This window comes from Petaurus breviceps, unplaced genomic scaffold, assembly GCF_028583685.1.
Source record: "Petaurus breviceps papuanus isolate PSGF00001 unplaced genomic scaffold, PetGlider_PUasm1.0 229, whole genome shotgun sequence".
Lineage (NCBI taxonomy): Eukaryota > Metazoa > Chordata > Mammalia > Diprotodontia > Petauridae > Petaurus > Petaurus breviceps.
Genome location: NW_027185903.1, coordinates 3,346,886 through 3,582,503, shown reverse-complemented (window position 1 = coordinate 3,582,503; position 235,618 = coordinate 3,346,886). Strand labels below are relative to the sequence as shown.

Sequence of the window (235,618 nt, the reverse complement as noted above, 5' to 3'; positions counted from 1 at the left end):
TCTCTCTCTCTCTCTCTCTCTCTCTCTCTCTCTCTCTTTCTTTCTTTGCTGTATAGGCCTAATAGAGGTATAGCTGGGTCAAAGGGAATACACAGTTTGATAACTTTCTGGCCTTAGTTCCAAATTGCTTTCTAGAAAAACTGGACCATTTCCCAGCTCCACCAACAGTTTCTGATAAGGTGCTAATGTGCATTAGCAGGCACATTGATAGTTTGTCATCCAGGAATTCCCTATATCAAAGAAATCACATGTCCAGGTCCCCATTCCTGTGGTTTGGGGAAAGTGCAAGACCTCAGACACAACTGAAACAAAAGAAAAATATTAACTTACTAACATCAGGTTAAATTCTAGACCCAAGGCCTCCAAGCATAAAATTCATAAAGACCTTTCTAACTCTTAGTTGCAAAATAAGCAATTCTCCATCATGACACACAAGGGCCATTTGGACAGTGTTTAAAGTCAGTACAGATGGATGTAAATGAATTCATGAATAATTCTGACAATTTTCTTTAGAGCTAGCATATTTTAAAGGAACATTTAAACTTAGCACAATTGTTAAAAATCGCATTTTCCTTCTTAGCCACAAAAGAAAGGAGAGATGTGGGACAGTATGAAAGCAGGGATGTATGGATCTAGTTAAAGGTCTTTGAGGATAGAGGAGACATGGGCATGTTTGTAGCCAATAAGGAAGGAGCCAGTAGATAGAAAGTGAAGAAAAATGGGAAGGAGGGTAATATGTTGGGGAAGACAGAACCCTCCATTTCCCATCTCTGAGTGTTTTCACTGACCGTTTCCTATGCCTAGAAACACTCTTCCTCCTCATCTCCACCTCCTACCTCCCCTGGACTCCTCCTTCAAGTCCCCGCTAAAGTCCCACTTTCTGCAAGAAGTCTTCCCCAGTTTTCTTTACTCTTGGTGTTTTACCTCTGAGATTACCTTTAATTTATCATGTATACAGGGGCGTTTTGATAAATGTTTAGCAACTGGCTTTCTAAGAAAAATGCACACAGGATACATTTTAAAGTTTAATCTGCATTATTAACATTTTCTCCATCACTTTTCTTAAGTCTAAGTAATCAACAAAACAATAAAGCAAGTTTTGAGTTATTTGCCGATTTCTTTTTCTGATTTTTATTTTTTTATTTGTTAATTTACATATTTTTAGTTAACATTTGCCAATTTCCAACATATATACTCACACTGAAATTTTAATGATGGAGCAAGAACTGGCACAAGATGGTCCCAACAAGAGGGGGAGAGTCAAGATGGCGGAGTAGACCGGCTTCCACCTTCCCCAATCCATGTAAAAGGGGACTCTGAACTGCAGAACCCACAAAATGACACAGAGAAGCTAACCTCCCACTGAGGACAGACCAGCAGGCCGGCAGGAATCAGCCAGGGCAGGGCTCTGGGAGCCCAGCCCAGTCCCACACCGAGGCTTTAGCCTCAGAGTGGGCCTGACCAACCACCAGCCAGAGGGACTCCAGATCAGCAGCAGCTGTGGCTGTTTCCAGCTTTAACAACACATAGATGAGAAGGAAAAAGTGAGAGGTCAGTGCAATCTGGACTTTGGGACCAGTAGCTAGGAGAGTGTAGGCTTTTGCCCCCAGGGTGAGAAGCCGCTGAGACACAGACACAGCCAGCACCACTTGGCAGCTTCAGCTCCTGGCCTGCAGAGTGTAGGGGGACCAAGAAACCAGTCTGAGGGGTAATCGCTCTTGCTTTAACCTGCTTGGATCTGGATTGCAGTCTAGGGTGGAGGTCCTGAGGTGTGTGTCTGCTTGCCAGTGCATGTGGAGGCCTCAGAGAGGGCACCCATCTAATATCTCTGGCAGCTGAGAAAACCCCAGCGTTTGGGATGAAAGCTCGCCTGCCTGGTGGCAGAGTCCTACTGTGCCAAAAAGCCCAGGGGTCAAGTGACTGAGGGGTGACATGACCAGGCAAAGGAAACAAAGAAAACACAAGAATCCAGCATTAGACTCCCATTTTGGGGACAAAAAGGAACAAAGCATGGAACAGGAGGAAGACAGTGAAGTCAGAACTCCTATGCTAAAAGTTTCAAAAGAAAATAAAAGCTGTTTACAGGCCATAGAGGACCTTAAGAAGCAGATAAGAGAAGTGGAGGAAAAACTGGGAAGAGAAATGAGAACAATGCAAGAAAGTTACAAAATGAAAGTCAACAGCCTGACTGAGGAAAATGATACCTTAAAAAATAGACTAACTCAATCTGCAAAAGAGGCTCAAAAAGGCAATGAGGAGAGGAATAAAAGCTGAATTTGCCAGATGGAAAAAGAAGCTCAAAAGCTCAATGAGGAGGATCATTCCCTCAGATTTAGAATGGAGTGAAGGGAAGCTAGTGACTTGATGAGAATTCAAGATGATGTTAAACAGATCCAAAGAAATGAAAGAATAGAAGGCAATGTGAAATATCTCATGGGAAAAACCACTGACCTGGAAAATAGATCCAGGAGAGATAATTTTAAAATTATCAGACTACCTGAAAGCCATGATCAAAGAAAGAACCTAGAAATCATCCTCCAAGAAATTCTCAAGGAAAATTGCCCTGATGTTTTAGAACCAGAAGGCAAAATAGAGGTTGAAAGAATCCACCGATCACCTCATGAAAAAGATCCCAAAAAGAAAACTCCTAGGAATATTATAGCCAGGTTCCGGAATTCCCAGATCAAGGAGAGAATATTATGAGCAGCCAGGAAGAAACAATTTGAATATTGTGGACACACAATCAGGATAACCCAGGATCTGGCAGCTTCTACAATGAAGGATCGAAGGGGCTGGAAAATGATATTCTGGAGGGCAGAGGAGCTGGGATTAAAACCAAGAATCACCTACCCAGCAAAACTGAGTATCATGTTTCAGGGGAAAATATGGTCATTTAGTGGAATAGAGGACTTTCAAACATTCTTGCTGAAAAAACCAGAGTTGAATAGAAAATTTGACATTCAGATACAAGAAGCAAGAGAAGCATTAGAAGGTAAACAGGGAAAAGAAATCATAAGGAACTTATCAAAGTTGAACTATTAACATTCCTACATGGAAAAACAATAATTGTAATTGATGAAACTTTTCTCAGTATGAAAATAGTTGAAGGGAATAGAAATATATATATATATATATATATGTCTATATTGGAGGGTATACGGGAGTATGAATACTTATGTGAATGTGTGTATATATGTTTACAGGTATACATAGATAGAGGGCACAGGACCAATTTAACAGAAAGGGATGTTACTTAAAAGGTGAAACTAAGAGGTGAGAGAGGAATATAATGAGAGGAGATGGAGAGAGACAGAATGGGGTAAACTATCTCATATAGAAGAGGCAAGGGAAAATGGTTACAATGGAGGGGAAGAATAGGAAGGCAAAAGGGAATGGGTCAACCTTATTCTCATTGAATTTGGCTCGGGGAGGGAATGACATACACACTAAATAGGGTATCTCACCCTATAGGAGAATAGGGGAGAAGGGGATGAGAGGGAGGATGATGGAAGGGTGAGGGAGAGGGAAGTTGGAAGCACCCACTTTTGAAAAGGGATGGGATCAAAGTAGAGAATAGTACAAGTGGGAGGTGGGCTAGGAGGGAGGGAAATATAGTCAGTCTTTTACCATATATCTTCTATGTTAATGTTTTGCATTAGCTACACATGTACAACCTATACTCAACTGCTTATCTTCCCAGTAAGGGTGGGTGACAAGGGAGGAAGGGAATGAATCTGGAATTCAAAGTTTTAAAATCAAATGTTTAAAACTATATATATATATATATATATATATGTATATATATATATATATACTATTATTAATACTATTTTACATGTAATTGGGAAATAAGATATATAGGCACTGGGGCATAGAGATCCACAATGCCCTACTAGAAAAGTCGAAGGGGGTATGGGAGAAGATATGGAGAGAGCAGATTGGAGGAGGGGATATCCTGTGGGATTGCTATTTTGGGGTGGTGGGTAGGGGAAAAACAGGAAGAAAATTTGTAACTCAGAATCTGGCGGAAATGAATGACGTAAATCAGAAGTTAATAAAGCATTTGAAAAATGAAAAAAAAAAAGATAGTTCCAGCAAATCCCTGCACGTTCTACATAGTTGTTTGCTTGTTGTCTCCTAGAACAGGGACTATTTTCATATCCCCAGTGTTTAGCAAACAGTAGACCAGTTAACTGATTGGTTGATTAACTAAATATATCAGAATTGGTAGTTAGGAAAATTATTAACACTTAGAGAGTGGTTTGGATCCTTGCCCTAATTAAAATTTTTTGTGTATCTATAACTAACCCTTGGCTTCTCTATATGTGAGGCAAAATCAAGATATAGGAAATATTTAATCAGAAAGATAGTGTTTAAGTCACATCTTAGAGAAAGAGGGAGTCTCTAGGAAGTAGAGTTAAGGAAGGGAAACATTTTAGATACCAGGGTGGGGAGGAGAGGGGAGGAGATGACCAGTTGCAAAGTCAAAGAAATGGGATATTGACTGTCCTATATGAGGAAGAGGGAAAAGACCATTTTGGCTGCATCACAGAATGAAGGAGGGAAATCAGTTCCAGGGTTGCTGAAAAGATAGCTTGGGGCTAGATTATTTGGAGATTTAAAAGCTAAACAGAACAGTTTATATTTTAACTTAGATGCAATAGGAATTCACTAGAATTGACTGAATAGGGAAGTTACAGGGAGAGTTCTGCACTTAAGGAAAATAACTTGGCAGCAAAGCATGCTGTACATAGTTGTTTTTCATGTTGTTTCCCTCATTAGACCATGAGATCCTTGAGAACTATCTTTTCCCTTTCTTTGTATCTAAAGGCCCAATGCTTGGCAATAGGCAAGTTGATTGATTGACCTACTGACTGGAGTGGTGAGGGACTTAAGTCATATTGTTAGAAAGCAACTGCAATACATAGAGGTGACAAGTGATGAGAGCCTGAACTAAAGTGATAGTTCTGGGGTCAGATGTGAAGGGATAGAAATGTTATAAAGGTGGAAATGATGAGATTTGGCAACTGGGCTATATCTTTGAGGTTAAGAATCATTATAATGTCAAGATTATACCTAAGAGACTTGAAGAGTATTGGTGCTTTTGATAGACTTGGGGAAATTTAGAAGGGGGTTAGGTGTAGGTAAAGATTATGAATTCAGTTTTATACATGTTGAATGGATGTCTCCATTCAACATGTCTCTAGGACATCCAGTTTGTAATGTCTAATACTGAATTGGTGCTGTGGGACTTAAAACTCATGGAAATGACTGGGGCTGGAGATACAGATCTGGGAGTCATCTGCAATAAAGATGATAGTCAAACCAATTGGAGTTGATGAGAATATCACAAGTATAGAATGAGATGAAAAGAGGGTCCAGGACAGAAACATAGGGAATACCTACAATTTAGATGGATGATGTGGATGATGATCCAGTAAAGGAAACTGAAAAGGAGAAGTCAGACAGATAGAAGGAAAACCAGGATGGAGTAGTGTCACACAAAACCCAGAGAGGACAGACTATGCTAGAGGACAGGGTGCTTAACAGTGTTGAAAGCCACAGACAGTTTGAGAAGGATTAAATCTGAAAACAAAATCATCAGATTTGCTAATTAAGAGATCTTAGGTAACTCTGGAGAGTGCAGTTTCAGTGGAATGATGAGGTAAGAAGCCAGACCACAAAAGGCTGAGGAGAAGGAGAAGAGGGAGGAGAGGAAGAGGAGGTATCAAGTGTAGATGATTTTTTTAAGGAGTTTGGCTGAAAATGCAAGGGAAGATGCAGGCTATATAATAGGTTGAAGAGATGATAGGTTCTAGTGAAAAAAAAAGACACCTTTTTTTTAAGGATAGCTAAGATTTGTTTTGCCCAGCAGAGGTCACTATAGCTGATTCAGGTTATAATGTTCTCTTAAGGTCTTTACTATTCTCTTCCTCTCCCAGAGTAAGTGGAGAAAAACAAACTCAAACCCAGGTACAAAGACATCAGTTGGCTAAGAGATAAATGAGATAAGCTCCTGGGAATTTTAGGGCAAAGGTCCCATTTCTGCTTGGATTCCCTGTTGTCCAGGAGGTAGAGAGAAGCCAAAATTCAGCTACTCTCTGCTAGATTCTCTTAATAAGCCTAGCCGTGAGCCAGGGAAAGGAAACACTCAGAGGCTTCCAAGTCTCCTGAGAAGTCATCCATCTGTTGATGCCAGTCTCCAACTTTCTTCCTGTCCTCCAGAGAGCTTTTTTAAGCTATAAATATCTGGAATCTCCATGCTTTGGTCCTGATCCTGAGGTAATTATTCTCTTGGAGGAAAAGAGACTTCTAGGGTATTCAGAGGCATATGCCTCATTGTAGGCAGGTAGTTCAACCTTGCCAAAAAAAGCTGTTACATTGGGACATATTTCAAGTCAGTAGAGAAGAAACTAACTTGGGAAAGACTGAAGATTCAAGAATGGGAGAGTGATTGACCATACAATCTGTTGGAGAAGACAGGTCAGCATGTATAGAGGGTCTTGTTTATGTTTGCTGGTGTTTATCATATTCATAGTTTTTAAAATCAGGTAAGGCATAAAAAATAAATTTAGCCAAATCTTATCAACCACAAAATGTAAAGATGCCATTGATACAATATATGAAGGGAAAACCACAGACAACATTTTAGATAGCCTAAGAAGAATGTTAGTACTCTTCAATATTCTAAGGAAGATCTCCAACGTCTTGGGTAGTGCCTTTGTAAAGATGTATAAGGACAAGACTCCACACAGGATGAAACAGTGTGGAGACACTGATTTCTGCTTGGTTGAAGAAAAGCACATGTTGATAAAAGCAAAGATTTTTCAAAATATATAAATGAGTTTAAAAGAATTATGTTTACTACACCTAATAACTGAATAATATCCTAACACTTTCATGGACATTTAAAATTATGACCCTATGCCAAAACTCACTGCAAATCAAATTCTAGGCAATTCTGTGAAATAAGAAAGGAAATGAGAATAAAATGACTCGATGTTTATTGAGAGAACAAAGAATGATAGCTAAATAAAATGTTACTTTCCATCCCAGAAAATCAGCTCTTAGGGAGCTCTTTGATTTATTACATTCCTGAGGCTTTATGATACACTATGCCCACATAGAACAGCTATTTTGATGAGCCAAGGGCTACAAGTATAAACCAAGGACTATTTCCAGCCTCTACGACACTCCGGTATTTGAACATAATAGCAAGCAGCTCTAAGGAATACATAATGATCCCTCCTCATGATGATTGATATATTGTAGCTATGTAGTCTAGGAAACGAAAAATCCACTTGTTTAAAAAAATGAAAGATTAAATTTGTAAGAGATACAAATTTCAAAAAGTTTAATTTGGGGACATGCACAAGACTGCTGAAAAATGGTATTTAACATAATACTAGATTAACAATTCAATTTTGTTTTTATAAAAAATGGTCATTCCAATGTAAGCTATCATCAGAAACAATTGATTTTAATCTACTATGGAAACTAACATTACTTAATAGACTCAATTAATAATGAGATATATATTAGATTTTAAGCTAGAATCTCTTCCATAGATTCCTTGTGACCACTCCTCTTTTTAAAGAAGGACCACATAAAATTCATACCAAACTGATGAATGTCTATCTCATCAGAATTCCAGGGAAGAAGGATCCATAACATTACACATTTACCAACCATAATGATCAGTAAGCTATTACTTGTTACTTAACCTAAATTTCCACAAAAATTTACCTAAACTATATCTAACCTCTAAAGAAAACAGTCACTACTATTCATAAATTAAACCTTTGAGTATCTTAAAATTAACATTGTCATCCCTCTTCTTAAGGGTAAACAGAACACACCATTTTTATTTTTCTGTTAAGGTCTACTGCTAATTTGTGTGTGTATGAATGTGGTGGTGGTGGTGGTGGTATGTGTGTGTGTGTGTATGTGTGTGTGTGTATGTGTGTGTAATTTTTCCAGGTTGTCCATACCTTATCTTACACTCCAGGAGGCATAAAATTAACCCAGGACTAAGTTCAAGACCCTGATTACCTTGCTCAAAAGAATATCTATTAGATGGATTTCAAAACTTTAATTCTGACTACCTAGGTAATACATTAGTATATCAGTGTGAGGATAGTCTGTGAGCTATAAATAATTTGATATAGTTTGATGATATCCCCTAGTGGGGGGAAAGAGAGTTAGTATTAGTGGCCTACTCTTGCGACCCGAGTTGATACAAAACCAGGAAACATTGCCCTGATGTTGCTTCTGTCCCTGTTGTGTCTAGTCTTTCCTGTTTGAGGTGGAGAAATATTGGATATGGAATAAAAGTAAGCTGTAACCTTGTAAGCTTCAAAAGGTGAGGGAAGAAAGTTGTCAGAGGTCTGGGAGCTTGAATTCATGCCAAAGTTTTAGGTCTGCCCATACAATGCCAAAGAGCAGAAGAGCCAATACTTAGCCCAAGAGTGAAATAACCCCGAACCAAGATTCCAGGTCCTACCATAAAGAGTGACTCATCCACAATGGCACATTCAGAAGTGAACTCAATGTAAGATGGTCAAGTAAGGGCAGGGACTCACCTTAGTTCTTCCAACTCTTCTCCAGAGAACTTTAAAATAAGACCTTAAAACTAATTCTGGAGCAGCAGAAGCAATAAAAAGATGGGGTGAAACAAATTTCTAGCCCAAGACAATTTAGAAGATCAGAAAGGAAAGTTTGTCTCACTGTGGTGAATGGTTCGGCAGCAGACCTTGCAAGATGACTGAATCAGCAGCAGCAGCAGTTTTCAGAGCCCAAGATGGTAAGGGGGTCAAACAACTAGTCAGAAGGAGATCACAGCAGACCTTTTGCTGCTACAGGATGTAGGACTCTGCTGCATTGTCCATGCAAGGTTCTAGTTAGAAGTCCCAAAGCTAAGGAGCAGGGACCCCGGGTCATAGTTCCAAGGCAGAAAAAAGTGCTTGTGGTCACTCAAAGACCAGAGCACAGGTCAGGAGAGCAGTGACCACACCTTACCTTAGATCAAACCATCCTTGGAATAACTGAAAACTGACAGACCCCTAGAAAAATCATTTTATATTGTATATTGCCTAGATTATTGAATCAATATGTATAAACTTTTCTGTGAATTGGTATAAAAATGTAAGCTATTCTTCTTGCCTTTGGTAGATTACATATATTGTTCATTTTGGATTCAGTACAAAAACAAAATAGTAAATAACTTCCAAGATTCCTGGGCAACAATAAAAAGCTAGAAAGGATGTCATTAGTTGCTAAAATGATTAAATGTAAAACATGCATTAACTCAGACAAGAACTGCTGATATAATCTGGCAAATGTGCAAAACTAGAAACCCAAAAGGTAAAAAAAAAAGGCTTTGTTTCCTTTCCACCACACTTCCACCACACACTGTGTTTCTCACCTTATGTAGATGACCTGTGGTTAAGGTTGCATTATATAATAAAAATCTTTGCATCTAAATCAGTAGTAGGGAAGGATAATAGGACAATAGAATCAGTGTAACCCTCTGTCTTTGTGGAAATGGACAAAATGGAGAACAGCAGAAAATATGTACAATTTACAAATGCATTAATAAAAGTCTCTTGTCCAGGAGGGCAGAGTAGAGGAAGCACTACAGTAGAGTTCTCCTGATATTCCCATCTAAACAACTTTAAAATAATGCTTCAGATCAAATTCTGGAGCAAAAGGGCCAACAAAAGGTCAGGATAAGACATTTTCCAGCCCAAGACAACTCAGGGTGTCAGGAGGCGAGGTCTCTGACACCAGACTGGGGGCTTACCATGGCTGCAGCACAAACTGTGGTACTGTGGTACAAACTGTGATAGCTGTGTCAGCAACTTTAAGAGTTTCAGCCCAGAGATGTAAGGAGACTGGGCAACTGGTTAGAAAGAGATTACAGGGGACCCACGTGCTAGCACTGAAAGGTGAACAGGGTGATGTTTGGCAACTGCATTGTCCAGACCCACTTCAGTAACACAGTTCCAAGGAAGAGAAAAGCACTTTGTAACAAAGGAGCGAGAGCCTGAGGAACAAGTGCACTTGGAGTTGTAAGAGATCAGGGTAGCCCTTTCAGGGTAAGGACCACAGCACAGACCAGGAAAGCAGGGACCACACCTCTCCCCAGATCACACTACTTTGGAAGCACCGAAAACTTACAAACCTTCAGAACTAGTTGTGAAAGCAACAACAAAGTTTAATGCTTGAGAGAATGCTACCCCACAAATCCCAACTTTAACATAAAGATCAAAGTCAAAAAAAAAGCTGGAAAAAAAAGAAGAAAAACTTGACCATTAAAAGCTACTATGATGATAGGGAAGATCAAGACACAAACTCAAAAGACAACAAAATGAAAATAGCTACAAGCAAAGCCTCAAAGAAAAATACAATTTGGACAGACATCCAACAAAAATTCCTGGTATAGATTTAGAAAACCTTGTTTTAAAAATAAAATTACAGTAGTGGAGGGAAAATAGGGAAAGACAAAGAACAGCTTGGTAAATGAGGCACAAAAATGCTGAAGAAAATAACAACTTAAAAAACAATATTGGTCAAATGGCTAAAAAGAGATTTAAAAAACTTCACTGAATAAAAGAATTTCTTAAAAAGAAGAATTTACCAAATGGTTAAAAGAGATATAAAAATTCACTGAAGAAAATAATTCCTTAAAAATGAGAATCATGCAAGTGGATGTTAATAATTACAAAATACATCAAGAAACAATTAAAGTCAAAAGAATGAAAAAATAGAAGAAAAGTGAAATATTTCATAGAGGAAAAACTGACCTGGAAAATAGATCGAGAAAAGATAATTTAAGAATTATTTTATTACATGAAAGCCATGATCAAATAAAGGACTTAGATACCATATTGCAACAGCTATACAGGAAAACTGCCTTAATATCTTAGAAACAGAGGGCAAAAATTAAAATTGAAAGAATTCACCAATCATCTCTTGAAAGAGATCCCAGAATGAAAACTCTTAGAAAAGTTATAGCCAAATTCCAGAGTTCCCATGTCACAGAGAAAATACTGCAAGAAGCCATAAAGAAACTATGCAAATACATTGGAGTCACAGTCGGTATCACACAGGACTTAGCAGCTCCCAAGTTAAAAGAGCAGAAGGCTTGGAATATGATAATCCAGAAAGCAAAGGAGGTAGGATTACAAACAAAATAACCTACCCAGCAAAACTGAGTATAATCCTTCAGTGAGAAAAATGAGTATCTAATGAAATGGAGAACTTTCAAGCACTCCTGATTAAAAGATCAGAGCTAAACAAAAAATTTGACTTTAAAATTTATGACTTAAGAAAAACATAAAAAGGTAAACACGAAAGAGAAATTATAAGGGAACTCAATTAGGTTAAACTGTTTACATATCTACATGACACATGTAATTCCTAAGAACTTTATCATTATTAGGGTGGTTAGAAAGAGTCTACATAGACAGAGGACAGTGGTGTGAATTGATTATGTTATGATGAGTTTTTCAAAATAGAGGGATGAGAAAGAGGGATGAACTGGGAGAAGAAAGTAGAGGGAAAATGGGGGAAATTTTCTTTTATAAAAGAAGCATGAAAGGAAGAACTTTTACAATGGGAGGAAAATGAGAGGGGAAATAGCCAATAGTTAAATCTCACTGTCACCTCAACTGGTTCAAAGACAGCAGAATACATGTACACACTCAGTTTTGTATAGAAGTATATCTTACCCAACAAGGAAGTAGGAGAGGACGAGGATAAGAAAAAAGTAGGAAACTGATAAGAGGAAGGACAGATTAAAGAAATTGGGAAAGCAAAAGAGACTATTGAGGAGTGACAGGATAAAAAGAGAAATAAAAATAAACAGAAGAAAATTGGATGAAGGGAAAGATGCAGTCAGTAATCATAACTGAATGTGAATGAAATGAATTCACCCACAAGTGGAAAGCAGAATGGATTAGAATCCAACAATATGTTGTTTTCAGAGAACACGCTTAAAACAAAAAGACATGCAGAGAGTTAAAATAAGGGGCTCAAACATAATCTATTATGATTCATCTGAGGTTTAAAAAAAAGGCAAGAGTAGTAATCATGATCTCAGACAAAGCAAAAGCAAAAATAGGCCTAATTAAATGTGATAAACAGGGAAACTGCATCTTGCTAAAAGGTACCACAGAAAATAATATAAATACTAAATATATATGTACCCAATGTCATTGCACTTTTCTTACCAGAAAAGTTAGTTGAATTATAGGAGGACATAGACAATAAAAATATTCAGGTAGGGGACTTTAATTTTTCCCTCTTAGAATGATAATTATAAAATAAGAAAGAAGTTAAGGAGATGAATGGAATTTTAGGGGAAAAAATGGATGATAGACTTTTAGAGAAAATTGATTAGAAATAGAATAAGTATAGGGGCGGCCAGGTAACACAGCGGGTAAGAGCACCAGCCCCAGCGTCGGAATGACCTGGGATCAATTCCAGGCTCTGATACTTAGCACTACACCCAGAAATAACTGGCTGTGTAACCTTAAGCAAGTTACTTAACCCCAATTGCTTTAAAAAAAATAGAATAAGTTTATCTTTTTCACAGCTGTACCTGATATACAAATTTCACAAAAATTGACCAGGGTGTATGTATTAGGACATAAAAACATCACAAACAAATGCAGAAAGGAAGAAGTATTAATAACACCCTTCTAGGAATGAAACATGATAAAAATTTCATTCAGTAAAGGACTTTGGAACCACAGATTAAAAATTAATTGAAAACTAAATAATGTTTCCTACAGAATAAGTGAATCAAAGGGCAAATCATGGAAACAATCAATAATTTCATTAAAAATAATGACAACAATGAGACAACACACCAAAAATTGTGGATGCAACCAAAACAGTAGTTAGGGGAAAAAAATATATATATGTATATGTATATATATACATGCATATATCTGCCAAATATTTAAAGAACAATTAATTTCAAGTGTGTGTGTGTGTGTGTGTGTGTGTGTGTGTGCGCGCGCAATATTTGGAAAAATAGGCAGAGAAAGAATCCTCCCAAATACCTTCTTTGACCCAAATATAGTTTTGATACCTAAACCAGGGAAAGCAAAAACAGACAAAGAAAACTATTGACCAATTTGATGAATATTGATGCAAAAATTTTAAGTAAAACACTAGCAAGGAGATTACAGCAATATATTACAAGGATCATAAGCTATGACCAGGTGAGATTTATAACAGGAATGCAGAGCTGGTTTAGCATTAGGAAAAGTATCAGCATAATTGACTATAGCAATAACAGCAACAACATAAATTATATTATTATCTTAATAGGAAAATCTTTTGACAAAATACAGCATTGTTATGAAAGAAAGACTAGAAGTATAGGAATAAATGGAGCTTTCCTCAAAATGATAAGAAGTATCTATCTAAAACCATCAGCAAACATTATCTGTAATGGGGATAAGCTAGAAGACTTCCCAATAAGATCAGAAGTGAAGCAAAGATGCTCATTATCACTACTATTGTTCAACATTACATTAGAAATGATAGTTATAGCAATAAGAGAAAAAAAGAAATTGAAGGAATTAGAATAGGCAATGAGGAAATAAAACTATAGCTCTTTGCAGATGATATGGTGGTATATGTAGAGAATCCTAGAGAATCAACTAAAAAACTAGTTTGAAATAATTAACAACTTTAGTAGACTTGTAGGATATAAAATAAACCCACATAAATCATCATTTCTATATATTGTCAACAAAGTCCAAGAACAAGAGATAGAGAAATTCCATTTTATATCACTGCAGACAATATAAAATAATTTGAAGTTTACCTGCCAAGACAAACCCAAGAACTATATGAACACAGTTATAAAACGCTTCGCACACAGTCAGATTTGAACAATTGGAAAAATCCTAATTGCTCAGGGGCAAGCTGAGCCAATATAATAAAAATGGCAACTCTACCTGAATTAATTTACTTATTCAGTACCATGCCAATTAAACTATAAAATAATTACTTAATAGAATTGGAAAAATCATAACAAAATTCATCTGCAAGAACAAAAGATCAGAATATCAAGGGAATTAATGCAGGGGGAGGGGAGAGGAGTGGGAGAGAGGAGAATGTGAAGGAAGGTAGTCTATCAGTTACAGACTCTAAATTTGTATTTAAAAATGGTAATCATTAAAACAATCTGGTATGAACTAAGAGAAAGGTGGACCAATGGAATTAACTGGGTTCACAATACACAGAATGTGATTAACATCCTAATCTAGTGTTTGATAATTGTTTAGACCACAGCTTTCGGGACACAAACTCATTATTTGACAAAAAAAAAAAATCTGCTGGCAAAACTGGAAAGGCATTTGGCAAAAATAAAAGATGTTGGTATAGGCCAACATCTTACACTGTATACCAAGATAAGGTCAAAGTGGGTACGTGATTTTAGACATAAAGGATGACACCAAAAGCAAATTAGGGTATCATAGAATAGTTATAGATAGAGCACCTGCCCTGGAGTCAGGAGGGCCCAAGTTCAAATTTGGCCCCAGACACTAGATGTATGACTCCAGACAACTCAACCAACCCTGTTTTCCTCCCCACCTCAAAACAAATACATGTTTAGGGGCAGCTAGGTGGTTCAGTGCCCTGGAATCAGGAGAACTTGAATTCAAATCTGGCCTCAGACAGTTGACACACTTATTCTGTTCTGCCTTACTCCCTAAAAAAAAAAAAAAAGAAGAATAGTCATGGATGAGGGAAGAATTTATGACTAAACAGGAGATAGAGAGCATCACAAGATGTAAAAAGGTTAATCTTGGTTACATTACATTTAAAGAGTTTTTGCACAAACAAAACCAATGCAGGCAAGATTAAAAGGAAATATACATAGATAGAGGGCACAGGACCAATTTAACAGGAAGGGATGATACTTAAAAGGTGAAATTAAGAGGTGAGAGGAATACAATGAGAGGAGATGGGGAGATACAGAATGGGGTAAACTATCTCATACAGAAGAGGCAAGGGAAAATGGTTACAATGGAGGGAAAGAATAGGAAGGCAAAAGGGAATGGGTCAACCTTATTCCCATTGAATCTGGCTTGAGGAGGGAGTGAAATACACACTAAAAAGGGTATCTCACCCTCCAGGAGAATAGGGGGGGAAGGGGATGAGAGGGGGAATGATGGAAGAGAGGGCAGGCTTGGGGGGAGGGAAGTTAGAAGCACCCACTTTTGAAAAGGGACTGGATCAGGGTGGAGACTGGAGTGGGTGGGAGGTAGGATGGGAGGGAGGGAAGTGTAGTCAGTCTTTTACAATATATCTACTATGTTGTTGTTTTGCATTAGCCACACATGTACAACCTATACTGAACTGCTTGTCTTCCCAGTGGGGTTGGGTGACGGGGAAGGAAGGGAATGAATCTGGAATTGAAAGTTTTAAAATCAAATATTCAAATATATATGTACATATATATACTATTATTAATACCATCTTACATGTAATTGGGAAATAAGATATACAAGCTCTGAGGCATAGAGATCCACTGGAAAAGTCGAAAGGGGTATGGGAGAAAATATGGGAGAGAGCAGATTGGAGGAGGGGATATCCTGTGGGACTGCTATTTTGGGGTGGTGGGTGGGGGAAAGCGGGGAGAAAATTTGTAACTCAAAATCTGGCGGAAATGAATGATGTAAACCAGAAGTTAATAAAGCATTTTTAAGTAAAAAAAAAGATTAAAAGGAAAGCAGAAAATGTTTATCTCAATTCTCAGCCTTCTTGACCTTGCCGCAGCCTTTGACACTATTGATCACTCTCTTCTCCTTAAGCATCTTTTCTCTCTAAATTTTCATGATATTACTCTTTCCTGGCTCTCCTCTTACCTCTCTGACCATCCCTTCTCAGGTTGCTTTGCTGGATCTTCATCTAGGTCATGTCAACTAACCATAAGTAGTGTTCCACAGCAATGTGTCTAGGGCCCCCTGCTCATCTCCCTCTATGCTATTTCATCAACTTCTATTATTATCTCTATGCAGATGATTATTCAATCTACTTATCTGGCCCTAAACTTTCTACTGACCTTCAATCTCACATCACCAGCTTCTTATTGAAGATCTTGAAATGGATGACCCATAAAAACATTAAGCTCAGTGGTGACTAGGTGGCGCAGCACATAGAACACCAGCCATGGAGTCAAGAAGACCTGAGTTCAAATCCAACCTCAGACACTTAACACTTACTAGCCGTGTGACCTTGGGCAAGTCACTTAACCCCGATGGCCCCACCTTACCCCCTCCAAAAGAAAAAAGCAAAAAAAAATCTTGAGCTCAACATGTCCAAAACAGAAATCATTATTTCCCCCCGAAATCCTCACCTCTTCCAAACTTCCCGTTATTGTGGAGGTAACCATCATCTCTTCAGTCACTCAGGCTCAAAACCTAGGTATCATCCTTAGCTCTTCTCTTCCTCCTCCCTACCCCCATCATGTCCAATCTGTTGCCAAAAACTGTGGATTTTAGCTCTATAACATCTCTTGAATATTCCATCTTCTCTACTCTAATACTTATCATCTCATTACTGGACTGTTACAATAGCCTGATGGTTGATCTGCCTATCACAAGTCACTCCCCCACTGCCATTCATCCTCTAGCCTGCAACCAAAATGATCTTCATGCAGGTCTGATCATGTCAGACACACACACACACACACACACACACACACACACACACACTTCCAGTGGCATTGTAAATAGGGATAAAGACAAACAAGATAAAAGAGAGTAAATAGGGTAATTATTCACGGTAATGCATTTCTGTGAAATTTTGAGCAAACAACTCTCAGTATTTCACTTATTAGCACTTCCTTTTTTTCTCCACATCTGAAGTAGAAACAATATTTGCCTCACTTCTCAAATTACTGTTTCAAATATTAATGGTACAAATAATAAATTCAGAAGACTGAGAGGTTTCTTAGTTGACCTTGAATGTTTTTAAAGGGAGCTGTCCACATTTCTCAAATTCTTGAGAACATTACACAACTTCCTTTGTTCATGCCTCACAACTATATTATAATCTCAATATACTGGTAGCATATGACCTGTTCTTCTGATTTTTCATTGTTATGTTGTATCTCATTCTCTGACAATATCATCATGCTTATGATTGTGTTATAACTAATATATTTTGTTATATATCATACAAATTAAAATTTGTTATGATTAAGATTAATACCAAAAACATGCTATTATATCATCAGAGGGGATCATTTTATAATATACTGACTTTCATTTTTCACAGGCTAAAAGTCAATTTTCAAACCTTAACTTGCACATGCTTAAGAACAGATGTTAGTGTGACTTCCAATTTTTTATTTGAAAATTTTAAGGTATTTGAAGAACACTGAGATTCCCGGATAAGAGAGTATGCATAAGCATGACACAACTGAGCATATTTTACTCCTTCCCCGGTTTAGGTATTTAAGACTATATTAGTTCCACACAAAAAAAATTCTGGTAGGATTCTTTATTTCTCAGATGTAGAGAATAATTGGCATACTGTGGGTATTAATTGTTCTTTAAAGGTCTGATGCAATTCTTCTGTGAATCCATTAGTAGCAGAAGGGTTTTTTGTTTTGTTTTGCTTTGCTTTTTCCCTCCCTTTGGTAGCTCCTTTACAACTAGTTCAATTTCCTTTTCTGAGATTGGCTTGTCTAAGATTTCTATTTGGTCTCCTTTTATACTTAATCCAATCTCATCCTCAAAATCAACAACATTTTTATATAATAATGAGAAAATCCAAAAGGAAAGAAAATCTCATTCCAAATAACTATAATGTGCATAAAACATCTAGGGATAATTCTACTAAAATATTTTCTATCAAAGAATCTATACTTGTATAGATTGTTACAAAGTGATCCTAAAAGAAATAAAGAACAAATTGACTGTAGGAATATTTAACACTCATGACTAGGCAATGCCAAATGATAAAAACGATGATACATCCATAGTTAACTTACACTTTTAATGCTTTATTAATCAAATTACTAAGGATATACTTTATAAAATTTGAAAAAAATACTAACAAAATTCATTTGGAAAAACAAAAGATCTAGAATATCAAGTGAAATGATGAAACATAGTGAAGGAGGGACTTCAGAAAAACCTGGAAAAACTTATATGAACTGATGCTGAATGAAGTGAGGACAACCAGGAGAACACTGTGCACAGTAACAGCCAAAGTGTGTGAAGACTGACTTTGATAGACTTAGCTCTTCTCAGCAATGCAAGGACCTAAGATAACTCCAGGGGACTCATGTCATCCACATCCAGAGAAAGAGATATGGATGGAGTCTGAATGCAGATCAAAAATGCAAATCATACCGTTTACTTTCTTTTTTGTTTTGTTTTTTCTTCTCGTTCATTCTAATTCTTCTGTATAACACGACTAATTTATGAAAATGAAAATATGTTTAATAAGAATGTATATATAGAACCCATATTGGATTGCACACTGTCTTGAGGAGGATGGACGAGAAAGAGGTGGAGAAACTTGAAAACTTATGGAAGTGAATGCTGAAAATTAAAATAAATTAATTAATTTATTTTTAAAAAGTAGTGAAGAAGAAATAGCACTTTCAGACTTCAAACTATACTATAAAGCAGCAGCCATAAAAATCATCTGGTATTGGTTAAAAAGACAGAGATAAATCAATGAAACAGGTTAGACAAGGAAAATAAGAAGCAATGAAACTCAACCCATTCTTTGATGGTGTGTAAAACATAAATTACCTAGGAAAGAACCAATTATTGATGTTTTTAAAAAAGACTGCTGGGAAAACTAGAAAGCAGTGTATCAAAATTACATTAGACTTAGATGAACACAATACACCTTATTCTATAATACATTCTAAATGAATATGTGACCTTTATATTAAAGATTATATTATAATTGCTAATAGCCATTCCCCAATAGATAAGTGATCAAAGGGTATGAACAAAAAAGAATTGCAATGTATGAACCAGTAGCATAAAACCAAGTCACTAATAATAAGAGAAAGTCCAAATCACTGGTAAGAGAAATGCAATCAAAAGAACATTGGGGTTTTACTTCATACCCTGAAAACTGGCAAAGATTACCAAAAAAAGGGCAATAGTCAATGTTGGAGGAATTGTAGGATTATAGGTACATTATTGGTGGAGCTGTGGAATGGTACAACCATTTTGGAAAGCAGTTTGGAATTATGTAAACAAAGTGACTAAAATGTCCATCCTTTTTGAATGAGAGATTCCATTACTGGGATTATACCCGAAGGAAGCTATTGATAGGCAGAAAATTCCCATATATACAAAACAATTTATAGGAATACTTTTTATGACAGCTAAAAATTAGAAACAAAGTAGATATTCATCAATGGAAAATAGCTAAGCAAATTATAGTGCACAAATGTAAGGGAATATTACTGAGCTATAAAAAATCATATATGGTATGAATACAGAGAAGTATGGGAAGACTTCCATGATCTGATGCTGAATGAAGTAAGCAGAGCCAAGAAAACAATAGACACAATGAAAACAACCATGTAAATGGGAAGAACAAATTCAAAAAACAAAAGTGAGTGCAACACAATTATAAAGATCAAGCATGACTTGAATGAAGAGATCAAAGATGCCAACCATTCATGGAAGTGGTAGCACGTTGCTCATTTGGGATTTTTTTTTCTTCAGTTTTTCAATGGATAATCAGTTGTACTGATTTTTTCCTCTTTTTTGCCTTTAAAAATTATATTTGTTACATTATTTAAATTATATTTGTTATATATGGGATGGCTCTCCGGGAAGGAGAGGAGGGATACTAGGGAAAACTATAATTATTTTAAAAACAGAAAAAGTCAATAAAAACTTAAAAAAAAAAGAGTAGTTGTAAATGTATAAAGAGCTAGAAGGAAAGTAGTGAACTTGTTTCTATACATGTTTAGTTTGGGGCATTGGTGGGGCATGCAAATAGAAAAGGTAAACAAAAAAAGATAGAAAAGAATTAACGTCAATATTTAGAGTTAAGAATTATGAAATTTCCTAATGGAGAAAGTGGGAAAAGAGTAGATTATAGTGTTGACTTTTCAGTTCATTTGGAGTGACAAGTAGGAAGCAGAGAAGGAACATTTGGAATCCTGCTAGCAGAATTTAGATTTACAGAAGATGAGATTTTAAAACGTCAAAAAGAAGTTACCACTAATAAAAAAATTTTAATTTATTTCATCCTTGCCTCCAATCGGTCCCTTTATTTGCACAATGTCTTTCTGTTGTCTGTCTTTTTAAACTTTGTCAGATTTGAATCTTAATATGATAATGGTCATTTTAAATACTTCAATATTAATGTTTCAGTGCTGTGGGGCTTCTTCCTAAGAAATGATAAAGAAAGAAGGTTCTATATCTAGCACTCACTGACTTATTTCAGCCATAAGACTCTGCACCCTATCTGCCTGCAGCCTATACCTCCTCCATTCTGGCCCAAGATGCCAGTAATCCAATTTCATTGATTTCTATCCTTACCTGGAAATCATTACACTGTAGGCCAGAAAATATGTTTTCACTTGCCAGAAACCAGGGGAAGATGAGGAAGAGGAAGAATATCCTCGTGAAGGAAAAGTGCTAGTCAAGGGAATGTGAAATAAAAAACATGTGGTGGAGTAAGGAAGAAAAGCTATCTTAAGCTGAGCAACAGGAGATTATACTCATAAATTCTGCTTCCAGAAATAGTTTTGCATGTATTTTGGAAAAGAGATGCTTTTTGAGTCCTTCTGGTCCTATCTCTAACATTTTCAGCATGGAGGTTATGAGAAGCTAAAATTTTTAAGCAGATTACAAAATCGAAAATGACAGTTTACAAGGATATAATTTCAGGCTATGTAAATTACATTAATTGTGTAAAAATCAATGGCATAAGCAATTGACTTTAATACAGTTGGAATGAGAATAGATATATTCTACATGAAACATTTTGCTGAATTATTTCTCTATAAATCAATGAAATCTCTGAAAAATTACCTAATACATAAATTTGAGAAGACCTCTGTACCAAAACAATTTATTTTGGAATAATAACCAAGACTTGCACTTGCCGAATCCCAAATATAGTCAAAGCACCAATGTCTATAATCCCTTAGTTGTACATGTATATTTTCCATTGATAGGTAGAGCCTTTAACAAAGGTACATTGGGCTTTCCCTGTGACATGGAATATCTGAGATCATAGGTGGAAAACTTCTAAAATCTCACACTCAACAAATTTCAGATCATAGAATCTTGGAAGAGAGCATAAAGATCATTAGAGAAGCCAAATGATGCAGTAGAAAATAGTAATAGATTTGGAGTCAGAGCATCTAATTTTGCATTCTAAATCCCTACTGCATACCTGTGAGACGTGGGACAATTCACTTACCCCGTCCAGAAATGATTCTACCAAGAGCAACAAATTCCCATGCTGCAAATCTATACGATCACTTTTACCTTTCTAATATCTCATCACCATTGGAGAAAATAAGTTTCACTCCCCACCCCCCATCTTTACTTTGCTCTTCTCTAAGAATTAACTATAGAAAGTTAGTAGATATGTTCCTTGCCCTCTGAGACCTTAAGGTCCAATCACAATATCAGACAGCATATGTGAAGGAAATTCAGTTACTACTACAATAAGATAAAAGTTCATGAATTTAATATAAAAGTATTAGCTACTAGTCACCTAACCAGAATCCCCAAGTCACCTAACTATTTTAAAGGAAGTCATAGGCAGAAATTTCAAAGAGAAAGTAAATATATCAGCTCCCTGATGGAAATCCTGAAGACACCACATGATGGAGTGGAAAAAAGCACCAGACTAGATTCAGGAAAACCTGGGTAAGAATCTTGATCCTGATCATTAGTTCCTCCTTGTGTGACCAGGGTCAATCAATTTCTATGAGCCTCAGTTTAATAAGCTGCATAGTGAGGATAATAATACCTACTTCATAAAGTGGTTCTAAGGAAAAGTTTGTTGTAAGTCTAAAATCACCAAGTAAAGGTGAGTTATTATTTTCACCCATATTTTTGAAGGCTACTGAACTGATCAGCATGAGCCATTCTAGAAAGCGCATCTAGAAATCTGAGGGAACCATATGACCACAGAAGAACTGCCAAGTTGTTGTATCAGAACCTTCAAGCTGGCACTGAAAAAATTTCATGCCAGATGAGAAGGAAATAATAAACTGTGAGTTGTCAAGCAGTGACATTTTTCAAGCCAACAGGTAATGAAGCATTGTAATGTACAAAGGTATAAATATGGAGAAGGTATAAGAGAAGAAACTGAACCCATAATATCATATTAAGTATAAAAAATATTGAGGCGCCAGTGGGACAAAACACCATCTTACAAAGAATAGAACCATGCATGTCTGATTCTACACATATGCAAAGTAGGTCACCTATACAGAATGTTTTGAAGAACACTGATGGTCCAAACATAGTTCCCCCATGTGCCATCTTTGACACTACCCTTCTCTTCTCTTGGCCTGAAAATAGAGCCTAGGAGTCACTACTCTGGACTAAGCCCAAAAAGGACAGAATTGTTTTTTAAGGCTATTATTAAAAGTAGATTGGCTGCCAGCTTCTACTCAAACCCTTTCTTTTAGTCACATAGCAGAGATTGACTGCATTCACCTTAGAAGACAGAGAGAACAGGGACTAAGACCAGGACAAGGACATATCAGTTTTGGGGAAGGAAGTGGAGGAATAGGAAGAGATTAAGAACATAGCAACCCCAGGCCTTAGGAGATCTGGTCCAAGTGAGGTACTACAGTGGGGAACCCTGACAGTATAGGGGAAAGAATTAGGTTATTAGGCCAAGAATCTTAGGATTTAGAATAGGATTTTAGAAATGATCTAATCAGAGCTCTTCCTTTTACAGATAAGGAAATTTAGGTCCAGAGAAGTGGCATGATTTGTCTAAGGGCATACTAAGTAGCAGAAAGGGGATTTGTATACCTACTTCTGACTCCATCTATTTCCTTTTCAACTATTAGGATCAAATGAGATGTTTATTAAGTGCTTATCCTGGCCCATAGTAGACACATAATAAACATTAATGACTAACACTACACCATTCTGCCTCAGGGTTTAAAGAGTTGGGTATACAGTGCAAGGTAAAGTTGGTACTATATTTGTATCTTATTCATTGAAGTTTTGAAAAATAAAAATAAAGCTCTTATGAGAATTTTTAAAATCATGACATAAAGAAAAAGAACAGGAGTGGGCAACAGTAAACCATATTAATTAAGTACCTACTACGTGCAAAAGACTGCTAGGCACTGAGGAAGATACAAAGATTAACAAGACATGGACCCTGTCTTTTTAAAGTAATGTATGACTATTAAAACATATACAAATAACAACACGTGAAAAGTGAATAACATATAAGTATTATGTGAAAGCCAAGGTGAAGAAGTTATCATCTACTGAAAGTATGAGAGAATACATGGTATTTGAGTTGTACCTTAAATAATGGGTAGGATTCAACAAAGTAAGAATGTATAAACTAGGGCCGACTCAAAGACATGCTTCATCATTTTGACCTGACTCACATAATGGTACCTCCTTAATGAAGCCTTGCCTAATTCTTCCAGGTAAAATAATACCTCCCTCTTCAAATCTCCCATGCCACTCTGATCTCTCCTATGAACTCTATGTGATGACACAGGTAAAAAGCATCCATATTCTAATTCCAAGCGTAGTTATTATTTGTATGAGTCAGTCCTTTCCAGGATGCACTCCTGACTCTCTTCCCAGTTCTTCTTTACTATGTCCCAAAAACCTCTCCACCCTGAAAGCTCACTCTAGCCCTGGACTATACCCTTGGTCCCTTTGGCAGCTCTCTCTGAATGACTGGTTCCTCTCAAACATCCATCTAAAGGAGGACACACAGGCTACCCATATCATTCCTGACTCTCCTCTGAGACTTTCTCAAAAATGCCCAGGAATGGGGGTCTTCAAGCTTCTTTTTGTGTGTTTTTTGACTATTAGAATGAAAGCTCCTTGATGCAAGGACTATGTGCCTAGCACACACTGAACTTTAATAAAGGCTTATTGGGGGGCGGCCAGGTAGCACAGCGAGTAAGAGCACCACCAGCTCCAGTGTCGGGATGACCTGGATCAAATCCGGCCTCAGATTCTCAGCTCCACACCCAGAAATAATAACTGGCCGTGTAACCTTGAGCAAGTTACTTAACCCCAATTGCTTTAAAAAAAAAATAAAGGCTTATTGATTTGACTACTTGTATGTGTAGTTTAACTTTCCTCTCAACCTGATCATTCAAGGCAGAGATTGTTTTTCATTTCATCTGTGCTTCAGAAACTTTAGGAACCACTGTCCAGTGCTTATTTGCTGAGCCTGGGAGGATTTAACCATTCCTCATTCCTAAAGGAGGAAAGGACTCCAGCAAGAATTAATGACAAAAGAAACTGGAGAAGAGGAGATGGGGAAAAAAGGAAAGTAAGTGCATTCTGTTTGTTGCTGTTGCTGCCACAACAGTAAGTGGGACTGCAGGAAAGACACTGCCAAATGGAAAAGGGCTGTGGCTGAACTATGGAACGGTTACAGAGTATATGTAAGCCAAGAACAAAACTGGTGGCATACAAAATTTCACCCATTACCACTCCTACTCTCAGAGTGATGAACTCTACTCCCAGTCTTTGTTCTTCAAGAGTCACTTTCTGTTTTATTTTTTCTGCTGGACTTTAAAGAAACTGGTTCCTCCAAATTAATGTGTCAACTTACCATTGGCTGGCTTATGTGAGTGTCTTTTGGGGTTAAATAAAATTGAGGGGGAGGAAAAAAGATAGAAATAGAAACTATTCATATTACAAAAATCTTACAAAAGCATAAAGCCCAACTGAATGGACCAAAAAGAATTTAGGCACAAACTGGGCTTAAAACAATCAATGCAGGAAGGGAATAAACATTTATATAGCACCTGTTAAGTGGTAGGCACTCCCCTCACTCCTCTGGGTCACCCCTAGAACCCTGAGACAGTAGTTAGCCACTGAAGACCTAATGTGACAATACGAATGGGAAATGAGATAGAATGAGAATTAGGAGAGTCATCCCAGAGAATGTGCTACACATAGATATTTGTTTAGTAATTTTTGTGCCACAAGAGCATCTCAAGAATGCAGTAGTACTCTAATGTCCATCAACAAGACATAATTCAATTTTATCCCATTCAACAAACATTTATTAAACAAGCTAGGTGGCACAGCAGACAGAGCACTTGATTTGGAGTTATGAGGACCTGCATTCAAATCCTCCCTCAGGCACTTATTAGTTCTGTGACACTAGGCAAGCATTTAACCTCTCACTCTTAAATCTCTCCTCTGTAAAATAGGAATAACCTCTCACAGAGTTGTGAGGATCAACTGTGATGACACAGGTAAAAAGTATCTTGAAAACCTTAAAGGGATATATAAATGTCATCTCTTATGACCATTATTATTAACCAACTATTATGTACAAGGTATTTAGCTAGGCCTTTCACTTCACAGAGTCTCAGTTTCCTCTTCTGTAAAATGGAGATAATAAAGTTCACACTATTGATATCAAATTGTGAGGAAAGTGCTTTGCAAACTTCAAAATACTATATAAACACTTTCCTTGGCATATGAAGGTAGATCTGACAAAAACCCTTTGTTCAAGGAGCTTACAACCTAAACTATAATATATTAGGGTTCAATCTGTAGATTTATTAAGATAATAATTATCAAGTAAGATTCTGTCTAGCTATTGTCTTGAGTCCTCAAGTATTATTAATATCACATTCAAGATTACTGATTCTGACTATTTTATATACCTTGGGCTGTTCCCTTGAACTTATCATTTAAAAAGCTACTAAACAAAGAGAGGGAACCACAGATGAGATAGAGAGATAGGAAAGAAGCTACACACAAACATTTTGCAGCCTTTTTTTAACAATTGTAATATTTTTATTTTTTTAGTTACATGTAAAACAATTTTAACATTAATATGTAACATTTTTTTAAAATCTTGAGATCCAAATTCTTTCCCTCCCTTCCCCCTCATTGAGAAAGTAAGCAATTTGATGTTACACATGTACAATCATGCAAAATATATTTTTCTATCAGTAATGTTGTAAAAGAAAACACACAAAAAAGGCAAAAAAAATAGTATGTTTTGATCTTCATTCAGACTCTATCAGTTCCTTCTCTGGAGGTGGATAACATTTTTCATCCTACGTCCTTTGGAGTTGTCTTGGATCTTTGTATTGATGAGAATAATAATCATTCACAGTTGATCATTGTACAATATTGCTGTTAGTGTATATGTTCAATTTCCTCTTGGTTCTGCTCATTTCACTTTGCATGACATCATGTAACTCTTTCCAGTTTTCCTGAAAACAACCTGCTCATTCATTTCTTATAGTAAAACAGGATTCCATCACAACTATATATCACAATTTGTTCAGCCATTCCCTAATTGATGGGCATCCTCTCAATTTCCAATTCTTTGCCACCACAAAAAGAGCTTATGCAGTAATTCTCCTAGAAGGGAAACCTGTGTATCTGTGAGTGCTCTCCAGAGAATCATTTGGCCCCAAATATGACAGCAGATAAAGGAAATTATGTGCAGTAGAAAGCTCCTGGACAAGGCTAAACTTCTGACCTGGGTTTCCTATGGCGAAGAAGTGAAGTTCCTTGACAACACTGAGTTTCGGGACCAAATGAAGGAATTCTAGCACTAAGCAAAAGCCAGAGGCAAGGAGCAATAAAGGACAAGTCCGCTGTGTAAAGGAGGAAATCTGGACCTCCCTCTCCACTATTATAGTGAGCAATATAAACCATTCAGGTTTAGTGGAAAGAAATTTGCTTTCTTTAGAGGTGCTCAGTTGTGAATCCCAGGGTAATGTTGTATGTCTGGAAAACAGTCTCAGTCCCTAAGGGAGGTAGAGCTCAATATGGTGGTTGGATGTCTGGTTGTCCAGCAACCCCCAGTTCTTCCTCCTTTCAAATTTCAACCTTTGTGTAGTACTATAAATATGGAGGACTAAAGCTCTTGTCAAGGCCAAGAACCAGGGCATAGCCTTATGTCTTCATGTTACTTTGATGTGCTAATAGTGGGCCAGGCTAGAAGGATTCACCCAATTAAGGAAAGATCTTCACTGCCAGGGCAAAGATCAAATCTATGGTCACAATAAGTAACCAGGACAATTCCTGGGAAACCAAATCCTCTATTATCATTATCTGAAAATATATTCAGTGAGAATGGACTCCTAATAGAAAATGCAATATTCTGTGCTTTTATAATATTTGTTGACAAACAGTAATTACTTGAAAATCAGGAGGCCTGATTTCAAACCAACTGATTAATCTTATGGCATGACCCTGATTAGTTAATTTTCAATTAATAATAAAAAAGACAGTCCCTATTCTCAAGGGGCTTACACTCTAATAGAGCCAGACAGCACACAAAAGGAAGTAGGAAAGTGGAAGGGGGAACCAATTAGAAAGAGGCAACTAGGTGACTCAGTGAATCAAGCACTGGGCCTAAAGTCAGGATGACAAGAATTCAAATCCAACCTCAGAAACTTACTACCTGTGTGACCCTGAGCAAGTCACTTTACCTCTGACTTAATCCACCAAAGAAGGAAATGGCCAATCACTCCAGTAATCTTTCCAAGAAAACAACCAATCAGAAGGGAGAAGAAGCTAAAGGAAGTGGTATCAGTCAAGGTTTGAGTTAGCAGCATGGTGATGAAATTAGTGGAGATGAGCTTAAGCTGGAAGGATATCTTGTTTAGTGGAATTGAATCTAGGCAGAGCAGCAGATGTAGAGTGGAGTAAATTGTATGCCCAAGGTTTGTTATAGTGTCAAAATTCTGATGTCATAGGAACATATTGGGACATATAAAGGCAGCTAAGTGGTGCAATGGATAGAGCACTGAGCCTGGAGTCAGGAAGACCTGGGTTCAAATCCAGCCTCAGACACTTATTGTGTAACAACCCTAAACAAGTCACTTAACCAGTCTGCTTTAGCTTCCTCAACAATGGGGATAATAACAGCACCTACCTCCCAGAGTTATTGTAGGGAACAAATGAGATAATATATGCAAAACATTTACTATAGTGCCAGGTACACAGTAGGTACATAATAAGTGCTTATTCCCTTTCCTAAAGAGGAGCCCATTTAAAAATTTAATTTGGGGACCTTCAGAATATGTATTAGTCACACACATAAAAACATAAAACATCTAGCATACATCTACCACACTGAAGACAACTTTGCCAATAAAAGAGGAAAACATATTTTACTCAAGATTATCACTGAATGAGCACTAAAATAAAATGGTTTTGGATGCATGCAGTAAAAGCAACTGAAAGAAAAAGTAGTAAATGGAGCTGGTCACTAGACACATAGGTCAAACAGAGGTTGTAATGAAGTAAGTTTAAAAATCAGTTATGAGTAGGGGCGGCCAGGTGGCTCAGCGAGTAAGAGCACCGGCTCCAGTGTCGGGATGACCTGGATCAAATCCGGGCTCAGATACTCAGCACCACACCCAGAAATATCTGGCCGTGTAACCTTGAGCAAGTTACTTAACCCCGATTGCTTTAAAAAAAAAAAATCAGTTATGAGATTTATCAGTCAAGTCTAAAAATCAAGAAAGTAGCTAGATGCACAAATTAAAAAAGAATGATGCAGGGGCAGCTAGGTGAATAGAGCACCAGCCTTGTAGTCAGGAGGACCTTAGTTCAAATGTTGCCTCAGACACTTAACAGTTGTGTGACTCTGGGGAAGTCACTTAACCCGAAATTGCTTTAAAAAAAAAAAGAGTGATGCTGTCTGTATTAACAATGTGAAAATGGGAACTGATGTAATAAACTGAATAATTAATGTTTCAAAAATTCTTCAACCTAAAACTCCTAAATAGATAGAAGTGTTATTCCACCTTGAATTCTTTACAAAATCACTTAAACTTTGTTCTTCACTTTATCCATGTACATACAACATGGAATTATTCCTAGAAATACAGTCTATTCTCAGTTACTAGGGTGTAGGGTATGTTCAGGGAAGATGATTTCAAAAAGATACGTATGAACAAATACAAGAATGTAAAGAAAGACAATTTTAAAATCTGTAAGAACTCTGTCAACACAATAACTATCCATGATTCTAGAGGACTGATGATGAAATATGCTATGCACCTCTTGACAAAGACATGATGGATTCAGAGTGTAGAATGAGATATTTCTATCTCAGTAAATACATACATACATTCATGCATACATACATACATACAAAGAGAGAGAGAGAGAGAGAGAGAGAGAGAGGGAGAGAGAGAGAATGAACACAGGCAATGAAAGAATTGCTTTATTTAAACTATGCATATTTCTCATGAGCAGTTTGTTTTTCTTCTAATGGGGTGGGAGTGGGAAAGAGAAAAGATTCCTGTAATTTTTAAAAAATCTTCTCTAGTTCTCTCTAAGAGATAGTAACCTAGTTCCTTTTTTTTTTCAACTCCAAATAGGGTTTTGATATGCCAATTAAGTTCATTTTCTCAATTCATTTCAAAATGTATTAAGCATATACTACTATTTGGCCCTGGGGATACAAAGATTTTTTTTTAAATTCTAAAAGTCTTGTGTTTTTTATTTGTTTTGTTTTTTATTTTTAATACTATTTTGTTTTCCCCATTTACATGTTAAAACTATTTTAAACATTTTTTAAAGATTTGAGTTCCAAATTCTGCTCTCCCTCCCTCCCCACCTCCCCACAATGGCAAGCAATATGATATAGATTATACATGTGCAATAATATAAAACATTTCCAAATTGTTGGCAAAGTTTCCAACAATTAGTCATATTGTATAAGAAGACTCGAACAACAACAAAAAAAGAATGGAAGAAAGAATGTAAAAAATTGTATGCTTCAGTATGTATTCAGACAATATCAGTTCTTGCTCTAGAGGCAGACAGCATGTTTCATCATGAGTCTTGCTGAGAATAGCTAAGTCATTCTCAGTTCATCACATAACATTGCTGTTACTGTGTACAACGTTCTCCTCCTGGTTCTGCTCACTTCACTTTGTATCACTTCATGCAAGTCTTTTCAGGTTTCTTTTGGAAATCATCCTGCTTGTCATTTCTTATAGCACAACAGTATTCCTTCACAATAATATACTACAAGTTGTTCAGTCATTCCCCAATTGAAAGGCATCCCCTGGATTTCCAATTCTTAACCACCACAAAAGAGCTGCTATAGTTATTTTTGTATAAGTAGGCTCCCCCCTCCCCTCATTTTAAAAAATCTCTTTGGAATACAGAGCTAGCAGTGGTATTGCTGTATCAAAGGCTATGCACAGTTTTATAGCCCTTTGGGCATAGTTCCAAATTGTTCTCCAGAATGGTTAGAACAGTTCACAACTCCACCAACAAGTTTTCCCACATCCCCTCAAACATTTATAATTTTCCTTTTTTGTCATATTAGTCAAACAAAGATAAATTCTTTAAAAAACAGTCTCTGCCCTCAAGGACGTTACTTTTTTTTTTAAAGCAATTGGGGTTAAGTAACTTGCTCAAGGTTACACGGCCAGGTGTTTCTGGGTGGGTGCTAATTGTCTGAGCCGGGATTCGATCCCCAGGTCATCCCGACACTGGGGCCAGTACTCTTACTCGCTGTGCTACCTGGCCACCCCTAGGATGTTGCTTTTTACTGGAAGGATACTTTAGTACATAGATAAGAGTAAATAAGAGAGTACTAAGAACACGAGAATCAGCAAAGTCTCCCCAGAGAAGATGATACTAAATGGAGCCCTGAAGGAAGCCAATGGAATTCTCTTGTGTGAGGCTGTAGTGTTTGGGGGAAGTTAATGTCATTCTTAAAATGGAGCCATTTTAACTGCAAATGGATGGGAAACAATGCAAAATAAATCTGGGAGGTTGTTTAGAACCATACTATGGACATCCTTAAATGCCATACTGAGGAATTTGCTTTTTTAGGGTAGAATCAATAAGAAGCTACTGAAGATTTTTGAGCTGGCAGTCTAAAAGGCTGCTGACTGACACTGATAAAGAAGAGAAAAGAGTCTATTTAGAAGATAAGCATCAAGGGGGAAGGATTAATGTCACTGGACCAGAGATGACTAGAATTGCATCATAACTTCTCTCAGACAGTGCCCAAGATACTTCTTTCTCTAATTATTTAATCTTTGTCTTAGACAATACTGTGACAGGAAGTTAAGACCCTATCAAGTTCCTTGTGATTTACTATTATCCACACTACTAATTCTCTCCATTAGCATTCATGAGAAAGAGAACAGATTCATCAGATTCATATATACATATATGTAATATATCTACATATATATAATGTTAACAATGAGTCACAACTATTTAGATCTAATTTACAAATTGGAATTCAAAATTGTCATTTTTGAGTTATAATCCCTTTAATTATTTCTACACAAACATAGAGATAAGAAAACTAGGTCAATCATACATAATTGCTGGGGGGGGGGGGACCTGCTCCTAGCATCTACCAATTCCAGGTGGATGTGGTTTGGGCCTCAGTTTTGTGAATAATTGACTAAATTTAGTTTTGTAACTTTTGCGAATCTAATGTTCAAAGAAAATAAAATGCAATGTTATATTTTAGTATATTAGAAGGGAATGAAAAAGAATCACAAAAAATGGTAGTGGAGTTAATTCATCTGCCTACCACCCACAACTTTATTCCTAATCTGTGTTCTGCAGAGACATAGTTCACATAGCTAGCTTTGTGGGTAGTGTTTATGAGAACTAAGTGCTGTGAAGTTACCTTGTGGTTAGTGTGGAGGGTGTTTTTTCAAAGAAAGTTCCTTAGAACAGTGTATGAGGCAGTATCAGACAGCACCTGGATCTGTTTTCAGTTAAAGTTTTTTTTTAATTTAATAATACTTAAGCACAGGAAAAGAGTATGTTTCAACAAAACACTGAAGCCATAACAGACTTGACCAGTTTTAAAAACTCCTTTGCATAGAGTGTGTTTCCAAATTACATTTACTTTGTAGTTAACATTGCCTAGTGATAGAGCCTGAGGGCACTTCACATTCAAACTTAACATATATCTCAGCCCCCATTCTGAATTGTTTCAGTGGTAAAAATGATGATGAAACTAACTAACCACAGAATAGCTCCTGTCTCTAAGCCACAATATAGTTGGCCAACATAAACACATTCATTCTTTTTTAACACCTGCAAAATAGAGAGGCAGTGGTTATCATAGGTCCTAATGCAGATTTGGAAAAACAAAAGATTCGTTTATTAAGGCTTGTGGCCATAAGTTTGTAGAGGCGCTGGGAAAAGATCCTACTTTTCCTATTTCCCAGGAGCTACTGCAACTTTGTCATCCTAAAAAGGTGTCTGCCCACTAGGACAAAAAGAAACAATCTTTCTTTCCACATATTCCTAATCCCCTTTGGTTCTAATCCAATTTGCAAATTCTCCCTCCTAAATCTCTAAGTAGCAATGCATCTTCAGTCAACTTGCAACAAAGAGAGAATCAAGGTAGCTATGTGAGCTTTTAGTTCCTGACTAGAGGCTCTAAGCAAAAGAACTGCCAAAGGGAAACTCATGTTTGCGATATCAGGCAGAAGCAGAGCATAAGAAGTAGATAAGGCAGGTACATCATAACAAACTATCATACCATGAGTCGTTTTCATTTCAAGAGAAGTTCTGCATGTTGTTGGGGTGCAAATGGGTAAATGTTATCATACTTAAATTACCTCCACAAAGCAACACCAAGTGAATGTTCTGTTATTCCAAGACACTGACCAAAGTTTCCAGGGGAAGAAGGTTACTTCATCAATTGAAAAAGCATAAAAAATGCATAAGAAGAAATAGGTCACTGGGAAAATGACTATCTGTCTTCTAGAGTAATACAAGCCTGAATAGAAGCTAGGTCGACATACAAACAGAATAAAATGTATTAAAGGCTAATGATTATTAGAAACTCTTCACAATTTTGCATGACCTTTATCATATATTCAGATTATATTTTAATGAGACTCCTTATACCTGTGTAATTGCTCATTCTCCTTCAAGGATTTTTTATCTAGGTCGTGCCCATCAGTAATGGGTGTCCTCCAAAGTTCTATATTGGCACCCTCTCTTCTTCTATACTACCCAGATTGACCTCATCAACTCTCATGGTCTCAATTATCATCTCTACATAGATGATCCCCAGATCTGTAAATCCAGCTCTCTCCTGAAATCCAGGCTACACCACCAATGTCTTTTGCACATATGATACTGGATGTCCTATGGCCATATCAAACTCAACATGTCCAAAACATATAATAGCCAGAGCTGACAAATATCATATAATTTTATCCTCACAACAACCCTAAGAGTTAGGAAATATTATTATTCCCATTTTACAGATGAATCAACTGAGTCAGAAAGAGGTAAAATGATTTCCCTAGGGTCCCAGGAAGCAAATAACAAGCAGGGTTCTTTAGCTAGCACAGCATCAATGCCCAAGGGAGTAAAAAGAGAAGTTTAGGAGGACATTTTGGTGCCTCATCAAGCAGAAGAGCCAAAAGAAAGGCCAATGCTATTGGCTAAGATGACAAAACAGGAAAATGACAAATGCTGGAGAGGATATGGGCAAATTAGAACACTAATGCATTGCTGGTGGAGTTGTGAACTGATCCAGCCTTTCTGGAGAACAATCTGGAATTATGCCCAAAGGGCTATAAATAATTTCATATCCTTTGACCCAGTAATACCACTCCTAGGGTTATATCCCAAAGAGATCATAGAAGTGGGAGGAAAACCTATATGTACAAAAATGTTTATAGCAGCTCTTTTTGTGGTGGCAAAGAATTGGAAATTAAGGGGGTGCCCATCAATTGGGGAATGGCTGAACAAGTTGTGGTATATGCATGTTATGGAATATTGTGCTATAAGAAACGAGGAGCAGATGGTCTTCATATTTACCTGGAGAGGCTTATATAAACTGATGCTGAGTGAGAAGAGTAGAACCAGGAGAAATTTGGACACAATTACAGACACAACGTATGTGTGATGACCAACTTTGATAGACTGGACTCTTCTCAGCAATGCACTGATATAAGTCAATCCCAAAAGACTCATGATGGAGAGAAATATGTGCATCCAGAGAAAGAACTAGAAAGAACTGAGTTTATATCCAGGTGGAAGCAAAATACCTGATCTTTTTCCTTCTCTTGTTTGGTTTTATGTCTTCTTTACCATTTTTCGTTCTATCTGATACAATCCATCTTTATTACCTGACTAATATATAATGTGAAAGTATTTACAGATCCTATACTTGACTATATGCCGCCATGGGGGGGAGAGGGGAAGGAGGGGGACAAAATGTGAAACTCAAGGAATTGAATCCTGTAAACTAAAAGGAAACAAATTAATTTTAAAAAAAAAGGCCAATGCTAGATAAGATCTGTGCTAAGTTGAGTCCCACTACACTCCCAACTCCTGTCAGATCTAGATGGTATTACCTGGAGGAATTGGGGAAAATATTTATGTTTGTTGTGGCTATATATTTTTGAAGTAACAATCCTTTTGTAAAAGAATAGTCAATGTTAAGTGGCTAAATAAAACTGAGATTTTTGGCACTGATTCCCCCAACAATGGAGTAATGAATCATGGGAGCTTGAACTGATGGCAGTAGAGAAAAGAGCCACACACAAACATTTCAAGATGCCCTGGTATCCTGAGAAAAATGTATCCTGCCTGGCTCTGGGCCAGAGGGCCAGAGAACACTCTCTACATGTAAAATTCTGTTTTACATTTAAAGCCCTTCACAACCTTAACCCTTTCTATCTTTCCAGTCTTCTTATACTTTATTGCCCTCCATGTGCTTTGCAATGCAGCAATATCTGTCTTCTTGCTGTTCCTTAAACACAACACTCCAACTTCAGGCCTTTTCACTGGCTGGATGCCATTCCTGAAAATCTCTCCCTCCTCATCTCTGCCTCTTGGATTATCTCACTTCCTCTCCCCAGTCTTCTGTAGGAAGCCTTTCCTGGTCCCTGTTTTTCTTCTCCCTGCCCCCAGTGTTTTCCCTCTGAAATTATCTTCACACACACATAGTTGTTGGCACATTGCCTTGCCTATTAAAATGTGAGCTCAAGAGCAGGAAGTCTTTGTCTTTCCTTGTAGTCCCAGTGCACAGCACAATGTCTGGCACATGCTAAGTCTTTTTTAAATATTCACTTCACCTTTTTCTTTGCTACTCCTGAGCTCCCAGCTGCCCCCTTCTTTCCAACTCCAACATATAACGCAGACATACATGTGAAACTACACAATACATAGCTCCATACATCAGTGCCCTCTCTGTAGGTAGACAACATTTTCCTTCACAGGTCCCCTGTAGCCAACTTGAACATTCATACAACTCAGAACAGTCCAGTCATTAAATCTACTGCTTGAACAATACTGCTGCCACTGCACACAATATTCTCTTGGTTCTATTCATTTCACTCCTCACCCCTTATGCAAATCCTTCCATGCTTTCCCAGAATCAACCTGCTCATCATTTCCTATAGCACAGCAACCACAACAGCCACTCCCCAGTTAATGAGCAGTTCTCCACCACACAAAGAAAGCCACTACAAATGCTTAAGAACACATAGGCTCCCCTCTGCCCCCCTCAATCACCCTGCGTAATAGACCCATGGCACTGCTGAGTCAAACAGCACTCACAGCTCTACTGCTCCATGGGTACAACTCCAGACTGCTCTCTAGAATGGTCGGATCAGTTCATAGCCCCACCAATAGTGTCCCAGTATCCCAATCTCTCCATATTCTCTCTAACACCCATCACCCTCCTCTTTCATCATTTCAGCCAATCTGATAGGCAGGAGATGGCATCTCAAAGTTGTTTCAATTTGCACCTCTTTAATCAATAATTATCTAAAATATTTTCTTATATGACCACACAAAGCCCTGATTTCCTCCTCCAAAAACTGTCAGTATCCTCATCCATCAACTGGGGAGTGACTCAGAGTCCCATAAATTTAACCAAGTTCTTCATACACCTGAGACATGAGGCCTTCATCCAAGAAACTGTCCAGAAAGTTTTTTCTCAATTTTCTGTCTTCCCTTCAATCCTGGTCACATTGGCTTTATCTATACAAAAATTTTTCAATTCAATGTAATCAAAACCATTCATTCCACATCCCACAATACTCTCCATCTCCTGCCCACGCACACAGACCTCTCCTATATATAAATCCAAAACGCAACATCTTCCATGCTCCTCCAATTCACCCATGACATCCCTCTCCTTGTCTAGGTCATGTATCCTCCCCAACTCTATCCTGGCAAATGATACAACACACTGGTCTACACACAACTTCTGCCAGACTGCTCACCTCCACTAAACAGTGAATTCCCATCCCAAAAACCCAAATCTTCACATTCATCAAACACAAAGTTACTATAATCCTTCACCACTGTGTACTATATATCTACTCTATTCCACTGATCCACCATTTCACCTCCTGGGCAACACAAAATAGAGCTGACAATCACCAACCCAACACACAGTGCAAGACCTGGCACTGATAACCTCTTTCCCCCACATTTTCACCATATCAATTCCCCCAACACTCCCAACCCCCTCCTCTCCCAAATGAACTCTGCCACTACCTTTAACAGCTCAGCAAAATTACCTCTTGGCAATTAAATTGGGATGGAAGGCACTCCACACTGTCTACAGTTGCCTAAAGTGAACCATCTCCCACCATCTCCTCCTGAAGGGCTCCTCTGGTGATACACAGAAATACTGATGATTCATGTGGGTCCACTTCACATCCTGCTACCCTGCTAAAATTACTAATTGTTTAAATTAGCTTTCTTGTTGAATCTCCAGGATTTTCCAAATATACCATTGCATTGTCTGCAAAAAGAGGTGGTTTCATTACCTAATTGCCCATTCTGATTCCCTCAATATCCCTTTCCTCTTTCATTGCTTTTGCCAGCATCTCCAACACAACACAACAATATTGGTAATAATGGTATCCCTGTCTCACTCTCAATTCCACTGGGAAGACCTCTAGGCTATCCCCACCACAGACAATGCTCACTGATGTCTCTAGGCAGATGCCTCCCATCATTTCAAGTAAAAATCCATCTATACCCATCCCCTAAAGTGTCTTCAATAGGAATAAGAGTTGCATTTTTTTTCAAAAGCCCTCTCTATATCCATTGACATAATCATGTGATCCTTGTTTAGCCATCACTGATATAATCAACTATGTCAATAGTTTTCCCCACATTGAATCAGCCCTACACTCCTGGTATAAATCTCACCTAGTCATAATATACAATCCTTGTGATCTAGTGCTATAGTGTCCCAGCTAGTATCCTACCTAGAATCCTTGCATTAACATTAATCAGTAAAACTGGTCCACAATTTTCCCTCTCTGCTCTTGCTCCTCCTGGCCTAGGCATTGGCACCACACTTACCCCGCCTCCCCCAAGCACACATACACACACACACACAAGTCTGGTAAGACTCCCTCTCTACCCACCATTCCAAATAATCTATTTAATGTTTGAATTAGCTGATCCTCAAATGTTTGGTGGAGCTCACTTGCAAGTCCATCTGGTCCTGATGCTTCCTTCCTAGGAAGCTCACTTATGATCTGTCCGATTTCCCCCTCTAAAATCAGTTTATTTAGAAATTCTACCTCTTCTTCTGTTAATTTAGGCAGTCTATGTTTCTACAAGCATTCTTCCATATAACCCAAATTGTCAAATTTATTGCCATACAATTGAGTAAAAGAAGTCCCAATTATTAACTCCAATTTCATCTTCATCGGTGGTACACTCACCCTTCCTCATTCCTAACACCAGTATTTTGGTTCTCTTCTCTACCCCTCTACTCATATTAATCAATAATTTATCCACTCCTCCAGTTATTTCACAAAACCAACTCCTAGCTTCATTAAACAACTCAATGTTTTTCTTACATTCAATTTCATTAATTCCCATTTTTAACTTTCAGGACCTGCAACCTGGTTTTTTACTGGGGACTCCTAATCTGTTCCCCTTCCAGTCTTTCCAACTGCATACTCAATTCATTGATCAGCTCCCTCTCTACCCAGTTGTGCAAGCACTTAGACACAAATTTTCTCTGATCATTGCACCCGTCAAGCCCTAACATGCTGTCCAATCACTATCATTCTCTTCAATAAAATCATTTATTGTGTCCATGATTTTGTTCTTTAGCCCATTCATTTTTTAAAACTAAGTTATACAGTCTCCGATTAATTTTTAATCTTTGTTTTCATGGTCCTTGATTAAATGTAATTTTATTGCATTATGATCTGGGAAAGAATGCATTTAATATTTCTGCTTTTCTACATTTAACTATAAAGTTTTTAGGGCCTACTATGTGGTCAATTTTTGCAAAGATGCCATGTACCACTGAAAAAAAGTGTATTCCCTTTTACTCCCATTCACTTCTCACCAAATGTTTATCATATCTAGCTATCGAAGATTATATTATTCTCCTTGACTTTTTTCTTATTTATTTTTTGATTATATTTATCTAGTTCTGAGAGGGCAATGTTGAAATCCCTCATTATTATAGTTTTGCTATCTATTTCCACCTGTAATTCATTTACCTTTTCTTTTAAATATTTGAATGCTATAGTATTTGGTGTATATAGGTTTAGTATTTATATTACTTCATTATCTATGATACCTTTCAACATAACATAGTTTCCCTGTTTATCTCTTCTAATTAAATCTATTTTAGCTTTAACTTTGTCTGAGATCTTGATTGCTACCCTTGATTTTTTTTTATCTAATCTGAAGCATAATAAATTCTATTCTAGCATTTTTTTTTACTCTATGGGTGTCTCTTATTTTTAAATGTATTTCTTGTAAACAACATAATGTCAGATTCTAGGGTTTTTTTTAATCTGTTCTGCTATCTGTTTTCATTTTATGGGAGAGTTCATCACATTCACATTCAACACTATAATTCCTAGTTGAGTATTTCCCATCACTCTATTTCCTTCATTGTTTATCCTTCTCTCTGTCTCTTTTTACCTTATCTCTCCTCAGAATTCTAACTTACTTCTGACTAACACCTCCCTAATCCACATATCCTTCTAAAAGTCCCTCCTTTATCCTATCCCTTTGCCCTCCTATTTATCTGTAAGTTAAGAAGACTTTTATGCCCTACTAAATGTGTATGTTATTCTCTCTTTAACACAGTTCTGATAAGAATAAGGTTACAGTACTACCTGCTCTCCATTCTATCCTTCCCCCTACTGTAACAGTTCTTCCATTTATGCCTCTTTTGTATTAGATAATTTGCTCCATTTTATCTCTCCCTATCCAATTTTATTCTTTAGGATCATCCCATCATAATGAACCCCAAGCCTTCTATCTATCCTCTTCTGAACTACCCTAAGTAATGATAACATTCTTAAGAGTTACAAATATAATTTTCCCATATAAGAAGTAAACAGTTCTACCTTATTAAATCCTTCATAATTAGTCTTTCATTTTTTCCTGTTTATGCTTCTGCTGATTCTTATAAGTCAAATTTTCTATTCAGTTTTGATCTTTTCCTCAAGAATACCTGAGAGCATGTCAGTTCACTAACTATCCATTTTTTACCCTTGCAGGATTATACTCAGCTTTACCAGATAGGTTATTCTTGACTGTAAACCAAGCTCCTTTGCTCTTCAGAATATCATATTCCACATTTAATGTAGAAGCTGCTAAATCTTGTGTCATCCTTGTTGTACCTCCACAACATTTAAATTGTTTCTTTCTATTTGCTTGTAATAACCTTCTCCTTTACCTGAGAGCTTTTAAACTTAGCTATAATGCTCTCATGAGTTTTCATTTTGGGATCTCTTTCAGGGGGTGATCAGTGGACTTTTTCAATTTCTATTTTACTGTCTAATTCTAGAACTTCAGAGCAATTTTTCTTAATAATTTCTTCAGTATATTGTCTAAACTCTTTTTTAAATTATAACTTTCAAGTAGTCCAATAGCTCTTATATTATCTCCCCTTGATCTGTTTTCTAAGCAGTTGTTTTTCTAATGAAATGTTTAAAATTCTCTTCTATTTTTTTTCATTCTTTTGATTTTATTTTATTATTTTTTCAGGTCTTAAGAAGAAATTAGCTTTCCCTTACCTACTTCTAATTTTTAAGGAGTTATTTTCTTCCATAAGTTTTTGGACCTCTTTTTCCAATTGGAAATTTTAAAAAAATATTTATATAATATATAATATAAATAAATATGTATTTATATATTATAAAAATTTTTCTTTTTATAATTTTCTTACTTTTCTTGCATTACTCATTTCTTTTCCCAATTTTTCTTCAACCTGTTTTATTTGATTCTTAAAGGTTTTTTAAGATCTCCCAAGAACTACTTTTGGTTGTGACCATTTTACATTTTCTTTAAAGCTTTATCAAAGCTGTTCTGTCTTCTTCTGAGCTTGAACCTGATCTTCTCTATCACCACAGTAACTATCTATAGTCAGGTTCTTTCTCTCTTTTTTTTTTTTACCCATTTTTAAATGTTCTATTTCTTGTCTGTTAACTTTATGTTAGTCATGCTCTGCTCCCAGAGTGTGTGGGATAATGTCTCAGGCTTCAGGTTTTTCATGTTGTTGTTTTCTGAGCTCTGTTTGTGGACCTTTGACCTCTTGGTTCTTCCAATGTTCTATAATCCAAGGCTATTGGATTATATTATATTATATGTATATATATAATATATATCATGTTATATTATAATATATTATATTATACTATTCCTCTAGTTCACACCTTGGGCTATAAGTGACCTCAGGTACTCCTCTCTGCCCTTGAACCTTGACTAGGGCCCCCAAAACCACTGTCACCAAAAACACTTTTGCTCCCTTCAGTCCCTCAGATGGGTTTACATCATCAGTTCACCCCTCTGCTTTGGAACTGAAATCTGGCACGATGCTTTCCTCCAAGTGACCACATTCACCAGCATTTCCCTCCTTCTTACGGCAGCCACAGCCTGGGACCCCATCTAGTCAGAGTCTGGGACCCCATCCAGCACTAGTGGAAGGTCCCACAATCTTTCTCTGATCAGCTGCCCAAGCTCCACACTGTTAGTGGTGGGAACCACCCCAGACATAGCTGCCCCCAGGGCTTGCTGTATGTTGACTTTGGGTATCTACCTGGTATCTGAACTTCAAGGCCAGAACCTCCACTGGAAGTCAGATCTTTCCTAATGTCTTCCCAAGTTGGCAGGCTAGATAAGTGCTTCACCTTGACTTGTAATTATTTCTGCAGCTTCAAAATTTACTTTGAGACACTATTTTAAAGTATCTGTGGGGGAATTTGGGAGAGTCAGGTAGTTTCCTACCCTATTTCACCATCTTCCCGTAATTTCCTCCATACTAAGTCCTAATAAATGCTTGCTGACTAACTAGGTGAACTAACACTTCTTTAAAAGAGAAAAGAAGATTCATTATCACTTCTAATTATTCGACTTCAAGCAAATTACAGAACTACCAGTTCTCTTCTTTTGCTGCCACACCCTAGGTCATAGAGTATACAGCAAGGAAGTGACGAGTTCTAGATTATTGTTGTAAATGCAACCTCCAAAAATCAGCTTCCCCTTATTTCCTGTACCTTTCCTTTTAGTGAGTTCTCTTAACAAGAATATATATATATACATATATTCAGAAAAGTTTGGGTTTTTTGGGGGGTGGGGATGCATTCACTAAGAACTACTTTGTAATAAAGACTATAAGTTATAGGATAACTATAAATTATCTCTAACTCTGTTACTTTGTTTCTCTTTGTCCTCTCTGTCAGAATTGTACTTTGGAACTCTATAATGTCAGACAGTATCATAGGGGACCATGCACAATCAATTGGCTCAGTTTTGTGTTATTAGTTTTGTTTGTTGAAGCTATATAGTTATGACCAAAAAGTTAGAGCAAGGGCTTGAAACTGGTTGATTCAGCTTCAATTTTCTAGTTTTTCAAATCACTGTATAATTGAAAGGAAATCTGTCCCATGAACATAGCATCATTACAATATTTTGCTCTTTAAAAAACTATACTAATTGTTTTAAAGACATATGTGGGCAGAATGCATTTTTAAATGCTACAAAATTAAAATTTCCATTTATTTATCAGAAAAAGACTTTGATCAGGAAATCAGTTTTTAAATTATGAGACATAAAATGTATAACTTATTAATACTGCAATCTACAGATAATTAACATTTTCAATTTTTACTGATGAGCACAGCCAAAGAGTTCATAAATTTAAAACTTTAGACCTTAATATAGTTCAATACTAGGTAAAGTATCTATGGTATTATTAACATATGTTTAAGAGAACTAAGTACGATATGCTTAACGAGCAATTGTGATTGGACTGTTATAGGAAGTTCCTTAGCAGGAACTTCTTCTACTAGTGCAGTTCGGCATCTTCTCTGTAACTTATAGTCTTAAAGAGTTTCCTGGACCACTGAGAGGTTAAGTGAATTGCACAAGTTCAAACAGTCAATATATGTCAGAAGCTGAACTTGAACCCGGGTCCTTCTGGTTCTGATATCAGCACTCTTAGCCACTACTCCATGCTCTCTCAAGCTACAATTAATAAACCAGAAAATTACTCTATAAATATTCAATCAACACAGTCAGAAGTGATAAATTTCATTATAATCTTCAAAATTCTTGTATTTTCCCTATTAGGCTTAGATATTCTTAGACATGCTAAACATGTCAATTCAAAGCATATTAATAACAGGTTTAAAATAAACAATATTTAGAAAGGCAGGTCAGTTTACTGCCAGGAATGGCCCCTGACCTCACTGTAAGAATTTCCTTAACGATCTAACAATTTCTAAGATGTCAAACAAATAATTTAAATAGACTGCTTAATTAAAAGTTTAATCCTCTGCACAACAACACAACCTATCATTCTGTTTACCAAATTATGTTGTTCTATTTACCATTACGTGAATGTAAATTTTATATGCATTTTTCACCTTTTTTTGGTGAAGGAAGAGTCCTAGGATTTCATCAACAGAGGAAGAGTCTCTACCTGTAATTTCTTCAGAGGAAAAAATCCCAGTGTGGAAGTCTGTAATCAACTGTAAGTCTTAAGAGTTGCCTAGAGTGAGAAGTTGAGTGACTTGCCAATGGTTATACAATTCTGTGTAATAGGTTAGAACCCTCCACTACTCCAATAAAAATGATCTATCTACTTCACCTTTCTACCTTTCATATTAGTGAGATTTTTAAAATTCACTCAATGACCTGGATGTTTCATTTGTATAATATTGAACATTTGGAAACATCTGGTAACAGACAATTATCCCTTTGAATTCAAATGTTTAGCATCTCAGAGTCATCTAATACAGCTCCTCAATCCAATTAGATTTGAGGGAACAGAGAAGGGAAGAAGAATGAAAGAGAAACAATGAGAGAAAGGATCCTCTGAATCCTTGCACACAGTGTTCAAATTACAAAATCTAATTTAGAACTTTTATGGACAGAAAAAAAAAGAAATCTCTATTAACTAAACTCCTTACCCTCCTCCACCCTCACCCCCAGTGGAATTTCCTGGCATCATTGAGCATGAGAACCGAAAGGAACCAAGAACTTTTTATCTTTAGGTTTTCCCACAATAAAGGATATGAATTTTAAATTAGTAATTAGAATTTCCCCTATGCTGAATAGAAAAACAAAAAGAGAACCCAGAATGTAAAAATACCAATAGCATAATGGCACCAGTCCCATAGCAAAAGTCTTAGGCCACTGTAAATATCAGATCAGAAGGGATAATTCTGCAGCCCAGGGGAGACTGCATAGTGCATTATTTAAACAAGTAACTACAATAAATGACAGAAGAATAGCTAGGACCCTTCTCACTAATGATCACTCAGTTAGACCTTTTGAGCCGTTTTTTTTTTCTTCAAAGCATCATTAGATTATTATTCTGCCACAAACTCTTGTAAGTGATTCATCCTGCTCTCTACTCCAGAACAGTCACTGCAAGGAAGCTGGTATTTAAGTTTAATTTCCAATGTCACTTAATTTAGGGAGCAAGATGGGGCAGGGGGAGGGGAATCAAATTTTAACGTTTTGTCATATTTCCGCTCCTCCCATCCCCAAGACAAAAGGACGCTTAAGTAGGTGGTAGTCCTGGATTGACTGAAGTAGGGTGGATGACAGAGTGGGGGTCAAAAGTGGAGGAGAAAGCTGCTTGAAAAGAGACTGGTGCTGGAGGTTGCTGGGGAGAACAGGGATGGCGTAGAGATCCAATACTGCTCCATACTATTATAGCAACCCTAAATTTCCTCTGCAGGGAGAAAACCTTGACCAAGAAGTGTTCACTCGAAATTTAGTTAATTCTACTAAGGAAGCAAATTGAAATGATGATGATGATGACGATGATGATGATGTTAATGGAGAAAGGAAAGGGATAGTCAGTGTCCCTGAAAACCAGAGGATGGGGAGGCTTCCTTCGGCCGGTGAACCCCCTGAACCATGCACGCACACTCCCTTCTTTCCATTTGTTTACCTGCACACAGCCGGGAGCGGCTTGTCTGGTTTTGCTAAGCTACGGCAGCCAGAGAAGCCAACAGAGACGGAGGGACAGACAGAATCCCCGATTTTCTGCAGCCGGCCCGCTCTCCTGCCTCTGCACCCCTCTCACCCCCCACCCCGCCACACACACACTCCATCTCCTCCTCTTCCTCCTTACCGTCCCAGCTCCGATTCCACCTCGAAGAAATCATCCAAAGAGTCTTTATTGGAGCCGTCTATCCAATAGTCGGGAGTGGCCGAGGCGTTCCCAGTCAAGGTGGACGAAGAAGAACTGGAGGAGGAAGTAGAGGTGGGCACGGTGACTTTCAGCATCTTCCTAGCAGAACTCCGCTTACTGCAGCTCACCAGATCTCCTTGTGCCTCGCCGACTGCAAGAGCAAGAACGAGAAGCGAGTCCGTGCCCTTCCACACACCCACACCCACCACGGCCACCTCTTCCTTCTCCTGTTCTCCCACACACTCCTCTCTTATAGCAGCTCCTCTCTGGTGTGCAAGGGTGCAGAGGGAGGGGGGGGAGGAGGAGGAGGAGGGAGTGAAACAAAAAGCTCGGAGAGTCAGAAAAGAGCAAACTAGGAAGAGGGAGAAAAAGAAGAGGTTATCTTTTCTCTCTCTTATTCCTTCCTTCCTTCCTTCCTTCCTTCCTTCCTTCCTTCCTTCCTTCCTTCCTTCCTTCCTTCCTTCCTTCCTTCCTTCCTTCCTTCCTTCCTTCCTTCCTTCCTTCCTTCCTTCCTTCCTTTGCCCTTCCTCCCTCCCTCCGTTTCTCCACAGAAGGCGGTGGTGGTGGTGACTTTCATGAACCCTAGGTCCAGACACTTGGATAGGGGAGCTGCTACTCTCCTGCAGCAACTGAAAAGAAGTAAGGCACTGAAGGGGTGGGCAGTTGCTGAGGAAGCCAGAATGGCATTCAAGACACAGTGAGGGAAAGTGGAACCCTCTGGTGCTGATGCTGTGGCCCAGGGGCTCACTTCTCCCAGGGTTCCTGTAGGGCCCCTCCCACTAGTTACCTGCCAAACATCATTCTACTTCTCCTGTTTTAGCTGACTAAGCATTTGCCTGGGAAGTTTGGAAGGGTAGTGGAGACTCCCCAGCCCAAAGGGCAGTGCTCCTCTTCCCCTCACCCAAGTCCGAGTGAGTACCATAGATCAAGGTGACCTGACTCACCTATAGTAGGTACTGTTGATGCAGCTGCTGTTACTTTCTTCTCTGGATTCTCCTAGGGCCTCTCCTTTAGCTGTGTGTTTCCTATCACCAGAAGGCCTGCAGAAGTGGCTAAGAATCACAGGGCTCAATGGAACCTTGAAAAGTCATCTCCTCAACTCCCAGGCTTCAAGCAGATCTATTCATAGCCTGCCATAGATAAAGAAGAATCCAGGATTTAAAGTTCTTCAGAGAAAATATTCCACTGAGACCTATTCCCAAGATTACTTCACCATCAGGAAATTCGTCCATATGCTTGTTAAACTTAAATCTCTCATACTTCAGTTTAAAACCATTCCTGCTTTTGAATATACTGAGAATAGCTAGTTAATACATGAGGACAGTTATTAAATGACTCCCTGCCCAGTCTTCTCTTCTGGATAAATAATTCTAATCTTTTTTTCCCCCTCAGAGGCTTTATCCTCTTTCTGTAACTTTCCTTTGAACCCTCTCTAATCTTCATATTGTCAAATTCTCTCTTCCCCTCTTAAAATATCAGTGACACAAACCTAACTCAGTTCACTTAGTCCTTAGGGCTTATGCTTTCTTTGAGAGGTTTCCTGCTCCTCTGGTAAGAATAGTTTTCATTTTTGGTTTTTTGATAAATTTACTCTAGTTATGGAGTGGCAGTGGGAGTGAGGGATAACCAACTGGAATATTATTTTTATATTTATTTTTAAATCTGGGGTGGTTTGATGGAGATTAATGTACAGTGGATAGTGGACTCACAAACTCAGCAATACCATGCTTAGCTTTCATTCATATTTTGGATTATTTTCTAAGAATAGAGACTAGAGATTATGAAATGCTGTGTTATTTAAACAAAGTCTGATTCCCTGACCTACAGATTAAGGATTACATTGAAGATCACATTAAATTGTGAAGAGAAATCATCTGTGAATTTAGTCAAATCAAATTCTTGTCTTTATTGAAAGCAATCAATCAATAAACATTTATTAAGCACTTTCTATGTGCCAGGCACTGTGTTAAGTACTGAGGTTATAAAAAGGAAGTAAAAACAATTTCTGCCCTCAAGAAGCTTAATCTAATACAGGCACTGGGGCATAGAGATCCACTGTGCCCTGCTGGAAAGTTGGGGGGTGGATGGGGGAAGATATGGGAGAGAGCAGATTGGAGGAGGGGATATTCAGTGGGATCACTGTTTTGGGGTGGTGGGAAAAATGGTGATAAAATTTGTAACTTCAAATCTTGTGGAAATGAATGATGTAAACTAAAAAAATTATATATATAAAATGAAGCTTAATCTAATAGGGGAAACAACATGCAAACATATATATATACACACACACACATATACACAAATGTATGTATATATGTGTGTATATACACACATACATACATATAGCCATATACAGGCAAGTTATATACAGGATAAATAGGAAATAATTAACAAAGGGAAGGCACTAGAAATAAGAGGGTCGGAGGAAGGTTTCCAGTAAAGTATGGGATTTTAGTTGGTACTGAAAGGAGGCCAGAGAAGTCAATAGGAAGAGGTGAGGAGGGAGATTCCAGGCATAAAGAACAGCAGAGAAAATGTCCAGAAGAGTAGACGATAGGGAGTAAGGTGTAAGAAGACTGGAGAGGTAGAAAAGACTAGGTTTTGAAGGGCTTTGAAGCCAGAGAGTATTTTGTATTTGATCCTGGAGGCAATAGGGAGCTACTGAAGGTTATTGAGTAGGTATAGAGATGGGGTGGGGGCATGAGGGGGAGGGCAGGGATAATAGGACCTGTACTTAGGAAAATCACTTTAGTGATGAATTGGACTGGGGAGAGACTTGAAGCAACCAGACCCACTAGTAGGCTCTTACAATAATCCATATGCGAAGGAATGAGGACCTGAAATGAAGTAGTAGCTGGGTCAGAGGAGAGAAAACGTGTTGCAAGAGGTGTTGCAAAGGTGAAATCAATAGGCCTATAGCAACATATTGAATGGGGAGTGGGGTGCTGAAAGATAATAAGGAACCAAGATGACTCCTAGGTTTCAAGGGACTTGGGAGGATGGTATTGCTCTTACATTAACAGAGAGAGTGGAATGGGGCAGGGAGGGAATTGTTTTGGACACGTTGAATTTAAGATGTCAGTAGATCACTCAGTTCAAGATGTCTGAAAAGCAGTTGGAGATGAGAGATTGGAAGCAAGCAGAGTTGGGGCCGGATAGGTAGATTTGAGAATCATTAGCATAGAGATGGTATGGGAGCTGATAAGATCACCCAGTGAAGGGAGAAGAGAAGAAAGTCCAGAATAGAATAGACCTGAAAGAGGATTCTGCAAAGGAGGCAGAAATAGAGTGGCTAGACAGATAGGAGGAGAAACAGGAGAGAGTGGTCTCCCAAAAACCTAGAAAGAAGAGAGTATCAAGGAAGAGAGAGTGCTCAATAGAGTCCAAGGCTGCAGAGAAGTCAAGGAGAATGAGGATGGAGAAAAGGCCATTGGATTTGGCAACTAAGGGACCATAAGTAACTTTGAAGAGAAGTTTCAGTGGAATGTGTGGGAAGCCTGATTGTAGTTGAGAATAAAGAAAGTGGAGACAACTGTTGTATTCCCCCCTTCTCAAGGAGTTTATCTATTAAGGGTAGAACAGATCTAGAATGATAGTTCATGGGGATTGAGGGATCAAGTGAGGGTTTTTTTTCAAGACAGTGGAGACATGGGCATGTCTGTAGGCAGTAAGGAATGAGACAGAAAGCAGGGAATGATTTAAAGTGTAAATGGTTTAACATAAAGTAAGGATGACAAAGGGCAATCTCTTGGAAGAGATAGGATGGAACTGGATCCCTTCAGCAGTAGGCCACCTCATTATGCAAGACAGGGGTGAAGGAGAAGAAAGTGGTAGAAAGCATTTGAGGGATAGGAACTGAGGAGAAGGAGAGAAGTAGGAGTTCATGGCAAACGACCTCAAATTTTCTGTAAACTATGAGGCAAGTTCTCAGCTGAGAGAGTGAAGGGAAGAGAAGTCATGATGTCTGAGGAAGGATGAAAAGATGTAGAAAAACTACTGTGGAAAGCGTGATAGTGGGTTGATGAGGGATGTATGGGATTGAGGGCCCAGTTTAAGTTGTGTAGCATAAATCTGTAGTGTACCCAGTCAGAATGATTGAGTAGATATTCTCTACTTTAATTCAGCAGCATGTGTGTAGGAATGAAGGTGATAAATGGTGGGAGTGAGCCAAGACTGGGGTTTGGCTGGGCCTAATTAGTGACATGATAAGGGAACTAGAGTTCAAGAGAGGAGAGCAGTGTAGAGTTCAATTGGTTCACCAAGAGGGGAAGATGGGGAAGAGAGAGTGATTGGTTACCGAGAAATGGCATTGGAGATAATCAAAGGGTCAAAGGACTAGAGGTCACAGTACAGATGAAGAGTAGAGTTTTGTAAGGGAAGGGAGAGAGAGAGGAGAAAAGCCAACATATTATGGCCAATTAGGGGATTTCAGAATTCTTGAACATATAGGTAGCACATTTGTGGGTAATAGAAAGATAGAAGGTATGACTACCTTTGTGTGTGGCTAAGGTGGGGTGGGAAAGTAGCTTTTGGGAGATGAATAGGTTCAGGAACTGAGTGGTTAGGGAATTTGAAGGAGAAGCAACATGTATGTTGAAGTCCCTGATATTAAGGCAAAATTTTAGGAGAGAAAAATTGTGAGCCAGATACCAAACTCATTGAAGAAGGAAGGAGAATGACCTTGGTATCTGTAGACAACTACTGCTAAGATTTTGATTGGGTGGTATATGTGAATAGCATGAACCTCAAAGAGAGGTTACTGAGTGATGGAAGTAGGAAGAGAACTTGGAAGTGGCAATGGGCATCAAGAAGTATTGCTATTCTCCCTTGGCCAGTGAGTCAAGGAAAATGAGGGAAGGTGCAGCCATTACTGGAAAGAGTGGCCAGAAAGGCGGTGTCATCAGGGGGAATCCAACTTTCATTAAGACCTGGTAGATGGAAAGAGTAGGACAGGAAAAGATTGAAGATGAAGGGAAGCTTGTTGCCCATGGAACAGACATTCCATAGGGCACGGTGGAAGGTCTGGGTGGTATTTAATAAGGACTTTTGGATGGGAGGGTTGAGAGGCTAGGAATAAAGAATTATAGTAGTGGGGGATGGAAAATGGTACTTGTATGATGATCCACAGGTTCATTGGCATGTGGAGGGTATGACCAGGTGTGAGAATGTTCTTGATTGAGTTAAGGGTCCCCTTCTTCTTCCCAACAGAGGTTGGAGGTCAGGCTGGAGGCAAGTAAAGTATGAGATGGAAGGCACACAGTCAGATGGTCAGATGGGAGGATTAGGCAGGAAAACAGTGCAGCAGAAGATAGGAGGCCTGATGTCAAAGGGTGCACTGCTCTTCTTTGCATTGGAGGTTCTTCAGGGCCCTAATGGGAGAATGGGCAGGCAGCGGGAGGTGGAAGTTGCCTTGTACTGGCAGACATGGAAGACATTGCTTTAAGCAAATGGTGGGTCAGCTCTCTGAATACAAAATTTTCTCTCATTCTTTGTGGAGAACAGAACACAAAGGAAAAAACATCATCCCCCACCCCGATTCTCCAGTTAGTTGAGTGATGCTGCTTAATTACATTACATTATTTCTGCATGCAGCTGTTCAAGTGGCATGCACAAGAACGTTGCTTGCTCCTTGCAGACACCTAAATAAGCAATTTTCTGCTGTATCTGACATAAATTTTTAACAAGGAATGTATATTAAAGAAGTTTTGAGGAAAGTCTTTTTCCCTCCTAACACAGAAGACATCCTTTCTTTGGTGCATAAGTGAGATGAGACCTAATTCCACTTTACAGTTGGAATCTGATAAAAGCATGAATGTCCTTCTCTAAAATTTCCTTTAGAAAGTCCCTTTTTTATTTTTAATTTACTGTTATAAATCCACTATCTATTTTATTGAAGTGGGATTTCAAAATGATTAAGTTTATTTTTAAGAAGGGATATATAATCTACATGTTTCTATAATGTTGAATATACTTAGACATATCTGAGTAGTTGACTTAAACTAGATGCTTTGTGAAACTATGCATATTGAGCACTTTGAAAAGTTTGAAAGTGCTTACAAGGGCCATTATTATACTTCAATAAAGTCTTCTGCCTTCAATACCTCATTATACCATGAGACGGTCTTTGGGTTCAAAAAGATTATGACAGCAGACAGTAAACTCTAAAGAAACTACCTGGCTGAAAAAGACCAATGATGATCATTTCAGTTGTGTTCTATGAATGGAATGTACTCACTTCTCATCTCTGCATTTTTAGAATCCTGGTCTTTCTTTGAGGTAGATCAGGTGCCATCTTCTCCATGAACCATTTTTGATTCCCCTCTATGCCCATTAAAATTTTTTTTCTCTCTATCCTAAAAGTACCTTGTATTTTACTCATCTATGAACATGTATCCCCAAGTAGAATGTAAATTCCTTCAGGTTAAAGACTTTTAAAATTTTATTTCCAGAGGGTCTAACATATTCTAAGTGCTTAATAAATGCTTGTTGATTGACTGCTTGACAATCTGGAGTGTTGGAAAAATTCATTTACCAGAAGGTTAACCACAAGGTGATGGTTATTTTTGTCAACAGCAATTCATGCAATCAGCTACTGAGGCTTTGATGGGATGTGTGTGTGTGTGTGTGTGTGTGTGTGTGTGTGTTTGGGAGTGGAAGGAGTTGTGGTGGTGATATCTGTATTTAGTAGAGGAAATATCCATGCCAGTTATATCATTCATCTTTAGCCGTACTGAAGTATTATCCTCCTCATCATTATCATCATTATTTAGACTATGGCAAATCAAAAGTTTATCTGAAGATACATATTCTTCACGGGAAAAACTTTTTACTTAACTAATCTCTTCCCCCATATAGGAGAGGAAGATAAATATCCACCTTCATTATTGTAGAGCAGTGGTTTTCAAATTGTAGATCCTTGAGGTCCCTGAAACCCTTTTAGGGATTCCTTGAGGTCAAAACTTTTCATATTAATATTAAAATGTTTTAATTTCTAATATGATAATTATCAATAGATATAATTAACATGCAAAAAAAGTTCTCGGGGGCAGGAGGGTCACAATAATTTTTAGATTTATAAAAAAGTCCTGGAACAACTCAAAAATTTGAGAACTATTGGTGTAGAGGATGAAATAAGCTTTCCCTCTCACTCTCATAGCCTATAGGATAGTGAGCATTTTCCTGGCTAGGTTGAAGAATCATCTAGAAGCTGCACTTCTAGCTATGTGACAGGACACAACAAGATCCCTGAGCTGTATAGCTGACTTTAGCAGCAGAGGAGAGGATGCTGAAGAGCACTTGAACAAATCGCTCTTCAACTTTGTCATTATTCCTCTAGGTCTTGTATCCATTCCAGATGTGTAAACACAAACAAACAAGCAAGCAAAAACATTCTCAGAGAGACTTTCCTTGTACAAAGGGGAGACATTTTACATCCCTCCACCTTTATGCTATTAGAGTAATTGCTAATCCACTCATACTATGGGATGCTCTAACTCATACACAGACATAACAAGAAGCATATTGATGGATTTTTCCAACATGAAATATGTCGTCTTGTTTGAATATGTGTTATAAACAAAATAATGCCAAGAGTTAGCCATTTTCAAATGAATTTCAGCTGGCCATTGAGCTAATATATACGTGCGTGTGTCTATATATACACATACATATGTGTATATATACACATACATGCATGTGTGCACACACACACATAGATATAAATCATGAGGCTGGGCTTTGAGGTCTTGTTGAGTTTTCAACAATTCAGTCATTGTTTCTTAATCACCTCTTAAAACCTAGACTGAATACCTAATATTAAATTTGACACAGGATCTATCCTCATGAAACTACAATTTCTGAATGTGTAGTTTAGTTTTCTACTTACATTTACCAGCTAACTGGTAGACTTTGTTCTTCTGTTCAATCTGACTTCTGTTAGGCATTTCCTTATTGTTATATTTACATCCCTTTATTTTTCTGTACCAGTATAGTCTCTTATTCTTTTCACATTAAAATATTTCCTGTTGGAGTGGAGTCAAGATGGTGGAGTAGAAACAGGACTTCCTCACAGCTCTGGCTCCCACCTCCCCCAATTCATGCAAAAAATTACTCTAGACAAATTTTGGGGCTACAGAGCCCACAAAATGACACAGAGAAGCTAACCTCCCACTGAGGACAGCCCAGAAGGCTGGCAGCAAGCGACCAATGCAGCACTCTGGGAGCCAACCCCAGGCCCACACGAGCCAGAGGTTTCAGCCCAAGGGAGGGCCTAACCAACCACTGGCTGGAGAGATTTCAGATCACCAGCAGCTGAGGCAGTTTCTAGAATTATCAACCCATAGATGCCAAGGACAAAGTGAGAGGTCAGTGCAGTGTGGACTTTGGGACCTGGAAATTCGGGAGTGTGATCTGACCTTTGCCCCTAGGGTGAGAAGCCACTGAGGCACCGCAGCAGCCATTGCCATGTAGCAACTTCAGCTCCTGGCCTGCAGAGTGTAGGGGGACCAAGCAATCAGTCTGATGGATAATCATTCTTGCTTTAACCTGTTTGGATCTGGATGCGGTCTAGGGTGGAGGTCCTGGGATGCGTGACCAGCTTGCCAGAGCGGGTGGAGGCTTCAGCAAGGGCACCCAACTAATACCTCTGGCAGCTGAGAAAACCCCAGCTTTTGGGATGGAAGCTCCCCTGTCTGGTAGCAGACTTCTACTGTGGAAAAAAAAAACCCAAAAGTCAAGCAATTGAGGGGAAACATGAGCAGGCAAAGGAAGCAAAGCACACAGAGCAAACCAACTTTACACTCATATTTTGGGGAGAAAAAGGATCAAAGCATGGAACAGGAGGAAGACAGAAAAGTCAGAACTCCTGCACCAAAAGCTTCCAACAAAAGAATAAGCTGCTTACAGGCCATAGAGGAGCTTAAGAAGTATTTTGAAAATCAAATAAGAGAAGTGGAGGAAAAATTGGGAAGAGAAATGAGAACCATGAAAGAAAATTGTGAAATGAGAGTCAACAGCCTGACTGAAGAAAATAACACCTTAAAAAATAGACTAACTCTGATGGTAAAAGAGGCTCAAAAAGGCAATGAGGAGAAGAATACCTTAAAAAGCCAAATTTGCCAGATGGAAAAAGAATCTCAAAAGCTCATTGAAGAGAATCATTCCTTCAGAATTAGATTGGAGCAAATGGAAGCTAGTGACTTTATGAGAAGTCAAGATACTATTAAACAGATCCAAACAAATGAAAAAATAGAAGGCAACTGAAAGCCATGATCAAAAAAAAAGGAACCTAGAAATCATCCTCCAAGAAATTCTTAAGGAAAATTACCCTAATGTTTTAGAACCAGAGGGCAAAATAGAGGTTGAAAGAGTCCTCCGATCACCTCCTGAAAAAGATCCCAAAAAAGAAAATTCCTAGGAATATTATAGCCAGTTTTCAGAGTTCCCAAATCAAGGAGAAAATATTACAAGCAGCCAGGAAGAAACAATTTCAATATTGTGGAAACACAATCAGGATAACTCAGGACCTGGCAGCTTCCACACTGAGGGATCGAAGGGCTTGGAATATGATATTCCGGAGGCCAAAGGAGCTAGGATTAAAACCAAGAATCACCTACCCAGCAAAACTGAGTATCATGTTCTAGAGGAAAATATGGTCATTCAGTGTAATAGAGGACTTTCAAGCATTCTTGATGAAAAAACCAGAGTTGAATAGAAAATTTGACATTCAAATACAAGAAGCAAGAGAAGCTTCAGAAGGTAAACAGGGAAAAGAAATCATAAGGAACTTATCAAAGCTGAACTACTTATATTCCTACATGGAAAAACAATAATTGTAACTTATGAAACTTTTCTCTGTATGAGAATAGCTGAAGGGAATAGAAATGTATATATGTATGTATGTGTATATATACATGTGTGTATATGTATACATACATATTTATGTCTATTTAGGAGGGTATATGGGCATATGAATACATATGTGAGTGTGTGTATATATGTCTACAAGTATACATAGACAGAGGGCACAAGAACAATTGAATAGGAAGAGATGATACTTAAAAGGTGAAAATAAGAGGTGAGAGAGGAATATAATGAGAGGAGATGGGGAGAGATGGAATGGGATAAATTATCTCATATAGAAGAGGCAAGGGAAAAATTGTTTCAATGAAGGGGAGGAACAGGAAGGCAAAAGGGAATAAGTCAACCTTATTCTCATTGAATTTGGCTTAGGGAGGGAATGATATACACACTAAATAGGGTATCTCACCCTGCAGGAGAGTAGAGGGGAAGGGGAAGAGAGGGAGGATGGTGGAAGGAAGAGCATGCTGGGGGGAGGGAAGTTGGAAGCACCCACTTTTGAAAAGGGAAAGGATCAAAGTAGAGAATAGAACAAGTGGGGGGTGGGATAGGATAGAGGGAAATATAGTCAGTCTTCAACAATATATACACTATGGAAATGTTTTGCATAGGTACTCATGTACAACCTATATTGAATTGCTTTTCTTTCCAGTGAAGGTAGGTGACAAGGGAGGAAGGGAAAGAATCTGGAATCCAGAGTTTTAAAATCAAATGTTTAAAAATATATATACATATTATTATTAATATTTTACATGTAACTGGGAAATGAGATATACAGGCACTGGGGCATAGAGACCCACTGTGCCCTACTGAAAAGTCGAAGGGGGACGGGGGGAAGATATGGGAGAGAGCAGATTGGGGGAGGGGATATTCAGTGGGAATGCTGTTTTGGGGTGGTGGGTAGGGAAAATTGGGGAGAAAATTTATAACTCAAAATCTTATGGAAATGAATGATGTAAACTAAAAAATAAAAAAGGGTGAAAAAATAAAATAAAGAAAAAATATATTTCCTGTTTCTTTATTCTATCTTTTTTGCTTCTTGTTCCCACTCTCTTACTCCAACATCTCAGGTTAATGTAAATAAATGTCAAATATTCTTATCTTTTTTTGATTCTATAAGCTTTATTAGAGTTTAGTTTTAGTTTCATCTTTAAAACTAGAGTTTTGATTTTGTGGAGGTGGAGGGGAAGAGCTCTGGCTAAAGAATTTGTAAGAGGGGGAAATTCTTCATTACTGAACACTTTTTACCAAGGAAAATTCAAAATTTGAAATTAAAAACATTTTAAATTAAACTTTTTCATAAAGAACAAAAATTTAATCATATTAAAATCAGGTTTTAAAACTATTGTACATCAATAGCAAGGAATCCATCATTTTACATCCAAGCTTATAGTTATATGTTATGAGTAAAATAAGCCTCAAGACAGTCAATAAACTCATTTTAGCAATTTTTATGATTTATACTGCTCAACAAAGTCAAATATACAGAGATCTTTCAGGTGGCAGAAGCAAAGATATTAATAAGGCCAACTATTCCATTCATTTCATGCATGTAAAAATGTGGCCTAATTTTCATGAAAAATCCAAGGAAATAATAAACACCAAATTTCTTCCTGGGCTTCACTCACCAAGAATGGTACTTCAGGATCCTTAGTTTTTTAGGTACATGCTTTCTTGCCTTTCATGCTTGTTATTTTCTCATTGTAGAATTAAGAATTTTCCTGCCTGGAACTTCTAGTTGCTAAGCAACATTTTCTTTTTCTTCTCTGTGAAACCTTGTTGCCTTACTAGTACATCATCATGTTCATCATAATCATCACCAAAGAGCACCTTCTCAGAGAAGTGGGTTCTGTTTACTTAAATATATTCAGCATAGATCTCTGCCTTCTAGTAATTTAACATCGCAGGAAATAAACATGAATCTGGACATACATTTAAAGGAATAGAAAAGGCTCTATCCTTTCTGCTTAACTAATTATTTGTTTGAAAGTGAAAGATATTAATGTGATATAATAACTATATCTGACATTGGGAAGACTTGGGGTCTCTGACATGGTTGTTTGATCCTTTAAGCAAGTCACTTAACCTTCATGCAAATCTCAACTCTGGATGCCATTTTGACATTCATTCCATTTGCTGGAGAGGATTTCTTAGACTAGACACAATGATTCTTGACTTTTTCTTGTGTCATGAACCCCTTTGGCAGGCTGGTGAACCCTTCTCAGAATAATGTGTTTCAATTCATAAAATAAAATATATAGGATCGCAAAGGAAGTTAACTGTGTTAGAAAATAGAATTATCAAAATATTTATATTTTTTAAAAGTTCATGAGTTTTGGGGCAGCTAGGTGGCACAGTGAATAGAGCACCAGCCCTGGAGTCAAGAGGACCTAGGTTCAGATCCGGCCTCAGACACAACACACACACAAAAAAAAAAAACCCTAGCTGTGTGACCTTGGGCAAGTCACTTAACCCCAGTTGCACTCCAAAGAGCAAAAAAAAAAGTTCATGAGTTTCAGGTTAAGAGCCCCTATACTAGTGACAAAAATGGAATCGTTCTTCAGAATCTGAGGTGGGAGGGGAATTGAAACAATATGGAGCCTAACTGTCTTATTGAGAAGACAGACAACAAACCTAGGATAAACCCTATGGATAGGTCAAGGACAGAGGTTGGCAAAGGTTGCTTGTCCCTATGGCTTCAACCAAGCAGTTCCTGGCTAAACTTTGTGCTACATAAGGAAAAATAATTAGAGTTGTACAAAAATGGAATGAACTTACAACATAGTAGGTGAACATCAAATTAACAGCATATGAGGGCTTGACATGAGAAAGGCAATAAAGGTAAAATCTTTATATAAGCAAATCTATAGGTATTTGTCATGATTTTTTTGCCTAAGATTTAAGGCTTAGGCCAGAACAAGATTTAGCAATATAGATAAAAGGTTTGACTATTACCTGGCAAGTGTGATCTCCAGGAAATGTATTGAGTTGGTGTGAGGCTAATATGCAACCCAACAATGAGTTCACCCTTTGCTAAAATGAATGGGGATGAGCAGTCCCTTCTACTTCTGAATTTTTATCTGCAGGGATAGCTTTTCAATACAGAAGTAAATATAGAAATAAAACCAAGGTACACAAAGTCATATGTCATTAGTTTATTTTACTTCATCATCACTTCAAGAATACACACCCATAGTGACTGCTTCCTTAAATATTAATGCTCTTCAATTCATGCTTCTCTCTAATCTTCCCAGAGGCATATTTCTCAGTCCTATGTCTTTAAAAGCCCAAAGCACCTATAGGATACATCATTATTTACAATGATATTGTGCATGATAGCTCAGCTTGTGTGCCTTTATCCTTCAGGAGACATGGATAAGTATTTTGGGGATGGATAGGGGATACAGTTGTTTTTATCCATCCTTTTGTTATGGGAGAAATATATCCTCTCTGAGTTCATGTAGTGGGTAACCACCACCAAATACATATTTACTACAATGCAGAAAATATGGAGGTAAAAACCTAGGTCTTATTATTATGCTCAAGCATAGGTTCAGACCTCAGAGAAAACCTGAACCTTCATGAGGAAAATCATATCAGAGTAACAGAGAAATAATTATTTTATACATTGCAATCTTTATACATTGCAAATACATTCCTCTTAGGTCATAAAAGTTAGAAAACATAGATACAAAATCCCATATTTCCTTTAATGTCACAAAAGTTGAACAAACTTAAAGAGACATAATCTCGTACATTTTGTGAGGAAACAAATCTCATTAAACAAATTCTAGAGGTAAACTAAATCAGGTTATTGATTAAACTTCTGTTAGAGGATTTGAGGAGGAGGATTTACATGTTGCCAAGGAGTCAGAGAGAGTTCATAATCTTGCTCTGAATTCTGGATAAAAGGAAATCAAAAATTCCTTAACACCTTCAAGATCTATACCTTGGGCATTTGGATACTTGTAGTGGCAACCACACTGGCATACCCAGGATGGCTGCTAGCACAGGTTCTTAAATCTTCTTTAGTAGGAAAAACAGCTGTTTAAGGGGTCAGCAATCTTTTTAATTACATTCATTAGGTCAGGGGAAAAGTCAGCACCCTGAACTTCAGAGAAAATCCAAACAAAGAAAATAGAGAAAATACAAGCAGAGAAATAAAGACCAACAGACAGGGCTTCTGTCTGAGAAATTAGTACAGATCAATAGACAGATCCAACTGTCTGACCAAGACAATACGTACATAGATCCCAGAGAGAGAAGCATCAACATCTGAGTTTTTCAAAGCTGAGGGGCTCCTTAACTACCCAGACTCTCATCTTGTCAAATCACAATAATACTCTTCCAATGAGTTAGCCCAAAGCAAAATGCTAGCCTCAGAGTATATGTACCCTTTTTAAAGCCATAGGGCATCACAACTATTGTGACCCAGTGCCTCATTAGAAATTAACAAAAGGTGTGAAAACCTTCCTACAACCTCCCCTAAGCAAGCTTCCCTTAATGGACAGGGAAGATCTTATATCCCATTAACATTACCATACTATAACTGATCAAGGGGACCCTGCTTCTCTAAGATCTCTGCCTAGGAGACTTGGAGCATCACAGTTAGTTAAGGGTATCAAAAAGAGGACTGGTTCAACTGATGGCTGGCCACACTAAAATATCACATCCTGCAAAATATGGGATCCCACTTACTTTGCAGTAGTTATTATGTTCATTTTTTTCTATTAAGAAGGGAGGCCTGGATGTCAAGGTTGCTCACAAAATTCCCCTATCTAATCAACTCTTCACAAGAAGGTATCCAGAAACTTGCCAGTGCTCTGATTGAGGATATATCACAATTGCCTGAAGTAAGTTTGATCTCTAGTAAATAAAAACTGAGGCAAACAGGATCTCATCCCTGGCCTCCTGGTGCCACATTAGGGGATGGAGCCAGACTCTGATAGGTCTGTTGGTAGTTCTCAGGCAGATGAAAACTAATTCTGTGTCACATTACAGGAAGACTCATCTTCTTGAGTTCAAATCTGGCCTCAGACACTTACTAGCTGTGTGACCCTGGGCAAGTCACTTAACTCTGTCTGCCTCAATTTCCTCATCTGTAAAATGAGCTGAAGATGGAAATGACGAACCACATTAGTATCTTTGCCAAGAAAACCCCAAATGGGGTCACGAAGAGTCATATATGACTAAAAATGAGTGAACAACATCATAATACATTCACCAATTGCAGAAACACTGCCTTCTCCTACAAAAGAAGCAAGTTAGCCTAGGTGAAGCAGAAGCTGCCCTGAGGGAGACGAGACAGCATGTTCCAAGTGAATCAAACCCTAGCCTCCATCTTGACCACCACCTTCACTCAGACCCTAATGGAGATAATCCATGGCCCTGAGCTCAAGAACTCTAGGCACAGCAGCACCTTTCAGATCACTGCCCCCAAGTCTGGCCATGTCCTCATTGCCATCATCCAGAGAAGTAATCCCTGTAGAGATAAGACCTGGAAGCTGCTTCTGAGGGTGCTAAAGCCCTCCCTACTGAGCAACTCCAGTGACTGAAGACACATAAGAGAAGGTTCAGGAAGCCAAAGCTCTTGTGACATTGTAAATGGTTCAATATCAGAAATGGATAAGCTTTATTAGAGGAAATATTAAAGAAGATTCATTACCATCTGCTTTGTCACTATACCCCAAAGACCATGCAACTTTTTCATCTGAACTGTGCCTGAAATTCCTGTATGTTGTGTTTCCCTATCAGAAAGTGAGTCCCTTAGGATCAAAGACTGACTCGATTTTATCTATTTGTATTCTCAGTGCTTATCAGAGTACTTCATGCATAGTATGTGCTTGATAAATGTTTTTTTCATTCATTCATTCATCCATTCATTTATTTATTCTAATCCTTTTCCTTGCTTATCTCTGCTAGCTATGTTTATTTGCACTGAGATCATGATAGCTGACCTTAATTTTTAAAATTCCCTTGAGCTATAATAAATTCTGCTTCAAACTCTCATTTCATTCTCTGTTAATCTTTATGCTTCAAATGTGTTTTCTGCAAATCACATGTTGTTGGATTCTCCTTTTAAGTATATATTGCTTTGCTTTTTGGGTTTATGATTGAATTCATCTGATTCACTTTCATGGCTATGATTGTTAATTATGTTTTCCCTGATAGTATTCTTCTTCTAATTATTCTTCTGATACCTCCATCACCCTCTTTATAAAGAAGAAAAAGGCAGAAGAGGCAGGTTGATGGTGGGGCAAGGAGCAGAATGAGAATAATCACTGTAACCCATAATTTAAGTGATCTGATTCCACTCCTTTCTCTCCTCTCTTCACCCAGCCCACACTGATATCATTGGTTCTTGTAATCTCCACTTATGATCCATTATCTAAAGTTGAAGTCTATTTTGCTTGTGACTATAACGTCTGTTCTGCCCTCTTTTCTCCCTGATCTCACCTGTTTCCCTGTTGAGTTTAAGGTATTTCTATGCTGAACTCTGTGTTTGCGTCCAACTTTTTTTTTTCTTGATTCAGTATTAAGTGTTTCCTTGAATGAAGTAGGTTGGCCTTATTGAGTCCTATCTCTGTTGTACTCTGGATGAAATTTCCACTGCCCACTTGTAGTTATGGATGTGATGACTGGCCTTGCTTTCTGCTACAGTCTCTGGTTTTTGTCTCTTTCTCCTGTGGGCCCATTGTGTTTGCTGGGCTCCAAATATCTCTCCTTCATGTGCAATTATCTACTGGGAGTTGTCTGTTTTTCCTCTAGTCAGACTTTGGCCTTACATTCTAATCTGCATGTATCGTGGATGGGTCTAAAATAAAGATGGTTGACTCAAAAGAAATTGGTGTGGGGAGGGGGAAAGAAGAATGATTTCCCACTGAGATCATACAACATACACCCAATGAAACATGCAAAATATACCAACAATTAAAATGAAAGCTTGACCTTGGACAAGTCACTTAACTTCCTCAAGATTCAGTTTCTTCATTTGTAAAATGAGTGTGGACATCTTCTGAAAACCCTTCCAGCTCTAAGTCTATGATTGTATAGGAATCAGAAGACCCACAGTCTGGTGCCAGCTTTGCAGTTTGCTAGCCATATGACTTAGGCAAATCTTTGACTTCTCTGAGTTTGCTACCTCATCTGAAAAATGGACATTATTATTCATCCTGTCTACTTATCAGCACCCCCCCCCACCCCTGAGCTCAAGCGATCCATTAACCTTGGCCTCTCCAGCAGTAACATTTACAAGAGTGCACCATCACACTTAGCATATATGTACCAACTATGTTTCTCTTTACATCTGCATTTCCATTGTTAAATATCTACTCAATTCTTTTCATCAGAATGCTTGAAAATCCACTATATATATATATACATATATATGTATGTAGTCACACATATATGTATATATACATTTTAAAGGAATAGCAAGCTGTACATAATAGATTTGCAGTATCATGTATAATCATCTTTTATTCTATTCAACTATGTTATAGAAATGCATGCTTTATTTCTTAAGTTGATAATATAATAAATTAAAAAAAAAAGAAAATCCCCTATTCCATCAGAGATCCGTTTTGTCCCCTGTAGGATTATACTTAGTTTTATAGGATAAGTTGTCACGGGTTGCCCACTTGTATCCCTCTCCTTTTGGAATAACATAATACAAGCTCTCATCTTCTTAATAGTGACAACAGCTCAGCCTTAAGCACTCTTTGTTGGCATTTCCCTTGAACTTTTTGGCTACTTGTAGTATTTTTATTTTGACCTGGAATCTCTGGCTTTTGGCTATGATGTTCCAGGAAGTCTTCATCTGGGAGTTTCTTTCCAGAGGTGACCTATATTCTTGCTATTTTTACTTTGCCCTCTCGTTTTAAGTATTCTGGGCAGGTTTCACTTATTTCTTGAAAAATTGTATTCAAACTTTTTTTTCTGATAATAGTTTTTCAGGTAGTTCAATAACTCATAAATTACTTCCATTTTCTTCTGATTTTTTCCATCTTTTAGTTTTGTTTTAATATTTTTGTTGTCTTACTGAATCATTGTTTTCTATCTGAATTAAATTTTCAGGGCATTTGGTTCATGAGTAAAGTTGCTAAAGTGCTTTAAATTTCCTTTGCCCTTCTTTTCTCCATCTTCCATTTCTCTAAGTACTCCTTTGGTCTTTATGATCAGGACATTTTTTTCTCTGAGTTTTTATCTGCACTTGTGTGATTGTTATTCTCTTCAGGTTTACTCCGTAGGGGTCTCTCAAGCCAAGTTAATTTTCTTACGATGTTTGAAATTCTCTTGTTTATTAATCTGATCCATTTTAGTATCTATATTGAGGAATCTGCCCTTCCTGACCCAGACTAGGACCTTCTTTCCTGGGACCATGGAGCTATGCTGTGTTCTGCCTCAATGCTCCCTCAAATTTTTTTTTTTTAATTTTTAGTTTTCAACATTCATTTCCACAAGATTTTGAGTTACAAATTTTTTTCCATGTCTTTCCCCTAAACCCCACCCCAAGACAGCAAGCCTACTGAATACCCCTTCCTCCAATCTGCTCTCTCTTATATCCTCCCCCAAACCCTCTCTAACTTTCTAGTAGGGCAAGATGGATTTCTATACCCCAGTGCCTGTATATCTTATTTCCAAGTTGCATGTAAAAAACAATTTATTTTATTTTTTAATCATTTGTTTTTAAAACTTTGATTTCCAGATTCTTTCCCTTCTTCCTTCCTCACCCACCCCCACTGGGAAGATAAGCCATTCAATACAGGTTGTACATGTGTAGTTATGTAAAGTGTTTCCATAGTAGATATATTGCGAAAGACTAACTATATTTCCCTCCATCCTATCCCACCCCCATTTATTCTATTTTCTACTTTGACCCTGTCCCTTTTCAAAACTGTATGCTTCAGACAGAGGCCCAGAAACCAACGTGGCATGCAGACAGAGGCCTGGACAAGGCCTGATCAACATGGCGGCAAGTTGATCCACCAACCACAAGGGCCACTGCCAGGTCTATCACCACAGGGCTGGGACTGGAAGGAGTAGGGTAAGAATCAAATGCAGGGGCACTGGCAGGGGCAGCAACTACTCCTGGGACTACCAATCCACAGCTCAGAAATTTAAAAAGCCCCTTTCTGGACCTCCAGGGACCAGGATGGCAGAGTGAACCCCAGCTGCTGCAATCCCCACCTCTGACCCTGAAAACATAGTAATTATTGCCCCAGGGCAAAACCCTAAACAGTAAAGGCTTGGGAGCCCTAGAGGAAGGGCATGGCTAGGGCCCTGCCTCAAAATGGGTAGAAAGAAGGCTGCAAAGACAAAGACTCTAGAGTCCTACTATCGTGAGAGGGAGGAACCAAATTCAGAGAGAGATAGTGTTGACTCCACACCCACAGGTGAAGCCTCAACAGGGAACTGGTCTCAAGCACAGAAAACATTCTTAGATGAGCTCAAAAGAAACTTTGGGCATCATTCTGCTGGTTCATACTTGTGGAAGGGACACCCTCTTCTTGCAAGAACTGAATAAACTGGAGCAGAGTGAAGATGGTGGAGTAGAAACAGGACTTCTGCAAGGCTCCAGCTTCCACCTCCCCCAATTCATGTAAAAAGGGACTCTGAACAAACTTTGGAGCTACAGAACCCACAAAATGACACAGAGAAGCTAACTTCCTGCTGAGGACAGCCTGGCAAGCCAGCAGGAACTGGCCAGTGCAGCGCTCTGGGAGCTGAGCCCAGCCCCACTGGAGCCGGAGGCTTTAGTCCCAGGGAGGGCCTGACCAACCTCCAGTTGGAGGGACTTCATATCACCAGCAGCTGTGGTGGTTTCCAGAATTATCAACCCATAGATGCCAAGGACAAAGTGAGAGGTCAGTGCAGTGAGGACTTTGGGATCCAGTAGTTGGGAGTGCCATCAGCCTTTGCCCCTGGGGCAAGAAGCCGCTGAGGCATTGCGGCCCTGTAGCCGCCCCCACCTGGCAGCTTTAGCTCCTGGCCCGCAGATTGTAGGGGAACCAAGCGACCAGTCTGAGGGGTAATTGCTCTGGCTTTAACCTGCTTGGATCTGGAGTGCACTCTAGGGTGGAGGTCCTGGGGTGTGTAACCCAAAGAGTGCTTCAGGAGAAACTTGGCAGAAAATTTCCAGAGGATTGTCCCAGGGGTCTTTTGTTGACCCTGTTCTGCTTTATAACATTTTTATCAATGACTTGAATAAGTCATAGATGGTCCAATTTCCAGATCTACAGATTGCCCATAGTTTAAAAGGACAGCTAACATACTTTATGACAGAGTCAAAATCCAAAAAATCAGTGGTGTCAAACTCAAATAGAAATTAATCCCTATAGGTCCCATACTGACTCAGAAAATAACAAATTAACACTGTCTATGTTATATTGTATTTTTATTTATTTTGTTAAAATTTCCTAATTACATTTTAAGCTGTTTCTGGTTACACTAGGGAGTGTTGCTGGCCACAAGCTACATGCATCTGAGGTAGGTCATCGAACTGTATGTAATTAGATAATATAAAATATTTATAAATGTATATTGTTACTTTGGGGCTAAATATATCCATTTCAAAAATACAACATATGGGAGACATGATGATCAGACAGTTGTTTCTCTGGAAAAGATATGAGGGTTTTGTTGAACTACAAGCTCAATGTGTCAGCAAAGGAATGTGTCAGCCAAAAAACTCATTCCTTCTGGGGCCCAGTAGGAAAGGTAGAACATCCTGGAATAAGAATTCAATAGTCCCTCCAAGCTCTGCCCTGTTCAGAACTCATCTGTAGATTTAATTTTTAAGGTCTGGGCACAATACTTTAAAGAAGACCTTGATAAACTGGAGAATTCCAGAGTCAAGTGACCATAGTGGTAAAGGGCCTTGAGTCCATTGTCAGATGAGGACTGGTTAAAGGAACTGGGGGCATTTAGCCTAGGGAAGAGAAGCCTAAGATAAAACATGACCCTGTCATAAAGTACTTGAAAAGAAGCATTGTTCTGCTTGGAAGCAGAGAACAAAAACTGAAAGAAGGAATGTAAATTACAAAGAAGCAAATATGAGCTTGATGTCAGTAAAACAACAACTTACTTTTTTCTTTTTCTTTTTTTTTGCTTTTTGGAGGGCAATTGGGGTTAAGTGACTTGCCCTAAGTCACACAGCTAGTTTTTGTGTTATGTGTCTGAGGATGGATTTGAACTCAGGTCCTCCTTACTCCAGGGCTGGTGCTCTATTTACTGTGCAACTTAGCTGCCCCCCAATTTTTTTTTTGCCTTTTTGGAAGGCAATTGGAGTTAAGTAACTTGCCCAAGGTTACCCAGCTAGTTCTTTTTTTTGGTGTTTGTGGGTGTTAAGTGTCTAAGGCAGGAACAGAACTCGGGTCCTCCTGACTCCGAGGTCAGAGCTAACAACTTCCTAAGAAGCCATTCAAAACTAGAACAGGTTGTCTCTTGAAGTTCCCTTTCAACAGAGGTCATCATGCAGGGATATTGGAGTAGGGATTACTTTTTAAGTATACCTCTGATAAGAGTTTCTGTGGTCCCTTACAACTCTAAAATTTCATAATTCTGTTATTGTGTGACAATAGAACTTTTTTTTCCTTAGTGTCCCTACAGATTGGTATGGCCTGGAAGATAGCAGGCTCTTAATAAATGCTTTTTTACTAATAAATATTGTTAATAACTGCAAGACTATTTGTCTCTGAAGTGGCCCTATCATTTGTTATTAAATAGTCCTTGTAGGCAGCCAGGTGATGCAGAAGATAGGGAGCTGGGCCTGAAATCAGGAAGACCTGGGTTTAAATCTGGCCTCAGTCACTTACTAGCTGTGTGATCCTAGGTAAGTCACTTAGCCTTTTTCTGCTTCAGTTTCCTCAACTGTAAAATGAGGATAATAATAGTATCTATTTTACAGAGTTGTTGAAAGGATCCAATGAGACAATATTTATAAGAACTTAGCACAGTGCCTGGTCTATAATAGGCACTTAATACTTGTTCCCTTTCTTTTCCTTCTTATTTTTCTATGTCTATATTGTGACTTGGAAAACCTTGTAACTAAGCATGGTTGAATTGTCTAAAGTGTTCTTATTGAGGGCTCTTATGAGTAGAGTGCTGAACTTTAAAACTTTAAAGGGCTTTATAACTTGTATTTTCACTGCTAAAAGACTCTTTTTGCTTTGTTCCAGGTTCTCAGCTATGTGCTGGCCCATTCAGATTGCTGGATAAATGTTCAGTGAACGTGTTAGAGGATTTTTTTATTGTCTATAAAATTATAGTTTTATGCAAAAGATTATATAAGGGTGTGTAGTGTGGGTGTTGTTATTTTTGTCCATGTAGGTTATGTGTCCACATGATTCTATCTTGATGCAGCTCACAAGGATATATATCACAATTGTCTCCTCCATCCATCCTACTTCAAAGGAGACTTTGATTCCTGCCAGGAGGTAAAGCAGGAGATTGGGGCCAGGGGCAGGTTGTTCTGTTCTTCTCAGAGAAAGGAGGTACCAGGCTAGAATTTATATCTATATGCTCCCTTAAATATTAATAATGTAAAGGATGGAATTAGGTTCAAGGTAAATTCCTATTCCCTGCTCCTTAATGGGGAAAGTGTGTGCCAAGCTCTATATCCAAGGCTTGACCCCCTTCCCACCAAATGCCTGGTACACAATGAACACAAAGAACAAATCCAAGTGAATAGCAGGACAGAAATATGAGAAAGTGTACATAGGAGAATATATACTAGACAATACAGACCAGATGAACTCTCCCTTTGGAAGTGAGATAGCTCAGCTCAACCAAGAAAGAAAACCTCAGATCTCGCCCAAGAGGAAATTCCCCTAAGTCTCTAGAGTAGCAAGCTGCAGATAGGGACATGTTAGAGACTACCAGTTGCCCTTATGTCAGATTCTTCTCAGAGTCTTTCTCTCCCTTCAGCAACCTGAAGAAAGGTTTGAATTGCACATCTCTCTCAAAACTGAAAGCAAGAAGACCTCAAAGAGTTTATATTTCTGTTCTTCCCACCTCTCACGAACTCTGGCATACCCCTTAGCACCCACTCAGCCCTGAGTAATCAGTCTCCAAAGAGTATGGTCTTTGCCCTGGAATAGACAGAAATAAGATAGACAGTAATGTTTTATAGTTCAAAATAAGTTGTCAGAAGACCTGGGTTCAAATCCTACATCAAGAGTATAACTGATATATGCTATGCTGCTCTAACTATAACCCAGTTTAATTTCCCTGGGCCTCAGTTTTGTCATCTGTAAAATGGGAGGCTTAGACCCCAAAGTAGATGGTTTCTGAGGTGTCTTCAAGCTCTAGATTTATGAGCCTACAGAGATGAGAGCATGCAACTATCCTTGATGAGTGTGAGTCACTAATACCATACAAACTGCATCTCAGTACTAAAATAACTAAGAGATGAGGAAGATACTCAAAGACAGAGGATCCCAGATCTTCCTCCCTAACCTTAAAAAATACATCAAGTTTTAGAGATGCACTACTCTACTCAGAGAAAGAAAAAAATCACCTTCAGATTCCTCTTACTCATCCTGGGAATCCACAGAGGGTTCTTTGGAGTACTACAGAGATTCTGGGGGTAGACTGGGGTAATTCAGAAGTGCAGAGGACTGAATAAAGGAAAGGGACCCTGTAGTGTCCTGGGAAGTTCTAGCACTCAGTGCCTGAATGTCACAACAGTTAAGGCTATTCCAGTTTGAGCATTCCCTGAGCACATGGCTACAAGGAATTGACTGTGGGACAATCAGTACCAACAAAATCCAAACCCAGCCTTTGTCTAGCAGAGAGCAGACTTGAACATCCTAGTAAGAGTCCAGCTAGGGACTAGTATCCCTGAGCTCAGCACTGGGTTAGCCCCTAACCCCAATAACAGGAGGGAAGAAACTCAGTGGGGAGAGTGCGAGGAGCTCCATGAAAAGAGCAATTACCCCCAGGAGAGCATAGCACCAGAGTAGCTCTGAAGTTCCCTGAATGAGTGGCCTAGTCAGACCCACAGTACTCAAGACTGAATAGGCCCTGCCTATATCATTAACTTTTAAAGTTGGACCGAATCATAGGCCTCAAAAGGATCAAGCAAAGGAACATTTCAAATACTACACAGAAATAACTTGTTTTAAGAAATGTCCAGGGGATTGTAATAGTAATGTAATTTAAAGATCCCCCTGTATTGGCTTGGTTTTTGGTTTGATTGTGTTAAAACCCAGAGCTTGTGAATCCCACTTGTGGGATGGACTTGTTGACGTGAAAAGAGAGGGCTGAACTGGGAGGAGCTGGTGACGTAAATTTAGAGAGACACAAGCAAAGAGAGAGGCAGAAGAACTTTTTGGAAGCAGCACCTTGGAGGCAGAGAGAGACTGAGAGGATTGCTGAGGGCCACTTTGAATTGTCCAGGACTTTTGAGAGCTGCCACCCAGAGCTGCCAAGGACTGAGGAGACATGGCTGTTATGCTGGTACTTTGTCTGTCTGTTTTGATGTTGTTTTGCCAGATTTGTCCACTGGTGAAAGATAGTCCTGTTGTTGCAGAGGTCTTGGAACCTTGCTGTTGATTCAGAGCTCCAGAGACTGTTCTGCAGACAGAGAGTGAATGCTGTCCACTGGTGAAGGACAGTGCTGTTGTTGCAGAATTCTTGGAACCTTGCTGTTGGTTCAGAAGCCCTGAAGAAGGATTTTCTTGTTGTATGTTTACAGAAATCCTGGAAGGGGGTTTTGCTAATGTTTTCAGGGGTCCTAGGACTGTTCTGCAGACAGAGAATGAATTAATGAAGACACTGGCAATGTATCTTGTGGCCTTGCTAAGATTTGTCTCCCCAGGAACAAAGATTGCTGAGAACTTGCCTGTGTCAAGATGAAGAAAAAACCTCCATTTGGGTATTAAATGCTGTGCTTAAGCTTGTTGTAACTCTGGGGTAGACTCAATTGTGATCCAGGGGTGGGGAACTTTTGACTTTTTTGTGCTCTGTGATTAAACAAATGAATGTACTTTACTAATGATTGGAAACTAATCTCCATTTGAGAAGAGAGACTTTGTGATTGATTAAATGAATGTAATGTCCAGGGGTGGGGTAGTACTTGATTAAATCACACTTGGTAAATGCTGTATTTTGAATTATGCTATATGTTGATTCTATCTGTTCTTAATTTGTCACTGAATAAAATGGAGAGCACATATGCTGGTATTTTGAACCTTGGGAAGTTGCCTCTGCTTGGCATTACAGGGATAAACTCTGAAAAGGACAGTGATCCCACAAGTCCTGATAAAGACTGAGAAAAAAAATTCCTGGCTGTAATGATTATAGGAATACTAGAAGGAAAGAAACGAGATACAGAATGGAAAAACTAGGGAAGGAAATAATGGAAAAAAAAATTAATACCATAAAAACAGTGGAAAATATCACTCAACAACTAAAAACCCTGAAAATTACAATGGGTCATAGAGGGGGAAAATGACAATAAAACAACAAAAATATCAGAACAAAGTCAAAAAAGGAAGAAAAATACAATAAATATCAAAATAATTGACCTGGAAAACATGTCAAAGAGAGATAATCTAATTATCAGACTGTCTCTGAAAAGTATGGTCAGGAAAAAAGTCCGGATAACTGCACCAGGACCAGACTTCCAGGTACATCTTCCTTGACCCTGACACAGCTTCCTTCCCTCGTGTAACCTGACTGGGTCCAACTCCCCTGATGCAACTACCTCATTTGGGAGCACAAAATATTTCAGCCTTACATAGATCACCACCTGTCATATATGATTGGTGCCCAAGATCATGTAAGTCACCAAACCCTGATGACTGACTGAAAAGACAGACAGATAGTGGCAAGAGGGAGCTGTGTCCAGAGAAGCTAAGTGCCACTGTATCTGTGTTGCATATTCTTGCTTTGTTAGGGCAAAGTAAACCTTCTCCTTTGCTAAATGGATGATGCAAGCACCTCATTTCATTCCAACATAAAATCTAAACTAAGAGTACATTGGCTTTAGAGCCTCACCTACAATAATACCTTATTTTAAGAAATGATAAATGAAAATTAACCAGAACTCTTAGAACCAGAAAACAAAGCGAAAATAGAAAAATGTAATGGGTCACATTAGAAATAACTCCAAAATGAAAATAACCCAGGAATATCATAGCTAAAATCCTGAGTTTCCAGGTCAAATAAAAAATTACTACAAGGAGTTATATTAAAGAGATACAGTGAGAATCATTCAAGACATAGCAACTGCTAAGTGAAGAATAGTAGAGTCTAGAATGACATTCCAAAAGGTAAGAGATAAAGGTTTACAATCAAGGATAATCTATCCAGCAAAACTAAGTATAATCCAACCAAGGAGAAATGAACCTCTAACGGAACAGAGGATTTCTAAGCATTCCTGATAAAAAGCCCAGAACTTAATACACTGAGAAATGGAAATGCAGTTGCCAAGAGAAACATCAAAATACTTAAAAAAAAAAAACAACTAAAAGGGCTTGGATGTTTACTGTTTACATATAAGGAGAAAAGAAACAAATATCTAAAAATCTTTAAGACTTAATTCATAGAGAAAGGTTAAAATGATAGAAGGTTTGGGGGTATTGGAAGACACAAATAAGAAGGACAGGAGATTATACTGGAAAGGAAAAGAATGGAAGAAAAATCACTACTGAATTTTTGTTGTTGCAAAACTGAAACCAGGTCTGCAGAGATGAGACCTTTTGGGCTAGTGGAAGAGGCAGTTTATCAGTTTAGTGTGGAAGCCTCAGGCTCTATCTGGCACAGTCACAATCCATGAGTTCCCTAAAGAGCCAGGGAAGTGAAATCTTGAATGTACCTATTTATTTAACAAGAAAAGCCTTCTGTGCTATACCAGTTTTGTTAGGAGTGTCCTCACCCAACTCATAATAGGCCACTCTGGACAAATGTCAATAATCTTACTACCTATCATCCATTCAATAGCATCTAAGGCCCAACAGTGGCATAGTAACTGCTTTTCAAAATGGCACAGTGAGTAACTGCTTAAGGTTCTAGAAGTCTAATGGCCATTTGGTCTGGCCATACCTAGGTACCTGTTAGTAACTTTTAAAAAACAAACATGTTTTGCATTAGGTTGTTAGGGAATTATTTTAACCAAGAGGAATGGGATCTCTTGGGAGAGGTATATTGGTCAGTGGGGATCCAAGGACCAAGAGTCAAAGATTGGAGGACAAACTTAAAAAAAGAAATATTTTAGCATCCTAGGAAAGATTGCTCTGTCAGCAGCCTCAGATTCCAACAGTACAAATTTGGTTTTTAGAACATTTCAGGGCCTCTCAGACTACAGTCAATCAGCAGCATTCTGCAGCAACTTAAAGTAGAGAAATAAAGCATTTCAGAGGAGAGGTAGAGAAAAGTATTTGGAGTGTGACTGGAAAGAGTTATTATCAGAATAAGAAAATATTGTGTGTTCAAGGGCAGGAAACAAAAGGAGATAACCAATCCTTTCAGATAAGACTGCAGATGTCTCTTACCCAAGGACAAGTTTTTACAACAGTGGATGAGAATGTCTATGTCTGTCCTTACATAGTTTATGTTTTATTTCTCCTTATTTTCCATTATCAGGACACCAGGAAGTTGGGGGATTTTTATACTATTAGTTCATTATGATGTCATGAAATGCTTTGTGGTTCCTGGATTGTGGTTCCAAGGTCAGAGAGAGAATGTTTGATGGTCTGCTCTAACCCTTTCTAGGCTAGCATTGATTGGTCACAGACCTTCTGTGAGATTAGACAAATAACACAGGTGATCAGATGCATGGTGATACAATTGTTGGTCAGTAGGAGCAAACCTCTTCCTTTGAGAAGGGAGAATATTATTCTGCCAGTTGGAGATGAGTTGAGAACCAGTTGGGTTAGGAATAGCTGCCTTTTCCTTAGGGAGGATTATCACAGCATATAATGGTATCACAATTCAAATGTCCAAATTGAGATTGGATCTATTCTCCAACATCTACTCTTACAACAGCTCTAACCTAGGGTAGCAGATACCTTTGATGGATTCCAACATAATTCATAAACATACTATATGCCGTAGGCAACATTAGCAAAATTCCTCTACTAGTCCTGATCTCAAAGAGGAAAGCCTTTAATTATCTAGTCCTGTGCTTTCCAGGCCTCAGACCACTTGGCCAGACCCATGACCAATGTCCAGAAACTAATATAGATGAAGATCTTCTCTGCCCCATCCCTCAAGGCTTTCTCATGCGCCAGCCATGCAGCCTGAAGCTCAGGTAACTGGAAGGACTTACCAGTACCACTACTCTCTAGGATATCCGTTAACTGGTTAGCTACTGAAGTTTAGTTGTGTATGCCTTTCTTGTAGAGGATGGAGCTATTGGTCCATAAGGCAAAATGGCCTTCCTCAGAAGGCAGGTCCTTGTAGGTGAGATCCTACTTGGAGAGTAGAGAAGGCAGGGTTCCTGGAGACCTTAGTTTCTGACATAGTCACCACCTGTTTGTGAAGGGATTTACATGAAAAAGACCCAGGCAGGTTTTACTTCTAATATGCTTTTCCTGTTTAGCAATAGAAGCCTCCTATGCTCTATTCATCTTGTTAGAGAAACTATCTTGTATCACTCAACCCATAACAGGCAACTTTGGTCAAAGGGTGATTGTATGATCCTGGGACATCTATTTGTTCAGAAACAACTAGATTTCAGTAACTATCTGCCAGGAAATGAACTGATTTTCAAAAACAGTATAATGAATAGCTGCTCTAGAAAACTCGATCTTCAGAAGCCTAACAGTGACTTATTTTGGACATCCCTTGGCACCTGCCAAAGGCTACACCCACAGAGACTTCCAGAAATGTGGGCTTTGCAGGGTCAAAAGGGTCCAATGGGAGAGATTACTACAGTGTGTACTGTACCCTGATTTGGGCCACACTTGAAAGACACTGACTTGGTAAATGGAGACCATCAGGCTATCCAGGTAGGGATTGTGGGTTTTCTTTTGTTTTTTGCTTTTTGGAAGGGGAAAGGGAGGGTTAAGTGACTTGCCCAAGGTCACAAGTGTTAAGTGTCTAAGGCCAGATTTGAACTCATGTCCTCCTGACTCCAGGACCAGTGCTCTATTCACTGTGCCACCTAGCCGCCCCTGGGACTGTGGATTTTCTAAAATGTGAAGAGTCCAACACATTTCTTGGTTTACTCGTTAGACTGTGGGGAACCAAGTGTCAATAGTTTATTCTGTACCATGTCAAGAATCTCTCCACTCATGGTATTCCCCAAATTTTAAGTGTCACTCATACTGACCACCATCTGATCTAGGGCCTCTGCCACAGGGGCCTCATCTGTCCCACTCAACATTATGTCTTCAATGTAGTGGTGTGTACACCAGTGTCCTCAGAGAGGCCTCTTTCAGGTCTTTGCCAATAATGTGAGAGTTTTAGCAGCCCTGTAGGACAGTGAAGTTATATCGGACTCCTTCATGGGCAAAGGCAAACTGTTTTTGACTTCTCAGTCACAGGAATAGAGAAAAAAGCATTGGTGACATTGATAGTCCCATACCATTCACCCTGGGCCTGGGCTACCTGGTCAGCAGAGGTAAGAACAAGAATAGTTGTAGAGATAGGCTTGTTGACCTTGCTCAGCTTCTCTGTCGTCTGCCAGGTGCCACTACCTTCCTCAAAGGTAACAGAGGGTATTGTAATGGAATCTGGTATGACAAAGTACTTTAGTTTCCTTCATTTCCATCACCAGAAAAGAAGTATCTTTTACTTGCCTGAAGATACTACATTGTACAATGTTAACTACATGGTTTGGCTTTCCATTTGACCATACTCACAACATACCTAGAAGCTGGTGAAAGAGCCTGAATAAATATTGAGCCCAAAATACCTTTTACTTCTATTGGCTGCCCTCTATAGCCATCACTGAGTGATCCTAATGGGGCAGGGCCTTTATAGAATATCCAGGGTTGGGTGGGGCTGAAGGGCTTCTAGTGCCTTGGTGCTTAATTCCCTGTACAGTTTTATTAGCACCACCATGGCTTGGCCCTCTATGGTTTTCTTATCAACCTCATGTTTTAGGAGCCATGCCCAAAGTTCCCTACTGGGGATGGTGCCGTTCCCCTTTTGTGCACCTAAAAGGTTAGCCAGTAGGTTATATGATTTCTTTCCCTTTTCCTAGAGTGTCATTTGCACTAATAACAGCGTTTGTCCAAGCCACGATTCTTCAGATCTCCTGTTCAGATTTCACCAGTGATCAGTCTACATCTTTATAATTGCATAGGGTTGGGAGAGAGCCATAGCTAAAGTCTGAAGCCATTCTGGGGAGGCTCCACACAGAAGACAAGAACTAGCTGGACTTGAAGCAAGCTAGGCAGAGAGTGTAACAGGACCTGGGGATGGGGATGGGAGGAGGAAGAGCATAAATCCAATGTAATCTAAACCCATCCTCTCTGGCTCTTTAGGAACTTCAACCTTTGCCTTCCAGATGCCCATCTACAAGCTAATTGCAAGAGTAATTAATCTTTAAGTGGCCAGGTGGGAATAATGCCCCATCTCAGCCACCTGAAAAGGGATAAGGAATATTCTTCCAGAGGCTCTAGTAAATTTTGGTGACCCTGTAAAAAAGTAGGTCCTCAGAGAAGTCTCCCAGTCTATTGAAATTCATTCACAGTAGTCTCTAAGCACTGGCTCCAGCAGACAACACCCTCAGGAGCCATTACTCCAGAGATTCTTCAGTTTTCCCTTGGAATTTTTCACTCCCGAACTTCTCTCCTTGGTTGAGAGCCTAACCACAGACTACTCCTTCAGGGCAAGGAGTATCCTAAGTCTCTTCCCCAAGTCTGTCCTCCAGTGTCATGGCTGGGATTTCAGCCAGAACTTGATCCAAAACCTCTGGGTCAGTGACCATAGTAGGGTAGTGGATTCTTGGCTGGGGCCCCTCGGTCCTCACTCCCATCAGAAGAGATCCCTTTACTTGTGAGGCCACCAGTTCCATTAGCTGTCCCTCAGTTTTCATTGCACAGGTCCTGAAAGCCAACAGCTCTATCTCTAGCCAAAGAATATACCTTCCCAGTTTACTTTGTCTGAGATGGCCATCCAACTCATGCAAAGCAGTCAATAACTTCCAGGAAATGCTGGCCTTGGTGCTTTCTTTACAATTCTAAATAACCTCCTGTAGCACCCACGAAGATAATGAGTCCTATGCCCTAGTGGGATCAGGCTCCAAGTCCCACAGAAAAGACAATCAGAAAGGTTCTTGCAACAGAGAGCCACACAGGGTCCTGCCACCTGATCACTCTAGCCCTGTGTTTGCAGGGCTCTTCCCTCAAATTAACCAGGATGTGAGCAAGGAGGCCATCTCATCTTGTTCCCATTTGTCTAAACACAGCTCTAATACCAGTTACCTGGCAATCTGGTTCACTGTTGGGACAAAATGAAGCACTCACAAGTCATTGAATATTTAACAAAACATTTAAAATTTAACAAAAGCATTATACATTAAAAAAAAAAACCTCAATATTTACTTTGCCTTATACAGCCTAACACAACTATTCCTATTACATATAGGATGCAAGGGCACTTAACTTCTCTGGATGTGAACCCCTTCATCTCCATCCAAAAACATTCAGTCAGTATGTAATGAGGATTTGGCAACTTGTAAGATCTCAGGCATCCAACAAATCTGGGAAGCCCAGATTCTATATGCCTAGACCTTATTATAATGTCTCTGCATAACCGGGAAGCCAGGACCAATCAGACCCCCAGGGGAAGTTTTGTCCTATCACAGTAAGCCTGAGGCTTCCTTCCTTTCTTTTTCAGTTCATTGTTTATTTTTTTTTAAAGCAACTGGGGTTAAGTAACTTGCTCAAGGTTACACGGCCAGGTGTTTCTGGGTGGGTGCTAAATGTCTGAGCCAGGATTCGATCCCAGGTCATCCCGACTCTGGGGCCAGTGCTCTTACTTGCTGTGCTACCTGGCCACCCCCATTGTTTATTTTTTAAAACACACACAAAAATACTGAACCATTTCATGCATCTTTAGGAGCTGGGACATCTTCACCCTTGGTATTCCTGGTATATTCATACTGTTTGGAAACTAGCCTAATCAAACTTTTATTGAGCAGTCCTCTAAGGGCTGCCCAGGTGAATCCCAGATCTTCAGTTTCTATGAGACTCCTTTGGGGTTTGTCATATGTCAGTTTGTCTAACAGAACCAGACTGTTGACCTCATCGGCAACTTTCGTCTCAGACCATTTCTTTTTGGCTTTATCCCCACTTTCAACGAGGAATATTAGAATGCAGGGATATCAACCTTGTCCCCATCCTATTCACAGAAGAGACTAGAATCTAAATCTAGTTAAGGCGAGTTAGGAATTTTTCAAGATTGAGGGAGTACCCCCTCCCTCAACTGGGTGGATCCGGGATGCTAGGAATAGTTTGGGATGAATACTTGTCTTTCTTCATGGAAGCAGCGGCAAGGGTGTCAACTCCTCAGAATTGTTCATCCTTGTTCTCTTCCTCTCTTCTTGTCTTTAGCTTGAAAACCTCTCCATCCCCTCTCCCCACCCCCACCCTCGACCCCATGCCCTTGACATAAATCCTGTATTTAGGTTATGCAAAAAACAAGACATTTTATGGAAAACAGAACACCACTAGAAAAAATACTTGCCTAAAAATTAGACAAACAAAAAAAGGCCCAGGGAATGCTTCACTTTAATGCTATCTTTATCTTCCATGTCATCCTCCTTTATGCCCACCAGGCTAATCAGTTAGATCAATACTCTTCCCTTGGTCCTTCTCACCTCCCCCATCCATTAAGAGATCTCCCTATGCCACCAGAAGGCCCTTTGCCAGTGTGCCACACCATCAACATGGCCATCTGACCATCCCATCCTGTATATTTGCATCACCTTTCCCTCACTTCAAACATGATGTGAACAATGATGCTACTTTAATACGATCTTGTTGACTATCAAATATGTAGGCTGGTCCAAAGGTTCAGTTCAAGACCAGAATGAAAAAAAGACAGGAGTTTACCATCACAAACCACCCAACACCTAAGAAGGTGTACACTTGGCATTGTCTCCATATGGTCAGCCGGGTACATCAATCAATTAACATAGATTAAGTGCCTACTGTGAGCTAGGTACTATGCTAAGTAGCATGGAAACAAAATAAAAGACAGTCCTCGACTACAAGGAGCTTACTATCTAGTGAGGAAGACAACATGCAAATGTATGCAAAGCAAGCTATATATAAGATAAATATTAGAGGACAGGCACCTAGAATTAATAGGGGCTAGGAAAGCCTTCCTCTAAATATGGGATTTTAGTTGGAGTTTAAAGTCAGGGATGTCACTAAGCAGAGGTGAGGAGGTAGGGCATTCCAGGCATGGGAGGGCAGTCAGAAAAAATGCTTGGAGGTAAGAGATGAGTGTCTTGTCCTAGAACAGCCAGAAGGCCAGTATCACCAGACTGAAGTAGGAAGCCTGGTAGGAAGTAAGGTATAAGGTGTAAGAAGGCAGAAAGGTAGTGGAAGGCTGGGTTATGAAGGGCTTTGAATGCCAAACAGAGCACTTTGTATTTGATCCTGGAAGAGATAGTCACTGGAGTTTGAGTAGGGGAGAGACGTGCTTGGACCTGTGCATTTGGAAAATCACTTTAGGATAGACTGGAGTGGGGTGATGTGAGACAGGCAGAACTACCAGCAGGCCACTGCAACAGTTTGAGTGTGCGATGATGAGGGTCTCAAGCAGAATGGTGGCAGTGTCAGAAAAGAGAAGGGGCCCTACAGATGTTGCAGGTGAAACTGACAGGCCTTGGTAACAGACTGGAGTTGAGGCTAACTCCTAGGTTGCAATTCTGAGGGACTGGGATGATAGGGTTGCCCAGTTCTGTTTGGACATGTTTCGTTTAAGATGTCTACAGGCCATACAGTTAGAGATTTGGGAAAGGCAACTGGAGCTGAGTTTGGAGGTCAGCAGAGAGTTTGGAACAGAATAGGTAGATTTGAGAATCATCAGAATAGAACCAGTAATTAAATCTAACGGAGCTGATGAGATAATAGAATAAGGTAGTAGAGTGGGAGAAGAAAGTCCAAGGCAGAACCCTAAGGGACACCTACAGTTAGAAGGCATGATCTGAATGGGGATCCAGCAAAGGAAGCTGAGGAATGGTTGGGTAAGGAGGAGAAAGTGGTTTCCCAAAAATCTAGAAAAGAGCCTATCAAGAACAGGGTGATGAATAGTGTCAAAGGCAACAGAGAGATCAAGAATGAGGGTTGAGAAAAGATCTTTGGATCTGGCAACCAAGAAATCATTAATAACTTTGGAGAAAGCATTTTTAGTGGAATGATAAGGGTGAAAGCTGGATTGTGAGAGGTTAGGAGGCAAACGTGAAGAACGTGGAGCCATCTAGTGTAGATGGCCTTTTCCAGGTATTTGACCATAAAAAGCTGACAAGATATAGGATGACAGTTGGGAGGCATTGAAGGATCTAGTGAAAGTTGTTTTTTTCCTCCAGGATGTGGGAGGTATGGGCATGTTTGTAGGCAACAGGGAATGAAATGGCACAGACAGGGAAAGACTGAAAGTAAGTGAAAGAATGGGGATGATGGAGGGGAAGAGACAAGACAGAAGGGGAATGCTTGAATAAGTAGAGAGGTGAGTCATGGTAAGGAGCGAGGCCACCCCTGGTGAGACAAGGGTAAAGGAGGAGATAGTGGCAGAAGGTGCATGATAGTAGACAGGAAGTGGGGAGAAGTGGGTCATGAAAATGGCCTCAAAATATGAGAAAAGGATCTCAGCTGAGAGGTTGGGTGGGGGTAAGGGAAACCATGAGAGGTCTGAAAAGGGGTGACAGTGAAGATGCAATTGAGGCTATATAACAAATCTTTAGTGGACCCAATAAGAACGGCTGCATGATTTTCTCTACCTTTGTTCAGTAGCATGAGTATAGGTACCAAGGCAGTTAGATGGTTCAGTTGGGCCTGAAGTCAGGAAGATCTGTATTCAAATCTGGCCTCAGACACTCACTAGCTGTGTGATCCTAGGCAAGGCACTTAACCCTGCTTGCCTCAGTTTCTTAATCTGTAAAATAAGGTGGAGGGGGCAGACCCAAGATGGCAGAGTAAATACAGGGACTTGCTTGAGCTCTCTCCCAAATACCTGTAAAAAAATACTCTAAACAAATTGTAGAGCTACAGAACCCACAAAATGACAGAGTGAAATAAATCTCCAGCCCAAGACAACCTAGAAGGTTGACAAGAAGGGTCTATCACACTGGGATGGGAGTGGAGTGCAGTTGGCCACAGACAGGGTCGGAGCAGGCCTCAGAGGACTGAATCACTGGCAGCTGTAGCAGTTTCCAGAATTCTCAACCCAGAAACACCAAAGACAGCATAGAAAGTCAGTGGGACACCTCTGTGGGACCTGGGTGAAAGAGAAGCATGGTCCGGGCCCAGCCCCAGGGCGGCAGAGGTGGCAACAGCGGCTCCTTCCGGAGTTCTAGGTCCACAGATGGTGTGGGGATTGAGCAGCTGATCAGAGGGCAACTGCAGGGTTCTCTTTGCTCTCCTTTGCCTGTGCTTCAATCTGGACTGCAGTGCTGGGTGGTGGTCCTAGGGTGAGGAGGAACACTAGTGTGGTAGAACTTGTGCTGGTAGTGGAGAGAATATTCTCCTCACAGTTCCAAGGCAGAAAAGAGCGTCTACTTTGCCATCTAGTTGGCCCTAGTGGATAACCATTCCTGACTTCAATTCCTACTTCTGAGACATGACTGTGTGCAAGTGTCATTTAATTTCTCAATTTCTGACACAAAGAGTTGCCTTGCATGTTCAGATGACCTGCACAGAAGACGCTCATCTGAACAGGTAGAGGAAAGTCTTCATCGGGAGTTCCCTGTAATAATGACAAGACAGGTCTGGTCTAATTCTAATGGCAAGAAAACATGAATGCACGGCATATAAGAGACATTACACAGATGAGAATGATTTAAAAAATCAGGCTATAAGTATATCATGCAATACCAGGAAAACATAGAATGAAAGGGAGCAAAAATAAACTCAGGAAATTCTAAAGAGATATAAAACAAATACATCTTTTTAATTCAAAGGAATTATCAGTATCAGAGCTGAAAGATCAGTGACTGTAAAATCCAGTCAATATTATAAGCACTTTTTTCCTTTACTGTATATACAATGAAATAGTAAAAGGCTAATTAGGTAAAACAGAATTCAGTTAAGTCCTTGTTTAAAACAATTACCAATCTCCTTCTTGTGCCATGCCTCCCTTCCAAAATTGCAGGTTTTGGAGTTTTTATATTTAGCAGGAATAAGAAAGAAGTCCTTCATAACAAAGCACTTTTTATGAAATTTAAAACACATAGACTTTGATTGAAGAGGGACTGAAGATGGATCCAGGTCTCTTCCAACTGTGAAGACAGTGTGGTCATTTCTTCTAGTAGTACTGGCTCTGAAGGAAGAATTTTAAGATGCAACTGAAAAAAAAAAATGTTCATAAAGTTAAATTGTGTAAGTTTTAGAAAACGACACCTTCACCTAGTCTATCTATAATTTTCGCAGAGGCCCCAGTGTTCTAATTATGTCTTCTCAAGGTTTAATATTTTTCCTAGTACTTATAATGGTTGTACATTTTTACTCCAGCCAGCACAGACTTTCCCCTCTTCTTCATTAACATTATTATCATTATACTCTGCTTTTACAACTGACCGGAGGTAGGTACTGTGAGAATTCCTAAGCCTTAGAAACAATGAACCTGGTTTAGAGACCAAACTCAAATTCCTATGCTATCACAAAATACCTTAGACAATAATAATGATTAAGTACCTACTAGCTGCTGGAGGATTGAAAGACAAAAATGAAACAGTCCCTACAATTAAGGAGTATATATTACTAATAGGGGAGACAATACGCACATATTTAAGTTTATACAAAAATTTTTAAAAAGGTAATGGGTATAAGGATTGTAATGATGGATAAGAACTGTTTTATTCCTTTTCCTTTCCTAAACTTTTAAGTGACATATCTATATTAGTGTTTAGAGAAGTTATAGTTTAAAGAAAATGCTTAAATGGAATAATTTAATATTGAATAGTATTTATTAATAGACCTCCTAAAAGTCTTAGTGCAGTTTTAAACTTTCTTAGCTTAAAATTACACTGAGTTAGCAATTATATAGTGCTTTAAAGTTTGCAAAGCTCTTTACAAATCTCATCTGATATATGTGTATGTATGTATGTTATATATGTATACACACACACGCAGATATGTAGACATCTCCCTTCAATAACTAAAACTAGAACAAATTAATATTCTCAGGAAATCTGCTGTTTACTACAATGAAGTAGCTTATGCTGAAAAACATTTTTTTCCTTGCCTTCATTCTACTATTAAAAGAAACCTTATGTATGGTGACTGCTGTTAGAAATATAATCATTTCAAAAGGAGCTCATGCCAGCTCAACAACTTTGCAGCTACATAGAACTCAACTTCACAAACAGCTACAGAAAACAAAGAAGGCATTAGGTCTGCTGTAAAATGCTGTAATATTTACTCATGCAAGAAAAACTAGCAAAATCGTAACTGCTTTGTGGAGCTGAAGGAAATCTAGACTGCCATACCTTATTCAGGAAAGGGATTGTTTTATTTTTCAAGTATTCATAAATGACATATGTGGTTGTGAAAAATCTCCCTTCTTAAAAATGCTATAGTTACCTTTAAAAATAAAGCTAGATATGCTTGAGCCAGTTCAAAATCACGCTTCGTGGTTAACATTGTCCCAATCATTTTCAAGAAACTCTGCATGAGTTTTACAGAACCACCACATTCTGGAGATAAGCTGCGCAGCTCTATTTCAATTGCTGAAGGGCCCAATTCCTTAAGAATATTAAGTGGAGATTCATCTGTGTTTTAAAGAAAAAAAAAAGTTACCATTTGCAGTTATCTGAGAGAGGAAAAAATTATGTCATTAGAACCTAAATGATCTATTATTTATTAAAAGGACCTTTTATATAATCTAATCATTTGCAATTTAATTTTGCAAATATGAGAAATAAATTCCAAGCAATAAAAAACTAGATTCTGAAGATAGTATCGTGAATAACATGTTAAAAGTCTCTGATTATCTGAAAGTAGGAAGTAGCAAAGTCCCACCAAAACTCCTTACAAAGATCTAGGAAATGCACCAGACTTAATTCTGATTAGAAAATTATCAAGGAGGAGAAGGTGAATCACAGTGTTAAAGACTACAGAGAGATCAAAGAGAATGAGGATTAAAACTGGATTTGGCAACTAAAGGTCAGAGGCCTCATTATTACACAGGATTAAAAAGAGTGAGAGTAAAAGTGGAGGCATCTATTGTAGATGGCCTTTTTAAGGAGAGTAGCTACAATATATTACAAAATATAAGATGATAGTGGGAAGGGAAGGATCAAATAATAGTTTTTAGTATAAGGGGGATAAGAGCCTGTTTGTAGTCAAAAATTAGCCAGGAGATAGGGAGAGACTGAAAATAAGTGAAAGAGTGGGGATGACAGAGGGGACAATCTGTTTAGGAGACAGGACAGAATGGGATCACTTGAACAAGTAGAGGGGCTAGCCTTGGTAAAAAGAGTAGGGCCTCCTCATCTTATGAGACAGGAGTGAGGAGAAGATAGTGGCAGAAGCCATGTAAGTGAAAGGAGACAAGGAGAAGAGAAAAAGGAACTCATGGTGAATGTGGTAGGAAAGCCATCTGAGATTCGAGAATAGATGAAAAGGCTTGGAAGAGCCAATGTGGAGACTGGGATAGAGAGTGGATAAAGCAGGTGTAGCAGGATTGCCTAGCAGCAAAGAAAGCCAATAGATTATGGTCAAACAAGGGAATTTTGAAATTCTTGAACGTGGAGGTGGTACATCTGTGCATGATGGCAAGATCAATGACCATCTTTGTGTGTGATTGAGGTAGAGTAGAGTAGCAGTGAAGGGAAAGTGAGCAGGCTGAGGGACTTGAGAGGTTAGACTGGGGGTGAGAAAGAAAAAAAGAGATATAGGGAGGTGCTACAAATGTGGAATGTTGTGTTCAAATGAGGCCAGTGTGTTAATAGTTTAACTTAATTGTTTTACATTGTTATAAGAGATCTTTCACAAATTGGGGGGGGGAGGGGGAAATTTGGAAATATTTGTAATATAAAAACAAAATACATCAACAAAATTAACAAAACAAAAATATTTATAATAGCTTTTTTTCATGGTAATAAAAGTTGGAAATTAAGAGGATCTCTTCCTTTTGGGAAACAAACGAATTGTGATAAGAGTGTAATGGACTATTACTGTGTCATTAAAAATGATGAAATAGATAATTTCAGAAGAAACTGGAATGTCTTTTATGAACTGATATAGACCCAGGCAAGCAGAACTAGTAGAACAATTTATAATATGATAACATTACAAGGAAAAAAATCCCAGCTGTGAAAAGATACTGTTGAAAGTTGACTTCTAGGGGCAGCTAAGTGGCAAAGTGAATAGAGCACCCGCCCTGGAGTCAGCAGGATCTGAGTTCAAATGCGGCCTCAGACACTTAACACAAAAACTAGCCATGTGACCTTGGGCAAGTCACTTAACCCCAACTGCCCTCCAAAAAAGCAAAAAAAAAAAAAAGTTGACTTCTGAAAAAAATTTATTCGAATAAACTAGAGCAGATAGAAGCTATCAAATTACTTATTACTAAAACCCATATTTAAACGATGTTGGAAAATATCATTTAATGGAAAACAATACTACAAGTCCAGTATGAATTCTCTCCCCCAAAACAAAATACCAATGTTGGTACAAAATGGTACCAATTTGTACACCCAACATTGATACAGAAACTCAGATAAACGAATTAAAATTAAACTGAATATATTAATGAAAACCAAGTTTAAAACAAAAAGTACTCAGTTCATTAGTTTTTAAGGTTGCTTTCTTTGGCTGTTTTTAGATGCTACTACTAGTCAATTGGCCTCTGGAGCATCAGGCTGGAGTCAGGAAGATCTGAGTTCAAATCTGGCCTCAGATACTTACTAGCTGGGTGACTCTGGACAAGTCACTGAATGCCAACACCCACCCCCACCCCCATTTGCCTCAGTTTCTCATCTGTAAAATGGGAACAAACTGGAGAAAGAAATGCCAAGAGAGGTAGACCAGAAAGCAACGGCTTGGCATGGAGCACAGAGGCAGGCGGCGAAGGCTTGGAGCACAAAGGCAGGCAGGGAGGAGACCTGATCAACGAGGGGGGCAAATCATCCCACCAACCACAAGGGCCACTACTAGGCCTATAGCCAAAGGGCTGGGATGTCCAGGACAGCAAATACTCCTGGGACTACCACTCTATAGTCCAGAAATTTATAAAGAGCCCCTATCAGGACCTCCGAGAGTGAACCCCAGGCTGCTCCAACCCCCTCCTTCCCCCCCCCCCCCCCGAAAACATAGTAAACTCTTGCCCAGGGCAAAACCCTTAACAGTAAAGACTTGGGAACCCTAGAGGGAGGGCGAGGCTAGGGCCCTGGCTCAAAATGGGCAGAAAACAGACTACAAAGACTCTGGAGTCCTACTATCCTCAGAGGGAAGAACCAAAATCAGAGGGAAGAACCAAAATCAGAGGGAAACAATGTGGACTCCACACCCACAGCTGAAATATCAAGAGGGAACAGGTTCCAAGCACAGAAAGCTCTCCTAGATGAGCTCAAAAGGAACTTTGAAAACCAAATGAGAGAGATAGAAGACAAAATGAATAATTCTTTTAAAATCAAAATTAAAGAATTAGAAAAACATTATAATGAAGAAAACAGCTCCTTAAAAAGAAAAGTGTATGATATGGAAAAAGAGCTCCAAAAACTAACCAAGGAAAAATGATTCGCTAAAAACTAGAATCAACCAAATTGAAGCAAATAACTCTATGAGGAACCAAGAATTAGTTAGTCAAACAAAACAACAACAATGAAAAATAAGAAAAAGAGGTAAAATATCTCAATGGAAAAATAACTGACCTGGAAAACAGATCCAGGAGAGATAACCTGAGAATCATAGGCCTACCAGAAAATCATAACGAAAAAAAATGAGCCTGGACAACATTCTTCAAGAGCTCATTAAGGAAAACTGCCCTGAGATAGTAGAACCTGAGGGTAAAACAGATATCGAGAGAATCCACTGGACATCTCCTGAAAGAGACCCCAAACTGAAAAGTCCTCGAAATGTTGTGGCCAAACTCAAGAACTACCAGGTAAAAGAGAAAATACTTTAAGTGGCCAGAAAGAAACAATTCAAATATTGAGGAACCACACTGAGGATTGCACAGGATTTGGCAGCCTCTACACTGAAAGATCGGAGGCAGTGGAATACAATTTTTCGCAAGGCAAAAGAGCTCGGGTTACAACCAAGGATCACCTACCCAGCAAGACTGAGCATAGTCTTCCAGGCAAAGAGATGGTCGTCAACGATATAATAGATTTCCAGACCTTCCTGATGAAAAAGCCAGAGCTCAATGGAAAATTCAACCTCCAATTACGAGATGCAAGAGTGACATAGAAAGGTAAACAAGGAAAACACACACACACACCCTGTTATTTAATAAGAGCAAACTGTTTATAGACAAATAGAGGGTATGAGTATAAATTACACAAAATGATAATTAAGGGCTACAAAGGGACTGCAATGGAAGAAGAGGAATGAATGAAGTGGAAAAGGGTAAATTATGCCACACACAGAGGCATAAAAACAATATAGCAGAGGGAAAGAAGGGAGGGAGATGAGTATTATATAAGCTTTTCCCTCATTGGTTCTGGTGCAAGGAGGGAATAACACAACCAGTTATGCATAGGACTCTATGGAGAAGAGATGCAAAACGTATAATAATAGAGGAAAAGAGGAGAGGGAGAGGAGATCTGCATGAGATTTGTTCCTGTCACTCTTGGTGCAAAGAAGAAATAACATATTTCATTAAGTATAAACATATCTTACAGGCGGTAGGAGAGGGAAAGGGCTATGAAGGGGGTAGGGGGGTTCAGTAGGGAGGGAAGAAGGGGAAGGGGAGGAAAAAGAGAGGGGCTGTTAAGGGAATACTGAGGGAGGCTGTGGTCAAAAGGAAAACTATTAAGGAGGGGAAGGGAGAAGGAGAGAAAAAATATAAGCATTAACAGGGAAAGGGAGAGGAGGGAAAGAAACAGATAATAATCATAACTGTAAATGTGAATGGAATGAACTCTCATCAAACAGAGGCTGATAGCAGAATGGATTAAAAATCAAAATCCTACAATATACTGTTTACAAGAAACATCTGAAACAGAAGAATACACACAGAGCAAAGGTAAAAGGCTGGAGTAAAATATATCATGCCTCAGCTAAAGTAAAAAGAGCAGGGGTAGAAATCCTTATCTCAGATAAAGCAAAAGTAAAAATTGACCTAATTAAAAGAGATAAGGAAGAAAACTATATCCTGTTAAAAGGCACGATCAAGAATGAAGCAATATCATTACTTAACATATATGCACCAAGTGGTATAGCATCCAAATTCCTAGAGGAGAAGGTAAGGGAATTGAAGGAAGAAATAGATAGTAAAACTATACTAGTGGGAGACCTTAATCTCCCCCACTATGAACTTGATAAATCCAACCTCAAAATAAACAAGAAAGAAGTTAAGGAGGTGAATAGAATTTTAGAAAGGGTAGGTACGATAGATCTCTGGAGAAAACTGAATGGGGATAAAAAGGAATATACCTTCTTCTCAGCAGTATATGGCACATACACAAAATTGACCATGTACTAGGACATAAAAACCTCACAATTCAGTGCAGAAAGGTAGAAATAATAAATGCATCATTCTCAGATCATGATGCAATAAAAATCATATGCAATAAAGGGCCATGGAAAGAAAGACTAAAAACCAATTGGAAACTAAACAATGTAATGGGGATAAGCTAGAAGCATTTCCAATAAGTTCAGGGGTGAAACAAGGATGTCCACCATCACCCCTCTTATTCAATATGGTACGAGAAATGTTAGCAGTAGCAATTAGAGAAGAAAAAGAAATCAAAGGAATCAAATTAGACAAAGAAGAGACCAAGCTATCGTTCCTTGCAGCTGATATGATGATATACTTAGAGAATCCTAGAGAATGAAGTAAAAAACTACTTGAGACAATAAATTTGGCAAAGTTGCAGGATATAAAATAAACCCACATAAATCCTCATCATTCCTGTATATTTTAATGAAACTCAACAGCAAGAGATAGAAAGACAAATCCCATTTAAAGTTACTGTAGACATAAAATATTTAGGCATCTACCTGCCAAAACAAACCCAAGACCTATATGAACACAACTACAAAACACTTTTCACACAAATAAAGTAAGATCTAACTAATTGGAAAGACATCAATTGCCTGTGGCTGGGTCGAACTAACATAATAAAAATGACAATTTTACCTAAATTAAATTATATATTTTAGTGCCATACCAATCAGTTTACCAAAAAACTACCTTACAGAACTAGAAAAAATAGTAACAGAATTCATTTGGAAGAACAAAAAGTCCAGAATATCAAGGGAATTAATGAAAAGAAATGCTAGGAATGGTGGACTAGATATACCAGATTTTAATCTGTACTATAAAGCAGCAGTCCTCAAAACTACTTGGTATTGGCTGAGGAATAGAGCAGTGGATGAATGGAATAGATTGGGTACACAAGACTCAGCAGTCAATGACGAGTAATCTACTGTCTAATAAACCCAAGACCCCAGTTTTTGGGATAAGAACTCACTATTTGACAAAAACTGCTGGGAAAACTGGAATATCGTATGACAGAAACTGGGCATAGACTATTATCTAACACCATATACCACAATCAAGTCTAAATGGGTGCATGATCTAGGTATAAAGCTTGATACTGTGAGCAGTCTGGGAAAGCAAGGAATAGTTTACCTGTCAGATCTGCGGAGAGGGGAAGACTTTATGACCAAACAAGAATTAGAAGGCATTATAAAATGCAATATGGATAACTTTAATTACATTAAATTGAAAAGCTTCTGTACAAAGCCAATGTAACCAGGATTAGGAGGTAAGTGGAAAAATGGGAATGAATTTTTACAACCTATGTCACTGATAAAGGACTCATTTCTAAAATATACAGAGAACTGAGTCAAATCTATAAGAATACAAGTCATTCCCCAATTGATAAATGGTCAAAGGATATGAACAGGCAGTTTTCAGAGAAAGAAATTAAAGATATCTATAAGCACATGAAGAAATGCTCTAAATCATTACTGATTAGAGAAATGCAAATCAAAACAACTCTGAGGTATCACATCTCACCGGTCAGATTGGCTAAGATGACAAAACAGGAAAATGACAAATGCTGGGGAGGATGTGGGCAAATTGGAACACTAATGCATTGCTGGTGGAGTTGTGAACTGATTCAACCATTCTGGAAAGCAATCTGGAATTATGCCCAAAGGGCTATAAATAATTTCATACCCTTTGACCCAGCAATACCACTTCTAGGGTAATATCCCAAAGACATCACAGAAGTGGGAAAAAAGACCCATATGTACAAAGATATTTATAGCAGCTCTTTTTGTGGTAGCGAAGAACTGGAAATTAAGGGGGTGCCCATCAATTGGGGAATGGCTGAACAAGTTATGGTATATGCATGTTATGGAATACTATTGTGCAATAAGGAACGAGGAGCAGATGGACTTCATATTTACCTGGAGAGGCTTATACGAACTAATGCTGAGTGAAAAGAGTAGAGCCAGGAAGAATTTGTACACAATTACAGACGCAACGTATGTGCGATGACCAACTTTGATAAACTGGACTCCTCTCAGCAATCCAGAGTCATAAGTCAACCCCAAAAGATTCATGATGGAGAGAGATGTTTACATCCAGAGAAAGAACTGAGTTTGAACCCAGATTGAAGCAAACTACCTGCCCTTTTTCTTTTTCTTGTTTGGTTTTGTTTCCTCTTTCCCATTCTTCATTCTTCTGATACAATCCTTCTTTATAACCTGCTAATACCTAATGTGAAAGCATCTGCAGATACTATAATTGATTGTATGCCGCCATGGGGGGGAGGGAGGAAAGAGTGAAAATTTGAAACTCAAGGAATTGTGGTAATGAATCTTGTAAACTAAAAGTAAACAAATTAAAACCAAAAAACAATAAACAAAAAAAAAAAGAAAGAAATGCCAAGACCACTTCAGTACCTCTGCCATGAAAATGCCATGGACAAGTTCATGGGATCACAAGGAGTTGGACACAACTGAAAAACTACATCAGCAACTATAAAATCCAACTACTGTACTAACTATAAATGGTTCACTATCTGTTCTTTACATATTCTCGAGTTTAAAACAGACATAACATTTTAGATTTTTTTACTTACATTTATTATTGTTCAGTCCTTCTTCAAGTTTCAGACAGAAGTCAGATTTTTGAGCCAAAATCCCAAGATTGATCACTTTAGACTTGAATAAAAACAACATGAAAATTACACATTTTAAAAAATAAAGTATGATGGTCAAGGAGAGGGGTGCAAAGAAGGATGCATGCTCAGAACTGTCGATCTATGATCTTACCTGTTGGGCATCTGTATCTTGTTCAGAGGAAAGGTATTTTGGTACAAGGCCAGGAACTGTAGGTATAAAAAATGGTGCTGATTTAGGCACTTTGGGAGGTTCCTTTGGTTTGTTCTTTTTCTGATGAGAAGAAAATACAAAGATGAAAAGATGTATAAAACAAAAACTTATGTAACTCAAATATCTTACTCTTTTATCAATACTGAAGAAATAAAAAGTAATAAATCATATTTTCAAATGAAATATACCTCAATATGTCAAGGATCTGTGATCTTACTAGTATGTATACACATATATATACTCTTCCACTAGCTCAGATCACAGACTGTCTTAAATAGTTGCCCGAGGCACCTCAACTTGTCCATAAAACTAGTTAAGTGGCTCTCAAATCTTTTGTTTTTTTGATCTCTCATTTAATGAATTCATACCAGTTATTTCACCACACCTAATACCTGATAAATCCCTTTCCATCTGTTGAGACTTCTATTCTAACTTCCTTCTGGTAACCTAGATTTTTGAAAGAAGGGAGAAAATGTGTGTAAGATTGAAGTGCTGCATCCTGGAAGAGATCAAAACACGACAAATCAGGATGAGTTAGTTAGAACTCATGAGTTAGATGAGCTAGCTTGGGCTTTACTAGGTGTGTGACTCTGTTCAAGTAACTCCACCTCAGTTTCCTTAACTATAAAATTAAGGACTTGGAGTACTCAAGAGTAAGACAAAACCATTCTCCTTGGGTACAGCATAAGCAGGACACAATCAAGAAATCTGATTAAACACAGTAATCTGAGATCCAAAAGGAAGCATTTGTCGTGCATGACTATCTCATTAGAAGAATTAATTTGGACCAAGTTCTGTTATGAATCATTTGATGAGACGTGGGATTATTTTTTAAAATTACAAAGTAAGCTCTTAAGGGCCCTATAATAGGAGACATCAGCTCAGGACAGGGCTACACATGCACATTTAGAGAGTAGAGCTGAGAACCTTGCCTCCTACTTTATCAGGAAAACTGAAACTATTTGAAGAAAAACTATTTCCTTCTCCTGAAATCATGCCTGACTGAAAATAAGGGAGTTCTTGTTGAGGTCAACCCCTCTAGAGAAGCAAGTGCATTTCTAGGGATAGGATGCAAGCCCATCTCCTGCTTTCTTCTCCAAAAGATTACAAACTCAATCATTCTTTTCCCCAACTTTAACTTCTCACTATATATTAGTTCTTTCCCTTCTGATTTCAGATGTGCCCAATTCTCCCTACCCTTAAAAACCATCATTAGACCCTAACATCCCCTTAATTTATTATCCTGTTATCTCTCTTCCCTTCCAGAGACAAAATCTTAGAAAAAATTGTCTTCATTGGCAGTCTTCTAATTCTCCTCTTTTCACTCATTTCTCAACCTCTGTACCATCATCACTTTACTAAAACTATTCTCTTCAAAGTTACCAACGATTTTTTAACTGCCAAAGTTGATGGTCCTTTTTCAATCCTTATTCTTAACCCATCTACTAAATCTGACTGTGTATCTCAAAGATGCAGTCTAGGTTTCCAAGACACTACTCTCTCTTGGTGGTTCTTCTACCTGTCCGACTGCTTTTTCTCAGTCTCCTTTGTTGGTTATCATCCAAACCATATGCCTTTACTATGGATATTTCTAAGGCTCTGTCACAGGCCCTCTTCTCTACACTTTGCTTACTGGTGACCTCATCAGCTTCCATAGACTAAAGTGTATCTTCTAAGCCAATGGTTCACAAATATATATCATCTATCAAGTCTCATTCTTTCCCTGAGCTTCAGTCCTGCATCACCTATTGTTTACTGGAGATTTTAAGTGGATGTTCAATATCTTAAACTCAATGTGCTCAATACACAACTCACTAACTCTCCCCTCTAAACCCACCAAGCTTCCCTACTCCCAACAAAGGCACCACCCATCCCTCCAGTATCCAGATTTGTAAATTCAGCATTATCATCACTGCAAATCCTCACTTCCCCTTATCCCACATATGCAATTAGCTGTCAAATTTTGTCATTTCTACATCCACAATATCTCTAGAATTGGACTCCTCCTCTACTGAGATACCCCCCTACCTCAGGCCCTATTCACATCTTGCCTAGTTCATTTTAATAACTTGATAATTAATGTCCCTGCTTTAAAAGTTTCCCACTCCAGTCTATCCCACATACTGCTGCCAAAGTGATTTCCTATAAGCAAAGCTATAACTATGTCTCTTCTCTTCTCCTCAATCAACTACAGTGGCTTCCTACTGACTCAGTGATCAAATATAAACCTGTTTAGCTTTTAAAGCCCTTTACACACTGGCTCCAAATTTATCTTTCCATCTTCACTGCATATTACTTCCCCCTCTTATACTTGCCAATAAGTCTTTTTGCTACCCACAGACAACACTCTTTCTCCATTCTTCAGGCCTTTGAACTGGCTATTTCCCATGTCTGGATTCTATCTCCTTTTCATCTCCACATTACAGAATCCCAGTCTTCCTTTAGGGCATAGCTCAAGCACACTATTCTCATTCTACAAGAAGCTTTTTATAACTCCTCCCTGCAAATGCTAGTGCCCTCTCATCTAAATCACATTATTGTTTATGACTTTGTATTTATATGTAACCACTGTCTTAGTATTTTGTGTGAATTTCCTTGTCATCTCTCTTGTTAAAATATAAGTTCCTTGTGATTGTCTCATTTGTTATATTTATATCCCCCAGCAAGTAAGATAGTGCCTGGTACACAGCAGGTGCTTAATAAATACCTGCCTGATTAACATCGATGGTGATCCAGAAAAGGATCCTGAGGAACAGTCACACAGGCAGGGCAGAGAACAAGAGAGGAGAGTGTTTGGAAAACTGAGAGAATAGACATTATTTAAGAGAAGATGACTTCTAATGTCAAGTGCCTCAGAGAGGTCAGGAAAGATAAGGACTGAGAGAAGACCAGTAGAGTTGTCAATGAAGAGATGAGCAGTAACTCTGGAAAAAACATTTTAGCTGACTGATGAGGTGAGAAATCACAAGTGAGCAAAGAGGAGAGAAAGTGGAAGCAGCAGGGATCAGGAAGGAAACAAGCATTTATTAAAGCATGTGTCAGGCCCCATACTAAATACTTTACAAATACTGTCTGACTTGATCTGCAAAACAACCCTGGGAAGTAAGGGCTCTCATTAACCCCATTTAACAGCTCTAAGAACCTGAGGCAGAGATTAAGTGACTTGCCCAAGGCCACAAAGCCAGTAAGCATCTGAGGCTGGGTTTACATTTAGGTCTTCATGACTCTAGGCCCAGCACTCTATCCACTAAGCCATCTAGGTGCTTCAGGTTAAACAACTTTTTCTTAGGAATTTTGAGAAAGGAAGGAGAGATTAAAAACAGAATGAATGAGGGAGTCATCTATTGAAGAAGACACAGAATGGACTAATTACCCACCATTTCCACAGCACTTGTACACTATTTGTTGCTTTAATTTATACTTTGCAATTATTTTAAACTATTTCATAAATGTAATTGTTCTTAAACTATTTTCTCATTAGGTAGGAAAATGGGTCAAGATAACCAGTAAGATTTCTTCCATTTCTTTTTTTTCTTGCCTTTTGGAGGGCAATTGGGGTTAAGTAACTTGCCCAAGGTTACACGGCTAGTATTTTTGTGTGGGTGTTGAGTGTCTCAGGCTGAAACCGAACTCGGGTCCTCCCGACTCCAGGGCTGGTGCTTTACTCACTGCACCACCTAGCCGCCCCGATTTCTTCCATTTCTAAGATTCTCTGGGGGCGGCCAGGTAGCACAGCGAGTAAGAGCACTAGCTCCTGTGTCGGGATGACCTGGGGATCAAATCCGGGCTTGGATACTTAGCACCACACCCAGAAATAACTAGCCGTGTAACCTTGAGCAAGTTACTTAACCCCGATTGCTTTAAAAAAAAAAAAAAAAGATGCTCTGAATATAATGCTAGCAATCATACACTTCTGATATAAGAAGTTGAAAGTTAATATAGGGGCGGCTAGGTGGCGCAGTGAATAGAGCACCGGCCCTGGAGTCAGGAGGACCTGGGTTCAGATCCGGCTTCAGACACTTAACACACAAAAAATAGCCGTGTGACCTTGGGCAAGTCACTTAATCCCAATTGCCCTTCCAAAAAAAGGCCAAAAAAAAAAAAAGAAAAGAAAGTTTATAATAAATAAATAATTAATGAATAAATGATTCAGCCTCTGGGTAAATTACCTAATCATAAACAAGTTTTTTGAATACCATAGGTAAAAATAGTGCTTGTATCATGAACATGACATGAACGTGAACTATAGTCTTCCTCCACTGAAACTTTTTGTGTATAACACTTCCTGTAGGTGGTGTAAAAAGTACTATTGTACATAGAAGATGTTAAGAAATAGAGATATGTTAGAGCAATGTTTTGAGAAGACACCAAAGTAAATGTTTGTTGACAATAAAAAACAGGTTGGGGAAAGAAGGGAAACTTATGCTTGATGGCAGATCTGTGAAAATTCTTTAGTTCTCACCTCTCAGTTGTACAAGTACCACAGAGAGCTACTTTTTGTTATAGAACATTAACCTTCCAAAATGAATAAAATAATCTTCTTTATTGGATTCATTTGTACAAAAGCAACAATAAGTTATTATGACCCAATACTCGACAGTGCTGGTTTTAGGATTAGATCATTAAAGAACCTAAAATTAGGATTAGAAACATCAATGAGCATAGTTTCAGTCTCATAAGACTGTTTTTATGATGTGATTTTTATCTTTCCATATCTTCTTACTCCCACCTTTACCTTAATAACTGCAAGATTGAGAAGGTTTTTCCACCTTGATTCAGGTAGTAGTGACAGAGTCAATAGCTGCTCATTGAGCTGTTCTGGGGAGTCATAATCTATCATTTCATCATTTGGTCCTTCAATTTCTTCTGAGAGTTCCACTTCTTTAAAGACAGAATTGTCAGTAAAACAAATGTATGGAGATATACAACACAATTAATTAAAATATATAGTCAACTTAAGTCCTTTTAAACTATGCTTAAAAATGTTAAGTTTGAAATCATTTAACTATAACATGATAACTTGGTATATATACTTTTTTTTGGTAATTGGTTGAAATATGTCTATATATCAATTATTTTTCTATTATTGAAGCCCTTGAATGCCTTATATGTCCTATTTTGCTTCCCATCCCCTTCCCAAATATATGTAAACATTTTCTCCTTTCTATATCCAAGTTACCATCTTCTCACCTTCTCAAATCTTTACTCTAATCTCTCTACTTATCTCTCCTATTAACCTCCTTAATCTGTTTTTCAATTAAATCTATTTACAAAGAGAAAAAGGATGAAAGGAAAATCAAAACCTCTTCCTTTATCTACTTGCTTTTATTTCAGTACAGTCAAGACAGCATTATCCTTTGCTCAAACCTAATTAACAATGAAACTCTACCATATTCCTGACTTTCAGGGCACCAAACAACTGTAAACATTCAAATAAAATAGGTTTTTAATATCCCCTGATTTTTCAATACAATGATGTTGCATGAGAAGGCACACTCAAATCTGCCCTCCTAAATTTGTAAAAAAAAAAAAAAATTGCTTTCACAAGTTAATACCTTCTTAACATTAAGGTCAAATAAGGTCAGTTATCCCATATACTAAATTGCATGTTTAACAAGAGTTACCTTATCATTATATTAACTATCTTCCCCTCCCAAAAAAGTATCTTATATCTTGTGTATGATTACCTTGGCTGTGGCAGATACCAGGAAGCATTACAACAGAAGGAACATAATCTGCTGAAAGTGGCCGTAATGAAACAAGTGAATATAGGGAAATGTTAGACCTAAGAATTCAAAACAACACAAATTAATATTTTAAAAGTTCACAGAAACAGTGTGTTCAGAGTAACTTCTAAATGGCACATTCCTATATTCTAATACTATGGCTACAGATTCAGATTATACAGTAATTAAGAAATATTAAGATATTTAGATTATTCACTTGAAAATATAATATACTGTATACTTTGCTTTAATTCAACACTTGGAAAAGTCAAAGTTTTAAAAAAAAACCCTCTAATAAAGCTCTTGTTAATATAATCCTATGCAGTGAGGATGCATGTTATTTAAAGGAACACTGTGACAAATCATTTTTTAAAGTGTAATCTTTCAGGTAAATCTTTTTTGGGAGGGGTAAATACTTTTTTCCACATAACTGGAATTATTAACGTTGGGCACAGTTGTACAAAGCCTATTTAAAACACCAAATATTGGACTAAGATTTAAAAAGCTGAGTGGATAAGCCTAGTTTTAGCAATTCTTTGGCAAAGGAATGAAGATTCATTTTTTTTTTTAAAGCAATTGGGGTTAAGTAACTTGCTCAAGGTTACACAGCCAGTTATTATTTCTGGGTGTGGTGCTGAGTATCTGAGCCCGGATTTGATCCAGGTCATCCTGACACTGGAGCCGGTGCTCTTACTTGCTGAGCCACCTGGCCGCCCCTAAGCAATTGGGGTTAAGTAACTTGCTCAAGGTTACACAGCCAGGTGTTTCTGGGTGGATGCTAAGTGTCTGAGCCCGGGATTCAATCTCCAGGTCTTCTCAACACTGGGGCCGGTACTCTTACTCGCTGTGCTACCTGGCCGCCCCCGAAGATTATTTCTCTCCTGTAATTCAGTAATGGAGTTTTGTTTTTTTTTAAAAGGACCACATCTATAATGCAAGGCAAGTCAAGATTTCAAAGGCTCATAGGAGAACAATACTGGGCTAGAATAAAAATCTTCTAGGACAACTGTGTTGTAGAGAATAAAATAAGATAATGACTCTTTTACAAAACAAACCTTACGAAATGCATTAATGGTATTTTACTAGCAATCTTGAAGTCATTTTCAATGTTTTTCTTCATTAAAGTATGAAAATATCAGGCACTTCCACTTGAGAGATGTGAAAACTATTAAAACAATTTGAGTAACTGTATTTTTTGGTGGAAAAAAATATGAAGTACTTACCACAGATAAATTCCAAGATTATCCACATGGGAAGTGGCCAGAAAGTCTCCAGTGGGAGACATAGTAAGACTGAGAGGTGCTGAATCCACTAAGAAACAGTCTATAAGGCTAGTAGGGAGAAAAAAAAAAATTCTTTAAGGGGAAGAAAAAGCAGAACTTTTATCTAGCATCTATTTTTTATCCTATTTACATTACATTTCACCATAATGGATATAATTTCCTCTTGGGTTTTGCTTAATCGAGGGACAGAGGATAGAAGAGACCTCAGAAATCACTCTGGGCCACTTGGTGACACTGATCATTATCAACACAACCATCTTAATTTACATGAAAATCTTTAGTTCTCATCTCTAGGAGGCCAAGTTACTAATTTAATTAAAAGTAACCAGACAAGGGGTATGAATACAGGGATACAATTTTCTAATACAAAAGAGACTATGTCAGACATTGGAGAGCTCCTCCCTAATCCTCTACCATTTAACCAGAGAGCTCACCTCATCATTTCCCACCTAGATTGAACACCCATCCCCACTCCTGGATTTCATGATCTCTAGAAACTCATCATTCTACAAGGATGAAATTAATTCTGAAAATGATACCTTCTTAGCACCCTCTGCCCCTGGGTTCCCTCCTTCCCTCTGCTTAGAGAGGAGAAGCCTCTTAGGAGGCAGAATTTGAAGTCACATCTTCCTGACTCCAAGAACAGCACATTTTCCTCTTACACTGCTTAGCTGCCTATACAACTATTCGACAGCTTATTTTCTTAGAGTTATGAGAAGCACTGAGATATTAAGCAGGTGGCCCAGGGTTATACAGTCAATAGAAGGATCTGAACCCAAGTCTTCTTGCAAAATAGCCTAGCTCTCTATCTATACAATGATGCCTCTATATTGGATGTAACAGGCAAATTAGGCAGAACCAGTCCATAAACAATTATATGGTAAATTTCTTAAAATTTTAATACCAATATTTGTTTTCTCTAACACAGCAAATGGAGTTTTAAAAGTTATTTGAAGGAAGATTTTCTGGTCCTGTAGGGGTACCTACTTAAGGAAAGGTAATGGGAGTTGAAAAACTGTCAGATCCGAATGCTGTGATCCCATCCTTATCATGTTAAAACTGGACAAAAAAAAGCTAAATCACAATTTTGTAGATCTGTTTTACATATTCAAACTGTCCCAAATAAAACTTCACTATTTTGTGTATTAAAGATTCAGCAGATAATATGTGAGGATTTCTCATTATCTAATTTAAATAGCCAACATCATAGCAACTGAAACAAACCAGGCAGAAAATCAATTCAAATCACTTCTACTTCACAGCACAGTGTCCAGGCAATAGGAGATGACCAATACTCATTCAGTAAGAGAACGCTGTTGTTGCTGTTGCTTGACTGTTTCAGTTGCTTCTGACTCTTGTGACCCCTTGGAGTTTTCTTAGCAAAGATACTCGAGTAGTTTGTCATTTCCTTCCCCAGTTCATTTTACAGATGAGGAAACTGAGGCAAACAGGGTTAAGTGACTCGCACAGAGTCACACAACCAGTGATTGTACTGAAGCCAGAAGAAGAGTCTTTCTGACTCCAGGCCCAGCATTCTCATTAGGGCTCTTTTAAAGCCTGGAAAGTAAGTAGTTTCCAGTTGTGAACAAAATTCCATAATTAATTAGGGTTTAACTCCTTTAAAAAATGCTTTTTCTTGGTAGTAGCTTTCAAACTCAGCATGTGTGATAGAAAGTGTGTCTCATCATGATATTATCAAATGAACTGCATTATTTCTGTGTTTAACAAAATCACAAGAAAACTGGGGTTTTCCTTTCTAAAGGTCAAACTGCTTCTAGGTACAATCCCATCCTTAAAATCCCATCCTTCAACCCCCTCCTAAAATGGAAGAAGGAGGCCAAGGTGGACAGGGTTCAACTTGGGAATATGGTAAATGATAAAAGCTATCATCTCCTACCTAACATTCCTACCTTTTCTTTTCCTTCTTTAGTTATATTGAAAGCAATCCTTTATCTACTTTCCTACCCTATGCTCAGGTTTATACTCCAGTAGTGGAATTCTCCCTAAGTAATGATTTGAAAGTCATATACAATTCTTCATTAACCTTTCTGAGATAGCGATTAAATATTTAACTCCAGGGTCAAAAGCAAAGACTCTATCCACAGTGGCTTAATACACAGACAAAGAGGATTCATACAAAGATAAGAAGTCTATTACAAATTTACTTACCACCCAGATGGAAGGTCCCAAATCCTAATTGAACAATCCATTGAACCACTTATTAACCAACGACCATCAGGACTGAAAGCCTTTAAACAAAATTAATAAAATGCTCATTTTATAAATTCTAAGCAGTCCAAAAGACAACAGATTTGATTAAGAATTCAATTAATCACCAAATATTTATTAAGCACCCACTATAGTTCTATGTACTGGAGACTATTATACCAGGCCTAAGAAATAAAAAGACAAAAATGAAAGTTTCCACCTTCAAGGAATCTATACTCTAGAAGGTGCCCTGGCATGGTAGACAGAGTACTGGGTTTGGAATTAGGAAGACTCATCTTCCTGAGTTCAAATCTGGACTCACATTTACTAGTTGTGTGACCCCTGGCAAGTCATTTAACTGTTTGCTTCAGCTCCTCAGCTGTAAAATGAGCTGGAGAAGGAACTGGCAAACCACTCCAGTATCTTTGCCAACAAAAAAAAAAAAAACCAAAATGGCATCATGAAGAATCAGAAATGACTGAACTATACCAACAACAAATTCTAAGAGAGAAAGTCTATGCATACATACACAAAATAAATACAAGGTGGCGAAGTGGGGGGGAGTGGTTAGAAAGGTCTTGATAGAGGAGGTTGGACCAAATGAACTGTGGTCCCTTCTTGCTCTAAGTCTATGGTATATGACCTTGTATGTAAAGAGGCCTTTGTTATTCTTTCTTAGAATTTAGTTTCCCAGGCTCCATGGCCATAGCAATGTCTGGTTTCCAGGTGTTAGATAATAATTCCCAGGTTCATAACTTGTTAACATCTCCACCACGGTTGCGCAGTGAGATATGGGGGGACATAATTTGATTTTTACTATGCTTTTGCTAAATGACGATATTGTAAAAGTTAAACAGCAAGGCTGTTGCTGACAATAAGCCTTCTTTGTCTGTTGTACTATAAATCAAGTGGCGCTGGTCAGTGAGTGGGGAACCTATAGGGGACTATGACAGTGTAATGCTGTGTGTGCCTCAACCAGCCCCCATTGAGGTTTGAGGGAATTTAGGGAAGTGCACAAGCTGGAATGCTGTGTCTGTCTCAACTGACCCCCCACTGAGATGCTTGTCCCTGTGAGAAAGGTGATTAGGGAATGTTGTAGGAGTTGGTGTTCCCAATATTAACCCCTCTTGAGAAGGCTAGACTAGAATAAAATAACATTATTAACCCCTCTGAAGCTGTCTTTCTGTCTTCCCTGTCTGCCCAGATCAAGAGTAAACCTGTTAAGAGGCTGGAGGTCAAAAACTCCACAGACTCCTGTAAAACAGACCTAAAAGATGTACAAGGGCTCTGAAAAAGTATAAATAACTGTACTCAACATAATGGTATTGTTATAGACATATCCAGAATAGATGCAGCTTCAAAGTTACCAACAATATTTTTATGCTAAATTTCAGGGAGGGTAGGGGAAGGTGGGGTGGAGTATTTGTACATCAACATGTGTATTTTGTTCCACAAGCAAATTTTAGTTTTCCTTAAAAATTTTAGAAAAAAAATTAATCTTGGATTTCCCAATGTTAAAAATGAAGAACACCAATTCCTTAAAGAAACAAAAGCATGACTTTTTTTTTTTGCTTTAAACTTGCCCAAAATAACAAAAAATTTTTATTTGGAATATTTTCCCCCTTGGAAAACAACCCATCTTAGTTTTTTGGTCAGTATAAATTTCTATGTTCTTTCTATAATTTTAACCAAACTTGAATACTTTTTAAGATATTCCACTTTTAAAAGAAAACTAAAAGTTTATTAAAAGTGACTTTTGTTCCATCAATGTTACCATGTCATTTATCTGGCCTTGGTGTCCAAAAAATTCTCTGACCGTCCTTCTGGTTTCTATGTCTACAATGCTTAGACTGAAGTCATCTGAGGCAATTCCCAGAATGCCACTGACAAAAGAAGTATATAACTTATAAGAAATTTTAAAAATTCAGACACACACAAATCACAGAGACACACACAATAAAGACTATTTTCTACTACTAAATTTTACATTAGTAAGAATCAAATAAAATGTTCTATTATCTATAGCAGTAATACTAAATTTAAGACAAATCTAGGATTCTACTACCGTGTTTCCCCGATAAGACCTATTCCGAAAATAAGCCCTCCCCTTACTGTGTAAGATTCCGCTAAAATAAGCCCTCCCCCGAAAATAAGCCCTATTGAGATTGCTACTGTAGTGAAGGTGATCCCCTGCGCTACACGCTACATTACGGTACCCTCTGTATGCACCATCCCCCCCCCGTGAAACGCACGCCGCGCTCCGAGCTGCATCCAATCAGAGCTGCAGCAGTGAGCGCGTCATCCTGTTCTTCCCCAGTGATTTGCTTGCTGGCGCCATTGAGAGCAGTGCCGCAGAGGAGAGCTGAGGCAGGACAACATAAAAATCCGGTATGTAAGCGGGAGTGAGGGGGCATGATGGAGGATAAAAAGGGCATGATGGAGGAAAAAAGAAGAACTCAGGGGGCATGATGGAGTGAAAAGAAGGACTGGTGGTCATAATTTTATTATTCTGTCTGTTTTGACCCCCAGACATGAGTACAAAAAAGAAGAGCTATACTGTTGAGTATAAGAAAGCAACTGTAGAGGAGTCACATGGCAAGAATCTTGCAGTTTTCTGTAAAGAAAAACTTTTGGATCTTCGAATGGTCAGAAAATGGAGAGCAGATTATAATAACCTCAATCAACAGGTGGATGAGGGAAAAGGGAAAAAGCGCAGGTCTGGATCGGGTCGGCAGCCCTTATATCCTGACTTGGAGATCCTCATTGGTGAATGGACTGCTGACAGGAGAGCAAAGGCCTTGGTTGTGCGCAGGGCTGATATTCAAGCATTTGCCCTTTCAATGGCACCAGAGTTTGAAATGGTCTCAGAAGGATTCAAAGCATCACAACACTGGTTGGACGGTTTCCTTCAACGGTATGAACTGCCCCTAAGAAGATCAACAATACTGTTTAAGCTGGAAGATGCTGAAGTTATTAAACATGCACTTGCATTCAAGTCCTTTATTGATAGGATCGACATTTCCAAGTACCAAACCTGCAATATGATTGCTATGGATGAAACTGCAGTGTTTATGGGACAAGGATCTCAAACAACAATTCATCACAGGGGTGCAATGTCAATCTACATTCCCACCACTGGCTACCATTATGAAAGTGCACGGGTCACCTGTGTTTTGGCAATTCGTTTGGATGGAAAGAAAGCCACACCTCTAATCATCAGTAAGGGCAAGAAAGATAAGATTGAACGTGTATCTGGCATTTACGTTCTTGAAACCGAAAAAGCCTGGTGTACACAAGCCGTTATAAGAAAGTGGGTTGATTTAATGCTGCCACTTGTTATGCGAGGTAACCAAAGAGGTCTGATAGTCTGGGATTCAGCCAGCACTCACCGCGCTAAAGAAATGAAGAACTTCCTTGCAGAGAGAAGAATAGATCAAGTAATGATTCCTGCAGGAATGACTGCCTATCTCCAGACCCTTGATATTGCAATAAACAAGCAATTCAAGGACCATTTGCGCATGGAAGTCAATGACTACATTGAAAATAGAATGGAAAGAAATCAGTGTGGAAACTTTGTGAAGCCCTGTCTGCAAGAAGTCGTGACTTGGGTGAAGAAGTCATGGGATAAAATTACTGACAGCTGTGTCACCAAGGCACTACGAGCAGGTTACCTGGACAAGACATATTTATTTAAAGAGAGCTATATTGCTGGACATGACAGATTGGGTCCACTTCTTCTGAAGGAAATGGAGGCGCAAGACATCCAGGATGGAATTCAGGGTATAGACACTGATGACGATGTTGTTGAAGAAGATGACATGATCATTATTGAATAAAGGTACATTTTTTTGTTCACATTTACCTGTTTATTAAAATTGCTGTCAATGTTCATTAAAATAAGCCCTCCCCTGAAAATAAGCCCTCTGGTGTTTTTTCTGTCCAAAAAATTAATAAGACAGTGCCTTATTATCAGGGAAACACGGTAGTAGAGAGAATATAAGCAAATTACAGATTTTTGCAGGAACATTACATAAAGAACAATGAACTTACCAATTATGCAAAAAAAAAAGTTACAATAACGGAAAAAACAAGTAGAAAAATGAAACAAATGACATATGAACAGTCTGATGAATTACTCAGTATCCACCCACATATGTATTTCTTTATGTATAGAACCTCAAAGATCTTCAAATCATCAATGTAGAATTCTCCCTTAATTGATTCTCTATAACTTCATGACTGGCTAAGTCCAAAAATGCCCTTTCATTCTATAAGATAAAGGGAAGATATCTCTCCAATGTCTTGAAGTCCTTATTCCTGGTCTTTTACTGTTGCATGGATCTCTGGGCATATCACTCAGGACTCCTTGCTCTTGCTACATGACTGGCCAATTCTCAATCGTACATTTTTTGGACACCAATTCTTGCAGCAGCCTACTTATGACTACTACAACTCTCTCTTGACTATTGGGTGTTTTAAAATTTGGATTCTCTAGGGATTTTGGTGGTCCCAGGATGTAACATCAATAGGCAAATACAGATGTCTAAAAAATGGGTTTTTGTGTCCTTGAGATATTTGGGATTATTGAGAGTGCTGCATAATTTTCCTAATGGAATTCACCCTAAATTCCTCTCAAATTCAATTCTGGGCACAGCTTGTTATTATGTCCATACCTTTCCAAGATACAGATACACACATCACACTGACAAACTAAATCAACAACACCTGGACAATAAGACTCTTCATTTACTTTTTCCTACATGGACAGTCAGGCTTAAGTTTGTTGGTTTTTTTTGAGGGTCAAAGATCTTGTTAAGGGGAGGTGAGGAGTTGTGGTGGGTCGTTAGTGTTCTGGGATTTGATACAATCAACAACCTGAAATCAGTATCTGGCACATAGTAAGTTCTTAATGAGTAATGTTAGCTCTGTGGTTTATCTATCAAAGAATCTTGTATAACTTCCTCTGGATGATATTGATTTTGCTCTTTTTTTTTAGAATTTACAAAAAATAAATTAGTGGGATGCTGTCTTTGCTACATTTTCCACTCAGTTATATAACTATGAAGATGTGGTATGATGTAGAAAATTGTTTGCAAAAGTCAAAAGCCCTTGAGGATTCATGGTAGTATTTTGATTCTTCCTCCACTTTTAACAGAATGTATATCTGATGACAGTTGAAAGAGAAAGTTGGTGGTCATGATACTCAAGAAAAGGAAGAGAAGGAAGTGCTCTGAATGGATCTATATAAAATGAACTCAAATCTATCATTCTCACTTCCCCCCAAAGCATATTTCCTCCTTTCCTCATATTTTCAAAGATATCCTTAATAGATCCTTTAAACAAAGAATTCAGAGATGAGAAATTCAGCATACAGGTCAACCCTCTCTTGATCACTTTTCTGGGTAATAATACTATGATTTCTCCAAATCATTTATTATCTTTTTTCTTTAGAATGTAAGCTCCTTGAGAAAAGGGATTTTCATCTGTTATTGTTAGCTTTTTTCCTATCCAGCACCTAACACAGTGCCTCAGTACATAATAGGCCCTTTATTTGTTTATATAGATTTACACTTATATAAATCCTTGTTTATATCAAATCTTTAAAAAAAATCGATCCCTCAATGCTTTAAAAACTGACACAGATTTCTTCTGTGTCTGACACAGTCCAACTGTCTTTAAGTTCAATTTTTTTTAACTCATTATATGAGCTAAGGTGTTAGGTTCCAAATGCAGTAGCACTGTTATATGTGATGAAAAAGGCTAACTGTAGAAGTCTATTCCATTTTTCATCTTTTTTGTTGGTCTGGCTTCATTTTTATCTAATGCTGATTGTAAGACGATTGATTTAATTGGGTCTAATCTATCACTTACACCAGTTAAATTTACTACAGAATTTACCATTTGATATTTGGGAGGTACAGCTGCTCACAATCTTCACCATCTTTAAAATTTTCCACATCATTTTGTATTTTAAGCTTATTTATCCTTTGAATGCCATGTTTCTCTACTTGGCAAAGAAATTAAATGTTTGATGATTAAAATTGTCCCATTCCTTTTGGCCTCCTCAATATGAATGCTTCACATTGGCTACACTTCCAAAGGAAACAGAGATAAGAACCAATTTCTCTTATCCATTTTTAAATTTTTTTTTCAACATCAAAAGCTTTTTATTGGGTCATTAGAGTTGTTATAATTGCACATTTTTCTCATCCTTAGCCTTTCTTGTAATTTGATATTGTTTTAATTAGTTGATGGTCTGACAACTGATTCAGAAATTACACCTACAATGGTAGAAAGTCATTTCCAGTATGTTAAGATATGGACAATTTCATTTTTGTGATGCTATATGGTATTTGCTATGTCAAGCACCTTTAGACTTTCTTCTTGAAGTACTTATGACATAACACATAAGATTTTTGAATAAAAGCCTCTCTAATCTCTTAATATGGAACCTTATTTTCCAACATTTTTTATAGACCTCACTCACCTTCACAGAATTACATACCCTCAAAGTTGGAAGCAATCCCAGAAGTCATCTATTCCTACCTGTACCTACCCTGGACAACATACGATAACACATCTGACAGGTGGTCAGTCAACTTTTGTTTGGACACCTCTCCTGAGGTCTTGGGAACAGCCCACTCCATTGTTGAACGGCTCTATTTTTAAGGTTTCCTCTTCATCAAATCTAATTAGAACTTTCTGCAATTTTATTTCATTACCCCTAATTCTGCCACTTGGAGACTACTGAAAGCATGGTTTGGAAGATCTAATATAATTCTTTTACCTTCTTTACCTTTTTCTATCCTTTTAAGCTATGTAAAAGATGACAGTGCATTACCCATGAATAGCTCTAATAGTGTTCCTTTGGCTCTACTGAGCACTACAAAGGAAGTGCATGACCAAATGTCCTATGAAATGGTGGAGTATTTAGGTAAAACCAATTACTTCCTCTCCTTCAGTTCTCAAATGAAAGCCTGTCAGTCATCCTTACATTTAACTGCAACTTCTTTATGTTTCCCTGTTTCCTTTATAACTGTGTTAACATTAAGAGGACTTAGTTCCTCCAGGGATACAAAGACCCACTAGTTGTTAGCACACTTTCCTCCCATTTTCTGTCATTCTACCTACCACTACTGCTCAACTTTATGAACAGGACTGACAGTCATTTTTGTATTTCTATGTTTAATGGACTATTATGGCCAAAGAACTCATCTAGAAGCCAGCCTGTGTAGGATAAGCCTCTTCAAACTGAGCTATGTTTGTTCTTCAATGGCTTAGTCAAGACAGGCCTATATTCAAAGATGTTCTAGCTTTATGACACCTGCCAGAGCTTATGTTTCAATAGGAGAACAAAAAGGAGTGCAGTGGATGGAGCACCAGGCCTGTAGTCAGGAGTCCTGAGTTCAAATTCAGTTTTAGACACTTACTGGCTGTGTGACCCTAGGCAAGTCATTTACCCTATTTGCTTCAGTTTCAACTGTAAAGTAGGCTAATCATGGCATCTAACTCACAGGGTTATCATGAGGATCAAATGAGACAATATTTGTAGAAGTGCTTAGCACAGTGTCCAGCACAAAGTAGGTGCCATATAAATACTTTTTCCTTTTCCTTTTCCTTTTCCTTCCCCATCATCAGAAATCAGATAAAACATAAGGCATCGAGAAACTAATATAGAAGTGATCTAATGGGAGGGGAGGGGGGATACCAAAGACATGGAAAAAACCTCAGACCTTGTTAATAGTGAAAAAAGGTGACTGAGGGAATTCTAAGATCTACCAACCGATATGCATATTACCCCATCTATAAAAAACCTTTGAGATCGATTCATGAGAAGGGTGTATCCTCAATGAAGGCATATCCAAAAAAAAAAAAAATACAAGGTGATTTGGAGGGGAAAGCACCAGACAGAAAGAATTTCATGGGGAACGGAACAACTGACCTAATCCTTGGAGTAAAATAAGAATTCTGAGAACGAGAGAGCAGGAAAGAATGCATTTTTGGCAAGGTTATAAACATGTAGGCAGGTGATTGAGTAACTTGTATGAGCAACAGTAAGCTCAATGTGTATGGAAGGGAATAATGTGCAACAAAGATGGAAAGGCAGGCTGGGACTAGGTTGTGAAAGGTGTTAATCATCAAACAGAGCAGTAATAGAGAATCCCTGAAGTTTACTGAATAGGAGAGAATGGGGAGGACTGAATCCTTTAGAGAGTGTGTATGTGTATATATATACACACACATACATATACATAAATATATTTTCTTTTAAGAGAGAGAGAAATGAAGAGTAATTACACAATGTAATCTTCATTCATACTCATGAGCTCACAGATTCTTCTAAAATAAACTGAGGGGTGAAGTGCACATATAACGGAATGCAAATAGTGGACGGAATATAAGTAACATCATAAATACTTAAATTGCTTTGTACACATGGTTCTGGTTCATGAGTTAAATCTAACTAAGTCCTGTCCTCAAAGAGTTTGTAATTTAAGTTAGAAAGTTAAAAAAGACTTACCTATCTCTATGCAGCAGTATGATACTAGGAGATGAACTTAGGTTTGTAGTGTGAATTAACATTTTACTCTTAAAGTTCCAAAATTTGAGTAATCCTTCACTTCCAGCTGTAACTGTTACCTGGTTTAATCCATCTACTGCTACTCCTCTAACAGCACCTTCATGGGCTTTAAAGTAAATGCAAAAGAAAAATAAATACACATACATACATACATATACATAGTGTAGAGAAAAAAACCAGCTGTTTCACATGAAAGTTCATTATTTCATTCAATAAATTATTACTGAATACCTAATATTAACTCCACTTTTTTAAGAGGATGAAGTTAACAGAAATAATTATTCCACATGCTCTTTTATCACGACAAAATACTTTTCGGTAAGAAATAAAGCAGACATGAATCTCATTATTAAAGTAGTTTACACTGATTCCACAAAGATAATTCCAAAGATTATCAAAAGAAGTTATGGTGAAAACTAAGAAATTTTCTGAAATTTGAACTCCACAAAATCTGAATTTTACAAATGTGTTAGTCCTTTCATTCCACCTGAATAATCTGAATACTGTGACATTAAATTTGGAAGAGATTTAAAAATCAAGTCAAGCCTAAGGACCAAATTGCAAAATTACAGACTCTCAAAGAGTTGAAAGAAATCTCAGAGGCCACCTAATCCAATACATATACGACAAGATGTTCCCCCATAGGTACCTTAAAAGATGATAATATAGCCTTTGTTTTAAGAGCTTGGCTGGGGAGGTGGCGGGGGGAGAGGAGAAATCCACTATTTCCTAAAGCAACTCATTCCACTTTTGAATAGCTCTAATGCTACTCAAATTCTCATGGAGAGCATTATAATTTAGGAAAAGTCAAGTTAGCTTTCAGTCTAAGCCCTGACAGTATACTTTTAGAAATTAGGATACAATTTTGAAACAATTTGAATCTACATTCCCTAAGCAGCATTTCTACCTTAGACTATGTCAAACATTTTTAATTCATATAGTACACCAATTCCTTAGCAAATTATCACGGCTTCAGTTTTTTAAAAAGTATATCAAAATGAAATAAATGAAAAATTTTAAAAATAATAAGATGTTACCTTTTCCCATTCCAAATGAACCTCGATGCATACCAGATTGCATGTTATAGACATCAACATTTCCTGATGAAAGACCAATTATAGCAAAGTTTCCACAGGAAGTTATATCTATAGCCTTTGGAGAAAATTACAGAAAGAAATGGTTAATCAACTACTGCTACAGCTAAGTTGAGAAGTTAACAAATATAGACACTGGCTTTGGGGGTTAGAAAACCCAGGTTGGAATTCCTTCTGACAAAGAACCTGGAAAAAACCACCTAACCTCTCATCTATCTCATCCAAAACTGAGCCATCTTTTAATTAACTTCTTATAAAAGCTATGCCTACTCTGTGTGTGTGTGTGTGTAAATATCTTCTTTTCTCTCCTTCAATACATTGCAATCTGGATTTTGCCTTGAATCTACTATCAAAGGTCACCAATTACTTCCTAATTCCACATTTAATAGACTTTTTTCAATCTCCACTGTCCTTGAGGCATATACTGTTTTTCATACTGTTTACTATTGTCTCCTGACACTCTCTCAAAAGATTTTCTAACTTCTAACCATCTTACCTTTCCATCATCTCTCATACCTGACCCCTTCCTCTTTTTTCTCAAAGCCATTATATTCTTTACCACCTATCTACACAACTCAAATATTTTTATGCATACATCTGGCTATGTTACTCCTTTGTTCAAAAGTCTTTAGTGTCACCCCTAAGTAAATTTAGTGCCTCCTAAGTAATTTTCAAATCTATTTGCCTGCCCTTACCTTCGTACTCTGTCATATGAAATGAAACTTTTACACCATTACTAAAAGTGTTATGTGCTTTCCTTCCTCTTATTTCCTGTATAACAGGCTTGGGATATACGGCAGAGGTTTATCACCTTTTGATGGATCCTGGACTCCTCTGACAATACAGGGAGAAGCCTTTGATCTCCTTCTTAGAATAATGTTTTTAAATCAATAAAATATAAAGGACTATAAAAGAAACCAATTATATCGAAATACATTTATCTAACTTTTAACAAAGTTACTATAACTGTTGTTTATTGTCAAATGGAAGTAGCCCGCTGTCTGGCTGTCAATAGAAATTCAATTAAATTCACCTCACCTATCCCCAATGAAAGCTGATAATGCCCTTGAGCACTGAGATCTTTAATCAAAGAAATTAGGCACACAGTAGAATATATAAATATGACATAGGTGGTAAAATATACATTTAAGTTTAAAAATAATTTCCATTGAAAAGGTCTTCCTGGTTTATCCTAGGGTAGCTGGAAAATTAAGTAACAAAAACACTTCAAATGATATGAATATTTTGGTTAATAGGGGCTTCATATCACCTAAAATAATTTTAATTGTTATCTAATTATACTGTTTATTTATATTTATTGTGCATATATTGATTCTACATATATTTATATATGTTATTCCTACCCAAGAGTTGGGATTACTTAACTTTTTGTTTTTGTATACTTGGCAGCTAATACAGTATCTGGAACAGAGGTATTTAATAAATACTTATTGAATGATTTTCTAAAAGGAGAGCTGTTTTACTGCAACAGATATTATTAGATACTTATACTTTAAAGTTCAACTGGCTTACAACAAAAATAAAAATAGCTAAGACAAAGTTCCCTGCAAAAAAGATCACTTACTGTTGCAGTTGTGTTATGTAGTTTATCTGTTTTCCAATTTTCTGGTTTCAGAAAATAAGCTCCCATGGTACATTTTTGATAATTCCAGGTTGAACAAGAAAATCTTCCTTGATGGCAAGCAACGATTCCATCCCAGTCACTCTCACGAGCATTCTCTGAAACATAATTCAAACCATTATCAACATGCAATCTCTTGAAATACTTCTGAAAAAAAATATATACTTTGTGAAAAAACATGCGTAATAGTTTCTTAAATCAGTTTTTCAGAAGGCAGTAACTGAAGTCACTAATTTGTTATTTGCTATGTTCAATCTAACTAGGTACTGATAAGGCTGTGTTTTTGTGGGATATCAATCGATCAACAGATATTTATTAAGCACCTACCATGTGCTAGACACTGTGCTAAGCACTGGTAAATAAGGATTTAAAAAAACAACAACAAACTAAAACAATACCAACAAACGTGCAAAAGGCATAGATCTTTTTATCCAGTCAAGTGAATGAAACATACATATTGTTCAGATTATGACAAGTACCTAAACAAGTAGCTCACCAAATCAGCCTATCAACAGGCATATATCTTGGATAAATGCTACAGACTGATGAGGTAGAGAGAGAAGACAGTATTGGATTGCATTAACAATCATGGTGTTCAATAATCCCAATGACCACCTACAGTTCTAACTCTTTAACACCAATATTTCATATAGCTGCAAAACAGGTAAATGACACTGTCAGAAGAATTAAAATGACAAGTATCTCCAAAAATGATGGGAAAGTGTATGGAAGATACAAGGCTGTAGCATGTTATCAATAATCAAAACGTATTATGATCAGAAAGAGAACTAGGCCAATGATTTATCAAGAATGAGACAACAGATAAATAGCTTGGATGGCATCACCAAGAAACTGTGGTAGAATATACTAAAAATAAAATGAAAGGTTTGTAACAAGTTGGATAGGGCCTGTATGGAAGAGGTATGAGAAAACATGAACAAGAATCACAAGGAATAATAAGGTATGGAAAGGTTACTTCTTATCTGCATCAGGGGAATCAATATCTATATTAGTAAAATCAGAGGCATCAAAAAAGGCTAAGATCTTAAAAGTGCCTTCCCAGACTCAATTAACTTTTATCCATGAAAAGGAAAAAACCCAAGAATACTATTACACTATTACTAAAAGTGTTATAGGCTTTACCTCCTCTCTTGTTTCCCAAACAATACCCTCAGGATGCAGGGCAGAGGTTTTTAACCTTTTTGAGCATCCTGGACTCCTTTGAGAATTTAAGTAAAATATTTTAAAATTTAAAAAATACATAGGATTACAAGGGAAATTAATTATATTGAAATACATTTATCAAAATATTTTAAAAATCAGGTTAAGAAATTCTGATGTAGAAGTAAAGCTTTCTTCTGTTATTTATTACTCTTCTGGGCCTCATTTTCCTCATTCCACTAGGCTGTTTTGTGATCCTAAGTTGTATCAACACTGCTTCTATTCTATTTTTGTATAATTCTTCAAATTACTAAAGGAATTTCCATTTGATTTGTGAATTTACATACTTCTTTTTTCCTTTTCCTTCTTCCAGTAAAACGGATAAATCCACTGTTTTTTAAATTCTACTAAAAAATGGATACATGAGGCAAAAGTGAAATTAATTAGGCTTCTTCTTAAGTTATTTGTTCATTGTTTGAGAAAGTGGATAGATTTAAACTTCAAAACAGACTTGAGGCCCCAGTTGATCTATAGGTTTAAACAGTCTCTCTCCTACTACCAAGGATACTCGAGAGTCTCAGATATCAATAACCAGAAAAAGAATTTTACTAAGGATTCTACAGGTGTTCTGGCATAAGAGAAATCCTAAATGTGTAACTAGCACCTTAAAGACACAAAGTTCCAACAGCCTTTTAGTTATCGTAAAGACCTAACCTGTACTTTTCTTCACACTCCCTCACTGGATTTACTATATTTAAATTTCAGAAAACTCAGAAATAATGCAACATTCCTTATATTTTAAAATTTCTCTTGGCACAACAGGATTTCAATGGTAGGAAAGATAGCCAAATAGAGAATCTTTTTTTGGAGTTAAAAATGAAGAACTTAATGCTCAGAAACTGCTCTATATCCTTGATGCCTATTGTACTTAGCAATTTTAACAGTAAACAAGTCCACAAGACATCTTGTTGCTTAAGTAAGTCAAGAAATACAGAAATTTCAGTTTCTGTGTCTGTGTACTTCAGAGGCCAATAGTAATTTCTTGATTGTTATTATACTGGAAAATACTATGTTTTCCTTTAGATAAGCCACTGTTATTCTGCCTGAATGATAACATTTTGAACATTTAATTCCAACATTTAATCTTAAAATACTTATTTAATAGCATCACATTACCTAGACCAGGCACTTTAGACTCCCACTATAAACCTGCAATAACCTATTTTAATTTTATCTCTCACTAATCCCCTACATAAACCCTAGGCTCCAGTCTGCTTCAGGTCTATACACAGTCTGTGTCATGTCAATTATATATCCTTGCCTGTAATGTTTCCCACTCCTAGAATATCTGTCCCTTCTTGTCACATCCTACACATCTGTCAAAACCTTCTTCAAGTTCCACCTCTTATATTAAGCTGCCTAAATTGATTTCATCCTTCTTTGAATACACAGCATTCATTCTTCCTACTACTTGACATTACCTGCAGGCCAATTCTTTTATTTATTTATTTAAATTTTCCACGTATGAACCTTCTCAATTATATGTTAAACTCATAGAGAAAAACCATTCCTCATACCTTTCTGTATTCTTCACAGTACACAGCAGAATACTTGACAAACACTTATCCATACTAACTTGTATACTGGGTGACAAAACAAAATGTAGACCTTTTCTATGAAGCTACCCTTAAGGATCCCTTTTACTTTATAGGGGAGATCAATGCTATAATGACAATCGTCCAGGGAAGAAAGAATCTAAGTACCATGCTATATACCAAATTCCATAATATGAGCAATTACTGTAATTCTATAACTGCAATGTCTTTTGAGAAAGAAAAAAAATTCCCAAGTATTACACATAAAAGACAGAATGGTAAAACAGAAAGATAATTGTTGTCAGGGTCAGCAAGACAAAGGTTTACCACTAAATCATACTGGCTATGACTGGACAAGACACTTAACCTCTCAGAATCTCAGGCAGTTCTCTAAGACTGTTAAGTTTCAAAATAGCAAATGTTCTGCAATGGTGAAGGGCATTTCTCCATCAGGAGTTTCCTCTACTGATGTTGTCAAGCTCAAATAGAACCTATTCTGTGTGGCTGCATATTGACTTTAGAAAACTTAGAATTAACATCATCTATGCTGTATTTCTTTTGCTTACACTCACAGACACACAATTTTAATTTGGTTTGGCAATCTCGAGTCAAGGGGTTTTGGGGTCCTCTTGAGAGTCTGACACCTTTGTCTTACATCAATGAGATCACAGGTCCAAACAAAAAAAGGGAGGGTGCATAATGGCAAATTTTCAGAGCTGTCAATGTAATTAACTTAAACATATTAATTATCCTGGACCTTCTCTTTCCTTCCTTTTACGTTCTATTGGTTCCCTTTCTGGTCACTTAATCAAAGGGCTTTCAGTACCTTGTGCAATAAGGCAGACAAAAAAGGAATATAAAATTAAATCAATAAAATGATGCCTATAGTAACTGCTGTAATACTCAAAATAAGGGAAAAGGCTGAAACTACTAGATAAGACTTGTGACTTCTATATAGATTTCATTTATTCGTATTTACTCTATTTACAAAGAAGAAAAATGAGTTGCTGAATATGATGATATAATGCTCTCTTCATTTAAATTATGTATTTTGGTAGTTTTTCAGCCCTAAATAGAATTAATAAGCTTTCAAAACCGGGTTGTTTTTTTTAAAAGATATTTACAAGGTTCAATGAGCATATCAAGGAACTTCTATGACAAAAGGGAAAACAGGAATATAGTACAGACACGTACATTTCTTATATCATTAACTAAAATAATTTCAAACAATTACTTGTGATTCTACATGAAACTGAAGAATAGCAACTGTTCTGTGTAATGATACTTTAATAATGTTTTCTATTCAGATTTTTTAAAGCATTTTATCTTATCAATAGTTTAATAGATTTCTTATCTTTTTAACGTAGTTATTCCTTTCAATGAAAAAAAGTCTCATCTTGTTCAACTCTTGTCCAAGACCTCTTGTAAATCCTCTAGAATCCGTGTACTCGATATGCTAGGAGCCTGTTCTGGATCTCTTTATAAGTACAACTGGAGACACTGGCTATCCACCTGTTATCTTTCATTCTTACTATGTGACAAGCTCAGCTTCCTTCAATTAATTAAGCAAATAAATAGTTTTTAAGGAACTACTATGTGCCAGGTTTTGTGTTGGTTTTTGGGGCTACAAAGACAAAACACATCCTCAAGGAGCTTACATTCTCTTAGGAGAATACAACATGGATATAGAGAAGTATAAACAAAATAAATATAAGGTTAAATTTGGGGGGGAATAAGGTGAAAGGCTTCACGTCCAAGGTAGTACTTGAGTTTTGAAGGAAAATAGGGAATTGAATTCTAATTATGAGGGCACTACATGTACAACATGTAGATGGAAGACAGTGTATCATGAGTAAGATGTCAACAGTAAGTTGGCCAGTTTGGCTGGAACACAGAGTGCATGAAAGGGAGAAATGTATAAAAAGGCTAGAAAGGTGGGTAGGGATCAGACTGTGAAACATCTTAAATGCCAAAGAGAAAAATTTATATTTGATCCTAGTGGAGGAATCACTAGAGTTTATTGAGCAGTGGAGTATGTGTGTGTCTATTTATGAGAGAGACAGAGAGGCACACATAGTCATACTTGCATTTCAGGAAAATTACTTTGGCAGCTGGGAAGAGAATGGATTGGGGAAGGGGGTGTGAAACAAAGTAAGAAGAATAATTGTTTTTCTCCTGAAGTTGTCCAGGTAAGAGGTGATGAAGCCCTGCAATATGAGTAGAGAGAATGGGATGGATGAGAGAGATGTTGTAAAGGTAGAATAATTAAGACTTGGCAAATGAATCTGAGGTGAAAGTGGGGAACTGAGGATGACAAGGTTGTAAACTACAGAAATGGAGAACTTCAGAAGAGCAATGTGTCTGATAGGAAAACTGAATCTTGTTTTGAACACGTTGAATCTGAGATGCACATAGGATTTCTAGTTTAAAACACCCAGTGGTATTTGCTGATATGGGATTGGAGTTCAAGAGTGATACTAGGGCTGGATATGAAGATATGGGAATTATCCGCGTAGAGATAATTACATTCTCAGAAAGCAATGATGATCTAGCAAAGGGGACTAGGGAAAGAATGATCAGATGAGGAGGAGGAAAAACAAGAGAGCAGTATCACAAAATCCCAGGAAGGAGAGTATTCAGGGGAATGAATCATTAACAGAGTGAAATGCTGCAGAGGGCAAGAAAAATGAGGACTGAGAATAGACCACCTGATTAAGTAAGTAAAAGTTTATTGGAAACTTTGGAGGCACTAGTTTTGAGGTGATAAGACCAGAAGACAGACTGCAGAGGGTTGAGAAAAGGAAGAGAAGGGTCAGTAAGAAGTGACTGAGGGGGTGGCTAGGGGGCGCAGTGAATGGAGCACCAGTCCTGGAGTCAGGAGGACCTGAGTTCAAATTCGACCTCAGACACCTGACACACTTACTAGCCATGTGACCTTGGGCAAGTCACTTAACCCCAACTGCCCTCCCAAAAGGAAAAAAAAAGTGACTGAGAAAGGGGCAACTATAAAAAAGACTGCTTGGGTGGATGATAATATAAAAGTAAGAATTTCTGAAGGATGGGTGAGCATATTTGCAGGCAGTAGGTAAAAAACAGTAGGTAAGAAGTGATTAAAGATTAGAGAAAAAGAATAATTAAGGGAGAAATCTGCCAGAAAAGAAGGGAGGGGATTATGGGTATGTGTAGAGGGGTCATCTTTGGCAAGGTAAAGGGCCATCTTCTGATGAAACTCGAATAAAGGATGAGAGAACAGATAATGTTCTTATCTAGTCATACTCCTCTCTGATAATGTCTTTTAGACTGCTGGGGTCTATCTATATCAATCATTGCCCTTTACATGATCTCAAATTTTAATTCTTCAAAGTCTGAGGTATTATAAAATTCATTAGCCAGTTTCACCAAAAGAACAATGGTATTAATAAGATAGGTCTTGGTTTACAGGAGATGCTTGAGACTATTAAAAGAAATGTGAATTTTCCTAAAAGCAATTCAGGCTACTCTCCTATTAAATTCTGGGCCCAGCTCACTGTCTCTCTGTAGCATATGTCCAAGATATATGTATTCATTGACCAACTTTATGGATTATCTATTCAACTGCATATCACAGGATGGAGAGTGAAAATAGTTTCATTCTCTGTATTTTTATTCCCAATTCCTAGCACAATGCCTAACAAATAGTAATAAGTGCGTTTTCCTACCCACTAAGTATGTGAGTCCCCTTCTCTCTTTGTCAATCATCCTTAGCTCTTACCTCTTTCTCTGACCTCCTCCATATACAATCTGTTACCAAGCTTGGTTGATGATACCTGAACAATATGAATACTCTTACTGCTTGCCTAAGATGGGAATCACCAACTCGAATCCTTTGGGTAGACAGAGGACCATGAGATCGGATAAGTTCTGCCACTGACACTCTAAGGACGTCCAGATCCTGAGGCACCAAAACCTCCAGGCCTTGCCACCCCCCAGCCACAGCCCCCTTACCTTCCAGTCCCCCTGAAGCTGAACTCTCTTCTAGGTGTTCTCTCTCTTGATGAGAGTGTGAGCAACTTGAGCACAGGACCTGTTTTACTTTGCCCATCTCCTCTGCTGCTTAACACATAAATCCTTAAAAATGCTTTTTCATTCATTTCTGAGTGACTGGAATTTAAGTATTCTTTTATCCATTTGATCTTCCCTCTCTATATAGTTTTTTTTTTTGATGATTGCGGATCTCATTTAGTAGGCCATGGAATGTTCCAGGACTTGAGGCAATCAGTACAATATCTTCTGCAAACACCTTGGATATCTCACCACTGACACGGAATTTTCCCTCCATTTGGACAAAGTGAACACTAGGTGTTCTCCATGACAATGGAAAATACTTTTGTTGAGCACACGTCTGCCTCAAGCATCACAAATGATCAGAGGACAAATGACATTATCTCTGCCTTGGTATATTTCAAAGACCCTGGGATGATTTTTACATATTCATGAAAGACATTTTGTTTGAAGAGATTTTAAGGAATATGTGTGAAATCCTTGAGAGAAGGGAAAGTTTTGCCTTTTCTATTTTGTAGCCCCAAAGCTTAATATTGTGATGAGCTTATAGCAAGGATTTAATAAATGCTTTTTCATTCGTTCATTTATAGGCTTTCTGACTATATTAAATTTATCCAAATTATATTCCTTCATATTTCATTTAAGTAGGAAAATTATTTTCTACTACAAATGCTAGCCTATCATTTTATCATGTACACTTTATTATCAAAAAGATTTAGGTGCTCATTGAAATTATTCCTTTATGTGCCTGTTTATAATTCCAAGTTTTAAGGGCTCTTTGGAATTCAAATAATCTTTGTTTATTCACATCAAGCTGCAACCTCTTCAGGTATTTTTTCTTGCCTTTCTGGTAGAATATCATTACTCACTCTTAAACACCAATTTCTATTAACTTGTAATCGCTTCCTATTCTCTTATATCTAGACTGTCAAGTATCTCAAAATATTAATTTACCCCAAAATAAAATTATTGCATTCATTATGTAGATACCATGATGCTCCTAGAATAGATTGTATCTGATTGGCAATAATTCATCTCTATAGTACTTTAAAATATACAAAGCATTTTCCTCCCAACAACCTGTGAACTAAGGTAATACAAGTACTATCAAACTCATTTTATAGATACAGAAACTAAAGTTTAAAGAAATTAAGTGATTTGCCCACAATCTCATGATTAAATGTCAGAGGCAAGATGAATTCAGTTTCTTTGGTAATAACTCCGAGGAACTTTAAAACTTACATTATTATATTTCTATAAATGACTTTTACTTCTGATTATAGCAATTTTTCTTAATATGGCTCTTGCATATGCCAGAAAATAGGAAAATTAAACAGAAAAAAAAAAAACTCTGATGTGTCAATAAGTAGAAAAGATGAAAAAATCCAGCAACTCTATTAATTACACACTTGTAAATTGCTGGAATTTAAGTTTTGATTTACTAGGCAACAGTTTCACAGTCCTGACATTAATGTGACAAGATTCTGAACATAGAAATCAAGGTTCTCTTTATCCATGCATAATACCTGTAATATTTTCCTCACAGAGTTATTGTGAGGCTAAAATGAGATGTGCATCAAATGCTTTGCAAAACCAAAAGTACAATTATTAATGTTATATAGCACAAAGAGCATTAAATGATTTTTATTTTATAGTATAAATTCCAAAGAGACCAGCACAATGAAAGCACAAATCATTCCTTTGGTGAGGAAAATATAGTACAAATTAGTACCAACTTTAAAAATATAAATTTGCCCTTTCCCCAGTCAGGCAAATGTACTGAAATCCTAAAACTGATTTTCTAAAAAACAAAGTAAAAAAAATTTTAAGTCAGTAAGATAAAAAAATGGATTGGTTAATTTTAGGAATTAAAAAGGGCTTTCATGTTTGTAATGCGAATGTAAATTTTAAAGATCTTCCCTGCCCCTAGGCTAAAGTGCACCAGAAGCCTGGGGAGGGAGGCTTGTTTTTCAGTAGATACTTTTTGATTGGCCAGTGGGTCAATAAGGTTGTTACATTCTCTGAGCCAGGAGAAGGCTATATAAGCCCTGATGTGTAGCTTTGTTTTGGGACTCACTTTGAGAAGTGTTCTGTGATTTGATCTGAATTCTGGGAAGCCGTTGTTGAGAGTCCCCCGGCTTTGAAAAACCCAGAATGTGGAAACCCAGATGTTGACTGGGTATGGATGTAATGGGTGGACAGTTTGGAAATCTGTCTACTTGATGCTTCTGTCTTGATAATTATGCCTGTATACTTTGAGGTTCAGGGTGCTGACCTTTTCTCCTGAACATGGTAAACGATATATGTCTGACTGATTAAAGTAAGCTTGTTAACCCATTTTGAGTTGCTTTCCTTTAACAAAGCAGATCCAAGAACCTGTGTGAGCAGGCACCCTGGGGACACTGGGGTGCTTGCTGCTACAATGTTGAAATACTAAATTCCAAGGCCCTCCCTCCTCCTACAAGTGTGACCTAGATGGCTGATATACATAAATGAGAAGGTAGTGCAACACAGTGGAAAAAAAAAAGAATCAAGGGAGCTAACTACCTACTGGTCTCAACTCTGCCACTAAGTATGTGATCTCAGGTAAGTCACGTGACTTTTCTCTACCTAAAAAGGGGGCAATTTAAGGTTTTTGAAACTTCAACAAAACTATTTATATGAAAGGTGTCTTAGTTCCTAGGAATAAAGGCAAATCACTAATAAGCATTTTTTTTAACAATGTTATTTGTTGAAAGAGGAGAGGGGGTGGGGAATCAATAAATCAGTAGGCTATAAATGAAAATAAAGAAGCTGAAATTTTTCAAACAGGATATAAACATTACCTGCTACAAATACTGTTATGGGTGGAAGTCTCATTGATTCACAATTTTTAAGACCTTTCCGTTTGGCTTGCTTTTTATTTATCATTCCTGGAAAATAACAATAAAAAAAACAATGAATATCTCAATAATAAACTTGTATAAAAAGTATATATTTTCACTAATTTTTTAACAATGTCTTCTTACATAATACAGTAAATTTACTTACCATGTGACAATACGGAACAAGAATATTGCGGACAAGCAACACTGATAATTCTCAACACTGACATTTCTGCTCATGTCAACTTTAATATATTCCTATAGAAATACTGACTCACCTTTACACAAAGTTATAAGACTTAAAAAGCATTTTCCTCATAGAGGTATTATGGAAAGGGCATAGGTCTAACATATGAGCCTGTGGGTTCTACTTCAGGCTCTGAGATAACTAACTGCACAAACTCAAGCAAGTTGCTTGATCTCTGAAGTTTTCTAATTTGTAAAATGACGGGATTGGCCCAGATGATTTATAAGATACAACAATGAGATTCTATGATCCTAATCTCAGGAGTCAGGACCCCTCCCCACCATCCCCCACTAAACCAAATACCCTCTGGTATCAAGTTATCAATTTCATTAAGGAATAGAAGAGACAAAGCCTGTGAAATCAGAGCACAGGTTCAATCATGTCACCCCTCTCCTCAAATTCCCCCTTTGTGGGAATTTGTGTCATGTGCTTCCCCCTTTTAAATTATTCCCTATTTTATCCTGTATATAGTTTGTACATATTTGTTTTTGTTGACTCCCCATTAGATTGTGGACTCACTGAGGGCAGGGACCATCTTTTCATTCTTTTTATATCCTCAGTACTTTGTATCCTCCGGTACATACTAGCCCATACTAGGTGTTTAATGTTTACCGACTGAAAAAAACTATACTTTCCAAGGTTCCATGAGATAGAATGCCTCAGAAAGATAGCAAAATGACACTTTAGAGTCAAGACCAACTTTCAATTCACTTTGTTAATTAACTTACCCTGTCCCAGATTCTTGTTGTATTTTTCATGAACTGTGGAAAATGACTGCAAAGTACCATCATGACCTAACGGAACATAAAAAAGTCAAGCTACAAATGACAGCAACTTGAATTAAAGAATTGATCAAGTCAGATACAAAAAACCTCAACCCCCAAGTGTGTCATTTTAGGATAAAGTAGTCTTATAAATATATCATAAAAGTATTAAGCTACATCATAAGAGAATGATAATGAACAAGGGTAAATTAAGAATTTCCAGCACAATTTGAATCCAATGTTCACAGTCCACATCACTAGAAGTTGATATTAATGACTGAATATTGACAGACTAATAAGTGAGGCAGAGAAAATTATTACAATTATCATTAAGGTAGTCAAAAAGAACTCTTAAGTCTTAAAATCAACAAAGGCTTAAACATAGTGTAGAATATAGGGTAAATGATCAATAAATATTTATTGAAGTACTGAATTGAATGAAGTGAAGTTATATAAAATATTCTTACTTGCACTAAGAATTTGTTGTCCATTTTGTCCATAGTATCTAATTTTAGTTAAAGGTGCACTATGACCCATTCTGGATTTCAAAAGCCGACCTTCACCTGCAGTACCATCAAATATCCAAATCTGTAATTAAAAAAAAAAAAGCAAGGCATTGACAATATGTTTCTGAAGGATTAGTTACCACATATTGACAATGAAAATGCTCACTAGTAATTGGTATCACATAATTTCTAGAGCTGAAAGGGGTCTCTATGTCCAACTCAATAGCCTCTAAAATATGACAAAAAAGCAGTAATCTAGCTTTTGTATTTCCACCTTGAAATAGTTTTGTTAGAAAGAATTTCCAGACATAAAGCCTATATTCTTCTCTTTGCAAATTCCATCCATTACTTCTGTTGATGCTTTTTTTGGGTAAAACAGAACAAGTCCACCTTTGGCATGAGAGACCTTCAAATTCAGGTTCCTGAGGGGACGAGTAAGGTGATCTGGTACTGCCATCTCTTTGAGGATTTGCCACATTTGTTGTGATCTGCATAGCAAAAGGCTTTAGTGTAGTCAATGAAGCAGAAGTAAATGTTTTTCTAATATCTCTTGCTTTCTCTATAATTCAGGAAATGCTGGCAATTTGATCACTAGTCCCCCTGCCTTCTCAAAAACCAGCCTGCTATTCCAATAAGATTCAATTTACATAATGCTAAAGTCTAGCTTGCAGAATCTTAAGCATACCCTTGCTGACATGTGAAATGAGTAATGCAGCTGTTTGGTAATTTGATCATTCTTTGGCACTGTTCTTCTTCAGGAGTGGGATCTAAACTGATCTTTTCAAATCCAGTGGCCACTATTCCAAATGTGCTAGTAAACTGAGCCCTTTAACAGCAACATCTTTCAGGATTCTCAATAGTTCAGCTGGAATTCTGTCACATCCACTAGCCTTGTTGCTGGCAGTGCTTCCTAAGGCCCACTCAATTTCATTCTCTAGGATGTCTGGCTCTAGGTCAGTAACCACACCATTATAATTACCTGTTAAGATCTGTCTTATATAGTTATCCTATGTATTTTTACAACCTCTTCTTCATCTCTTCTGCTGCTTAAGCCCATATCATTTTTGTTTTTTATCATGCCAAATTTTGCATGAAACATTTCCTTGATCACAGCTCTTACATTCCAGGTTTCTATGTATTACTGATCTTTATAGTATGTGACTCTCCTATCATCACCAGACAGATCCACAGCTGAGTTTCCTTTCAGATTTGGTCCAGCCATTTGATTAGTACTAGAGCTACCTGTAGCTGTCCTCTGCTCTTCCCCTTTAAGGGAAACCAGATGGTACACTGGATAGAGCAGTGGGGTTGGAATCAGGAAGATTCAGTTTCATGAGTTCAAATCTGGTCTCAGGTATTAGCTGTGTGAACTTGGATAAGTCACTTAACTCTATTTGCCTCAATTTCTCATCTGTTAAATGAGCTGAAGAAAGACATGGCAAACAATTCCAGTATCCTTGCTAAGCAAATCCCAAAACAGGATCATGAAGAATCAGACACAACTGAAACGACTCAACAAGAACTACCCCAGCAGCACGCTGGACAACTTCGGACCTGAGGGGCTCATCGCCTAGTACCATATCTTGTATCATTTTAATATGGTCCATGAGGTTTTCTTGGCAAAGATACTTAAGTGGTTTGTCATTTCCTGCTCCAATGGATCGCCTTTTGTCAGAACTCTCCACTATGACCTATCTGTCTTGGATAGGCATGGCATAGTTCATAGTTTCATTAAGTTATGCAACCCCATCCCTGCCATGACAAGACTGTGATTCAGGAGCAGCTCTCTAGCTTACCAAGGTCCTTTTAAAAGTTTGGTTCACCAACAAAACCTTAAGAAATAGTAAGAGATTTCCCCATTTAAAATAACCATAGACAGCATAAAATGCCTGAGAGTATGCCTGCCAAAACAAACCCAGGAACTACATAAAAAGAATTATAAAATACCTTTCATACAAATAAAGCCAGATTTAAATAACTGGAGAAATGTTAGTTGTTCAAGGGTAAGCCAAGCCAATACAAAAAAATTACAATTCTACCTAAATTAATCTACTTATTCAATGCCATGACAATTAAATACTCAAAAATTATTTTACTGAGCTAGAAAAGTAATAAAATTCATTTGGAAGAACAAAAGGTTAAGAACATCAAAGGAATTAATGGGAAAAGATGTAAAGGAAGGCAGTCTAGCAATCTACTACTACAGTACCAGATCCTTAAACTGTATTATAAGGCAATAACTATCAAAACTATCTAGTGCTGACTAAGAAAGAGAGTGGGGAATCAGTGGAACAGAGCAGACAAACAAAACACAAGTAGTAAATGATAAAGTAATCTTGTGTTTGATAAATGTAAAGATTTAAGCTTTGAGGATAAGAATTCACTAGTTGATAAAAAATTATTAGGAAAATTGGAAAGCAGTTTAGCGGAAAGTAGGTATAGACCAATATCTTACACCATTTACCAAGATAGGGTCAAAATGGATCCATGACCTAGACATAAAGGGAGATATTATAAGTGAATCAGAAGAACACGGAACGTATTACCTATCAGAGTTATGGATACAAGAAGTTATGAATAAACAGAGACCAAGAGCATTGTGAGATGTAAAACAGATCATTTCAATTAACATAAATTTAAAAGGGTTTATGCAAATAGAATTAATGAAGCCAATATTAGAAGGAAAGCAGAAAATTGGGGGGAAAATTATAGACAGTTTCTCTTATAAAGACCTACTATCTCAAATATATAAAGAACTCTGATAAATTTTTATAATAACATAAGTCATTCCCCAGTTGATGAATCATCAAAGGATATGAAAAGGCAGTTTTTGGATGAAGAAATCAAAGATAAGCACACATATGTATGTATGCATGTATATTGACATGAAAATATGCTCTAAATCATTGATTAGAGAGATTAAAATTAAAACAAGTCTGAGATATCTCACACCTATCATACTGGCTAAAGTTCCAGGGGATGTGGACAAATTGGGACACTAATACACTATTGGTGGAATTGTATACTGATCCAACCTTTTTGGAGATCAATCTGGAATTATGCACAAAGAGTTAGAAAACTATGTATATCTTCTGACCCAGCAATATCACTATTAGGTCAGTTTTTCAAGGTGATCAGGAAAAAAGAAAAAAAAAATATATATATATATTTTTTAACAGCATGGTTTATTTTCCACTTTTTAAACTTTTGTGGTTTTTTTTTTTTCATTTGTCTCACTTGTGTCTAACTTTTTTTTTTCCAAATGCTTTATTAGCTTCTGGTTTACTTCATTTCTGCCAGATTTGGGGTCAAAAATTATCTCTCCATTTTTCCCCTACCCACCTCCCCAAAACAGCAGGCCCCCAGGATATCCCCTCCTCTTATTTTGCAATTACATGTAAAATAGTATTAATAATAGTATATATATATTTAAACATTGGGTTTTAAAACTTTGAATTCCAGATTCATTCCCTTCCTCCCTTGACACCCACCCTTACTGGGAAGATAAGCAATTCAATATAGGTTGTACATATGTAGCTAATGCAAAACATTACCACAGTAGAGAAGTTGTAGAAGACTGATTATATTTCCCCCACTCCTATCCCATCTCCCACTTGATCTATTCTCTACTTTGGTCCTGTCCCTTTTCAACTGTGTGCTTCCAACTTCCCTCCCCCCAAGCCTGCCCTCCCTTCCATCATCCCCTCTCTTATCCTCTTACCCCTACTCTCCTGTAGGGTGAGATTTAGTTTAGTGTGTATATCAATCCCTCCCTGAGCCAAATTCAATGAGTATAAGGTTGACCCATTCCCTTATGCCTTCCTGTTCCTCCCCTCCATTGTACCCATTTTCCCTTGCCTCTTCTATATGAGATAGTTTTCCCCATTCTGTCTCTCCCCATCTCCTCTCATTATATTCCTCTCTCACCTCTTAATTTCACCTTTTAAGTATCACCCCTTCCTATTAGATTGGTCCTGCGCCCTCTATCTATGTATACCTGTAAACATATATATACACATTCACATATGTAATCATACGCCTATATACATTCCCATTATAGCCCTCCGATAAAGACTATATACATACATATATATACATATATATAGATATTTCCATTCCCTTCAACTATTTTCTTACTGAGAAAAGTTTCATCAGTTACAATTATCGTTTTTCCATGTAGGACTGTAAATAGTTTAACTTTGACAAGTTCCTTATGATTTCTTTTCCCTGTTTACCTTCTCATGCTTCTCTTGCTTCTTGTATCTGAATGTCAAATTTTCTATTCAGCTCTGGTTTTTTCATTAAGAATGCTTGAAAGTCCTCTATTCCACTGAATGACCATATTTTCCCCTGAAACATGATACTCACTTTTGCTGGGTAGGTGATTCTTGGTTTTAATCCCAGCTCCTTTGACCTGAAGAATATCATATTCCAAGCCCTTCGATCCCTCAGGGTAGAAGCTGCCAGATCCTGGGTTATCCTGATTGTGTTTCCACAATTCAACATTCAAATTGTTTCTTCCTGGCTGCTTGTAATATTCTCCCCTTGATCTGGGAACTCCGGAACCTGGCTATAATATTCCTAGGAGTTTTCTTTTTGGGATGTTTTTCAGGAGGTGATCGGTGGATTCTTTTAGCCTCTATTTTGCCTTCTGGTTCTAAAACATCAGGGAAGTTTTCCTTGAGAATTTCTTGGAGGATGATTTCTAGGTTCTTTGATCATGGCTTTCAGGTAGTCCAAAAAATTTTAAATTATCTCTCCTGGATCTATTTTCCAGGTCAGTGGTTTTTCCCACGAGATATTTCACATTGCCTTTTATTCTTTCATTTGTTTGTATCTGTTTGATAGCATCTTGATTTCTCATCAAGTCACTAAGCTTCCCTTCTCTCCATCCTAAATCTGAGGGAACGATTCTCCTCATTGAGCTTTTGAGATTCTATTTCCATCTGGCAAATTCAGCTTTTTAAGGCATTCCTCTCCTCATTGCCTTTTTGAGACTCTTTTGCCGTTTGAGTTAGTCTGTTTTTTAAGGTGTTATTTTCCTCAGTCAGGCCGTTGACTCTCATTTCGTAATTTTCTTGCATCGTTCTCATTTCTCCTCCCAATTTTTCCTCTACTTCTCTTATCTGCTTCTTAAGGTCTTCTATGGCCTGTAAACAGCTCGTATTTTCCTTTGAAGCTTTCGGTACAGGAGTTCTGACTTTTTCTGTCTTCCTCCTGTTCCATACTTTGCGCCTTTTGGTCCCCAAAATAGGAGTCTAATGTTGGATTCTTCTGTTTGCTTTGCTTCCTTTGCCTAGTCATGTTGCCACTCAACTTCTTAACTTTTGAGCTTTTTGCGACAGTAGGACTCTACCACCAGACAGGGGAGCTTCCATCCCAAACACTGGGGTTTTCTCAGCTGCCAGAGGTATTGGTTGGGTGCCCTCTGTGAAGCCTCCACATGCTCTGGCAAGCTGGACACACACCCCAGGACCTCCACCCTAGACCGCAATCCAGATCCAAGCAGGTTAAAGCAAGAGTGATTACCCCTCAGACTGGTTGCTTGGTCCCCCTACACTCTACAGGCCAGGAGCTGAAGCTGCAATGTGGGCCTGGCTGCACCAAGGGGTCCCAGCAGCTTCTTGCCCTAGGGGCAAAAGCCCACACTCTCTTGACTACTGGTCCCAAAGTCCTCACTGCCTTTGTCCTTCGCATCTATGTGTTGATAAATCTGGAAACAGCCACAGCTGCTGGTCATCTGGAATCCCTCCAGCCGGTGGTTGGTCAGGTCCACCCTGGGGCTAAAACCTCCGGCTCACACGGGCCTGGGCTCGGCTCCCAGAGTGCTGTGCTGGCCGATTTCCGCCGGCCTGCCGATTCCTGCCAGGCTGTCCTCAGTGGGAGGTTAGCTTCTCTACGCCATTTTGTGGATTCTGTAGCCCCAAAGTTTAAGAGACCCCTTTTACATGAATCGGGGAAGGTGGAAGCTGGAGCCACATGGAGGTTCTGTTTCTACTCCGCCATCCTGACTCCGCCTCCGAACCTATATATTCTCAAATATTAATAGCAGCTCTCTTTGTGGGAGCAAAGACCTTGAAATTGAGGGGATGCCCATCCATTAGGGAATGGCTAAATAAGTTGTGGAATATGATTGTGATGGAATCCTACTATGCTGTAAGAAATGATGAGCAAACTAATTTTAGAAAAACATGGAAAGATTTGCATGAAATAACAAAGAGTAAAATGAGAAGGACCAAGAGAGTGCTGAATAAGGAAACAGAACAGCTGAATGACTAACTATTCTAAGTATTATAAATATCCAAATCAACTACAAAGGACATATGAAGGAAGATGCTATCCACCTCCAGAAAAAGAACTGACAAATAGCAGTATACTTTATTGTACGATAAGGAGGGATGGAGGAAGACAATTTGGAACTTAAAATGTAACCCAAAAAGTAAGCAAAATTAAACTTAAAAAATAAAAATAAAAGTTTATTACCCAAAATTGTACACAATAATTCCCATATGTTCTGATCAGAATACAGTGGGAATGCAGCCTATGTCATATTAGCTTTCTTAGCTGCCATCACTGTTGCCTAATCAGAACTCCTCCTTTTCACGCTTTCCAAGTTTACAGATTATAAAAATTTCTAGGTCATCCTCAATATTAGACACAAGGAAGATTAAGTAACTTGCCGAAGGTCAGGAAGGTATTAAATGGCAGAGCCAGGATTCAAACTCAGGTCCTCTAGTTCCAATTCCAGGGCTCTTAACGAAGGCTAAGACCACACTGACTTTCTTGGCTACTATATCCTACTGTAGACATGTACTGAGCTTGTGGTACATTAAAATGGCTAGATCTTCTTTAGATATATTTCTTTCCAATCATGCCTATATCTATTTGTCAAAACATTTTACCCAAATGTAAAATTTACATGCATTCAATTTAATCTTAGAATTGACCCAATGTTCCTGCCTATTCAGATCTTTTTTAAGCCTTTTTGAATATCATCCAATGTGGTTAGCTATCTCTATGGACAATAACAGCATTTCCTCTATTATTTATGTTTATTCCTGAGGATTCTCTGGAGCGGAAAAGTATTACCATGGCTCCTAATATTAAAATTTCACTGCAAATTTTCTTTTAAGTCAAAGACAACATAGTAAAGAAAGAATAGACTGGGTTGATCAGCTTTAAATATATCACAAAAAGAAATCCTACCCTCAGGGCATTATCAGCACCATTAGTAACAAGAAGTGGCTCTCCATGGAGAAATGTCAGACCAGCAATTGCTGTAGAATGGGCACTTCTCATTTGATTGATTAGTTTTCTCTCTTCCAGGTCCCAGAGACTGATATGACCAAGTAGGCTACCAGATGCCATTACTGGATGTCCATCTACATTTAAAAAACAAAAACAACAAAAAAATACAATTAAGTATTCAATAGCTAATGATAAACTCCATAAAGGCAATTTTTTTTTTTTTTGCTTTTTGGAGGGGGGAAGGCAGGGCAATTGGGGTTAAGTGACTTGCCCAAGTCTAATAAGTATTAAGTATTAAGTTTCTGAGGTCACATTTGAATTCAGGTCCTCTTGACTCCAGGACTGGTGCTCTATTCACTGCGCCACCTACCTGCCCTGCTTTATTTATTTATTTTGCTTTTTCTTAAAGGTAATTAAAATATATAAAATATTTACCTCCTCAAAAAAATTCAATTGTTAGCAGTATCTATGATAATCCCTACTCTTTTGTGAACTTCAAGATTCACATAGATTTTAAGAAATCACCATTTAGAAAATTTCCTATTGCCCAATAACTACATTATTATCAAATTTATGTAAGAAATTCTTTTTATAAAGGATAAAATATACCTGTGCGGAAAGAAATTGAAGTGACAGGACCCCAGTCTTGGCGAAACTTCATCAGCGTTTCATCAAATTTAATGTTGTGTACAATAATCTGACCAGACACAAGTCCAACTGCAATGACATCCACTGCAGGTGCCTGAAAATGAAATAATTAACCCCACCCCGCCAAAAAAAATTATTTTTCTTAATCCAAATAACTGTTTTTAACAGTATCATCTTGTTATGCCCCCAACCTCAGGTTATAAAAAGGTTTCATAATTATCTTTTTCTGGGGATGTTTAAACAACACAAAGAGAGGTAAGAGGAACCTTAAAGGCTATTCTAGCCAAATCCCTAAATTACTGAGATTGTCTATAATGTGCTTCTCTCTAGGTAAACATATGTAGACAATTACAGACAACAGATCTACAGAGCAGAACATAGCCAGTATCTGTTTGGGTATAAATGTGTACAAAAGTCAGTTACTAGAGTTGGACCAAATAGAGTTTATCTCACTTCTATAGGAGGTATTCCAAAAATCATCTTTTCTAAGTTTATCAAAATAAAGGAAAACAGTTCTTTCCAGGGTAAGCTTAAACTGGATAAAGGGTTAGGCCATATGATTCCAAACAATTAATCACCTTTCAACATCATTACTTTTGTTCTAGTAATAACTTTTCTCAAACATGTCAATAGCATTTAGTTACAATCCAAAACAAGCCTAGCACTGTACAACGCTACAAGAAGTTAGCACAGGAAAACAACACAGGTTTCAATTCTTTCCTCAAATGCTTGTAGATATAGAAATTGTTTCTTTTTTTAAAAAATCTGAATTTAATTGGTTTCTTTTATTTTAAAATTGCATTCATTTCTAAATATATTCCTCTCCTGTCTCACAGTTCAAGTAATCACTTCTGTAACAAAGATTTGTAACAAAGGTGGAAAAAACAGTTCAACAAAACTAATATATCAACTGCATGTGCAGAATTTCATATCCATAACTGCCCATGAAGAAATCTTTTGTTTCATTTTATAATTTTTGAATCATTTCAATTCAATAAATTTCAATTTATAATTTCAAAATTCACATTTCCAAAGTACTATTTTTTCATCCCAGCAGTCATAGGCATCAAAATAACAAATCATACATCAAACTGCCATAAACACAGAGGTGCTCCTCATAATGTAGAAAAGCACATATTTAACACACTTTCTTAACAGTAAAAATACTAACCTGTTGGAGAGCTGTCACTGCAACATTCCATCCTGAAAATGTATATAGAAGTTTGCTATATGGAGGAAAAAACATCTACTTGAAAAACTAATTTTGGAGGGCAAATATCAAATGCTTAGAAAACATGGAAACCTGCTCCTCAGAAAATCAAAAGTTTAAGGTCTAGCACAGTGCTTTGCACCTAGTAAGTACTCAACAAATTTGGTGAACTGAATACTTACTAAATTTAAAAGCTGGGCAAAGCCACAAGCAGCAATTATTCAAATAATTATGAATCCAAATAAAGAAAAAAATGTTTTTAAATATTACTGCAAGCCTTATCCACTTTTGGCTACCAAATAGTCATGGAAACCACATGAGACAGATCATTAAAGAAGATTATATTTCCCCATAGGAAAAATGCTCTTAGTGGAGACCATGTACTTGTTCTAGAACTTGGCATGAAATAAGCCACAGACACAAATAAAAATGTGTCATAAAAGAAAAAAATATAACTGCACACCTCTGTGATCATTCGAAATAGTTAAATCATACCATATGTACTCTATAAGATGTATTATGCAAATTGATTATATAAGAAGTTTCAACATACTAACATGTACCTTCATTAACTAATACAACCCAACCTAAAACTATTATGCAAGCTATGCTAAAGAATTAAACATTTAATTTACAATTATTGTTATCTTCTTAGAGTTAAGAGGGACTTTAAGGGAAAGATTTTGAGAAGCAAAGTCTCTTAAATATCCATGGAACCTTGAGATGATGCTTTCCTTCTCTTTCTTACCACATTTCAATAACCTCGTGAAAAAGATATTAAAAACCATTCTGTGTTCTTACAAATGCCTCAAAATACTGCAGCAATACGAGTCTTATTACTATTACTGAGGAAAGCTCTGCTCCACCATTTCTCACATTCATACCCTATTTTTCTTCTTCCTCAGTTTATTCAAAGTTTACTCAGATCAAATAAAAGTCACCTCTGTATTTCACACTTGACTATAGAACCATAAGAAGTCAGTTGTATGGACTTTACAAAGGAACTTCAAAATATTTTTCACTAGAAAATTACCAAGGCAGGTCTGTCTAGATTTTACTAAATAAATACCATTAGTTATTGGTTAGGAGTAGCAGTTGCTAAATGAGTGGAACATAAGCTGAAAGGTGGGGAGATGTTTGAAATAATTAGAAATATTCTTACTTGGATTTAATATTCCACAACTGCAGGCTTCCTTGCTCACTCCCGAGGAGAATTTTGTTCAAGTAGGTACTTGGATGCAAAATAGCAGAAATTTTAAAAACAGCCTTATCAAAGGTCAACTGCAAGTACTTTTCTGCAAATAGAGGGACAGTTTAAAGAACAAAACAAAATAATTTTAGCAAAGATCCAGTATTTCTTCCATATACATAATACTAAGAACACATATATTTTAAAATTTAGATTTGTTATGAACTAATCTGTAAGAGTTCTATGAAGGGGTAAACAAACATAGTTAAGATGGAAACAATGAATACCAAGATTATTGGGGAAAACTAATCTCATCTGGAATGGAGAAAAAATTTGACATTGATATAGAACTGGTTTAGAGACAGGAAATAGAAGAGAGATTATGAAAAAGAAAACACTTCTCTAGATATAGAAATACAGCATCAAACCTGATCTTACTGCTAATTACACTTTTACTTCACATTTTATAACTGATTTAGGAGAGTCTGAATAGTGAATTCTCCAAGCATACCTATGATGCAGGGGTACTCCAGATAATAATATATTAAATTAATGGAAGTCAAGTCAACAAGGATTTATTGGACTTATAGATAGGAATACAAAGAATGACAAAAAAAACAACAACCAAAAAACCAAAACAAAACAAAAAATCACCAGTTGTAATGGTAATGTATTTTTGCTTAGATCTTTCCCATCCATTAACAGGCCCATGTGACCTGCTTAAGTCCCATGGAAGCCTAAGTCACATGAGTTTGAGTCACATGAGTCTGTGGTGGAAGGAGCTTGCTGATTAGGTAGAGCAGGAAGGGGTGGAGCAGAGCCCAAAGGAAGTTGACCAGAGCAATTAAGAGCTGAGGGAGAGAGAGGAAGCAGGCAGCTAGCTGTGACTGTTCATTTGTAGGAAGGCCCTAGCAGGGGAATGCTTGGGGATGGCAGTGCCCTCTGCAGTCTGTGCATAGATTTCTTTGTTGCTATGACAGATGTGGCTTTCTGGTGTTAGGATTGAGTTTCCTGGTGTTTGAATAAATGTTTTAGTTCTGTCTTCCATGTGGAGAGTCTGTTATATTTTGTGATTCAGAATTACACCAGCATATTCCCCATAGCCTCTGTGAGTATTGCACTGGCGCTACACCAGTCCCTGCTCTCAAGGAACTCAGCTTGGTAGGGATGACAACATACAAATAACCATGTGCAGACAGGAAAATTAAAGATAATCACAGTGGGAAGGCACTAGCATTAAGGATCAAGAAACTATGATTTTATCTTGGATCTAAAAGGAAGCAAGGAGATAAGTGATGAAGGAGAGAATTTCAGATATGCGGTACAGTGAGTAAAACTTCAAAGTCAAAGGTAATAGGTCCATAAGGGTTGCACACTGCACATATGTTTAAACTCTTTGTATGTATTAATCAATTGTGCAGAATTTTTCTCTAATTTTATCTTTTTTTTGCTTCAAAAAAATACTATTTGTTATGTGGGTTGGCTTTCCCATTCCACATGGGGGAAAAGAGAAAAATGGGGAAAATCATGGTAATGTAAAAAAACAACAGCAATAAAAATTTATCAATGGGAAAAAATACAGTCAGGAGATGGCATGTCATTCAGGTAACAGTCAGGAAAGATCGGTGTCACTGGATCTCAGAGTACCTGGGCATAAGGTATAAGAACAAAAAGGTAAGAAAAGAATAGGTTATGAAGGTCTTCAAATGCCAAATAGAGGATTTTATATTTGATCCTGGAGATGACAAGTAGTTTACTGAATGGGGAAGAATGTCAGAACTGTGCTTTTTTAAAAAACCTTAATTTTTTTAATATTCATTTCTAAATTTTGAGCTCCAACTTTTCTCCTTCCCTCCAGACCTCTCCTACAAACTAAAAAGGCAATCAATATTAATACTCATTATACATGCGAAGTTATGCAAAATATATTTCCAAAATAAAGTGAAAAAGTATATTTTAACTTGCACTTGGAGCTTATCAGTTCTTTCTCTGAAGGTGGACAGCATTTTTATCTTGAGTCCTTTGGACTGCCATAATCATTGTAATGATCAGAGTAGTTAAAGTTTTTCACAGCTGTCTATCATTACAATATTGCTGTAACTGAGTACAATGTTCTCCTGGTTCTACTCACTTCACTTTGCATCAATTCATGTAAGTCTTCCCAGGTTTTTCTGACATGGACTTTAATAAAATCAATTTAACAGAGAGGATGATGGCCTGGAGTTGGGAGAGACCTGAAGCAGGGAGAGCAACCAGAAGGCTATTCCAGTCGTCCACGTGTGAGGTGATAAGGGCCTGCACCAGGGTAGTATCAGAGGAGAGAATAGGAAATTTAAAAAAGAGGGTACAAAAGGCAGAATCAATAGGACTTAAATAGGACTTATATGGAGGGTGAGAAAAAGGGAGTTGAGACTGATACCTAGGTTGTGAGCCTGGGTGACTGGGTAGATGCTGGTACCCTTGACAATAATAAGGAAATGAGAAAGATTGGGGGGGGGGGGGGGGGAAGATATGGAGAAGATAAGTAATTAGTTCATTTTGGCATATTCTAAGTTTAAGATGTCTATGGATCAACCAGTTTGAGATGTTTCAGAGGTATTTGGAGATGCAGGACTAGAGAAAGTTAGGCAAGAGGTTAGGGCTAGATAAAGAGATCTGAGAATGATCCTCATAAGAGAGGATACTGAATCAACTAGAGCTGATAAGATTAGAAAGTGAAATAGAATAGTTGCCTTGAATAGTTATCTTGAGTCCTTTGGGGATCACATCATCTCAAAAATAACTTAAAAAGATTATTTTAAGACAAATTATTTTACACAATATGTAGCAAACTTTCAGTAACCTGTTACTCTGAGAGGTGGTACAATGCGAAAATGTAAGTCTGAATAGGATTCAAATAAGTTCTATGGATGATGAACCTAAGATTCTGCCTTTTGTACCCTCTTTTTTAAACTTCCATCAACCTCAAAACTTATGAGATTGACTTGTTTATTTATTTCCACAAATGTGGAAGTGCCAGTGCCAAAGTGTCAAAGATATCAATGGATGTAAGTAAGTCTGACCCAAGAAAACATTTTTGCTGTCATATAAAAATGATGGCTATGTATTTCACAATAGTATATATAATGCACTGAGATTATTTCCAAAGTTTCCTATATTAGAAATCTGTACTTAGGTAAACTTTTTTTAAAAAGACCTTTATTCCAGAACTACATAGGAATAGCTATCTCACAAATTAAATACGAAATATAGCAATTTACCAAACTCAGGGAATGTCAATAATTAAGTTTTTTGTAATTTTTTTGTAATTCCTACAAAACAAGTAACATAAAAAAAAACATATAGGAAAACTATTAAAGTTGTGATTTCTGGTTGCTACTTGAAAATTTAATCAATGGAAGGAAATGGGAGTAATTATTTTACTACAAAAAAAGTATGATAGCCCTCCAGAAAAGATTATCCACCTAAAGATTTATTTACTCCATCCCACGTTAAATAAATTGCATAATGTTAATTCTTACCTTCTGAATATATATGCCAAACAATGAGAATACTGTCTATATCAATAGAGATGATGTGATCCCCAAAGGGCTGTAAGAGGTGAATTTCTGCATTGTGACCCTGGAAGGTATGTGCCACCTATAACATTAAAAGTTCAAATTGTTTCCATTAGTTATGCTAATCCTGAAAATTATTAATGCTAGAAAATATAAAAACAACCACACTATTTAAACTTTTTATATAATTAAATTCTTCTTATAGTAATAACAAATGAAAGGCAGGGAGGGCCCTGCTTTAAAATCCTATTTTCATACATCAAGTACCACAGAGATGATCTTGGATTTTCAGAGACTATGTAAATCAATTAAACAACAAAAAGCCAAATGAACCAAGTCTTTGCCTTCGATGAATTTTCAATCCAAACTAGACAACATATACATCTATAGATATATATGATATGAGTAATTAAGAAGCTTTTACAATAATGCAGATGAAAGATGATAAGTTGGACCAGACTGACAGCTACATTAGTCAAAGGAGAAGGGGATGGATGACATGGAAGTAGAAACAACAAGATTTGGCAACTGATTGGGTATGTGAGATGAATTAATGTGAGAAGGTGAGAATGATAACAAAGTTGTAAACTTGAGATACTGTGTAACAAGGTTGTTTCTGGAAGAAAGACAATGAGAGACATTGATTTTGAGATGCCTACAGGACATCTAGTTCAAAATGTCTAACAGGCAGTCTGTGATGAAGAACCACAGCTCAAAAGAAAGACTAAGGTTTATTACATATGTCTGGAAGTAGTCAGCATGGAGATGATACTTAAACCCATGTAAGCTGATATGGCCCCCAAGAGACATAATATATTAAAAACAGCCCAGGGCAGTCTTAGGGGTACACCAACAAGTTAAAGACATTATTGGAATGATGATACAGCAAAGGATATTCAGAAGAAATGGTCAGAAAGGGAGAAGAACCAAGAGAGAAACAAAAAGCAAACCACTGAACAGATCTTATCAAGCTGAAAAGGTTCCAGTATAAGCCAGGTATAAACTAGGTAGTCTTACAGCAGGGATTCTCAAACTGGGAACTTGTTTTTTTTTAAAATATTTTGATAACTATATTTCAATATAATTGGTTTCTCTTACAATCCTACATATTTTATTCTGAGAAAAGGCCCATATCAAAGGGGTCCAAGACACAAAAAGGTTAAAAACCCTTATCAGATTGGCCTGGTTGGTAACCAGGTACTGATTTTACTTGGGCTCTAGAAACTCATTAAGATATGAGAGGTCCACAAAAATTTACCAAATACCTGTTTATAGTTGATTTACAACATTAGTTAAGATATAAATATCCATGGAAATTATAGACTAGTAGGATGATCTGATATATACACACATAAAAAATGCAGAAATAAGCAATATGGAATCCAAGGCAGTGGGGACTGGGGGTGGAGGGAAAGGCTTCCTGCTGATTTAAAATTAACTTTAAAGGAGTGCTTAGTGTAACAATGAGAACCTTGTTAAAAATCACAGACCACAGCACAGAGTTGCCAAAGTATAGAGCTGCCAAGGTAATCAACACTGCCACTTCCCTTTTCTCATTATATCACACTATACTGCTAAGTCACTCTCTTTCATCCTAGACAATTAGTGAAGTGATAATACAGTATTTTGGTTTGGGATAGGATCTGCCTGAGAATGAGGAAGATGGATAACTTAACTTACTCTCAGGTCTATCAATGTGCAAGAATAGCAGGTTCCTGAGAAGATGACAGAAGAAACAAGTTGTACTCGTTATGTTTCCTCCATTAGAATTCACCATATGAAAACAGGCAAATTAAAATATTTCTGGAATAAGTGATACAAACCTCTTTGTTTCGGGAAAAGGCAGAGAAAACATTCCCATATGCAGCAAAGACCAGCCTCCCATCAGCTGCCAAACAAGTGATATCCTGAGGTACAGAATTGCCTAGGAGGGAAAAAACAAGAAAAGAGTTTCTTCCAGGTCTTAATACAAAATAAGAAAATATTCTAACTTAAAGTATAACATGCTTCACTGCATATGGGGACAAGATAAGAAAAAAATGCAAAACTCTAACCCTAATGTTTCTCCCATATAAAAAGCATCTTAGATTGACTCTTTCCATGAAATAGTTTTCTTATTTATTGAACATATAAAAAGCACTTCACATGTATACTGATATACTGTTTGTCTTCTCAACTGGTGGGTAAGGGGCTAGAGGTAGGGAAAAGAGAATGCAGAACTCAAATTTTTAAAAAATGAATGCTAAAATAAAGTATCAAAAAAAAAAAATATATATATATATAAAGCAATCCTCAATTTTATAAAAGACATTTTTAAAAACTCATATTCAGTTATCTTTTTCTTATTTTTCTCTTCTCCAGGCTAAATATATCCAAGATTTTCAATTATTCTTAACATATGGTTTACAGCATCTTCATCCTCACTGATCTATGAAAACTAACTTTTCACTGTCTCTCTTAAAATGTAGATTAGAATATTAACAATAATACTCTACAATGACCACAAAGTATAGTGGGGCTATTACTCCTCATGACCTATGCTTTCTTGTTGTTCAGACCCAGGATTTCATCTGTATAGGGAGCTCCCAGTGAGGAAACTTTCAATTCAGATTAGCAACTGTCCTGTACAGACTGGGACACTGAGAGACTTGTCCACATAACATGGCCAGTATACAGCAAAGGCAGGACTTTAACCAGATCATACTGATCTAAGGCAGGGCCAACAGCCAGTATAGCAGGGTGCCGTCTTGTATTCCTGAACATGACTTCTATTAGTGAAACATAAGACAATCCATTTTTAAAGCAGATATCATACATCTAGATTATAGGATTTTAAAAGTTGAAAGGGAATCTAAAGATCATGTAATTCAAGTTTTATAAAAGGAGCAGCTTTTCCAGGGCCACAAGGATAGTAAAGTGCCCATTATCATTCCAAACTCATTTATCTTCACAACACACCAGTGAAATACAACCTATTATTATTTCCATTTTAAAGATGGGGAACCTAAGTCTAAAGGAGTTTAAGTGACTTGTCCAAAGGTACACAGTAAATGCAAAAGGTAGGATTTTTAACTCCAATGTTACTTAATATGTCATGCTGCCTACTATTCATGAGACTGGGAAAGTCATTTAACATTTCTGGCTTAGCTACCCCATCTCTAAAATAAGAGAGTTGGAATGAAAGATCTGATCCTATCTGCCAGTTCTAAATCATAACATAATGGAATCTTTTCTCTGTCAACCATGTTCCCAAAGCATTGCAATTATCAAATTTTTTTTTAATATTTTACTAACACACACAGTTTAAGCCTTCCACAGTGAGAGTTTCAAACCTTCCTGCCCCCTCAAGACTCCAATCACCATCATGCCTAACCCTCTCAGCTGACTGCTCATATTTCACTAAAAAAAAAAAAAGATCATTTGCTAAGAGCTCCCTCTTGTCCCCTCCTCTCATCTCAGATCAGATATCTTCCCCCATTATCTTCCATTCCGTATCAGATGAAAAAGAAGTCCTTCTTCCAACCAAGACCAACCCTTATACTTGTACCCTTTAACTGATCCCTTCCCATCTTCTTCAGCAGACTGTTCCCAGTCTTTCTTAATGTCAATATTGCCTCATCTCCTATCTCCTTTCCAGCTGCCTACAAACATGCCAGTTAATCTGATGACCCTACTAGTAATCATCTTGTATCTCTCCTTTTACAGTGAAAATCCTTGAAAAAGCCATCCACATAAGGTACCTAGGTTCCTCTCCTCTAGCTAGCTCCTAAACCTTCTGCAATATGGCTTCCAATCTCACCATTCAACTGAAATCATCCTGTCCAAAGCTGCCAATGCTCTCTTAAAAGCCAAATCTAATGACACTGGGGCAGCTAGGTGGTGCAGTGGATAGAGCACTGGTGCTAGAGTTAAAAGGACTTGAGTTCAATTCTGACAGCAGACACTTACTATCTATGTGACTCAGGGCAAGTCACTTAACCCTAATTGCTCCCCCCACCCCAAATCTAATGGCCTTTTCTCAATCCTTATTGACTCATCCTGATCACTTCACAGACAGGGAATATAGGTGACACACTGGATAGAGTGCTGGGATTGGAATGTCTTGGATTGCTGTATTTCTGAGAATAGCTAAGTCATTCGCAGTTGATCATCAGACAATCTTGGTGTTACTGTGTACAATGTTCTCCTGGTTCTGCTCACTTCACTTTGCATCTGTTCATGTAAATCTTCCCAGGTTGTTCTGAAATCCTCCTGCTCATTTCTTATAGCACAATATAGTCATTAAATTCATTAAAATCATATACCACAATTGATATACCACAATCATATTCCCCAATTGATAGGCATCCCCTCAATTTCCAATTCTTTGCAACCACAAAAAGAGCTGCTATAAATATTTTTATACACATAAGTCTTTTCCCCTTCTTTTGGATCTCTTTGGGATATAGACCTAATATTAGTATTGCTAGATCAAAAGGTATGTACAGTTTGATTGCCCTTTAGACATAGTTCCAAATTGCTCTCCAGAAGGGTTGGATCAGTTTACAACTGCACCAAAAGTCCATTAGTGTCTCAATTTTCGCATTACCCCCTCCAACATTTATAATTTTCCACTATATTAGTCAATCTGATAGGTGTCTGGTGGTATCTCAGAATTGTTTTAATTTGCAATGATTTAGAGCATTTTTTCATATGACCAAGTATAGCTTTGATTTCATCTGAAAACAGTTTGTTCATATCACATCCTTTGACCATTTATCAACTGATGAAATGACTTGTATTCTTACAAAACTGATTTAGTTCTTTATATATTTGAAAAATGAGGCCTTTACCTGAGATATTTGCTGTAAAAACTGTTCCCCACCTTTCTGCTTTCCTTCTAATCTTGGTTATGTTGGTTTTGTTTGTGCAAAAACTTTTTAATTTAATATAATCAAAATTATCTATTTTACATTTCATAATGCTCTCTATCTTGTTTCATCATAAATTCTTCCCTCCTCCAGAGATCTGACAAGGTAACCTATTCCACGCATTCATGACTTGTTTATGGTATATCATCCTTCATGTTTAAATCATATACCCACTTTGACCTTATCTTGGTATGCAGTTTAAGATGGTCTATACCTAGTTTCTGTCATACTGTTTTCCAGTTTTCTCAGTTTTTGTCAAACAGTGAGTTCTCATTCTAGAATCTGAGGTCTTTGGGTTTTTCAAACACTAGATTACTATGGTCACTTACTACTGGGTCTTGTGTGTCTAATCTAGTCCACTAATCCACCACACTATTTCTTAGCCAGCACCAGATAGTTTTGATGATTACCATTTTATTTAAAGTTTGAAATCTTCTATAGCTAAGCTAGTCCATCTTTCTTCTAAGTTTTTTGTCATTAATTTCCTTGATATTCTTGACCTTTTGTTTTTCCAGATGAATTGTTATTAATTTTTCTGATTCTATAATTTTTTTTGTGGTTTGATGGTTATGGCACTGAATTAAATATATTAATTTAGGTAAAACTGTCATTTTTATTACAGGGGCATGGCCCATCCATTAGCAATTAATGTTTTTCCAACTGTTTAGATCTGACTTTATCTATGTGAAAAGTGTTTTGTAATTGTGTTCTTATAGTTCCTAGGTTTGTCTTGGCAGGTAGACTCAAGTATTTTATATTGTTTACAGTTATTTTAAATGGAATTTCTCTATATTTTGCTGCTGGACTTTGCTGATAGCATATAGAAATGATTGATTCATGTGAGTTTATTTTATATTATGCAACTCTGCTAAAGTTAATTATTTCAACTATCTTTTCAGTTGATTCTCTAAGTCTACCATCATTATCACCTGCAAAGAGTGATAGATTTGTTTCCTCATTCCCATTCTAATCCGTTCAATTTCTTTTTTTTTTCGTATTGCTATAGCTAACATTTTTAGTACAATACTGAATAACAGAGGTGATAACAGGCATCCTTGCTTCACTTCTGATCTCATTTGGAAGCTTTCAAGTTTATCCCCATCACGGATATATAATCCTTGCTTAAGTCAGAGAGACACTACTTATCATTTTAAGGAAAGTTTTGTATTTCTATGTTTTTAATAGGAATAGGTGTTGTATTTTGTCAAAAGCTTTTTCTGCCTCTGTTGAGATAATCATATGATTTCTGTTGGTTGTTATTGATATGGTCAATTATGCTTTTTGGTTTCTTAATATTGAACTAGCCCTGCATTCCTGGTATAAATCCCACCTGGTCATAGTGTATGATCCTTGTGATATATTGCTATAATCACTTTCCTAGTATTTTATTTAAAATTCTTGCATCGATATTCATTAGGGAAATTGATCTGTAGTTTTTTTTTCCTGTTTTAGTTCTTCCTGGTTTATACATCAACACCATATTTGTATCATAAAAGGAAATTTGATGGGAATTCCTTCTCTGCCTCTTTTTCCAAATAGTTCATATAGCACAGGAATTAATTGTTCTTTAAATGTTTGGTAGAATTCACTTGTGAATCCATCTGGTCCTAGAGATATTTCTTAGGAAGTTCATTGATGGCTTATTCAATTTCTTCTTTTAAATGGGGTTAAGAATTTTGTTTCTAGGGGCAGCCAGGTGGCGCAGTAAGTCCGGTCCCAGAGTGGGGAGACCTGGGATCGGTTCCGGCCTCAGATACTTAACACCCACACAAAATAATTGGCCGTGTAACCTTGAGCAAGTTACTTAACCCCAATTGCTTAAAAAAAAAAAAGAATTTTGTTTTCTCTTCTGTTAATCAGGGTAATTTATATTTTTATAAATATTTATCAATCATCAATTGATATCCATCAATTCATCAATGCCAAATTTATTGGCATGAAATTTGGCAAAATAGTTCCTAATAAATTGTTTTAATTTCCTCTTCATTGGTGGTGAGAACTCCCTTTTCATTTTTGATACTGGTAATTTGGATTTCTTCTTTTTAATCAGATTATCCAATGGTTTATCTTACTGAATTTTCCACAAAACCAGCTCCCAGTTTTATTAGCTCAATAGTTTTCATACTTTCAATTTTATTAATTTGGTTTTCAGGATTTCCAGTTTGGTGTTTAATTGAAGATTTTTACTTTGTTCTTCTCCTAGTTTTTTAGTCGCATGCCCAATTCACTGATCTGTTCTTTCTCTATTTTACTGATGTAAGATTTTAAAGATATAAATTTTCCCCTAAGCACTATGCAATAAAATTTTTAAGATGTAAAAATCATACTTAGCTCTCAGTATTACAAAAGCAGTTTGCTGGGCTGGATTTAGCCTGTGGGCCAACTCTCAGCTTGGTGATCCTCTAATATTCTCACTTGGTGATAAGCAACTAGGGGTTCAATCATCATGTCTATTGGGATGATTCACGTATTATTTCCCTACTTTCACTACTGAGCTACAATTATGACACTACCCATTGCCTTTTGGACATTTTGAACTGTACATCCCATAGGTATCTCAAACAACTCAGTTTCTGTTCCCCAAAACTTCCTCTTTCAAACTGTCATATTACCATTGATAGAACCATCATCCATCTAGTATTCCATGTTCACAAACTTGGTATCATCCTCATCTCCTCACTCTCATTTACTCTTACTAAATCTTGTCATTTCTACCTTAACTCACACCTCCTTAGTAAACCCTGCCACTGGAGCCCCTCCCTGGTTGTAGAGGGTGGCTATCAGGGGTCCTCTTTCCATACCCTTCCATTTCAGGAGGGCCCATAGGGCAGCCATTTCATCGATTCTCATCAGACCATGGAGACTGCAGCTGTAGCATGCCCTCCCTCCTATTCCCCCATCTCTCTCTGCTTTTCTACTTCTTTTTCTATGCCATGTCCCCCATTAGATTGAGAGTTTCCTGAAAGCAGTGCACACAATAGGGAACAGTAGGGTACACAGACACATTGTGTATCCTATGGTACACAATGGACACTTCATTGTTATGTGGAGCACACAACACATCTTTCTCTTCACTCACACAGTCATCACTTAGTTCAGGCTCTCATTACCTCTTGCTTGTTCTACTGAAATAGCATACTAAGTGATGTCTACCTCAGACCTCTTTGCAGTTCTGACCATGTTGCCTATAGATTACATAAATTCCAATGGCTCCCTACTACCTCTAGGATCAAATACGAACTCCTGTTTGGCATTTAAAGTTCTTCATGACTTGGCCCTTTTCTATTTCTCTGGTGTTCTTATAATTTATTCCCCTTCCCACATTCCAAGACCCAGATTCACCAGCCTACTTGCTATTTCCTGAATATAACTTTTTATCTCCTAGCACTATTTCCTTGACCTCAGCCTCTTAAGTTTTCCCAGATTCCTTCATAACTCAACTTAAATAGTACTTTCTGCAAGAGAGGAGGAAAGGAATAAACATTCAGATAGGATCACTATATGCCAGGTATTTTTAAAGCTAAGCACTTTCATATACGATTTGATCCTCTCAATGTAGGAACTATTACTATCCCCATTTTATGACTGAGGAAACTGAGGCAAACAGAAGGTAGGTAACTTGCCCAGGATCACACAGTGAGTATCTGATTCTCTTCCATACACTAGGCTTAGAGCTCTCTCTACATCTGCCCCAGGGGGGCAGCTAGGAAGCCTCTTCCAATCTCCCTAGCTGTTACTTCCTTCCTTTCTTAGATCACCTTCCATCATCCTGCTGTTTGTCAATGAAATTTTCAATGAAAACCAATGACATCATAAGGTGATGTCTCGACTCATAGGTGAACTGGATTTAAATGAGGGATAGTTGCACAAAATAATCAGCCTCACTCTTTCAGAGTCATGGAAGTCCTGTAGCAAGATAAAAGCTGGACAACTGGTGATGGCCTGCAATGCAGTGGGTGACCTTGGCATCTTCAATGTCTGCCCAGCTCTAAGCACTGCATAGTGCCTCATCTACCCATTATGTCAGGGTAAGTTTTCACATGCTTGGGGTAGACATCCCCCAAACTCACCAACAAGTCTGTGGCCCGCTGGTTACCCTCAACCCAGTATAGCTCATCTGCTGAGATGTTTTACCAGCATATGGCTGAGGCACATACTACAGCTTCTTGGAGCTGAGGGTCAGGTGGACACCAAAGGTATCCCTGTGTGGCATCCCTGACAGGGGCTTGGCAAGCCCTCCTATCAGAAGTTCTAGTTCTCCTTGAACACACCATATCCCAATCTACTCTGTAAATAGCCTGTATTTACAAAGTCATTTGCATGTCATCTCCCCCATTAGAATATAAGCTTCTTGCTTTAAGGGACTGTTTTTGCCTTTTTTTACCTCCAGCACTTAGCACGGTACCTGGTACATGGTTACCAGGTAATAAGTATTTGTTGACTATTAACTGGATGACTCTCATTTTTGTCTGAGGTATTTCTCAAGAATCTCAGCTCATTTGGGGCTTTAATATTCCTGACATTTTTATTAGAGACATGAGATTCCCTTTCCATTAAACCTCATTTATTCCTTTTAAAATGTGAGCTCTTTGACATGGGTTCCTTTGTAATTAGATTGATTTTATCAGATGCTTTCTTTTTCACTAGTATAATTCTTGGCTGCATAACAAGAATTCACATTTATACAGAACTTTTAGGATTTACAGCAATTTTCTCGCAACAACCCTATGAGATAAATAGGTCCATGTATCATTATCTCCAGTTAACTAATAAGGAAAATGAGGCTCAAGAAGTGAAACAACTTGTATACGGGTCTAACATCCTTTCTATTATACCATGTTGCTTCATTTCCAAAAAGAATGCTTCACAAATTCATTTTCAAACCTCCCATTTCATTATATTATTCAAAAATACACATTTTTGTACCAGCTAAAAAGTACAAAATATTAACAAATTTAGAATGTAAACATACTTACTTACTGCCACCAGACTGAGCTTCTGGACCTGTTTAAAAAAAAAAGACATTAATTTTCAATAAGTTTTTTCAAAGAAAAAAACTATAATAACATCATGTTTAAGAATTAAGATGAAACTCATTAAATAACAAAATGTGCTGTCATTTGTATGTGAAAAAAACTCTACAGACTTTAGGAGGGCAAAAATTCAAGGTTTACTTTTCCAGTAGCGATGGATTTGTAAAGTCACATCATTCCTCCTTGGGACAAAGAGCACATTTGTGAAATACATGATTATGGTTAGTAATATAGGCCTCATCTATGAAAAAACGATATGGGGATTAAGGTGGCCAGCCAACTGTCCACTGAAGACATCCAATAGCCTGAAGTAAATTGAGAACATAAAATCCCTTTTGGAACCAGGATCCTAGACTTAAAAATGAAGAACAGTCTTTGCTATTTTCATCTTCACAAATAAAAGAATCCTATACACACAGAGACACACACACACCCCTCCCTTCCTACCACACAAAGAATGACCTTCCCCCCTTGGGCTTCATAAAGCACTTGATTTTCCAGCTCTCAATCAATCCATTAAAAGACATCTCTATTTAAGCTCCAGGCATTAGGGTAGGTACTCCATAAAATACATAGAGAAAACAGGGATTCTATAAATGGATACAGAAAATCAATTCAAGGTATTTGAGGGAAAAGACTGGAGAAGACACAAACAAAATCAATTCAAAGTTTTGGAGGGATTTGGTTTTTGGGGGGTTTGTTTTGGGTTTGGTTTTTTAAATAGAGAAAAAGGTATTAGCAGTTGGGGAAAATCAGGAAAGGTTTCATGTATAAGGTGGATTGAGATGAGTCTTTAAGGAAAAGAGGGATTCTAAAAGGCAGAGGAGAAGTACATCATAGGTGTGAAAGAGAGCTAATTAAAAGGCACCAATAGGGAGACAGAGTGCCTAACTAGGAGGAACAATAAGAAAGACAGTTTGGATCAAATGCAGTGTGCATGAAAGGGAATAATGTGTGACAAGACTGGAAAAGCCAGGTAATGAAGGATTTTAAAAACCAAACTGTGTAATTTACATATGATCTTAGAGGGATCTCTCTAAAGTCAAGGAAGGGACTTGCTACAGTTCACACAGATCATAAAGTAGAAAATGGTGAAATGTGACACCAGTTCCTCTGATTCTAAATGTAGCCCTGTATCATGTAATTCAATTAATATTCTTATTAATTTATGCTATTAATAGTACACCCACCTATGTTTATGTATTCCTAGATTTAAGTGCCATGAGGGTTGTATTTTATCTAAACCTTGCATCTTCCCAAGTGCCTAAAAGTACACTGCACAGGGGAGATCAATGCATTTGCTCATTTTGTTTTAATTTCAAGCCTCATCCTTTATTACACCCACTACGTGGAAGGTACTATACTAGGCAATGGAAATGCAAAGATTTAAGTTCCTACTCTAACTTTAAATTCTTGGGGGAGGAGGAGAGGAAGGTACATGGAAAGATAAATATATTACATAAAGCTGTTACAGAAGCAAAAGGAGAGCCAGTCTGACAAACTTCAGATAATTTGATGAAATAGAAAATACTATCAGCTAAGGTCATGGGTAGCTTCTTGGAGCTTTCATTTGAATTAAGCCCTAAAAGAAAAAATAGATTCTGAAAAGCAAAGATGAAAAAGAAGCATATTGTCGGTATGGGACAAATGTACTGAATGAAGATCATATATACTAAGTTAGACAGGAGGTCTGGTACATAGACTTAATAGAATTAATATGAAAGAAAATTGGAGAGGTATTTTGAAGTCAGATCAAGGAGGATCTCAAAAGTCGGGATAAGGAGCTTATATTTTAGCCTAAAGGCAACAGGGAGCCACTTAAAGTTTCTGAGCAGAGGAGTGGCATGAGTCACTTTTATTCTATAGCTAGCTATTCCATAACTACTCAAAGCTATTCCACAGCTAGAATATTCTGGCAGGTGCATGAATAACAATAAAACGGGAAAGAGCTTATGGTCAGGGAGACCAGTTGGGAAACTATTACAATAACCTCTAGCTGATGACAGCCTGAACTAGTTTAGTGTTTTTGAGTGAAGAGATGCTGCAGTAGGAACAAGGAGATCTGACCCCTGAGGAGTACATGAAGGTTGAAGGAAATAAGCCGAACAGGGAGGAGTTTTTTCTCCCACCCCTATGTTGCTTTTGAGATTACTAGGAAACATCAAGGAGAAATATTTATCAAGCAGATGGTGCTACCAGAAGATCTGGAGAAATAAGGACTTGGGAGTAGATTCACATAAATAAATGAATCCAGGGTTAGCACGTGAAATTACTAAGTACAGAAAGAAAAGGAAGGAAGCTGTAGTGAACACACTCTAAGAAGGTGATGATTCGGCAAGAGAGGGACAAGTCCAGTGAGACAGCAAGAGATTCAGGGGAGCAATGTCATAGGAGCCCAGGAATGACAAAGTACTCAAAAACAGCAGCAACTGACTTTTGGAAAGGTCAAGGAATGACAGTGAAGCTGCAAACCAGGGTGACTGGGCAACACTGTAAAAAAACTACAGGAGTGAGAACTGAACGAGTGCATCCACAGGGATTATCCTGCCCGAAGCTCGGGTGCTCTGCAAAGACAAGGCTGAGGTGGGTCCTCAGCCTCGCAGTACAAAGCGGACACGGGTGGGTGGTAGGGAAGCACCGAGCTGCGGGGGGCGCCATGGGAGGGAAAGGGCGAGGGGCGGTAGGTTACTTACATTATAAGTGTGGAAACTCTTCCCCACACAAGTTGTCACGTAGAACCTACGATGCCGACCATGATAGCGAACCACGTGGGGGATATGGGAACTGAAGAGCCCGAGGGCGCGGAACCCAGAGAACAGCGCGCTGCAGCGCCCGCCGCCGCCACCCTCCATGTGCTGGGACACCTGGAGCCCCTAATCCCACGGCTGCGGCTCCCACCTAGTAGCCTCTTAACTCTTCCAAATCCACACCTACTGCTTCTCTGGAGGAAGCACACACCACAGCCTCCCCGAACTTCACTTCCGGCGCTGCTGACAATGACGTCACCCCACTTCCGGGAGGTGAAAGAACGGTTTCCGGCGCTTCCGTGCGCGAAACCGCTAGGTGTTAGACGTTCGTCCTTCAGGGTCACTCCCGGGCGCCCTTCGTAGGGGCGATCTGAGACCAGAAGAGATCACCTTAGCTAAGATCAGCATAGCTAAGCTAAGTCAAACAAATAAGATTGATCCTCTCCCTTTTTTTTTCTGTATCAGGAGCTGTTTACTAACTGTAGGTGTCACTCAAGATTCTGTACTGGACCCTCTTCTCTTTTCCCTTCCCTTGGTGATGTCATCAGCTCCCGCTCCTCCCATCCCCCTCTCTGGGCTGAGGATTCTCGGTGCGCCTGCCCCACCCCAGTCCCACGGCCGACCTCTAGTCTGCTGTCTCTGACTGGATGGGCAATTGGCAATTTAGATTAAATACCTGCGAGGGAAAAAATCATGATGTTTACTCCTAAACCCTCTACCTCTCTAACCTCCCCTGTTCATGTAGAGGACGACACCGTCCCAGCCCCTCAGGCTTGCAACCTGAGAATCACCCTGGATTCCTTGCTCTCTCTCACCCCTCGTAGCTAAGCTCTTGCCAAAGCCTGGTAAGTCTCCAAATAGGTCCCCTTCTCTTCATCTGAAGCTGCCACGGACCTGGTGGAGGCTCTCATCACCTCATGCCTCCAGTACTGCAATAGCGTGCTGTTGTGTGGGCCTGCCCCAAGTCTCTCCTCACTCCATTGCATCCTCCAGCCACTAAAGAGACTTTTCAAACTCAGGTCCAATCTAGACGTCAACACCTCCCCCCCCCGCCCCCCAATAAACTTCAGTGACTTTATATTGCTTTCCAGGAGCAATTACAAAATGCTCAGTTTGGCTGTCAAAGTCCTTCTTAATCCACCCCTCTCCTGTCTTTCCATTCTTCTTAAACCTTATAATCCAGCACATACTTTTCAATCCAGTGACACTGGCCTCCCGGCTGTTCTCACAAACAAGACAACTCCATGTCTCAGCTCCTGGATATTCCCTCTGGCTGTTCCCCATGCCTACTGTTCAGACTACTGACCTCTCTGGCAAAATAATACAGAAAAGCTTGGGAAGATCAACATGAACTAATGCAAAGTTAAGTAAGCAAAGTCAAGAAAACAGTGTACATGAAGGCAACAGTACAAATGACAGGAACAACCACCACCACCACCAAAAAACGAATATAACAAAATAAAGAGAACACCTCTGAGTCACCTCTTCATGAAGATGAGAGATATACAGAGGTTGCACATTGCATATGTTTTCTTACAATTTCAATGTAATGATCCAGTTGTGCTAATTTTTTTCCGTATTTTCTTTTTTGTCTTTGAAAAATGCTGTTTTTTATGTGGAAGGAGAGGAAAGGATACTCAGAAAAACGTTGTTATTGTTGTTGAATTACTCAGTCATGTCCAACTCTTTATGACTGGGTGGACCATAGCATGCCAACCCATTCCACTAACTCCCAAAGTCTGTCCAAGTTTATGTTTCTTGCTTCCATGACACAATCTATCCACTTCATCCCCTGCTGTTTATTCCTTTTGCCTTCAGTTTTCCTAATATCAGTCTTTTCCAGTGAGTCTTGTCTTCTCAATATGTTGCCAAAGTATTTGTTTCAGCTTCAGTATTTGACCTTCTAGTTAAAAGCCTGAATTTATTTCTTTAAGTACTGACTGATTTGATCTCCTTGTTGTCCAAAGGACTCTCAAAGTCTTTTCTAGCACCACAATTCAAAAGTGTCAGTTCTGTGACACTCAGCTTTCCTTATAGTCCAAACTCTCATAGCCACACATTGCCAATGGAAAAACCATAGCTTTGACCATACAAACCTTTGTTGACAAGGTGATCTCTGCTTTTTGGTTTGTTGTCCAGATTTGCCATAGCTTTCCTTTTTTTTTTTTTAAAGCAATTGGGGTTAAGTAATTTGCTCAAGGTTACATGGCCAGTTATTTTGTGTGGGTGGTAAGTATCTGAGGCCAGAAACGATCCCAGGTCTCCTGACTTGGGGGCCGGCGCTCTTACTCACTGCACCACCTGGCCACCCCTCATAGCTTTTCTTCTAAGGAACAAACGTCTTTCAGTTTCATGACTGCAGTTACCATCTGTGGTGATCTTCGAGCCCAAGAATATAAAATCTGCTCTCATTCTCTGTTTGCCAGGAAGTGATGGGACCAGTTGCCAAACATCATAGTTTTTGTGATGTTAAACTTCAAGCCAGCTTTTACACTTTCCTCCTCCACCCTCATCAAGAGGCTTCTTAATTCTTCTTCATTTTCTGCCATCAGAGTAGTATCATCTGTATATCTGAGACTGATATTGATATTTCTCCTGACAATTTTAATTTGGGCTTTGGATACATCTAGTCTGGCATTTCACACAATGTACTCTGCATGTAAACTAAATAAATAAGGTGACATTATACAGTAGTGTCATACTTCTTTTCCAATCTTAAACCAGCCGATTTCCTTGTTCTAGTCTAACTTTTTCTTCTTGACCTACATACAGGTTCCTCAGGAGACAAGTAAGATGATGTGGCACTCCATCTCTCTGAGGACTTGCCACAATTTGTTGTAATACAGACATTCAAAAGCTTTAGTGAAGTCAATGAAGCAGAAGATGTTTTCTGCGTCAGTAATTGGAGCATAAACTTGCATTAATCTCATGTTGAACAGTTTGCCTTGGGTTCAAACAGATATTTTTTCACTTTTGAGATTATACCCTAGTATTACTTTTCTCACCCTTTTATTGACTATAAGGGCCACTCCATTTCTACTATGGGATTCTTGCCCACAATAGTATTTGTAAAAATCACCCAAATTAAATTCACCCATTCCCATCCACTTAAGTTCACTGATATCCTAGATGTCAATGTTTAGTCTTTCCATCTCCTATTTGACCACATCCAGCTTGCTTTCATTCATATATCTTACATTCCAAGTTCCTGTACAATATTGATCTATATAGCTTCATGTATTGCTTCCATTACTAGACACATCTACAGCCGAGCTTCCTTTTTGCTGTGGCCCAATCATTTAATTAATGCTAGAGCTATTTGTTGTGCTTTGCTCTTCCCCAGTAGCCTGTTGGACACCTTCCAACCTGAGGGGCTTATATCTTCCAGTGTCATATCTTTTATTGTTTGAATACTGTCCATGGAGTTTTCTTGGAAAAGATACTGAAGTGGTTTGCATTTCCTTCTCCAGTGATGATATAGAAAACAGAAGACATCAATTATTTTTTCAAAAAAAAAAAAAGTACCAGCGAACTGTTCCACACAGATCATACAAAGGTAGCTACAAACAATAGAGATACTTAAAAGAGACTATGAGCTCAAAAAATCCTAGGAACCCCGAGTCCCTTTGTCATTTCCTACTCTGTACCTTGAAAGAAAATCATAACCCCCAGGGAGCAGAGGGGAGCATGTGCCATTATTCTGAGCAGGTTTAGTCTGAGACTCTCAGGGGCTAAAGCTATCAGTGAATTCATGGGTGAAAGGCCCCTACCTTGTTTACTAGGTATGTAACATTGAACAATATGTTTGTCTTCTCTGAACTTCAGTAAGCAAAATGCCTAGGATCATACGGTTAAGAAATGTCAGAGCTAGAGACTGAACTTAGTTCTGGCTCCATCCAAGTCCAGAGCTTTTTTTTAACTATACCACAGATCCCTTCTATGATATCTCACAAGTAACACTAAGGTACAAAGTAGTTTGAGGATTCAGGAAAAAAAAGATTCTATTTGATTAAGGAGATAATAGAAGACTTCATGGAGGAAATTACATTTGAGCTGGCCCTTAAAGATGGCTAAGATTTTGACAGAAGGATTGGGGAGAGGGGGTAGAAAAGAAGGATTAGGGATGATATTTCAGACTGAGAAAACAGTATGAATAAAGGCATGGAGCCTGAAAAACAGTGGATATGTTCAGGGAACACAATATCTCTGAACCATGAGTGCATATAATGGAATGAGAGGACATAAGGCTGGAAAGGTGGAATGGACCTGGATTAGGAGGACTTTTGATGCCAGTCTAAGGGAAGTAAATACTATTAGAGTATTTTGTAAGTTAAATCTTATATTATTGTGAAGAAGTAAGGCCATCCCTTCCCAAACTCCTCCAAACAAATCTAGGAAAAACATCAGACTGAATTCTGATAGGGAAATTCAGGGAAAAGTCAGCAATTTGTCCATCCCAGTTTGGCAGAAAGAGAACTCTGTGGACACTGGGGAAGTAGTCTGTCCAGAAACACACTGAAGAACACTTCAGTACCTAGAAAAAGTCCATGGTCCATGACAAGAAAAGGTCCCAGACTCATCCTGGGCACCTCTGCAGAGTGCAGGAGCAAGTAGTTGCAATGAAGCAACTTTGTTGTCCATTATCTAGTTCCAAATAATACATCTGGGGTTTACTGAGAAGAAGACTTGGACCCAGGGATGATGTTCTGTGGTAGAGAGTGGTCTGCAGGCTTTAAGTAGGTTCAAAAGTAAGGTGCTTTCTCAGACCTCAAGAGCAGAGTTGGGTATCAGTTCTAGCTTCTATCCTAGTCTGAAGCCTGCAGAAGAATAACCAGGGCAGAAATCCCTGGCCAAAGCAGAGCCTGCAATTCAGTTACTCTCAACAGATAGAGATGACTAAAGTTGGCTGATCAGGGCTATTTATTAATTTAGGAGTTTTTAGTTCAATTAGATTTTTTTACTCTCATTTTTATTAATCTCTCCTTTGATTTTCATTGTTATTATTTTGGAGTTTAATTGCATATTTTACATTTGTTTTTTTTAGTTGCATGTCCAATTCATTGATCTGCTCTTTTTCACTCTTATTGATATAAGCATCTAAAGATACACAATTTCCCCTAAGTCCTGTTTAACTTGCATCCCACATATTTTGATATGTTGTCTCATTGTTGTCATTACCTTTAACGAAATAATCAATTGTTTCTATGATTTGTTCTTTGACCCAGTTATTCTTTAGGGCCAGATTAGGCTAGGAATTCAAGACAGAAGGACAGTGTAGAGTTGAAATGTTTCACCAAGGGGTGAAGATGGGGAAAAGAGGAGTGGCTAGTACTGAGGAGATTGCCTGGGAGATAACTGAGAGGGCAAGGGATTAGAAGTCACGGTGTGGATGAAGGAATATTTTTTAAAGGCATTAGCTAGATCTAATACAATATGCCACTGGTTAATTTCTAACACAACCTTAAAGTCTCTTTGCTAGGGCTGCAGTGCCTCTATAACCATCAATGTACACCAGAGAGCCAGGGTGAATTTCCATGAATAAGATTACACTCAACCCCAGTGTCTGCTAGGGGAAGGATTGTCTATTTATTGTGCTGCAACCAATGTAAGGTTATTTCTACATATAGCCTCTGGTCTCCCTAAATTCACTTCACCCCTGGGGAGTCTCAGCCCCAGCCTTAGTCTCTTTAAGGTTCAGGTGACTTTTAAGCATAAGGGAACTGGTACAGGCTTTTTGTTCCCTTCCTCATGTCTGGGACCTTACTTTCTTCAGCAAGAACTGATGGGTTCTTTTTTGTATATTGCTGAAGGGGTTTCAACATCCTCCACATCTCTAGTAACTCTGCATTAGGTTATTTATGTCTTCTTGTAACACTCCCACCCATAGCACATCAAGCCACATTTGATTCCTAGTAACTCTTTTATTTTAGAAGATTTTTCTGACTTTCCTTGCATGCATCTTATTCTGGTGGAATTTAGATCCTGCATCTCAGCCAACTCAGCCAAAACTTCTCCAAAATCATAAACTTAGACCCCCTACTAAGGGGCTTAAAACAGCTAATAGGGGTTCCTTCCAATAAAAGGGGGCTACCTTTAAAAGTTTGTTCTTCATCCTAGCTATAACAAGAGTTTTGCATCAGCCCCAGTGGAACTCAGAACCATCTATAGCAGATTGTATGCCATCCCCTTAATAGTAGCCTGGGCCTCCTATACACTCCTCCAGAGAGGGCATTCTACCAGCATATTAAAAGGGTCCAGCCAAACATCCCTAGAGACACTAATAATCCAATCTAATAGGGCATGAGTCTCCTGAATTCCTCTCAAGCCAATCTCTGTCATAAGGCTGGGTGTGTGGTAACATTACTCATCTCTTCAGCCTCAACCCAGATAACTTAATTCTATCTGTTCTACTATCCCATAAGTGAACTATCCACCCAGGAATGGATTCCCATGATTTCTATTGCAATCTGGTTACTAATCTATTAGCTTTCCTGGGGTATAGTCTCTGAGGCTCATAACATATTGTGTTGGGGGTGGGAGACTTTGATTATTCCCCATATATCTCTGCTTTATCTGGCTTTCTAGTAATAATCTAATTTGAATGACTGCAGAGGGTCCAAATCCCTGCTTTATCTGGCTTTCTAGTAATAATCTAATTTGAATGACTGCAGAGGGTCCAAATCCTCCATCTCCCCCTCAGACTCATATTTATTTCTCATTCCTCATCGGAATGCATTTCCTCTAGGCTCTATGTCCCAGGGTCCCAATTCTCAAATGTTATAAGACCTCTGACTTTAACTTTTGGTATTCAGTGCCCTCTATAACCCTTGCAAATGTGTTTCTTTTCTTTCATTCTTTTCAGCCATATCCTTCATTATCTGGGAAAAAGAAGTACACATATATTGTTCTAGCACTAGCTCTTTTTCTAATTCTCACACTCAGGGCTCTGCAGCTAAATATTGCTCAATGACATAGTACAAAGCAATTAACAATGGTCAAGCTATCTTACTAAATGTTGCTCTAGCCTCTTTGCCAACAGCTAGCAATTTAATTTTGGCTAGCAGGGACTCACTCAACTCTTGTGGAGTCTTGGGGGCATTTCCCTACTTCCTAGGTGGCCCACACAAATCTATTACTTGAGTCACTGGTGCCCACACTCCCGTGGTTGGCTATCAGGGAGACATTTTTGCTGACTGAAAAAATAAAAAAAAATTAAATTTAAATTATGAATTAGACAAACATGAAAATTTTTGTTGGAGGAAAGGATTTGGGTTTCACAGTACAATTGATTAGTCATAGCATGAAATCATAGATGATGAGAAGTTAACATTTTGATGAGGGAGTTACAGGTTGCCATCCCTTTGAATGGTATAAACAACTATCCCTGATTGTTATTAGAGGAAGCAAAAGCATTAGAAAAACAAATATCAGTTGTATACTTAGGTGATCCTTAAAAGATGCAGTTTGAGAATTTATTAGTTTAAAAGAGTATGGAAAGGGCCAGCAGTTGAGGGAGAACCTGGCCCAAAAATTTACACAAAGTTTCTCTAATCAAGGTCTCATTTCTAAGACATAAAGGACACTTACTCAAATTTACAAGAATAAGATACATTCCCCAAATGATAAATGGTCAAATGATATGAGCAGGTAGGTGGTACAATGGATAGAGGGCTGACCTGGAGTTATAAAAACCTCCTGAGTTCAAATTTGACTTCAGATATCACTAGCTGTGTGACCCTGGGCAAATCCTTTAACCCTGTTTGCCTCAGTTTCTTCATCTGTACAATGAGCGGGAGAAAGAAATGACAAACTACTCCAGTGTCTTTACAAGAAAACCCCAAACTGTGTTACAAATGAAATGTTTTAAAAGAGTCAAACATGACTGGAAAATGAACAACATTAAAGGATATGAACAGGCAGTTTATAGATGAAGAGATTTAAGTGATCAATAGCTATGTGAAAAAATGCTCTTAATCACTAAAATTAGAGAAATGCAAATTAAAACAACTCTGAGGTACTGCCTCATACCTATCAAACTGGTTAAAATGACCAAAAAAATGACAAATGCTAGTAAGGCTATGTTAAAACAGGCACCTTAATTCACTGTTGATAGAACTGTGAATTAATCTAACTATTCTGAAAAGAAATTTAAAATTATGGCCCAAAAGCCATTAAACTGTGCATATACCCTTTGACCCAGCAATACTGCTAATAGGTCTATACCCCAAAAAAGATCAAATAAAGAGGAAAAGGACTCACAGTTATAAAAAATATTTATAGCAGCTCTTTTTGTGGTAGAAAAAAAATGGAAACAAGGAAATATTCATCAATTAGGGAATGACTGAACATGTCATGGTATGTGATAGAATACTTTTTCTTCTTTTTACCTCCTGCACTCCTCATTAAAAAAAAGAAAGAGGTGATGAAAGAAAAAGAATGTGATCATAACTTGCAATATATAATTAAAATGGTCTGCTCTCATTTGTTTGCTGAGTCCCAACCCCAATTTCTAGTTCATACATTTTCTTTCTTTCCCTTTAATTCCACCTTTTTGTTCCACCCTCTAAAACTAAAGTTTGCTTTGCTTGTAACTATTCCCTTCCTGATTCTATCAGGCTTCCTAAATATCTTTCTACCCTCCCCTTGGCCATGCTTGTTTACCTGTTGGGTTTAATGTATTTATACATCAAAATCTGTGTGTGTGTGTGTGTATGTGTGTGTGAGGGAGAGAGAAAGTGAGAGTTCAGCCCTCCTTTGTCCCACTCACATCCTAGTGAGATTCATGACATATTAAATCTCTATCCTCCATCCCAGAATCTTTTCCTTCAGCAACCTGAAGGGGGATTAGCCTCTTCCATTTTCTCTCTTAAAGCTGGAAGCCAATTTGATAGCAGGCCAATTTGACAGTAGGTAAAATGTAACAGGTTTGGCCTTGAGAGGGTAGAGCTAGAGTCAACTGTGTTACAAATGAAATATTTTAAAGAAAGCAAAGGAAATTCAGAAGGGAACACAAATAAGCTCTAAAAAAAAAAAGCTTCATGTAATAGAAATTCAGTTTCAATATATACAGTCCTCTTTTTCTGTTCTACTTTTGTGTAGAGCCACATCTATAACTGAAGGTTCAGTACCTAGAAGGTACCTAGAAAAGCCTTAGGCTCAGAGGTTCATGTTATAGATCTTTTCTCTTGCTATGTCCCATGCCTTGAATGCTTTCCTTCCTCTACTCTTGACTACTGACTTCCCTGGTTTTCTTTAAGTAAAAAAGTAGTAAAAATAAGAAGCTTTCCCCAATCCTTCTTAATTCTAGTGCTTCTGTCTATTATTTCCTATTTATCCTGTATATAGCCTACTTCCCATATATTTGCTTGCATATTGTCTTCCCTATTCCATTGTTAGCTTCTTCAGGGTAAGGGCTGTCTTTTGCCTCATTCTGTATTCCTGGCATTTAGCATAGTGTCTGGAACATAGTAGTTGCTTAATAAGTATTTCTTGATTGATTGAAATTGTTTACCCATTTTTAGTTTCTTTTGGTATCTGGTGTTAGATGTTCATCTAATGCATAGTTTCTGCCAGACTAGTTTCCAATCTTTAAGATAGTTTGTGTCAAATAGTGAGCTCTTAGCCCAATAATTGGACACTAAATTACTAAACTTACTTGCTACTATATTGTTTACCTAAATGTATTTCACTGAACAAATCATAGAAACAATCAATCATTTCATTAAAGATAATGATAACAATGAGACAATATATACCAAAATTTATGGAATACAGCCAAAGCAGTACCTGGGGAAAAAATCATATCTCTAAACACTTATATCAACAAGAGAGAAAGGGAAGATGAACAAATTCGGCATACCAACTAAAAAAAAATAGAAAACCAACAAATTAAAGGAGAGATTAGCAAAAATGAAAATTTTTAAAAATGAACCAATAAATAAAATTAGAGCTCACTTTTTGAAAAACCAATAAAACTGATAAAGCATTGGCTAATTTTTTTTAAAGAAAGGTGAAAAAATTAATTTACAACTAATGAAGATAAAATAAAAATAATTATTAGTAGCTATTTTGACCAACTACATGACAGTAAAACCAACAATCTAAATGAAATGAATGTTCAGAAAAATATAAATTGTCCAGATTAAGAGAACAGGAAATAGAGTACTTAAATAATCCTATCTGTTTTAGAAAAAGACATGGAACAAGTCATAAGTGAACTCCTTAAGAAAAACAAAACCCTAAACCAGATAAATGAATTTACAAACAAATTCTACTGAACATTTAAAGAAGAATTAATTCCAATATTATATAAAGAGTTTTTTTTTAATAATTTAAGCAGGAATCCTACCAAATTCCTTCTGTGACACAAATATGTATGGTCTTAATACCTAATCCTAGGAGAGTCAAAACAAAGAAAGAAAACCATACACCAATTTCCCTAATGAACACTGATACAAAAATGCAAGTGAAACATTAGCAAGGAGATTATAGCAATATATTAAGGTGACCTGGCTTCAGTTATACCAGGAATACATGCTACTTCAAGATTCAGAAAGCCATAAGCCTGACTAACCACATAATTAACAAAACGAGAAAAATCAAGGTTATTACCATAGACACTGAAAAAGCTTTTGACAAAATAAAATACCTTTTCCTGTTAGAAACACTGGAAAGCAGAGGAACAAATGAAACTTTCCTTAAATAATAAGTCATATCTATCTAAAACCAAGAGCAAGCATTATCTGTAATGGGGATAAGGTAGGAAACTTTCCAATAAAATCACAGGTGATAGAAGGATGTCTATTATTGTTATTACTATTCAGCAACTTGCTAGATATTAGCTATGCTAGGTATAGCAATAAAAGAAGAAAAAGAAATTGAAGGAATAAATGAGGAAATAAAACTATAACTTTTTGTAGATGCTATGATGATTTACTTAGAAAACCATAGAGATATAATTTTTTAAAAAACACTAATTGAAAAAATTAATAACTACAACAAGGTTGTAAGATATAAAATAAACCCACACAAATCATCAGGATTTCTATATATTACCAACAAAACTCAGCAGTAAAAGATGAAAAAAGAAATTCCATTAAAAATAGGTACAAATAGTATAAAATACTTGAGAGTCTACCAGACAAGATATACATAGGAGCTATATGAACACAATTACAAAACACTTTTCACAAATATCTAAAGAATTGGAGAAATATTAATTGCTTAAGGGTAGGCTGAACTAATATAATAAAAATGACAGTGCTGCCTAAATTTACTTATTCAGTTCCATGCCATTCATATTATCAAAGAATCACTTTATAGAGCTAGAAAAAAATAACAAAATTCATCTGGAAGAACACAATATCCAGAATATCAAGGGAAACAATGAAAATAAATGAAAAAGGAGTCCTAGCAGTGTACCAGTTGTCAGACAATACTACAAAGGCATAATCATCAAAATAATTTGGTACTGGGTAAGAAATAGACTGCTAGTTGATTCAGTGGATCAGAGCATTGGGCCTGGCGTCAGGAAGACTTGAATCCAAATTGCTCAAATTAGCTGTGTGACCAGGGCAAGTCACTTAACCTCTGTTTGCATTAATCCACTAGAGAAGGAAGTGGCAAATCACTCCAGTATCTTTGCCAAGAAAATCCTATGGACAGTATTGGTGTGCTATGTTCCATAGGGTCATGAAGAGTCAGATTGAACAACTGAACAACACCAAGAAATAGACTGATCAGGAAAACACATAAGGCATACAATTTGCAGAAGCAATTTAGTACAATAACCAATGTTTGATAAACCCAAAGATTCCAGCTATTGGGCTAAGAATTCCCTATATGACAAAAACTGCTGGAAAAACTGGAAAGTAGTATGGCAGAAACTAAGATGTAGATCAACATTTCATACCAGATACCAAGATAATCTTAAAATGGGTACATAATTTAGACATAAAAGGTAATGTCATAAGTAAATTAGTGGAATATAGAAGAAATTACTCCTGAGATCTATGGTTAGGGAAGAGTTTGTAACCAAAAGAGATATTTACAGGAGGTAAAATGGTAATTTTGATTACATAAAAATAAAAAAAACTTTACACATAAAAAACCAATGCAGAGACTGAAATTACTAAGATCTTAACAAGAAAACTCAAAGATCTTAAACATAAGCAGATAAAACAACAAAGAAAAAATTAACAGAAGAAATATGGCCTAGATCTAACAAACAATTTTAGGCACAAATAAATATTGCAAAAGAAAGGAAAATGATCCAACATTTGATGACACAGAACACCTGTGGAATGTGAGGAGAACATGGACCCACAATACACTGTCCTGAATGGCTCAAAAGAGAAATGAGACACTTAACTCCAATTGCCCTGCCTTCCCCACTCCAAAAAGCAAAAAAAAAAGAGAGAGAGAGAGAGAGAGAGAGAAATGAGAAGTATGAGTACAGAATTAATGTCCTGCACAGCAAAAATAATGCATAGAATAGAAAGCTAAATTCTGCAACGGCAAGTCATACCAAAGACATGAAAGAGAGCACATAGATTGGTTTTACAAACACAGAAGTGAAAAAAAATCTAGAAAAAGCAAAGCAAAAAACAACAGTAAAACAAAATATTCTCACTATGCAAACAAAACACTAATTTTGAAGACAATGTGTAGAGAACACCCTAAGGATCATACATCTCCCAGAAGAACATTAAAAGACATTAAAACCCTTAATGAAATAATGCTGGAAATAACTCAAGAAAACTTCCTGAAACTTGTGAACATAGAAAATGAAATACCAATTGAAAAAATTCATAGATTGTGTTGGAAATATAATTCAATTATCCCTTTCTGAAATGAAAACTCCTGGGAATGTCATAGCCAAATCTGGAGCTTCCAGCATAAAGGCAGATAGAAAGAATTTAGGCAATTATAATAGCTATCATTTATATTGTGCTTTGAGATTTGCCAAGTGCTTTACAAATATTATCTCATTTATCCTGAAAAGTAGATATTAGTATTTTTATTTTATACATGAAGAAACTGAAGTAGAAAAATGTTAAATGTCTTGTCCATGCCTCAGCTTGCAAGTGTCTGAGGTATGATTTGAACTCATGAGTACAGCACTCTATCTGTTGTGCCACCTGGTTGTCAAGAACCACAGTCAGGATCTCACACAATGTGTCAGCTACCTGTATAAAGGAGAAGGGATTTTGCAATACAATATTTTAAATATAAAAGGAGAAAAGATTATAACCAAGAATAATTTGCCCTGAAAAACTTAAGTGTAATCCTGTAGGAGGAAAATGGATTTTTAATAGAACAGAGGACTTTCAAGCATTCCTGATGAAAAAACCAGAGCTGAGTAGAAGCTTTGAAATACAAACACAAGAATTAAGAGGAAACTAGGAAAGTAAATGCATTTCAGCATTTGGAAGGGGATATATGAATCGGTTGGTCAATAAATCACAGAAAAAAATAGAAAATGTTATCAAAGGTTTTGGGATGTACCTAAAGCAGTCTTTAATAGAAAAATTTATATTTCTAAATTCTTCTATTAACAAAAGAAAACAAGAACAAAATAATGAATGGGATGTGCAATTTTTTTCAAAAACTAAGGAAGTTTTTAGAATAGAATTAGAATTCTGAAAATCGGGGCGGCCAGGTAGCACAGCGAGTAAGAGCACCCGCTCCAGTGTCAGAACGACCTGGAGATCGAATCCCAGGCTCAGACACTTAGCACCCACCCAGAAACACCTGGCCATGTAACCTTGAGCAAGTTACTTAACCCCAATTGCTTAGGGGTGGCCAGGTGGCTCAGCGAGTAAGAGCACCAGCTCCAATGTTGGGACGACCTGGAGATCGAGTCCCGGGCTCAGACACTCAGCACCACACCCAGAAATAACTGGCCGTGTAACCTTGAGCAAGTTACTTAACCCTGATTGCTTAAAAAAAAAAAAAAAAGAATTCTGAAAAATCAAGAAAGAAGTCAGCAAAATTAAAAGCAAAAAACCCCCACATTAAATTGATAAATAACAGTAAAAGTAGTTTTTTGAAGTTTTAAAAAAGCTAGTAAAATAGATTAACACATAGTTACTCTTATTAAAAAAGAGGTATAAAAATGAAAAAGGAATTCATAACAATTAGAGATGAATTAAAAGAAACTGTCAGAAACTACTTTTTCCAATCATTTGCTGATGTGACATCTTGATCAACTAAGGGGATAAAAAAGCCCATTCATGTGAGGCTTGTGTCCTTCAGACTTGGTGGATAGCCCAACACTTCATGCATTACCACATCATACTCTGTTTACCAGAAGTTAAAGTGTTGGAGTATCTTTGTTGAGTATTCTTTCTCAAATGAATATTCTTTCTATGTTATGGACTAAGTAAATCTCCTTTTGTTCAGTGTCAAATGACCGGTGAGTGCCTAGTTGTATCCCAATAGCAAACCTAAGCTAACAGGAGACCAGCTTGAATTAGGCCTTTGCTTAACACATGCTATCAAATGTGGTCTTGGCATCTTAAAAAAAGGGAGACAAAATAAAGAAAGAAGGGGCAGCTAGGTGGTATAGTGAGTAGAGTGCCAGTCCCAGAGGCAGGAGGACCTGGGGTCAGTTCCAGCCTCAGACACTTAACACCCACACACACACACACACACACACACAAACTGGCCAACCTTGAGCAAGTTACTTAACCCCAATTGCTTAAAAAAAAAGAAAGAAAGAAAATTATAGTCCAATATTCCTAATGACTATCAACCCAAAAATATTGAACAAGAGATTAGCAAAGAGATTACAACAACATATTAAAAAGACAACAGCCTATGACCAAGTCATATTTATAATAGAAAGGTAGGTTTCATAGTGGAATGGAATTGAAGGCAGTATAAGGACAATTATAAATAAAATAAACCATACTACTGAATGATCTCAATTTTTTCTATAAAATATGGGGCAAGGTTCTCAGCTAAGAGAGTGGGAAGAAGGGAGTTGAGTTTGAGGAGGGATGAAAAGTTTTAGAAGAACCACTGTAAAGAATGGAATAGTGAGGGGCGGCTAGGTGGCACAGTGAGTAGAACGCTGGCCCCTGAGTCAGAAGAACCTGAGTTTGGATCTGGCCTCAGACACTTCACACACACACACACACACACACACACACACACACACACACACACACACACACACACACTAGCTGTGTGACCTTGGGCAAGTTACTTAACCCCAATTGCCCTCCAAAAAGCAAAAAGAAAAAAAGAATGGAATAGTGAGTTGGTAGAAGTGTAGAAGGATTACCTTGTAGCAATGAGGGCCCAGTTGAAGTCATGCAGAATAAATTTGTAGTGGACGCAGCCAAAACAGATGCATGATTTTCTCTACCTTTTTTTCAGTAGCACATGAGTAAAAGTGAAGGTAGTGGGTGGTGGTAATGATACAAGGCTAAGGCTTGGGAAGACACTGTCAACAAGATAATAAAGGGGTCAAGTACTCAAGAGAGAAGAACAGTGTATTGAACTGGTTCACCAGAGGGTCAAGTTGGGGAAAAGAGAAGAGAAAGACTAGTTCAAAAGTGATGGCCTGGGAAAGAACTGAGATTGGAGGTCATGTTGTGGACAAAAAAGTATGGTTTGGTGAGGGAAGACAGAGGGAGAGGTGGAAAACCAATGGATTGTGATCAGACAAGGAGATTTCAGAACTCATGAACACAGAAGTGGTATATTTGGGGGCAAAATTAAAGGTATGATCTTTTTTTGTGTGTCTGGTTTAAGTGGGTAGAGAGTAGATCATGAGAAATGAGTAGGTTGAGGAACTGAACAGTTAGGATGTTTGAGGTAATGTCAATATGTATGTTGACATTCTCTAGTATGAGGGCAGGAGTTGGGGAGGAGATATGAATTGTGAGCCAGGTACTGAAGATGTTGAGTAAGAAAGTGGAGTCCTGTAGGCTGGAGTTCAAGCAAGAGACAGTGTGGAAGGAGATGGAAGATGAATTCATGTAGAAGGGGAAGGAGGTCCTACTTCCTACAGATTCCCCTTTTCCTCTTCCCTTAAGGAACATGCATCAGGAGAAAGAAGGCATGTGGTCATGTGGAAAGTCACTCCTCTTGAATACACAAGGTACTTGGAAAAAGTACACTCATATTTAGAGAGCACATGTGACTTAAAGGTAAGGTCACAGCTTACTATAGATATTGTTCTTTCCAACTCCTTTTTTTCCAGATTAGATTTAAGTAAAATTATGAAGAAATATGTGAATATGAGGTAGCTCATACTTAATATATGAGGTATGAGGTAATTCACCATCTTCCACAGGATAAGTCGATCACCTAAAATCTAGTCACAATGTTGATTAACTCAATTTTTGATACTTAACACTTTCTTAACTTCCTAAATTGTGTCTCCATTCTGGAGGGCTGGAGGGTAGAGCAAAAAGCTCCTCTCAAAGGCTGGGACCTAAACTTTCCAGGTAACTCTCCATTTTCCATGAGCAGCTCTACTTGGTTTTGACTCCAAGTAACATCCTGACACCTGGTGCCGTCCTCCTACCCCTTTCAGCTTCCTTCTGTGCATTGTCTTCCCCCATTAGACAGTAAACTTCCTGAGCACAAGGACTCTTGTTTTTTTTCCTATTTGAGTCCCCAGTACTTAGCATACGACATCTCAGTACCTAAAGAATAGCACAGTGACTGAGCAACCTTCCCATCCTAGTCTAGTAGGAGCAGATTTTGGTGAGGAGCACACACAGTCTGGTGAGGAATGAGCACAGCCACCATGTGATTTGCTAAATCTGGCCCAGAAGCAGGTGGGCTTTTCCAACGTGATATTGCACCCTGGGGGTAGCAGCCCAGATGAGCCTCAGGTCCTTTGAAGACACAGTACTCTTCAAGTTGTCAAGTGCCTACTATGTGCCAGGCACACGCAGTGCTGACACTGAGGGTACAAAAAAGGCCTTTCAAGGGGCTTGCAACTCAATAGAGGGAAAACAGCATGCAAATAGTTATATACAAATGATAAATACAGGATGACTTGGAGATAATCACAGAGGAAAGGCACTAACATTAAGAAGGATGAAGAAAACCTTGCAGAAGGTGAAGGAACCAGGGAAGCTAACAGAGGTGAGAAGGGAGAGCATTCTAGGCATAGTGACTTCAGCTTGTGACTATGCATGAAGCCAAGAGATGGAGTGCCTGCTGTATGTGGAGGAGAGTAATGCACAAGACCACTGTAAAGGTGGGAAAGGACCAGGTTTGGAAAGAGGCAAACTGAGGAATTCTAGTGGTAACAGGGTGTCTCTGGGATTTATTCAACAGAGTAGTGACATGGTCACATTTATATATTAGGAAGATCACTTTGATAGCTGAGTGAAGAATAGACTAGACTTGGAAAAGATTTGAGATCCTAAGCAGAAAACTACCACAATAATCCAACTGTGTGATAATATATTGTGCCATGGTGGTAGTAGTGGAAGGAAGGAAAGTGCCTACTGTGTGCAAGACACTCTGCTTAATGTTTTACAAATATTATCTCATTTGATCCTCACAACAAACCTGTGAGGTTGATACTACTATCATCTCCATTTTACAGTTTAGGAAACTGATACAGACAGAGGTTAAGTAACTTGCTGTGGTCATGCTACTAGGAAGTATCTGAGGCTAGATTCGAATTCAAGTCTTCTTGACTCCAAGCACTCTATCCAGTGTACTACCTAGCTGTCTAGTTAAGAGAAGGGAACATATGAGAGATGCTACAAAGGTAGAATGGTCAGGATTTGGCAACAGATTAGCTATGGAGAGTGAGGAATCTAAGATGGCATGTAGATTAAGAGCCTAGGTGACTAGGAGAATGGTAGTGCCCTTGACAGAAACAGGAAAGTTAGGAAGAGGGGAGGGCTTGGGGGAAAGAGAACGAATTTGGTTTTAGGGCATCCAGTTTGAGACATCCAACAGGCAGTTGGAAATGCAAGACTGGAGGTAAGGAAAGAAGTCAATGCTAAATAAAGAGATCTGAAAATAATTACATGGTGATAATTGAATCCATAGGAGCTAATGAAATCAAGTAAAATAATATAGCAGGGAAAGAGAAGAGGACCCAGGACAGAACCTTAGGGGACACCCAGCATGGTTAATGTTATGCCTTAAATGAAAATCCAGTAAAGAAAACAGAGAAGAAGCAGTCAGATAAGTAGAAGAACCAGGAAAGAGTAGTGTCAAAAAACCTACACAAAAAACAATATCCAAGAGAAGCAGCAGCAGAGAGGAACACTGAGGATTGAGGAAAGGTCAGTATATTTAGCAATTAAGAGACCATTGGTATCTTTGGAGAGAGGAGTTTCTTTTAAATGATGAGGTCAGAAGTCAGACTCCAGAGAGTCTGAAGAGAGAAAGGAAAGCAGGTAGGGACACCAATTTTTCTCAGAGTTTTACTATGAAAAGGAGAGATATAGAATAGTAGCTAGCAGAGATGAATGGATGAAGTAATGGTTGGGGGGGGGCGGGCGCTTGTTTACAGATATTAGGGAAGTAGCCAGTAGACAAGCAGAGATTGAAGATTAATGAGAGAGTGGGGATAACAGGAGTAATATGCTGATGATGGAACAGATTGGATGGGATCACTGTGGAGTAAGTGGTAGGCCCTTGGCCAGATGGGCCTTCATGTGAGACAAAGGTGAAGAAGGAGTTAAGTGTAGGAAGGCAGCTGAGTGACAAGATGGGGAGAAGGCAAAAAGAGGGAGTTCTCAGTAAATGGCTTTATTTTTTTTCAGTGAAGGTAGGCTTCTCAGCTATGCAGGTGAGGTGAGGGAAAAATATGAAAAGTTTGAGGAGGGAATGAAAAGGCTTGGAAAAGTTTAGGGAGTAAGATAATGAATCAGGTAGGTGTAAAAGGCTCAGTTGAAATTATGTAACAAATTTGTAGTGGACCTAGTCAGCATAGTTTTAGTATTTTCTTTATCTCTCTTTAAAAAATCATATTCTGGGGAGGCTAGGTGGCACAGTGAATAGAGCACCTGTCCTGGAGTCAGGAGACCTGAGTTCAAATTTGGCCTCAGACACTTAACACACACACAAACTAGCCGTGTGACTTTGGACAAGTCACTTAATCCCAATTTCTCTACCTTCCCCTTCCAAAAAGAGCAAAAAAAAAAAAAAAATCATATTCTTATTCATTAGCACATGAATAAGAGTGAATTCAGTGGGTGGATATATTCCAAACTTGGGGCTTGGCAGGTGTCACACCAATGCAATATTCACAGCGCCATGATCACGATCTTGATTGTGACTAAATATCGCATGATTTTCAATTGCAAAATATACCAAATTCTCTATATAGAGGACAGAACTGAAGCACTTATTTAGATACCAGAAAACCAAATCCCAAAACCAGTAAGATGATTTCATCATAGTACCAAATGTTGGGAGTCAAAGAGGCCTGAGCCAGGACTTCAGATAATTACCTTGATATCAGTGGACCAGAATAACAAAGACCTCTTTAGCTCTGGAGTTCTTTTTGATACGGGTTGAGTTCTGAGACCAATAGGCTCTGCCCTAAGACTTTAGTTGTTCAAAACCAAAATATTTGAATTCTTAGGTGGTCAGTTCCTATGCAGATGTATCTGATGATGTGGCTTTGGCTTCAGGCCTTGAAGCCAGCTCTCAAGAACATCCTTTGTAATGTGACTGCATACTAAAGGAGTTAACTGACTTTTCCTAAGACTTTCTGGCACCTAGAGAACAAAAGCCTTACTTCCATGCTACTTCCAGGATATGACAAAGATAATGATAGGAATACTTGAGTCCCCTTCCTTTGTCTCATTTGCTCTATAAAAATCTTGTCCTGAGAATCAATAAATGGAGTTAATCGTTCTTCCTTGAACTACCCACATGGCCTGGTCATTTCTTATTCACATCTCCGAATCATGCTAAGTGCTGGACACTGAGCAGCCCACGGCAACCAAAGATATTAAAAAGCCATTAATAACGCTGAGAACCACAGCATCCTTCAAGCTTCCCACAAACCAATATTAGATCAGTATCTACTCACGAGCCTGTCTGATTCCTTGCCTGAGCACCTCTCTCTCCCACCATCTAGCTAGCTCTGACTACCAGCTTCCTGTGGGCTCTGCTTCCCTTCAGCAAACTCCTCCCACCACAGGCTCCATGTGACTACATTCAGCCTATTAGGGGGCAGAGTTTACTTTCAAAGCAGGGAAGATATTCAAATCCCCCCCCCCCCAAGTCTATTAAGGGGCAGGGGAGGTCTTCAATTTCCTATTCCCATTATAGCAGGGAAAATCCACAAGGGCCTAAGGGCACAAGGGACTCCAGTGCCTTCTTTCTGTTATCTTAAATTTAGTGGTGGTGGTAATGGCTGTCCTTCGTTCTCAAAGAGGACCAAAATGACATCACGACAAGTGATTCTGTGACAGTGTCTCCCATGTCACACAATAAATTTCAAAGTTCTTAGGAAAGACCCAAGAGTGTCCTTGTCTCACTTTTTCTGACTGCCATGTTAGCACTTGCCCTGCGTGAGTTCTCCATAAAGTAATCTTTTTGGCAAGTATATGTTTGACATTCAAATAATGTGGCCGGCCCAGAAGAGTTGTGTTCTCTGCAGTAGAGTTTGAATGCTTGGCAGTTTAGTTCAAGAAAGGGCCTCAGTGTCTGGTATCTCATCCTGCCAGGTGATCTTCAGAATCTTGCTAAAACAATACAAATGGAAGCATTTCAGTTTCCTGGCATGGCACTGGTATACTGTCCACGTTTCACAGGCATACAGCATGAGGTCAGTACAACAACTTTGTAGACCTTTAGTCTGGTCTAATACCTATTCTCTCCCACACTTTCCTTTGGAGCCTGCCAAACACTGAACTTGCTCTGGCAATTTTTGTGTCAACCTCATTGTCAATATGTACAATCCTAGAAAGTGTATTTCCAAAGTAAGTGAATCTATCCTCCATATTCAAAATTTCTCCATTTGCTTAACTGATGGTTCCACATATGTATGGTGTGGTGGTGGCCGATGGAGCACCTGTGTTTTCTTGGTGTGACTCATTAGGCCAAAATTAGCACAAGCAGCAGAGAATGGATCACAACTTTGTTGCCTCTCCCCTTCAGAAGCTGTATTCATTACACAATCATCTGCAAACAAAAAGTCATGCACCAGTACTCCACTTCAGTCTTGGCTTGTAGCCTTTTTGAGTTGAAAAATTAAAATTTATCATACATATGTGTATGTATATATGTTTTGTTTTTTGTTTTGTACACATCTCCCTCATTAGACTGTGAACTCCTTGAGAGGAGAAACTTTTTTTTTCCTTTTTTTATATCCCATCAGCTACTATGTTTTTAACTCTGGAAAGATGATGCCTCTCCCAGGGAAAAGCTCATTACCTAAAATCTCATCATCTTGGAGACTGATTCAGCTTTGAAACTCAACACCATCCTCAGCTGCAGGAATGAGCTATAAACTCCTCCCAAAATCTCCTCTTTATTTATAAGGGCTTAGAATTTCCCTGTTAAATTGATTTCCCATAGGCTGCTCTGCTTGATTTCAGGTCAAAGTGAACATATGATTACTGAGTACCCTCTGCCCCTACCTCACCCCCCCACTTTTTCTAGCTTCCTTTTATCTTCCTATTAGATTATAAACTCCTTGAGGGCAGGGATTGTCTTTCTCATTTATTTCCCCAGTGCTTAGCACAGTAGCTGGGACACATTAGGTGCTTGAATGTTTGTTGGCACATAATAAGTGCTTAATAAATGTTTATTCACTGACTGAGAAGAGAGCAGTGGTGTTGAACTGGTTCACCAATAGATTAAGATAGAGAAAAGAAAGAAAAGATTGTAGAGGTGATGACTGGGGGAAGAGTGCAGGTGTGAACAGATTGGCTGTCATGGTGAGGAAATTAATATTATGCTGTATTATTTAATAGCCAATATTACTCTGTAACCCATCCCTATTTTGTCAAACTCCATTTCTCAGCCTAGCTCAAAATGAGATTTCTTCCAGTCCACATTAAAGGCAAGGCTAAGGAATGTGATCACTCTTAGACCCCAGGGCACTGGCTTTCTAACCAATTTAAAGTGAGACCCTCACTTCTGTTTATCATAAACAGAAGAACCTGCATGGGCTGAATCCCCCTTTTATTCATCAAAGTTAAGGGGTGACTTGGTCTCCAAGGGGAAGACTAACCAGGTGGTCCTGGTTGGGGTGGTTCTATTTTTATAGCCAAGCTTACTAGAGGCAGCTGAGTCTCATAAAGCAATTAATAGTCAGAGAGTTGGTGTGATCAGCTACACCTGAAGTCAGCCCACTTTCCCCAGCTACAACTAATCATAATACTTTTCTACCATTGCCTTCCTGTCCTTTGGGGTTCCAATAAATATGATCTTTTCAGTCCTATTGTGGTCACTGACCTATTGAGTCAGGGACAGTTTGACCTATTTTATTAATAGTTTTATTGATGAGGTATGGACTCTGGGAGCATCATCTGTACCTCAAGGACCCAAGGAGAGCTCGAGGGGGCTCTCAGAGCCCATACCTCATCAATATGTTAACTGTTAATAAACTCTCATCATTCCAGGAAAACTTGCCTCGGTTTACCTTTGTGACACTTTTGCATACCACAAAGGTGAGGATGAAAAACTAGGTTAGGGGCTATAAAGCAGAGGGCAAAATGAGATGACAACAGATTATGATCAGATGAGAGATTTGCAGTGTCTGTGAACATGAAAGTAGAACATCTAAGGGTGATAGAAAGATCCAGAATATGACCATTTCTGTGTGTAGCTAAGGTGAAGTGGAAAAATAGGCTATGGGAAATGAGGAAATTGAGGAACTGGAAAGTTAGGGTGTTTTGAGGAAATATAGATATGTATATGTGATGAGGTACTGGCTCAGGGAATCCCCTTGAACTCTGATTGAAACTTCCCATTAGATTTGGCATTTGCCGGAGGCCATAAGTCTTTCATTATAGCTCCACCCAAATCTCTGTTACTAGCCTAACCCTCCATTGTCCAGCTAGCTCCCACCCTTGATCCCCTCAAAATATCTATACCCAAATCTGTTCCATTGTCTCTCATCTCCAGGTAGCCTCCAGCTACTTCCCACTCTCAATCTCATTACTGGAGTCTGACCTCATTTGACTCATCATGAAGACTCCCCAAACTCCTCCTCTAGACTACCCTTAGATTCCTCCCACAACCTTTCTGTATATAAGAACCCCTCTTGCCTCCATGAGAGAAAGCCAGAGAATTATCTAGCATAGATTCACTCTGTGTGAGATTATTCTGGCCCTCTTGTCCAGTACAAACATCACAGATACCAAGGTTCCTTAAGAGTCTACCCATTATGGTGAACCTTTAATAAACTTTGCTTTAGGGGTGGCTAGGTGGTGCAGTGAATAGAGCACTGGCCCTGGAGTCAGGAGGACCTGAGTTCAAATGTGACCTCACACACTTAACACTTACTAGCCATGTGACCTTGGGCAAGTCACTTAACCCCAACTGCCCAGCCTTCCCCCCTCCAAAAATTAAAAAAAAATTTTTTTAAATAAGTAAATAAACTTTTCTTTACTTTGGCTGAGAGAAGACTTGAGCTGAATTCATTCAGCGGGACCTGGCATGTTGGTATTTTGGGGTCTTGAACACCCCTAACCTTAAACCTCAACATTTTATGCTTCCCTGACCTCAATATATGGAAGTCCAGTCACTGGACTCATTGAGGAAGGAAGGAAAAAGAGGAAAGAGGTAGACCAGCTGAACAGCAGAGTGACTTGTGAGGCCCTGCAGTACTGGAATTTTGAGTTGCTTTGACCACCTATGTCCTTGTGTCCTATACCTGTGTGTCTCACTACCTATTTTCCTACAGTGTTTGTAACTACTATCCTTCCTATGACATTCAATAAATGTTAACTGAGTCTGCTAGCTCATTAAGGGGAAGCATGCTGGTTGGGGGTCACGAACAATATTTAGGAGGAAAATGACCCACAGCAACTGTCCTGGCAAAGATGGCAAGAATTGGGTAAGTAAGACTCAAGAAGGTTGTTATTATACATATTGAAACCCCTGGAGGATAGAGTTGAGGTCTATTAGTTCTCTAAATACATAAACTAGCACAAAGAGAAATACCAGTTAAACATATAATACAGTTTTGATGGTGAGTAGGAAAAGAAGGAAAAAAACCCAGCATCTCCAAATATTAAAAGAAGATAATAGCTAACATCATAATAGTAATTGCTAACATTTATATAGTGCTTACTATGAGCCACTTGATCTTCACAACAACCCTGAGAGGTGGGTGCTCTTATTATCCCATTTTATGTGAAGAAACTGAGGCAGAGATTAAGTGACTTGAGGAGAGTGACACAGCTAGTAAGTGTCTAAGGTCAAATTTGAATTTAGGTCATCCTGACCCTAGGTCCAGCCCTCTATTTACTGCTCCACCTAGGCACATTTATTCATGCAACTAATTCATAGTATCATAAAGTCTTAGCTTCAGGCTCATTAGAGGTCACTTAGTCAATTATCCAATGCAGGGAATCTCTTCTGCAATATCCCTGAATATATATTTGAATATGTGTATATATATGTATGTGTATGTATGTATGTATACATATATTTTTTATTTTATTTTTGTTTTTACCTCACATTAAATTCCAACTATATCTCTCTACCCTCTCCTTCCCAGTTAACACTAAAAACAAAAATTCTTTTTTTAAAAAAAAGTAACCTTAGAAACAAAAATATATAAAAAAAGGAAAAGAACAGTTCAGCAAAACCACTATATCGACCCTATATGACAGTATAGGACAATGCATTTTTTTAAGTATTCACAAAATTAGTTAAAAATCCACTCTACTTAGGGGTGGCTAGGTGGCTCAGTGAGTAAGAGCACCGGCTCCAGTGTCAGGATGACCTGGGGATCAAATCTGGGCTCAGATACTTAGCACCACACCCAGAAATAACTGGCCATGTAACCTTGAGCAAGTTACTTAACCCCGATTGCTTAAAAAAAAAAATCCACTCTACAGATGTTTCAAAAATATAAATAATCTTTATAAACATTAAAGGTATCTTTCAGGATTAATACACATATTTGACCTCATTATTCTTATTGTTCCAAAAATTTTTTAAATCTGAGCTAAAAATGTGGTTACATTTTTTTTCCTTACAAGTTCTTTTCAGTAGTTTTATATCACTTATTCAAACTCTGTCTTCTCTTCTTTTCCCCCTCTTCTAGCTGTGAAGTAAGAATACAAAATTAATAATTTGCTTTAGTGAAATAATGATTTACTTTAAGAAATATTTTGAAATTTAGATCCATTCGTTACAATTTTTTTTCTTTAACCAACAACTATTTTTTATATCTTCTTCCTTCATAGGCTTACCATTCAAAAAGGTACAAAAGAAAGAATAAAATGTAATGGATCTAAAAACACAAAACTATTTGGACATGATTACTATAAAATCAAGAATTCATTTTCAAATCATGGGATCATTACCGTTATTTGTCACTGCATTTTGCATTGATCGTATATATTGCTTAGGAGCCTGCTTCCAAGATTTGGAAGGTGCATATTTTAAAACTGTTTTTGGAACCTGATTTTATTCTCCTCTTATCATTAAAATATCAAAGAGAATTACTGACCACCTCTTTCTACTCTCCTATTTTCCACTTGAATCACATTTTTGTGGAGCTTGAAAGTAGAATCACTGTGACTTCAGTGGTTAATTATTAGGGAAATTTCCTACAGTATTTTTCTAGTGGTCCAGGGAGCCTGCTTTGATGGGGCCACCTATCCCCTCAAACCAGCTGAAAATATGTATTAAAATGTTTACAAAGTACAATCTTAAAAGTTTTATAATTAAGAAGAAAAACTATTGACATTTTTAAAGCATCAAAGCACTTTTTGAAAGTGTACATACCTGACTTTTCAGTTTCTCTCCAGTATTCTCTCCAAATTTCTAGTAAATTTCTAGCTATTTCAGAACACGTCATTTTTTTAATTCTTTCTTCCATATTCTTTTTTGGTGCCTGCATGTTGTTTGTCTGTGGAACAAGAGAACATAAAATGAATACTAATATTCAAGTTTTTCAAGTTATCTTTTTATAGCTTTAAGAACATTTGACCCCTAACATGATATGACTCCATATCTAGTCTCAGACCCTTATTAGCTGTATGGCCCCGGGGAAATTACTTAACATCTCTAAGCCTCATTGTCCTCATCACAAATGAAATAATGTATATAATGCACATTGCAAACCTATATAAATGTTAGTTATTGTTGTCTTTTTATTTGGTGATCTCTAGATGGAAAAGGAAAAATGAAAGGAGTAAAATAGGCCACTTCAGAGTCATTCTTGGTCTAAAGATCCTAACAGAGTAGGTTGTGGAATCAACTGAATATTTTAGAGCTATTGGAAGTTTGTTCTAAGACTTTTGGGGTTCCCATGAGTCTATTCTCAAAAAGATTTAAGCCTTCCAAGTCAGTCCTAGAATTGATCTTGCTATCCCAGGGTTTTCCCAGGGATTTGTTGGATCCTTCAGGTCTTTTTCCATACAGAACAAAATTTCCAGGGTGTTGTTATTACTTTCATTACTATACTCAGATCAGTTTCATCCTATCAATGCTAATTTCCTTTGTATCTTTTATTTTTTGCTGTTGTTCCCTTTCCCCCTTAATCTATCTAAACCTGAATTATCTTTCAAAGACCAGCTTAAGGTACACTTTCTTTATGAAATCTCCCTTAAATGCTCTGATTCTCCTCAGAACTCCTATAGCATTTATATTATGAATCATACAACTTGTCACTTAACGATATACTATTTACTGATGCTTAGTAAATAATCACATCCCCCTCTCCCTGATCTGAGGACAATATTTTGCACATGCCAAGAGCTCAAAAAGTAATTGTATCCCAGCTAGCATATAGTAGGCAATCAGTAAATACTTGGTGAATGGAGCAGGCCAACCCACACTTCTGTACTAAAGCATGTTATTTAGGAACTCAAAAACCTCCAATAATCTCTCTGTGTATGACTTCATTTTAATAATTTTGATTCATTATTTCCTGGATTGCTGTTCTGTTCTACTATTAAAACCCTACTTCAGTGGCTGATCCAGCCTAGCTCAGAGTAGAAAAACTCATTTCCAGAGAATTAGTCAAGAAGTTATTTTTTTTAACCATTATAACTCATAAAATCACTAAGGCATGGAAGTATAGCCACACTGATGAAATCATGACTTTTTGAGTATTAAATATATAGTGCTATTGGTCTTAATCTCTCCCTTGAACTTGGAAATATAGTATAAAGAATCATCTGGATTGCTTCTTCTTAGACTGTCATGGTCTTACTGGCACTTGATCAGTCTTTTTTCCTTAGTATTGTCACTTCCCTGTTCCATCTCTGAAAAATCATTTCAATCCATAAGGGTTTCTTGTCTGCCTGATAGATGAAGATTGGGTTGGACAACCTTTATATAGAATCGAAAACCAAATAGGTCTTCAACTGATTTGGTTCCTGACCCATGCCTGCAACCACTCTAGTTTCTGGATTTTGTTTCATGATCTTCCTATAATAAGGGGAAGGGAATAAATATTTATTTTGTACTTACTATAAGCTAGGCAGCTATGTAGCACAAGGGCAGCTAAGTAGAGCTGGGCCTCGGCCCTGGAGTCAGGAAGACATCTTCCTAACTGTATGGCCTTATGCAAGTCAATTTACCTTGTTTACCTCAGTTTGATCATCTGTAAAAGGAGCTGGAGAAGGAAATGCAAACTACTCCAGTATCTTTGCCAAGAAAACCCCAAATGGACTCATAAAGAGTCAGATGTGACTGAACAACAAAAGTTACATGTCTTAGCCAAGCATTGTGCTATATAATATATGTAATATGATATAAATTAAAAAATTATTTCATTTGATCTTCACAACAATCCTGTGAAGTAAGTGCTATTATTATCTCCATTTTACAGTAGAGGAAACTGAGGCAGAGATTAAGTCACTTTCCCAGAGTCACATGAATAGTATGTGTCTGAGGTTGAATTTTAGTTCAGATCTCCTGGACTCCAGGCTCAGCACTAATCACCTAACTGACTCTATGGAAGGTTGAAAATGCCCTCAGATCAGGTTATAATCATTTGGGGGAAATAATAATAGCTCATGTTTGTTAAACTCACAATACATTTTCCTCAAAGCAGTCCTGTGATGCCAATTAGGCAAGAGTTAATTCCTTTTACAAATGAGGCCCGTGTCACACTGGCGAATAATAGATAGACTCAGGATTTGGACACCAATTTTTGGCTGCTAGCTCCAGAGCGCTTTCCATTACTACCACACTATTTCTGACTGATTGATGGAAGGACATTACCAGGCTGCACATTCTCAATTACAACTTTACATCCTGACAAGCACCATTAAAATGCCAGCTGTTTTGAATGTCATGACGTTATATTTATATTCTAACCAATTCTTCCCTTCTATGCTTCCAGTCATATCCTAAAATAAGGATATACAAAGAGAAGTCATGGCCACAGGTACTCCTTGAGGGTCACATTCTAAAAGGTGGCACAAGTTATTAACTAGGAATATTCTGCTTATACTGGACTTGTTTAGTATTATAATTATCTGTGTTTGTGCTTAACTAAAGAGAATATTAATTTCATGAGGGCATTTTGTGCCTTATCTATGCTTTATATTTCCCTTTCATTTAGTACACAGTGGGTACTTGATAAATAAATGTTCATTCAATTGAGTTGTTAGTCTTTTTTAATCCTGGAATTATCTTTGTTTCATTCCCCTCAGACAGCACCACTAATTTTTCCTTCCTTCTTTCCCTGTCTTGTTCCTTTCCTCTTTCTTTCCTAGAAAAATATGTGCAAAATATTGTTGCGTTTTAGGAAAGAACTTAGCTTTAAAATACACACAAGCTTGCAACACAACCACAAGCAATTTTCAAAGCTCCTGACTGTCTAGTTCAGAGGAAGGTTGAAAGATACCCTGTACAGCTTCACTGAAGGTTAATAAAATGGAAAGAGTGAAAGATTAGATTCTCTTAAAGTTTAAAGAATGGTCACAGAGCCACAAATTTAGAGTTGGAAGGGATTTTAGAGGCCATCTTATCCCACCCCCTCCTTTACAAAAGAGGAAACTGCACCTTTCCAGGTAAAGTAAGGTAACTTACCCAGTGTCATGCTGTGTCTTAATGTGCTTAATGCCTGTAGGCCCAATTGCAGCAGTAGAGCTGGAAGTCTCACTGAAGACCTCCGAAGCCATGCATTTTTCACTCTACCACACTATCTCCTTCATTAGTCACCCTCAGGAGTATCAGTTGATCTAGCTGGGAGAATACACTCCCAAACTGTAGTGTTTGCATTTCCACAGCAGGTTCAATCCACTTTCTATTCAGCACAGACAATTACAAAGTTCTTGAAACCACAGTTATGTGTTCAGTGTTAGATGGAGGGTGTTGAGAGAGGGAGGAAGGAGGGGAGAAGCAAAACCACTCCTTTGTAGAAGCACCAGGTCAGAAATTCCTGTTCAGTTAGTACTGCATAGGTATTAGCCCCAAAGCTTAAGGCATTGCTGATGGAGGACTGGACCCCCATTGATGCCAGCCTGTACCTGATTTCCCTGGAAGACTGGACAATAATTCTTCAGAGCAATGCGAGTCCTAGTCACGAAATCTTCAACAGTTTCCCCCATTTCAGAGGAACAGTTGTTTGACCAATTGTGGGCAAGCTGCTCTATGACAATGAGACAACCACTCTGTAATTCGGAAAGGATTGAAATAGAAAGTGAAAACAAAGAAAGGCGAAAGTCCACAAAAGAGAAAGCTAGGGAAATGAGTGGCGGGGGAGAGAGAAAGAGAGAGAGAGAGAAATGGAAGGAAAAGAGCTGAGGAATGGTAGAGAAAAAGGAAATGGGGGGGAAAAGCAGAGGGGAGGAGGAGAGTAAATGGGGTGGAAAAGGAGGAGGAGGAGAAGGAAGAGAGAGAGGAGGAGGAGGAAGGAGAAAGAGGAGGAGGAGGAAAAGGGGCCGAAGCAGGAGGAGAAGGAGGAAAAAGAGAACAAACAATTTGACAGCCCATAAGAGGAAAGCGCTACTAGCTTTCCCGAAATTCCTTTATTCGTTAGAACTCCAAGAAGTCTCAGACCCAAGGCTCACTATCAGAATCAAAAACACAGGTGGCGCCCTAGACCCCCCTCCCGGGCCCAGCCTGGAGTCGGAGCCGCAGTTCTGCCCTTCATCCCTCCTCATCCCGAGGCTCCCTCCCCACGTCCCGCCCCGCCCCGCATCCAAAGCCAAGAAATTCTCTGGTGGAAGGATCCCTCTAACTTAAGTGAGGCTTACTTGAGGTTTGTAATCAGATACAAAGCCTTCCAGAAGGTCCCTGAACACCCCTCACTCCACCCCAGTTAAGAACCCAGTCTGTCTTCCTAAAATGTGATCGACCCAATACCGGGGCCCAGTTCGTACTGAAGCACCATCTCTAACCATTTCCTCCCCAAGTTTAGCAGCTCCACTTCCATCCGACTGCACAGTCTCTCCCTTCCCGTCGCCTTTCTTCACCCCTCCTCCCCCAGCACCAGATATAACACTACTCACCTTGGTTTCACAGAACAAATTATTATTTTCAGATGATAACTAGAGGAAAAAAGACAAACTTATTATAGCAAATTTGCTAAGAATAAATGCTCTCAATCCAAGTATAGATGAAGAGGCACCTCCTCAAAGGGGAATAATTACCTTCCTACCAACCCTTTCCATTAAACCCATTTCAACACGTTTCAGAGAATTAGAATTGTTTAGAAGTACTGGTGAAATTTCTTCTTTGGGTTGTGCTCCCTTCCATTCTAGTCCTCTACCATATTTGAATGAGAAAATATTTGTAAATTGCTTGGCACATAGTATGCACATTAACAAATGCTTGTTCTCTTCCCTTCAAGCCAAAGAAAATTCAAAAGGGTCCAGTCAGAAGACTCCTAAATCCTTTTCTCAAAAGTCAGAATATGTATTTTTAATTAATTAATTAGTTTCTAATTAATTACAAGACACGATTTAATTAATTACAAGAAGTTTTGGGCCTGGAGTAGACATCCCTCTACACACACATGCTCACATTCACCAAAACATCCTTATTCATATATTGACCATGCATTAAATTATTGACTATATTTCACATCTTATTACCTTAGAATAAAATTCTAAATAAAATAAATTAAGAACAATCTCTTGACTACTTTCAGAAAATCACAAACACAAGCTTTCCCTGGGATAATCCTGAAAGAGACTTTTTTGGAAGGCCATAATAAACCTGTGCTTCAGCTATTCCCTGTTTCCTGATGTCCTAGTAACTGTTGTGTTTTCTCTTAAATTAAAAAACTGGAAAACTTTTTTTTTTTGCAACTAGTGTTTCTATAGGAATTTATCCTAAATCCTGTCACTCACCGATTCCGAATAATATAAAGTTTCCAGTTTCTTATTATATATTGTATTTTCATAGTCACTTGCCATTTGGTAGTGATTACAGCTACTGAAGTTGTAGGATAACACCATTCCCATCAGTTGAAATAAGGTGATCAACCTGAAAAAAACTACCGAAACAAATATATTAAGATTCCATCATCCCATTTGGAATCCCATGGCTAGTCTTATCCCCCATGGTCTATCCACCAGTATACAGTGCCTATACTTTGAAGCATTTGACCTGGTTGGACTAGCTCAGTACTGACAGACTCAACCCTTTCTCTCAATAATGAATACCAAATTGCCTTATATTCACCCATGTTGTTTCCAGAAGTTGGAGTCTCCCTGTTGATCATCAGAGCTTGGCTGGCTCTTACATATAAAGTACCTTGACGCCTACGGGGAATTTTGATTTTCTCTCACAGGCCAATGATGTTTTTGCATGTCATACTTTCTATTGCTGATGTAAAAAAAAATAGGAACAGGCAAATCTATGGAATTTTAACATAAGTAAAATCACCAGGAATTTCCCTTATTTCCCCCTTCTTTCCTTCTATCAAAGAATCCTGATTTTTAAATGTATATTCATTTCAAAGAGGCATCTCCAGTCACACAATTTCTTTGATCTGAAAAGACACCTTTACTGACTGAGAAAGAGATATTCCTAAGGGCATTATTCTTTTGGGGGAGACTTGACACCACCACTCTTCTATCTGACAACATCTCTGAAGGCTCCCACTTTACTCAATGGCATTTTATTCACTCTGTGAATGGAAGAAACCCTATTGTGCATTTGAGATGGGAGAAGTATCATGGCTTGACAGTAGAAGCCAGGTTGAAGGAGATCACAACTACATTGGTTAGAGCTACTATGTTTGAACACAGGTGCAGTTTAAAGTTGAATGGGGACAGGATATGGTCTGGCAGTTTGTTTTTAAACAAAACCTCTACTTCTGGAGAGATACTTTTCGCAGATAGGTACAGAGCATATACCTACATCAAAGATATCCTCATCAGAAACTGAAATGTAGAGGGAAGGAGCCATGGGGTGTTATGTATGGGCACAGCACTAGCATGGAGTGTTTGTAAAAATTTTAGAGACAAAGAGCTATTTTCCTTCGAGTTCCAATTCCCCTCTCCCTAATTGCATTGTTCCCAAATAAGTGCAAAGGGATTTGATACTGGACACCGACCTCAAATTCCAGGGAAAGAGGTAGAGAGGTGCTGTCCAACACAGAAGTAGGAGAAGTGGCAGAGAGCTCCTCGGTACTGTTACGCCCAGCACTCAACCATGAGGCACAAATTGCTGTCAGCTAACTAACTGAAATACTAACCAAGCTCCTGACTCAGTAAAGTGAAGCGAGGGCAGAGATTTTCAAAAGAATTGGAATAGATCGGGTGCTGTTCTTGGATTTTCCAAGTTCACTTCCAGTTCTGATGCTGTGGATGAGGGAATGGGGAAAAGTGAAGGAAGGAAAGGAAGAGAAAAAAAAAGGAGAGGGAGAGAAGAAAGGAGGGAGTGATTGGGATAGACAGAAACGGAGTGGGATAGGGAAAGGAGGAAGATATGGAAGGGGAGGGGGAGGCTCTGGATATCGCAATCCCACTGGGAAACAGCTCCTAAGCAAGACATCCTTTTAACTCTCAAGTTGAAGGAAGACCTGGAGGACAAAGGCTTCAAGGAAGCTCACCCACCTCTCAGTCCCGCCCCCGATACATTTTCATATCCCTCCCTATACCCCCCCCCGCCCCCCACTTGTTGGATCCTGCTACTTCTTAGCTCTTGGGAAGTTCCTAGGAGTCATCACTTGGAGTCGCTGAGGCAGAGAGCACCCTACATGAATCGCTGTAAAGGTCACAAGCATCAGAGACCGGGAACCAGAACAGTGGGTGGAGTGGGGTTGAAAGGAAAGGGCATTGGATGGGACAGAAACTAGATCCAGAGCTTTATAGTTGTAACGCTCACCGGGAATTGTGGTGTTTGTTCTGAGAGAAGGGAATGTGTATACCACTTAAGCAGTGAACAGCAGATGATTCACAGCAAGATTTGACTGGAAAGGGCAACACCAATCGGAGCTTAGTTCCTTGCATCCCTAGCAAAAAAAAACGAAACCAGTTTTCCTAACCACACTGGGGTATTGTAGGATGCCATTGAAACCTTATTCATGGTTAATGTAAATTCATGGTAAATGTAAACAGCAATAAAATGAAACTGAACCTTGTAAAATTATAATGACCAAGCTTGATCCCAGATAAAATGTACCTCCTTTCTTTCATCAGAGAAGTAAGGAATGATAGGTGTGAAATGTTGCATATGATGTAAAGCACAGTCTATGTATTGTTTTAGCTTTGCTGAACTTAAAAACAAATTGCTATAAAGGAATGCTAGCCAGGTTTGGGGAATGAAGAGTATATTTATAAACAAACGATATAAAAATGACACTTTTTAAAAAGAGAGAAAATTTTAAATTACAAATAAGTTGCCAGTCCACATCCATGAAGAGTTTCTGCACTGGGAGTTCTATATACACAAGATTGGGGGCAAAATACTACTGGCTTTATCAAAGATATACTTTTCTACTTATTCTGCATGGATGTGTAGAAGCATGTGGTTTGAACTGGAGAACTGTTACTCCATTGCCATACTCTTAAAATTTGTTGCATTTTACAGTTCTAATGCAAAAAAAAAAAAAAACCCCATAGAACCAAAGAATCCTAAGAGACAAAAGAAACCATACAGATTGTCTGGTTCAACCACATGGATCCCTACTACATGCAAGAAACTCTTTATATAAACAAATATGGGCCTTAGTCTAGTGTGCAGTTCAGAATGACCAATATAATACCACACTTGTTTCATGTTTGGACATGTTTGGGACCAGTGAAGAAAAAAACAGAGTGGGAAACCTTATTTTTAATATGTGTCATGAATGCTGGTCTCTCAATTTTCCATAGTTTCCCAAGGTCCCTTCAAAAATTCATAATTAACATAATGCCAAGTTTCCTGAATGGGAATGAGTTTCTTTTACATATGGGAAACTTCCTCTTTATAGAAGCTATCAGGTGGTAGCAGAGCATAGCTGAAGATAGGGGGCAGATTCCTTGAAGGAATTTACTTTAGATGTTGTCCCCTTTTCCAGGAAGCACAAGAAGATCCTATATCTTTCAGTCCACTTCCCCACAACAGGCAAACCTTTGCAATGGAGGATGAGGAGATAAGGAGGATAAGGAGCAGTTTAGGATTCTTGAAATGTTTCAATAGAACTGAGGGATGGATATCACAGAGTCACAGAATCTAAGAAATGGAAGGTACCTCAGAGGTCATCAAAGCAATAACAAGTAATTTTGGTGTCTGAGCCCAGATATGATGCCTGAAGCAGGCAACACTTAACAGTCCTTCAAATGAACCATAGGGTACATTTGAACTCCAGTACACTGATTACTCTGTGAAAGGAGAGGCAGGGAAACAGTGACCTCAGGATACCAAACTATACTTGGGGCACCTCAGATGTGTTAGTGGAGGGGTAACTATGAAGAAAAAGAAGGACTAGACCCAGCGGGGGAAATACTTAACTGGTATGTGACTACTAACCTGAAAGGGATACTACCTGCTAACTTCTCAGTTTAACTATTTTTGCTAGCTAATTTCTATGCTATATTCCCAAAGGAGTAAATGTATTACTGATAAGTCTAATAATTGTTAAATATTTGAATTATACAATCATTAGCAATAATTATTTTTTATTTCTGTGCTCTGGTGCAAAGCCCTGATTTCTTTGTCTTAGTTATAGCTTCAGAGGCCTTCTAGCCCAGCGCTTATCTGAACAAGAATATTTGCTCTGATATACACATCAGGAGATCATACAGACTTCACTTTAAGACCTCTAGTGAGGTGGAAGCCTCTCTCTTCTGAGAAAGCTCATTCAATTTTTGGATAATTCTACTCATTGGGAAGTTTTTCCCTTATTTCAATTTGAAATCTGCCTCTCTGTGTCTTCCACTTATTGCTCCTAATTCTGACCCATGGGGCCAGAAATTATATCTAGGTGCTCTTCCACAATGGTGGCCCTTTAAATTCAGTAGATTTGATATTTGGCAATAAAGTTAGCAACAAAGGGCCTGAAGCTATTCAAATAGCCCTTGAGGTATAAAAACAAAAAATTTGTAGAGCATTGGGTCTCTGTTGGAATACTAGCAACATACGATTTCCTTGCATTATGTTATTCCTCTCAGACCTAGCAAAGCATCTTTTCCTATATCTTTTTCATTTCCTTTTAAAAATTTTGGTTATCTATCTTTGTATATGTCGTACCACCTAATAGACTATAAGTTCCATAAGGACAAGGACTTTGTTTTAGATAAACTTTATATTTTTTCCTGAACTAGATCGGTACTCTACACATATTAGGTATTTAATAAATGTTTGTGGAATAAATAACTTCATTATACTCATCACTTTTTCAACATCCTCTGGATATATAGAAGGAGAAGGGAAGGGAATAATATTTATATAGTACCTACTATATGATAGGCACTATACTAAGCACTTTTACAAAGATTATCTCATGGGGCAACTAGCTGGAGCAGTGAATAGAACACTGGCCCTGGAGTCAGGAGGACCTGAGTTCAAATCCGGCCTCAGACATTTAACACTTACTAGCCGTGTGACCTTGGGCAAGTCACTTAATCCCAATTGCCCTGCCCTCCCCCCTCCACAAAGCAAAAACAAAAAAAACCCCAAAAATATCCAAAACCCCCCAAATATTATCTCATTTGATTTTCATAACAACCTTGTAAGGTAGGTGCTATTATTATTTCAATTTAACAGTTGAGGAAACAGACAATCAGAAGTTAAGTGACTTCCCAAGATCATATACCTAGTGAGTCCAGAGGCTGGTTTGGACTCAGGTGTTCCAGATTACAGGCCCAATGTTCTGTCCAATGCACCCACCCACTGCTTTGGATATGTGTCTAGAGCTATAACATTACAAATGGGTAATGCTAACTCTTGCATAGTGGTTAATCTCTATTTTATATTGGTTTAAAAAAAAGGCCTAAAAACTGTTATCCATAAAGATGCAATGACTTCTTCACACCACAAATGACAGGTTCCAGTAAATGCTGCAAATGTCCTTAATTTTAAGTGTCTCATTCTTTAATTGGGAACTCTGACTATTACTGCAAATGTCAGTATCATTGCCTGATGATGCTTTTTATGCAGTAGTTGCCTGTGTTTAATGTCTGGACCTTCATTTTCCAAAAGCATTCTAAGTAGTGTGACCATTATGTGAGTCAGTTCAGGGATGATTAACAACAGTGTTGTATTTAAAGAGGCCTATCTTCCATGAAACCCCATCATTAGCAATTCATTCCTGTGAGTTAGGCAATCCCTGGCAAAGCTTACTTTGAAAAAACATTCACACACACACACACACACACCATTAAGCTAGTTTAGTGTGCATCGGATTGACAAGAGCTTTCTTCCTTTAAAGATTAGAGCAGGAGCAATATGAGAATTCTGAGGAGATTTGGGAGGTGGGGAGGGCAATTTTGAGGAACAAAGAATAGAAAAGGCCCTGAACAGCAAGGCCAACTTGAAGACCAAACAATTCTGCCTGTGTGACAGTTTGTCTAGAGCATGCCATGATGAGAGAGATAGAGACAGAGAGAAGAGGCAGAGGCAGAGAGATCAGGGCAATTGAGTGCTGCATTTCCCCATAAATACTTCAATATCTCAAGAATATGTGATTTTATTGGTGTGGAAATTGCTTCCACCAATTCATAAATGATCTGTAGTTTGGTAGGTTATAGAATCACAGAAATACAGATTTTTAGCTAGAAGATCAGAGGTCATGGGACTCGATGCTCTAATTTGTTGTTTAGTCATTCAGTCATTTCTGACTGTTTGTGACATAATGGATTATAGTACATCAGGCCCTTCTGTCTTCCACTATCTCTTGAAGTTTGTCCAAGTTCATGTTCATTGTTTCCATGATATCATGCCATCCCCTTTTCCTTTTTCCTTCAATATTTCCCCAAATCAGGGTCTTTTCCAATGAGTCCCATCTTTTCATTATGTGGCCAGTATTTAAGCTTCAGCTTTTAGGCCCAGAGAAACGAGATGAGATTTGCTGAATGTCCTACAGTAGTAAATAGCAGAGCTGAGATTTGATTTAAGTCCTTTGGATCCAAATAGAGGGCTCTTTCTTTTGCAGTGTACTGTCTCCCATAAGTCTTAGAGAGTTGCTGGAGTCTTAGATATGTTAAGGGACATGCAGGGTCATATAATTCATAAACTTGAGAGACTAGGTTTGAACTCAGGTCTTCCTTAATCTAAATCCAGCACTCTATTCACCATAGTGGATTGCTTTCCTGTTGTATAAAATGGACAAGACTGCCCATGATAGCTTTCTTAGGCTTCTTTCAATTAGTAGAATTTTGTCACAAAGAGAACTGCTTTTTAATTTCATCTGCTACACTCAGTAGGTCTAGGACTCACTATTGGTAAGCCATAACCTCCCTGAGCCTATTGCCTCAACTGCAAAATAGTGATAATAATCATCTCCCTCTCTACCCTATAGGAGTTGTGAAGAGAAACAGTGGATAGGAGTGCCTGTGCCTGGAGTCAGGAAGACTCGTCCTCCTGAATTTAAATCTGGCCTCAGACACTTACTAGCTGTGTGACCCTTGGGACAGTCACTTCATCTTTCTTAGTTTTAGTTCATTTCTAGAATGAGGAGATTGTACTAGGTTATCAGTTTCTCATATTCAATATTACCAAAACAGAACTCATTCTTCTCCTCCAAACAAAAAAGAAAAAAAAATCCATCCTTCCTCCAAACTTAATCTACTGCCCTCACCACCGTTTTTTGAATAAGAACTTTAGAGTTATTCTTGATCTTCCTTATCCTACTTAGTTGCTCATTCAGCTCTATAAAAATCACTCACATTGATCTTCTATGTGTCTTCTACATAGAGGAACAATGTGTTAGGCTTTTTCATCACTTCTCATATTCGGTCCTCTCTTTTAGTCTTCAGTCTTTCCTCGCCCTAATGTATCTTCCACACAATTAACAAAATAATCCTCCTAAGGGCATAGTCCTGAGTCTTGCTCAAAAACCCTCAATGGCTTTTTCCTTTAGAACAAAATACAAACTGTTCAGCCTAACATTTAAAGCCCTCAAAATCTTGGTTCTATCCTGTCTTTTCAGCCTTCTTTCACATTAAATCCTCTATTTGACATTCATAGTCCTTCACAACCTGGTCCCTTCCATGTTTTCTGCAATCCAGCGACATGGGTCTTCCTGCTGTTCCTTACACAAGACAATCCATTTCCCTGCTTCAGGCATCTTCATTGGCTGTCTACCATGCTTGAAACTCTCTCCCTCCTTATCTCTTCCTCCTAACTTTCCTGGCTTCCTTCAGCTCTCAGCTAAAACCCCTACAAGAAGCTTTTCCTAATTTCCCTTAAGTGCTAGTTCTTCCTAGTTCTTCCAGTGCATTTTGTCCATATCTTGGTTGTACACAGTTGTTTTCATGTGCCTCCCCTCCCCACATCAGACTGTGAGCTCCTGGAGAGGTGTCTTATTTTTCTTTGTATTCCTAGCACTTAGCACAGTGCTTGGTCCTTAATAGTTGCTTTAAAAATGTTTGTTTCCTGACTGAGTGGTGGGAGCAAAGGAAAGATCCAAACAATATTCTCTTAGAAATCTGAGGGAACAGATAACATTTTCAACTGGTGGAATCAGTGAGGCCTTCACAGACAACATGGCATCTGGCCTGTCTTGAAGAAGAAAATGGATTTAGAAATGCCAAGAAGAGGAGAGAGAAATAGGAGGCAACATAAATGCATGGAGGAAAGAAATAATTTGTAGTATTCAGGGAACATCTAGTAGTCTTTTTAATTTTTTTGGAGGGGGGAAGGCAAGGCAATTGGGGTTAAGTGACTTGCCCAAGGTCACACAGCTACTTAAGTATTTGAGGCCACATTTGAACTCAGGTCCTCCTGACTCCAGGGCCAGTGCTCTATTCACTGCACCACTTAGCTGCCCTCATTATTTCTATTTGACACCATACTAGAAGTTCTGGTGACAAGGAAAAGAAATTTGAGGAAATAACCATGGGTAAAGCAGAAACAAAATTATTACTTTTTGCAGATGATATAATGAACTTAATTAAGGCACTCTAAAGATTTAACTAAAATGAAGTAAAATAGTGTTAGCAAACTTGCAGGATATTAAGGAAATCCACAGATAATCAGTATTTCTATGTAATATTAATAAAATCCAAAAGGAAGAGAAGGAAAGAGAAATTTCATTTAAAAGTATAACAGGGGGATAGAGCACCAGCCCTGGAGTCAGGAGGACCTGAGTTCAAATCCGACTTCAGACACTTAACACAAAACTAGCCATGTGACCTTGGGCAAGTCCCTTAACCCCAATTGCCCTACCTTTCCCCGTCCAAAAAGCAAAAAAAAAAAAAAGGTACAACAATGCATATCATACTTGGGAGTCTACATACACACAAGGTTACAAATATGGACTACTGTTTACAGAAATAGACCTAAATAATTGGGAAATATTAGTAGAATGAGTCAATGTAGTAAAAATGGAATTACTACCTAAATTCATTTACTTATTCAATGCCATGCTGATCAGATTACTAAAATATGATTTCAGAGAATTAGAAAAATATAATATTGAAATTCACATGGAGGCATAAAAGTCAAAACTCTTAAGGTAAATAATAATTTTTTTTTTTTAGCAATGGGGTTAAGTAACTTGCTTAAGGTTACATGGCCAGTTATTTCTTTGTGTGGTGCTGAGTATCTAAGCTCAGATTTGATCCAGGTCATCCCGACACTGGAGCCGGTGCTCTTACTCTCCGAGCCACCTGGCCACCCCTAAGCAATTGGGGTTAAGTAACTTGCTCAAGCTTACACAGCCAGGTGTTTCTGGGTGGGTGCTAAGTGTCTGAGCCTGGGATTCGATCTCCAGGTCATTCCAACACTGGAGCCGGTGCTCTTACTTGCTGTGCTACTTGGCCGCCCCAATAATAATTTTTTAAAATGGCAATAGAAAAATGGTGACAAAGGGAGCTTAGAACTGCCATTATCCGCAAAGCTATAATTCTCTAAATAACTTGATATTAGTTTAAAAATAGATCCATCAGTGGAATAGATTAGGTATACAATATTTAGGAGCAAATGTATATAGTAGCCTAATATTTGATAAACACAAAGAAATCAATTACTGGAATGACTCAGTATTTGATTTTTTTTTACACTTTTTGGGAAAATTAGAAATGAGAAAATTAGTTTGGAAATAATTAGATTTAGACAAACATACCTCATGCTTTATGCCAAGATAAGTTCCAGATGCATGTGACCGAGATATAAAAGTTCACATTATAAACAAGAGAAACATGGGGAAAATTGCCTATAAGATCTATAGATAGAAGAAAATTTAATAACCAGACAAGGTCACTTTCCATCTGTAGCGCTGCTAGGTTTGAAGGCTATGGAACATTTCTAGGAGGATAAACTGATGATGTAAAATCTCATCATCCTGGTGTTAACTCAGCTTTGGGACACTCAATACCTTCCCAACTCTCTCATCCTCTTCTCCCCTCTGATTGGAGAATAGAACACTAAATTCTCAAAGCTTTCCTTTATAGAGGGCAGGGATCTGGACTTTCTAGCCAACTTTTCATCTGCCCCTAGTTCCACCTGTTGTTTGGTTTCAGCTCCATGGAACTCGAATTCCTACAATACCCAACCACCTTGCTGGGTGCCCCTTGAGTTGCCCCTCCCCTTCCAGCTTCCTTTTGTGTTTTCTTCTCCCACTAAGATTGTGAGCTCTATAAGGGTCTGCCCTTCATTTTCTTATTTGTATTCCCAGTGCCTGGAACATAGTAGACCCTTAATAAATGTTTATTAAATTGAAGGGATAAAGAGGAACATAGAAGATTAAATGAATGATTTCTATTACATAAAAGTAAGAGGTTTTTGGACAAACAAATCCAATAAAGCTAAGAATTAAAGGCAAATAATTAACTGGGGAAAAATCTTCATGTTTCTCTGATAATGTTTCATTTATAAGATATTTAAGGAACTGATTCAATTCTAAGAATAAGAGTCATTCTCCAATTGATAAATAGTATACAGATATTTACAGGCAATTTCCAAAGGAAAGAAATTCAGGTTATATATAACCATGTGAAAAATGTCCCATATAACTACTAATTAAAGAATTTCAAATTAGTGTTTTTGAGATTCTGCTTCATGAATCCCTTAGAGTTCCAAAGATGACAAAAAAGGAAAGTGATAAATATTGGAGGGATAATAATAACAATATTCAATATTGAGGTAAATATAATTAACAATAATAAATATTGAGGGAAAACAGACACACACACACACACACACACACACATACACACACACACACATATATATATATACTGTTGATTTACCTGTGAATGGATATAACCATTCTGGAAAACATTTTGGAATTATATAGGAAAAGCTACTGAATAGAATTCGCCCTTTGACCTAGCTATACCACTTTGAGGCCTATATCCCCAAAAGATTAAAGAAGTAGAAAAGGTAAAGCAGCTCTTTTTGTGGTGGCAAATAAGTAAAAACTGATGTCTAGCAATTGAGGAATGGTTGAATAAGTTGTGGTATATGAATGTAATGGAGAGTAATATTGTGCTTTAAGAAATGAGGAAATAGATGACTTTTAAAAGTCTGAGAAAAATTCATATGAACTGATATAAAGTGAAATAAGTGGAACTAGAAGAGCAATTTATAACATCAATATTATAAAAATGAATAATTTTGAGGACTTTTGTAAACAGGTGAAGAATGAAATTAATAGATCTAGGAGAACAATTTATATATTAACAACACTGTTAAGACAACTTTGAAAGCTGTAAATATTATGATTAATAGAACGACCAACTATGATTCTGGAGACTAAGAATGAGGTATATTCTTCATGTTCTCACCAATAAATACCTGTATGTAGCCAATGGAGGAATTTGTTTGCTTGACTAGATATGTTTATTATAAGGAATTTGTCTTTCTTTTTTTCAGTATCAATTTCTTTTCTTTTTTTCCTTTTTTGGGGGCAATTGGGGTTAAGTGACTTGCCCAAGGTCACATGGCTAGTTTTTGTGTTAAGTGTCTGAGGCTGGGTTTGAACTCAGGTCCTCCTGACTCCAGGGCTGGTATTCTATTCGCTGCACCACCTAGCTGTCCCTTCAGAATCAATTTCTATTAATTAAAAACACCGTAAAATGAGTGGGTAAGTCAAAACTCCTGAAATGACGACTTTTTGCTAAGCATTTAACAGACTACTTGGCACATAGTACATGCTTAATAAATGCTGCTTTCCTTTTTTCACATTCTGGAGGTAACATTTTGACCTTTCCACCCTTAGTATATCCTAGGTTCTTCCTTTTTAACCCCTAATTTGATTTCCACTTAGTCTAGTCCCAGACTTAGGGGCTGGGGCAAGACTGGAATTAGATAAAGCAGGAATACAATGTTCTGTTTGACCAAGCCAGCCAGGTTTAAAAGTATCTACTGATGTAACTACACAATGGTACACATGGAGAGGGTAGCACCTGTCTTTGAACACAAATTTAGAAGAAATTTGTTTGTTTTCTCTATATAAATGTGTAACAGGAAATTAAGCAGTTTACCTTTGCATCCCACTTATGCAAAGCCAAATGGTACCTTTCTTGTTTTTAAGAGATTAGAAATGGAAGAAGAGGGTGTAATGCCAAGCAAAGGCAACTTCCCAAAGTTCAAAATACCAGCATAGCTGCTGTCCATTTTATTCAGCGACAAATTAAGAACAGAGAAAATCAAAATATAGCATAATTCAAAATACAGCATTCACCAAATGTAATTCAATAATTTCCAAGTACTACTCCACCCCTAGGCTGTACATTCATTTAGTCAATCACAAAGTCCCTCTTCTCAAATGGAGATTAGTTTCCAATCATAAACAAAGTACATTCATTTGGTCACTCACAGAGCACAAAAGAGTCAAAAGTTTCCCACCCTGGATCACAACTGAAAAGGCCATCTACCCCAGAGTTACAACAAGCTTAAGCACAGCACTTAATACCCAAAGAGAGGTGTTTTGTTCATCTTGACCAGAGGCAAGTTCTCAGCAATCTTTGTTACTGGGGAGACAAAGCTTAGCAAGGCCATAAGATACATTGCCAGTGTCTTCATTAATTCATTCTCTGTCTGCAGAACAGTCCTAGGACTCCTGAAAACATTAGCAAAACCCTCTTCCAGGATTTCTATAAACATATAACAAGAAAATCTTTCTTCAGGGCTTCTGAACCAACAGCAAGATTCCAGAACCTCTGCAACAACAGCACTGTCCTTCACCAACGGATGAATCTGGCAAAACAACATCAAAACAGACAGACAAAGTACCGGCATCACAGCGATGTCTCCTTAGTCCTTGGCAGCTCTGGGTGGCAACTCTCAAAAGTCCTGGGCAGCTCGAACTGGCCCTCAACAGTCCTCTCTGTCTCTCTGCCTCCACAATGCTGCTTCCAAAAAATTATTCTGCCTCTCTCTGCTTGTGCCTCTCTAAATTCACATCACCTGCTCCTCCCAGTTCAGCCTTCTCTTTTCATGTCAACAAGTCCATCCCACAAGAGGGATTCACAACTCTAGGTTTTAACACAATCATTCCAAAAACCAAGCCAATACAGGGGGATCTTTCAATTCCATTACTATTACAGAGGAAAAAATTAACACTGTAAAAATAGTGAAACTGGGGGGGGGAGGGGAGTGTGCTAAAATGTGGAATATTGTATGTGTACTTTCAGATGCATTATATTATAGGTTTTTCTTAATTCTTTTACTTTATTATAAGACAACTCTTGTGTAATGAGAGTAATCTGGAAATGTTTGCAAATGTAGAAGAAACACACTGATAATATTTTTTTTTAAAGATTCTTTCATACCTCAATTTTTCAACTTGTCTGATATTCTCATTATCCAATACAGTATGCAGAGGTAAAAAAAATTTCTTAAGATAAATTATTTCTAAAATATGTATTAGATTATCTTTATTTGACTTAGTGCCAAATGGTGATTTGATATTTATTAGTGTCAGGCTTTTTCTTCATTATACATACTAGTATATTTCAAGTAATATTGAAACACTATTCCCCAATAGATAAGTGGTAAAAAAAAAATGAGGAAAGGTTCTCAAACAAATTATAAACTATTAATAACTATATAAAGGATCATGCCAAAACACTAATAATAAGAGAAATGTAAACCAAAACAACCCTGAAGTTTCACCTCACATTCTGTAAAATAGCAAAGATGATGAAAGAGAGTCCATGTTGAGGGGTTGTTTGAAGATAGGTACATTAGATGGAGCCATAAAATGGTACAACCATTTTGGAATGCAATTGTGAATTATGCAAATAAAGTGACTAAAATCTCCTTACTTTCAACCCAGAAATTTCAATTAGTACCATACACTCCAAGGAGGTATTGATAAGAAGAAATATTTATAGCAACACTTTTTGTAGTAGCAAAATATTGGAAACAATTAAGAAATTGTGGCACATGAATGTAATGGAATATTATTGTGCTGTAAGAAATGCCAAATATGATGAATTCAGAGAAATATCAAGAAACTTGTATTAACTGGTGCAGTGATATAAGGAAAGACAAGGAAATAATATACACAGTGACTACAACCAAAGGTGTGTTGGTAAATATTTAATAACTGATTCTCCAAATACATATAAATAATACACTTTCAAATTTAATCTTTATTATTAATACTTTTTCCATCTTTTTCTTAAGTCTAGATAATCAATAATACAATAAATCAAGCATGATTTCTAACATTTGTCAATTTCCCAAGATGGAAAGTCTCACATGGAAAATTTTTTTTCACTTTTATGAGAAAACACTTCTACCACACTCCCCTGCAGAGGTGATAGATTCACATATGGATAAGGAACATTGCATATATTCCCCAAATTTTTCGATATATTGATCAACTTTCATGATTTTTTCCTCTTTTTTTTCTTTAAAAAATAGTTGTTACATGGAATGGTCCTCTGGTAGGGGGCAAAGAAAGGGATATTAAGAGAAATTTTGGTGATATAAAAATAAAGGCTATCAATAAACATTTATTTTGAAAAATAAGAAAAAAAGGAGATGGTGTTTGTAAGAGATGCAGATTATTTCAAGTCAGTCTTGCTTAGAGATATGCTTGTTACTAAACAAGAGATTAGGACATTAATTATTCTAGGAAATGTAAAAGTTTAAGATTTGAAGAATATTGGTCTCTCAAAATAACTCTGCTATAAATGTGTGGTAGAAAACACATTAGACTTATAATCAGAGACCTGGATTTGAAACACAGTTTGGCTGCTAATTACTTATATGACAAAGTGCAAATCATTTCACCTTTTTAGGCCTCCATATCCTTATTTTTTAAGTCAAGGTGATGATTCATTCTGAATCCAAATTTTTATGTATTGAAAATATCTAGGGGCAGCTAGGTGGCGCAGTAAGTAAAGCACCGGCCCTCGAGTCAGGAGGACCTGAGTTTGGTTCTGGCCTCAGACACTTAACACCCACATAAAAAAATTAGCCGTGTAACCTTGGGCAAGTTACTTAACCCCAATTGCCCTCCAAAAAGGGGGGAAAAAAAAAATATATATATATATATATCTTTGGGGCGGCCAGGTAGCACAGCGAGTAAGAGCACAGGCTCCAGTGTTGGGATGACCTGGAGATCAAATCCTGGGCTCAGACACTTAGCATCCACCCAGAAACACCTGGCCGTGTAACCTTGAGCAAGTTACTTAACCCTGATTGCTTTAAAAAAATATATATATATATCTAAAATATAATGTCCAAAACTGGTGGTCTAATTCACTGAACTCAACTATGCCAATGGTCCAGACATTAGGTTTTCTTCAGCAAATAGATTATTGTATGAGTATTTGACTAATCTCTCTGATTAGTGATAAATCTCATGGAGGAGGTTCTATATTTTTCTAGAACTTAATGTAATCATTACTATTGAGAAGCAATTAAGAGGACCTACTAGTTCTTGCCATCTGTAGAGCCTGACAATGCACAGGTCACACTCCATAACAACATCCCTCATATTCATTCCTATTCTCCTCTCACATTGCTGCCACTCAAATTTATCTCTGGACTTTTTCAACAGCCTTCTAATTATAATATCTTTGCCACAATAAAAAAATTAATGAGCATTTGAATATGAATTTCTAAATTAAAATAGGTATAATATTAAGTAAAGTGTTGGGGGTTTTGTTTTTTTTCTGATGTAACCAGACTATGGCCCATTCACAAATTATTTAGAGTGGATGAACTGCTTCTGGTAGAAGACATTCTGATTTTCCCCATTACAAGAGTGGGAACCTATTTCCACTGGATGATAGTCAGAATTGGTTGCATCTTTAAAACTGTCAGCATGAGGGGCAGCTAGGTGGTGCAGTGAATAGAGCACCTGCCCTGGAGTCAGGAAGACCTGAGTTCAAATCCGGCCTCAGACACTTAACACTTACTAGCCGTGTGACCTTGGGCAAGTCAATTAACCCCAAATGTCCTCCAAAAAGAAAAAAAAAAACAACCTGTAAGCATAAGATAGTCTCACTCTCTCTGGTGGCTTCCATAGATAAAGGTCTTGTTCACTCAAAGAAAGGCCATCATTCACTAAGCTGCATAGCTCTATGGGAACTACAAGTAAAGTTCCATAGGAGAAAAAATGACTTGACCATAAGAATTCCAGGAATGGATGGAATAAAAGAAGTAAGACTTAAAGAGAATGGAATTAGAGTACTTGAAGAAAAAAATTAGAAGGAGAGAAGGAAGTTGAAAACCTTATCCAACTAGTAAATACCCCCCAAAACAGAATGGAGCAAACCAAACAAGGATCCCACTCAACAACAAATATAAGAATAAAAAAAGAGAAAAAAAAGCTAGTCAAGAAGAGATAACCTAATAATCATTGGGTGGCTTGAAAGCTATATTTCAAGAAATCATAAGAAAGCTGCTCAGCTGTATTAGAAACAAGTGGATAAAATGAGAATGGAATGAAATTTCCAGTCATCTTGATAAAGGGACCTTAAAATAAAAACATTCAGTAAAGTCGTAGGCAAAATGCAAAAAAAAAAAAAAAGTCTAAGAAAAAATATCCCAAGCATTCATAAAGAAAAAGTTCAAGATAGAACCCACAAAGTGACAGAGAGAAAAAAATGTCCCTCTGAAGGCAGCCTGGCAAGCCATCAGGAAGGGTCTATTACATCTAGCTGGGAGCCAAACACAGTCCTACCTGAGCCCCACGTTTCCAGCCCCAGGGCAGCCCCAACCAGCAATACAAACTGGCTTGAGCAGACTTCAGGAGAGTGAATAATCAGCATCTGTTCCCATTTCCAGATTTCTCAACCTATAAATGACAAATAAAAAGTAAAAGTTTAGTGGGCAACTCTGTTGGAAACAAGTGAAGGAAGAGCATGGTCCAGCCTCTACCCTCTGGAGCAAGAAGTGGCGGAGTCCAGCCCCTTTCCCCAGGATTAGAAGTGGTAGAGCCATGGCAGCTACAGCTACTGTCATGTGGCTGCCTCCAGAACTCCTGCCCTGCAGATCCTCGGGGGATCAAGCGACCATTCAGAGACCTGCTTGGATCTGGGTCACAGTCTTGGGTCATGGTCCTGGGGTGTGAAGCCAGTGTGCCAGAGCTTGTGGTGGCTGTAGAGAGGGCACCCTCCTAATAGCTCTGGCAGCTGCAAAAACCCCAGCAAAAAAAAGGACATAACTCTCTTCGCTCTGGAAGCAGAGTTCTACCATGGCAAAGAACTCAAAAGTCAAGTAATTGGCTGGCAAGAGGAGCAAGTAACAGAAGCACAGTCAGACCATAGAATCCTTTTTTGGGAACAAAAAGGATCAAAGCAAGGAATGGGAGAAAGACAACAAAGTCAGAACTTCTGCATCAAAAGCTTCAAAGAAAAGTATGAATTGATTACAAGTCCTGGAGGAGCTCAATAAGGATTTTGAAAATCAAGTAAGAGAAGTAGAAGAAAAATTGGGAAGAGAAATGAGATCGATGCAAGAAAATCATGAAAAGCAAGCCAATAGCCTGCTAAAGGAGACCCAAAAATACACTAAAGAAAATAACACCTTAAAAAATAGACTAACTCAAATGGCAAAAGAGGCACAAAAGGGCAATGAGGAGAAGAATGCCTTGAAAAGCCAAATTTGCCAGACAGAAAAGGAATTTCAAAAAACTCATTGAAGAGAATAACTCCTTCAAAATTAGATTGGAGCAATTGGGAGCTAATAACTTTATGAGAAATCAAGATAAAATAAAACGGATCCAAACAAATGAAAAAAATAGAAGGCAATGTGAAATATCTCACCGGAAAAACCACTGACCTGGAAAATAGATCCAGGAGAGATAATTTAAAAAGTATTGGACTGCCTGAAAGCCATGATCAGAAAAAGAGCCTAGACACCATCTTTCAAGAAATTATCCAGCAAAATTGCCCTGATATTCTAGAACTAGAAGGCAAAATAAAAATTGAAAGAATTCACTGATCACCTCTTGAAAAAGATCCCCAAAAGAAAACTCCTAGGAATATTATAGCCAAATTCCAGAGTTTCTAAGTCAAGGAGAAAATACTGCAGGCAGTCAGGAAGAAACAATTTGATTATTGTGGAAAAACAATCAGGATAACACTAGACCTAGCAGCTTCTATATTAAGGGATTGAAGGGCTTGGAATATGATATTCTGTAGGTCAAAGGAGCTAGGATTAAAACCAAGAATCACCTACCCAGAAAAACTGAGTATAATGCTTCAGGGGAAAATATTGTCACTTAATGAAATAGAGGACTTTCAAGCATTCTTGATGAAAAAACCAGAGCTGAACAGAAAATTTTGCTTTCAAATACAAGAAGCAAGAGAAGCATGAAAATGTAAACAGGAAAAAGAAATCATAAGGAACTTATTAAACTTGAACTATTTATATTCCTACATGGAAAAACAATAATTGTAACTCATGAGGCTTTTCTCAGTATGAGGATAGTTGAAAGGAATATATATGTGTGTGTGTGTATACATATATGTGTGTGTGTGTGTGTGTATACATTCATATATATATATATAGGAGAGTGTATGTGTATATAAATATCTATGTGAGTGTGGGCATATGTGTGTGTGTGTGTATATATATATATATATATATATAGGCACAGGATTAGTTGAATATGAAGGAATGATATCTAAAAAATAAAATTAAGAGGTGAGAGAGGAATATATTAGGAGAAAGAGGAAGGGAGAGATAGATTAGGGTAAATTATCTCATATAAAAGAGGCAAGAGAAAACTGTTACAATGGAGGGGAAGAGCAGGAAGGTGAAAGGCAATGGGTCAACCTTACTCTCATTGAATTTGGCTCTTAAGGTGGGAATAACATACACATTCCATTGGGTATCTTACCCTACAAGAAAGTAGGGGGGAAGGGGATAAGAGCAGATTGGGGTAGAGGGCAATTAGAAGCACACACTTGTGAAAAGGGACAGGGTCAAAGGAGAAAATAGAATAAGTGGGGGGTGGGATAGGATGGAGGGAAATATAGTTAGTCTTTCACAATATAACTACTATGGAAATGATGTGGATAACTACACATGTCCAACCTATGTTGAATTGCTTATCTTCCCAGTGGGGGTGGGTGAGGAGGGAAGAAGGGAAAAAATCTGGAACTTAAAGATTTAAAAACAAATGTTAAAAAGGAAAAAGAAAAAAGAAAAAGTTCAAGATCCAAGAAACCAAAGAACCATCTTTCTGTCAGGTTCTACAACTATGATTAATGGCAGAAAATCTTAGAGTATGATATTCCAAAAGGCAAAGGGTAAAGGTATGCTTTAAAGCATAACTTACCCTAAAAAACCGCACATTTAAAATTGCATAAGTTTCAGGCAGTACTAATTAAAAACAGCAGAGGTGGCTTGAATTTTTGAAAGGATGAACCTCACACTTATCTGAATCAAAGAAGAACACACACATCAAATTGGTATTGAAAAATATTAAACTCAATGGGGAAAAAAGGTATGGACAGAGAGGCCCAAGAAGGGTAGAGTGAGGAAGGGAATAGTTATAAACAAAATAAACTTCAACATGGAGGATGGATCATAAATAGAATAAAAAATAGACAAGTGTAAGAAGTAGTGATCAGGGCCTGTTATAGCTAAAGAGAGCATCCTTCAGAGGAATGGGAACAGGTTACTCCAATTATAGATGACTAGGTTTTGTTTTTTTATCGTATTCCTTCCCTTTCACCACCTAGTCCCTTGGAAATAAGGATAAAGAGAGCAAAGAAAGGTCATCTCTTTTAGACAATTCAATGATTCTCAAATTACCTTTTCTTGGCCTGATTTCTTAAAAAAAAATACAAACTTTTGATTTTGTTCTAATGTTTCTTGTTGTTATGTGGACTTATTGAGTATGGTTTGCTTCATTCTGTTTTTCAAGGAATTTATTATTTGAGGGTTTTTTTTAAATTGGTTTTGAAGGCAGCTGAAGCAGGCAATGTGGAGCATTTAGAACTTTGTTAGATATCAAAGATGCCAAGGTCATCCACTGCATCTTGAGCCATCACCAGTTATCCTGACTTTTATCTTGCCCTGGGACTTCAATGATTCTGGAAAAGATAAAGTGACGCTAATGACTTTGTGCAGTTCTGCCTTACTTATATCCAATTCATGAGCAAGTCAAAACATCACCTCATGATGTCATCAGTGTTCTTCAAAAATAAAGGATGAACAACAACAATAAAGTTTTTTTTTAACCTTCTATTCTTAACAATTTGTTCTCCTTCCAAAGAAAAGAGGATTTAATAGAAGAAAATACACAATTAAAAATCATAACCATGCATGTGAGTAGAATGAACTCACTCATAAAATGAAGGAGAGTAGCAGAATAGATTAGAAAAAAAGATTCCAACAATATGTTGTTACAATAAATATCTTGAAACAGAAAGATTCATATAAAAATGAAATGAGGGAGGGAATTTATCATTATTTATTATGCCTTAGGCAAATTCAAAAAATCAGGGTAGAAAATCATGATCTGAGACAAGGAAACATTAAAATTTGACATGGTTAAAAGAGATAAACAGGGAAACTACATTATTCTTTAAAGCACCATAGAGAATGATATAATTCCATTAGTTAATATATGTGCCCCCAAAGGTAAAATATAACAATTTAATTTAAAATTTGATTAAAAAGCTACTCTGAGACTTTTTAAAGCTATTAAGGATTAAAGCTGTATTAAGAGTTTTGAGACATGCTGGATAGAAAAGCAAATATATTAAACACATTCTCTACTCAATACCATCACAACAAAAATCACAATTAGTAGAGGCTTTTGAAGAAAAAATTCGAAGTTAAAGGTAAAATAATTAATTTCTAAAGGAATACGTGAGCCCCTTAAGAAAGAGAGAAAACAAAATCAATAATTTTATTAAAGAAAATATTTTACTACCTTATGCTATCTGTATATTAATCTTTCCCTCCAGTTTTTATTTAAAGTTTTGAGTTCCAAATTCTATACTTCCTTTCTTTCTTCCCCTCTCCCTCTCTCTTAGATGGTAAACAATCAGATATAGATTATACATGTGCAATAATATAAAACATTTCCATAGTAGTCATTTTGTACAAAAAAATGCAAATAAAAGAAACAAATGAAAGAAAGTAAAAACCTCATGCTTCAGTCTGTATTCAATCAATATTGGTTCTTTCTCTGGAGGTGGATAGTATGCTTCATCATTAGTCCTTGGATTGTGTTGGATCACTGTATTGCTGAAAATAGGTAAGTCATTCACAATTCTTCATCAAACAAAATTGATGTTACTATGTACAGCATTCTCCTGGTTCTGTTCACTTCACAATGCATCACTTCATGTGTTTCCAGGCTTTTCTGAAGCCATGCTGCTTGTCATTTCTTATAGCACAATAATATTCCATTGCAATTTAGAATTCTTAGCCACCATAAAAAGAGCTGCAATAAATATTTTTGGAAAAATAGGTCCTTTCCTCCCCTCTCCCCCTTTTTTATGTCTTTGGGATATAGACTTAACAGTGGTATTGCTGGATCAAAGAGTATGTTTAGTTTTCTATCCCTTTGGGCATAGTTCCAAATTGCTCTCCAGAATGGTTGGATCAGTTCACAACTCCACCAATAGTACATTAGTGTCCCAGTTTTCCAACATGCAACATTTTGCTTTTTTGTCACATTAGACACTCTGAGAGGTGTGAAGTAGATTTGCATTTCTCTAATCAATAGCGACTGAGAGAATTTTTTGATTTGTCTATAGATAGCTTTGATATTTTTTTCTGAAAACTTCCTGTTCATATCTTTGACCATTTATCAATTGGTGAATGACTTGTATTTTTATAAATTTGACTTAGTTCTCTATATATTTGAAAAATAAAGCCTTTATCGGAGATACTTCTTGAAAAATTCCCCTACCCCAGCTTTCTTATAATTTTGGTTGCATTGGTTCTGTTTGTGCACAAACTTTTTAATTAAAAAAATTATTTATTTTTAGTTTTCAGCATTCATTTCCACAAGATTTTGAGTTATAATTTTTTCTACCCATCTTTCCTCTACCCCCACCCGAAAATAGCAAGCCAACTGAATACCACTTACCCCAATCTGTTCTCTCTTATATCCTCCCCCATTACCCCCCCTAACTTTTTAGTAGGGCAAGATGGGCTTCTATCTGGTATATCTTATTTCCCAGCTGCCTGTAAAAAACAAATTTTTAAAGATTTGTTTTTAAAACTTTGAGTTCCAGATTTTTTCCCTTCTTCCCTCCTCACGCACCCCCACTGGGAAGATAAGCAATTCAATATAGGTTGGACATGTATAGTCACCCAAATCATTTCCAGAGTAGTTACATTTTGAAAGACTAACTATATTTCCCTCCATCCTATCCCTCTCTCCACTTATTCTATTTTCTCCTTTGACCTTATCCCTTTTCCAAAATGTTTGCTTCTAACTACCCTCTCCCCCAATCTACCCTCCCTTCTATCATTCCCCCTCTTATCCCCTATGCCCCTATATTCCTGTAGGGTAAGATACCCAATGGAGTGTGTATGTTATTCCCTTCTTAAGCCAAATTCAATAAGAATCAGGTTGTCCCATTACCTTTCACCTTCCTGCTCTTCCCCTCCATTGTAACAGTTTTCTCTTGCCTCTTTTATATGAGATAATTTACCCTAATCTATCTCTCCCTTTCTCTTTCTCCCAATAAATTCCTCTCATCTCTTAATTTTATTTTTTACACATCATCCCTTACTATTCAACTCATCCTGTGCCCTCTGTCTATGTATACATGAACATGCATACACCCACACTCACATACATATTTATGTACACATACACCCTCCTATATATACATATATGTATGTATGTATATGTGTGTGTGTGTATTCCCTTCAGCTATCCTCCTCCTGAGAAAAGTCTTATGAGTTACAATAATCATTTTTTCATGTAGGAATGTATAAGTTCAATTTTAATAAGTTCCTTATGATTTCTTTTTCCTGTTTACCTTTTCATGTTTCTCTTGCTTCTTGTATTTGAAAGTCAAATCTTCTGTTCAGCTCTGGTTTTTTCATCAAGAATGCTTGAAAATCCTCTATTTCATTGAATGACCATATTTTTCTCTGAAGCATTATACTCAGTTTTTCTGGGTAGGTGATTCTTGGTTTTAATCCTAGCTCCTTTGACCTACAGAATATCATATTCCAAGCCCTTCTATCCCTTAATGTAGAAGCTGCTAGGTCTAGTGTTATCCTGATTGTCTTTCCACAATAATCAAATTGTTTCTTCCTGACTGCTTGCAGTATTTTCTCCTTGGCCTGAGAACTCTGGAATTTGGCTTTAATATTCCTAGGAGTTTTCTTTTGGGGATCTTTTTCAAGAGGTGATCAGTGAATTCTTTCAATTTTTATTTTGCCCTCTGGCTCTAGCATATCAGGGCAATTTTGCTTGATAATTTCTTGAAAGATGGGCTCTTTTTCTGGTAGTCCAACGATTTTTAAATATTCTCTCCTGGCTCTATTTTCCATGTCAGTGGTCTTTCCAGTAAGATATTTCACATTGCCTTCTATTTTTTTCATTTGTTTGGATCTGTTTTATAGTATCTTGATTTCTCATAAAGTCATTAGCTTCCAGTTGCTCTAATCCAATTTTGAAGGAGTTATTCTCTTCAGTGAGTTTTTGAAATTCCTTTTCTGTCTGGCAAATTTGGCTTTTCAAGGCATTCTTCTCCTCATTGGCTTTTTGGGCCTCCTTTGCCATTTGAGTTAGTCTATAATTTAAGGTGTTATTTTCTTCAGTGTATTTTTGGGTCTCCTTTAGCAGGCTGTTGACTTGCTTTTCAAGATTTCCTTGCATCATTCTCATTTCTCTTCCCAATTTTTCCTCCACTTCTCTTACTTGATTTTTTTTTTTTTTGCCTTTTGGAGGGCATTTGGGGTTAAGTAACTTGCCCAAGATTACATGGCTAGTTTTTTGTGTGGGTGTTAAGTGTCTGAGGCCGGAACTGAACTCAGGTCCTCCCAACTCCAGGGCCAGTGCTTTACTCACTGCACCACCTAGCCGCCCCTTCTTACTTAATTTTCAATATCCTTCTTGACCTCCTCCATGGCCTGTAACCAGTTTATATTTTTCTTGGAGGCTTTTGATGCAGGAGTTCTGACTTTGTTGTCTTCCTCCCACTCCATGCCTTGATCCTTTTTGTCCCCAAAAAAGGATTCTATTGTCTGTTTGTGCTTCTGTTGCTTGCTCCTCTTGCCAGACAATTACTTGACTTTTGAGCTCTTTGCCATGGTAGATCTCTGCTTCCAGAATGGAGAGAGCTATGTCCCAAATTGCTGAGGTTTTTGCAGCTGCCAGAGCCATTAGGATGGAGATGTCTCTGCAGCCCTTATATGTTCTGGCTCACTGTTCACACACCCCAGGACCACCACCCAAGACTGTGACCCAGATCCAAGCAGGTTAAAGCAAGAGCAATTATCCTCTGAATGGTTGCTTGGTCCACTTACAATCTGCAGGCCAGGAGCTCTGGAAGTAGCCACGTGGTGGCGGCTGCATGGCCACCTTGCCTCCTGACACTTTTGGCCCTCGGGGGCAGGGGACAGACCATGCTCTGTCCCCACCCCCCATTCTAAGAGTTCTGAACTGACCTTTTACTTTGTCTTTGGCGTTTATGGGTTGAAAAGTCTGGAAAGTGCCACAGCTCCTGGTGATTCACTCTCTTGAAGTCTGCTTAGGCTGGTTTGTGCTACTGGTTGGGCCTGCCCTGGGGCTGGAAACATGCAGTTCAGGTAGGACTGTGCTTGGCTCCCAGCTAGGTGTGATAGACCCTTCCTGTCTACCTGCTGGGCTTACTTCAGTAGGAGATTTGTGTATTGGAAGTGATTGGAGAGGGAGCCCATGCCAAGTTTGTGCTTCTACTCTGCCATCTTGCCTCTGCCCCAACTTTTTAATTTTTTATAATCAAAATTATCTATTGTATATTTTGCAATGCTTTCTACATCTTCTTTGGTACTAAATTCTTCCCTTATCTATAAGTCTGACAGATAAACTATGCCATGCTCTCTTAACTTGCTTATGTTATCATCCCTTATGCGTAAATTATGTACCAATTTTGACCTTGGTATATGGTGTGAGATATCATTCTGTTTCTAGTTTCTGCCATACTGTTTTCCAGTTTTCCCAGCAGTTTTTATCAAATAATGAATTTTTGTTCCAAAACTTGGATCTTTGGGTTTATCACCTACTAGATTACTATTGTCATTTACTATAATTTAATTTATACTGGATATATTCTACTGATCCACCATTCTTTTACTTAACCAATACCATATTGTTTTTTATAATTACTGCTTTATAATACAGTTTGAAATCTGGTACAGCTAGACTACCTTCTTTCACATTTAAAAAAAATTTGATTCCCTTGATATACTTGGGCTTTTGTTCTTCTGGATGAATTTTATTGTTTTTTTTTCTAGCTCTATAAAATAATTTTTGATAGTTTGATTGATATGACACTGAATAAATAGATTAATTTACACAGAATTATCATCTTATTATATTGACTCAGACTATCCATGCGCAATTAATATTTTTCAGATGTTTACATCTGACTTTATTTGTGTAAAAAGTGTTTTACAATTACGTTTATATAGTTCCTGGGTTTGTCTTCACAGGTAGACTTCCAAGTATTTTATATTGTCTACAGTTATTTTAAATGAAATTTCACTTTGTATCTCTTGCTGTTTGACTTTAATGGTAATATATAGAAATGCTGGTGATTTAAGTAGACTTATTTTGCATCCTGCAACTCTGCCAAAGTTGTTAATAATTTCAAGCAGTTTCTTAGTTGATTCTCTAGAATTTTCTAAGTATACCATCATATCATCTGCAAAGTATGATAGTTTTATTCCCTCAGTGACTATTCTAATTCCTTTAATTTCTCTTTCTTCTCTTATTGCTATAGCTAGTATTTGTAGTACAATATTAAATAATAGAAGCCATAATGGGCACCCTTACTTCACTCCTGATTGTATTGGGAAGACTTCTAGCTTGTCTCCATTACAGATAATACTTGCTGATGGTTTTAGGTAAATATTATTTCCCATTTTAAGGTAAGCTTCATTTATTCACACATTCTCTAGTGTTTTCAATAGGAATGGGTGCTATATTTTGTCAAAGACTTTATCTGTATCTGTTCAGATAATCATATGATTTCTGTTGATTATGTTATTGATATGGTCAATTATGCTTATAGTTTCCCTGATATTAAGCCAACCCTACATTCCTAGTATAAATCCCACCTGGTCATAGTTTATGATCTTGGTGATAAGTTACTGTACCTCTTTGTTAATATTTTATTTAGAGTAGTTGTACCAATATTCATTAGGGAAATTGGTCTATAATTTTCTTTCTCTTTTTTGGCTTTTCCTGGTTTGGTTATTAGTACCAAATGCAAATATTTGTGTCATAAAAGGGATTTGGTAGTATTCCTTTGTCTATTTTTCCAAATAGTTTATATAGTATTGGGATTCATTGTTCTTTAAATGTTGGGTAGAATTCACTTGTGAAACCTTCTGATCCTGGGGATTTTTTTCTTATGAAGTTCATTGATGGCTTGTTCAATTTTTTTTTTCTTCTAAAATTGGGTTAAGTATTTTATTTCTTTTGTTAATTTGAGTAATTTATATTTTTATATATATATTTATCCATGTCATTTAGATTGTTAGACTTGTTGGCCTATAATTGGGCAAAATAACTTCTAAGAATTGTTTTAATTTCCTCTTTATTGGTGGTGAATTCATCATTTTCAGTTTTTATACTAGTAATGTGGTTTTCTTCTTTCCTTATTAAAATCAAATTAACCAATGGTTTATTTATTATTAGTTTTTTTAATAAAGCCAGCTTCTAATTATATTTATTAGTCTAATGGTTTTCTTACTTTCAATTTTATTAATCTCTCCTTTAATTTTTAGAATTTCCAATTTGTTGTGCAATTGAGGATTTTAAATTTGTTCTTTTTTAGTTTTTCTAGTTTCATGTCCAATTCATTGTTCTGATTTTTCTCTATTTTATTGATACAAGCAATTAGAGATATAGATTTTCTCCCAAGTACTGCTTTGGCTGCATCCCATAAATTTTGGTATGTTGTCTTATTTTTGTCATTTTATTTAATTAAATTTTAATTGTTTCTGTGGTTTGTTCTTTGACCTACTTTTTAAAGGATTGGGTTATTTAATTACCAATTAATTTTTAATGTCTCTTTCCATTTTCCATTGTCAAATGTAATTTCTTTTTTAAAAGAATTTATTTATTTTCTTAATTAATTAGTTTGTTTCCTTTTCGTTTACGGATTCAATTCCACAATTCCTTGAGTTTCACATTTTGTCCTCCTTCCTCCCCTCCCCCCCATGGTGGCATATGGTCAAGTATAGGATCTGTAAATACTTTCACATTATACATTAGTCAGGTTATAAAGACGGATTGTATCAGATGGAATGAAAAATGGTAAAGAGGACATAAAACCAAACAAGAAAAGGAAAAAAATCAGGTATTTTGCTTCCACCTGGATATAAACTCAGTTCTTTGTCAAATGTAATTTCTATTGCATCAGGATCTGAAAAGAATTCATTTGCTATTTCTCCTTTTCTGCATTTGGTAGTAGGTTTTTATGTCCTAATACATGGTCAGTTTTTTTTTGTAGATTCCATGTACAGCTGATAAAAAGGTATATTCCTTTCTATTCACATTCAATTTTCTCCAGAGATCTAGCATATCTAACTTTTCCAGAATTTTATTCGCCTCCTTAACTTCTTTCTTGTTTGTTTTTGGGTTAGATTTATCTAGTTCTGAGAGGGGAAAGTTGAGGTTCCCCACTAGTCTAGTTTTATTTTCTATTTCCTCCTGTAACTAATTCAACTTCTTCAAAAATTTAGATGCTATACCATTTGGTGCATATATTGACACAACTTCATTGTTTATGGTACCTTTCAACAAGATATCATTTCCTTTTTCTTTTCCTTATCATTTCTTTTTTTTTATCTCTTTCAAATTATATCTGGTTTTGCTTTTGCTTTGTCTGACATCGTGATTGTTACCCCTGCTTTCTTTGCTTCAGCTGAAGCATAATAGATTATACTCCATCTCCTTACCTTTACCCTTTGTGTATCTCTCTGCTTCAGATGTGTTTCTTGTAAACATCATATTGTAGGATTCTTGTTTTTAATCCATTCTGCTCTCTGCTTCCATTTTATAGGTGAGTTCATCCCATTCATATTTATTGTTATGATAACTAACTTTGTATTTTCCTCCATGTTGTTTTTCACTTGTTTATCCCCCTATTTCTCTTACCTCCCCCCCACCTAGTCCTTACCACATTGTAGATATTATATAAATGCTTGGTTTTTTTCCCTTGTTTCCTTCCTTCTAAGATTTTGATGAGCTACTGCTGCTAGATAGAGTGATTAGACTAATGTGGTGTCAAAGGGATGACAGACAGTCCTCCTTTCCCCCTCTCCCATTTTCCTTCCCATTAACTACCCCATCCCTCTAAGTTTTGTATTTCCTTTCTTCCTGTGAGGAGATAAAATAAAGTTGATTCTGTCTTTTATTTTCTGGAAAAAAGCATAGACATTTTTATTTAGAAGTAGACAGACGAGTATGGACTATTATAGTATGTCCCATTTAACTGATGTGTCATTCTTAGAAAATAGAGGATAAGGATAAGAGCAGGTGGAAGCAATCCTGGACTTCTGGGTTCCTGGATTCTTAGGTGACAAAGGCATATTGTAGTTGCATATATTTTCAACCATCCATCCTAGGAGAGGGAGACCATGTAACAATGTAGTGGGAATTCCTGACCCCCCCAGGCTATAGAAAGAGAAAGGGGGTTTCTGAACCCTGTTAGTCTTAGGTCTTAGGAGTGGCCACTCTAACAATGAAATTTCTGGGATCTATACTTCTATAAAGAGAAAGGGGAATGTTGTGGCCATGCCAGCCTCTTAGAGGGAAGACAACATAGGATCCCTGCCTTTTAGAATCAGCCTCTTGGGGGGAAAGGAAAGCACGCATATCCTTAGAGTTGGAGTAACAACAAAGAACTGCTGCAAGATACAGAAGAGCAAAAGACTTCGGACTTCCCTTCTGTTATCACCATGAACCATATAAGTTTAGTGAAAATGGGAATTGCCTCTCTATCAACACAAAATTCATTTTCCTTATAGAAGTTCCCTTAGCATAGTATTTTACAGCCAGAAGCCTTGGTGTTGAAGTGGAGATCAGCTGAATGCTGAGTAGTTCCTCTTTAGAAACCCAAAATTTTGTTTCCATTCCTTTTCTTCCTTCCTCCCATCTTCCTTCCTTTTCCTTCCTTCCAAAAAGGAACAGTGAAGAAACAGCAACCACATGAAGCAATCCCCCACCACAAATCAGCAAGAATACCAAACCTAGCTGTCAGTGATTTTAAACAGGCATTTATTTTCACTGACTTTTGTTTAAATTTTTGGTGGGAGACAGGAGGAAAACTATGAGATTCTTTCTTTCTCTCTGCCTTCTTAACATTTGCCAGGCCAGAGACTGAAGAGATGAAGCTAGATAAGAAGAGGAAGGATTTTTTATTTTATTTTCTCTTTCTTTTTTTTCTTTTGGTTGGCAGAAATCCACAGCATTATAAACTAGACTCTAAAATTTGTGACTAACATGTAATATATTTATTATAAATGTCCAAATTATGGTTTGGTTAAGTGTTTGGAGTTTTGGAAAGAGATCTGAGAAGGTTTTGATTCTATTTGTATAAGAAGTACTTGACAAACCTTTTAGAGAAATTCCTGTTATCAGTTTCAGATGGACAGTATTCAATCAAGTTATAACCTTTGCCAAATGGAAACTCTTAGAAGTAAATATGTAGCATAAAATTATTGGAGTGCCATTAGTAATTATAAATCCAGATTTGATTTGACTGGTTTGTCCTGAAACTAAATTGTAATATGGTCTTATTTAAAGTAGGCTTTGTTTTTCTCTTAGGATATTTGTGGTAAATCAGAATTTAATGCAAAAATACATTTGATATTTGGTATTATGATGATATGCTTAGAAACTGTATGTGTCAGAAAAACCTGAGTTCCAATGTGGTCTCAGAAATTTATTAGCTATGTGACCTGTTTGCCTCAGTTTCTTCATCTATAAAATGGGATGATGATAGTATGTACCTCCCAGTGTTGTTGTGAATAGCAAAAGGAATAAACTTTAAAGTGCTTGGCATCATGCCTAACACATGGTAAGCACTATAGAAGTGTTAGCTATTATTTTTATTAAGTGTAATTACTCTACTATTAAGTGTTTGAATATGATAATATAGAATGCCAAATTGATAAATGGTGATTTTCTATATAAGTGGATTTGTAGATGCATTCAAATGAATTGATATTATTTGTTTCACAAAAAGATTTTTTTTAATGTTTTTAAAAACCCACAATTTTGTTTAAGGCTTTTTGCACTTCTAAATTTCTTATATTATAAAATTTGGGAAACCCTTGTATCAGAAATACTTCCGGAAAAGTAATTTCTCTTTTAATCTCTATACTATTAGATATGAATTTAGATGTTAAAGAATACAGACAAATTGTTTGAAAACATATATTTAACTGGACATATTTTGTTCTAAAATGGATAACTTACTGTTTAGGGGAGGGAGAAAGTAGCTAAGATCTCTTAAGTTGTTATCTGTGAAGTTTTTCAGGCAGAGTCATAAGATGTTATCAGCCCTGCTGACAGCATATTGTAAAATGCTAAAGTAATGAAGCTTGAGAAACTGGAACCACTCTCATTCAAAATAGAGGACTTACAAGTTGGATTTTAGTAAAGAGAGAGTTTATCTGAGATTATTTGGTTATCGTTTGTGAGTATTGTGATAATGTACCCGTTAATGAATAGTATGTATTGAAGTTACATCTTTGAACTAACTTAGTAACAAGAGACCCTAGATTCAAAGGTTTCAATTTTGCCGTAGGGTTCAATAGGTAATATGGATATCTTTTAGTCTAGAAACTTACAGTAGACAACATTTTCTGGCATTTTCAGTCAACTAGCATGTATTCACTGTATGTATGAAACTCCAGAATGTGATTATTCTTGATTTATAAATGAAGGATAAATGAAATGTCCTTCTATGTGCTCATTGATGAGTTAACAGTTTTTGAAGCATGAGAAAATTAATAATAACTTAATACTAAGCTATGATTAGTAAAAAAAAACATTATATTTGAGGTAAAAATCTCTTGGGTCTATAATTTGACATTGTTCTAAGTTTAGATTTCGTGTATGGAATATCTGTATTGTCATGAAGCCAATGTCCACCATTCAAGGGGAATACCATGTGCTGCCCAAAGGGAGTGCAGTCTGAGAGCTGCTTATATCCTTGGGAAAAGTTGAGGGGATGATTTTGAGTAGCCAAAAGTAGGATCCTCTCAACTCAGTTTCTCATTGTGTTGTTTTCTTTCTGAGCAGGAAATTTTCCCACACAATTCATTCTGAACCTGGCTGTGATACCCTGTGAATAATGTGGAAATTTGTTGCATTATTGGCTGTTAATAATGACTCTGGTCTGGAATCAAACAGTGATAATGGAATTTTTCCCATTATGGCTTGTCAGATCAATTTTTGCCCTTGAAAGAACAGTCTTGACATTATCATCACCATATCATTCCCTTTTCTTTTCATAACAAATTTACATAACCAAGGTAGGTGAATTATGCTTTCCTAGCAAATGCATAATCAGGGTTGGTGAATTATAGAAGTTTTTGCTGTTGTAATACTAAATCTATCTGTTAATACATTAATATTAAAATAACTAAGTTACCATAATTGCATACAAGTAGGAAAAATCATACCATTGTTAATCTGGATTTCTGATCAATTCCATGTCCTAAGCAACTAAATAAAAGAATTTTTTGGTGGCATTGTCTTTATCAGGTACAATATTTGGGTAAAGATAGAACAAGTGGTATGTAAAACTGAAATTCTCTGAAGTATCAGGTGAATTATGAATTCCTAATTTGTATGACCATGTTATATAATTTGTATAATTCTTTTGTTAATAGGGTTTGCATTAGTTTCACCACATGACATAATTATTGGAAAAGCAAATTTGGAAAATTGTACTAAATTGTATTGAGTCTCATTACTGGCAGATTTTTAGCAGAATTACCTAAGTATCTCTGCAAGTGACTTGAAACTAGAGAAGCAGATCTACTAAAAAGATCCCCCTTCAGAGCTGTCTTGAGAATGAGGCCTATTTGAGAATGTTCAAAGAAAGATATTTTCAGGGAACAGATGACTACTTGGAACATATGTGATTCAAGTAGAAATGTTCTCATTAAATGGACATTGGGAGTGGGTTACAGGTTACAAGGGCATTTAATGCTTAATAATGATGATCATTATTGTATTATTTTGGCTTCCATGTTTCATAGTGTTTATGTTTGTTGGAAGAAAGGTATGCCTAATCCCCTTATTTATTGTTTGTGACAAGGGCCATTCCTCCTGCAGCTTTTGGTCAACAGAAAGTTTTCTGTTTATATTAATCTCACCTGATCAAAACTCAATTTATGGCTTAATAATGTTAACTTTTTGACATGTCTCAGGTTGAAGCCAAGGAGAAGTTTGAAGTTCCCCAAAAATTATTTAGTTATTACCCTTATTAACTGCAAAAGAGAGGATTTCCCTGACACTGACTTTTCTTGGTCACCTTGGTGACATATAAATCTCTAAAATTAGTCCACAGTAAATCCTTTAAGTAGTCTATTTGTAATCTAATTTAGTTTATCTATAGAATCTATTTATTAAAGTTAGATTCCTTAAGGGATATATGAGATTATGATTTGCTTAACTGCATTTGTTCAACTTTTATGACATTGAAGGAAACATGAGATTATAAATTTTGTATTACTCATGGCCACAGTACACTTGTTTCCTATTGTAAATTTAAGTACCCTAGTTTATAACCACTACTGCTTACTCAAATTGATTTGTTACAAGCAAAAGAGATTAGGATAACGCAGCTGAGGATAGAAGAGCAATATAAATCTGCTTGTGGTGCTACACCATAGGTGTAGTTAAAAACAAACAGGCATTTTTGTGCAGAGTCAGTCACTAAGTGCCAGGCAGTCCATAGGAAAGGGTGATCCTATCTCTGTAATCTTTGGAGTACATATCAAATAAAATGCAGAAAAAGGGAGGCAATTTATGCTTTGATCCTTTCTCTTTGTGCATAGCCTATCCCCTGTTAGAAATGTGCACCTATCATAATTGTCTTTCCATTCTTGTAAAAGTTGTCTATAAAAACTGTGACTAGTTTGAAACTGTTAGCCAACCTCACTGTTCCCTTGATGTGCTTAATAAATTCCTTTTAATTTTCACTTCCTGAGTTAGTTTCATTATTGAGGGCAATGCCCAAACAAAGATTTTCTTTTAACACAACCATGAGAAAGTTTTCTCATTTGTTAAAAGAGGGGAGTTTGACTAAATGGCCTTTCAATTCACTTCCAGCTTTAATTCTGTTATTCTTTGTGGGATTCACTTGAAAGGAGTATAATTGTATTCAGCCAGTCAATAAACAATTATTTAGCACCTACTATGTGTCAGGCACTGTGCTATCCTCTAGAGATACAAAAAGAGGAAAAACAAAGCAAATAAATAAACAAAAACAATCCTTGACTAAGGGACACAGTCCAATGGAATTGGTGGGATATGAAGGTTGTAGCCAATAGGAATTGTTACTTTGTATTAATTGGGAACTTTTACTCAAATCTATAGAGATGTAGGCATAAATTATATTGATTTTATATTTATATTAGAGGAAATGTCAAACAGTCAACATTCCATAAGTCACATTTTAGTAAGGTGAGGTTAATAAAAATAGAAGACCATCTTTCAGTTAATCAAAAGTTGCGGGAGGAATGGCTCTGATCTCTGAACAAAAAATAAAAAGAATTGGGCATACCTCGCTTTTAGGCAAACATAAACATTATGAAAAAACAATCAAAGATAATACAATTATTTATATTAAATAACAAAGTTTCCTAATTCCTGGTAACTCACTGTCAATGTTTCTTTAATCAGAATATTTCATCTTGAGTGCCAGCTATCACATGTAGTCATCTGGTCGTTGGAAACATCTTTCTATTCTGGAATAGGATAACATTAAATTTAGCAGCTTCTACATTAAAGAATCAGTGGGATTGAAATACGATATTCCAGAAGGGAAAGGAGCTAGAATTATAAGCAACAATCACTTATCCAGAAAAACTGAGTATAATCCTTCAGAGAAAAAAAATGGATATTCCATGAGATAGAGGAATTTTGTGCATTCTTGAAAAAAGAGTAGAGCTAAATAGAAAATTTGACTTTCAAATTCAAGACTCAAGAGAAGCATGAAAAGTTAAACAGGAAAGAGAAATCATAAGGGACTTATTAAAGTTGAACTGCTTTTATTTCTTCATGTAAAGATGATATTTGTAACTCAAGACCTTTTTCATTATTATGGTAGTTAGAAGGAGTATATATAGACAGAGTGCACAGATGTAAGTTGAATATGAAGGGATGATGTCTAAAAAATAAAATTAAGGGGTGAGAGAGAGGAATATACGGGGAGGAAGAAAAAAGGAGAGGTAGAATGGGGCAAATTATCTCACCTAAAAGAGTCAAGAAAAAGCTTTTACAGTGGGGGAGAAAGAGAGTGGTGGTGAGAGGGAGTGAGTGAACCTTCCTCTCATCAGAATTGATTCAAAGAGGAAATAAAGTACATACCCAACTGGGTAGAAGTCTGTCTTTCTTTTTTTTTTTTTGGAGGGGAGAAGGCAGGGTAATTGGGGTTAAGTGAGTTGCCCAAGGTCACTCTTCTAATAAGAGTTAAGTATCAAGTGCCTGAGGTTTGATTTGAACTCAGGTCCTCCTGACTCCAGGGCTGGTGTTCTATTCTCTGTACCATCTAGCCACCCCAAGAAATCTGCCTTAAACTACAGGCAAATAGTGGGGAAGGAGATAAAAGAAGGAAGGGATAGAAGGGAAGGAAGATTGGGGGAGGGTTTGGTCAGAAGTAAAACACTTTTGAGGAGGGACAGGGTGAAAGGAGAGAATGAATAGAATAAACAGGGTTGAGACAGGATGGAGGGAAATATAGTTAGTTTTTCACAACATGACTATTATGGAAGTACTTGCATGGCTGTACATATATAAATATTGAATTGCTTGCCTTTTCATTGCTGGGGAGGGAAAAAGAGGGAGAGAATTTGGAACTCAAAAGTTTTAAAATGAATGTTAAAATTGTTTTCACATGTAACTGGTGTGAAATGAAATACAAAATAATTTTTTTAAAAAAGTTTTGTAGGACTCCTTTGCCTACTATTTGAAATAATTTATTTAATATTGGAATTAGTTGGTCTTTATATATTTGGTAGAATTTACATATAGATCCATCTGATATTGTTGCAATTTTCTTGCAAAGCTCATTTATGGCCTGTTCAATTTTTTTTTCTAAAGCAGATTTATTCTATCTTTACGTGTAATTGGGGAAAAGATACTATTCAGTGAAAACATTAGTTTTATTTAGATATTCTATTTTCTCTTCTGAGGGGCAGTTTGTGTTTTTGTAAGTATTCTTTCATTTCACTTAAATTGTTAAATTTATTGACATATAATTAGGCAAAATGATTCCTAGTAATTCTTTATTTTCATCTACATTAGTGGTGTAGTCACCCTTTTTATTTTTGATACTAGTTATTTTCTTTTCCTTCTCTTCTTAAATCATATTAACCAATGGTTTATTTATTTTATTAACCTTTTTCATAAAATCAACTCCTAGTTTTATTTAATAATTCAATAGTTTTCTTATACTCAATTTTATTCATCTTATTGTTAATTCTCAGGGTTTTCAATTTAGTGTTTAATTGGAGGTTTTAAAATTTTTCCCCTAGTTTTTTTTAATTGCACACCCAATTCATTGATCTGCACTTTCTCTATTTTATCACTATAAGCATTTAGAGATAGAGTTTTTCCTCTACTGCTTTTGCTTCATTCCATAAGTTTTGCTATATTGTTTCATTATTATGACTCTTTTCAATAAAATTATTTATTGTTGCTATGACTTTTTAAATTGTTTCTTCCTAGTTGCTTGTAATATTTTCTCCTTGAACTAGGCTAGGCTTTGACATTTAGTTAAAATGTTCTTGTGAGTTTTCATTCTGGGATCTCTTTGAGATGGTGATTGATGGATTTTTTCACTTTCTATTTTACCCTCTAGTTCTATAACTTCAGAGTGATTTTCCTACAAATTTCTTGAAGTATAGTGTCTCTACTCTTTTTTTTTTTAATTCAACTCAATCTGTTTTCTAGTTCAGTTGTTTTTCTAATGAGATGTTTCACATTCTCTTCTATTTTTTCATTCTTTTGATTTTGGTTCATTATTTCTTGATGTGTTATGAAGCTATTAGCTTCCCCTTATCCAATTCTCATTTTTAAGAAATTCTTTACTTCTATGTTTATATCTCTTTTTCCAATTGGTTGACTTTCTTTTCATAATTTTCTTGCTTTTCTTTCATTACTCATTTCTTTTCCCAATTTTCCCCTGCCTCTCTTATTTTATTTTTAAAGTTCTTTTTAAACTCTTCCAAGAACTCTTTTGGGGCATGTGACCATTTTACATTTTCTTTGAAGCTTTATAAGAAACCATTTTGTCTTCTTCTGAGTTTGAACAGTAAACTTTTCTATCACCGTAGTAGCTATCTACAGTAAGTTTTTTTCTCTGTTTTTTACTTATTTTTAATGGCCTATTTCTTGGTTGTTAACTTTATGTTAGTCAGGCTAAGCTCCCAGGGTGTGGTGGATGTCTCAGGCTTCATGTTTCTTGTGCTGCTGTTTTGTTGTTTTCAGAGCTCTATCCAGGGGTCTTTGACCTCTTGATCCTTCATGTTCTGTAATCTAAGGCAAGGTGTGGTCACTGCTCTTCCAGTTCACACCTGGTCTATAAGTGACCTTAGGTACTCCTCTCTGCCCTTGAGCCTAGACTAGGCTCCTCAGCACCACCACCACAAAAAATGCTCTTACTCCCTGCAATTCCTCAGATGTATCGCAAGTATCAGCTTGCACTTCTGCCCTGGAACTGAAACTAGGGATTTGGCTCTTCTGTGAGTAACCACAACTGGCAGGACCCTCTTCTTCTGTGATGCCTGCACCCACAGCTTCCTGTCTGGTCAGTGCCCAGGACCCACATCTGGCACCAGCAGAGGGCCATCACAATCTTCCCCTGATTAGCCACTGAACCCCTATACATCTGTAGGGTAAAAGCTCCCCAGATACAGATGTCCCTAGGGCTTGTTATTTGTTGACTCAGTGGTATCTGCCCAGAGGTATCTGCTCTTTGATCAGGCCAAATCACCACCCTGGGAGGTCAGATATTTCCTAGTATCCTCCCTAATGTCTAAGACTAGATGACTTCTTTACCATGACTTTTAATTATTTCTGTTGCTCTAAAATTTACTTTGAGGAATTATTTTATTTGGGGGGAAATTTGTGAAAGCCAAGTATTTTTTCAGCTTCATTCTATCATCTTCCCACAATTCTCTCCGAAGTAAGAGTTTTAAACTTCCTTTCTATTTGGCTTCTGCACAGCTATTTAATTTGTAAAATCATGTAGCTAGCTGAGGTTTTCCTTACAGTATGTATTTTAGCTGAGACTTTCAAAGATTTTTAATCCAACTATTTTTAATTAACTGATTAGAGACAAAGAATTTCTGGCTCAGTTTTTAGATAACCATTTTCCACCTATAAATTCCAGTTCATTGATCAATGTGTAAGTTGATCTGATAAAGTTTTTCTCCTTCTATTATTTTTAACATGTAAACCTCCTTTCATTCCATTAGTCTCCTATAAATTATATAAGCATATCTTTGAAATGTCAATCCTAATTGTATCTTCTTTTTTTCTCTACAAGCCTTGAGAAAACCTCATTTTGTGCTCTGTGGTAATTTAGAACCCTGAGTCTGTGCTCTGAGAATAAATAACAAAAACCAATTCTTAAAATGTTTCCACATGTTGATAAGTTTGGCAGCAGTATCTGTCGATGAATCCTTTGGATATTTAATTTTTTTTATCAAGTATGAGTGGGATTTGAATGTGTCACCAAGTGATTTTTGAGAACTGAAAGAAAAATGTTGCTTTAAGGAGAAATTCAATGCCAGTTTCAACAGCTTATCTGTGATGACTAGATATACTATAGCTTTATCTTTATGAGCCAATAGAATCTTGAATAGTGACAGTTTAATAATTGCTATGCTTTGAGGGGTGCCTAAGGAGACAAAAGGTTTCAACTGTCATCTATAATGAAAATGAATTTTAACTGTCATCTGAGAAGAGACTGAGAGTGAAATTGTCAGTTTATGTTGAGTCTGTGAAGAGACGGAATTAGCTGTTAGAATTCTGAGTTACCTACCATGGCTAGAGAGATACTGGGAGGACAGAGAAAAGGTCATTCTTGGAAAGAATTGAATTGAATTCTTTTATTACAAGTAAACTAGAGGACCTAGGCAAGTCCAATTTTTTAATGTATCATTTACAGTTAACAATATAAGCCTCCTGTAGTCTCCATTTTATTAGAGGAACTATCTAGTATTGCTCAACCCATAATAGGGAATTCTGGATAGAGGAAGATTGTGTGATCCTGTGTCATATATTCAATAGAAATCAGTGCCCAGTAAAAAATGAGCAACTGCTTTTTATAGGTAATGGTTGCTCTGATGTCCTTGAAGCTCAACAGTCACTTAGAATAAAATCAATTGTTCTGGCTACCTCTTGGCACCAAATGGAGGAGTTTATATTTGATCTTATAGTCAATAAGGAATCACCAGAATTTATCGACATGGTCAGAATTCTTCTTTAGGAAAATCAATTTAGGAAAGTCAGACTTTGTGGAAGTTAACTAATGGATTGCATTGGGAAGAAACCTGAGGTTGGGAGACCAAATGGGATGCTATTGCAATAGGTGATAAGGACTTCAACTAGGATGGCAGGTGTTTGAGGAGAAATAGAAATGGAAACATTTGACAACTTCTTGGATATGTGAGGTGAATGAAAGGAGGAGTTGAGGATGATGCTGAGGTAAAGTTTGGAAGAGGAGTGAGTTTGATGGGAGTGATAATGTAAAGAGATCTGCTATGGAGATCACAATGAAACTATACTTATCCTGAATGACTAATTTTATCTTTTTGAATGTCTATTTTGATATTATTGTGTAATATAGTAATGCAGTAAGTAGTAGGTAGATATAATTTATAAATACCTATGCACATTGGAATTTCATCCTCACAATTTTCTGATAGGATGTGTAATTAAAAAAAAAGTTTAGATTCAATTGATATAACAAACCCTATCTGATGAGTGATCCATTTCTATGCCACCATGTGGAGAAAAAAGGAAGAACTAAAATGGTGAGTCCTCAGTCATTGTATTATCATATTCAACTATTGCTTTTTAAAAAAAAAAATGAAGTGATAGGACCTAGCCTTATAATAATTGTGAAGCAGACATAGTTTGTTTTCAGTGAATTTAACTAATTCTAAATTTTATTTCATTCATTTATTCAGCAAGCATTTGTTGCTTATTATGTGCCCAGTATATGTTAAATGCTCTCGGGGACACTGATTAATATCACAGAGTGTCTTTCCCCAAGGACCTTGAACTGTAGCAGGGAACTAAAGAATAGAAACCCAAATCCTTAGTGCAGGATAGAATTTGATAAAAAATAGAAGTATAAATGAAGTTCTATGGAAGCATATGAGAGGAAATGATAATTTCTAACTGTAAGCTAAGAATGTATGGTAAATAATATAAATCTGATATATTATAAGTAAAACATACATAATATAAAACATCTGGCTTATGTGTGGAATGGACAGAGGGGACAGATTTGGTATCTGACCCACCCAGTTTTCAGGAGAAATGGCAGTTTCTACCTTTTGGGGGAGCAAGAGGAGGGTTGAATGATTTCTCTTTTACTATCCTATCTACAAGACAAATATTGGCCTAAAATTATATCTATCACAAATTGGATATTGGCAATCTTGGTGTATGATTTTTTTAGGATTTAGGATAAATGCCAATCTCCTTTGTCACTGCAAAGAAGGTAACAGTATACTGACAACCATTTTAGCTCCCTTCCACCAAATAGTCTCAGGTATTAAATAAACATATTTATCTGAACAAACAATAAACAGAAATTAGGGCTGTTATACAGTTAGAGCAGAAGAAAGAATTCAAAAGCATAGATGAAATTTTCACCTGGGAGCAAGATAACTGGGATTTCAGTGCGGTCAAAAGAAAAATGAGCTCACTGGGGAAATTGCTTCTTGGCATTCTCTGGGGTTGCAGGCACTAGAAGTCAAGGGACATGTGGAGGGGTTGGCTTTCCCACCAATCTGCAGCTCTAGGGAAATCTACTGTAGACCATTTCAAAGTTCACCCCTTGCCTATTTTGCCTCTCTCTCTCAAACTCCTTTCTCTCTCACCTTCTCCAAAGACTCTCCATTATTCTTCAGGATTGTGGGCTCAGAAGTCTTAGTCAATTATAAATCATGTGTTTCTCTATATGGGAAGCATTCAACATCACAGATCTGTTTGATTTTCAGGAAACTACTCCAGGTTTGCTGTGGAAGTAGAGTTAGAATAAAAATAAGGAATGATTTAATTGGACAAGGTAGCATTTGAACTGGAACTATATGGATAGAATGTCCATAGATAGATATGGTAGGGAAAAGAGAAAAGGAAGGGGAAATTGTGATAAAAAAGTACAAGCACAGGAAAGTGCAGAGAAAGTATGAAATTGTCTTATTCAAGTGCAGTGTAGGTTATATGAAGAAAAGTAATGAGGGATAAACATTAAAAAAAGGTAAGTTGGAGTCAGATATGATGGGTCATGAAAATGACATCATTCTGTAGGCAATGAACAGTGGAGCAATGGTCAGGAAATGACCATTTATTAAGCATTTACTATGTGCAAGATACTGTGCTAAGGAACTGGGAATACAAGCCAAAGCAAAAGGGTGGATAGTCCCTACCCTCAAGGAACTTACTTCTAATGAGAGAAGACAACACAAAAAAAGGAGCTGAAAAGGTGGGGAGGGGACATGATAGAGTAAAACTCTAGAGATGAGTCCACCAGTGTAGGTTGGGAGGCAGGGGATCAAAGCATCTTTGTCTAGTCCTCTACCTTAAACTAGAGGTTGTGGGAGGATCTGGCCATTCAAAAGATGAGGGCTCAGAGGCAAACAGTACTTCCAGAGTGAAAAATAGTTTAAGAGGGGAGTGAACTTTCAGGATGAAGAGCTTTAAATGGTGTGGTTGAGAAAGTTCTACAAAGAGTCAGAAATCAGCCTGGAGGAGGATGAAGATGTCATTGAAGGTTGTTTTTTTTTTTTTGGTGGAAGTATTTTAATTGGAGGGGGAAAAGAGTTAAAGATGGAAATTTAGGTAAATTTCATACCATAAATTTTATTTTAGCTTTCATTTATAAGTACAAACTTTCAAATATTGCAACAGGAATAAAAAAGAAGAAAATACAAAAAGCACAAAGAAAAATTATATAATTGTACATGTAATCATGCACTCTGCTATTTACTTTTTGTTTAAAATTGGGGCCATTAGGTGGTGCAGTGAATAGAACACTGGCCCTGGAGTCAGGAGGACCTGAGTTCAAATGCGGCCTCAGGCACTTAACACTTAACTAGCCATGTGACCTTGGGCAAGTCACTTAACCCCAATTGCCCTACCAAAAACATGTTTAAAATTACTTTATCAAAGTAATAATAAAGTCATAAATACTGTGAACTTTACTGCCATTAATGTCTTTGCTTATACATTTGTAATCTACCTTGTTTTTGTTCTTTTTCACATATGTGGGTGTTACACATCTCATCTCATTTTTCTTTCTAGGTTTTGTTGAATTTTTCCTCTTGAGAACTTCTTAGGATATAATAATATTCAATTGCATTCTTTGTTCACCCATTCCCACATAATTGCACAAACTTTTTCTAGATTTCTGCTATCATAGCTAAGAAAAATTTTGTGCATATAAGTTTTTCAATTTTTCATGGTCAACAATGTCAGTGAGGTTGTGTGGTATAGTGGAAATAGCCCTCCACTTTCTTGAAGAAGTTGGAGTCATGAGATGTTAATTCAAGTCCTGGATCTGCTACTTACTACAAATGTAACCTTTCTGGATCTTGGTTTCCTTATCTGTAAAGTGAGGGGCTTGCAAAGAGATTGCCGACTAGATATGGGTAGCAGCTGCTGCTGCATGTTTCTGCTATGAGATCAGCATAAATTGGGCCAATGGAATTTTGTAGTGTTTCCCTTTGGAGAAATCAATGCATTTTTTTAAAGTATTCAGTAAAGGAGGAAGCAGCCAAAATCTGATAAAGGTCTTGAATGTAGAAAATAGCCTGCAGATGGGTGAGGATGTGAATTTGTAAACAGAATCATGCTCCTAAATGGCCTTTGTAAACACAACTGAACCTGGGTCTACTAACTCTGTTGGGATTCAGACTTGAAAGAACCATAGCATCCTAGCTATTTATTACTGGTCACTGATTCACATGTTCCAAGTCAGTACAACAGTTGTATTTACTTACTTTTAAACCAAAACCTCTAAATAAACTCCAAATGTCTTTGCTCAAATAAATCCAAATGGGCTAAAGTCAACTGGTTTTCTCCAGACCAAAAAGTAAATGGGAGGACATTTGTGTTAGTGCTAAATGGGGTTGGGGTACTATACTGATCATGGTTGGTTCATATGCATCAAACAGACAGGGAGCAGATAGAGTGAAAAGGATACCTGTGTGCAATGATTGTATGGTCAACAAAAATGTCCCCTGACCAAAAATAATTACCACCACCCCTAAGTGTCTGGCATGTAGTGAACACTTAATAAATATTCGTCAATTGGTCCCTCAATATTCTTAAATTCCAATTAATCAATTCTTCATCTTGAGGTATTGTTTCCAGAAGACAGAAACTATTAGATTGCACACATGTTGTTTGGGAGGGTTTACAGAGTAACCTAGGAAGCCATTAGTGTTTAGTGCTACCTATACAGAGATTAGATTATCAAATCAATTGGCAATTACCTAGCCTAGTAGATTATTACCTATAATATAATTAGGTCCCTGAAGGAATAGATAAGGAAAGATATCTAATAATAGCTCTCATTTCTATAGCACTCTAACAAAATACTTTCCAAAACAACTCTGTGAGATAGGAATATAACATTGTTATCTCCATTTTACATATAAAGAAACTGAAGTTTATAGAAGTTAAGGGACTCTCCCAGTCACATATAGCTTCTAAATATGAGAGATGACTCACAGTGAAGTTTCCTCATTTCTTTTAACTCCCTGTTCGTAAAACCATGCATGAGCAGCTTTCCAGAGGACTGATGCTGTGAACAGCTTTCAAGATTCTGATTACATAGTATAGTGAGCTCTCTATTCAATGACAAATCAGAGCAAAACATTTACAGAAAATGAAAATACAGCATTCACAATGCTACAACTTACACAGAAAATAAAAATACAGCATTCACCATGTCACAACTCAACAACTTATCACTAAAATGGCCACATAGTTTTCACCAAAGTGGTCACATAGTTTTCAACAAAGAACAATCATTTAGTAACTCAATCATTCAAGGGTCACAAGGTACAAAAGTCAAAGTTCTCCACCCATGGGATACAATTAAGTTACAACTTCAACAGTCACTATTCAGTACCTTCTTAAGGGGTAGTGGAAAATACAAAAGCCATCCACCCCTAGGTCACAAGTAAATTACAATTTCATCAGTCACTACTCAGTACCCATGGAGAGGGTCTTTTCATCTTGCCTTAGGGCAGGCTTTCAGCTCCCATGGTTCCTCTTCCATGGTTCTAGCTCCTGCCTGAATCTAACTACCTGCCACCTGAGTTCAAAGGCAGACATCTCCCAGCTCCTTGTCCAGCTCTCTATGCAGTTCCTGCTCCACATTGGGGCTCACAGTGTCTAGTTCATCTCAAATCCTTCACAGTCTCTGTTCCTGGGAAGACAAGGCTTAACAAAGCCACAAGAACATTCATACTCATTAACAAAGTCACAACAACATTTATACAAAGTATCAACACCACAGTCATGCTTCCTCAGTCTTTGGCAGCTCCAGCTGGCCCTCGGGAGTCCTCAGCAGTTCTGTCTGGCCCTCAGAAATCCTTAGCAGCTGCAGCAGCTCTGGCTGGCCCTGCAAAATCCTTAGCATCATGAGCTCTGTTCTCAAAATCAAAATCACTTTATCCAGCCTCCATGTGTCTTGCTCCAAGAAATTCTGTCTCAGTTCTCAATTCTCAGTTCAGGCTTCAGTCCAGCAGCAGCTGCCCTGCCTCCACAATACTTATCCCAAGAAGTTCTGACTGTCCAGCTTATGCTCTTCCTTATATATGGTATAGCTCCTCCCTGTTTAGCCCCTTCCTGTCATATTAGCAACAGGGCTTCATACCTCCTGTTTCTTTACAGAGGCTTAATTTGAAACTAGGTTCTAAATACCTGTCAGCTTTCCAATACAAATGGATCTTCAAATTCCATTACCATTACGCTGTTACATTCCTATGTCTTCTCCATACTTTATAAACCAGTTTGGTCTCACGAGTAACTCGTGATTTCCTGGAAATGAGTTAATTTGAAAGAAAACCATACTAGTCTACTTCTGATTGAGCACTTCCAAATTTGGTGAAAGGAGATACATAATGAAGGATTGAAACTGCTTTGCATCAATTAGAAAGATTGTGAACTTGCTTTACCAGCCAGTGGTGAGGTAGGACAGGTGTTAGAGTTGGAGTTAGTATCAGGACAAGAGAAGCCTGGGAGCTTCCATATGTTGCACTCCCTGGCAGACACCACTTAAGTGACAGGGTCAGTGCCCTTTCTCATGAGAAAGAATAAAGACCTTCTCTGATCTTAAACTCAGACTCCAAACTCTTTCATCTCCCACATAAATATCAGAATTGGAATGATGAACTCAGTTTTCCTGAATGCATGCAGTGTTCTTTTTAATACATCACATACAGCCTCATCTAGCACTGCCACATTTCAGTGGGGAGAATGAGACCAGGAAAAATTCACAATGATGTTAAAGTTTCTTCAGTATACAACATATATTGTAGTCTGAGGCAGTCACAGGAACTGGAGTCAGGAAAATCTGAGTTCAAATCTAGCCTCAGACAATTTATGTGACCCTAAGCAAGTTACTTGACCTCTGTTTGCCTTAATCCATTGGAGAAGAAAATGGCAAACTACTCCAGTATCTTTGCCAAGAAAATCCCCATGGATGGTATAATTCACAGATGCATGAAGAATTACTGGACATGACTGAATGACTGAGCAATGAAAAAACAGTAGATCTGGGTTCCAATCCTAGCTCTGAACAAACTAGCTGATTCATCCTGGATTTGACCTCTTTGTGCTTCAATTCAATTCTCTCATCTCTAAAATGACAGGGTTGATTTAAGTGGTCTTGAAGATCATCTTTAAAATATAGTCTTTCCCCTCTTCCTGTCCCCACCAAGAAAGGATTGAAGTCAACATTCTGACCCTGAATCATGATGGGTTTATATATGTGTACCTTTTGGCATAGCTCTGTCAATTTTAGTTGCTAATAAGCAAGGTCCATAAAAAAAATCTAGTCTTTACACCCCAAGATAGCTAACTGGGTTTCATTGATTGGTCAACAATAGGTCCCAGCTGAAGCCTTACTTGGTCATTATTTGGGTTCTGATGGCTCTGAGTGAGCATAAATAGCAATTGTTTCTGTTTTGGCCAAAAACCCTGAGGGTCTTCCTCTTCCAGATTGATTTTTTTAAGTAGTTAAAAGAGGCCATTGTTTGCCTTATTTTTTTGCCTAGCTTTAATCACTGGAAGGGCATTGCCTAAGAAAAACTGAGACCTGGTAAAGACCTTAGCTTAAAAAGGCCAAGTTCTCTTAGTACATCTGGGGTCATCTCTAGTTGTCCTGATCTATATCTTACCACTGGACCCAAATGGCTTCAGAGGAGAAAGTGAGACCAATGACTTTGCACAGCCCTTCCTCACTTAAATTCAGTTCTTCTGCAAGTTGTGACCTGATGTCATGTTTCTTTTCAAGAACAAAGGACAAACAATGACAACAATAATAACACAGAAACTTAACTGAACTACATTCTCCCAGGCAAGACTGGTCCTTTGAAAAATTTTGAGGTAAGTTAAGTTTGCCTTGAGCTTCTGTAGTGCCAATGCAGCATTTGCAGAGCTCATGATCATGATAAAGACCATGACTATAAATATTCCTACATGGTGCTCCATCACAAAATATAACAAAGATATATATATGTCCATATAGAGGACAGAAGCAAAGCATTTATTTAGACACCAGAAAACTAAATCCCCAAATTAGTAAGCTAATTCCATCATAGTAGTAAAGAAATTAACAAGCTATAACAACAAAGAGAACCACAGCATCCTTTAGCCTTCCCACAAACCAATATTAGATCAATATTTCCTCAGGAGCCTATCTAATTCCTTGTCTAAGCATCCTCTCCCCCAGCCACTTGGTCTAGCTCTGCCTCCCAGCTTCCTGTGGGCTCTGCTCCACCCTTCAGCAAACTCCTCCCTTCATAGGCTCTATGTGATTACATTCAGCCTACTGGGGACAGAGTTCACTTTCAATGCAGGGAAGGTCTTCAAATTCCCCCTAGATCTATTAAGGGGCAGGGAAAATCTTCAAATTCCCATTCCCATTACAGTTCCCTAGGCTCCATTTTCTGTGTTTTCCCCCATTTTGCATGTCTAGTATTTTTCATCCTTTCTTTCACCTATTCTGCTTAAAGTCTGTTTTCATAAAAAGGTCAGATACCAGTGATTTATGATATTTTAATTAATTTGACACTGTTCTCTCTCTTAGCTGCCAGCCAAATAGAAGATTCTCTTGTGAGAAATAGCTCTATTTTTATGGACTTGGATCAAATCTGTTTGAGTTCTGTTTACAAGAATGAATTCATTCATTTATAGGATGAAAAATTTTTAGTTCAATCCTCTCCTTTTTCATTAAACAGAATAACACTGTTCAATACAAATTTTGTCACATTAAAATTTTATGATGTGTTATTTGCTGCTGTATGCAAAATTTCTCTTTAACACACTGTTGTTGAATAAGAGTATAAATTATATAAGACAAAGGGGCAAAAAAAGGTGTGGGAGGGGAGAGAAAGAAAGATAAGGTAATAAGAAGTTAACAGCTGAATAGTTTTTCCATTCTTTATCATATCTCAGTTTATATGGTAAGTGGGAAGACAGGTTAAGATATGTTCATGTGTTCAGTTATGCAAAAGAGCTTCTGATATTTAATAGATATTTCTGTATATTGTGTGCTGGGTAAATTAATTTATTTGTTAAATGTCATTATTATTTCTTGTTTTCCCCAAGTGTTTTGTACTTTATGGATACAATATTACTTAAATTTTTGGTGTATCTGGTAATACATGCCTCGGTTATGCACATAATCCTTGGGAATCATGGTTGGTCACTGTGTTGGTCAGAGATGTCTTTTTTGTAATGTTAAATAAATTGCTCTCCTTGTTCTGCTTACTTTGTTCTGCATTGGCTTATTCAAATGTTTCCAGGTTTCATTAAAACTGTCCTTTTCACTATTTCTTACCGCACAATAATATTCCATTACTCTCACATATCCTGACTTTTTTAGCCATTGGTCAATTGATAGATACCATCTTACTTCCAGTTTTTGCTGCTACAAAAATAGCTACAAAATTTCTTTGAGTTCTTTAGAGGTATAGGCCTAATAGTGGTATTGCTGGATTAAAGTGATTATTGCTGGGTAATGATTTGGAGGGCGTAGTTCCTGAATGACTGGATCAATTTATAGACCCACCAACAATGCATTAATTAACTTGTTTTCTCATAACCCCTATAAAACCTGGCATTTTAAATTTTTTTCATTCTGACAATATGACAATTTTCATTCTGAGATGGGAACTCAGAATTGCTTTAATTTACATTTCTCTTTAGTTATTTGGAGTATTTTTTGATATGGTCATTGATAGCTTAGATTTTTTTCCTTTGAAAACTTCCTATCCATATCCTTTGACCATTGATCAAAGGGAGAATAAAAAAAATAAATAATTTTATTACATATTTTAGAAGTATTTTTCTTTATTAGAGAAAGTTGCTGCAAAATTTTCCCAATTTACCTGCTTCCCATCTAATTTTAGTTGCATTGATATGTTTATGCAAAAATTTCTTAATTTTGTATAATCAGAATGGTTCACTTTATCTTTTTGAAATAAAACTTTATTTGTATCTTTTGGGTATTTTGCCTAAGTAGAATTTTTCCTGGTATCCCTCCTCCATCCCAGAGAACCATTACATTTGATAAATAATATTTTTAAAGAAAAAGAGGAAGAGCAGCAAAACTAACCAATGCAGTTAGGTCCTGATTCATGTAAATTATTAATCCCCCGAGTGATTGAATGTATTCAGATTTACATTATTTGAAGGCATAATTGTATAAAAATATGGTAATTGGTTCAGCTCAATGTAAATATGCAGTACAAATTTGAATAATGTGAACACTGGAGGGAATTCATTATAGACATTAACTGGAACTTAGTTGTATGACAAAAAAGTGAGGGGGCAGAGAATTTGGAACTCAAAAAGGAATGTTAAAATTGTTTTTACATTTAATTAGGAAAAATAAAATATTAAATAAAAAAATTATGTTACACAGCCTCAACTGGGCCCTCACTGGTGCTAAGCAATCCTTCTTTATCCTGATACCTTCCTTATCAATTCACTATACCACTTGTCTCCAGCAGGTCTTCCAAACATTTCATCCTTTTCAAACCTTCTATGACTCCCTCTCTTCCCATTCTCTCAGCTGAGAACTTTGACCTTTTTTTTACTCCAATGTAAGTTCTTTTTAAAAAATTTATTTATTGGGGTGGCTAGGTGGCGCAGTGAATAGAACATCAAAGATGGAGTGTAATGGGAATGTAAATTTTAAAGATCTTCCCTGCCCCTAGGCTAAAATGCACCTGGAGCCTGGGGTGGGAGGCTTGTTTTTCAGTAGATACTAATTGATTGGCCAGTGAGTCAATAAGGTTGTTACGTTCTCTGAGCCAGGAGAAGACTATATAAGCCCTGATGTGAGGCTTTGTTTTGGGGCTCACTTTGACTAGTGTTCTGTGATTCGATATGGATTCTGGGAAGCCGTTGTCCAGAATCCCCCCTCCCCCCCCTTTGAAAAACCCAGATGTTGAAACCCAGATGTTGATTTGGTATGGATGTAATGGTTGGACAATTTGGAAATCTGTCTACTTGACCTGTTTCTGTCTTGATACTTCTGCCTGTATACTTTGAAGTTCGGGGTGCTGACCTTTTTCCCCTGAAGGAGGTAAACGAAATATGTTTGACTGATTAAAGTAAGCTTAGTAACTCATTTTGAGTTGCTTTCCTTTATCAAAGCAGATCCAAGAACCTGTATGAGCAGCAACCCTGAGGATGCTTGGGGTGCTTGCTGCTACATGGAGTCAGAGGACATGAGTTCAAATCCAGCCTCAGACACTTAACACAAAAACTAGCCATGTGATCTTGGGCAAGTCACTTAACTCCAATTGCCCTCCAAAAAAAAAGCAAAAAAAAATTTGTTTATTTACTTTTAGTTTGCAACATTCTGTTCCACAAGGTTTTGAATTCCAAATTTTCTCCCCTTCCCTCTCCCCTCCCTCCCCCCTATGGTAGCATGCAATCCAATATAGGTTCTACAAATACCTTCACATTAATATTAGTCGAGAAGGATTATAACCAATGGAATGAACAATGAGAAAGAAGGAACAAAACAAAACAAAAAAGAGAGAGAACAAGTTGTTTGCTTCAATCTGCATTCAGATTCTGTAATTCTTTCTCTGGATGTGGAGAGCCCTCTCCATCATAAAGTCCCTTGGAGTTGTCTTATAGCTTTGCATTGCAGAAAGGAGCCCAGTCTATCAAAGTCAGTCATCACAGATACGATGTGTCTGTAATTGTGTACAATGTTCTCCTGATTCTACTCCCCTCACTCAGCATCAGTTTATATACTTTGACATTTTAGAGAAAATATTGAGGCCATTCTCCATGAGCTCCCTCTTCTCCCCTCTTCCTCATCTCCCATCACTCACATGCTTTCTATCACTTTTTCCTCCTTCACTTATCTCACATGATAAAGTAAGCTTACTCTTGAATAAGGCTAATCTCTCTACTTGTTCAAGAATCTCATTTCACCCTGTTTTTTCCAACAGATTGCCAATATTGTTATCCCCACTCTTTTACTGATTTTCAATCTTCCTTTCTCTACTGGCTAATGAACTATATAGCCTAAAAAAATGCATATGTTTTCCTGTTCCTGAAAAAGTCCCCACTTGATTCTTCAATCTCTGCTATTATTCTCAATCTCTTCTACCCTTTATAGCTACACTCCTGAAAAAGGCCATCTAAAATAGGTGCTTCTACTTTCTCTCCTTTCATTGTTTTCTTAATCCCTTACAATCTGGTTTTCCTACTTATAATTCCCCTGAAGCTGTTCTCTCCAAGGATACTAATCTCTCTCTCTCTCTCTCTCTCTCTCTCTCTCTCTTTTGCTTTTTGGAGGGCAAATTTTTACAATTTGGAGGGTTAAGTGACTTTCCCAAAATCACACTGCTAGTGTCAAGTGTCTGAGGCCGGATTTGAACTCAGGTCCTCCTGACTTCAGGGCCGGTGCTCTATTCACTAGGCCACCTGGCCCCCCCATTAATGATCTCTTGATGGTCAAATCCAATGGCCTTTTCTCAGAACTCATTCTCTTTGACCTCTCCACAGCCTTGGATACTGTTGATCACTCTTTTCTCCTTGATACTCTCTTCTTTCTAGGTTTTCAGGAAATCTCTGTCTCCTAGTTCTCTTCCTACCTGTCTGACCATTCCCTCTGTCTGCTTTGCTGGATCCTTATCCAGATCATACCTCTTAACCTTTTCCTTCAGGTTCTGTCCTAGGTCCTCTTTTTTCTTCCTCTATACTACTTCACTTGGTGATATCATCAGCTCCCATGGATTTAGTTACCATCTCCATGCTAATGATTCTCAAATCTTCCTATCCTGTCTCAAAACTTTGTACTTGATGAGGTATGGGCTCTGGGAGCCCCTCAAGCTTTCCTTGAGTCCTTGAGGTACAGGCTCTGGGAACCTCCCTTGGACTCTTGATTGAATCATCCCATTTGATGAGGCAAGTCTGTTACTAGACTTCCCACCCTCTGTTACTAGAATTCCCACCTATCAAAATATCAATCCATCCTTGAACTGGCCTAGCCCACCATTGCCTGTAGTCTTCAGGTGGCTTCCCACCCTTAATCACTCATTGACCTCATTAACTCCTCTTGAAGACCCTCCCCAAACTCCTCTTCTAGACCACCCCTAGACCTTCCTCCCACAACCTTCTGTATATAAGACCCCATCTCACACCACAATCTGTGAGAGTGCCATAGAATTTTCTAGCACAGACTTATTCTGTGTCTAATGCAAGGGAACTTTTAATAATTTTTACTTTTATTTGGCTGAGAAGACTTGAGTCAAATTCATTCCACAGGACCTGGCATGTTGGTATTTTGCGGTCTCCAGAGCAACCCTAACCATCTTACTGGGTAACCTCTTCACCACCTCTTGCTTCCCCCGCCCCCTCCCCCCCCCCAGACTCCAGAATATACCAATGAGCCATTGGAGGACCTCAAGCTACTGTTTAGAAAGGCCCCAGCCCCCTCCAGTGAAAAGGGTAAAAAGAGGTGAAATTATACCTGCCCTTTTCCTTTTGGCCTTGTCATAGGAATTTAATTCCAAACAGGAAAATTGTCTTTTATACCAGGGAAATTGTTCTTTCTCTATTTCTATTTGGTGCTATTTGGTCTTCGCTTGCTTAACCTCCTTTCCAGGTTTATCTACCCCAAGGTTCAAGCCATCAACCTCTGGATGACCACTAAGGCTATGCAAATCTCTGACTGAATCCAAGTTCTCCAGCCAACTGGACCTGGCATCAGACATGCTCTGGAATCTGAACTCTGATTGAATCTTCCCATTTGATGAGGCATTTGCTTGAGGCCATAGGCCTTTCATTGTGGCTCTGTCCAAATCTTTAGCCCTCCTTTGTCTAGCAGCTTCCTACCTTTAATCACTCATTTACTGCAGTCTGACCTCATTAACTCCTCCTGAAGACCCTCCCCAAACTCATTACTGGAGTCTGACTTCATTGACTCTTCCTGAAGACCCTCCCTAAACTCCTCCTCTAGACCACCCCTAGATGCCTCCCACAACCTTTCTATATATAAGACCCCATCTTGCCTCGTGTGTGAGAGCACGATAGAATGTGTGTGAGAGCACCATAGAATTTTCCAATACAAACCTTACAGATACCGAGGCTCCTTAAGAGTCTACCCATTATAGCGAACTTTTAATAAACTTTGCTTTTCTTTGGCTGAGAGAAGGCTTGAGTCAAATTCATTTGGCAGGATCCAGTGTGTTGGTATTTTGGGGTCTTGAGCACTCCTAACCCTATACCTCATTATTTTATGCTTCCCTGACCTCTTCATAGGGGCTAAAAGTCAGAGACATAGTGAAAGTTTTCAGGTGACAAATATAACCCTCTCCAGAAAGGGCCTAAAGCTTTAATGGCTTCCTTGCATATTAAGAGACCAGAAAGACAATGACTTTACCTCCAGAGCACAGATTTTATTCATAATTCTGAGCCAACTCATTCAATGCAAGATTACCAAAGGTATGTGTGAGGTAGAAATGGTTGAATTGAAATAGATTGCCCCAAGGCAATTGAAAGTGTCTACTTTGTTAGGATCACTGTGCCAAGTCCTACATGTGTGCTCATTACAACTCTGTTTTCAAGTCTATGGCCATTCTCCTCCTTTCCCTTGAATTGACTGTATTTATGAGAGAGTACCCTTCTGGTATTAGGAGAATCATTTTGCAACTATTATTTTGTGGTGCTGTTTGTTTTTGCTAAAGAACTGAGTCTATTGGCTGATTAAGGGAATGTACATCATTGGGGCTCGAAAGATAATGTTAAGAGGATAGCCACCCACACCCTTGCTTACAGAACCTAAGAGTAAGCAACCATACCTCTCTTCACCCAATGGACCAGCCCTGGTATGAGTTGAGCAAGGAAAACCCTGAGAAGCTGTTATGAAGTATCTTAGGTAACTATTTTTTAGGTAATTAATTTTCCTACATTTTCCCTGTTGAATGCAACTGATCCCAGAGCTACAAATTACCTGAGGGCAATCAAAACCTGCTACAAGAGGACTACAGAAACCAATTTTAAAAAGAAAAGAGAAAAAATATGTTGCTGCCTTATGACCAGATGTTACCACTCCAGAGCCTCCTCTTTGGGACTTTTTTGTTGTTATGCACTTACATAACAGCTTCTCAAGGGTGTGCTTCCCATGAGACTCCCTCCCTGATGAAATGCATTTAACCCTTCCCTGCACACCCTGTCTAGGACTTTTGTGCTAGCTGCTGCTCCAAACTGCAATTCCCTTGCCTTCGTGAAAGATTCTAATTTTTGCTACCTTGGTAGTCTTCTTTAATTAAGGTGGACATATTTGGCATTAGGAAGTGAGATGCAAAGACTAGTACCCAGTGGTTCACTGCTTTCAACCTCAGACACCAGGTACCAGCAGGGACACCTTATGTTCCAGTCTAGATTCTACTCAGCTGTTCAGCCTGGGTGAGTCTCTTGTTTACTGAACTGCTTTCTCTTTTTAGTTGAGTTTTTGGCTCTTTAATTGAGGGTTTGTTAAAAGACCGATAGGCAATTTGGGGTCCATTCCAACAGGTCCCCCTCAAAAGTGATAGTCTGGATTTGTAATTATGGGGCATATGTGTCTCTTGAGGTTAGGGACTTGTGGACCCTGCCCAAATGAATTTGAGCAGAGGCTTCTTTTTTTTTTTTTTTTAAGCAATCAGGGTTAAGTAACTTGCTCAAGGTTACATGGCCAGTTATTTCTGGGTGTGGTGCTGAGCATCTGAACCCGGATTTGATCTAGGTCATCCCGACACTGGAGCCGGTGCTCTTACTCGCTGAGCCACCTGGCCGCCCCTATAGCCAAGCCTTCTTTCAGCCAAAGAAAAATTGTCCAAAGTGGGCATGATTTTAAAAATCCACTGTATTGGCCAGGAATATGAGCTTTTTCATGGAGGCAAGATGGATCTTTTATAGTGAAAGACTGTGGGTGGGATCTAAGAGTGGCCAAGTAGTCTCCAATGCCTGGAGCAGGGGTCTAGGGAGGATTTTGATGGGAGTGGCCAGTGGACTGAAGTGACTAGTCAAGATAGCATCAAGGGTGGGAAGTAACCTGAGGCGATCCCTAATTAACAGACTTGCTGGGCTACAAGTTGCTTTAGGGGCTGGACTAGGTTAGGGGTAACAGAGAATTGGGAGATCGGGTGTCTACAATGAAAGGCCAGTTGAGAGAATTGTAGCCTCAGCTGACTGCCAGAGACCAGATCAAGTAGGAAAATTCAAGGACAGTTCAAGGGGGTTTCTGAAATCTGTCCCCTGCGATTGCCACTCCCACCGCTTAAGCAAGCCTTATTTTTCTTCTCTCATTCCTCGTTTGAGCAGCTGAGGAGGATGAATTTGCCTTTGGTTCTAGTTGTAGTGGAAACTCAGATATTTAAACGTAGGTCACCTAGAAGAATTTTTACAGATAATAGGAGCCAAAAGTAGTAAAAGCTGAAGTAAGAAACAATTTAAGAGAAGCACTTGATGGCTTTTTCTCCAGATGTTCCTTTTCTCCTCCTCAACCAATTACTTTGAATGAGTCTCTTTCCTTTGATAATGTTGCTCACTGTGTTGAGGTATAGGATTTAGGGGTTCTTGAGGCCCCAAAATACCAACACTCCAGGTCCTGCCAAATGAATTCGACTCAAGTCTTCTCTCAGCCAAAGAAAAGCAAAATTTATTAAAGGTTCGCCATAATGGGTAGGCTCTTAAGGAGCCGGTATCTGTGACAGTTGTATTGGACAAGTGGGCCAGAATCATCTGACACAGAGTGAGTCTGTGCTGCATAATTCTCTGGCTTTCTTTTTCTCATGGAGGCAAGATGGGGTCTTATATACAGAAAGGTTGTGAGAGGAATCCAGGGGTGGTCTAGAAGAGGAGTTTGGGGAGGGTCTTCAGGAGGAGTCAAATGAAGTCAGACTCCAGTGATGAGAGATTAAGGGTGGGAAGTAGTTGGAGGCTACCTGGAGATGAGAGACAATGGAGGGCTAGGCTAGTTCAAGGGTAGTAGATATTTTTGAGGATCAAGGGTGGGGGCTAGCTGAACTTTGGAGGGCTAGGTTAGTAACAGATTTGGGAGAGCTATAATGAAAGGCTTATGGCTTCGGACAAATGCCTCATCAAATGGGAAGATTCAAGGAGAGTTCGAGGGGACTTGAGACAGAGACTGTACCTCATCAACTGAACTATGCAAATCTCTCTAAAGTGAAAAGCAGAATTGTGAGAAAGGTATTTTATGCAGGGAGGCAGTTAGAGAGTGAATACAACTTGATTTTTTTTTACCTGCTTTTAAGTAATTTGTTTCTAACTAAAACTTTAATTAAGAATTGATGTTGAATATTAGAATTGTAAATCCAGGTTTAATTGAGTTCCAGAATTAAGGTTTGTAGTGTTAGGATCCAAGGCCACTCTTTTTTTTTTTTTTTTTTTTTTTTTTTTTTGGTGGGAAGGGAGGGCAATTTGGGTTAAATGACTTGCCCAAGGTCACACGGCTAGT

The 235,618-nt window shown here is 37.7% G+C and overlaps 3 protein-coding genes across 4 annotated transcripts in view; all 3 read right to left on the bottom strand.

The window, feature by feature from the left end:
- Window positions 1–45,140, bottom strand: part of CAMK4 (calcium/calmodulin dependent protein kinase IV) — a 219,255-nt gene extending 174,115 nt beyond the window's left edge. Inside the window, exon 1 of the mRNA XM_069096101.1 lies at window positions 44,803–45,140. Within this exon, the coding sequence (XP_068952202.1) occupies window positions 44,803–44,957 (155 nt within the window). The 5' untranslated portion in view covers window positions 44,958–45,140. The remainder of the gene's footprint in view (window positions 1–44,802) is intronic.
- A 35,635-nt stretch (window positions 45,141–80,775) lies between these two features.
- On the bottom strand, window positions 80,776–148,892 carry WDR36 (WD repeat domain 36). The gene is made up of 23 exons (XM_069096100.1): window positions 148,563–148,892; window positions 145,813–145,840; window positions 137,750–137,850; window positions 135,891–136,008; window positions 132,343–132,475; window positions 131,142–131,196; window positions 129,932–130,064; window positions 129,281–129,456; window positions 122,036–122,156; window positions 121,533–121,598; window positions 120,519–120,605; window positions 110,840–110,994; window positions 109,198–109,312; window positions 108,101–108,266; window positions 101,354–101,462; window positions 99,541–99,620; window positions 97,312–97,419; window positions 96,050–96,147; window positions 95,098–95,243; window positions 90,303–90,422; window positions 90,110–90,191; window positions 82,428–82,615; window positions 80,776–81,190 (listed from the first exon to the last, which is right to left on the bottom strand). Exons 1-23 carry the CDS (start codon window positions 148,719–148,721, stop codon window positions 81,041–81,043), a joined length of 2,694 nt encoding a protein of 897 aa, XP_068952201.1. The 5' UTR covers window positions 148,722–148,892; the 3' UTR covers window positions 80,776–81,040.
- Window positions 148,893–173,641: 24,749 nt separating this feature from the next.
- On the bottom strand, window positions 173,642–181,603 carry TSLP (thymic stromal lymphopoietin). Of its 2 annotated transcripts, none has more exons than XM_069095976.1 (6): window positions 181,273–181,603; window positions 180,062–180,207; window positions 179,219–179,257; window positions 178,235–178,378; window positions 174,534–174,657; window positions 173,642–173,847 (listed from the first exon to the last, which is right to left on the bottom strand). In XM_069095976.1, exons 2-6 carry the CDS (start codon window positions 180,173–180,175, stop codon window positions 173,807–173,809), a joined length of 462 nt encoding a protein of 153 aa, XP_068952077.1. In that variant the 5' UTR covers window positions 180,176–180,207; window positions 181,273–181,603; the 3' UTR covers window positions 173,642–173,806. The 2 variants fall into 2 exon arrangements, with proteins under 2 accessions (XP_068952077.1, XP_068952078.1); XM_069095977.1 differs by having other exon boundaries at window positions 181,414–181,603.
- Window positions 181,604–235,618: the final 54,015 nt, after the last annotated feature.

Excerpts from the sequence above, each read along its gene's own strand:
- WDR36 (XM_069096100.1), bottom strand. The coding sequence starts at position 148,721 with ATGGAGGGTGGCGGCGGCGGGCGCTGCAGCGCGCTGTTCTCTGGGTTC. Across the intron at positions 129,457-129,931 it reads TTCAATTTCTTTCCGCACAG|ATGGACATCCAGTAATGGCA; the intron begins GTATATTTTATC and ends TTTTAAATGTAG. Across the intron at positions 99,621-101,353 it reads AAGGCCAGATAAATGACATG|GCTTTCAGTCCTGATGGTCG; the intron begins GTAACATTGATG and ends TTTTGTTTAAAG.
- TSLP (XM_069095976.1), bottom strand. The coding sequence starts at position 180,175 with ATGGGAATGGTGTTATCCTACAACTTCAGTAGCTGTAATCACTACCAA. Across the intron at positions 174,658-178,234 it reads CAGTCTTCCAGGGAAATCAG|ACAAACAACATGCAGGCACC; the intron begins GTACAGGCTGGC and ends CTTGTTCCACAG. Across the intron at positions 173,848-174,533 it reads GAGAGAAACTGAAAAGTCAG|CTAGAAGAGGGGGAAAAGAA; the intron begins GTATGTACACTT and ends CTTACTTCACAG.